The sequence below is a fragment of the Rhinatrema bivittatum genome, chromosome 8 (genome assembly GCF_901001135.1).
Source record: "Rhinatrema bivittatum chromosome 8, aRhiBiv1.1, whole genome shotgun sequence".
Lineage (NCBI taxonomy): Eukaryota > Metazoa > Chordata > Amphibia > Gymnophiona > Rhinatrematidae > Rhinatrema > Rhinatrema bivittatum.
The window spans coordinates 146,999,194-147,217,638 of record NC_042622.1 but is presented as its reverse complement, the minus strand read 5'-3'; the positions used below and the strand labels follow the sequence as shown (position 1 = coordinate 147,217,638).

Sequence of the window (218,445 nt, the reverse complement as noted above, 5' to 3'; positions counted from 1 at the left end):
AATGACACATGGGCAACACCAGCTGCTCTTGGCCATTTCTACTGGCATTCTTGGGATACTATTGCAAAATGGGCTCCATATCAAAAAGAACAGAAAAAAATCCAGTCCTGCTTTTCCGACCTTCCTGATCCATTGCAACTAAGGGCTTACAATTCTAGCATCACTTAAGAAATATGAGAATTACAAGTGGGGGTTGAGAGAGAGAGAGAGAAGAGAAAGGAAAGCCTATCATTGATGACATAATGCTTCCCAGCAACCCTGCTCCACATGTTTTGGGTGGGGAACTGCTCACTGATGTACTTTCATGTTTTGTCCCAGTGTCTTGAAGGAATCCCAGAAGAGCCCACAGGAAAAAACACCTTCAGCACTCACCACTGAGTCCCAGCAAACATCTCAGCTCTGTCCCTGCCCTGCATGGCATATTCAGGAGCAGCAGAAGTTGCAGGAAGAGCTGGATTACCTGAGGAAACAGTTTTGCAGGTGTGTATTGCAGTCTATATCTAATAACTCAAAACCTAGTAGGGAACAATTCATAAATACCATACAAAACATTTTAGGGTAGATTTTAAATCGCCTACGCACGCCGGGCCTATTTTAAAAAGGCCTGGCGACACATGTAAAGCCCTAGGATGCACGTATGTCCTGGGGCTTCGAAAAAGGGGCAAGGCGGGGTGGAGCTGGAGGCCCCCGGCATAGTGGCCATTTGCTGCTGTGCTGGGGGATCGCATGCCGGCAGGGTACCAGCATGCGCAACCTGCCGGCATTTTTTGGGGGGGGGCCTAGATTAGGGATAGGGGGTGGGTTGGTAAGGGGAAGGGAGGATAGGGTAGGGTAGGCGCGCAAGTTTATAAAATCTACTCCTTAATTCTATTCTTCAAAAAAAATTTCCAATTTATTAAACTTATAAATACATCCAAATGAAATTTAAATAATCACAAATAAATTCCAACTACTCAATATCATAGTAACAAAGTGTTTAAAGATCACATAAGAGGCTGTCTGTGAGAATTTCTGCTAGCTCGGAGCCAGAGAGAGCTAAATTAATAGCCTTGAAAGAGAAAGATTGCCTTGTGAGACGTCGGCCCTGACGACAGAGGGGAGGCGCCGGAAGAACTGTATAAAGAGCGCGCTCCTGTGGTATGTTGTAGCCGCCAGCGCGCCGTGCGCGACTTTGTCCGACTTAGTCCGAATTTGTCTGTATTTGATGTGGAGGAACTCTCCAAATTACCAGATTGAAACTCTCCCCGGATTAAGGAACAAGCGACATAGAAGTCAAGGAACCTGGTAAGAAGATCTTCCTTTTAAGTTTCAAATGCCTGCGAAGAGGAAGGGGAAAATGAGGGTATTTCCCTCAGCACCCACATTTTCTTCCTTAACTCAGCTTGAAATTAATACGTTTCTGACACAATTGGAGAGTCGGGGAGCTGAGAAATCTGCTAGAACCACACAAGTTGGAGAATTGGGTGGTTCCCAAGATGAAGCCTCCCTAAGCCCAGATAGCCGTCCACCTCCGGCCCAATGCAGTATGGAGAATGGCGTAGTCCAGTCGCCAACCATTGATCTGGAAGAGGCGACAGGGCAAGAGGGTCCGTCATCCCAGTCTATAGAAGATCTGCTGCACATTCCAACTCGGCCTGGAAAGGTAACACTTGAAGCAATTTGGGAAGCAGTAAATGGTTTGAGCACAGCCATGACTAGATTGGAACAAAAGATCGATGCTGTATCTTTAGAATTTCAAGGGAAATTACAATCTACTCAGATTCAAATTACTGAGACTTTACAGAAAGTAAATGAGAATGAAAAGAATATCCAGTCTTTACAGAAATTAAATGTAATTGTAATTAAAGATCAGATTGCTTGCTCACGACGTTTAGAGGTTTTAGAAAATCATGTAATACATCTAAATATTAGTGATTAATTTTCCGCAGGTCCTGGGAGAAATTCCTTATATTTCTCTAAAAAGATATTTTAGAGAAGTATTATTGTACTAGCAACCGTACCCGTTCTACGCCTGGGCGCGAGCCTTTTTATTGGCACATCTGCTCTTGTTTTGAGCCGAATTTCCCTAGAAATTCACTGTAAAAGTGTCCCTTCCACATACACACACCCTCATACACAGGCTTCCTCACTCTCTGGCATACACACACATCTCCTCATATAGGCTCCCTCTCTGAAACCCACAGTCAAGCATCCCGCGCATTCCCCCTCTTACCAACCAAGCTGTCTCTCGCACTCCCCCACACCCCCTCTCCTCTCTCACACACACATTCTCTCTCATCGGCATCCCCCCACCCACCCTCTCTTACCTCCATGTTCCCTCCCCACCCTCCTCTCACTAACCATGCTCTCTGTCACCCCCTCCTCTTTCACATACACATTCTCTCTCACCGGCATCCCCCCCCCCATGCTCTCTCTCTCACCCTCCCCACCCCCCTCTGACCAACCATGCTCTCTGTCACACCCCTTTTCTCACACACCTCCCCTCAAATAGGCTCCCTGTCTCTGAAACCCACACTCAAGCATCCCCCCACCCACCCTCTCTTACCTCCCATGCTCTCTCTCACACCCTCCCCACCCCTGCTCACCAACCATGCTCTCTGTCACCCCCCTCTCTCACACACACATTGTCTCTCACTGGCATCCCCTCCCCCATGCTCTGTCTCACACCTTCCTGCTCTTTCTCACCCTCCCCTCCCCGACAAACATTATCTCTCACCGGCAAGCCGCGGGACCCGCTGTTATAGTTAGTGAGGTTTGGGTGGACCCTTGGACACTGTGGCAGCTGACCACGCCCATGGGGGGAAGTCTCGTGAGGGGCCACAGGTCAGGCTCAGCTCTGGACACACAAACACAGATAGTTCTTTATTTAGACGGTTTGAGAAGCCACCAGAGGTGGCGGTAGTGAGTAGAAGATGTAGCCCGGCTGGGCTAGTATTCCCCAGAGCGCTGGAACAGCGGTTCCTCCAGTAGCAGTGCTGTAGTGGAGGGAACTGAGAAAGTGAGTTCAATAGAACATTCACAGAGTCCCAAATATGGAGAAGCCCCGAGATAGGGAGAGCTGGCCCTCGAGGAGCGAGTACCAGATCCCTGGAGGTAGAGAGACTCGTTGGCAAAGTACTCACACAGTGGTTCCACGTAGGAGATGGCACTGGCGCTGGAACGGGGGCAGGCCCTCGAGGAGCGAGTACCTGGTTCCAGGGAGACAACTCTGAGGAGTGGTACTTACTGATGGTGTCTGTAGTGAATTCTTCCAAGTAGAAGAAGAGATAAATGCAGGCAGCGGGTCAGGGAACATGGGCCCTTGAGGAACGAGTACTGGTTACCTGATAGTGACCTGAAAGAAGCAAAGAGACCCCCGAGGAGCGGGTACCTCGTTAGCAGAAAGTCTAATGGGAGTAGCTGGGTACGGAGGGCGAATCCCATCCGTAAGAACACCCTTGCTAACTCAACGGCTAGCAATAAACAGTAGGCTTAAATATCCGGGCAGCGTGACATCATCACAGGGGAACGCCCCTGAGGTACGCGTCAATGAGGAAATAAGAATGAGGGCCACATGGCGCATGCCCCCTAAGGTACCTGAAGAGCATGGCGGGAGGCAGTGCCCAAGCCGGTCCGGGGACACCAGAGAGGACGGCAGTTGGACGCCGCAGCAGCCAGATGTCTGTGAAGAGCAGGAGGAGTCGCCAAAAAGGAAAGGTAGGCGAAGTGAAGCCGTCGGGAGGCGATGGTTGCAACACCCACGCCATTCGCGGCGAAGATGAAGGCCTGGCGCGCCATTTGCAGCGAAGATGAAGGCCTGGTATGCTGTTCACGACACATGGGGGCCTTCCATTTTCGGTGTGATCATAAAATAGCAACATAGATCATAAAATAGCAGCGGAGACCCCGGCATGTCACGAATGGAACGCGTCCCGTGGCACATGCTCCGTTCACGGCCAAGATGAAGGCCCGGGTGCGCCAATCACGGCACACAGGGGCCTTCCCTTTTCGCTGCGAACGGTGCGTTGGGCCTTCCTCCTCGCCGCGAACGGAACGTGTGCCGCGGGACGAGCTCCGTTCGATGCATGCCAGGGACTCCTCTGCTATATTCTGCCTCTCCCTCGATTGATGCTGTCCTTCCTACCTGGGCCGTGTTTGAGCTGCCTGAGCCATCTATCGGCGGGCTGGGAAACATGCATCCCAATATAATATAGCACCATCTATCGGCAGGCTGCGGAACATCCGCGATCACTGACGGACACACTCCAAGCCTGATATATTATGGATTCAGAGGAAGAAATTCCTTCAATTAACACATGTTTTTTCTTGTTAAAAAAAATCTCCAGTTCCAGCTAACCTTACAAATTTCCTGGAAGACTCAAATTTTAGATGTCATGTACAGGAATACCCTGATTGTATCTTTTATAACAGCTCAAGATATAAATAGTGTAATGAAAAGATATTTCCAGAAGTTTCCAACAATGTTTTATGGACAAGCGGTTAAAATTTACCCGGATTTAGCTCCGGTCACTAGAATAAGACGAAGAGAATTTCTGGCCTTAAGGCAAAAGATAATATCATTAGGATTTACTTTCTTTTTACGTTATCCTTGTAGGTGCGAGATTAAGAAAGGGGAACATATTTATGTTTTCTATCAGATAGAGCAGCTACAGCAGTTTGTGGAGGCTCAACAACCTACTGCTTCCTCCCCATTGCTTATTGATGAACCTTCTGTTAGTGTATTACCTGTTAGTAAGGAGCTATAATTAAGGCAAGTATAGAAAATACCAGTTGGATTTATGTAAAGATTTCTATGAATATTTCTAAAATTTATCTCCTAAATATGATTGAAGTAACCTTAAAATAGCCTCATTTTTCTTCTTGTTAAAATGATTTTGTGAGTACTATTTTGTTTTCAGATATACAATATTAAGATTGTATTTCCAAAAATTGTTTTTTTTTCTTGTATGTTCTATGAATCATGATATGATGTGAAAATTCTCTTTTGTATATTTGGAAATTTAAAATTATAAATAATCCAAAAAAAAAGATCACATAAAAAGTGACTACACAGGGCCCATCAAAATATAACACAATCACACATCCACACATACCATCATACATACATAATAAAAAACTATACAGTAATAGTAGTGATTCCTTCTCATCAAAGACAAAAAAATGTATCTTCAGCATTTAAGCTGGTATTCACAAAGAGTCACTTCAATTGGAGCTCTTATATCTATAAATACATCAGATTGTTGTTATAGTAATGTTGGAAAACTTCATCTAATAGAGGGTGAGGACTTTTCAAAAAGTCATCCAGAAGGATGCGGATTAACTACCCACCAATTACGAATCATCTGCCCAACATGTTTTGCCTATCCGGCTTCTTCAAGGGTTTAAGTGAGACTCAACCAAAGCCCTCTGTGGTGTTTTCATTGAGACCTCTCCAATACGTTCACTAAGATTTGGTTGAGTCTCTCTTAGGCCCCGGAAGAAGCCGGATAGGTGAAACATGTTGGGCAGATGATTCGTAATTGGTGGGTAATTAATCCACATCCTTCTGGGTGACTTTTTGAAGATTAATCACCCTCTCTTTAGATGACGTTTTCCAACATTTCTACAACAATTTGATGTATTTATGGAAATAAGTGCTCCGATTTGTTGCGTTTTCGACCGCTGTACAGTTTCCCCTCCACCAGAGGACTCAAGTGAGCCCGGCTCCGAATTGCGCACTCCTACATGTCCCTTGTTTCTTTCCTCAGCCAGTCATACAGTTTCCGTGCCACCAGGGGACCTCCATGAGCTCACACCCCTGGCTGGTGAAGCCCCTCTTGTCTGCCTGAACCATGTTCAGATCCCCAGTCCTATTTAACCCTGTCTAACCTCTGCCTCAGTGCTTCGGCATCCAGTGCTATTCCACTCCTTGCTCTAGCCACTACTGCCTTGCAGCTTTTCCAGGCCTTTCTTTGTTCTGTCTCATGGCCTCTGGGCCTTCTGATTTCTAGTTTGCCTTGTTTTTGTCTTGAGGCCTCTGGTCCTGAATTCCTGGTCTGCTTTGTGGCGATCTGGCCTTCTTATCTTTGTTCCTGTCTTGTGGCCTCCTAGCCTTCTGCTCTGTTTGGCCTAGCCCTGAGGCCTCCCTAGGTCTCTTCCTGAATCTAGGCCTCTCTCTGTTCCCTGACATCTGGCCTAGCCCTGAGGCATCCCTAGGCCTCTGTCTGCCTTGCCTCTCGGGGCCCTCTTGCCTATATTTCATAGTCTCGGGGCCCTCGGGCTTATATTTCATAGTCTTGTCTTTGTCCTGTCTGAATCCTGTTTTCCAGTCTGTTCCTGAGTTCACCCTTACTCCCTCGCACCTCCAGGGTTCCAGTTCACGCTTACCTCCACACAGCTCCTGTTTTCCAATTCCCACTTACCTCCACTCAGCTCCAGCCCTGCCTGCACTCCGTTCTTGAGCTCCAGCCCTGCCTGCACATCATCACTTGCTCCAGCCTCACCAGACTGCCCAACTTAATTCTAGTCTGCTCTGCCATTCTGTGCCACCCTGGAGGTGGTATCCACCACCCTTCCCCAGCTCCAAGCCCCCAACAGGATTGAAGTGATTCTTTATGAATACCTGCTTAACTGCTGAAGATAAGTTTTTTCTTTGTTTTTTCTTTGATGAGAAGGAATTACTGTTGAAAACTATAAGTTAGAAAGGACACCATTGTGAGAAGACCTTTGAAAGCTGAACTTTAAAAAAAAGAAATAAAGTAAAATAAAATAACTGCATATTCTTATGAGCACAGTTTTCATGTACATAAAATTGAGGTTATTTGATCAAATTGAATGTTTTGGAAATATGAGGGTGGGATTACTGTATATTTTTTTTAATTTTGTATGTATGATGGTATGTGTAGATGTGTGATTGTGTTATGTTTTGATGGTCTCCGTTTAATGTTCACTTTTTATGTGATCTTTAAACACTTTGTTACTATGATTTTGAGTAGTTGGTATTTATTTGTGATTATTTAGATTTGATTTGAATGTATTTAAGTTTAATTCAATAGGAACTTTTTTTAAATTGAATAAACATATTTTGTATATGTTATTTATGAATTGTTCCATACAATTTTTTTAGTTATTAGGTATTTGCTTTATATGTATGGATACTTCTTGTTGTTTTCTGTGTAATGGAATCTGCCTTCTCAGGAAGATATTACCTAGTTCTGATGAGGAAGTGAGGAAGGGTGTCTGAGCACAGCATAATGTGCCCCAGGGGTATATGACTACACACTGACTCTCTCACTGATTCTGTGTGTGTGAGGCTTTGAGGGCAAGTCACTTTATCTCCCTGTGCTTCATTTCTAATCCCTATCTCTGTCCTTGCCTAGATTGCCCCTTAGCTTTTTCACAGAGGCCTGAGGCTGTAATATCTTCTCTCTTTTCTTAGGCTTCAGGAGAATTATTATAATACCCAGCTCACCAACCAGATCCTGGAGGACAAACTCAAAATCATTGTAAGTTGAAATCATCATTGGAATGTATGTTAGGTTTCTGTGGGTAAGAGGTTAACAGGGAAATATGTAGGAGAAGGCTGAAGATGATGAAGTTTTGCTATTGTGGCCTGTTCAGAGCAGTAGAAACTTCCTCCTGTGATAATGTAATGGGGTAAAAATGTGGCTTTAATTTACATTGGTGAAGTGTCTGTTAAGAGACTGAATGTTGCGCTAGAGAGGGCACAGGGAGGCTCCTGCAGAAAAAAAAAGTTTAGAATGCTGGGGCTGAAGCAGGACAATGAAAAGCAGCTGAAGAAAGAGCTGCTGATAAGGGAATTCTCTCTTTTGTGTGTGTGTGTGAGTGTGAGATAGAGCGAGTGTTCAAGTGCAGTGGAGCATGCTGAAGTGAGAAAAAGAGAGAAGCTGTACTGTGTGTGTGTGTGTGTGTATATTTTCTATTTTGTTTGGGAGGAGACACCCACAGTCAAAGAATTATGGGAGAGTTGGTGAGGACACTAGAAGTTACATTTTTAAAAAGTTGGAATATAAGCATATTTTCACTTTCATAAGAACATGCCATACTGAGTCAGACCAAGGGTCTATCAAGCCCAGTATCCTGTTTCCAACAGTGACCAAACCAGTCACACACACGAAAAGATCAAATAGATCCCATGCTACTAATGCCGGCAACAAGCAGTAGTCTAATCCCTGTTGATTAATAGCAGTTTATGGATATCTCCTTCAGGAACTTATCCAAACCTTTTTTAAACCCAGCTACACTAACTGCCTTAACCATATCCTCTGGCAATGAATTCCAGAGCTTAATTGTGCGATGAGTGAAAAAGAATTGTCTCCAGTTTGTTTTAAATGAGCTACTTGCTAACTTCATGGAATGCCCCCTGGTCCTTCTATTATCCGAAAGAGTAAATAATCATTTCACATTTACCTGTTCAAGTCCTTTCATGATTTTTGAGACCTCTATCATATCCCCCCTCAGCTGTCTCTTCTCCAAGCTGAACAGCCCTAACCTCTTTAGCCTTTCCTCATAGGGGAGCCATTCCATGCACTCTATCATTTTGGTCACCCTTCTCTGTGCTTTCTCCAATGTAACTATATCTTTCTTGAGATGTGGCAACCAGAATTGTACATAGTATTCAAGGTGTGGTCTCACCATGGAGCGATACAGAGGCATTATGAAGTATGTTTTATTTTACATTGCCTTCCTAATAATTCCTAACATTGTTTGCTTTTTTGAACACCACTGCACACTGAGCAGATGATTTCAATGTAATATCAACTGACGCCCAGATCTTTTTCGTAGGTAATAACTCCTAATATTTATTTATTTATTTATTTATTTATTTATTTGAGGTTCTTTATATACCGACATTCGTTTAGTAACATCATGTCAGTTAACATTCAACAAAATTTTAGCAGCAGCGCTGGAACAGATAGAAATTAGCGGTAGTGCTTTACAATTAATATTCAACTTAAGAAAGGTCATTAGGAGATTATAACAAAGAAAAGTTGGAGCAGGGAATGCAAACAGGGATGGGGAGGGAGAGGAAAAATGGAACCTAATATCGTGTAGCTACAGCTTGGATTATTTTTCCCTATATGCATCTCCTTGCACTAGTTCATATTATATTTCATCTGCCATTTGAACGCCCAATCTTCCAGTCTCGCAAGGTGCTCCTGTAATTTATCACAATTCACTAATAATTTTGTATCATCTGCAAATTTGATCACCACTCGTTGTACCGCTTTCCAGATTTTATAAATATATTAAAAAGCACTGGTCCAAATATAGATCCCTGGAGCACTCCACTGTTTAGCTTTTCCCAGTGTGAAAACAGACCATTTAATCCTGCTATCTGTTTACTGTCTTTTAACTAGTTTGCAATCCACAAAACACTTTCGCACATGTATATATGCATGTAAAAAAGGGACAGTCTAGGCATGTTCCTGGGCAGAACCAACAGTTACACGCATAAGTGGCTATTTTAAGACATTTACATTCATACATTTTCCAACTTACTCTCGTATTTTTACATCTGCGAATTACCTGTTGTAAGTGATATTAAATGTCTTTATTGTGTAGTCTGGGTGAACTGAGGGCAGTTCAGGCTGAAGAACCAGGAGAGTCTCGATAACCTGGTGGACTAATTGGTAAAACTGGTAGTTTCATTGACGTGCACATTATAAAATACACCAACTTGCAGGTGTAAATTGAGACTTATGCAGGTAAGTCCTATTCTACTTTCACACACAAAATATATGCATGTATATTTTTAAAATAGGTGAAGTATGCACATTCAATACATTCGTTATAGGCGGTTTCAAAGCATTGCATGTTTTTGCACCTGAGCCTAAAAGTACGTATGTTGCAGGGTAGAGATATATATTAATTTTTGCCCATGTTATAAAATACTATAGTAAATCTATGCATGGCCTTATACACACGCATATGCCACCATGTGCAGTTACCCTTTCTGTGAGTTAGCAGTGAAAGTGCTGATAGTGATCTCTGACAGAGATTTAAAAAAAGAGGACGTTGTTGGAATTTGGTTTGGGTTCAAGAGGAAAATGAATTGTGAATCCGAGTAATCTGAATTAAAAAAAAAAAAGCCTGGGAAAGGCAGTTTTTTAAAAAATGAATGTATTTATTAGTCGCCTAAATATCTAAGCCTTAAATAATCAATAAACAAAATTAACCATAATCCCGCATCCAGGAAAAGAGAAAAAAAAAGCTTGTAAGCTTACCGAGTTGGTCACTGAGAGAGGTTTGAAGAATATCCGAGGCAGGAGATTTAAAAGGATTCAAACAGCTCCTGTTCTGAGGAAACTGGCCATTGGCAGGAGTGCCATAAAAATAAAAATAAAAATGAAGTGGCAGCTCAGTATGAATTTATTAAGGTTAAAATGTGAAAATGGACAATGTGTTTGTGTGTTGTTAGAGTAAAAAGAACTTCTTTCTGTGCCACTATATGTGAGGGGCAAAGAGTGTATAAAGGGACGGTAACTTTTAAACCGAGACACAGGCACACAAGTGCATGCGTTCTTCAGCCCGTGCCTAGGGGCGCGGCTACTTTATAACATATGCTGCACGCACATGTGCACTGAATTTTTAAGTCCTGCTTCAACCGTGTAAGTGGGGGATTTTATTTTCATTCGTGTGCTTATTAATTTCCACACAATACTTTCAGAAGACAAAATAGTAACAAGCAATATTTCAACTTAACCTAATACAACTACTTGTCCTATCAAACCCCACCTTTCCCATCCCTCACCTTCCCACAGTCCTTTTTCCTGTAATTGAAGCTTGTGGCGGATATTACCGGCCATTTCTCCAAAAGGTCTGTCGTTTGTGCCTTCCTCCTTGGAAGAACTTAGCCCTTAGCACACACTCATCTAAATAAGACATCTGCGAGAATCTTAAAGCTGTTTAACACAGTCCTGTACGGGCTTACAGTGGGCCAGTAATCTTGCCAAATTCTCATGAACTTCTCCCTGTGTCCTTTTGTTCTATTTTTTGCAGTCAGTCATATGTTCAAAGTTGACGAAGATGTATTTTCCATTGTGTAACAGTCACTTCCTCAGAAGAAATCCAAACCTCCAAGACAGTTTGGACAGCCAGCAAAAAGGTCTTGAGATGGAAAATTTTCTTATATTCAGTTAGGTCCTCCCATGTGTTGTCAAATAACCCTAATAAGCATACTCGAGGATTTCTTGGAATAGTCTGGTTCAGCATCCGACCTAATTCCTTAAGAATCCCAGACCAAAATGAAGCTGTCTTCACACAATCTCATATACAATGAAAAAAAAGAACCCCTTTCAGCAAAACATTTTAAGCATTTATCATTCTCGCACAAACTGGCTGCAGATTGCCAGGTTCTGGACATATACATGCAATGCAACAATTTAAATCCTGTTTCCTTCATAATTACATTTTCTGAAACATTTAAATGATCTTGTACAATTGCTGCAACATCCAATTTGTCTAATTTTATGGAGGCGTGCTTTTCCCATTTCTCCACTATACTATCCAGCACTTTATCATTGCAAAGATTTTGACTCACCCTACTAAAAGAATAACATGAATTAATCTCCCCACCTTTCCATAAAATCTCTTCCTTCACATCCTCAAACTTAGAAAACATTCCATTATGCTGACACAAGGAATGTACATAATGCTTCACTTGCAGGAAGACACAAAAATCTTTGGATTCTATATTGTTACTTTCCTGTAAATCCCCAAAACTTTTGATTACATTGGTATTGCCTATGAAGAATTGATATACGCTGTTAAGACCTTTATTGTCCCACCGCAGGTGTGACGCACCCCGTCCGCGCCCGGCCCACGCACGGGCCTGCTCACCTCCATGGTTCCACGGCAGGTCCTGGGTCGGCCTCCCTAGCGGCAGCTGCAAGCGTTTCTAGGCCTCGGCGTCCTGCGGCGGCGGTCGCCGGGCCTTCCACTGCACACCAGGCCTCATGGCCACGCCCCTACACGCGAGCGGACCGCCCGGCCTCTTGTAGGGCCAAGGGTGGGTCTTAGCTCTGCGGTGCGCCCTGATTGATTCCCTGATATAAGGAAGTCCCTGCTTGTACTTCCTTGCCTTGGCAATCCGGTCAGCGTTTGTGCTAGATTGTTACTGTGTTTGAATCTTGCTCCAGTCTGTTCCAATCTCGTTCCAGGATCCTTCTGTTCCAGTTCCGTTCCCGCCTTGTTCCTGCTTCCTAGTACTCCAGCGTCCTTCTGTTCCTTTTCTTCTGTTCGTCTCCCCAGGTAGTACCTCTGGACCGTTTCACTGGTCCTGACCTCGGCTTGTTCCTTGACCTGCCTGCCTGCTGCCTGCCTTCTGACTCCAGTCTGTTCCTCGACCTGCTCGCCTGCTGCCTGCCTTCTGACTCCAGTCTGTTCCTTGACCTGCCTGCCTGCTGCCTGCCTTCTGACCTCGGCCTGCCTGTGACCTCGTCTGACCTCCGGAACCTGACCTCTGCTTTGCTGACTACTTCTCGGACTGACCCTGGACTCTGACCTTTGCTCATCTGACCACTTCTCTAGATTCTGGATCTGTTCCTAGCCTTGTCATCATCTACGCTCTTCTGGTCCTCCTCGTTCCATCTGAACTCCAGTCTCGAACCTGACCGTGCTCCCCTTCTGCCTGTGGGAACGCCGGACTTCCATCCTTCCAGGAGACCCTGCGAGGCCCACCTAAGTCCAAGCGGCCCAGGTCCCTACAGGCTCCTCCCAGGGGGACCTCGGGCTTCCAGTGGTGAAGCTCATCCTAGCCTCTGTCTCCTCCAGTGCTCCGCCCTCTGGGGGCAGTTACTTCCTGGTTCCTACCAGGGAGCCGTTCTCCACTGCTCCAGGACAAGGGTCCACCCCCGATTGCAACAGCTGGAACAGCTTACTCTCTCTAAACCTGGTGGAAATTGCAGATTATCTCTTAATATAAAAAAATTGGGTACAAACATCCACCTTATTCAATTTATGTTTACATAAATAACTCCATGCCTTTCTCCCCATCTGTATCAATAAACTTTGCTTATATTGTGAGGGAACCTCTGATTGTTTAATCTGAATAATATTCTCTAGCCAATATGGAGACAACCAGTCCTTTATGAAAGATCTGGAGAGAAATAGTGCCCATCAACCAATCTTATATGTATTAATACACAAGATAAATTATAATCCCTTCAGTGAGGGCAATTTATACCTCATTTTCTTTCAGTCATCAGGGTGGATAATGGCACCCTAGCCTTATGTTTAACTCACAGAAATTTCCTTAAAATTTGATGAATTATAATTATATATATATATATATAAATATATATATAATTATAACTGACTTTCTCAGCCACAGAGAAAGTTGTTGCATGACTTACAGCCATCTAGGTAACTATTATTTTTATCAAATGTGCTCTCCCAGTCAGATATAAGAGGAGAGAGGACCAATTATTTAATTTGTCTCATTTTTTTGAGTAGTGGCATAATATCATGTCAAATTTTCTCTTTCTTTGGGAAGTATAATCCCCAAATACTTCATCTCACATGTAACCCATTTCAAAGGAAATTGACTCTGCTACTGTTCCTGCAGGTCTCCACTAGCTTCCAATACAAAGTAGAGGTGATAACGGGCATCCCTGCCCATTAACTGTTATGGCAGATCTCAGGTTCTTGTATAACAAGGAAATAATACATCGAACTTCCTCCGCCTGAAAACCATATCACTCCAGGAACAAAAATAAATAAGCCACGACACCCTGTCAAATGCCTTCTTGGAGTCAAACCCAACCACCATAGATGGGCATTTCTGCTTCTTATTTTCTTCAATTGCTATTATCAGTTTGGTCATGTTTATACTTATCGAGTATCCCTTCACAAATCCTACCTGATCTGCAGAGATAATGGTAAGGAACACTAAACTTAACCTATCTGCTAAAATTTGTTGCGTAAAGTTTGGCATCATAATTCAACAGGGAGGTAGGCCTATAAGAGGCAGGGTTGAGTGGGTCTTTCCCTGGATTTACCAAGGCAGTAATGTAAGCTCTTGTAAACCCCTCTGGGAATTCATTTTTCTGTTAAACCTCCGAAAAAAAGGAAAGCAAAACTCCCAAGACCTGGTTCACCAGGAATTTATAAAAGTAAGCATTTAGGCCATCTGGACTAAGTGCTTTGTGACTTTTACCTGTCCCAATGGTGATAAAGTTCAGGCATTTGAATAGGCATATTAAGTATCTACAGCTACTTCTCTGTGATTTTTGAGCACTCTAAATCCTCCTCTTGAGCGGAACCTCCAACCCTGTCCTCCATATATAATCTTTCATAAAATTTTCAAAATATGGTGCATATATCTCTACTTTGAGTTACCAAATTGCCCTTATCTTTTAATTTTTCAATATGTCTTCCCTCTACTTAATCGCACCATATTCGCTAGAAGTTTCCCTGCCTTATTCCCAAATCGAAAGAACTTATGTGACTCACAGTGAAATGATTTCTGAGCTCTCTGATGTAAATGAGAATTTAATGTACTTAGAATCGACTTATATTCCTCCCTAGATTTGTCTGTAATGGTCAGTGCCAACTTCCTTCAACTGCTTTTCTAATTTGATAATTGTTCTTTGTAAAGCCTTAGATCTAGCAATTACAAATGATATAATCTCTCCCCTCATTACCACTTTGCTTGTCTCCCAGTATACTACCAAATTATCCTTATGAATCCCATTATTTAATTCAAATTCTGCCCACTTCTTTTATAGAAATATCTTAAATTCTTTGTCTTCTAGTAAATGACTTGGGAACCGCCATGTTCTAGCCCCTTTAGAGTCAGCAGACAGTTGAAAATCAATCCAGATCATTGCATGATCTGATACCTCAGTGGGGCCAATTTCTGCACTCACTATTTGTGAGGGAAAAAACAATCGGATATTAGGATATAATCAATCCTAGATATGGTCGAATGCGCTCTCAACACATGGGTGTAATTTTGTACTGTTGGATTTAGAGTTTGACATATGTTAAGAAGATTCAATTCTTCACATAAAAATTGTATCCTCTTATCTTTTCCCGCTCCTGCCTGCTTAGTTGGGGCTGATTTATCCATTAGGACATCAATGCACACAGCTGAAGTCTTCAAGCAAAATCAAATGACCTCTCAAAAGCAATAATAAATAATTTTCCAGCTCCATGAAAAAAGTGTGTCTATAGTCATTTGGACTGTAGACATTGCATATATTACCTCTTGACCATGAATTTTCCCAGCTAAGACCAAAAATCTTCCTGAAGGATCATTGACTTGCTGAGTCAACTGAAACACCAAGCTTTTGTGCATTAAAATTGCCAACCCTGCCTTCCTGCCCACCGCAGGTACAAAAGAAATTGTCCCACCCAACTTGTTTAAGGTTTTTACTTCCTCCTCCTGATAGATGAGTTTCTTGAATCCCAGCATAGATGCTTTAGGCTGGATTTTAAAAGCCCGGCACGTGTAAAAATAGCACAAGTGCTGGGCCCTAACAATAGGGCGGGCCGGAGGTTGTGGTCTGGGTGGGGCAGGACAGAGGCCGCTGTCCTGGGGAAGCATGCGCCAGCAGCCGGCCAGTGCGTGTAACGTACTTCTGCTCCTGAGGATCAGTAAGCAAGAAAATGGAAAGGTAGGTTAGGTTTAGGGGGTGGTGAGGAGAGGGGAAGGAAGGTTAGACAGGGGATTAAGGAAGTTCCCTCCCAGTCCGCTCCTTAATTGGAGCGGACTGGGAGGGAACTGGGAAAGGCCCCCATTGTGTCGCCATGTGAAATTTGCAAAAATTCACCCCCCCCCCTTGTGCACGCTGCCAGCACATGAGCGCTCGGATTATAAAATTCAGCGCACATACGTGCACGACCAATGGATTTTATAACGTGCATGCCGGCACGCGCATGTTATAAAATCGGCACATCCATATGCACATGCCGGGAACCACGCACACATTTTAAAATCTACCCCTTTAAGTCTCTGTGAGGTAGCCAATATTTTTTTCCTATTGATTGGAGACCCCCCAAGTCATCAACATTCCATGATATACCCCTGGATATCATCCATCATGCAACACCATAGAGGATTCTATCCATTGTAGCAATATCCGTTCTCTCACAGCTAGCAGTCCCCTAGCCTGAATCCCCAGCTGATGCCCATTTTTACTCTTAAATATTCCCTTACACCCTGACAATCTGTGCCTTTTCCACCACTGCTTCCCTCCCTTACTTCTGTCTAGTTTAGCACCCCACAACCCATCTAGTTTCTCCCCTCCCCCTCTGTCCAAATCTCCTCCCCCCCCCCCCCCCCCCCCCACAAATCATATTAATTTCAACCCCAAAACTAGGGAACGAGATCCGTGAACCTTGCGTTCGGGTGCCACCCCTTCTGCCCTCATCCTGCTATCCCAACTGTAATTTAGCTATCAATTTAACATATATATGCATTGAACATTTGTTACATTAATTCTACAGAATTCCCACTAACTACCTCAAGTATAAACTCTGCTCAAATTTAGGGTGCACTGCCATCACTTTGGTAGTAAAACATAACCTTTGCACTCATACTCCTAGAAAATGAATATCAGGAGCATATAAAAATCAAAACGTTGCAGAACTTCACGTAACCCCCTAAGACTCAAAGGAATGTAATGACATTTGTCTTCTTAAATTGAACTATAAATTGTAGGTTTCAGCTTAATTGGCAGACCACCTCTGCTCTCAGAAACCGATGACAGGCAATCCTCCTTGCCAAAAGAAGCAAAAAATGTTTTTCTTTTTCCTTCAGCAAAATTCAAATGTTCCAAAGCAAATGCCAGAGATAACCTCCTTTTTGGTCTAGTCATAGGAACAGAGCAGTCATTCTTAAGGCAGAAGACTCTCAGCCATTTGTGTCCACGAGTATCATTCTCAAGCCTCGATCCAATGTTAAGTCCATTGTGCCAGCAGCTTCTTTGCTTCATTTGGAGAGTCACACGTACTCACATTTCCATCTTTCCAGATTTTTAACTTTTCGGGGAAAAGCATGGCAAATCTGATGTTACGATTAATTAGTTCACTACAGACAATAGAGAGAGCTCACCGCTGTGCCGAGATGGCAGTCGAAAAGTCTTGAAATAACATCACTCTGGTCTTTATATTTGATATCTTTGCATTTCTTATATGCTGCTTATACAGCCGCTTTGTGTGAGAAATTTAGAAACCATTCAATAGCAATTCTCGGACGCGCTTCCATATCTTGTTGAGCCCAATCCTATGTGCCCTCTCAGGGATTAGCTTTCCTTCCAAACTGGGCATTTTTAATTAGCGCGGCAGCCAATGTTCAATCGTCTCCAGCAACTGACTCCCCGGAAAGCCAAGAAAGCGAAGGTTATTTCTGTGCAAGCGATTTTCTAAGTTCTCTGGCTTAGCCTGACTTGCTGCTAAGGAGTTTTCCAGTGAGGCCACTGTATCCTCCTCAACAACCAAAATCCGGCCTTCTGCAATGTTCATTCTCTGTCCCACATCCACCATTGACTCCTTCAGCTCAGAAACGTCAGTATTAATAGGATCGAATCTGTGTTCTAAGGCTGCCACAAGTGCCTGGGTAAGCCGCAGCACTGACTGCTCCTCCATGTTAGCCATGCTAAAGGAGTCTCGCTTGTCCGCCATTTTGGAGTCTGCCATTTTGCTTTTTCCCTTCTTAGTGGCTTAGTCGTCATGTCCACTTTCCAAATTGTGACGAGAGTTCCTCTGCACCATGTAAGTGGTTTAGGAACTTTGACTAGAGCTGGAGGGTATCTTTAAATTAAGAATTATGTGGATTTGAAGGGTTGGCACCCAGAGCTCTAATGAAGTATGTTTCACTAGGCTCACTGCATCACGTGATCTCCGAGGGGGGGATTTTAAAAGGGATGTGCGCCGACGCATTTTCCAGTTTTACCAGTTAATTCACAGTTTGCCCTGTTAACAGATAGGGCCTCCAAATCCCCCCCCCCCCCCCCCAGTTACCCTAGACCCTCAGATATGGCTTATTTTTGGTTTTGGGGTTTTTTTTTTAAACTTGCATGCCATCCATAGCTGAAGTAAAGTTACGCGGCAGCGGGCCTCTGTGCATGCCAGATCACGTAACTACTCGCACATTTCTGGTTCAAGTTCTGAAACGCCCAAGTACTGCTCATGTCCCACCCACACCCTTTCCCTTTTTGAGAAGTTCTGAGATGGCCATGCAGTGGCATTTACAGGGCTGGGGCATCCATTAGGCGAAGTTCGGCGGTCACCTTGGGCGCCGAGCTGTAGGGGGCGCCGAAGAGTAGCCACGTGGTGCCGCAAGTGGGGCCTATCCCGCTTGCGGCAAAGAGAAATAGTGCACACAGTCTCTATTTCTCTTTGCCGCAAGCGGGATAGGCCCCGTTTGCGGCACCACATGGCTGCTCTTCGGCGCCCCCTACGGCTCGGCGCTCTGAGAATCACACAGTCCGCGACGAAACAGGTAGGGGGGGGCGTGACCGGGGGGGGCAGCGCAAGGGTCGCCTAGGGCGCCCAATACCCTTGCATCGGCCCAGGGCATTTATGCACATATCCGGGCAGCTTTTAAAATCTGCTCGGCATGTGCGAGCCCAACATATTTTTTGGTACACATCGGGCTTTTAAAATTCACCTTTAAGAGTGAATGAGAGAAACCTGTTTTTCCTCAATAAAAAAAGACAATGAAACACATTATTTTTATTCTTATTTTTAGTCAGAGTTTCCAGTTTCACATGAGATTTGCAGAGAATGAGGTAAATGAATATCTAGGCTGCGGAAGATCTTTTCGGATGAGAGTAATTTGTTCCTGTTTTATTTACTTAAAGATTAGGGAGACAGGTGCTGTGTCATGCATCTGGGATCTGGAGATGAAGACGTACACGTAACTCAGTTTGAACCAAGATCTCCTCTTCTGGTTCTGCAGTTAACATGTAAAATTGTGAGCTCACCAGCTCAGTATATCATTCACATTAAAATACTATAATTCTAATCAGAATAGACTATTACTTTACATTACAGAGCTGTGATCGTTATTTTTTAAATTTAAGATTAGAAAAGTATCTAAAAGTTAAAAGTTGTATCTACTGTATATCTGAGTAGAACAGAGAGAATAAAATCTATTAACTCTGCCACGCTGTGATCTGTGTCTCAAGAACTAACGTCATTTATATGGATAATTTATTGTCGTTTCGCCTAACTTTTCATAAAATAGGCTGAAGACACAATTTCTTGTTTTTGTTTTTTTTTTATTTACATCTCTGCTCTTCCTCCCAATCTCTGGCAGAAACCCTGTCCAGGTGGGATTCTTCCATTAAAGTATCTAATTGATGAGGGAAATATTTAATGTAAACCTCTAAGCAGACTACATGGGCTCTCGCATCCTAGAAGCCCCAACACCTGCCTGTCACCATATGCGGGAGTTACCTGTCCCTTAGGCCATATGAATGCAGATAAATCTGACGAATATTCACATGGAAATCCTGAAAACCAAACGTGTGTCCTTCGTTGACCTGGATAGTAGAATAATTCAGATCTAACTATCCCTTATATGTCCCATAGTTAGGGAACATCATTTTCAATTTTTATTGTATTTTTCACAAGAATTTCTTAGCATTTATTACAGCAAGAATAACAATGGGAGAAACCAGTGGGAAAAATGAATTGTCATTTTCTGGTAAATAGTTTGTTCTTGTTGAAATAAACACTGATAAATTCCTTGAAAATATAAAACTAAAAATGAAGGTCCCTGCCCATAGTCCAGAGTTAACCTGAGTCTTCAGTGATTTAGACAATCTAAGACACTTCTGTGTGTTTCATGGGAGTCTTAATGTGTATGCATTCATTGGTTCTCGGGTCACTCAATAGCAGAATGGACAATTATTACCAAAAAGGTATTACATAGTGATATGGGCATAAACTTATTTCTCATGTACTCTACATTTCTGGGCCCATTCCGAGATTTCCAGTCCTACAGGTGACAGGCTATATGACCCTATGCTCATCCCTAGAGGCCACCAATCCTACAGGTGACATTCTCTGTATCCATGCGCCCATCCCCTAAGCTCTCCAGTCCTGAAGATGACAGGATCTGTATCACTGTGTCTATCCCGAGGTCCTAAAGGTGACATTCTCTGTATCCATGCGCCCATCCCCTAAGCTCTCCAGTCCTGAAGATGACAGGATCTGTATCACTGTGTCTATCCCGAGGTCCTAAAGGTGACATTCTCTGTATCCCTGATGGATCTGAGGCTCTATATTGTAGTAATTATATTTTCTTTATTGGTAGATGGAGTATATTCTGAGTGAGAAGCATGCCCTGAATCAGAGAATTACTGAGCTAATGGAAGGGCTGGTTAGCACCCAGAGCACCATCCCTGGTCTGGAAAAACTCAAAGTAAGTTTCCCAAGTGAATGAACCATCATTTATCAGTCTTTCTCTTCCTCACACAAATGTTTAATATACCTTATTACATATTCCCTCCATTTATTTATAATGCCATTGCAACAGGATAATTGATCCTTGCATGGTCAAGCAAGATTGTCATTGTGCTGTCATATATTCTGGGACTTATACAAATTAGAGCTTGCTGCTGACAACATATGACTGGTGGAGAATGAAACTTTGAAATAAGTGATGGAGAAGATAAGAACCTAAGAAATGCCATGCTGGGACAAAAGATCCATTAAGCCCAACACCCTGTCGCCAACAGTGGCCAATCTAGGTCACAAACACTCGGCAAAATGCAGTTTTATTTTTTTCTATTTATTTCCCCTGATTCCTGGCTTTTCATTGAGCAGCAGCAGCAGCAGCAACCATTTGGAAAGTAGCTTATGTGTGATGCTTTAAGATTTGTAGATTCTGGTTACAGCTTCTTTCCAATTGACTAGTTTTTTGATTCAAACTTTTGAAGGAATCAGGAGTTTTACGGACCCTGAAGTCTGGGAAACCCACCTGGGAAGACCAGTATGGAACTGCAAGGCAAAACTTGAGACAAGGCAATAGCTGGTCTTCCGCCTAGCCAGCCCCCTCCCCTGCAGGTTGAGCCCTTGGGTTCTGGGGGCCAGTAGTTCTCTGCAGCGGCAGTATAATCATAGTGGTGAGTCCACACAGGCAGGAACATAACTAGGTGCGACAAGGCCAGACAGCATGGCTGAATAAAAGGCAGGCTTGGAAAGTAGGACAAAGAAAGCTGGCAAAGCAGGCTTGGTTGGCGGGACAAGGCAGCCTGGATACTAAGCAGAACCTGGAACTTGACAAGACAAGGGTGAGATAGGTAAAGGACAGGACTCTGGTACAGGCAGGCCTGGAGACTGGAACAGACAGGACAAGACCAACAAGGCAGATAAGGGAAACAAAGAACACAGAAGCCCAGAAGCAGTAAGGCTTGGAACAGCAGAATAGGCCCGAGGGCCCCAAGGGAGGATACAAGAGTGAATAGGCCAAAAGACTCAAGATAGGGAACAAGTCAAGATAGGCCAGAGGGGCCACAAGGTAAGACAAGACAGAAGACCTGTAGGCCACAAGGCAAAGCAAAGCAAAAGGCCCATAGGCCACAAGGTAACATCAAGAGTCAGGTCATGAAGCCAGAAGTGACACCATGAGAAGACAAGGAGCTTGTGGCAAGGCAGGGTTACAGAGGGCTAGAACTTGGGCGTGGCAAGAGCAGTAAGGAGGACCTTGACAAGACTAGTAATGAGGCACATTGAGAGCCTCTGCTGGTGGGGAGGTGTCATGAAGGTAGGATAAGACTGTATAACAGGCAAAATCCTAACGAGGAGGAGCAGCTGGTTTTTCAATTGCCTTTCTTAGCTGATATTGCTGACCATTTTTCCAAATAAAAGGGCATCTCATGCTTTCTTTCTTGTTTGTTTATTTTTAGGATCCATCTTTCTTCTCTAAATCGACAGATGAACATCTCTTGCCTCAGGATACTTCTAATAACAAGGACACTTTGCATCCTCTGGTAGTGGCCCCACCTCATCTCTTTAGGGATTACAAATCAGAAAGACAGAACACAAATGCCAGCCAATTGGAATACTCCTAAGGTGCAAGCATGTCAGTGTGACTTGGAGCTGGGTGCAGCTGCTGATACTGTGCCGCTCTCACCATAAGTCAACAAAGGTTGGTTGACGTCTACAAGACTGCAATCCAGGGCTGGTACAAGGGTATTATGTGCCCTAGAAAAGCATTACAACCTTATCCCCCCCACCAGAATTATGCATTTATAATAGATTTTACATGAAAAATACCTTCTGAGATTTTAAAAAATCACTTATGAAAAATCTATATCTACATGCACTGTTTGGTGTCAAGAAGAAAACCTGCAAAAAAGACACTTGGAACCCATATTGAATTAAGCTTATTGTAAGACATGTTACGTGTGGGCTTGGCCCTCATAAAGCCACAAGTAAACCTAGTTAAAATATATTAATCCTCCCATACCAAAATAGTTCTAACTGCCAGCAGTCACAGTAATAACCCTGCCTAAGAAAAGACAACACTGCAAATATTATACCAGGCACAAAAACACCAATACACTTTCTATTAAAAACAAAACAAAACAAAAAAACCAACAGAATAAGCCAAGCTGCTATAGATCCCTATGTAACCCTCTTTTTTCAGGGAATAACTGTACCCCTGTATTTCAGGGCATACAAACATTTCTTAAATGGGGCTAGCCAGACAGTCTCTCTTCCCCTCTGCTTGTCCCAAGGAGTGGGCTATTTCTGTTGTGTGTAGGGGCAGTTCTATAATGAGGCAGGGTGAGGCGGGCCGCTTCAGGTGGCAAGATTTCAAGGCAGCAAAATTGCCCCTGAAACCTTCCTGCCATAGCCACCTTCACCCTTCATGCAGGCAAACCTGGCAGCATGGAGCAGTGACATGCTGACGGGGTTTCCACTCCCAGCCAGCAAACGATAGATCTCGGCATCCCGCAGCAGCGTGGCTTTATGACGTGCTGGCAGGGTTTCTCCCTGCCAGCACAAGATAGTACCCGGGGTCTTGCAGCGCGTCTTTGTGACATGCAAGAAAGGTCCCGTGGTGGTGCCGGAGCAGAGTGCAGCTTGGTGGAGAGAGAGCAGTAAAGTGCGGTGGCTGCAGCCCAGAGTCCCGGGGATCCAGGTGGGGTGTGTATATATATGAGAGAGTGGTGGGGTATGTGTGTATATATGAGGGGATGGTGGGGTGTGTGTGTGTGTGTGTATATGAGAGGGTGGTGGGGTGTGTGTGAGTTTGTATATATGAGAGGGTGGTGGTGTGTGTGTATATATATATATGAGAGGGTGGTACAAGGGATGATTTTAATGATAGGTTACAAATTTTTACTAATAGGTCTGAAATTTTCATTTTTGAGTTCCTTCAGCACCCTGGGGTGTATACCATCCGGTCCAAGTGATTTACTACTCGTCAGTTTGTCAATCAGGCATACCACATCTTCTAGGTTCACCGTGATTTGCTTCAGTCCATCTGATTCATTACCCATGAAAACTTTCTCCGGTATGGGTATCTCCCCAACATCCTCTTCAATAAACACCGAAGCAAAGAAATCGTTTAATCTTTCTGCGATGACCTTATCTTCTCTGTGTCCCTTTAACCCCTCGATCATCTAACGGTCCAACTGACTCCCTCACAGGCTTTCTGCTTCGGATATATTTTAAAAAGTTTTTAGTGAGTTTTTGCCTCTACGGCCAACTTCTTTTCAAATTCTCTCTTAGTCTGTCATATCAATGTCTTACATTTAACTTGCCAATGCTTATGCATTATCCTATTTTTTCTGTTGGATCCTTCTTCCAATTTTTGAATGAAGATCTTTTGGCTAAAATAGCTTCTTTCACCTCACCTTTTAACCATGCCGGTAATTGTTTTGCCTTCCTTCCACCTTTCTTAATGTGTTGAATACATCTGGACTGTGCTTCTAGGATGGTATTTTTAACAATGACCATGTATCTTGCACACTTTTTACCTTTGTAGCTGCTCCTTTCAGTTTGTGTGTGTGTATATGAGAGGGTGGTGTGTGTGTGTGTGTGTATGAGAGGGTGGTGTGTTTGCATGAGAGGGTTTTTGATGTGTATATGCGTATGTATATACGTGTGTGAGAGTCCTTTTATATATGTGGGGTAATAGACGAGCGTTGAAAACAAGCGGCCAAACGGGTGCTAAACGTGCTCTCGGCTGAGCAGACAAAAAACAAAGGTAGACTCTGTATGCAGTGCAGCAATGGAAAAGCAGACCATTCCTTGGAAAACATCAAACAAAATCAAGAAATCTAAAAAAAAAAAAAATCAATCATTACAGAAAACCATATTAGTAAAAAAAAAAATTTCAAAACAGCTGAAGGATAGAATAATATCCAATAATTAAAAACTCATATAGAAAATTTTAAAATATTTCAAAACAGTTGATACATCAAATAACACACAATTAAAACTGATAAGAGTTAAAAACAAAACAAAACACAAAACAACTCCTTCTCTCTATACCTGAGAACTTTTAATTTCCAGTCACCCTGAGTTTATCCTGAATTAGTGAGTTGATGGGCACACAAACTTTCTCCCCTATTTTTCACCTACACACACAAACACATACATACTCCCTCACACACATATGCTCTCTTTCTCCCACATGCTGTCTGACACACAATCTCTTTCATGCTCTTTCACCCACAGATGTGTTCTCTCCTACATGCTCTCTCATCCACCAATATGTTCTTTCCTACATACTCGCTCACCCCTCCACACTCTCCCATCTGCTTTGTCACATACATGCTCTCCCTCTCCCAAAGGCTCCCTCTCTATGCGCTCTCTCTCTCACACACAGGCTCTTTCCCTCCCACAAGCTCTCACATATGCTCTCTTCCTCACATATGCTCTCTGTTACACACATACATGCTCTCTCCCTCTCCCACATGCTCTCACCCACCCACGTGTTCTCTTTCCCACATGTTCTCACCCACTCACACACTTTTTGCCATATGCTCTGTTACATGTACATATTCTGTCCCTTTCCCACATACTCTCTCACACACATACATGCTCTCTCCTTCTCCCTTATATTTTCTCACACACACATTTTCTCCCTTCCACATGCTCTCTCACATACATGCTCTCTATCTCAATCTTCTCTTTCACACATACATTCTCTCACCCACACATACATGCTCTCTCACATTTATACATGCTCTATCCCTTTCTCACATGCTCCCTCACACATACATATGTTTTCTCCCTCTCCCACATTCTCTCTTCCACACACACACACACACACATGTTCTCTTCCTCTCTCACATACTTTCTCTCACACACACATGCTCATTCTCTCCATGACAGCTGCAGCCTCCTCCTTAGACCCATCAGATCCAGAAGCCTCTTCTCTCTACCCTCTCCTGTTTTGTGGCAGACACTGTTCCTCTTCCTTTGCCCTGAGTGCCTGCTGACAATGTTCCTCTTCAGCAGTGGGGGTCCTGCCAACACTGTTCCTGCATCTTCAGGTCCCACGTGGCTACAAATGCTGCTCTTCTCTTCTGCCATAGGGGCCTGCCTAGCTAACATTGCTCCTGCTCCTTCACCCTACACAGTCTTCCGACACTGCTCCTGCTCCTTCAGCAAGTGGCCCTGTGGGCCTGCAGATGCTATTCCTTTCTTCAACACACTGCCTGGCCCAACGGCTCTGCCACTTGAAGGCTGGGCTTTCTTCCAGCTTTGCAGGGCTGATACCAATGTTTCCTGCTCTTGCTAACCATGGTGATTGGGCCACCTTCTTCCTGCCCCCACAGGCCCAGGGGACAGCATTTCCTCTTCTGGCTCATGTGGGCAGGAAGCACAAAACCTGCAGTCCTGCGTCTTGCTCTCCACCTGAAGATAGCATCTGAATAGGGCTGATGGAGAACTAGGCAGCCACCCCCAAACCTGTGTTGCTGTAGGTGGCCACCTAGTTCACCTAGTGCTTCCACTGGCCTTGATGCAATCATCTGTCACCATGGGAGGAAGAGAACTGGATTAGATTTGTGAATAGATTGCATGGAAACCACAGTCCAGCCATAGTCTTTGGCTCTTGTACGTATTGCCTAATGTCAGCATTGACTGATCTGGAAGTGTTATGTAACTAGGCAAAAAATGAGCATAGCATAGATGGAATGCCATAGATTCACACTGTATCCCCTGTTTTCCATCCCCAAGGCCAGGGACTGTGGTAGGACAGGTGGACAAAGACAGCCTTTTTGAGCCAGTAGCCATCTGAAGGGAGCTGCTGAAGAGAAGAGACTTCAGGTGTCCAGTGTGGGCATGTGTAATGGAATTACTTGGTTAAGGATGTATTCAGAAGCCAGGCTGTTAGTGGACTCAAGGTTCTCATACTGACACACGTCACATGACTATAACAAATGTGAGAACAGAAATAAACACCAGGAGGTTAATATTCAAAGCCATTTAGACTGATAACTAAAGTTATCCTTCTAAATGACAAGGATTTCAATATTGAGTCACCTATCCAGCTAAAATCTAGACATAAAAAAAGAGACATTCCAGAGGCATTTCAGGGAGGAGTTAGGTTATCCAGCCAACTCAGTCAATTTTCAATATACTCAGTTGATTTGAATATACTCAGCTATAGATAGCCTGATAATTTGAGTCAAGTATATTCAGCGGATGTTTCTCTAACTGAATATTTGGGACAAGTCATCTGGCTAACTTTTGTTGGATAGCTTGTCCACTAAACAGTTTACTGAATATGGACCTCCAGATGTGCACGATCTGTAGTGAGAGAGAATTGCAAGAGAAAGCCAGTATGTTTTGGGAAATTGTGGGGCTGATATTCAGCCACGGAGTAGCTAGTTAACAGGCCAACACAGTAAAGTGTGGCCGCGGTTACCCTGCTTCTAACCCGCTTTCTACTCACAATTTGGCCACGTTAGTCCTACCTGCGATTCACTATGCCTTTTAACCCATCCTTACCGCCTCTTTAAATCAACGGGTAACCCTTTCTGCCCGCGGCATGTATATGAGATGTAAACAATCGGATTATCTATTCCCTCCCATACAGTATCGCTTTTTAAACCTGCAGTTTTGCCGTGAGTTTAACCTGCTAATTTACCGCCTACCCCTACCCCTGCGTTAGTGTGGAGTGTCAGGCAAGCCGAGACAAAATTTCACAGGCCACGGAGCAGCCCCAGCCAGCCCCGCTTCACTGCCTGACCCCCTCACTCCCCGGGACAAGACCGAAGTGAATCGGGCAAACTTTCCGCCAGTCCCCGCTCACCTGCCCTGGCCTTGTCCATCTCCCGCGCTGACAGCTTCGGAGCAGCCCCAGCCAGCCCCGCTTCACTGCCTGACCCCCTAACTCCCCGGGACAAGACCGAAGTGAATCGGGCAAACTTTCCACCAGCCCCCGCTCACCTGCCCTGGCCGCGTCCATGGGTGCCGATCTCCTACTCTGACAGCTCTAGAGCAGCCCCAGTCCTCTCTCCCCTCCTCCCGGGGACAGCCGGCGGCGAGAGTGGCTTCAGCAGCCCGGGGCGGATCGGGCGCTCCCCATGGCTCCCTATTCTCTAAAAGGTAATGAGTGCACGCCGTGACCTCGGACGTCATTTAATGTTCTGGTTGAATTTACTGTCTACTTATAATTTAAATCTGAATTGAAAACTTGGTTATTCAAGTGTGCTTTTGCAGAGCATGAAACATCTTTACAGAGTACGAATCTTTAGATATAAGCTGCAAAACACCAGAATATATTATGTGCTTAACCTCTATGAATTCTGTTTTTATTCTTATTTTATGTTTATAGTAATTAAGTTTATTGCCCCATTACTGCTAATCATATTTATGCAATTTGATATTTTGTTTTAGATTTATTTTTATTTGATTTTATCTTTTACTCTAACAGCTAATTTATTTCATTTTCCTCTTTTATGTAGTTTTTAGCTGTTACTATCTTAACAAAACAATGTATTTCTTGTGTTTTTAACTTGTAAACCGTTGTGAAGGCATGTCTGATGTAACGGTATAGAAATGCTAATAAACTAAACTAAACTACTAGTAAAAGGGATAATTACTGTTTTATTCAGGTGTGATGATTTTATGTGGTCTGAGGTGACACAAGTGAGAGGTTGTTTGGGAAGGGCACGGAATTGTGGTAGCAGGGTGATTGGGAGCCTATCTCACCCCCCACTCAGTCTACGAACCCAAAGATAAATCATATTAGTAAATATTTCTCATGTGGTACACCCCACTTCAAACATAGGAGTAAGTCATAGTCCAGACCAAGGAAGGGCACATTAGAAGAAAAATTACACAACAGGAAGCATCAAGCTCCTGACTGTTAGAAAGTCTAACTAAAAATCTATGAGGGTAGCAGGTGTATTGGGATGTTAAAGAGTTAGAACATCTGTATGTTCCCACATAGTGAAGCAAAATGTAAACCTCTCTCTTATTATTATCCCAGCTAAACAATACATTCCTTTACTAAGGGAGGAGTAGCCAAATGGTTAGAACAGTGGGCTACAAACCAACAAAACCAGGGTTCAAATCCCACTGCCACTGTTTGTTACCTTGGGCATGTCACTTTTACCCCCCATTGCCCCAGGTTAAACTTAATTATGAGCCCCTCTGGGGGTAAGGAAATACCCACAGTACCTTTGAAGTGCCAAAAAGCAGAATATAAATCACAAATTTACTGTACAAACAATATTACACAGTAATATACACATACATGGAGAGCATAATAACCAATTTCTATCATGACTGTGCACATCAATCACAAGAGACTCTATAACTCGTATAGGCATTCTGTTGCATGGATTCTTCTCTAAATAATACATTTTAAACCTTTACTTATGAATACACAATTGAATAACTCTCCTCATTCCCTCTGTGTCACTGAACCCCAAATGTACTAATAATAGATCCCAGCATGTCATACCCATAAACATCCAGGACTCTTGTCTGTTCCTGTAAGGAAAAAGGTTACTCCATACCCTTCTTCAATCATGTCCCATTACTCTGCTCAATAGTCACCACATACATATCAATGGTACAATTTAAATAAACCCAGGTTGCCATCCAATAAATCATGATGCACTTAAAACTTGCATTAGTACAAAGCACTCTTACTGCTAACTTAAGGGGGGATTCTGCCACAATCCGATTAAATAAGGATTATTTCACTATCCTTTGTTTAAGTACACATAACACATTTGTCCCAATTTTAACCTGAAAAGGAACTAAACACATTAGACAGATAATCCTCCACTCCACTCCAATTTAAATCTTCAGGAAGTTTCTCCACTTGAAACACAAATCTTATCACACCAGGAGCCAGACTATTTCACATTGTAGCCATTCAATGAAAACACTCTTCCCTGAAATATAAAAATGCCCCAACACTTCACTTCATTATAGCAGATGGTCTCCACTTATATCAAACACAAAGGATTTCATTTTCTTAGAAATCCTTTCATGCTTGTCATGGTAAATACTCCACTGCATCACACCTGTGACTGAGGGGTCCACACTGTACACGTCTTTACTCATTTTACACTTCAAATCTTGAATTTGCTGGGACTATCATTCCACAATCTATCTTATTTGCCGCCCCAAAACATCTTCAGCTTGCATTTTCTTTGGCTTCCACATATCCTAAAACTCCAATAAGGAAAAAGATTAGAAAGACAAAGAAAAAAGACATTTTAAATCAATTAATATTGACAATAGTCTAACTATTTCTTCAAAGCAGTCTAGTCGCAGCCAAGTCCATATATCTGCAATAATACACATGGTTATGGATATTTACACATTAATATGAGACATGAGAAAGTCAGAAATCTTTCTATGGACAGTTTATTATTTTTATAGCAAGGTATTTGTGTTTTTTGTATTTTTTTTTTGTTTGTTTCAAAACATTTCTCCCAGTATTGTGCTCGGGAGAGAAGGAGTTTCAAGATGGCCACCAGCATTGATTCCCACATGGAGGCTGGTTCTGCTTAAAAAGATTTTTCTTCATTATTTGATTTTCTTTCATCTGCATCGATGGAAGGGGAAAGCATGTATCTTCCCTGAGGTTTCCTCATCGACACTTACTGGCCCTATTGACAAGTTTGTCATGAGCAGGGGAGATACAGCTCAGTGTTCTAGTGGAACGATCCCTTAGGTGGTTTGGTGCATACAAATAATGTGATGGTAACATCACATTATTGCCGGACAGCTGTCCTCCCCCTGATCAGCCTCTGCCTGTTGCTGGGACAGATGCTGTTGCCTGTGCTGCAGTGGATTCATGGCTAGAAGGCACTGAAAGATCTTTGTCGTGCGTTTCAATATCTTTGCTATCGCCTGTGATGGAGGGAGTTGGAAGTGCAGGAGGAGGAGGAGGAGTAGCAAGGCAAGAAGGTGTTTCCTCTATTCCTCTCACTTTGGACATGGATTTGTCGGCACATTAGGCACTCTTTAAAGGTATAGAAGAATCCATTCTGTCTAAACCTGTTATCATAACTTTCGAATCTATCTGGGAAGCACTTGCTTGTCTTTCCTCCCAAATGGGTCAATATGTTGTCTCTCAACAATCTCGATCTGTATCCCCACAGACTTCACAAAAGGATTTTGCTAATCTTTCGGTGCAATTTCAGGAGTTCAAGCCTTAAGATCTTTTCTTTGCAAGAAAATATTGGGACTTTATCGAAGTGGCATACGGCTCTGCAATATAAAACGGAATCAATGGAAAGTGTGGTTAGGTCTAAAAATATCAGACTGATAAATTTTCCTAGACAAAAATGAGTACCGCCAACACAGATGTTGAAAAGATATTTTATTGAGGTTTGGAAAATTACTGAGAGTATTTTACCACCTATTGCTAAAGCTATTGACTACCTTTAGCCAAAAAGACTCCTCATCCTGATCCTGATCCTAATCTACAAACCTCATTAAATATCCTCAATATTACAGATTTTCTAGAGAGCTCCGCTACTGAAGGAAATACTGCTTCAACCTTAGTTGTCAGATTAGTGGTTGATTCAGACTGAGTCTTGGTGATGAGATATTTTTTCCACAATAAACTAAATTCTTTTTTGAACTATCGGGTTAATATTTATCCACACGTTACGAAAACAACTCAGCTTAGAAGAAAGAGGTTTCTGCTGTTGAGATCTGGGGTGTTGAAACTTGGGGCATTGTTTTGGTTAAATTTCCCCTGAGGGTTGGTAACATTTAAACAGGCGTGCATGTGCATGTGTTCATCGGCCCATCCCCAGGGATGCGGCTGTTTAATAATGTGCACACATATATGTGTTTCTTATAAAATAGAATGACCATGTGCACATGTGTGCACAAATTTAAGTGGACGCGCACCTATGCGCGCAAATGCTTCTGCTGATGCCTTTACCGGTTTTCTCAGTTCGTTCCCAGTTCACCCAGGTAAGGAATAGGGCTTCCAGGCCCCTCCTAGTTTAGTAGCCTCCCTTCTCCCCTGTTAGCCCCGACCCTTAAAACCCTGCTGATCTGTCTATTTGTTTTCATTTTATTACGTGCATGTCACCCATAGCAGAAGTAAAGTTACGTGGCCTGGGACCCTGACGCATGCTTGTGCGTGCAGTTTTTACGTGCAGATTTCATTGTGAAATCCAGGAACGCCCGTGCCCTGCCCCTTTTTTGGGACTTTTCATTTGTGCGCCTAGCTGCAAGTAGCCGCGTACAGGGGCGGCTGTTAAAATTCACTTGGCGCGCGCCAGCTTGACTTCTGCGCATAACTTCCAGTTTTGGCGCATGCCAGACTTTTAAAATTCAACTTTAAGTGTGTGGTAAAGTTGCAAGGGGATAAATATTTTTTTTTTTTATTCCCAATTGTCAAATTTTATAATCCAGAGACAGACCCTTATTCCCCCATTGGTTTCATTCTTTCCTAGTTTACCATCACCACTGGACAGCTAAATAATCATTTCATTTAGTTAGATGCTTACAGGCTGTTTTTTTTTTTTATTCTGTATAAATTTAATTCCTCTCTCTATGGAATCCTCCCTCCATTGTGGGCTAATAGTTTGAGTCTATATTTCCCCTTTTCAATGTTTTTCGATATTACTTGATCACTTTTTTTTCTGTACAAGAATTATTTCTTATTATTATTGTAAATGCAATAAAAAATAATAATAAGACATTTTCCCCAATAAGATTTTCTTCCATCAAACATTTCCCCAAAATCAATACCTCCCTGTTGAACATGTAAACAATTATGACTTTTCCCCCCAAACATCATTTCCAACAGAATGGCATAATAAATCAATAAATGTTTTAACAATAATTTTGCTACTCATCAATTGAGAAACCTTTTAAGCAGGTACATGGCAATAAAGTCCTATTAATAAGGTAAATATTGTTCAGTCTAGTAGTTGAAAACTTAATTAACTTTTATTTATTTATTTGTTTGTTTTTATATACTGAAGTTCGTGGAAAACATCACATTGGTTTACAATATAATATAAAACGCACAATTCAAAATATACAGTGAAATACATCATTTGTTAAAAGAAACATCAAAATAAAATAACATTTTCTAAAAGCATCTAAGAAAGTTATTACTAAAATAGATAAATAAAATAGAATTTATCCGAAATTAGTTATGTATAAGCTTGCTGGAATAGCCAGGTCTTTATTCCCTTCTTGAATGTTCATGAATTTGCTTCTAATCTTAGGTCCTGTGGCAAGGAGTTCCATAAATGGGGACCTGCAAGTGACAGAGCTCGCTCTCTTACAGTATAGGTGTGCTGATTTGGGAGATGGTACAGGTAAAGTGCCATTGCTTGCTGAGCGTATATTTCTCTGTGGAGTATGGAAATGGAGAGCAGCATTAAGCCATTCTACTTTGTCATTGTGAAGTGTCTTGTGGATTAATGATAAGAGTTTTGAAATGCATTCTATATGTTATTGGTAGCCAGTGTAGTTCCTTTAGAATAGGTGTTATGATCTGCTTTCCTAGTTTTAGTTAGTACTCTGGCAGCTGCATTCTGCAGCAGTTGAAGCGGTCTGGTGGAAGATACCGGAAGACCTAATAGTAAGGCATTACAGTAATCAATTTTTGAGAAAATGAGGGCTTGGAGTGCAATTCTGAAGTCATTCATATGAAGTAGGGGTCTTAATTTTTTTAGGACATGTAATTTAAAATAACTGTCTTTAATTAAATTACTTATACATTTCTTTAGGTTTAGTTCACTATCTAGTAGTACTCCTAGATCTTTAACTTCATTTGAAATGGAATATTTAGTCTGTACTGTTCTCACTTCTAAATTGGTTTGTTTGTTTAGTTTATGGCATAAAATGAGAAATTCTGATTAAGATGGGTTTAACGATAAGCTCATTTGAGCTAAGAGTCGGTTTATCTAGTTTTGTCTGTGCAGGACCTTTCTGATGTTTTTTCAGACTCACTAATCTTCAGTGGTCACCTTTATTCAGGACCTGTAATAAATCAGAAGAGAATGTGGACCCTTGGGCCAAGGCAGGATTGACTCTATCTGCAGGGAGGAGCCCTACAGGCTCCCATCATTGGCAGGAGGACTCAGGTGAAAACAGAGATCAGTCAGGACCTTCACCTATACTAGCCCACATTCACCTTGGGTTGAGACTTTGGGTGCCAGGGCTGATATGAGTTAGGTGGGGTCTCTGCTGTTGGCTGATGAGGAGGTCCGTAGTAGCTAGGGTAATAGGCAGACAGCAGTCAGGCATATCAGAGTTCCAGGCAATGGTCTGAGGTAGGCAGTGGTCAGGCATATCCAAGGTCCAGGCAATGGTCAGAGGCAGGCAGTGGTCAGGCGTATCCAGGATCCAGAGCTTTTCCCGCCGAAGACCCTTTAAATGAAAAGAGGTGAGGTGTGTGCATGCCTAAGGAGGAATGTGGCAGAATGAGCCTGGCAGTGTCCTGCTGTGTGAGGTGCTGACAACATTTGCGGCATATCAGCAGCGATAGACTGGACTGGCCAGGGATATGAGTGCAGTGGTTCGCAGGGCAGCTTGCAGACCGCCAAATATAACAGTACCCCCTCCTTGAGGCCCTGGGTTTTCTGGAGTAGTGTTGGTGAATGTCTTTCAAGAGGCTGCTGTCCAATATATTGGAGGCTCCAATGAATTTTTTTTCTGGACAACAGTTTTTCCAGGAGATTAAATACTCTATGTTATTCCTCTCCAGCAGGAGTCCAAAATCTCTCGGACTTCGTATATATAATTTCCATCAGCAATGACTTCCTAAGGTTCAAGCAAGACTCTGGAGGGCCACAAAAGCACCACTGGCTTAAGCAAGGAAAAGTGGAACATGTTATAGACCTTTAGCATGAGTGGTAGCCTTAGACGATACATGACAAGGCTCATTTGTCAAAGCATGGGGAATGGTTCAATAAAGTGTGGGGCCAGGTGCATAGAAGGAAGTCGTAGGCATAAGTGCCGGGTACTCAATCATAACTTTTCTCCCACTTTGAACTGAGGAGCTGGCTGCCTTCATGCATCTGCTGTAGTCTTGGCTTGGGTGGCAGCTTTTTCAATCAACTGATTGGTCCGTTCCCATAGTTCTTGCAATTTCTGGGCAGAGATTTGAACCACTGGAGAGGGCACTGTCATAGGCAGTGGTAGAGGAGACAAAGGTTGTTTTCCCAGAGACCAGTTGGAAGGGCGAAGAACCGGTAGCGATACTGATATGGTTATTATGGGAGAATTCGGCCCAGGGTAAGAGGGTAGCCCAATTATCCTGGCACTCATTGACATAAGAATGAAGGAAGGTTTTAAGGGTATGATTGGTATGTTCCACTTGTCCGTTGCCATGGTGGTAAGCCATAGTGTTGTCAAGCATTATACCAAACATTTTGCAAAGAGAGTGTTAATATCTTTTGGTGAACTTTTGGTGAACTGAACTCCTCTTTCTGATAGTATATACTTTGGTAGGCCATGTATGCAAAAGACATGGAGAGTAAAGAGATGCCTGGTAATGGGATGAAGTGTGCAATCTTTGAAAATTGATCAATCACAACCTAAATCATGGTGGTGCCGTTAGAGATAGGGAGGACCACGATAAAGTCCATGGACAGGTGGATCCTGGGTTCTCTGGGGGCTGGCAATGGCTGTAACAGGCGAAGCAGAGACCAGTCAGGACCTTCACTTATACCAGCCCATATACCCCTCGTTTTTGAGCCTTTGGGTGTCAGGGCCAGCAGGACTTAGGTGGGGTCTCTGTTGTTGGCAGATGAAGAGGTCCTTAGTAGCTAGGTCATAGGCAGGTAGCAGTTAGGCATATCTGAGTTCCAGGCAATGGTCAGAGGAAGGCAGTGGTCAGGCATATCCAAGGTCCAGGACAAAGTCAAACAAGGTATCCATCCAAGAGAAGAGAGACAGATAGGCAGGGCAGGCAGGCAAGGACAAGAACTAGTAGGCAACAAGGGGCAAGCCGGCAACAAAGGGGAAGCGGACAATCACTCAGTGCATGGTTCAGAGGAATGTATCTCTGAAGGATAATAATGAAACAAGAGAGTTAGGGCATCCGAACAGAGAAGTTCCAATAAAAGAAACATAGTCCATGTGCCTGAATGTAAAGAATCATCTGAGCTAAAGAATTCCAAATTATCCCTATCAACTGAAAAGCAGGTTGTTAATACAAACAAAAAATGCACTTTGAAATGTCTGTATGCCAAAGCCAGACGTCTAAGACATAAGACGGGAGAGTTAGAGTGTGTAGCAGTAAATGATGAGATAGACATAATTGGCCTCTTAGAAACCTGGTGGAAGGAGGATAACCAATGGGACAGTGCTATATCAGAGTACAAATTATATCGCAATGATAGGGAGGATCAACTTGGTGGGGGTGTGGCACTTTATGTCCAGGAGGGTATACAGTCTAACAGGATAAAGATCATACAAGAGACTAAATGCTCAGTAGAATCTATATGGGTAGAAATCCCATGTGTGTTGGGTAAGAGTATAGTGATAGGAGTATACTACCGTCTACCTGGCCAACATGGTCAGACAGATGATAAAATGCTAAGAGAAATCAGGGAAGCTAACCAATTTAGCAATGCAGTAATAATGGGAGATTTCAATTACCCTAATATTGACTGGGTAAATGTAACATCAGGACATGCTAGAGACATAAAGTTCCTGGATGGAATAAACGACTGCTTCATGGAGCAATTGACTTAGGAACCAATGAGAGAGGGAGCTATTTTTGATTTAATTCTTAGTGGAATGCAGGATTTGGTGAGAGAGGTAATGTGGTGGGGCCACTTGGCAATATTGATCATAATATGATCAAATTTGAACTAATGATTGGAAGGGTGACAATATGTAAATCTACAGCTCTAACACTAAATTTTAAAAAATGATAAAATGAGGAAACTAGAAAATAAATGAAAAGTGCAGCTGTAAAGGTTAAAAGTATACAACAGGCATGGACATTGTTTAAAAATACAATCTTAGAAGTACAGTCCAGATGTATTCTATGCATTAAGAAAGGTGGAAGGAAGGCAAAACAATTACCGGCAAGGTTAAAAGGTGAGGTGAAAGAGGCTATGTTAGCCAAAAAAACATCGTTCAAAAATTGGAAGAAGGATCCATCTGAAGAAAATAGGAAAAAGCATAAGCAGTCAAGTTAAGTGTAAAACATTGATAAGGCAGACTTAGAGAGAATTTGAAATGAAGTTGACTGTAGAAGCAAAAACTCATAATAAAAACTTTAAAAAATATATCTGAAGAAAGAAACCTGTGAGGGAGTCGGTTGGACCGTTAGATGACCAAGGGGTTAAAAGGGCTTTTAGGGAGGATAAGGCCATTGCAGAAGCAACATGCTCTACTAGGAAGTAGTTGGACCTGTTGCTGAGGCAGTGAGGGAAGGAGAGAGTGAGCCCTTTATAGGCCTTGGCATGTGATGTCAGTAGGTGCTGCGGAGCTTTCTCTGCTGCAGGCTCTTTAAATAAAGAGAGGTCAGGCGTGCGTGTGCCTAAGGAGGAGCGAGGCAGGATGTGGCCGGTGGCATCCTGCCACATGAGGAGCACAGCATCCTGCCACGTAGAGAATCAGAGGCATTTGGCCACCTCTAGAGCCAGCAACAAAGGCCCGGCCAGGGAGGTGAGTGCGGCAGTTCACAGGGCAGCCCGCAGACTGCCAAATGTAAAGAGAACAGCACAAAACAGGACAGCAGTACAATAATCCTGATGTTAGACTAGAATTAAATTTTAGTCTGAATACTGTAATTAGGAACAGTCTTTAATAACAGCACAAATGAAGGTGGAGAAGCAACGCGGTACACCCAGTGGAGAAACCACAATATATCAAAATTGCAGCACCAAAATATGTACGGATCCTTGAACTTCAAAAGATGTATCGATCAATATAATAGGTGCCAAGCGACATCAGTCTTTAATACCTGTATTTCTTCTGTATATATCTACATATAAACAACACCTGTAGTTCCACGCTTGTACTATTTTGAGAATAGAAGAGTGACTTATTACATGTACCAATATGTAAATCAAGAAAGTGTGTTTGTGAAATTCTGCCTCTGTCTTCAGTTAGGGGACAGGGTAGTCAGCTGGTTCCATTTTTTTCCCCCTGGGACAAGTGGGTTAGACCTCATTTAATGCTGGAAAAATAATATCCTCATGCTTGCAATAGGGTTAAACCAGGTCTGGACCAGAGTGGGATTAAAATGGATTCAGTCCATCACTGTAGATGGAATTGGCCATAGCTGAAGAAATATCTCATATGACCATGCCCACATAGGCATCTGGTAGGTCTATATTAGCCATATTTATTTATTTATTTATTTGTTGGTTTTTATATACCGACATTCGTCGGAACATCATGCCGGTTTACAATGTAACTGTTTAAACAGAAGAGCGAAAATACAAAAAACAGGAGGGGGGGAAGGGAGCAGCGGAGAAAAGAGGAGAGAGGACAGTAGTAGGAAGGATAGGGAGAGTAGAGAAACTGATAGGAACAATATATTATAAATACATGATAAAATCCAGAGGGGTAGGAAATGACAAGGGGAGGTAGGGGGAGGGAGGGGCAATGGGAGGAGGAAAATCGACAGGAGGTGGCCACCATACTACATCACCAAAGGAACCAGTTGGTTATTAGTGCCTGTGATGTCATTTATTCATTTATGAACATTTTATATTCTGCCTTTTCTTAGGATAATCTCAAGGTGGATTTCAATCAGATTAGAATTGCAATTACACTTGAGTCATAGTTTGCAATCATCATGGATCTGAGTAACAATATGAATTAGAACTTGGTTATCTAAGAAAAAGCAGAGAATGTGCTAAATCTTTGGTCTGCTTGATAGAAAGGGAATAAAAGTAGGGAAAGAGATGGGCACAGATTCAAAAACAAAAGGCCAATAACAAGAAAGAGAAGAGTCTTAAAGAAGAAAGCCCTTGGGACTACAGGTGGTCTGATGACTGAGAGCTCTGGTAATCATTCTAATGGAGAGGAAGTCTCTGTCCCGGTGTCTACAAGAAGACCTGGCTGAATAGCCAGACTTTGGCTTGCTTCCTGAAGATAAGTTAGCTTGCTTCAGGGTGAAGAAGTATTGGAAAATTATTCCAAAGTTTTGGGCCTAGTGGATGAATGTAAAAAGTCTTGTACAAGTCAATCTAGCAGATGTCAAAGGGGAGTGGCGGGAGGATAGGAGTTCTCATGTGACAGTGCAGCAGAATTGGAGCTAGGTGAGATAGTTGTGGGCCATTTGGTTTACGAATTTGAAAATTAGGCAGAGTTTGAATTATATCTTATATTCTCCTGGGAATCAGTGTAGTTGCCTTAGGCTTGGTCATATGTGATCTGTTGCTTTAGCCCACACCAAGATTCTGGTAGTTGTACTGTTAAGAGTTGGAGGCAATTTGAGAATATATTGTGAGATGTCGGTAAATAGTTGCAGTAGTCAATACGACTGGTAATTAATGCATGTATAGTGGTAGAAAGGTTGAATTTCTCGAAGTAGTAGTGAAATTGGTGAAAATAGTGCACGTACATGAAGGAGGACTTAACCACCCTCGAGATGTGGGTTTCCATTGCAAAGTTATAGGCCATACTGAGTTTTTGGGTTGTAAGGGGTTCCTGATAAGGAGGATAGTGGTAAGGGTTGACCATGGCATTTTAGCCAAAGAAATTCAGATTTGGAAGAGTTTAGTTTGTTTGTGTTGATTAAATCATTGGGCTACTGCTCTAAGATAGTTATTGAGATTGGTGATGGATAAGGCTTGTTTTGATCCCATTTTGATACAGAGTTGAATGCCATCTGCGAAAAGGTGACAATTGGAATTGTAGGACTGGATGAGGTCACAAATTGTATGTATGTAGTATATGTTGAAAACGATGGGGAAAAGCACTGAGGCTTGGGGTACTCTACAGATGAGAAGTCTGGGTGAAGATGATTAATTGGTCCAGGAGACGGATTATATCCTGTTGTCAAAAAGGATTCAAACCATTTGATGGCTGTGCCTTCAATCCCAATGTCACTTGTATCGAATTAGGAGCTGGTGGTCTACAGTGTCGAAGGTGGTGGAAAAACCTAGTAGAACTAGAATGGTGTTGTCCCTGCAACTATCTCCCTTTCAATATGACTGCCTCCTGGAGTTACCAATTGATGCCAAGTTATCCAGGACAGCTTGAGTTGAACTCTCTCCTCTTCCTTCTCTCTCTCTCTCTCTCTCTCTACTACCCTTCCTTGCTTCCCACACTTCCAGCCCTTTCATTTTAGTTTGGACCAGGCTTCCTTGCACACAGTGACTCACAGCACTGGCACTAGGCAGAAGCAAAGAAATTATTAAGGGTCCTAAGCAGCTCAAGGGCCCTTGGAATCAATTATTTTCCTTGCAGATCTTCACTTCTGCCTCCTTCAGTCCTTCCCCCTCTGGCTTAGGGCCCCCAATGGGCTAGCACTGCCTTTGATGACCCAGATTTAGTTGCTTCCCTTTCCCTCTGCTCACCCCCAAGCATCACCTCCATCAAATGGACCTGATAAGCCCATTGATCCCCTCTCATTCCTTATATTCTTCTTCACCAACGATGGCACCATAACACACCCTCTTTTATTGTAACTTACTTTGCGTACAATCAGTGAAAACGTGTTTACAAAACAAATACATTAATATGATTCTTCTCGCAAGTAACACTCCACACCTCTCCAGATCCAAGGGCAAATGTGTTTAATAAGGAAACTTGTCTTACATGGTGCAAAGGTCAAGCCAATCTCCTCTAATGGATTCACTGCAGATTCTGCATACCCCTGGTTAATAAGTAGCTTACTGTCATTTCTAGATAATTTTATCAGCTCTTATTTGATTTAAGGGTTTATTGCCAGTACCAAGGACTATTTCTATGGGCATCTTTATAAGACAGCTACGCTCCAGCCTCACTGGCATTTCTCCTGTGTAGTGGGGATAGCAGAATGCGTTGGTTCGTGATTCTGGGTGCTGGATTGGCTGGGGCACTCATACTGACCATTGGGCTGCTGGTGGGCCACTTTGCCATCCCCAAGCCCAACCCATCCAAGCATGACCTGTCAAAGGATGTGGACGAATCCTTCATCAATCAGTTTATGGCAGAGATCGATAACAAGGAGATTGAGAACAGCCTCAGGTAGATCTTCCCATTCAAGGCAAACCATTTTTTAGTGTTCTGGGGCAACTGCAGGATGGGGTCAGTCCTGTCTGGGAATGCGATAAGTGGTTTGGATTGTGTTTGATCTCCTTCTTGGAAAGGGTCTAGTTTATTCTGAATTAAAAACTGTTAACCCAACTTTCCGTGCTGTAATCTGGATCTTTGGTTGGGACAGGGGAGGTACTCAAGTTATGTCTCATTACTTTGAGTGTGCTGCTATGGCAGCAGAGCTAGTTAGATCATGAGAAATCTTCTTCGTCCTACAATTGAGCCCATCATAAACTCTGGATTTTGATAAGGGTCACCAGATAACATTAGATCAGGGGAAGACTAAGAAGTTCGGCATTCCTTGGTTCCTCTCTGTCTTCTTCTTCCCTATTGCATAGATAGGACATGTAGCTCTCACTTTTGTTAGATAACTTATAACTATAGACATGGTGGCAACTGGTGCATCTTTGGAATACTGGGCATGCCCTTTGTAAAAGCTTACCACATTTAAAAGGCCAGCCTTCCTCTGCCTCCCTTCCTCCCTGGCTATCAGATCAGTGGCAGTGATAGGACAGCAGCATGGAGCTCAGTAAGCTGCACTCCCATTCTCTGCAGCTGTTCCTCCTCCCTTCCTATGTTTCCTGATTACAAAGGAAGTGTACATCACAGGGGCAGAGCAGCCTCGGGACAGGGAGCGCACACTATGCATCCACCCTGCTGATTTGCCACTACTCTGGCTACACTGTGTTATGTGTCTCAATGTAAGCTGCCCCCGAGGCAACAGTTTTATTTCCTTGTAAACCGGTGTGATATGTATATTATACAGGAACATCGGTATATAAAAATAAATAAATAAATAAAAAACAGAGAGGAACCTGAAGGAGAGGAGGGGAAACAGAGAGAGGGGAGTAGAGAGTAATCTGAGGAGGAGGGAGATGGAAAGGAACCAGAGGAGATAGGGTAGGGGAGAAATGAAGAACCTAAGAAAAGCAAGAGGAGAAATTGAGAGGACTCCAAGGGCAGGGGGAGATCAAGAGGACACTGGCAGGGGAGGATGATAGGGAGAGGATCCTGTAGGTGTGTGAGGAGGAGATAAAGAGGAAGTTTGGGGGCAGTATCATCGCCAGACAATGTTGCAGCAGGAAGGGCTCCTCTTCTGATGATGCACATTGCCCACTACTGAGAGAGAATGCACAAGCTGAGGGCATATCTCTGCCACTGGATTAACACAGCTTATTTATTTATTTATTTATTTATTTATTTATTTATTTATAACTTTTCTGTATAAAATACAAATCACACCGGTTTACAATGAAACTGCAAATTCGCTCGGTGGCGATACAAGGAACATGGGATATAAGTAACTGTGTCGAGGGGAACTGTAACGAACTTCCCAAAAACATCAGAACAGAGAACAATCCTTAACTATCTCATGAGGAAAGATACATTTGAGTGCAATATGAAAAAGCCCAACCTTAATTGTAAACATACATGACAATGCCCATCTTTAAATCACAAACTGAAGTAAAAATTGGAAGGCAGGAAATAGTGAAGGTGGACAAGTCAGTAGCGAATGTGCGTAAGTTAAGTTTCAGGAAAATCTTGTCTGAAAAGCCATGTTTTGAGGTTTTTTTTGAATGCCGATGGGCAGGGTTCTGCTTCTGGCAGTGGAATGATTTCCTCCCTTCTCCTACTCCAGATACCTGTCTCTTCCACTCCCTGCAACGGCCCTGATGGGGGAAGAGATGATGGAAAGCAACTTAAGGGGGGAAATGAACAGATACAAAAGGGAGGGGGAGATAAGAGAAGAACTTGGGTTAGATATATAGAAAAATGAGAGGCGGTAGAAATGGAAGAATCTGTTGTGGGAAGATGGAGAGGAATGTGGAAGCATCCAAGGGGACAGAAGAGAGATGAGGAGAAAAAGCAGATGAGAGCAGAGCCATAGCATTGCTATGGTCAATATGGCCTTGGCCATAGGCACCACTATCTGAAGGGTGCCATAGCGCTGCCGATGCAGAATGGAAGATGTTGCCTGCTGCAGCCATCAAAAGCAGCATTGTCCTACCGCAATTGGCAGCATGGTCTGCAGGACCTAGAAAGAAGAATGAGCTCATATTGGCAGGGCCTAGGAAGAGGAGGAGTTGCGCTTTGCTGCCATCAGAAGCAGCAGTCTTCCCAGTGGGGCCTAGGAAGAGGAGAAAATGCGCAGACTCCCCTGCAGGAAAGAACAGACAGACAGAGCAAGGTTGGCCCACAGAAGTAGTCCTGTCAGTTGTGAGAGGCTGAAGAAGACTATTGCTGCTGCTTCTGGGAGGGGGGGGGAATGAATGACTGAAGGCAGGGATGGGAGGTGAACAAGGAGGCATGAGAGAGAACATCTCATAAGTAAGTGTATGTGTGTGGGAGTGAGAAAGAGAACATGCCTGTGTGAGAGTAATAGAGTGCAGATTTATGAGAGCATGTGTGTATTAGGCAAAATAAAGTGTCTGTGTGTGTGTAAGAACATGCATGTTTTGTATGTGTGTGAGATTGAGAGCGCATGTGTTTATGTATTGTAGGTGTGTGTGTGTGAGCACGTGTGTGTTAGAGAGTGCATGTGAGAGCATGTGTGAGTGTGACAGAGTGTGGTGTATTTCTGAAAGAAAGGAGAAGTGTGTGTTTGTGAAAAAAAGAGGGAGAGAGAGCATGTGTGTTTGTGAGAGAAAGAGAGTACCTGTGTGGGAGGGAGATAGAGAATGCATGTGTGTATTCATGTGGTGAGAGAGAGAAGAAAGTCTATGCAAAACAACCCTCCTTCCTCTCTGCCTGCTAATCCATGACAATCTCAAAGTATCTGGAAATCAAAATTTCCCAGGTATGCAGAGTGAGGTATTTTTAAAAATCTTTATTAGTTTTATTTATTAGGCATTATTTGATGTCTGTTTTGAAATATTTTATTGGTGTTTGGAACATTTTTGAGTTTTTAATTTTTGGATATTATTCTGTCCCTTAGCTGTTTTTAATAATTCTTCTTATTGTTATGGCTTTACTATTGGTGAAATTTATATTTCTTGATTTATGAGGAATGGTGATGTTTCTGTTTTTCCATTGTTGTACTGCATACAGAATTTGGCTTGTTGTAGTTTCCAGTTCAGTTTTTGTCTGCACATTTCTATTTATATTTTACGGTCTCTTTATTCTGTGTTTGAGAGTCTGTGTTGTGCATGTGTGACTGAGGAGAGAGAACCTGTTAGAATGTAGTTTGTGTAAGGATCTATAGCAGCTGTTTTCCTAATATAGGGTATATTGCTTTTTTAGGGCCTGGTGTAATACTTGCAATGTTGCATTTTCATAGGTAGGGTTGTTGCTTTTTGAGTGCTGGCAGTTAGTGCTGTTTTGATATAGAACATTTATTTCTGTTCTGGGACCACTGCTTTTTAATATATTTATAAACAACCTGGAAATGAGGAATAATGCGTGAGGTGATTAAATTTGCCAATGACACCAAATTATTCAAAGTTGTTAAATCACAAGAGGATTGTGAGAGATTGCAAGAGGCCCTTGCAAAACTGGGAGACTGGGCATGCAAATGGAAAATGAAATTTAATGTGGACAAGTGCAAAATAATGTACTTAGGGAAGAGTAACCCACATTATACCCACAATGCAAGGCTCCATATTAGTAGTCACCATTCAGGAAAAGGATCTAGATCTCATCATTGATGATGTTTTGAAATCTTCTGCTCAGTGTGCAGCAGCAGCCAAAAAAGCAAATAGAATGCTAGGGATTATTAGGAAAGGAATGGATAATAAAACAGAGAATATCATAATGCCTCTGTATTGCTCCATGGTGGGACCTCACCTTGAATATTGTGTGCAGTTCTGGTCACCACATTTCAAAAAAGATATAGCAGAATTAGAAAAAGTACAGAGAAGGACAACCAAAATGATAAAGGGGATGGAATGATTCCCCTATGAGAAAAGGCAAAAGAGGTTAGGACTCTTCAGCTTGGAGAAGAGGAGCTGAGGGGAGATATGATAGAGGTCTATAAAATAATGAGTGGATTGTAACGAGTAAACATTTACCAGTTGATAACTCTTTCAAAGAGTACAAAAATTAAGGGACACACAATGAAGTTACTAGGTGACACATTTAAAACTAATAAGAGAAAATATTTTTTTACTCAATGCATAATTAAGCTCTGGAATTTGTTACCAGAGGATGTGGTGAAAGCTATTAGTGTAGCTGCATTTAAAAAAAGATTTGGACAAGTTCCTGGAAGAAAAGTCCATAAACCATTATTAAGGAGGACTTGGAGAAATCCACTGCTTATTCCTGGGATAAGCAGCTTGGAATCTGTCTACTCTTTGGGATCCTGCCAGGTGCTTTTGACCGGGATTGGCCATTGTTGGAAACAGGATGCTGGGCTTGATGAACCTTTGGTCTAACCCAGTATGGCAAGTCTCATGTTCTTATTGTATTGTAACTCTGTTTTCTTGTGACTTTCTGAGGGCCAAGCCCATGCCCAAGACGTGTTAAAGTAGAACTAATATCATATGGGTTCCAAGTGTCATTTGCTTTTTTGCAGGGTTTTCTGGTTGTCACGAGAGCAGTGCATATAAATATAATATTCATGTTAGTGATATTTTTGCCTCAAAAGCCTGTACTTTGTTTCATGTAAAATTTATTATAAATGAATAATTTTTAACTGTGTGTGTGGAGAGCTTTACGGGGTGAGGGTGGGGGGCATGCAGGGCCGTAAAGTTCCCCCAGGGCACTTAATTCCCTTGCACCAGCCTTGGACATTGCTGTACAAATATTTACTGGAGTGTTCCAACTCGTGATGTGTCATGGGTGAGGGCACAGGTTTTCACTTGGCCATAGGCGCCAAATTGCCTGGCTACGGCTCTGGATGAGAGAAATAGGAAGAAGGTGTAAGATAATATACCACAACCATCTTCATCTCTATCTGCCCATATGTGTAATGTAGAAATAAGATTGTCCTATATAAAGCAGGACATGGATCAACCTAACTATTGCTCCTTAGTTGCAATGGGGTAAGATCATAAACAGGATTGGTTAGACTGGACCCAGTTGGTAACATAGTAGGTTTCTACACACAAGAAGAAGAAGAAGAAGAAGTAGAACGCTATGCTGTGATTGGCTGATCAGAGGAAGGGGGGGGGGGGTCCTTTGACTGAAATGCAAGTAGGCACATCTCTGCATATTCAGGATATCCATCTTCTGTTTTAGGGAGCTGACAAAGAAACCCCATATGGCCACCACCTCAGGCGACAAGGAGCTGGTGCAACTCATCTTGAATCGCTGGAAGGATGCCAAGATGGGCTTGGATAATGCCATGGTGGAAAATTATGATGTATTCCTCTCCTTCCCTGACCCTGCCAACTCCAACAATGTCACTGTTGGTATGTCCTAGAACTACGGTCAACCGGTTCCAATTCACCAGGGGGCAAGCTTAGCCTGTCCTGGTTTTGCCTCTTCCCAAATTGCATGTTGGGACTTGTAGTTCTTGCTTTTCTTAGACATTGGATCTACAAACCCATAGATGCACAGAGGAGAATGCCAGGAGTGGCTAAGCCTATCAGTGTTGATCTGAATCAGGAGGTTGCCTTAGCTTTGGCTATGTCCCTTTTAATACTCAATGGTCTAACCACTGATGGTGCCTACTGTATTTCCCTCCCACCAGTGGCTTCTGGGTACTCCTACAACAGATCAAGCTTCTTTCATAGATGGGTTTGCCTCTGTAACCATCTCTGGAGTGCATGACTCAGGCAGCAGATTTCTGGCTCCTGAGCTTTCTCCTGCTTCTTCTGTTTCCCCAGTGGCTGTAAATGGCACTGAATGCTTCACCTCCCACCTCACAGAGAAGAATTACACAAAGGATCAAGAGGATGTTGATGTGGTGAAACCGTACGCTGCCTATGCTCCACCCGGCACCCCCAAGGTATGACAGAATGACAGTGTCTGAGCCAGGGGAGAGACATTTATTTATTTATCCACTTATAGCTTGCATGTATGTGATAGGTGGTATGAGTGTGAGCCCTTGTTGCTATGGTGTTGTGCTGACGCAGCCTCGTAGTTTCACCTATAAGGCCTACATGGACAGCTGGTGAATGCATCCTGAAGCAGGACAGACTGGAGCTTCACCTATACCAGCCATCTCCCCCTCACAGGTTGAGCCCTTGGGTTCTGGTGGCCGGCAGGGCTTAGGTGGGTCCCTAGGGTGGTTAGGTAAACAAGAGTGCAAGGGCAGGTAGCAGACTTGAGGAGTCAAAGTCAGGCCAAGATTGAGGCAGGCTGTGGACAAACATGGTCAGGTGCAAGCAAAAGGTCAGGTCCAGGCAGCATACAATCATGGTCAGGTTCAGGTGACAGGCAACTGTGGTCAGATTCAGACAAGAGGTCAAGATCTGGAAGTCAGGTCAAGAATGGATGGAGACACACAGAAGACACTCGATGAACAGGGCAAGGAAGCCTAGACAAGGCAAGACTAGATGAGTAAGACTGGAAGAAGCAAGGCAGGAACCAGGTACACAGACAGGAATCAGGAACAGAGATGCAGGAGCAACACGCACTGCTGATACAGGAGACCCATTTTTGAGGTGAGAGAATAATCCTGTGAGGCCTTGCTGAAATAGGCTGGTCGGGCTGATGTCATCGTAGGGCACTACTCAGCATTTCTTGCCACGAGGCCTATATAAAATGTGCATATGCACATGTGCACATCAAAGGGAAGGTGGCGGACTGGGAACGTCAGTGACAATTGGAGCGTGCGACGGTGGCGTCCTGCTGTGATGTTTCTGGGCCTGTGGCAGTGTCAGGGTGAGTGTAGCCAGTCATGGCAGCCTGCTGTAGCTGGTAAGTTAACAATGTATAAATTGCCCAACCTCAAGAAAGCTTCAGGCAATGTACAATTAAATAACACAAAAATTCAAAAACAAATCACCAGTATAGAACACTACAAGTACAAAATATGCAATCCTTAAAAAAAAAAAAAAGAAAAACACAGTACATACATAAGAATAACAGACCTAAACAACTGGCATCTTAGTCTCAGATTAAACAGGATGAGCAAACCTAAAACTTCACTGACGGCTAAGGAAATTCTTGACTAAATAGCCAGGTTTTACAGAATTTTCTACATGGAGCCATGCTACACAACAGTCTTAATTTCAAAAAGAGCCACATTCCAAAGTGTGGGTCCACAGGAAAAAAAACAACCACCTTTTTTCTTGTCTCAACATGTTTCATCTTGGCTGGCACCTCTAATAGCAATCGTTTTGCAGAGTATAAAGACCTCTAGGGATGGCAATATGCCAACTATTTGGGCAAGTAGGCAGGGGCCAAATCAAGTGAAGCTTTATAAGCTAAAAATGAAGTTATGAATGGAATTTTAAAACTCTGTGGCAGCCACTATAGGGACTTTCAATCAGAAGTGATATGGTTGTAGGTCTTTAGAGCCAGCAAAAGTGAAACTGCCATTTTCTGAATTAACTGGAGGTAGTTTAGATTCAGAGGCAATCCTACATAGAGAAAACTACAATAATCTAAGTGGATTAAAACTAAAGCATGGATCAAAGTGGCTAAATCATCTCAACTAAAGATAGATGAAATTGTGAATAAAGCATAGATGAAAAATTGTATTTTGCCAAAATTACTGTGACTATGAAAAGAAAGAAGGGATTCTAAAACCCCTCTGGGTTTTGACCTTGTTACTTAAGGTTGCCGCTCTGTTATTGATGGTCATCAGAGGGGGCGAATGAGACAAAGTTTGGCATTGAATCCAAAGTACTTCAGTTTTAAGATGGTTTTATGCTACAGTAAGTTTATTAACAATCAACTATGACTGTACTTTTATATGGTAGCCTAAAAGGTAAACTTAATATAGGTGAATTTACACATGACTCTCAAACCCCCAAAAGCAATCGCAAACAGAATTAATGAGAGTCTATATTTATTGAACCAAAATACCACAGTTCAAATAACAACATCAATATTGTATAAGCACCACACTCTACATACACCACACCACATTCATACAACATTCATATGGATGTTTTTAAGGTATGAATGTTGTATGACTGTGGTGTGGTGTATGTAGAGTGTGGTGCTTATACAATATTGATGTTGTTATTTGAACTGTGGTATTTTGGTTCAATAAATATAGATTCTCATTAATTCTGTTTGCATGTACTTTGTATATATACCATGATTAAATGTTTCAACTTGGCTTACATAATTTTCCCTTAACATATGCTGAATTTGGATATCATCTGCATGTAATATGTACTGTAGACCCATTTTCTTAATCATCTTACCTAATGGTAACAGATACATATTTCAAAGAAGGGGAGAAAACAGGAAGCCCTGAGGAGCATCATGGAGAGAAATATTTGGAGGTCTCCATAGTCAGACACAGTTCGCAGGAGGTCTCAAGGCAATCTGTCACCTGAAGTGAGGGATAATATGGCGCTCTCTCTCGCTCCGCCCCTGCTCCTCCTCCTCCCTTTAGCCGCCGCTGGCGCGCCGACCTGGCCTCAAGTGGCGTCGACATCCCTCCTCCACACGGCCGGGCTGGCCTCCGGTGGTGGCGGCCTGCAGCAGTGACCCTCCTCTTTTCTGTCGCCGCTGGCCTGGGTCACGGCCGCAGCAGGGGCAGACAGGGTGAGGCGGACGCCATAGTGGCGTTCTGAGAGGGGCATCTTTTGCCATCTCAAAATTCTGCCAGCTGAAGTGGCCGCTTCACCCTGCCTCATTATGGAACCGCCCCTGACAGCTTGCAAAGTTATCTGGATAAACGTATCTGGCTAACTTTGGAGGTATATTCAGGAGTGCAGCTGCACCCCTGAATATAGCTAACTATCTTAAACTTAACCAGTTAACTATAGTCAGCTAACTTTAGGACAGGTCTTTGACCCAATCAGATTTAGCCAGCTAAGTTATCCAGCTAACTCAGCTCCTCCCAATTATGTCTCTAGATGCATTAAGCTGCAATATTTTATCGCAGGAGGGGTCCCACTATCACAGGGGGCTGTCTCTGTGATAGTGGGACCCCTCCCCCAAGAAAGCATCACAGCCTTATGGCATGTGCTTTTGAATCATGACCAAACACCATGGCACAAAAAGAACACGGCAAGTGGCCCTTTAACGCGATGGCAGCCCCAACCTCATGAGACTGCCATCGCCTTAAAAGGCCAATGGTCAGAAAATTAAAGTCGCTAACTTAGTGCTATCAGTTGATGTGGCCCCAATACCCTCAAAACGTTTAAAAATAGTAAAAGAAGCCCATGTGGTGACAACCCCTGCCCCCCCCCCCCCCCCCCCAATTCATGTGAAAAAAATTTGACTTTGGGTCCCGGCCTCCACACTACTCCAAATGAAGTGTCAAGCTCCCATCCCACCCCACCTTCCCAAGTGGCACCAATCCTATCCTGGTTCCACCTGCCCATATGCACCCCTCCCCTCTGGAAGCCAGAAAAAAATTGGAGTGCAGGTCTCCAACTCTAGGACCCCCCCCCCTCCCACCCCCTGAACCTTCAAATGGATCCTGCATTGGGGCCAGGTACACCCTCACACCTGGCCCAGTTGGTGCCTTTTTCCATGTAACTGGGGTAAGGTCCGAGGATCGAACTTTTGCCAAGTGGCAAGGCGCCGCTGGCCTCAGCTGATGCATTCCTCCTTAGGTGCGCGCACACCAGACCTCATCCCATTTAAAGGACCAGTGGCAGGAAAAGCCCCACAGTGCCAAATGATATCACTCACTCCTGCCCTCATAGCAACAGGTCCAGAAGTAGAGTGTATTGCTTCCAGTGTTTGTCTTCAGTTTTCAGTCCCTGCGTCATGTCTTCGGACCCTGCATCTTGTTTACAGTTCCAGGCTTGTCTTTTGCCTTCATTTCCTTCCCTGTTACCCACTTGGATAAATACGTTTTTTGACCTCTGCCTGATCTCTGATATGCCTGACTGCTGCCTGCCTCTGACCATCACCTGGACCTTGGACTTATCTGACCTCCTCCCATCTATGATCCAAGCTCTCCAAGATCTCCACTTCTACCATCAGCAGAGACCACACCTAAGACCAGCTGGCCCCTGTACCCAAAGGCTCAACATGAGAGGAATGAGGGTTGGAATAGGCAAAGATCCTATACGAGCAGGGCTCCTCCCTGCAGGTTGCATCAATCCTGCTTTGGCCCAAGGGTCCACAGACACTCAATAAGAGGTTCAATCTCATTGGTTACTAGCCCTGATGTCGAGGGGGAGCCATCAATAGTGTCTGCTATGATGCATAATCACTTCCATAGTATAGGAACCTGATTTTGCTAAGAGAACATGAGGTCCAGAAAACAAATAGATCCTTCAGAGTCAATCATAACCAGAGCAGGGATTTTGTTATTTCCCTAGTAAAGTTGTACTGAGAGAGACGGGTCCCCAGGGCTATTCTGATGCTCAGAGAGATAGTTACCTCCTTACCTATTCCCTCTATTGGAGCTGGGAGTGTGTATTTCCCTGCTGAAAAACAATCCTGATTTTGGAGTCTACTTTAGCAAATATTTTGGAAGTGTCCTGAAAGCCCGCAAGAGAGGCACAGACGCTCTTGACAGCATCACTCCTTTTCTTCCTCAGAGAGGTGGCGTTTCATGCTGTGAAATAGCATGGGCTCCTCTGAAGTTAGTGATCTGTTGTTAGGGCCTAATTGCCCTCTCATGGTGTGTAACTTCCTTTCTTTCTCTTGGCTTCACTCTCCCAAGGGTCGCTCTATTCTCACATATAAGGTGAGCAAGGCCTCTAAGTTGGCTGAAGGTTTTAGCCAGACCAATTCATCCTTATTAAAAGCTGCTAGACCCTCACCGGAAGTAAGTATGCAGTTCTGGTTCATTCCAGTTCAGATCAATCACTAACTGGTTAAACTCTCTGGCATATTCAGTCATACTCTGCCAGCCCTGGCAGAGACTCAAGATCATACTTTCCATCAACTGAACACAATCTGGGTCATCAAAAGCGTGAAAGAGGTTAGTCACAAATGGATCTTTTTATTTCAGGATTGGATCATTTTGTTCCAGAAATGGCATTATCCATGCTAGGGTCTCTTTGGAGAGCAGGATAATCATAAAACCCATTTTGGGTGGTTCTGACAGTACAAGTGTGGGTGTAGAAGAAACCACAGTTTGCAATGGTGCAGTAACCCTGCACCTCACTCCTATTTCTGCCAAAAGTTTCAGGAGGTGGTGGGTTCAGTTGGGGTTTGCTCACCTTGTTTGGCCGTAGGACCCTGAAGGGAGTGTACATTCAGCTGTATCTATTTATTTATAAACATTTATATTCTGCCTAGGTCAATTCTGTTGTTCTAAGTGGATTACAGTGCAACATTAAAATTAAATTACACATATAACATTGTTCAAAATAATTCACATATTTAACAGTAAAATAATTTAAAAAACAGAGACAAATAACATTAAAACAATGGAAAGGTTTCAGCTTCAGGAAACTTAGCTATGATTTTAATTGCTTGCGAAAAAACTTACAGTCTGCCACAAATTGGAGATTTTTAGGTAAAACTTTCCACATCTGCATCCAGTAATTGAGAAAACTCTGTAGTGGTGGCTATTAAGTCATAGAATGAATTACATAAAGGCAGAAATCAGAGTACAAATTCTTAGGTTCAATTACCGTAGATACCAAAGATTATATGCAAAAAAAAAAAAAGCAATAGCAAAAGATATTTGCAGTGACACTACCCTCACAGGTTCCCAGGTGCAAGGACAGTATCACGAACATGGGAACATAGTGCTGGAGATTCAGTCTCTGGTCTTCAGGATGGTTGATGGCACTCTCCTTACCAAAACTGAATCTTCATTCTGATCCTCTTAGCTTCATTTGGGCTCCCTGCCCAACTATTTTGTGTGAAGGTGCAGCTGTTCTGTTTTGTTATGTGGGAGAGTTCTGCTTCTCACCTAATCTTAGTTATACAGGAAATGACCTTGTAGCTGGACTGTGAGTTCTGAATTCTGCTTGTGTCAACTACCTCCCACCTTTCATGTACATTTGTCTTCACATCCTCTAATTAACTGCCTGCAAGATTTCCACACAAGCTCGCTCAGGAGTCTCCTTTAGATGCACTTGTCTTATACAAGGAATGTTGAACAATAATTTTTCTCCAGAACACAAATATCAAGAAGGAGTGTATACAGCTGGAAGATACTGAGGAGCCCTATGATGGACAATTTTATAAACCAAAGTTAAAATTTAAAATTTTATATCTGTTTTATGGGCAGCCAATGCAAATATTTCAGCATAGGGGTCACTTGAGCCCATAATCCCCCTACCCATAACCAATCAATTTTGGGTAGAAGTAATCCACTCCCATAAAAAATGTAATTGGCAAGCAACATAAAATTTAATATCAGGTAAGTTCAGATCCCCATATGATTTGGGACATATCAATTTAGTATAGCTAATCCTAGCCTTCTTACCTTGCCATACGAAGTGGACAATTATGGATTTTAGCTTTGCTATATCTTTATTTGGGATCCAACATGGCACCATTTGCATTTTGTACAGTAGCTTAGGGAATATTACCATTTTATATAAAGCACATCTGCCAAGCAAGATAAGTGATAGATCCACCCAAGCTTATAGTTGAGATTGAATTTCTGTAAATGGAGATCTTATACTTGCAGCACAAAGCAAAAAATTTATCCCTAGTAACCTGGATACCTAAATATTTCAACTTATTTTGTGCTGAGCTAAGAGGAAATTCTCCCCTCCAGTTTAATCTAGAAGAATCATCTAATGCCAAAGCCTTGGTAAAATTAATCCTTAACCCCACAAAGCTACCAAAACATAATAAAGAGATCTATAATACAAGGTAAAGGGACAGAAGGATTGCCAATTTAAAAAAAAAAAAAGCATGTCATCTGCAAATAAAAATATATGATATTCGGAAGAACCTAACATAAACCCCCTATCTATCTCTGAGGATTTAAGCTTAAGTGCCAAAGGTTCGACAGTTAATAAGTATAATAATGGTGAGAGCGGGCAACCTTGACGAGTGCCACAATATTCCACCAATCCTGGCTCTTATTGGCCTATATCTTTGATTAATGTTAATATTAAATTGTTGGCTTCCATTCTGGCAAATCGCTTGAGTATGGTCTTTCCCTCCTTAATTTCAGAGGATCAAACTGACTTTGTCAAAAAGCGTCATGGCGTATGGAATTATTAGAGATTTTGAATAATCCTTGCCCCTTAAATTGTGCAGGATTGATTAGCCTTGATGCTAAAAAGTCATTTGCAAAGTTCAGTGGCCATACGTGTTCTGGGTGCTGGAAAAGTTTGGGATTTCTGTTTTTTTGGGGGGTGGATACATCTATTATATGCCTTTCCTCAGGCTTGGTTAAGAATCAACAGGGCAATCTATTTTCTTTATCCCTTCCTGGTTTCAAAAAAGCAATAATTAATGAGTTATTGGCCCCCTGCAAAAAAAAACTCTGGGTAAAACAATGATTATACATATCAAGCAGAGGTGCTGAAATTTTGGTAGAAAGCAATTTGTAAAATACAGAGCCAAAGTCATCCAGGCCAGGCGCCTTAGCTAATTTCAAAGATTTAATCCCAAATTCAATTTTACTTATTGTGATAGGAGCATTCATCAATTTTAAATGTGTATCAGAAATTGTCGGCAATGACGGTAACTTTCATTCTGACGCACAGGCGTATATGCACACACGTTATAAAATCAGCAGGACATGCATACTTGTGCACACAATTTTATATGGGTGCACAAAAATGATGCGTCTACCGCATAAGTGGGGGGAGTTTGTAAGATATGTGTGCTGACAGAAATACCCATTTCTCCAGTCCATTCCCAGTTTACCCAGTTTACCCAGTTAAATAAGTCTTCCATATCCCTCCCAGCTAACTAGCATTTCTCTTACCCTACCTGCCCCAACACGTGAAACCCTGCTAAGTAGCCTAGTTTGTTTAATTTTTCTACTTACACCTCCTCCATAGCAGAAATAAAGGTACACGGTAAGGTCTCCAGCCCGTGCTTATGCACATAAGTACTTATGCGCACATTTTTACTTACGGATTCAAACCGCCCATACTAACCCATTTTTTTATCTTTTGCATTTGTGCGCATACCATTTGTTACGCCTGTCAGTCGCAGCCGTCTGCGACCTCTCATGCTCACCTCTTTTTACCCCGCTCAATCTAGTCTGGGAAGAACGGCGGTCTCTGCCAGTCCCCGCCGACCTCGCCGGCATTCCCGGGACAGCGTGGGTGCTGCCGGCCACCATCTTGGACCCTGAGTTACCTAGACGCGTGCGCAAGGGCCTCATTTGTGCACATCATGGCGGGAACCTCGGTGGCATCCCCGCCCAATGATGTCAACCCGCTAGTGTATTTAGCAGAGCCTGCCCTTTCCTTCCTCAAGTTAGTAAGGAGACCGGTCTTGCTGATCTCTCCACTCTCAAGGACTTCCTGTTCCTGATTCGGTCTTGGCATCTGGATGCTCTGAGTACCTGCTCCTCGGCGGCTCCCTTGTGTTCCCGGCTATCTGCTCCTCGGAGGGCCTTCCTGCCTGACTGCTACTAGATCTGTTCCTCAGATCTCTACTCGCTCCAGGAATCATCTACTGTGATATCCTCTACAGACTTCTACTACAAAGACTGCCTTTGTGATTCCATGCAGCATACCCTGACCCTTGGGCCACTACCGCATTTCTTCAGTGGAAGTCATTCAGCTTTCCTCCTCTAGAATACCTCAACAACATCTACAAGAGCCACTTCCGGGTTCAGGTACTGCTGTCAGTTCTTCAACATCTACTGAACGGACATCCTTGGCATACTCCGCTCCGCGGGCCACTACCGGATCCTTATTACTGAAAATATCTACACTCACCAGAGGGGATCCACGGCATATCCCGTTCTGCGGGTCACTACCGGATCTTCTCAGCTGTGACTCTCTCTGGGTAATTCTCATAGCCCAGTACCGTACTACCTTATCTGCTTTCTGTGGACATTACTTTTCTCTCCAATATAATAAAGTCTCCACTTCTAGTTGTGTCCCATGCCACTGAGACTGTGCCTGCTGATGGTGAGGCTCACAGGGCTCCTCCCTGTGGGCGGTAACAGCTCTCATCTCAGCCCAAGGTTCACATCCTTCCTTAAATATAACACCATGAGATATATGCGTACGCTGCTGCTTTTTTAAATCCATGTGGCGCGTGCTGGCTGCAGACATGAGTATACCTCCCAGCTTCGGCATGCGTAGGTCTTTTAAAATCCATCAGAATATGACGTTCTCAAAAAATCTGGAATGAACAGATAAAGTTCAGAATAATATTCCATTAGGATATCAGTCAATTGTAGAAACCAAGTTCCACTTTCTATTTCATAAAATACAAATATATTACCTAGGTTTGACACCGTGAACAAGCCTAGCAAGTAACCTGCCTGACTTATTCCCATACTGAAACAATTTACTATGAAACCAATAGAAGTTTTGAGTTGATTTATAGTTGATTTATAGTGTTCCTGACATCTAACATTTATTTATTTATTTATTTAAAGTTTCTTTTATACCGATGACCGTTCGCACATCGCATCGGTTTACAGTGAACACAAACCATTGGGCAGAGCCCTTACATAAAACAGATAATGTAGTGAACTAGGTAACATATAAATAATGTTTGGGAGGAGCCCTTACATAAAACAAACATCCATGATTAGATGCCATGGGTATATGTTAAGTAATTGAACTATAACAATAACTATATACAAACTTAGTGCGCAGTACAAAATCGATGGGCAAAAAGGCGTTCATACCAGGATATCAATAACATACCAGGATGTAGGACTTTTCCAGTCATAGTTCTGTATGATTTTAAAGTGATATTTCACTGCAAGTTACCAACAGTAGTCCAGGGGGCTGTGACATGCAAATCCCCTACCTGAGTCTCTGACTCGCCTATTCACTGGTCATTTAAGCACCTTCACAGTAAGAAGGGGTCTGGCAACCTTTTTCAATCTCATTCTGTGTTTCCTGGGCTGGTGGCTCATGTTTCATAGCTGCACTATCCTCTTTTGTTTTCTCTGCTGCAGTTGATTTAAATGGTAGCATGCTCTTTACCCCTCTCTCCCTTGGGAGGGGGAGTTTCATAATGCTTTGAGAGAAGACAGTTCCTTCATTAGTCAAAATTATCTTGCCTGCATAACTGCTTTCCCAGCCTCCCACAAGACATCAGGAGCAACCTCAGGAGCATACCAAGTGGCTAAATAATCTTGCCACTTGGCATGCAGCAATTCCTTAAAGTTAGAATCAATGTATAAAGAGGGGCTAAATCTCCATTTAAAGGCCTTAGCTGACTGGGGACCCATACTGAGCTGAAATGAAATAGGAGCATGATCTGAAATCGATGTGACCCCAATATCCACACACCTAACCGTCAGCAACAAATAATCTATACGTGAATAGTAATCATGTGGCTCAGAATAAAAGGAAAAATCTGTCTCCCTGGGGTGAAGTACTCGCCAAATATCCAACAACTGAAGTTCTTTCATGAGAAAAGAAATACCAGTAGACTGTGAAGTTTGTCTATTAGGCCGAGGTGGCTTCACGTCTATACTAGAATCTGCCAGTACATTGGAATCACCACCCAAAATAATCAAATGTTCAGGAAATTGGATTAGGGACGCAACTAACTGTGTAAAAAAAACAATGATTTTACACATTTGGAGCAGAGGCACTACAGAGGACAATTTTCTGCTGAAATAGACTCCTACTAAGTAAAATATAGCATTCCTCTCAGTCAGCAAATTAGTTGAAAGGGAAGATCTTTGTTAAGAAGAATCACAACACTCCTTTGTCTCCTAGAGTAGGTAGAGAGAAACACCTGATCCACCCACTAAGATTGCAGCTCCTTCAATTGGCGTTAGATGAGTCTCTTAAAAAAAACCCCCAATATACGCTTTAGACTTATGAAAACAATTCAATAACCTCTTTCACTTAATCGATGAATGAATGCCATCCACATTTAAAGAGAAAACATTTAATTTACCCATCCCAAACAAGCAGGGGCAGTTCAAAAACAATGTATATCAATAACCAGATTTTTCCAGACATCCCCCAGCATAGATGTCTGGACCAATATTTGTACCAATGCGAAAAGTATCCACCTACAGTATTACTAATATCACTAGCAATAAAGACCAAAAATCATCAATGCAAACCAAAATTCACTCCACATTCATATCACACATAAGGACAAAAGACAAAGACAAATATATAACCCCAAAGTTCAATTTCTCCAAGGAACCGTATCGTTTTCATCCAATCTTCTTCCCAAGATGAATCCCAGAGGGCCCAATATTCAGCTCTCATACCTGGATCTCCAAGTAAAAAAAGAAGTTAAAGCAAAATAAACAAGGGCTAAACAAGCAAACAAACTGCCAATAATATCAACCATCATTATGATCAGAATGCACTGTCAGGGAAGGTGAAAAGGCAGTCGGGAAAAAAAAATAATGAAAAACTAGAAAAAAAGGAAAAGGCTCTTATCGATGCAACAGATATCCTAAAACTAACTACATGTGTACAAGAAAAATATATACATTGCCAGAGTTAGCAGGCCCATGAGGCCTCTTAATAGAAAAATCATCCAAAAAAATGTAACAAAAGCAGCCACAGGTATCGGCCAACTTGAAAGCCGTGATCCAAATATAGGAGAGCCAGAAAAGAGAAAAGTTCCCATAAGGGCACCGCAAAAATAAGCTGTCCAATAGATAAAATATTTAAATTGGCATCTAATAAAGCATCATCTTCCACTTTTCAAACAGCAAAAGGCCTCACAAAGAGTCCAGATATTTTTGGGCCTGTTCCTTATTATAGACATTAAGTCTTTCTATTTGCAAATACACGGAGCCTTGCAGAATATTGTAAAGAAAATTTAACTCCTTTAGTGCCATGCAGATTGGCGCCATTTTTCACCACGCCTCTGAAACTTTTATGGAGAAGTCACCAACTAAAAGCAAAGAGTGGCCATCCCGTTCCAACTTGCCATTGCACTTTTGAAATGCCTGCATTAATTTGAATTTATCTGCACAATTTAGGATGCGTGCATTTATCAGCCTAGGTCTGGTATCATTGTCCTTCCTAACACCAAGCCAGTGTGCTCTTTCCACAAGAATGGGTTCTGTTTCTAGCGAGAGGCCCAGCACCTCCGGAAGCCATATTTGAAAGAAATTCAGCAGCTCGGGTTCTGAGACAGATTCAGCAAGGCCAATAACATGGATGTATTCCTTCGTGCCCTGTTCTCCTGGTCTTCAATTCTGTCCAACAAGGCTGCGTTTTCTATTTTTCAGCTCTGTCATATGTCTGGTAATCTGATCAGACACATTTCTCTTGCACCATAATCCTGTTGTCAAGATCAGACAATTTCATGGCCTGCGTGCCAATCTTTTTGGACATTTCCTCCATCGCAGATTGTAGAGTGCTAAGCTGATCCGTCAAGGCTGCAGTGTTATTTTTCGATATGTTGCGGACCAGATCCTCTTTAAGTTCCATCAAAGATTGCTTGTTCAGTCACCATCTTGGCATCGAAAAGGGGGCTTCTCCTTTTCTTTCTATTTAGGGACTTGCACTGAGCGCATCGACATTCCAAACTAGCACAACATGTCCTGTGTGAAATCACACCTGTAGATGCCAATGTAAAACTCAAAACTTGTCAAAAAAAAAGTAAGAGATATGAATAATCAGGGGTCCCTCACGGAGCTCACTTCACCAGCGACTTCTCAGATGGCCAGCATAACCAGAAGTCTACTATGGCATTTCTTATGTTCTTATCACCATCATTCCCAAACAAAGAAGAAACTTGATGGACCTGGCCTCATATCCATAATATATCGGGCTTGGTAGTGTGTCCGTGAGTGCTTGCGCATGTTCCCCAGCCCACCGATAGATGGCGCAGGCAGTTCCCTGGCCGCCTTGGAGGCTCATGCCAGAGGTACGAAGGACAGCGGCCATCACGGGACAGACAGAATATAGCAGAGGAGACCCCGGCATGCTGCAAATGGAGTGCGTCCCGCGGCACATGCTCCGTTCGTGGCAAGGATGAAGGCCCGGCGCACCGTTCACGGCGAAAAGGGAAGGCCCCCGTGTGCCGTGATCGGCACGCCTGTGCCTTCATCTTCGCCACGAATGGAGCGTGCGCCGCAGGACGCGCTCCGTTCGCAGCATGCCGGGGTCTCCGCTGCTATTTTATGCTCAAGGTGAAAATGGAAGGCCCCCGTGTGTCGTGAACGGTGCGCCAGGCCTTTATCTTCGCTGTGAATGGCACGCCAGGCCTTCATCTTCACCGCGAACAGCACGGGTCCTGTGGCATGCCGGTGAGAGAGAATGTGTGGCAGGGAGGGGAGGGTGAGAGAGAGCAGGTAGAGCAGGTAGAGAAGTGTACCTTCAAGCAAAAAGAGCTTCCCTTTTTGGCGTACATTGTTTCACATCAAGGCCTTTGGATGAATCCCAAGAAGTTAAAAGCCTTAAACTGGCCCAGGCCAGTAGGCCTTAAAACGATTCAACGTATTCTGGGTTTCACAAATCACAATAAGCAATTTCTACTAGGGTATTCCACCCTGGTGGCCCCACTCACAGCCCTCACTAGAAAGGGTGTCGACACCAAGAATTGGACCTTTGAACAGCTAAAGGAGTTCACCTTTGATATCTGTTTACATCATCCAGATCCGTCTCAACCCTTCATTCTGAAGATAGATGCCTCTACCCTTGGGGTATGCACTGTCCTCCTACAGCATAACAGTAAGGGTACACTCATGACTTGCTCCTATTTCTCTAAGAAATTCTCTCCTACAGAGAAGAATTGCATCATTGGTGATTGTGAGCTGCTAGCAGTCAAACTAGCCTTTGAAGAGTAGTGATATCTGTTGGAAGGGGCCCAACAGCAAATAACCATTTATACAGATCACAAGAACCTAGAACGTTTGTCCCAGGCTCAAAGGCTGAACCCCAGGCAAGCTCACTGGTCTTTATTCTTCAATCAATTTGACTTTGAGTTGCAGTACTGGCTAGCTGACAAGAACCATCAGGTGTACGCTCTCTCTCAGTCATTTGATATGGAGGGGCCCTGGAATCCCCACAGCACATTATTGACCCAGTCAAAATTATAGTTGCCACCACATTCACAGTTCCTCCTGGCAAAACGGTGGTACCAGGACACTTGCATCAGAAGATTCTCGAGTGGGCACACGACTCCCGGCTATCTGGCATTCCTACATTACTCGGACATTGGAACTAATCATGTGACACTATTGGTGGCCACAGATGAAGGCTCATGTTCAGCATTATGAGGGTTGTGCCCTACATGCGCTATGCAAAAAATGTCAGAGCACAACCATGGGGGTTTTTACAGCCACTGCCGGCCCCCACGGAACCCTGGACCCATGAAGCCATGGATTTTGTCTGTGACCTCCACCTCTCTTGTGGCAATACCATTATATGGGTGGTTGTGGACAGATTTTCTAATATGGCGCATTTCACTCCCCTTCCTGTACTCCCATCTGCACCAGAATTAACTAAACTCTTTGTACAACACATCTTCCACCTGCATAGGCTACTGATTTATATCCTCTCAGATCAAGGAGTTCAGTTCACTGTTTGATACTGGGAAGGCTTGTGCCAAAAATTTTGAATCATGTTGGATTTCACATCCACGTATCATCCTCAGTATATTGGACACACCGAATGGGTGAATCAAAGCTTTAAGGTCTTCCTGTGGGCTTAAGTGAATCTACAACAAGATAACTGGGCCTCTTTCCTTCCATGGGCCAAGTTTGACCATAACAACCATGTAAGTACCTCCACAAGATCTTCACTCTTTTATGAGGTCTTTGTGCATCATCCTCAAGTACCCAGACTGCTTCTTATCTCAGGCAGTTGTCCAGCAGCCTTCTAAGAAGTAAGCTGACAGGAAGTGCTTTCTGGCACCTCAGTTGCATCTAGGAAGCCTAGTCTGGCTTAGTACCAGGAATTTGAGACTCAAGATGCCTTCCATGAAGTTTGCTCCATGGTTCATCAGACCTTTTCCTGTTGACTGCCAACTGGGGTCTGTAGCTTACAAACTCAGACTACCACCATCCTTAATGGTTCACGATGTCTTTCACATCTCTCTGCTGAAACCTGACATTCTCTCCTGGCCGGGCAGACTGCCCCTTCCGACCACTGAAGTTGAGGCAGAGGAAGACACTCCATTCAAGGTCCAGGAAATCTTAGATTCTCAAAGACTTCATAACCAGTTGCAGTAACTTATTGTTTGTAAAAACTACGGCCCTGAAGAAAGATCCTGGGAGCCAGCCTCTAACCCTTTCAACTGGTAGTGGAATTCCACAGTTGTTTTCCCAATAAACCCAAGCTCAGGAAGTTGGGGAGAGGGCTTTGGAGAGGGGGTACTGTTACATTTGCTGGCTCGCAGAATGTCCCCGCAAGCTGGCGCACTCATCCCCAAATGCCACAGACACCAGGCCTGACTTGCATGGCATAGACGCTGCCATCTTTGCACCAAGTCCTGCTCTCCTTAGGCATGTGTCATGCTGGGTTCCCAGGGTTAAAGGGACCATGGCTGGAAAGGGCCGAAGTGCCCACTGATGATTTCAGAACATCAACCAATTCCCTGTGTCATCACAAGGTAGAATAGTGCTGGTAAAGATGATCCTTACTCTGAAGCTATGAGGGGTGTGTAGTAACTTGTGAGAAGTATAACACTGCCATGTTTTGTCTCTATATATTTATCATTATGAGGTAATCCCTCTTTGACTCTCGATGATATGTATCCTAGATTTAAGAAATGGAAGATAGGGGAATGAATAACGTTTCTCTCTCTTGTTTATAAAAATTCTTACATAACTGTAAAAAATTTACCCTTTTTAAGGTATTGGCTGATTTATGGCAAAGGGATTTACAAGTCACTCTGAATGAGGATAACTTATAGACATGTAATACATTTATATACGGAAGTACAGAGAATGTAAAAGCGCGTAAAATGCAGTTGAGAATTCTGCATAGAGTGGTTTATAGTAACACCTTAACGGATATATAAGGCAGGCATAGCAGAAGGAAGTCACTGCTTAAAGTGTTGAACACCTAATGCTACACTGTTTATGGGAATACCTCTACATGCTTCAGTTCTGGGATTTGTTGATATAGGAATTAGCTATTATGACGGATCGGGGGATACCTATGTCCTAATTTTTTGTATTCTAGATCATGTATCGAGTGCAACTTTTATGGGCAGATTTCCTAAAACGTTGCTTGTTAAATTCTGTTTGATTGATAAAAGATGTATTTTGACTAAATGGTTAGAAAATGTTTCTTCTGATATGTAGTCGTGTAAAGCTAAAATGCTGGACTTGTATATGGAATGCCATATGGAACGTCTAAAGATGCCTAAGTCTAAGTTGGTCTTCCATGAAACATGAATCCATTATATTAAAAGTTTACCTGAAGATTTCTAACTGAAAGTACAGTGTAGAAAAGTAATGATGTATTGTTCACTTCAGAACGTATATTTAGGGCTTCTGATTTTAGATTTTAACTAATAAATTGCAATAAAATATAAATATATAGGCGGTTATTACATACACATAGGAAAAATACCACTTCCCCTAGTACTCTCTCATCCCTTCTTTGCCTACCCTGGATCCTCTGATTCGTTTCTGTGCCTTTTCCACACTGATGACTCAGCTGCGCAAATGTATACATTTTATTTAGCTGGAAAAGGTACCCAACAATAGTTCTTGTACCACAAAACCACTATAAACATTGGATTTATGGTACCCCCCAAAATTAGCTGAAACCTCCCCCCACCTAAATGTACAATTTATATACAGCTAAAATCAGAAGTACAATGTATATTATATGCTAATGGTAATATGATGTTGCTTCTGCTCTGTGGTGAATATATGTTTCTGTGTGTGAATAAGGGGAAAAAGGGAGAAAAAAGGATTTTGCTCTCATGTGTTGTTCAAAACAGTTAATTGTAATTATTTAATAAAGTCATTTAAAAAAAAATTTTTAAATACAAAATTATGTGCATTAAATGCCAATTTCACTCCCGGGAACACCTCTCCTCAATGCAGCAAAAAAGTACTCGTGAAACTAGATTACACAAGTAATTTTACACACACTAAGCCTGGGTCAGTTTGTTTTATATATTTAGATGACTGAAAATTACCCCTAAATTTTTCTCCTTATTCTCCCCAACGCTTATTTTTCTTCTCTGCCTTGACTAGATTGTAAGCCCCACAGATAAGAGTCTGTCTCTTATGCAGCATATATCTTGTAGCACTATGGAAATATTTAATAGTATAATAGACTGGCTTACTGACTTGTCACATGACCTTTGCCAACTAATTGGAGTGTAACAGAGCATCACTCTTCTTGATGGGCACCTTTATTCCTATAGTGCTATGGTTCATGTTTTTGCATGTCAGATTTGAGATTTTGGTGCTTATAGGCAGAACTGGATAGCAAGGGCAGAGGAAGTCCCCCTGCCCCCGGAGATCAGAGAACAGGGAGTAGAGGCCAATAATGTTACTGAATGCTGGGGCATAGCTCTAAAGCAAAGCTGGAATAAGCTTCTCTTCAGCCCGGGAATTTGGTGCCTTTGAAATTTGCTGCCCGAGGCAGTTGCCTTTGTGGCCTATTCCTTAATCTAGGCCTGAATTTTTGTTTTTAATATCCAACATTTTGTTACACAGGGGAAGCTGGTCTATGCAAATCAAGGAAAGCTGAAAGACTACGAGGAGCTGGCAAAGCACATCAACCTGACGGGCACCATCGCTATCACACGCTATGGAGGGGAGGGGAGAGCTGGGAAGGTGAGGAAAGGCAGGGATAGCTGTGGAACCTTTCATACAAATTGTCCCAAAGTGCTTTACAAAGAAAGAGAGCCTTGCTAGTTTTGTTGGCTGTTTGGAGATAAGAGATGGGTGATGGATTAAGTATGTGATTCTTAGCAACCAAAGAGGAAGATGACAAGGCCTAAAATAACCTATTAGCAGAGATGGTGGAGGCTGGTACTATAATGAACTTATATAAAAGTTATGGGGGAGCTGGTGTTGGTTTAAATATTGGAATTTTTATACTTATCTACCCATAGTGGTAGAAAACAAGAGAAGAAGACAATTGGGCAAAGTGGATGGACCAATTGGTCCTTCTCAGTCACCATTTACTCTAATCACTATGTTTTGTTGCTATGAGAAAGAAACAGAGAAAGAGACTGAAAGAGGCTTTTATATGAACCCTATCCCAACGATCTTTATAAGCAACAGTGCTGCATTAGGTTTTAAATACACACAGACCAAGGAAAGGGTAAAGGAATGAATGGCAAGCGCTGAAAGGGAAGGGAGTTTAGCACGGAGAAGTTAACTGGGAAGACTATAGGATCTTGTCATCTACTAGAAGGCTTCCCAAACTTTTATTCAATGTGATCCCATTTTAGTACCTAAAAATTTACATGACCCCTGAGGACAACCAAAACAAATTAGTAGGGTTGTGGTCCCCCAATAATCATTTCACTCCTGCACTCCTTCTTTATCCCCTAGTCAACCTCCACCCTCTCCAGTCGATCCTTTCTCTCAACCTCCACCCCCTTTCTTCAACCTCCACCCTATCCAAAGGACCTCCTCTCTTAACTCCCTCCCCTCCAATAGGCCACCCTCTCCCAACCTCTGCCTCTCCAGCTGATACTCTCTTACATCCTTCAGCTCTTTTCACCTCCTCAGTCCATTCCCTAAGCCCTTTTCACATCCCCTCCCATCAGATCCTCTGTCATCCCCAAGCCTTTCTTATAACACCCAATTGAGCTTCTGTCATCCCTTCTTTCCTCACTCTCTTCCCCATCTCATCTCTCTCACCTCCCAGCCTCATCTCCTCCCCTCCAAACTTTCTTTCTCACATTCCCCAGCTGATTTCTTCTCACTTCCAGCTCCTCTCTTACATCCCCCAGTTGATCTTCTGTCATTCGCCTTCTCTCATCCCATCCACTGCCAATCCCTCTTCACCTGACCAACCCTTAAACTCCTCCTGTGGCTGATCCTTCCATTCAAACACCTCCTCCCCAAAACAACACCCTGTCCAGGGTCATCAGCAACATTTTCCCTCTGGCCCCGACCGAAGGTGGATGGCAATGGTGAGAAGAAAGGGGCAGACTGACAGGGGCAACATTTTTCTCTTGATAGGTTCAGTGGTGAGTGAGAATAGAGCAGCAGCAATCTCCATCAGCCCTGCTCTCCCCTCATGCTTTGTCCCTAACCCAATGGTGATCTTCAAGCAGAAGAAATATTAATCACGAAAGTCTGCATAGGGACTGTAAGCTAGTAGAAACTCACAGGCCCTGCATCAGCCCCAGTCCCTCCTCACACAGGGCTTCCTGTTACCACAGACCTATGGAAGAGCAGTGCCACAGCAGGACTTGTGAGTGCATACTGGCTCGCTCAAAGGCCCCATGCTAAATTCCTCTACAAATGCTGCTGGTACACGAAGAGCGCTGCTGTCTGAGGCACTTGTGTTCCCAGCTGAAGGTTTTGTGACGGGGTTTCGACTCACAGTTTGGGAAGTCCTGATCTATTATATATTGTATTAAGTGTCTTTCTGAAGGTCACAATGAGAGGGCAATATTCAAAACCCTTCCCCTGGACAAAAACACATTCTACCCGCAGAATTGGGGACTTTGAATATTGCCCAACCTGTCGGTGGGTAAAAATGTGTGCGCTGCTCAACAACATGCATATTTTTAACCCTCTGAATGAACAGAGCAGAGAGAGGAGCTATGAATTTATGTTTGATTTTCCACAAAGAAAGCGCATCATTTTTTGACTAAAAATTTCCAGCAAATTAAGACACAGTCTCTGCGGGATATTTCTTCTGGGTACAAAAATCAAAACAAAAGACTGGATGGGTTCTTTCTCTGATTCCTGGGGCAAACCTCATGGATAAAAATAACTGAGGAGTTTGCACTAATGCGGGCAGTTTTGATTTTGTACCCATTGTAGGCTGTGATGTTTCTGTTTCAGGAACTGTCTGTAAAATCTCTCCCTTTCTTTTGAAAGGCCATCAATGGTGCCAAGTTTGGCGTGATTGGAGTCATCGTTTACACCGACCCCAAGGATATCAATGATGGGAAAGCATTGGAGAATGAGACCTACCCTAACTCTTGGTATTTACCCCCATCTGGTGTGGAACGAGGCTCTTACAATGGATACTTTGGGGACCTACTGACACCATACTACCCTGCAAAAGGTGAAGCCATAGAAACAAAAGCCACACCCTGCAAATTTATTTTCAAGGTCCCCCCATGACCTGCAATAACACCTGCCCTTTAATCTGCTCTTGAAATTTCTCATCCTTGGAAGCCACCAAAGGTGTTCGGTTACTTCACGCACATACATACACTAATATCTGATTGGTCCTTACTTTCCTATCCAGTCTGACCACACTGCTAAGGTTACATTTCAGCTGTCAGCTACAGAGTGTAACTGCCTGCAAGATATCTCTCCTTATCCAGGACAGTCTATTTTGTTTTCTTCCTTGATATTCTACTAACTTGGGTAGATGAGCATACATGATCCCCTCGTAGTTCACTTCCTCATGCCACCTTCTTCATTTCTAACAAAGCACTGTAATAATCTAAATAGCCAACAATGCTAGGATGGTTGTTGCCCAAACATCCAGCCTTCTAGGTTCCCTGCGTGGCCTGCCAGACAGACCCAGCTACATGACCACCTGTGATACCGCTAAGGATTCTAGTTAGTACAGTACTTGCATTCAGAGTCTGTATTCTGCCTCCCTTTCAGATTTCACGTACCGTATCAATGAATCAGAAATTGAAGGCATCCCACCTATTCCAACCCAGCCAATCGGATTTGAGGATGCCAGGACACTGATCTGGTGGGTGGTATTATTTCTATAGTTGTGTACGTGTGTGTGAGATTGTAGAGAAGGGATTTTCTCCATTTATTCTGTTCTTCCCACCATCTGAGTTACAATCTCCAGCCCCACGTGGTACCACTTTCTGGGTGTGACCCAAGCCCATCGATTTGACCTGGATAAGAAGAGAGATTTGTCCATTCTGTGCATTTCTGTTGGGCCTGGATTTCAGCACCGAGATAGCATTGAATGCCTTAAAGACAGACATTAGTTTAAATCTTGAGAGAGGAAATGCAATTCTTATACTACTTTTAGTCATGAGCTCCACATTTGATATGGTAGATCAACTTCTTTTAAACCATCTGTTTGATATAGGAGTTCATGATCAAGCACTAAACTGGTTTAAGTTTTGTTTTTTTTTAGAAGATAGAACATACCAAGTGTTTTGGAGCAATACTCTATCTCACCACAGTAAGCTCAACTGTGGAATTCCCCAAAGGTCAGTTTTATCTTCTGTTTTATTCAGTTTAAATCTTGTCCCACTTGTCACTCTGATTCAAAGTTTAGGTTTTAATTCATATTTTTATGCTGATGATATACATGTAGCCAGTCTCCCATGTGTCCATAAAAACATCATCCAGTGGTGCTACGGGTTTCCAAGGTTCATGTGCAGTGGTGGGAAAGAAAATCTTTCTGGTCCCCTGGCGTAGCCACTACCCTTTCAGTCTGATGGCTCCCACTCCAGCTGGATGATTCCCACCACATGCAAGAGTGTCTAATATAGAAGCAAGGAAGCAAAAATTATTAGAATGGGTACAAAGAAATAAGCCAATGTCCATCCATTTACATGGGACAATAGAAACATAGAAATGATGGTCCATCCAGTCTGCCCAGCAAGCTTATGGTAGTATCTACTGTGCATGTAGGTTAGCCTAAGCTTATCAATTTCCCACACCATAAAAGTCAGGCCCTCGTTGGTTGCTGTTTGAATCCAATTCCCCGTTATGCCTTGCCGTTGAAGCAGAGAGCAATGTTTGAGTTGCATCAAAGTATCAGTCTTATTGGTTAAGGGTAATAACTGCCACATCAGCAAGTTACCCCCATACTTATTTCCCCACACCGTAATAGACAGGGCCCTTGTTGGTTGCTGTACGAATCCAATTCCCCCTTTCCCCCTGCCGTTGAAGCAGAGAGCAATGATGGTGTTGCATCAACAGTATCCTTGGTGGTGTTCAAATTATATTGTTTACTTTAACTTAAATAAAAATATCCAGGCCAAAATCCCAAAAATCGAAAATAGCATAAAAAATATCAGCATAATGAAAACAATGGTTTCCTTGTCCCTTTTAGATCTTCTCACCAGTCTCCTTTCTCTTGCACCACCATCCATATCAAAAATATCCTCCCCAGTGAGGGTAGGATAACTGAAATGTAATTCTAGCATGCACTGGTTTGAATTGGAAAAAAATTATCCCCATTTCCAAAATATTAGAAAATCCAACAAGTTTAAAAATCTGTTAACAGTCTCTTGATGTCTCTAGTCCAACAACTTCTCTAGTCCAACAACTTCTTCTCACCTTTGATTCTTCTTGTGCTCAGGCAAAAAGATCTCTCTGAATTCAGTCGTTTAGGATCCTGGGTGGATGACCTTCCATCCAGGCTGAACCAATTTGTATCCAAAAATCTGATCTCTACTTCCAAATATCCATAAGCCCCAACTGTAGATCCAAACCTCCAGGGATGAGGTTAAAAGATCCTACAGCTAAGCCAAACTCCTTCTCAAATCTCAGTTACTTGAGACCCAGAGATGATCTCTAGCTTCTGCAATCCACAGGTAAATGCAAGTATACAATATGTACAGTCTAAAATAAACTCTAAGGTCCTGATTTTAAAAGGCATTTACATGCGTAAAACTTGGTTTTACTTGAGTACATACAGTTTACTTGACTAAGTGGGCTTTTGAAAATTGCTACAATATATGCCATTGAATTGTCCATAGGATTTACTCGCGTAAGTGCACTTTACTCTAGTAAATGGCTTTTGAAAATTGCTACAATAGTATGTTATATTTACAAGCATAACTCATTTGAAAATTCACCTATAAGCTGCTAAATCATTTTTCGTTGTGCTTTACTGATTGCAAAGTCATTCACAATATCATTAATTGGAAGACTGCGCAGTTTGTCATTTTCTGTACATCCAAGGATCATTTAGCATGGTATCGTTGATAGGCATCCTGGAGAGATCTACCTCAGGGATATGAAAGGGCATCATCATGCCCTAAGGCCTAGTCCCATCTCGTTCATCCTGGTACTTACTTGCATTTGACTGCTGATCCCAATCAGGACTGTCAATAGATCTGCCTGGGGAGATCCCAGAGGTAGATGTTTGTTCCATTAATGTCCCTACCGCCAAGTCTACATAGTCTTGCATGATTTCCAACTAAGGTAACTTGGATTGAACATCCTTTTTAATGGTGTATATGCAACTGCTGGCCATAGAGGTCTCATCTGAGACATGCACACTTTTTGCCTCCTAGGCCTCCCCCTGTCAGCTCATGGAGGTACAAGTTCACCCACAGGCCCCAACACCTCTTCATACAACTGTGGCATTTCTTTCCTACAACCTTGGTTGCCTTCTGGGGTACATCCCACCCCTACCAATGGTAAGGCCGATTTTGAGGCACTCTTGGGTTCCCCTTGTGACTCGCCACTATCATGAAGACTGGCAAGACAGAGAACCTCGGTAGTTGACTCACTTCTCCAACCCGAAGGTTCAAGCGGACTCTTGGATTTGGCCCTGACTCCCTTCGGTTCACTCACTTTGAGCCCCTCCGGGGCGATGGTTACTGTCGGTTAGGGTCTGCAGTGCTAAGGTGCTTGTGCCACTCTGCTAGGTGCCCTGGCTGCTCTAGCTCCCTTGCTTTGTTGCTGGCAGGGTTCAGAACCCCCGGATCTGGTCACCTGACCTCCCGGATTCTCCACTTCTGGTGCTGCACCAGTGATCCTGGCAAATGGGCTGCAAATCCGGAAAGGGTCTCAAAAGCAGACTGTGGCAACAGCTCAGTGCACTGTTCTCAGCAAAAGAGATGATCCAAGCAGAGAGCACACTGCAATACTACTAGTCTAGGCAATTGAATATGGTGACATCAGGAGCTCCATCATCTATGCCCAGCAGCAACTGGTTATTCAGACCATAGTAGGCATTCATCGCCATGGGTTCAGTGTCTTGGTTCAAGCCCAAGTTAACAGCACTATGTAACTCTAGCATACTCTGCCCCAGGTTCTCAACACAAGTCCAAGATGATGCCAGCTCTTGGGGACTCCTTGTGTGCTCTTTTGTAGCATGTTGTGGAATTGGTTGGACCATTGCCTTCACATGCATAAGAGTCCTCTGCCCAGCTCCAGTGGTCTGCAGGGGCAAGCACGCTGTATTCACATGCGTCTTCACAGACAGGCCTTTCGCAGGGATGGCAGCTATCTTGAAAAATCGCAGGAAGCTTTCAGAAGCAGAAAAATAGTGAAAGAAACAGGAAAATCTGGCAATCCTTTAAACTGATCTTCGAAACTGGGTATGGATTCACTTCCCTTTGGGTCTCTGTTCAGGTACCAATTATGTAAACCCCTTTTCCTCTGGGTCACCTTCGGAGGCTGCAGAAGAGGGAGAGGCAGGCTGATCTCATTTTTAATGTAAAATTAGAATGGGGGTCTGGCCTACAATACTGGGCAATTCGCTACTTTTTAAAAAGGTTTGGGGGGGCAGATTTAGGATACACGGACCTACTCTGAAGCAGGTCTAAAGTTATCCAGCTTTCCTAGCTGAATATACTCGATATTCATCTAGGTTAGCTGGATATCTCAGTCCCTCCCCAGAACGCCCCTGAAATGCCCTTTTTTTTTTACGGCTAAATTATTCCACGTTGGCCATTTAGATGGATAACTTGTGAGTTATCCGTCTAAATGTCTTTAGAATATTGAACTCTAAATCCTAAATTTACAATTTATAAACACCTAAAATCAGAAGTCCTAATTATATATCACTTGGTATAGCCATGTATGAGAAGCAGACTCTATAGGGGGTCTGATATGAGGCTGGAGCTATGTATGGGCCTCTTCCTAGTGGCTTATATACACTGCACAGACTTTTCTTTTTAAATACATCACAGAACAGGTTGGACATAATATTTCCATTTCAAGCCTGAAATAAACCTGTGACAGAATGTAATTGCTTGGAGCCCCAGTTCACTCCAAAAGTGGACAATCAAGTGATGAAGGTTGAGCCATGCCCTTGACTAGAAGGCCAAACCAGTAGATAAGCACCTTCATTTAGTTTGCCATATTATGGAGTGACTCAGGCCATAAGGATCTTACCTGTGTGCTGTGGCTGTTGCTACATTGTTTACCATATTATAGTATTGAAAATAGAATTGTTTATTTATTTTAAAAATGTGTAACCTGCATGCATCTGCTAGCATTCACAGTGAGGTACATTGTCAAAATGTAAGCAGAGTGAATCTGTCTCCTGTTTTTTGCATTGTGTTCTTTAGTGAGTTGGCTGGTCCTATTGCACCCAGTGATTGGCAGGGTTCACTTGGCTGCAACTACCATCTTGGACCAGGCTTCCGGAATGAAGGCATATTCCCCAATGACAGGTAAGTAAATATGTCATTTGGCTGTTCTGATTGCAGCCAGCTTCTGACTTCATAGTTAAATCTTTTACCCATCATCTCACTGCAGGTCTTGTCAATTTTCTTCACTCTGGATTAGGCATTACCCTCATTTGATTTAATTTTTATATCTTCCAACAGTCTGTTTGGTTGAGAGATGAGCAATGCTAATGCTCCACTACTTATTGTGTGATTGTCAGCAAGTCACTTAAAGGGGTACACCCAGGGCTGGTAAAATAGGAGTGTGGTGCAGTATCAGAGATCATGGGATAGACAGATCGATGGACTGAGAGTTGGATCAGCATATGAATGGATGAAAGATAAGTGCATAAGTAGTTGGACAATTGGGTTGGATTATTAGATGGACAGATAAGTGCATGGATGGATGATGGTTTGATAGGTGAATAATTTAATTGATACATAAACTATGAGATCATCTTCTCCTAGTGTCCTGTCACTACAGGGTTTCCAGAATTTGGCATATAATACACCTTGATGAGGTCATCTGTGATACAAAGTTTCAAACCAATAGCTTTTCTAGGATCTGCATATCACCACAGTGATGGGTGCCTTGCTCACTGCTGTAGCCATACTTGTCTTTCATATAAACCGCTTGGATTTGCTGAGACTTGTAGTATATCAAGCACAATAAACCATACTGTTATAGAGAGGCAGCATGCTATACAAAGCACCAATACAACTCTCTCTCTCAAGTGAATTTGCTGATAGCAAGACTAGATGTAGAAACATTGAAATGATGGCAGAAAAGGACCAAATGGTCCATCCAGTCTGTCCAGCAAGCATATGGTAGTATCTGCACAGGTTACCTCCATGCTTATTTGTTTCCTAAGACCATAAAAGTCAGGGCCCCCGTTGATTGCTGTCTGCCTCCACCATTAGGGCCTGCAGGTCTGGGATTTTGTTACCCAGACTTCGAGCATTTTTAGTCATAGCTTTCTAGCTGCTCTTCCTAGTCAACTTTTCTGAATTTTTTAACTGATTGATTTTTTTACTTTCTCTTCCCTCGTACTGTTTTGCTTGGGGGGGGGTGACATGCCAAGTTCCCTGGCCACCTCCTGCCACCTCCGTTCCTTAGTTTAAATGCCTGATAATGTACGATATGAATTTTTCACTTAGCATCCTCTGTCCTGCCATTGACAAATGTAGGCCATTATTACCATATAACCTTTTATTGCTCCCTACATGGCCTCAGCCACCAATGTATCCAAATCCACATTCTTTTACACCAAGTTTTGAGCCAGGTATTGAAGCTGTCTATATGGCACGGCCTTTCTTTTCTCTTTCCATGAACAGGTAATACTTCTGAAAAGCCAATAGTCTCTGCCATGTGTCTAATCTTTTTCCCTAGATTTTGGAAATCATTCTGTACTTTATGGGTATTGTTTCTAGCAAGGTCATTGGATTATAACATTGATAACAGATTTCTTACTTTCTTCTATAATTGCATTGACCACCTGGTTTGCATTTCTGTTAGCTGAGGAAGGTATTTAACTATTGTGTCCCCATCATAATGAGTACCCAAGTTGATTCCTTTGATGATTGAATCTCCCAGCAGAAGTAGCTTTATAGGATTTCCATACTTGTTTCATCCACCTCTAAGTAGATAATACAATTGCCAACATTTCTATAATTGGTTTTCTATTATAAACAAATAATATGAATGAACAAACAGTAATGTGCTCTTGGCTTCCATGCTAATTATTCTTGTCTTGTATGTAGATGAGGTTATCTATCACTCGCAATTAGATGGAGTATAAATTGGCCTTGTTTCTTTTCAAAAATGTTCTAATCTTAGATGTAATGTCAACTGACTGCATCTGTGCAAAAATGTTCTATAACTTTGTAGTTCAGCATCTTTTATCTAACTTATAGAGTCTTTTTGTCTAGGAAAACAAGTACAAAGCTGAGACTATAATGTTGTTAGTACTTTTAAAACTGCTTATGATCAAAAATAAAAAATTTAGGAAAACAAGAATGACTTCATGTGTGACATGTTAAAAAGTGTTTCACTGCTTCTTCACCACTTTCATGTCTGTGAAAGGGACTTTTAAGTACCACAACAATCCCCTCTCTTCATCATTTTCATGACAACAATTCATAAAAGGCTCCAATCATTGGTCTCCCCTCCATGGCTTGGGTTGGTCCCAGGGCTTTTCTATTATAGGAGGTATAGATAGACTGGGCCATACCCATTATAGGACAGAGGAGGCAGCATATATTTTAAGGCTTTAGTTTACTGAAGGACTTGATGTATGAATTCATTTCCTGGGGGAAGTGAAAGGACAAAAATCAGGTGTTTGCTGAATCATTAAACTTAGAAGTGGACTTATGACAGATTAAATGCTCACACATTGTAGTCAGGTATATATATAAAGGTTGAAAAGTTAAGATAAAAATAGTTTCATAAGTAGCTTTTCTAACAGAAATATTCCAGTCTATGTGTACGCTTGCTAAAAAAAAAGTTTCACAGAGTAAACATCCTTTTGTGTTTTTCTAAACATGAATAAAATATAAAAAGATGATAGTAAAGTATAGCTAATCCGATCGTTTACATCTCATATACATGCCGCGGGCGGAAAGGGTTTCCCGTTGATTTAAAGAAGCGGTAAGGATGGGTTAAAAGGGATAGTGAATCGCGGGTTGGACTAATGCGGCCAAATTGTGAGTAGAAAGTGGGTTAGAAGCAGGGTAACCGCGGCCACACTTTACTGTATCGGCCTGTGAATGACTAAGGGATTGAAAGCTAAGAGCATATTCTTGCAAAATAGAAATAGGAAGATTTAAAATGATCTTTGTATTGTATTCATTTATCTTTCAACAATGAAATCAGTTTCACCCTCCTTTTGTTCAGTGAATTGTAAATATAGAGAACCACATTAAATAAACAAGAAATATGGCAAGTTAGCATAAAAGCTTTATTTAAACAGTTTGAGCAATGTCATATCTTATATATAGCTTGTTACTGTTGAAGTATATATTAACAGTTTATTGCTTATAAGTTCAAGAGGACATCTTTATCTGTGGCCTTGTTTCTTGTACACTTTGGTTGATAATATAGTCAGAGGGTTACAGCAAGAAATAATTTACTGAGTTTTATGTTTATATGCGGTCTGTTTGTAATATATCATTTTCTTCTTCGGGGGAAGCAGGAGGGCAATCAAATTCCATAGGACAAATGACCACTAGGGATGTGAATCGTTTTTTGACGATTTAAAATATTGTCCGATATATTTTAAATCGTCAAAAATTGTTAGGGCCACGATACAATACCAATTCCCCCGATTTATCGTCAAAAAATCATAAATCGGGGGAAGGGGGAGGGCAGGAAAACCGGCACACTAAAACACCCTAAAACCCACCCCCGACCCTTTAAATTAAATCCCCCACCCCCCCGAACCCCCCCCAAATGCCTTAAATTACCTGGGGGTCCAGCGGCGGTCCGGAACGGCCTCCTGCAATTGAATCGTGTTGTCTTCAGCCGGCGCCATTCTGCGCCGCCATTTTGCAAAATGGCGGCGCAAAATGGCGGCGGCCATAGACCAACACGATTCGACTGCAGGAGGTCGTTCCAGACCCCCGCTGGACTTTTGGCAAGTCTTGTGGGGGTCAGGAGGCCCCCCCAAGCTGGCCAAAAGTCCCTGGGGGTCCAGCGGGGGTCCGGGAGCGATTTCCTGCCGCGAATCGTACGGAAAATGGCGCCGGCAGGAGATCGACTGCAGGAGGTCGTTCAGCTGGGGTTCCGGACCCCCGCTGAATGACCTCCTGCACTTATCTTCTCTTTGCTGCGCAGCGGGCTGCGAGCTGCCACGCGGCCCTATGGTTTGGCTCCTCCTCTTCTTTGCCGTGCAGCAGGTTGGAAACTGTCACACAGCCCTGCAACTTTCTGATCTTTGCCTCATGGTGGTTCGCAACCTGCCGCGCGGCCCTGCAACTTTTTCATCTTTGCCGGGCGGCAGGTTGCGAACCACCACACAGCCTTATGGCTCTTCCTTTTCTTTCAACCAATGCAGAGTGAGAACTCGATGTTTTGGATTCAACTGTATCGGAAAATAAAACTTCACTTAAATAACCAATACTCGTTAACTGTACCCAATATTGTAGACGCTTCAGCTTGTGAATGACATTTACCACTTTTGGAATTTGACCTTCATAATAGGCATCATCGTTATTGCTTTCGCGTGTTTAAACTCTGCCTTATATTTAATCATGTGGTCAATTCAGTTCATTTTGAGAATTTTTAACCATATTTTTCAAAACATTTTCTTATGCATTTAAAATTGTGACACTGGACCGTGTTTCGGACTGCAAACAATTTTCTCAGTCCTTTCTCAAGGGTTGAAATTTCTGCGTCAAAAAGAATTAAATCTCATAATTTGCAGCTCTTCATTTTCTTAGGGTGAACTGCCGTGCGGCCCTGCAACTCCCTCCTCTTCATTGCAGGGTCTTGTGGATCCTCCTTCTTGCAGCGGCACCAGCAGCTCCTTCAACTTGGTTGTGGCCCTCAGGCCGCCGCTCCCTCCAGGCCACCACCCTGTGCAACTGCACTGCTTGCGCAGTGGGTTGTGCTGGCCCTGCATACTAACTAAAGGAATAAATATTTCAAACAACTGATGAATAGAACATCAATATAAAGTTTGAAAACTGTAGACATATCAAACAGCATCCAATAATGAAACCAATAAGGATTTTAAAAATCTCCCATTCTTCATGCCTGGGATGTTTGGATTGGAGGAGGGGAGCTGTACAAACCTGATCCTCATACACCCACACACAAGCTCTCAATCCCTCACATCCACTGGCTCTGATCCACCCCCACTCACTGGTGCTCACCCACCCCCACACACCCACTTGCACCTGCTGTCACCCACACAGGCAGTCACTCACCCACCCAAACACAGACACACACAGGCAGTCATCCACCCACACTCACACATGGGCAGTCACACATACATATATGCACACACATCCGCTCTCACCCACCCAGGCAGTCATTCACTCACCCAAAGATAGATACACATAGACCAGAGCTTTCCAAACTTTTCATGTTGGTGACACACTTTTTAGACAAACATAATTTCATGACACAGTAATTCAGTCTACTAGCAAACCAGAGGTTAAAGGTTAAACGAACAAAACATATTACGACAATTTATGTATGTTTCCTTAAATATATACATAAATTTTTGTGGATTACATAATGTTACACTGGGTGTGTAATACACCCACACTGACCCCCAGGCAGCTCCCATTCATTCACACACTGCTCCCTTCCCACCCCCCAGGCATGCACACATTCATTCTCACACACACACAGAGACCCCCAGGCAGGCAGGCACCAATTTATTCTCACACACACATACACCACACACAGACAGGCATCTATTCTCACACAGACAGACCCCAGGAAGACACCCATTCGTTCTCATAGACAGGTACAGCCTCAGGCAGACACCCATACATTCACACATATACATCCCCAGGCAGAATCCCATTCATACACTTGCACACACTGAAGGCAGACCCCCCTCTCTTTCTTTTGCCAGCAACCTCAGAGCCTCTCTCATTCTTCTGCTACTGCTGTCATGTGGATATTTGGGGAGGTGCTGATTGCTGCTACTGGCACTGAAGCCGTTCTGCTGCGTCCTCTATGCAGGTCCCGCGGTATTAAATATTTGCGGGCTTCCACTTCCTCCATGCCGATCTCGTACATTGCAAGATTGGCATAGAGAAAGTGCTACTCTTGCACATTCCCAAAGATAACATATACCAATCACTAAAAAATATATTTTTTTACCTTTGCTGTCTGATCTTAGTTTTCTAATCGGTTGGTCACAGGCTTTTTTTTTTCCACCTTCCCTTTCTTGTTTTTTTGCCAATTCCTTTTAGAGGGTCTTTTTTTTCTATTTCTTTTCTCTCCATCTGTCTTCTTCCCTCAAACACACAATCAGGTTCTCATTCTCACAGTGGCCCTGCTACCGGGTTTCCTCCTCTTCTCGGGCCACCGTGACATGGGATATGCGGCGGCCCATTAACGCTGCTCTTCTTCTGTACATGGCAGATGCTCCTCCTCCTTCCTGCCCACACGGCTCCAGCAACATTTTTCTTACGGGGCTGCACAGGCAGGAAGAAGGAGGAGTGAACGTGACCCTTTTCTTCGGGCCGTGGTGAGGTAAGCTCCACCACGTCCCCGCCGATCTTCCTGCTGTAGTTTCCTGCTTCCGCTGGCCCTGCTGCTATGTGGACCAGGTGACACACAGTTTGGAAAGCTCTGACATAGACTCTCACCCACCCTCCTCCACACACACAGCCTTTTAATCTGGAAGAGAGGCGCGGCCGCGCACCCAGGAGGAAGAAGCAGGACTGTGCAGGACCGTGGACAGCGGCCCTGCACCGACGTCAGCACGCAGAAGCAGGGCTGGGCCTAGGAAGCAGGTCCCGACGACGGCAGCAGCTCCAGCCGCCAAGCCAGCTCGGGGCTTGCGGCCTCCAGCCCCGGAGGTGAACAGGACGTCGGCGGCGGCTCCGTGCCGCGATGAAGGCAAAGAAGTCCGCGGCTCCAGCCACAGCAAGGCAGAACAGGATGGGCGGCCTCCAGGCCACGAAAGGTAACAAAGTCCGCGGCTCCGGTTGCTCGGGAAAACCCGACTTCGGCAGCGTCCAGCCACGTCGGGAGCAGCAAGCAGCAAAAGGCAAGGTGCCTGCTTGCGGGGGGACCCGCGGACAGGGTGCATAACAACAGGTTTATTAACTCCTTCAAAAAAGTGAAGCAGATTTGTGAGGCAAGACTTGCCCTGGGTAAAGCCATGCTGACTTTGTTCCATTAAACCATGTCTTTCTATATGTTCTGTGATTTTGATATTTAGAACACTTTCCACTATTTTTCCTGGCACTGAAGTCAGGCTAACCGGTCTATAGTTTCACAGATTGCCCCTGGAGCCCTTTTTAAGTATTGGGGTTACATTAGCCACCCTCCATTCTTCAGCTATAATGGATGATAATCTCTGCAGTTGGTATTTTATAATCTGCTGTAAATAATTTTCTACTCAGTTATGGTTACTCCTTTCTACCTTCTTTGCTGCTCTCTCCTCTTCCTCGCTGTCTATCCCACCTTCCCCCCGCTCCCTTTTTCTCTTGCCTGCTCACTCCCCCTCTCCCTGTTTTTTGTAATTCTAGCCTGTCTCAAGTTCATTGTGAACCGGTGTGATGTGCCTCACGAACTCCGGTATATTAAAAGTTGTTAAATAAATAAATAAATAAATGATTTTAATGATAGGTTACACATTTTTACTAATAGATCTGAAATTTCATTTTTTAGTTCCTTCAGAACCCTGGGGTGTATACCATCCGGTCCAAGTGATTTACTACTCTTCAGTTTGTCAGTCAGGCCTACCACATCTTCTAGGTTCACCGTGATTTGGTTCAGTCCATCTGAATCATTACCCATGAAAACCTTCTCCAGTACGGGTACCTCCCCAACATCCTCTTCAGTAAACACCGAAGCAAAGAAATCATTTAATCTTTCCGCGATGGCCTTATCTTCTCTAAGTGCCCCTTTAACCCCCCAGTCATCTGATGGTCCAACTGACTCCCTCGCAGGCTTTCTGCTTTGGATATATTTTTAAAAGTTTTTACTGTGAGTTTTTGCCTCAACGGCCAACTTCTTTTCAAATTCTCTCTTAGCCTGTCTTATCAATGTCATACATTTAACTTGCCAACACTTATGCTTTATCCTATTTTCTTCTGTTGGATCCTTCTTCCAATTTTTGAATGACGATCTTTAGGCTAAAATAGCCTCTTTTACCTCACCTTTTTACCATGCCGGTAATCGTTTTGCCTTCCTTCCACCTTTCTTAATGTGTGGAAAACATCTGGACTGTGCTTCTAGGATGGTATTTTTTAACAATGTCCATGCCTCATGTATACCTTTTACCTTTGTAGCTGCTCCTTTCAGTTTTTTTCCAACTATTTTTCTCATTTTATCAAAATTTCCCTTTTGAAAGTTTAGCACTAGAGCCATGGATTTGCTTACTGTCCCCCTTCCAATCATTAATTTAAATTTAATCATATTATGATCACTATTGCCAAGCGGCCCCACCACCGTTACCTCTCTCACCAAATCCTGTGCTCCACTGAGTGAGAATTAGATCTAAAATTGCTCCCTCTCTCATTGGTTCCTGACTCAATTGCTCCATAAAACTGTCATTTATTCCATCCAGGAACTTTATCTCTCTAGCATGTCCTGATGATACATTTACCAGTCAATATTGGGGTAAATGGTATCCATTTAACAAAGATAAGTACTGCTGGGTTCTACTATTAATATTGTACAGTTTTTTAAGAAACTTTCTGATGTCATGTTTTTAGGCACATATTTCAACTTGATAAAGAATTTGATAAAGAATTTTCACATGCCCCTGAAGAAGCACTGCTGTTGCGAAACATTGGCCATGTTGGGCGCTACTTAGTGATTCTAAGAGATTGTTTTTGAACATACTTTCTGGACTGGGGATTACAATCATAAAAAATATTTTGAATTTTTTTTTTTTGAAAAATTTATTTTAAATAGTGCAATAAAGTTTTTTGAAGATGAATGATTGAGAAGACCGGTTGGTTTCTGTTCAAATATCCAACGTCAGGCTTGCTGACACCTTCATTTAGGCTTTATTAATATTCTGATTTACAGTTCCCATTTGGTTCTAATTAGGTAATTGAAATCTCCCATTTATAAATTTGGTTAGCTTCCCTAATTTCTCTTGGCATTTCACTGTCTGTCTCACCATCTTGGCCAGATAGACGGTAGTATACTCCTATCACTATACTCTTCCCCATCACACAAGGGATTTCTACCCATAAATATTCGATTGTGCATTTAGTCTCATGCAGGATGTTTATCCTGTTGGACTCTATGCCATCCCGGACATAAAGCGCCACACCGCCTCCCGGATGCTGCTCTCTGTCATTGCAATATAATTTGATTCCCAGTATAGTACTGTCCCATTGGTTAACCTCCTTACACCATGTCTCTGAGATGCCAATTAAGGGGCGGATTTTAAGAGCCCTGCTTGCGTAAATCCGCCCGGATTTACGCGAGCAGGGCCTTGCGCGCCGGTGCGCCTATGTTCCATAGGCCTACCGGCGCATGCAGAGCCCCGGGACTCGCGTAAGTCCCGGGGTTTTTCGAGGGGGGCGTGTCGGGGGCATGTCGGATCGGCGCTGCGTTTTGGGGGCGAGACGCGGCGTTTCGGGGCGGGCCCGGGGGCGTGGTTTCGGGCCGGGGCGGTCCGGGGGCGTGGCCGCACCCTCCTGAACCGCCCCCAGGTCCCGTCTCGGCATGCTAGAGGCCCGCTGGCGCGCGGGGATTTACTTCTCCCTCCAGGAGGCGTAAATCCCCCGACAAAGGTAGGGGGGGGGTCTAGATAGGGCCGGGGGGGTGGGTTAGATAGAGGAAGGGAGGGGAAGGGAGGGGAAGGGGAGGGGAGGGCGAAAGCGAGTTCCCTCCGAGGTCACTCCGATTTCGGAGCGGCCTTGGAGGGAACGGCAGCAGGCTGCGCGGCTTGGCGCGCGCCGGCTACACAAAATCGGCAGCCTTGCGCGCGCCGATCCAGGATTTTAGCAGATACGCGCGGCTACGCGCGTATCTACTAAAATCCAGCGTACTTTTGTTTGCGCCTGATGCGCCAACAAAAGTACGCAAAGGCGCGCTTTTTGAAAATCTACCCTTCTGTCTATGTCATCATTCACTGCTATACATTCTAATTCTCCCATCTTACTTCTTAGACTTCTGGCATTACCATTCAAACATTTCAAAGTTTGTTTTTTGTTTGTATTTTCATTCTGCTTTTTAATTGATAGGGATAAATTAGAATTTTTTAGCTCAGGTGGGTTTTTAGTTACAGGCACTTGAACTACTTTTTTTTATTGTTGGAACCTTACTGTTGGGATGCCCTAATTCTAATGTGTCATTACTATCCTTTGAAGATACCTCCCTCCGAACCATGCACTGCTGAGCGACTGCCGGCTTTCCCCTTTGTTCTAGTTTAAAAGTTGCTCTATCTCCTTTTTAAAGGTTAGCGCCAGCAGTCTGGTTCCACCCTGGTTAAGGTGGAGCCCATCCCTTCAGAAGAGACTCCCCCTTCCCCAAAAGGTTCCCCAGTTCCTAACAAAACTGAATCCCTCTTCTTTGCACCATCGTCTCATTCACGCATTGAGACACTGAAGCTCTGCCTGCCTCTGGGGACCTGTGCAAAGAACAGGGAGCATTTCAGAGAATGCTACCCTGGAGGTTCTAGATTCTACCTAAGAGCCTAAATCTGGCTTCCAGAATGTCCCTCCCACATTTTCCTATGTTGTTGGTGCCCACATATACCACAACAGCCAGCTCCTCCCCAGCACTGTCTAAAATCCTATCTAGGTGACGCGTGAGGTCCGCCACCTTCGCACCAGGTAGTTTTGTTACCAGGTGATTCTCACGCCCACCAGCCACCCAGCTGACTACATTCCTAATAATCGAATCACCAACTATGATGACTGACCTAACCCTTCCCTCCTGGGCCATAGCCCTTGGAGACACATCCTCTATGCGAAAGGACAATGCACCGCCTGGAGAGCAGTTCCTTGCTACAGGATCATTTCCTGCTGCACCAGGTTGATGCCTTCTGATCATGAGACCTTCTTCTTCCAAGGCAGCACCAGGGCTGCCAGTCTGAAGTTGGGACTTGGCTACTATGTCCCTGAAGGTCTCATCTACATACCTCTCTGTCTGCCTCAGCTTCTCCAGGTCTGCCACTCTAGCCTCCAGAGATCGGACTCATTCTCTGAGAACCAGGAGCTCTTTGCATCGGATGCACACATACAACCTCTCACCAGCGGGTAAAAAATCATACATGTGACACTTGATGCAAAAGACAGGGAGGCCCCCCTCTTGCTGCTGGACTGCTGCCTTCATCTCAAATTTGTTCAGTTCCTAGTTAAGTTTTAGGTTGCTATGGGAGTAGGAATGTGACTAATTAGCATCCTTTAAATGTATTAGTGAATTCACTATATGTCTGGTAGTGGCCTACAGGGTAATCATCAAACTCTCAATAAGATGTGGGGAATTCGTGAAGTGAAGTTAAAAGGCTGATTTGATTTTTTTTTGTGTGTGAAAGTGGCACTTGCCTATAGATTAAAGGATGAGCTAGGGGTGGATGGGTGAGAGGTGGGAGGATTGGGAAATACAAACACACTAACTTCTGTTTTTTAGCTGCCTTACTGACTATTAAAAGCACAAACACACTGTTGCGACCTACGCTGCCCGACGTCTCCACTCCGCCCACCTTACCTCTTTGGCAACTCCCTCTTTGGTTAATGGAAGTTTGGCTGCCATGGTGTCATCTTGCTGACCTCCTCCGGCGTTCCTGGACCGGCTAGACGCTGCCTTCCGCCATGTTCTCCTGAGGCCTAAGGGCGCGCATGTGGCCCCGACTCAAGTACCAGCTGTGGCGTGAACCTCAGGGGCATCCCCCTGAGATGACGTCATCATCACCAGATATTTAAGGTCTCTTGTTTTGCTAGCTAATCGAGTTAGCAAAGGGTTTCCTACCTAGCTTCCTCCAGGTATCGCTGTGGATGGAATTCGCTCTCTGCTTACCTTGCTACTCTGCCTCCTCGGACTTTACCAGGGGTACCCGCTCCTCAGGGGCCTCGCTCTCTCTCTTGCTTTTCAGGTCGCAGTCTGGAACCGGTACTCGCTCCTCGAGGGCCCACGTTCCCGGACCTGCTACCGAATATAACTTCTGCCAGAAAGTCACCGCTGCTTACAACACCAGTGAGTTACCATCGCTCTCTCAGAGCTTTCCCTGGAACCAGGTTCTCGCTCCTCAAGGGCCTACTTCATTCCAGCTCCGGGGCTGTTCCAAGAGACTATGGTGTGAGTGTTACCATCAAGGTTCTGTTCCTGAACTCTGCATACTCTGCCTACTCACTATCTCAGTTTCTCTACAGCTCAGCCATCCTGGGATCGCTGTTCCAATGCCTGAGGGACTACAGCCCAGCCGGGCTCTTCCAGCTCACTACTGCCACCTCTGGTGGTTCTTTAAAACAGTTTAATAAAAGAACTAGTGTGTGTCTGTCTCCCAACTCTGAGCCTGACCGGTGGTCCCTCTCGGGATCTTCCCCCGGGGGCATGGTCATCTGCCACCAGCCCAAGGATCCTCCCACATTTATCACAAATAATAACCACACTAAATAATATTCCCAAATAGTTTACTTCTCCCCAATACTTAAAATAAAAACAACAAAAAACAATTTCCCCAAGCAAAACTTACTGATTCCTTTCAGCCACCAGCAAGGTGATCCTCTCCTCTCAATGCTCCCACTGGATTGGAAACTGCATCTTTTTTTTCCAGAGGGGTGCAATTTGTAATCACTGAGGGCAGTGTAAGAGACAGGCAGCTGAGGCAGCAGCAGGGTAATGGGAGGCAGATAGAAACCTTTTGCTGGGGCATTTTTTGCCACCTCAAAATTCTTCCAATCCAGGCCCCTATAACTAGAAAATCCCAATACCAAGAATTAAGTAGGGCAAGGTCTCGAAGGACAGTGAATACTTTTTGTACTTCCCCAGATTTATCAATAAAGGTACAACAAGTGTTGATGCATTGGCGAAGTCTTCCTTTCTCAGCTAACATATCAAGGGCCTGTTGGCTTTGCAAGATTATTCCAAATAAAGATTTTATTTCTGTTTGCAGATTTTCTATTCCATGAATAGCTTCGTTAACTAGTGATTATACAATAGCTGAAACATTGTGGATGATAAGTTCTAATTCCGCAGCTCCTAACAGAGGAAATAAAGCTCTGACAAAACTATGACAGCCAGTTGATCTTACAACTAAGGGGTTGGTTTGAACATGAACATGTGGGATGAGAAGGATAAGTTAGGTTAAAATGAGACCAATTACATGCAGGAAAATGGAAAAATTGAGGTGTTTTGAAACCTCAATCCATGTCCCAGAAAGCAAACTCCTTTGGTAATTAATAAATTTGCTGCAGGATTATTTTTTTATAATTTAAAGTTTTTACTGATTTTTCCAGTAACAATCAAAACATTCACACAGAGCATGCTGCTGGATTTTTATTAATAGTTTCTAAATATCCCCTCATTGTAAAAGTTAGGGGTCGGATTTCTTTTTTACCAGAGGTATCACAACTTTGAGTAGGAGAGGTTGTTGTGTTCCGCGCCCACGGACGGCCGCGGGTGCGCCCCCCCCCCCCCCCCTCCACTTGAGCCATGGCGGCTGCGGCCTCGGCATCGGAGCAGACAGCCCTGTTACTGTGCCTGGTGCCGCCGTGCATTGACGCGGGCCTCCGGGCTGGCCGCCGGGTCAGGAGCCGTCCCTGCTCCTCCCTTGCGGCAGCTACCGGCTTTCCTCCGCGGCCCGAGATCCAAGATGGCCGCCACCATCTTAAGCGCGAGGCCGCGCCCCCTCACTAGAATTAAAGGGACCTAAGTCCTTTAATTACCTTCAGCTGCTTCCAATGATCCAGAGCAGAGGAAGTATAAAAGGAGGCTTGCTCTGCTCATTCCTTGACTTGGCAACTTCCTTGGCTAGTCAGGTCTGCTTGCTTCGGTGAGTTCTTGTGCTTTGGATCCTTGTTCCTGTTTCGTCTGGTGTTCCTGGTTCCTGACTTCGGATCGGCTAGCGGTGATTCTCTGGTGTGTGACTTCAGACTGGCAAGTGGTGATCCCTCAGAGTGTGACCTCGGACTGGTGAGCGACGACCCTCTGGCACTTGACCTCGGACTCTTCTTGACCGTTGTCTCCAAGGGCCCGCCTAAGTCCCAGCGGCCTGGGTTCCTATGGGCTCCTCCCGGGGTGACCGCGGGCTTCCAGGGGTGAAGCTCCAGTCAGCCCTTGCACCGAACTCTCGACCTCTCAAAAGTCCACCTAAGTCCCAGCGGTCCGGGTCCCTACGGGCTCCTCCTGGGGGGACCGCGGGCTTCCAGTGGCAAAGACACACTTCTTCTCTTCTAACGTCTCGACTCCTCGTCTGCCTCCCCAGTCGCCTCTGTCTTCAGTGCCAAGGGTCAGCTGGTCACATCTTCTGCTCCTGCCTCGCCACCCGATGGGAGAACCTTTGGATCTTCCTCCTAAGGTATTCCATCCTCCCGTCGGCCCAAGGGTTCACAAGCCTGAGCATAACAGAGGTAATATTTGATAAAAGGAAAAAATGTGTTTGATTAATAAAATGTAGGTGTAGTACCATTACGAAAATAATCTGAGCAATTCCAGACCTTTGGCATGGTCCTGGTACCATTCCAATATACCTTAATAGTTTCATTACATTTAAGTTCTGTAGAAGATACTTTTGCGTGTGACTTAACCCATTGAACACATAAGTTTGCAGAAGAGTCAGGAAGCTGTAGTGGGAAATATTGACACTGGATAGCATTAGAAATAGAGAAGGTGGTCTTATTCATTGAATCAAGAAGTGGACAACATGACCTACAGCTTTTTGTCCAGATTGGATGCAAATCCAACAGTTAGTTAAGTTGAAGGAATTGGCCCAATTCATAGTTAAAGCAGTATAAGTCTTTGTAAGGTAAGGGCAGTCCAATGGTATGCTACCGAACAGAAAATAAATATATAGAAATGCCATGGTGTGAACTTGAAAGGCAATAAGCAAAGGAGAATGGATTATTAGGCCCACACTCCTTGCTTTAAGAATTTGTCTGCTTCTGTTCCTGGTCTGTAGTTTTGTCTGCGGTCATCTGCTTCTGGTCCTGGTCTGTTATCATCTGCTTCTATTCCTGGCATTGGCTTGCAAGCTTTGATGTGGGAGACATGGATCCAGGCTTTTTTCTCTTTGACCTTTACAGCTGGGGATTGCAGGTTCAAGAGCCACCTTGGTTGCCAATTGTTGTGGTTCACTGAAATAAGAATACTTAAAACCAACAGCCTTAGAGAATACAAACGTCTTTTATTAAAATGCTACAAAATAATATAAGGTATACCTTGGAGAAAAAAGCAATGTGCTCTGCAAAGCACTGATATAACACTCTCTCTCAAATGAGTTTACTGATAGCAAGACTATTTGTATAATTTCTACACTTATTTCATCCACTCTCTAAGCTAGGTCGCAGAACTGTCAAAATTTCTATGATTGGTTTTCTATTATAAACAAATAATGGGCCAGATTTTATAATCTACACCCAATTTTATAACATGTGCGTACATGTTATAAAATCCGGGGTCGGCGCGTGCAAGGGGTGCACACTTGTGCACCTTGTGTGCGCCGAGCCCTATGGGAGTCCCGATGGCTTTCAAATTGGAGCGGCCTCGGAGGGTACTTTCCTTCCACCCCCCACCCCTACCTAACCCGCCCCCCAGCCCTATCTAAACTCCCCCGTTACCTTTGTTAGATAAGTTGCGCCTGCCTCTGGGCAGGCGTAGGTTGTGTGCGCCGGCCAAGTGCCGGCGTGCGATCCCCCGGCCTAGAGGGCCTTTGGAGCCCTCTGGCCATGCCCCCAGACCACCCCCGGAATGGTGCCCCGCCCCTTCCCGCCCCTTTTTCAAAGCCCCGGGACATACGCACGTCCCGGGGCTTGCGTGCGTCGCCGAGCCTATGCAAAATTGGCTCAGCGCGCACAGGAGCGGGTTTTCGAGGTTACACGCATAACCCTTTGAAAATCCGCCCCAATATTTCTATCCTCTCTTCTCTTTTTCCTTCTCCAAGTTTGGCCTCCATTGTTAAATGTAACTGTACCTTCTCTCACCTCAGTTCTGGTTCTTTGTTTTTAAGTTCTATGTATTTATTGCACCCCCGTTCTATGTAAACCAGCAAGATATGTTTTCATGATTGCCGGTATATAAAAACTCTAAATAAATAAATAAATAAATAAATATTAATGGACATACAGTAATTTTTTCTCAGCTTCCATGCTAATTATTCTCATCTCGTATATAAATGAGGTTATCTATGGCTCACAATTAGATGGAATGTAAACTGACCTTGTTTCTCTTCAAAAATGTTATAATCTTAGATGGAATGTCAACTGACCTCATATCTGTTCAAAAATGTTCTATAACCTTGTAGTTCTGCTTCTTTTATCTAACTTATAAAGTCTCTTTGTTTAGGAAAACAAGTACAAGGCTGAGACTATAATTTTGTTAATACTTACAAAACTGCTTATAATCAAAAACTTAGGAGAACAAGAATAACATCTTCATGTGTGACATGTCAAAAAGTGTTTAACTGTTTCTCCACTGCTTTCATGTCTGTGATGGGGGCTTGTAAGCAGCTCAATAAAACTGAGTCAACTACTTGTTTAAAGACAATTTTAGCTGCCCTTTTTCTCTACTCTGGCTTTACTTATGTTGCTGTTGAGATTATTAGCTCTATCACCTGCAGCATTTTGGCGCTATGAAGATTTTTTGTTTTGTTGTCTTTTTGAATCAGTAGTTGTTTTACTAGTTGTGTATATTTTACTGTTCTCTGCCCCGAACCACTTTGGGGGGGCAGGTAATAAATACTTTAAAATAAACAAATAGATAACATTTATTACAAAGAGCATTCAAGCTGCAGCCTCCAATCAGAATTTTTGAATCTTTGAGTCATGCTGACCCCTTGTCTCCAGTAAATATGGATTATGAGATGGATAGATTGGAGCATGGATGATGTGTATAAGTGCAAGGATGTAAGGTTCGGTTGCATAAATAGATGGATGAGTAATGGATTGATGAGTTTGTAGATGATTAGATCAGTTAATTAATGTGTTATAGGATGGATAAGATGCTTTGTTGACTTTTTGTATGGGAAGACGCACTGTATTCTTCTCTTTCAGTGATGTTCAAGTGAATGTATTTAACCAAAGAGTTATCAAACCTTCTGCTAATGTCATGGGCATGATACGAGGTAGCGTCGAGCCTGGTAAGTTCCACTTAACTGCATGAATGGTCTTTCTTCACTTGAAGAAATCTGGACTCTGAGCAGGCCACAATGACCTTTTCCTAGTTGTACTTAATAAGAAATGAGTTTCCTTTCAACTACAGTGGTCATCACTGGCTTTCAGAAGGAACTGAGTGTTCTCATTCATCACTAGATCAGTGACTATTGGGGGCCAATAAATTGGGAAAACAAAATTCTGCTAGTCATCAGGGACAACCTTGCCCATATATTTTTTTAATCTTTTATCCTCTTGTATGTGGGCCCTTGAAGTTCTGCTTCTCTTAAAGATATGTGTACTACAAGTTAAAGAAAGCTGGAACTTGCCCATTCAGAATTCAAACTTGAGTCAGAGTAAGCCAAGAAGTGAAAAAGCTAATTATAATATATCATGGACTGGGATTAATTGAATTGCCTCTTTTCCAGACAGGTATGTTATGTACGGCAACCACAGGGACAGCTGGGTCCATGGCGCTATAGACCCCAGCAGTGGGACTGCCGTGATGCTGGAGATCACAAGAATCCTGGGCAAAAAGCTGAAGGAAGGTAAGTAGTATTTGTTATGGGGTAAAGTGGGTACTATGGCACTGAGAAATCACAGGATGCAAGTTAAAACCCTGTGGAATAAGGTACATGCTCTTTGCTGTATTAAGAGTTAAAAAGTTAGCCACATAACTTGTGGGTGTGTAGTGGGCAGATCAGGGTGGAATGAGTTAGTCATACAAGTTGTGCGGCTAACTACAGATATTCGGTCTTAGCCACATAAATTATGCTGCTAAATTTAGAAGAGCCATAGAGCAGGTCTAAGCCAGTTACAACTTATATGACTAAGCACGGATATATATGCATTTATTAAACAGCTTAGCCGTGCCCCTGAATATAGAGAGTATACGTAAACGGCCAGCTTTGAGTATTGATCCACTTATTATCAGACTTACCAATGATCCATATTTTTTCATATTATAACAAAAGCAAACCAGAAAATATTACAAAAAAGAAATACACTACAATAATGCATCGTTTGCTATTAGAATGAATACATCACATCAACTCTTCTATATGCAATGACACAACAGGATTTTGTAATTGAAGCACTATCTGTTCTGGGTTCAGACTGTGCACACTGGCATTCTGCCCAGGGACTTTGACCTGGAGGCTAATCTCACTGAGGTCTACACTGAGTGCTACCTGAGGGGGCTTATCACCTGCATACACAGGATTACCTCGGGGGTCTACCCATATAAACACACACAATTACTAGGATTATACCTGGGGGTTTGACCCAGGAGCTTATCCCCTGCACAAATAGCCACACACAATTACTTTCCTAAGTACCTGGAACCGTGATATACTGAATCAAAGTTTGTGTGGACAAGTGCAAGGTATTGCATATAGGGAAAAATAACCCTTGCTGTAGTTACACGATGTTAGGTTCCATATTAGGAGCTACCACCCAGGAAAAAGATCTAGGCATCATAGTGGATAATACTTTGAAATCGTCGGCTCAGTGTGCTGCAGCAGTCAAAAAAGCAAACAGAATGTTAGGAATTATTAGGAGGGGAATAGTTAATAAAACGGAAAATGTCATAATGCCTCTGTATCGCTCCATGGTGAGACCATACCTTGAATACTATGTACAATTCTGGTCGCCGCATTTCAAAAAAGATATAGTTGCGATGGAGAAGGTACAGAGAAGGGCAACCAAAATGATAAAGGGAATGGAACAACTCCCCTTTGAGGAGAGACTGAAGAGGTTAGGGCTGTTCAGCTTGGAGAAGAGATGGCCGAGAGGGGAGATATGATAGAGGTCTTTAAGATCATGAGAGGTCTTGAACGAGTAGATGTGAATCGGTTATTTACACTTTCAAATAATAGAAGGACCAGGGGGCATTGCATGAAGTTAGCAAGTAGCACATTTAAGACTAATCGGAGAAAATTCTTTTTCACTTAATGCACAATTAAGCTCTGGAATTTATTGCCAGAGGATGTGGTTAGTGCAGTTAATGTAGCTGCTATTAATTGCATCAGTAGCATGGGATCTTCTTAGTGTTTGAGTAATTGCCAGGTTCTTGTGGCCTGGTTTGGCCTGTGTTGGAAACAGGATGCTGGGCTTGATGGACCCTTGGTCTGACCCAGCATGGCAATTTCTTATGTTCTTATCTATGCTGATGACGTGAAATTTATTTTTCTCTCTTGATGAAATCTTGAAGCTGCAGTAGAAAGGATTAATGAGAATTTGGGATTGCTTTTTAGGTGGTTTTTGAAAAATTATTTGATGTTAAATAAAGGGAAAATCAAATGGTTATATATAGGCATAGATGTTATCCCACAATGGTTACCCAAGTTAAAAATAGAAGGGATGGAATTGAGTGCTGGTTTCAAAGTAAAGTACTTGGGGGGTGGCTTGTGATGATCATTGGGGGTTTGATTCTCATATCTCTATGGTTGTACAGCAAGTTTTTTCCAAACTGAGGTTATTGAGGTTACAGGGGTATTTATCTCAAGAACTTTTCGGTTAGTGGTTCAGGCTTTTGTTTTACCCCAGATAGACTACTGTCATTGGCAGTTAGTGGGTTTGCCAGTCAAGAATATCCATTGGTTTCAGGTAATGCAAAATAAGCCCATGAGGTTAATCTATGGTTACCCTCAAAGGGTCAGTGCTGCTCCCTTGTTAAGGCAGCTACATTGGCTGCCAGTTCAGAAAAGAGTGCAGTTTAAGACTGTGAGTTTAATGTACAAGGGGCAAAGTATTTACAGCAGTTGAGATTTATAACCCTAGGAGAAATCTTTGCTCAGCATCAGAGATCTTATACAGTGTTCCTACAGTAGAGGAAGTTTCAAAGAACACAATTAGGAAGGGGCTTTTTACTGTCTCAGGCCCTGAATTGTGGAATTCAGCTCCAAGGGAGCCCAAATATTTACTCTTTAGGTAAAAAGTGAAAGCTTGGCTCTTTCTACGTTGGGCTGAGTATAGTAATGGTGGTCTCTCTGGCTTGTTGCAGGTAATTTTTATTGAGTTTTATTTTAAGTTAATTTTGTAATGTTTGGAGTTGTATGTTTTATTGTTGATTTTCTTATGTTATTGAACACTGTAGGAACCAGGGATCTCTCTTGAGTGAGCAGTTTAAAAAGAATGAATAAATAAATAAACTCTGTGGACCAGTAGACGAGTTCTAGCTCCCCTCTCCAATAAATTCACATTGGCCCCACCGGGCTGAGCTACTGCAATCCCCCCACCCCCCCCCCCCCCCCCCCCCCGAACCAAGGTGCTATGTTATTTTTTTGGGGGATGGGAAGCTGCTGAGCCCTTCTTCCCCCTCCTTTTCCATTTTGGTCTGCTTAAAAAAAAAAGCTTTCCTCCTATTTCCTTCCCACTCTCTCCGCACCTGCAATCAAAATGTTATCCACCCCCACTCTTCCCCCCTCCCCCCACCGGACCCCCAGAAACCCAGCCGGAGCGAGATAACATCCTATCTGCTCCCAGCTCCCAGCATTTACAGCGCTGATCTGATAAGACAAGTCCTATCAGATCATTACTGGAAGTGCCGAAAGCAGGCAGGATGTTACCTCCTTCCCGGCTGAGTTTCTGGGGATCTGAGGCGGGTGGGGGAGGGGGGAGCTAGAGGTGGGAAGTAGACAGGATTTTGATTGCAGATGGGGAGAGGGCTGGAAGGGGGCGATAGGAAAGATTTTTTTTTTAAGCATGCCAAAATGGGAAAGGAGGAGGTGGGAGCGTTCAGTGCCCCCCTCCTCAAAAACAAACAAAAAAAAAAGCACAGCACCTTGGTTCGCTGACCGCCTTGACCCTTGCCTGGACTCTGGATATGCTTGATTGCCACCTGCCTACGACCTTTGCCCGGCCTTGGACCACGTCCCCAGTCATTTATTTATTTATTTATTTGTCGAGTTTTATATACCGTCGTTCGGTTTCGCCGTCACAACGGTTTACAAAGTTTCAATGTTTAACAGAGTTTCCAAAGGTTCCTGTGGTTGTTAACATAGATAACATAGATATTGCAGAGACCCTCGCCTAGATCCTGCCGGCCCCGGCACCCAAAGGCTCCCCCCTAGGGGGAACATGGGCTGGTAAAGGTGGAACTCCTCGGTCTCTGCTTCGCCTGCGTCTGCCCTGCTGACGGTGAGAACGCGCAAGGCTCCTCCCTGCAGGCAGAGCCAATCTCACCTCATCAGCCCAAGGGACCACAGACACAACAGTTCTGCAAAACGTTTCTTCCAGCTTTCACAGAATCCTTTAAGAAGCTGCTCAGCAGGTTCACAAAACCCAGTGTTACTGCTGAGTCTTCAGTGTTTGACGTAGGTATAGAGAATCCTTCAAACCGCTTAGAAAACCAGAGTCGGTCTATTCATTGGTTTCACAACAAGCGGCACATTGACACAAGAGATGTAAATAAGTTTTACACTAATGTGATGAGTTTCTACATGGCAGCAGCTTGTTATTTTCAGAGGATGCCAACTCATGATCCCATTTTGAAAGAAGCAACTCAGATTTTTTGATGTCCCTAAAAGAATGGAAATAAGCTTTAAGTGCTCAGATTTGTTTGCTACTTTGTACTTTAAATTCTTTCATGGATACAAAAAAAAAACTTACTATTGAAAAACTTACCTATTCGGTTACTCTCCAGATCCTTCCAAAGAGAGAAATTAATCTTACTAAAATGCTCTGGAAGGTTCCATAATGTTGTAAGAAAGGAAAGGGTTAACTGAAACTTACAGAAAACAGTATACCAGACATCGACCCCCAGAGAAATTATAGAGTAAGAGAGACATAGTTTGCTATTCTGCAGAACCTGTCCACCTGAAGCCAACGAACAACTCTCTTCAACAATATGACCCAATAGTAAAACTGAAAATCTGGCAAAAGCCAGCCTGTCCCCATATATTTAATAATTTTTTAGGTACTCTAGGTCTCATTCCTTGCCATAGAAAATCATCATTGCTCCATTAACGTCCCTAAAAAAACATGCCTGGATTAGTGAGTGGTGGCATTTCAAACATAAAAGTTTAGGACAGATGAATACGAGACTCCAAAGAGGAAGTTAGGCTCCCTGCGGGTCTTGTACCTATCTGGGGAAGTAAAAATTATTCTCTTTACCTCTTCATGTCTCACTTCTAATCCCCAGCTCTATCATTGACTGTGGGTAACTGTTGGGTGAGCCACTTTACCTCCTTATGCCTCAGTTTACGCAACTGTAATTGTGTAATAATTATAACAACGTTCCTTCTCCCTGTCCATGTCTGGAAATTCCTACTCCGTCCAGGTGTCCAGGGATATGCTACCATGCCATGCACCCAGAGACGGCTGTGCACATGTTCCTGCAATATTCACCTGTAAAAAAACCAGGATCCTGCTCAGGGAGAAATCTCCCTGTTGCTATTCCAGAGTCAGCCAATAAGTAGAGGGATCAAGACTGATGTCTTAATGGGTCTTGCTATGAAACTCCTCACCCCCCAATGTGATTTCTTTCATGCAACACCATGTGCAATGATAATGCCATTCATGGGGGGGGAGGTCATTTACTTTTTCCCATAGACACAGAATGTGAGAAAATCCTTAGTAAATCAGGCCCTTAGATTATAAGCCCTCTGGGGACAAGGAAGTTCGTACTGCCATCTGAATGTAACTTGCTTTGAGCTACTAGTGGAAAGGCATGAGCTAAATCTGAAAGAAAGAAATACAAACTGAGAAATTATAAAAGAAATAGCACCCCTACTATTGCTGATAACCCTAATCCATGGGCTGCTGATTCTCCCCCCAGGGAGCTGGAGACCTCGGCGATCAATCATATTCGGCAGCTGGGGGGCAGAGGAGTTCGGACTGATTGGTTCCACGGAGTTCACCGAGGTGAGTTCTGGAGGTCTGACATATCTGTACATGCAAGACGGAGGCAGATGCTGCTCCTGCTGCTGTTCTGCTTTTACCCAACAGTATACACCACGCTGAATGAGACAAATGTGGGTTGAGGTCAAGAAGGGTTATTACAGTTGGTCTCTGCTTTTGCCTAGCTCCAACTGGATTTGTACATAGAAACACAGAACCTGAAAGCAGATAATGACTTCAGGCTCCATTCACCTCCTTTTTTTTTTTCTTTCTGCCAAACACTTTGACGTTACTCTGATCCCGTCCACTGCCTTCAAAGAAAACATCTGGTTGATGCAAGCCCAGCAAATAAGGTCCCTTCTTGACTTCTGGGTTTTCGTTTTAGTGGGTCTGCACTGCAGGTTCCCAGGTTAGTTGCATCCTGCAGAGGATCCCCATCACCGAGCAGTACACTCAGATCAGAGGGCATACAGCACATGCAAGCAGGGAGTTACTGCAGCACATGAAGTGCCCCCAGCCGCTGCAGGTTCAGGCCCTAGCTAATGCCAACCTACGCAACTCACCGGCACTGGATGGCAAAGCTCAGAATGCCCCCCAGCAGTAACACCTTCATCACAAAGCCATGCAGAGACAGCCTGCTGAAGAAGCCTGTTTCTCCCCTGCAGGAATACTACAGTAAACTACGAGACAGAGCGGTTGCCTATATCAATGTGGACATTGCCGTCTTTGGTGAGTAGTGGGGGTTTGTTCCCTTCTCTCTCTTCTTTCCATTCTCTCTTTCTCTGGCCTCCTTTTCCCCCGGTCTGTCTCTCTCCTATGCTGTTTAAGAAGACATAAGTACAGAAGAAAAGAGGGGGAAAGTCAGGAAGGGAAGGATGGAGGAAAAGCATCGAGACAATGAGAAAGAGAGAGTAAAAAGGAAGTAGAAAGTAAGTGAATGAATGTGTGGGAGAAGGCTGGAGAGACAGAGGGTGACTACAGTCTTCCCTTTGCTGGAGTCCAAAAACATCGAGCCACATTCCTCTGTGCTTTCACTAAGAGCTTTCTCTGTACCAGCTGCCAGCTCTAACAGACACATTCTCTGTCTGCTTTCAGCCAATGCTACTCTGAGAGCCCAGGGGACACCATCAACACAGAACATCGTTTTTACTGCAGCCAAGCAGGTAAATACCTACCTGATTCAGCAGAGACCAGTAAATATGTGCAGGTTAATGCCCACCTTGTACAGAAGATGCCTGTTCTTAAATGCATGCATCCTACAGCACCAACAGTTCAATGCATACATCATAGAGCAGATAGAATATATATGTTCACATCGATTCTAATAAAATCTTGGCAACAGAACAGAAGGGTAATACAAGAGGAGCCTACAGAAGCAAAGACCAGCTGATGCTGGACAAAAACATTATGACCAGCTGTATAAATAGCCAAAACCTCAGAGCAGTGTGGAGAGCCTTTGATAGTATCTCACACTCTTGGATAATAAATTGCCTTGAAATATACAAAATGAACCTTGTACTGATAGAGTACATTTACTTATTTCACAATTCTTATATTCTGCAAATAACGACATAATATGCTAAGCAGATACCAATAGGTACATAAATCATCAGTAAAACTAAAATTAAACTGACAAACCACAAGACATACAAAACTTCTAGATTAACAATTAAAAGCCTGTGAAAATAAAAAAAGTTTCAATATCTTCCTAAAATGGACATAGTCTGTACGGACACATACCTCTTCAGGCAACTCACTCTACTTTTGTGGGCCAATAACAGAAAAAGCTTGTGATCGCATAGACTGCAATCGGCTATTCTTCAAAAGAAGATACTTATTTATATATTTATTTAAAAACATGTCTTACCCACCCTTCCTACTTTCAGGGCGGAATACAACAATACATCCATAGTAATTCACATTAGACAAACAATAATAAAACAACATTGGTCATGAATGAATCTAAAACAGAGTGACCTGATGTCTTAAAGATAGAGGCAGTAATGGCTGTGTTATCCTTCAAAAGCTTTCTTGAATAGATGGGACTTCAAAGCCTTTTTAAAGAACTTGTACTCTTTCCCTTGTTTCATCTAGGTTTGCAGTTTTTGGCGAGGGGATATCTAACAAGTTTTGATTGGAGGACCGTACAGATTTGGCGGGATTGTAAATTTTCATAATTGCAATAGCCCAAGGGAATGCAAATTATTGATGAGTGAGTGGATAATGGTGATCAGTTTATATTGGACTCTGTAGGATATTGGAAGCCAATGAAGGGATTGTAAAACGTGGGTAATGTGGTCACGGATTGGAGTGTCAGAAGGCGTGCTGCAGAATTTTGGATGATTTGAAGTGGCCGGGTAACATAGATTGGAAGACCTATGAAGAGAGAATTACAGTATTCGATATTGGAAAATAGCAGGGCTTGCAGAGCTATTCAGAAATCATTAAGGTTAAGAAATGGTTTGAGATGCCATAGCAATCTAAGTTTATGGGGCCTTATCACTAGCAGGCCCCATACTTTGGAACACAGTGCCTCTAAAGATCAGATTGCAAAGAGATCTCAAAACATTTAAGAAAAGTTTAAAAACATGGCTTTTCAAACAAGCATTTTATAAAGAGACGGGAGAATAGAAAATATTTAGGAACAGGCAGAAGAACGCCGGCGCACAGTACTTAGGATTGTACAGTAGAGTGGTCCACAGTACTTAGGATTGTACAGTAGAGTGGTCCATCACTATAAACATAATTGTAACACTATGAATAGTGAATTTTACCCGTGAACAGTACCTTACTGGTACAATTGGTCATGACCTACTCCACTAACAATTGATTGTCTTTAATGATATATTGTAACCGAACCTTTAGCGGCACCTGTTAGAATGTACTATTGCACGCCCTCACCTACATTAATTTATGTGCCTACATGTAAACCGTTGCGATGGTATATGACTAAGCGACGGTATAGAAAAGATTTTAAATAAATAAATAAAGATGAAGTTTGTATCAGGGCTTTGATATGATTATTCATTGCGAGTGATGGGTAGATAGAGATACCGAGATTACTAGGGATGCACACTGATTTATTTTTGTGACATTTTCGTTTCGGGTCGTTATCTGTTTGATTTCATTTTTAAAATGGTTCAGGAGTTGATTATTTCAGGTTTCCCTAATTTCGGAGTTAGTGCACGCTAACTGGATGTTGTTTACATTTGTTACCAGGCACTGGCCATCCCCCCACAAACACCACCTTGCAAACTTGGCAACATAAACCAGTAACATCCAGTTAGTGCGCACTAAGTCCTGTTTGTGCGCACTAACTCCGAAATTAAGAAATCTATTTAGTGTACACTAATATCCAGTTTGTGTGCACTAAGTCCCGTAAGAGCACACTAAGTGCCTAATATATGAAAACTATATTTAGTGTGCACTAACAGGGACTTAGTGTGCACAAACTACATGTGCACACTAAGTCCCGTTAGTGCACACTAACATGAAAACTAATTTTTCTGAAATGTCATCATTTTTTTCATTTTGTGGAGCTCCTGAAACAAGATGAAATAGACAATGGCAACTAAATTGTCTATTTCATTGAAGACGAATGCACATCCCTAGAGATTACGGATAGTATTTGAGATTGGAGTACATTGGTTTCTGAAAATTACATTTTTGGCATATTTAGATCTGAAAATATAGACAATATCATGATTTCTGTTTTACTCAGTTTCAGTACAAGCTTGTTTTGATTCAAATTTGAATAGTGGAGAGACATTGTATAAGAAATTCCTCAGTTAGATTCCAAGTTTTTATGGGAAAGAAAAACTGAATATCATCAGCATAGATTTTGTAGTGTACTCCAAGGTCAGCAAGTATATGACATAGTGGAGTCATATAGATGTTAAATAATGCTGCAGATAATGCAGAATCCTGGAGTACACCAGAACTCATCAATTGCCAACTATTTGTAGAGTTGCCAACTTTGATTTGTTGGTATCTATGGGAAAGATACGATGTGAACCAAGATAATACATGACCAGACAGCCTAATGATTCCAGTTTTGATAAAAATATTTTGTGATCAATTGTGTCACATGCTGAGGATACATCAAGGATTACAAGAATGTATTTTATTCTGCAGTCAAAGCCTCTTCTAATGATATCAAAGGTAGATAAAAGAAGAGGTTCAATGCTATGGTATTTTCGGAAACTTAACTGATACTGGTCTAAAACATTGTTAGATTCAATAAAAGAATTGAGTTGTAATAACATAGCAGCTTCAAGAATTTTGGTAAGATAGGGCAGTGAAGAGATTGGACAATAGCTAATAGCGATGGATCAGAAGAGGTTTTTTTCAATATAGGACGAACAAATGCTCTTTTTAATGGTTCTGGAATTGAGCCTTGTTCAAAGGAAGCATTGATAAACTTAGTGATGAAACCTGGAGTTTTTGTTTTAATTGACTTTAGTAAAGTCGTTGAGCATGGGTTCAAGGGGCGAGATGAGTTCATATTACTAATTATGCGTATTACCTCAGGTTCAGTTATCTCGATGAATTCAACCCAGATAGTGTTATCTGGAGCGAACTCATCACTGATGTGATTAGCTGGAGCTTGAAATGAATTTCTGACATTGTCTATTTTGTCAATGAAATATGTTGCAAAGGTCTCAGCTATATTCTTACCTCGGACAGGGGGTGGCATAATTAGGGAACTTGTAATCGGTTTGATGATCTGATTAATGTAATGATATAGTCTACAGTTGTTGAATGATTTGATGAGAATATATTTAGGCCTTTTAACTTTTGTAATGTTATCTTAGCATATTTTTAAAGAGTTGATAGCTTGCCTTATTATGTACATTTGGGTAGCGGCACCACGGCCTGGATTGCACATTGCAATAAGATTTTCAGACTTTGCGATAAGTGCCATACCTGTTGTATTTCCTGCATTCAACCACTGGGGGACCATTGTTAATGGTCCCAGGGAGCTCTCTCTCTCTCTCTCTCTCAGCCTAGCTTGATATTACCCAGGTAGAGAGTCCATCAAACTAGGTTGAGAGAACATTGCACAAATCTCATCTTTGGGTGAGTTTCCTCACTCCGAAGGTCATCAAATCTTCACAAGGGAGCACTGTTCTGTTCGTACATCTAATTTTGAATGTCAAAGTGGCCCCTATCCCCTACACTAATTTCTCAGCCTAGCTTGATATTACTAGATATCACCTTGAGTTACTAGGTGGGGCCTCCTATAGAGATATAAATACCTACCTAGGATGAGGGTATTATGGCTAGTCTGTCTGTCTGTCTCTGCAATAAACTGCCTATTACCATAAAACACACCCCTTTTCCTATCGCATGTAATATTTAGTGCATTTTGATAAATCCGGGCCAATGTTAGGAATTATTAGGAAGGGAATGGTGAATAAAATGTAGAATGTCATAATGCCTCTGTATTGCTCCGTGATGAGACCGCACCTTGAGTACTGTGTTCATTTCTGGTCACTGCATCTAAAAAATGATATTGTTGCACTGGAGAAAGTACAAAGAAGGGTGACCAAAATGATAAACAGGATGGAACAGCTCCTCTATGAGGAAAGGCTAAAGAGGTTGGGGCTATTCAGCTGGGAGAAAAGATGGCTGAAAGGGGATATGATGAAGGTCTAAAAAATCATGAGAGGGCTAGAATGGGTAAAACTGTAGAAGTTATTTACACTTTTGGATAATAGAAGGACTAGGGGGCACTCCATGAGGTTAGCAAGTAGCACATTTAAAACAAATTGAAGAAAATTCTTTTTCACTCAATGCACAATTAAGCTCTGGAATTCACTGCCAGAGGGTGTAGTTAAGGCAGTTAGCTTATCTGGGTTTAAAAAGGTTTGGACAAGTTCCTGGAGAAGTCCATAAACTTCTATTAATCAAGTTGACTTAGAGAATAGCCACTGCTTTTACTGGCATTAGTAGCATGGGATCTATTTAATGTTTGGGTACTTGCCAGGTACTTGTATCCTGGATTGGCCACTTTTGAAAACAGGATGCTGGGCTTGATGGACCCTTGGTCTGCCCCAGTATGGCAACTTCTTATGTTTTTATCCTGGCTTATGAATCAGGTTCATTCCTGTGAAGGAAAACAAACCCATTTGGAGAAACTGCCCCAACAGAAACAGATAAATACCTGTTTCCTAGAATATGGGCAGGTCAATGTGTACCTCATTCAACAGAGACAACATGCACCAGTAAATATGCACCATGTTTAGCATGGGCAGACAAACACAATCGTATACACACATGCACACCTCTTTGTACAGCATGAGCAGATAAACAAACACATACCCCCTTTTATAGCACAGGCAGGTAAATATATACACAAACACACTCCTTGTACAACATCGGCAGATAAACATGTGTACACAAACTCCCACACTCAGTTTACAGCACGTACAGATGAACAAATGCACACATCCCTTGTACAACACAGGCTGATGAATACATACACACACACACACACACTCCTTGTACAACACAGGCTGATGAATACAAACACACACACACATACACACACTCCTTGTACAACACAGGCTGATGAATACACACACTCTTTGAACAGCACGGGCATCTAATCTCACACACATGCACATCTTGAACAGAAAAACAGGTAGGTAGTAGTTACAGCCAATTCTCTTTTCTGTTTCAGGTAAAAATCCCTACAAACGCATCCATTACAGTTTATGAAAACTGGAAAAATCACTTCAACAGGACTAGCTCACTTCATGGACTAGTACCAAGGTCAGTCCTTTCTCCCTCCCTCCCCAGACATCCTGCTATCATATAATGGTATCAGATGCCAAGCCCTAGCTGCAGATAATGACAGGATTGGTCAGATCTGAGTTCTATCCCAAATTCACATCTTGAAAACTTCTGCATTGTGCCGTCTTCTTATATTTATCCTCTAAGAGTCCCGTTTCTAGTAGGCAATGGCTTGAGATGAGCTCGTCTCATAAACAACTGAGAGAGTGTGTGTGTCTGCATATCTATGTCTAAGTGTGGGCGTGTATACTTGTGTATATGTATCTATCTAAATATAGTCTGTATTGGTGCGTTATGTGTGTGTGTGTGTGTGTGTGTGTGTGTGTGTACGCATCTCTGTCAGCAGCAACAGTGATCATAATGCAACCAAATCTGATATAATCACTGAAGGGAAAATATTAAATAAAACTACTGCAGTAGCATTCAACTTCAAAAAGGGAAACTGATAAAATGAGTCAGGAAGAAACTTAAAGGAGTAGATGCAAGGATTAAAAATCTGCACAAAGTGTGGAGATTGTTTAAAAATGGCAATTACAATAATTCCCCCACTTTAAATATATCAAGAGAAACACTCAGCTCAGAATTATTCCTCTGAGACAGAAAGCTCTGTCTTTCAAAACATGAACCATGTTGGGTAATGGTAGAAGATATCGGCACACAAAGCTTTGGCCAATCCACAGACAGCATATTTACATAGCCTCTTCATTGTTTTTTGGACTCAAATCTAGAATTATGTTGAGATAAGTACAGATTTTTTTTGCAAATATAAAAGTATGAGTGAAAAAATGCCTTCTTGAATGTAGGCACAGGAGCATACCCAATATTATATTGGGTATTGGCGATGAAAGAGTTACTGTTGAAGCTATCAGCAAATGGCGTGAGCCTTAAATATGAAGGTCGTAATTTTTCTATTACCTCACTATTGTAATTCTCAATAGAGTGTTTCTCTTGATTTATTTAAAGTGGTGGAATTATTTTAATTGCTATAATTTAGAACGTTTTACCCTCGGACCTAGGATTGCTTAAAAATATCATCTTGGAAGCCCAGATAAAATACAGGGTGTTTCAAAAAGATGAACCCATCATGAAATATATTGCATTGAAATTGGGTCCATCATTTTGAAACACCCTGTATATTTCACGCATTAAAAAAGGTCAAAGAAAGACCAAACAACTGCCAGCATGGTTAAATGGTGTTGCAAAAGAAGCTATTAAAACCAAAAAGGCATCTTTTAAAAAATGGAAAGCAAGTCCAAATGAAGAGAATAGGAAAGAGCACTGGCACTGGCAAGGTAAAAATAAAATATTAATAAGGCAAGCCAAAAAAGAATTTGAAAAGAATCTTGCTACAGAGGCAAAAAAACTAATAATAAAACCTTTTTCAAGTACAGTTCCTATGGCACCTGCTCTGGCACCTCTAGTAAGGCCTACTATTTCCATGCTTCAGTTGACTCCACCTCTGATATAGTTGCGATGAAGAAGGTACAGAGAAGGGCAACCAAAATGATAAAGGGGATGGAATAGCTCCCCTATGAGGAAAGGCTGAAGAGGTTAGGGCTGTTCAGCTTGGAGAAGAGACGGCTGACGGGGGATATGATAGAGGTCTTTAAGATCATGAGAGGTCTTGAACGAGTAGATGTGACTCGGTTATGTATACTTTTGAATAATACAAGGACTAGGGGGCATTCCATGAAGTTAGCAAGCAACACATTTAAGACTAATCGGAGAAAATTCTTTTTCACTCAATGCACAATAAAGTTCTGGAATTTGTTGCCAGAGGAGGTGGTTAGTGCGGTTAGTGTAGCTGGGTTCAAAAAAGGTTTGGATAAGTTCTTGGAGGAGAAGTCCATTAATGGCTATTAATCAATTATACTTAGGGAATAGCCACTGCTATTAATTGCATCAGTGGCATGGGATCTTCTTGGTGTTTGGGTAATTGCCAGGTTCTTGTGGCCTGGTTTTGTCCTCTGTTGGAAACAGGATGCTGGGCTTGATGGACCCTTGGTCTGACCCAGCATGGCAATTTCTTATGTTCTTATGAGGTACGATGGGGATTGCACCAAATGTAGAGGCTTCCTGAATCACTGTTGGATGCAATTTGAATTGCAAGCATCTCTCTTTCCATTTAATCGTGTCAAAATTATCTATATCTTGTCCTTGTTAGGCAGTTCTGCTCTAACCTGGGCCTCGCCCGTCTGGGAGAAAGATGACCCACTCCCAGGGGATCTGAGCAACTTTCTGTGAGAATTTCACATGATTTTTGATAAGCCTGGTCACACATTGTCCATGGCCACAGAACTTCTTCACATCAGATAAGGGTCCCGGCTCTGTCGGAGAATGTGTGTTCATTTTCATATGTTGACATCTGAACTGCAATGGGGCAATGATATCTTAACAGCCATCTTCAGGCAAGGGCTGTTGGAGCATATCAAAGATGAGCTGGCTGGCTGGGATTTGCCCATATGCCTGGACCTCAGATTTCAAGAACGGGCTTGAGAGAGGAGCCTAGCTCGGCATCCCATTCACCTTGCCCCTAGTTTCCAGCACCTTGAGGTCTCCAGGTCACCTCCTGAGTTAGGACCAGTGCAAGAGGAATCTCTGCAAATAGATCGCCTCAAGTTGTCCATTAAAAAAAAGCAGAGGCATCAACGCCTATATTGTGCCATACTTGGGCACTTTGCAAATCACTGCCTGGCCAAACTGGGAAACTCCACAACCTGGTTCTGGTAGGAGAGGCCATCCTAGGTCAACCATCCATCTCTCCACAAATTCTAGTACCAGTACATCTCTCATTCGGGGACATCTGTGTGATGTACAAGCCTTCCTTGATACCAGCGCTGGAAGCTTCATTCACAAGTCCTTGGTACATCACTATGGGATCCCGACTGTTCCCTTGAACACTGTGCTCACAGTCTTGTCGGTTCATGGAGAACCTTTACCTGGATGTGTCACTAGGACCAATGTTTTGCTCACCATGTGGACATGCCTTCTGCATGATAGACTTAGTTTTTGGGTACTTGCCAGGTTCTTATGGCCTGGATTGGCCACTGTTGGAGACAGGCTGATGGGCTTGATGAACCCTTAGTCTGACCCAGTATGGCAATTTCTTATGTTCCTATGTGTTACGCAACGTGGACAATGCAGTGATCTTAGGCCTACCTTGGTTCATGCTGCACCATGCTCCAGAGATCACCAGATGGAGCTCTTGCTGCCATGAGCAAAGTCTTACCAAGATCCCACCTGTTGTGCAGCTCGCCTGAACAGTCACCCCGGAGCTACCAGGTCTGTTACCACAGTATGCAGAATTTACGGATATGTTTAGCAAACAGTCGGCGGAGGTCCTGCTACCACATCGCTCCTACGACTGTCCTATTGACTTGATTCCAGGGAAGGTACCAGCCAAAGGTAGAGCCTCACCGCTCTCTGCTCATGAAACAGAAGCCATGTACAAATATATCAAAGAAAATCTGGACCAAGGATTCATTTATCCTTCCTCATCACCTGATGGGGCTGGTATCTTTTTCGTAGGTAAAAAGGTGGTTCGCTACATCCTTGCATTGACTACTGGGGACCCAATGCAATTACCAAAAAGAACCAATATCCCCTTCCACTGATCACAGAGCTCTTTGAACACCTCAGAGAGGCGCAGATGTTTACCAAGCTTGACCTGTAGGGAGCATACAACCTGATTAGGATCTGTGAGGGAGATGAATGGAAGAATGCTTTTAATACCAGAGGTGGACACTATGGTGATGACCTTCAGGTTATGCAGCTACCCCATGGTCTTTCAGTTTATGATCAATGAAATTTTCCAGGTTCTTCTCTACTGCCATGTGGTGATATATCTGGACAATACCTTAGTCTTTTCAAAATCATTGCAAGAACATGTGAAGTAAATCTTCCAGAGTCTCCGGAAGCATCACCTTTATGCAAAATTAGAAAAATGTACTTTCAACTTCTGGTGATGTAACCTGGCTAAGAAGTTGCATGTGAGAGGAGCTCCATACGGGCCTATGTTTCTGCTCTCTGGAAAGTAGCGTTGGCATCCAGTTCCATGCACAATCATTATTAAAAGAGGAATCCTATCTTTTTCAGTGGAAACCTGTTTTTTTTTAGGGCGGCATGACCACAAAGACACAGAGAATGAGTAGAGAGAAAATCAAACTGTCTGAATCACAAATGGCATCAGAGATTGAGAAGGCTATGCAGGAAATGAAAGCAGAACTGATTCAGGAGATATGGAGGAATGGTTCAGCCTGATTCGAGGTCAAATTGAATAAATTGCAATCCTCAAACAATGAACTTAAGGAGGACATGGAGACGCAGAGAAACAGGGTGGATGGCCTGTAAAAATCAGGTGGTCTCACAAGAAATGGTAACTGATCGGCTGGAATCTGAATTGAGTGCTATTAACTTGGTATTAAAAAATCTAAATCATCTATTATATCAGATAGAAGTCCACCATATTTTATAGCTTAAGAGTCAACTATTCTGACAAGCAAATAAAGTGGGAAGATTGAAGGCACATATGGTAAAAAATATCAAGCCCAAGAATTTTATCACTGCCCTAAGGGACAAGAAAGATGATTTACAGGTATCTGCTGGATCCATTAGCAAAATAATACTTGATTATTGTCATGATTTGTACTCTAGTAAACCACCTAATGAAGACATCTGTGCAAGCTTTTTTGAGAATTTGAGTTTACCTCAAATCTCTGATACACAGGTACAAATGCTGGAGAAACCTATAACTCAGTCAGAAATTACGATGGTAATTAATGAGTTATCCCTTACTAAGGCACCAGGACTAGATGAATTTGAGGCAAAATTTTATAAGATTCTCAAAGATGATGTTGTGATCCCATTACAAAACATGTATGATTGTGGTTTGCAAAGAGGTGGTTTCAAATCTGATATGAATCAGGCCCTTATAACAGTATTTCCTAAACCAGGTAAAGATTTAACTCAGGATCCTACCATCCTATGTCTTTAATAAATGTGGATTTAAAGATTTTGTCCTCCATCTTGGCCACCCACTGTTATTGTTTTGAGGTGTTGAAGTGGATTCTTGGGAACTGCGGTGATGGCCATTCCCACGGGGAGGAGCCCCATGAGGAACCGCAGTACTAGGCTAGACTCTATATACGCAGACACAGAGAATTTGTATTTATTATACAGCTTGATGGTACTTCCTGGGGTGGACAGCAGTGAAGGTAACCCAGTAGAAGTCCCAGGGGTCCTCAGCAGAGGAGACCAGTCTCACACTTGAGTAAATGAAAGGTAGCGCAGGGTAGCAGAGGCAGGTCCCAGATGTAGACTCCGAGCACTGAAGCTGAAGGTGAGACAGACTGAGAGAGTTAGTACTCACTGAGTAGGAATCTGTATTGATGAAGATCCTGGCAGGCAGAAGCAGATCAGATGCAGGCACCAGAGTAGGTAGAGCAGGCCCTCAAGGAGCAAGTACCCGGTTTCCCAGATAGGTACCTGAAAGAGAGCAGAAGGGCCCCCGAGGAGCGGGTACCCAGGTTAGCGATGAATTACCCCGAAGGGCAGAGAGAGAGCTTCCAGCAGCAGCTGGGAAGTGGCAGAGCAGCTTAGACCGGAGGCAGTCCAATCCAATCCTTGCTAACTCAGCTTGTTAGCAAACGAAGTACAGGCTAAATACCAGGATGTGATTACGTCATTTGGAGGAGACGCCCCCGAGGTTCCCGCCATGACGTGGATATAGACATGGGTGGCGTGTGCGTGTGCACCCTAGGAGGCCCTCAGGAAATCATGGCAAACACAATCGCCATTGCCGATCTGGGGACGCCGGAGAGAGCGGCATGAAGCCGCAGCAGCAACCATCTTCCCAAGGCTTGAAGAGAGAGAAGGAAGAAAGGTGAGATACAGAGGTCGAAGCCGTCTGAGACTGACGGTCACAACAGTACCCCTCTTCAAAGGGACCCCTCCAGACTCCCTACCTGGTCTAGGTTTTTGAAGATGCGATCGATGAAATTGATGAAGCATCTCTTTGTCCATGATATTAGCCAATGGTTCCCAAGAGTTTTCTTCTGGTCCTTATCCCTCCCATGACAGGAGGTATTCCCAAACTCTGCCTCTCTTTCTTACATCAAGGATGGCATCAACCTTATACTCGATGTCTTCTTCTGCATCAACAGGAGTAGGTTCAGGTGTCTTGGTGGAGAAGTCGCTCAGAACAAGCAGTTTCAGCAGCGAAACATGGAACGCATTATGGATCTTTCTAGCTGGAGGAAGTTTCAGACTATAGGTGAGTGAGCCCAACCATTGGAGAATGGGGAAGGGTCTGACAAAGCATGGAGCAAATCAAGCAGATGGAAGCTTAAGTCTCAGATGTTTGGTAGAAAGCCAAACTTTATCACCAGGCTGGAAATCAGGAGCCTTACTTTGGTGAGCGTTATAGCCTTTCTTTGCTCTTTGTCCTGCTTTTTGGAGCATCTCTTTAGTCTTTCTCCAGAGCTGTTGTATATCTTTGGCAGTAGATTGAGCTACCAGGGACGACACAGAAAGTGGAAGTGGTAAAGGTGGTAAAGGTTGTCGTCCGTAGACCACGTCAAAAGGTGTAGATCCAGTAGATGATGCTGGATGGGAATTGATGACAAATTCAGCCCAGGGCAACAGTTCAGCCCAGTCATTCTGTCGTGAACCGACATAGGCGCGGAGGAACTGTTTGAGAGTTCTATTCATTCTCTCAGTTTGGCCATTCGACTGAGGATGATACACAGAGGTGAAGTCAAGTGTGATGTTGAATTTCTTACACAAGGCTTTCCAGAACTTGGCTGTAAATTGAGCTCCTCTGTCAGAAACAATATGTTTAGGCATGGTGTAAACAGTATATGCAAGTTGATTTGGTCTGGACCCACTCTAAATCCGTCACGCTTCAACAACAACATGGTCTTCCAGACTCCTTTGTAAATTGGATACATGTTTTGTACTCTGACCCTGAAGCTAGTATGACAATTAATGGTGAAATTTCCAGTCCATTCAGATTAGGAGGAGGTGGCACATGTCAGGGTTGTCCCCTTTCTCCACTTTTATATGACCTTAGTTCAGAACCCTTAGTTATTAAAACAAGGCAGTCTGTGGATATTAAAGGTTTTTGCTTGGGATCTAGAGAATATAAGGTATGATTGTTTGCAGATGACATGATTCTGTTTCTCACAAATCCCTCCTGTTCACTTGCAAAGACATTACATTTGATAAAGCAGTTTGGTCTTTTTGCAGGTTTGAAAATTAACCTAAAAAATCTGAAGCTAAGCCTATAAAACTTTATATATACATATATATATATATATACTTTATTTATATATTTATATATAAATATATATTTATTTATATATTTATATATTTATATATATATATACATATATATATATATAAACTTTATATATACATATATATATATATATACATATATATATATATGTATATATATATATATATATATACATATATATAGGTTATAGTATGTAAATCAATACCCCCCTCCAATGTATTTCTTCCTTGGTTTTTGTTAAGGGCTATGCCCTAAAGTTAACTGTATTTATCTGTTCCTTGTAAGGGCTTCGCCCATAAAGTTCATGTTTTACTGTGAACCGATGCGATGTGCAAACGGACATCGGTATATAAGAGACATTAAATAAATAAATAAATAAATAAAAGATGAACTGAAATTACATTGGCATAGTGCCTTTCCCCTCTCATGGTCGTTGGGAGCTTTTAAGTATCTGGGGGTATGAATACCTCATGATTTGTCCCAGTTATACATAGGGGTTGATTGATTTTAAAAAGTGCGCGCATGCATCCATGTGCATGCAGTTCCCAGTGTGCGCACATGGATGCGCTGATTTTATAACATACATGTGCTGGCACGCATATGTTATAAACTCCAATGGCTGCATGTGCAGGCAGTCCATGACTCGTGCACGCAAGGGGGGATTTTAAAACCCTATGAGTGACAACGCAATCGGGCCTCTTCCAGTTCTCTCCCAGTCCTTGCCAATTAAGGAACGGACTGGGAGGGATCTTTCCTATCCCTAACCCTTCCTATCTCTTCCCCTCTCCTCCCTGACCCCTAACCTAACCTAACCCTACCTATTCCTAATTTTTTTATTTTGTTACTTACTGCTCCTCCGGAGCAGAAGTAATCTGCGTGCTGGCCGGCTGCTGGCGCGCCCTTCTCCGGGACAGCAGCTAATGGCGCTGTCCTGGCCCCCCCCCCCGCCCCCCCCTGCCCATACTACCCCCCCCCCCCCCCCGAGCCATCCCTTTTCCCTCAGCCGGCACTTCTGCACGTACCAGGGTTACACGCGTGTCCGGGCTGTTATAAAATGCAAGCGGCACATGCAAGGCCTGGCCACGCACGTAAACCCCAGTTTTTACGTGTGTAGCCCTTTGAAAATGTACTTGTAAATGAATATAACTAAAACCATAGAAAGTATAAAAGACCAATTGTTAGCATGGAAGGAATTGCCATTATCATTAATGGGAAGTTGCGCATTATTTAGAATGGCCCTTCTACCAAAATTGCTTTATAAATTACAGATGCTTTCCATTTGGATGAAGCAAGCAAATGTGAAGCAGCTACGAAAGATGGTTACACATTTTATGTGGATTAAGTTATGACACTCTCATGAGATCCAAAAAATATGGAGGTTTACAGCTTCCTCATTTTCAGCTTTATAACATGGCTTGTCAATTACATTTCTGTTGGGAATGATACTCCCACCATTACAAATTTGAAGTTCCCCACCTTATTTCAGAGATTACCAGCCCGTACTCAGCAATTAATGTACTTCATATGCAAGACTTAGCTCTTCCAAATAATTTGCGCTCCTGTATTTTAATCAGACCGGTTTTACTGGCATGGCGTTTTGTTTGTAAGGAGTGGAATATTAGTCCGTGTGCCACAGAACTGTTGGAATTGGTTGGTAATCCTGCATTTCTACCTGGCCTAGAAAACCCAATATATGATCAATGGAAAAGGCAAGGTCTGGTCACAAGAGAACATTTTTATTGCAAGGAAAATAGATCTATTCTGTCTTTTGAACATTTGAAAAGGACATACGAATTGAATAAGAAACATTTTTACATGCCCTTGCAGAACAGACACTATATATACACTATATATATATATATATAATCACAAAGTGTACTGTAAACAGTGTTTAAGAAACTAACACACAGCAATAACACATGTTCCTTCTGGTAGAAACTAAGGTTTAATAAAGAAAAAGTGAGGATAGTAGAGCTTTTGGTGCAATTCTGGACAACACTTTTAGGAATACAGATAACAGAACAAATCATATTGGCTTCTTTAGATGCTGCATTCTCTACCACAACTGATGCCAAACTTCAAGAAATCCAATTTAAGTAATATAGAAAATGTATATAGATGGGGTGAAGGCATACAAAATGGAAATGAGTGGTACAGATGATTGTATTAAATGTTACGTACATAAAGGGTATTATGTACAAAACTATTTCTATTCTGGTCACTGGTGCTAGATTTTGTTGAAGCGGTAGGTACATTACAAACCCCTTTCTGTGGAAAATTCTTATTACTGTGATCTTTATATTGGATTCCATCTGCATCCAAGAGTTTAGCCAAATTTACACGCATCGTGATCTTACTAGCTAGATCATGTATTTTATTTTATTGGATTAAAACAGAATGTCCTAGTGCTCAGATGTGGTACCAAAAATGCATGTTGATGGCCCTATTAGACATTCCCGCGCAATACAGAAAGTAAAATGTGCAGCCAAGCTGTTTGGGAAAGAGACCCCTGCCCCACCCCCTCCCCGCCCATATTTACTGATCTATAGAGACAATCAGGCCGATACAGTACAGCGCACTTTTAACCTGCATTTGGATGCGCGTTTTGGACGCGCTACCTTTACCCCTTATTTAGTAAGGGGTAATAGCGCGTCGAAAACGCGCATCCAACGCCCCCGAGACTAATAGCGCCCACAACATGCAAATGCATGTTGATGGCCCTATTAGTCATTCCTGCACAATACAGAAAGTAAAATGTGCAGCCGCACATTTTACTTTCAGAAATTAGCGCCTACCCAAAGGTAGGCGCTAATTTCTGCTGGCACCGGGAAAGTGCACAGAAAAGCAGTAGAAACTGCTTTTCTGTGCACCCTCCGACTTATTAAGTCGGAGGTCCCAAAAGTTAAAAAAAGTTAAAAAAAAATTTTTTTGAAAATCGGCCCGTGGCTTGAAAACCGGACCCTAATTTTGCCGGCGTCCGGTTTCCGAACCCGTGGCTGTCAGCGGGCTCGAGAACCGACGCCAGCAAAATTGAGCGTCGGCTGTCAAACCCGCTGAGAGTCACCGCTCCTGTCCAAAAAGAGGCGCTAGGGATGCGCTAGTGTCCCTAGCGCCTCTTTTTACCGCCGGCCCTAATTTAAATATTTTAGTTTACTGAATCGCTCGCACAGGACACTGGCCTGTGCGCGCGCCGGGAGAGTGGGAGCTCGGCCTGAATGTTGGGAAGAGACAGAGGTGATTGCAAGAGTGGGATGTGGTTATTTGGTACGGTAGTATGGTGTGAATGCAGGTTTTTGTGTGAGTGTGTATAAATTACAAAATCGTGTAATGCACTTAGGATTTCATTTGGGTTTCCTTTTGGGCAGCGGAGATGTGGTCCAATTTAACCTACATGGAAGATCTTATTATTTATATGTTCACTGCATTTTGGTGTTTGAGATATATAATAGAGATGTGAATCGGAACCAGAATCGGTTCGGATTTCGGTTCCGATTCACATCTCTACTATATAACCCTTTGTTGAGGGCTAAATGTTTTTATAACCTGAAGACATCACTATTCTCATGTTGAATACTGATATTTAATGTATCCTAAGTGCGTAAATAAAAGGTTAAAAAAAACAAACAAAAATGTACTTTTGAACAGGAGGAACTCCCATTCCATGGCTACATCATTTCTCGGCAAGGCCTACGCATGGACCTGGAGAAACTGAAAGCAATTCTGGAATGGCTACAATCCATGGGCCTCAAAGCCCTGCAGCACTTCCTCAGATTTGTGAACTGTTATAGGCAATCCATTCATGGCTACTTTGGCTGCTGTTCTCACCGTGCTTACGAAAAAAGGGTTCAGATAGTATCATTCAGGCATTTCAGCATCTCAAGGAGGAATTCACCCATGACTCATGTCTGCTTCATCCAGACCCTTCCAAGCTAATCATATCGGAGGCAGATGCTTCTACTCTTGGGGTAGAGGCTGTCCTCTTACAGCATAACAACCATGGAACTCTTGTGACCTGCTCCTATTTCTCTAAGAAGTTTACTTCTGCAGAGAGAATTGACACCATCGGAGACTGTGAGTAAAGCTAGCCTTGGAAGAATGGCGACATCTGTTGGAAGAGGCCAGACACCCTGTGACTATCTACATGGACAGAAAATTCTGGAACACTTGGCACAAACTCAGTAATTGAATCCATGGCAAGCCCACTGGATGCTATTTTTCAATCAGTTTAACTTCAAACTACGATATCGCCCTACAGAGAAAACCCAACAGGCTGATGCCCTTTCAAGTTCCTTTGATACTGAAGTCTCTCTAGAACCCATGCAACTCATCCTCTGCCCTGCAAGACAGTAATTCCCCAACGTCTATGAAAGAAAGTTCTTCAATGGGTCCATTTGGCAGGCCATCCATGCATCACTAGAACCATGGAGTTAATTTTTTGGCACTACTGGTGGCCTCAGATAGAGACTGATGTGAAGCAAAAGGTAGAGTCCTGTCCCACATGTGCCATAAACAAGAGCTCTCGTGTTCAACCTTGGGAGAAGTTACAGCTGCTGCCAGCCCCCAAGGAACCCAGGATCCACTTAGCCACTGACTTTGTTGTTACGTTTGGCGGTCCGCGGGCTGCCCCTGCAAGCTGCCACACTCATCGCCCTGGCCAGGCCATCACTGCCAACTTCCAACATAGCTTAGCGTTGCTAGGACTCCGTGCTCTGACTCAGCAGAACAGTCAGCTCCTCATGCGCCAGGATGCTGTCAAACCTATTCTGCCATGCTCCTCCTTAGATACGCATGCGCCCAACCTCCCCCCGTTTAAATGGCTCGTGGAGGGAAAAGCTGCCATTAGCAGAGACTCCACCTAAGTCCTGCTGGCCCCAGCACCCAAAGACTCAATCTGAGGGGAATGTGGGCTGGTATAGGTGAAGGCCCTGATTGGTCTCTGCTTTGCCTTGTCCACCTGCCAATGATGGGATCCTGCAGGGTTCCTCCCTGCAGGTAGAGTCAATCCTGCCTCTGCCCCCTCTGCCCAAGGGTCCACAGACGCAACATTTCTCACTACTTTCCCCTCTTTAGTGGCAACACCACTATATGGATAGTGGTGGATTGTTTTTCAAAGATGGCCTATTTCACACCTCTCCCTGGCCTTCCTTCAGCACCTAAATTGGCCAATCTCTTCGTCCAACATATCTTCCTCTCCACATCCTTTCGGACTGGGGAGTACAGTTTACGGCTCGCTTCTGGAAAAGCTTGTGCAAGAGATTCGGAATTACCTTGGATTTCAGTTCGGCCTACAACCCCCAGAGTAATGGGCAAACCAATCTTTAAAGGCATTCCTAAGGGCCTTTGTAAACCAACAGCAGGACAACTGGGCACCTTTACTCCTGTTTGCGTAGTTCTGCCACAATCATCACATAAGTAGCTTGACCGGGTCATCACCTTTCTATGTGGTCTTTGGCTATCATCTTCGCATGCCAAAGCCTGTTTCAGCCTCTGTCACCTGCCCTGCAGCCAACCTAATGGGACATGATCTCCAAGATCTTTGGCAAAAAACACACCACCTCCTGGAGCAAGCAGCAGAGGGTTTCAAGAGGCAGGAAGACAAGAAACGTCACCCAGCACCTCAACTCCAGCCTGGAAACTAGTTTAGCTCAGTTCAAAAAACGTATGCCTTAAGATGCCCTCGTTGAAGGTTTCCCCAAGATTTGTGGTCCCATTTCCTATTGTGTGACAGGTGGGGTCAGTAGCCTATAAAGTATAATTACCTCCAACTCTCCGGATTCCATGTAAAAACCAGCAATCTTATCTTGGCCAGCCAGACCGCCTTTCAGACTCACAGAAATAGCAGCCAAAGAAGATAGCCAAAATAAAGTCGAGGAGATCTTGGATTCCAGGAAGGTCAGGAACCAAATCCAGTACTTAATTTCATGGAAGAACTTTGGACCTGAAGAGAACTCCTGGGAGCCAGCCTTGAGCCTCTAGGCTCCACACCTACTGCAATAATTCCACAGAAGATTCTCAGGAAACCCAAGCCCAGAAGATTGGGGAAGGGGCTTTTGAGAGGGATACTGTTACAATAGGTGGCTCACTGAACAGCCCCGCGAGCCGCCTCACTCACTCCCAATGCTGCATGAGGCCTCCCATGGCTGAGGCGCTACTTTCAACTACTAAAGCTGCTCTGTGCAGCTTAAATGCTGGCACTGTGCCTGAAAGCCACCATGTTCCTGCTCCTTCAAGGGCTCCCTCTAGGAGCAAGTGGCTACAGTTAAAGGGCCCATTGTGGGAATAGCCCCGTGGCATCCTCTGATGTGATAACACACCTGAGCCTACTTAACTCTCCCAATACAGTGGTTCCTTGCCTCAGCAACGGGTCTCCTACATTGTACAATGTGTGTTGCTCCTGCGTTCCAGATTGTCCTATGTTCCTGATTGCTCCCTTTGGTTCCTGCCTCATCCAGCTTGTCTTGCCCAGCCTGTTTCTTCCAGCCTTGTCCTGCCCAGAAGTTTCGTCCAGTGTTTCTTTTCTGTCTTTGTCCATCCTTGGCCTGATCCCCTGTTAGTGACCTTTTGCTTTGGACCTGATTATGATTGCTTGTCCCCTGTCCTGTCCTCTTACCTTGCTCCTGTCTTTGCTTGCTCATCGCCTGCCCTGGTCTTGGTCTGTTCTGGAACCTCCAGCTTGCTGCCTGTCCTGACTTTGGAGTGCCCTTGGATTCTTGCTCTCTCTACCACCTTAAGGACCCGCATAAGTACTGCAGGCCACCAGAACTTAAGGGTTCAACCTGCGGGGAAAGTGGCTGGTATAGATGAAGCTTCAATCTGTCCCATTTCAGGGCATGTTCACCATTTGTCGGCGTAGGCTTCATAGGTTCACCTACAAGGCTGCATCAAATACACTACAGCATAAAGCAAGGCTTCCAAAACCTGTCCTGGGGACCCCATATCCAGTTGGGTTTTCAGGCTATCCACAATGAATATGCAAGAGATAAAGTTGCTACCATGGAGTCTCAGTATATGACAATTTAGGTAATGCATATTCATTGTGGATAGCCTGAAAACCTGACTGGCTGTGTGGTCTCCAGGATTGGTTTGGGAAGCCCTAGCATAAATGGGTCATTTCCCCGCTACACATCACAGTATTATTATGGAATGTCACTAGGAAGGGCTGATTTTCACTATTTTTGTGGACACTTGAATACCGCAGAGCAGAAAAGTGGATTTAATAAGCAAGATGAGTGGACATGAGCTGGAAGTCACAGAGTAGCCCCAAAGCTCTGGATGTGTTCTTTTTTGTTGCTTCTCCCTCTCCCTTCTCCATTATCTAATGTTATCAGGCGATAGCCATTGTCCCAGTGATGTCAGCTGACTGTTTCTGATTGATCAGAGAAGGCAACCAAATCTTGCTCTTCCTTCTCTCCCTTACAGCCTAGGGTCCTTGGGTGCTGGCAGCGACTATGCTCCTTTCATCCACTACTTGGGGATCACCTCCATGGACCTTGCCTACACATATGACCGGGTGAGACATGCCTCTAGTGGTCTCCTCCCTGTAAGATCTCTGCTAGACAATTTCAAAGGCAACTGTTTGGCAGACAGCCTTTAATGGGCTTTCATTTGAAACTACTCAGGTATTTTTACCAATTGTATGTCCTTTTCTATCTCACTTACCCCAATCATTGCAGTAACAGTCCTTGGCTGGGTGCCATGCACCAAGGCTCCAATCATGGTTAAATCCATGCTACTGAGTGGCAGTGCTGCAGGATGACTAGTATTCCCTCTGAACCCTGCATTCTCAGCCTCCCCAGATCCAGATAACCCAGGGAATAGAAGCCCTGACCTAGGAACTGAACTCAGGTCCCTCCATAGGGCAGTCTTAATTGGACTGTTTGAACTCTGTCCTCTAACATCATGTTGAGACATTGGTTCAGTGGAGGTTAAAGTCTCTCCTTGTTGTAGAAACTCATGTCAGGGTTTGAACTTGCAAACCTTTCAACATAAGGATTCTACCACCTGGTAATGGAGAGAATGTTCTCTAACTTAGATATTAGCAAGTCTATGTCTTCAGTACCAGAGGCTGGGTTCTCATTCCCCTACCCCATGTGACTTCGCCCCAGTCACTGTGGTGACAATAATCAAAACTTCTTAGGGGAGTAAATGTGTGTTTATCCTTGTAAAAATGCATTTTGATTATTGCCCCTTCCTTATTGTGTAAAACAAATATCACACTGAACATTTTAGAATCTGTACATGTATTTTTCAACTTGTACTTTGCACCTGCTTCTATACAGGTGCAAACTACTTGGGTATTTTTTACCCATGCTGTGTTCACTGGCCCTCAAATGAGCTTGCAGTCCTGCAGCCAGATTCAAAATGGTCCTCCTCTTCATTATCTGTATTTTAAATACATTTGAAAATGTCTTAATATATTGTTTGCCTCCTCCAGAGCAAAACCTCGGCCCGGATCTATCCTGCATATCACACGGCCTTTGACACCTTTGATTATGCCGCGAAGTTCATTGATCCAGGTAATCAAGAATGCCACATGGGAAGCTCATTGTTCTAGCCAGAACTATAAGTCCCAGCGAGAACTGGGGAATGGGACAACACCAAAAATAGCTTAGCCTGCCCCTAGTCTAAGACAAAAAGGGTTTTGCCAAAGGACCCATACCAAGCCTGAAAATCTTTATGTAAATTCTCTGCAGGCTGTAATACTTTCCATGGGACTAACAAGAATTATCCCAATGTTAGAGGAACATGAGCTTTTGAGACTGGAAATATGCAAACTGCTCCAAAGAAATATGATGGGGTTTTGCATGCAGATCTTTTGGGAAATCAGCTTCAGTTTTTCCCCTTCTCTCTTACCCCCCCCCCCCCTCTCCAATTTGACCCTGCCTGAAATCTACCTGGCTCAAGGAGAAATTTGAACTTCCACACATCCCTATTCCAGACTGAATAGGTGCATCATCTTTTGATAACTCTTGTGTAACATAAAAAACATAAAACATGTTGGCAGATAAGGATCATATGGCCCTTCCAGTCTACCCATCCATATCTCCTGCTCAGCGTTATAGTCCCTTTCTCTTCCTCAAAGATCCTCTTTGCTGGTCCCCAATAAAAGCCATCACAGCCCCTGAAGATTCTTGTTTTCTTCAGGACCTACATAGCTACTGGAACTCAGAGCATTAGATGAGTCTCAAGCCAATCTAATCCTCTTAATTAAAACAATTCCCTGGTTTCTCCTGCAGGGTTCACCAGCCACAAGACTGTTGCCTGCGTGGCTGGAAATATTTTATTGCGACTGGCGGACAGCCTGATAATCCCACTGAATGTAACAGACTATGGGGAGACACTGGAACACTTCTACAACTCAGCAGAGACAGAGTTTGGATCTAATCTGGCACAACAAAACATCTCCTTAGGTAAGAGAGGTTAGGAAAATTTCATAGGAGTTTACCCTGTCATCACAGCTGTTCCCTACAGGTTGAGCCCAAAGGTGCAGGCCACCGCCAGGCCTTGACAAGTGAAGAATTATCTAAGTAACTTGAGTGTGCCAAGGCTTTGGGAGAGCTTAGCATGGCTGGGAATTCAGCATGGATCAGAAGTCTGGGCCAGTCAAGCAGCATTTCCACAGGAGGCTGTTGGACAGCAAAGGTGTATCAATTGAGGTTCTCTTATATCCAGCTCTCAATCTAGGGATACGCCCTGTGCTGGTCCAATTGGCAGTTTCCAGGGATGTGTCAGCTTCCACCAAGATGACGAGATGGTTGCTATTGTGATATTCCAAAAATCAGCCAGTCCTCTGACTAACCCTGAAAGTTCATGCTCTGAATTCTGAATCCCTCCTCCTGCTGACCCGTCCTGGGACCTGAGGGCTGGTCTTCTCTGGATGTTCTTTATGGAAGCAGCCAGGATTGGGGAAGTGGGGTCCTTTTGGTATATTTTCTTTTTGGGGCCTTTATTTCTTTGGGTGAAGTAAGGTACTTTGTATAAAATATTTTTTTTTTAAATTAACTTTCGGATATGATATGTCTGTTATCTAACTAGATGTGTATCTAAACAGATGTGTATCAGGTGGTTGCTTATGCGAACATTTTAAAGATAGACGCAGGCTATGAATTCTGACCTTCGGTCCAAGATAATGTGGGAGGGTAACCCATGCATTCAAACTATTTCCTTGATCATAACTGAGTTCCATGATATCCCAGAAGATATCATAACTGAGTTACATGGTCTCCCGGAAAGAAGGAAGACCAGTGATGGCCACTAGGTGGAGTCCACAACTAGTGGCAGTCACAACTACTAAGCTTGTGGATTTGCCTTGGGACACTGATAAAATCAGTGATAAAGTCCAGAGAAATCCATTACCAAGGTATCAGCAAGCAATATAACAAATCATGGGGGCTTTGGCAAAGCATAGGCACTTGTTACAAGTGCAGAACTCACATGATGATACATACTCCATGACCTCCCAGCTACATCTGGCCTATCAAAAGTCTTGACTGACCAGCTCCTTGGTCTTATGGATGGGTGACCCATCAACAGAAAATCATGGCATATCTGAAGGGCCTCTATGCGGGCAGATCCTTCAGCTGTATACAATTTCTGCCCCTTGTAGAGACATCATTCTTACTGGTTCCACTTTCTTTCATTTTCTGCCTCTTGTTACCTGCTAACAATGAATCTGTGCAAATTCATCCTTGGTTAATTCTGTTCCAGTTAGCTTTATGATATCTAGATCAGTGGTTCTCAACCTTTTTTCTGTCAGGATACATCTGACAAATGATGGTCACAGGCGTGACACATTGAACACAGGACCATCACGGGGTTAAATGTAAACATACACTCTGCATCCACAGGAATCCCTCAACCCCCAACAATGGGTGCAGAGCAGAACTAGGACATTCTCCATACAACTCACCAAACAAAAAAAAATCTGATTCTGGTGTCATCTCAGTAATAGCAACACAAACTCCCTCCACTAGCAGGCGCAATAGCCCTACTTATGAAAAGGCAGCAGTTCACCACCAATGCATGTCCTAGTGAGAAAACACAATAAATAAGATGGATAATAAATGCCTACATGCTAGTAAAATACCTCACTTCAGTCACATACTCAGAACTGACCTTCAGCAAATACAGAAAGACCACAAATTACAAATATGGAGACAGAAACTGGAATAGAAACCTAAAAAAGCCACTCTGCATGCAGTGCAAACCCGGAGAAATAGAAACAGAAATATAGCACCTAACACACTCCCAGGATCAGCAATAATGCACACAAACTAATCCGCACAAAGTTATACCTGCATTATGGAACGCACTCAAAAAGTAACAACCCAACCCAGGCCCTCCTTCAGTTATTACTTAGGGCCTTGTATTTTCCTTGCCTGGTTTGGCACTCCCTGCAGGTCTTAATTGTACACTGTTGTTTTACCTTTTCCTACTATTTCTTTTTCTTTCTAGTGATGTTGATTTTGGCCTCTCTTACACCATTCTCGTTCTTTCTAACTTTAACACCTCTCCATCTGGCTCATCTTGTACTCACATTTGGAGTCCCTAAATTCTGCCTTTCATATGGCGCCCTCTTTAGCTACTTGGGCAGTTTCATCCTCCACTTGAGACAACTCTAAAGCAATCTTCCGTAATCCACCCATAAGCTGGTTCCCCCTTTCTTCACACTCTAACTCCTGTTAAGAACATAGGAACATAAGAACATGCCATACTGGGTCAGACCAAGGGTCCATCAAGCCCAGTATCCTGTTTCCAACAGTGGCCAATCCAGGCCATAATAACCTATTAGTAAAAATTTGTAACCTATCATTAAAATCATCCATTGTACCTGAAGACTGGAGGATAGCTAATGTAACCCCAATATTTAAAAAGGGCTCCAGGGGCGATCCAGGAAACTACAGACCGGTTAGCCTGACTTCAGTGCCAGGAAAAATAGTGGAAAGTGTTCTAAACATCAAAATCACAGAACATATAGAAATCATGGTTTAATGGAACAAAGTCAGAATGGCTTTACCCAGGGCAAGTCTTGCCTCACAAATCTGCTTCACTTTTTTGAAGGAGTTAATAAACATGTGGATAAAGGTGAACCGATAGATATAGTATACTTGGATTTTCAGAAGGCGTTTGACAAAGTTCCTCATGAGAGGCTTCTAGGAAAAGTAAAAAGTCATGGGATAGGTGGCGATGTCCTTTCATGGATTGCAAACTGGCTAAAAGACAGGAAACAGAGAGTAGGATTAAATGGACAATTTTCTCAGTGGAAGGGAGTGGACAGTGGAGTGCCTCAGGGATCTGTATTGGGACCCTTACTTTTCAATATATTTATAAATGATCTGGAAAGAAATACAACGAGTAAGATAATCAAATTTGCAGATGACACAAAATTGTTCAGAGTAGTTAAATCACAAGCAGATTGTGATAAATTGCAGGAAGACCTTGTGAGACTGGAAAATTGGGCATCCAAATGGCAGATGAAATTTAATATGGATAAGTGCAAGGTGATGCATATAGGGAAAAATAACCCAAGCTATAATTACACAATGTTGGGTTCCATATTAGGTGCTACAACCCAAGAAAGAGATCTAGGCGTCATAGTGGATAACACATTGAAATCGTCGGTTCAGTGTGCTGCGGCAGTCAAAAAAGCAAACAGAATGTTGGGAATTAGAAAGGGAATGGTGAATAAAACGGAAAATGTCATAATGCCTCTGTATCGCTCAATGGTGAGACCGTACCTTGAATACTGTGTACAATTCTGGTCGCCTCATCTCAAAAAAGATATAATTGCGATGGAGAAGGTACAGAGAAGGGCTACCAAAATGATAAGGGGAATGGAACAGCTCCCCTATGAGGAAAGACTAAAGAGGTTAGGACTTTTCAGCTTGGAGAAGAGATGGCTGAGGGGGGATATGATAGAGATGTTTAAAATCATGAGACGTCTAGAATGGGTAGATGTGAATCAGTTATTTACTCTTTCGGATAGTAGAAAGACTAGGGGGCACTCCATGAAGTTAGCATGGGGCACATTTAAAACTAATCGGAGAAAGTTCTTTTTCACTCAACGCACAATTAAACTCTGGAATTTGTTGCCAGAGGATGTGGTTAGTGCAGTTAGTATAGCTGTGTTTAAAAAAGGATTGGATAAGTTCTTGGAGGAGAAGTCCATTACCTGCTATTAAGTTCACTTAGAGAATAGCCACTATCATTAGCAATGGTTACATGGAACAGACTTAGTTTTTGGGTACTTGCCAGGTTCTTATGGCCTGGATTGGCCACTGTTGGAAACAGGATGCTGGGCTTGATGGACCCTTGGCCTGTCCCAGTATGACATTTTCTTATGTTCTTATGTACCCAAAAACTAAGTCTATTCCATGTTACTGTTTCTAGTAATGGTGGTGGTTATTATCTAAGTCAGCTTAATTAATAGCAGGTAATGGACTTCTCGTCCAAGAACTTGTCCAATCCTTTTTTAAACACAGCTATACTAACTGCACTAACCACATCCTCTGGCAACAAATTCCAGAGTTTAATTGTGCGTTGAGAATTGTGCACAGAAAAGTAGTTTTTACCAGAGAAATTAACGCCTACCTTTGGAGTAAAGCTAGCGCGGCTTGTTCTCTCCTGGTCTAGGGTGTGCTCTACTTAAGAAAAATGTGAAATCTATGTTAGAGATTTTTTGGCTCAATTTTGCCAGATTCCAGGACATATGATGTACCTCTCAAGGGGTGAGCTTTTGGGAACTGCTGAAACACATGCTGAAGGAAGTCAGATACCATATGGGCTGGTTCTGAAAAAATCCCTCAGGTTGATATTTTCCTGCAATCTGCTCCTGGGACTAGACCTTGGGCCAGTCTACAGCACCACACCTAGACCAAGATCTCATCTACAGGGTCAAACTGTGGGCTGGGTCCCTATAACAGACCTAGGCCTCAACGACAATACCAGGCAGTGAGCCGAGTCCCAGCTCTGAGCCTAGGCCTAGGCAATGGAATCAGGCCTTGAGCCGAGCCCTGCCCTCACTTATGGGAGAAGACCTGTAGGCCAAGCCCTGGCTTCAGGACCAGGCCATGGCCTAGTCCCACCAGGCACCTGTTGTTTTTTTTTTAATGAACAAATATGACAATACCTACACATGTTTTGTTATTTTGTAGGAGGCTATTTTTGGTTTGTTCCATTTGTAATGTTATGCATTTGTTTTACACAAATGCACATCCCTAGTTTTTGTCTCCAATGACAATGGCAATTTTATTTTTATATACCAATTCTAGGATATCATCAAATTATACCAACCAAAGTTAAAACATTAATATAAAATAAATTCAAGAAACATGTCTATAAAATAAGGAAATTTAAAATAAACTATAAGTAAACTAAATCAAATTAAAAAGTTAACATAAAACTTAGTATGTGAATTTTCTTCATCAAAATACACTACAATTAGGTAAAAACCCAGGTAAACATCCAAAATTTCAAAAGCTTCCTAAATTTCAAATAGATCTATTCTTTCCATAAATCTAAAAGAAGATATTATGTGGTCTTTTATTCTGCTATTACTGGCATTAATAGCATTGGATCTGTTAAATGTTTGGGTACATGTCAGATACTTGTAATCTGGCTTGGCCACTGTTGGAAACAGGATGCTGGGCTTGTTGGACCCTCGATCTGACCCAGTATGACAATTTCTTATGTTCCTATGAAGATTGGTCTGTCTGTTTTCTGTGTTTGTGACCAAGGTGAGGTATCTTACTAACATGTACAGATTTGTATCAGGCTTATTTGTTGGATTTTCTCAACAGGAGATGAATTGGTGGTGCACTGCTGCCTTTTCATAGGTGGGGCTATTGCTGTTTGAGTCCTAGGAGTTAGTGCTCCTATGAAATGGCAAGTTTGCTAGACATATGCAAAGTTTTTTTTTCCCCCAGGTTTTGTATTATTTTACAATGCACTTGGTAGTAGAGGGAGTTTCTGTTGCTGATACTAAGATGACACCAGAAACATAATATTTTTTTTGTATGGTGAGTTATTTGGGGATATGTACTTCTGTTCTGCACCCATTGTTGTGGATGGAAGATTCCTATGAATGTAGAATATATGTTTACATTTAGCCCCATGACAGTCCTGTTCAATGTATCACTCAAGTGAGCATTATCTGTCAGGTTTGTCCCGACAGAAAAAAGGTTGAGAACCACTGCTCTATACATAGATGCATTTTATAGATGGGCTACAATCAAATTTGATCCCAATGACTTGTTAAGGTCACAGAGTAAGAGTTGAGGTCAGTGGTAGGTTTGGAACTTGAGTCTGCAGTTGTCACAGCTCTGTGCTCTTACCACAAGGTATACCACCAGCCCCATTGTAGATGAGGAAGAGTTATGGCAGCATTTCACCCAGTCAATTATAAACTTCTTCAGGTAACTGTAAAAATCCAGCCCCTTCCCCACCCAGCAGTTTCCTAAGGAAAGTTCATGTGAACAGAGACATTATATCAGGGCTTCCCAACCCTGTCCTGGGGATTCCCACATCTAGTTGTGTTTTCAGGATATCCCCAATGAATATGCATGATATTAATTTGCATACATTGGAGATTCGGTATATGCAAATTTATTTTATGCATATTCATTGGGGATATCCTGAAAACGTGTCTAGCTATAATGTCCCCAGGACAGGTTTGAGAAACTTTGCAAATATACCATATCTGAATCCTGCTTATAACCCTGCACATCATGTTTCTCAGTGCCTCTGAAGACTGCAATTGCTCGATTTAACTCTGCTGCCAGGTCTTTGAATCAGCAGATAGAGGAGCTGAGAAAAGAGGACAACCCAAGGTGAGCGACTTTTGAGATGGATCAAGTTTCAACTGTGCCATCCATGGATTGTGAAGTTATGTCTTGGTGGAGGGTTCCAGAGAACACACGAGCATACGCTGCACTTAGCAACAATTATATAGAACACTACAAGTGCAGAAATGATTTCATAGTCCGTTCAATTTCCCACTGTGTTTTTATTTGTTATTTACATCCAAGTGGCAATTCCACTGCTTTAATAATTTCAATTTGAATGGGTCCCCCGACACGGACCCCCCTCCTAACACAGCCTCAGTGAAACACGGGTCCGTGTCGGGGGACCCATTCAAATTGAAATTATTAAAGCAGTGGAGTTGCCGCTTGGATGAAAATAACAAATAAAAACACAGTGGGAAATTGTACGGACTGTGAAATCATTTCTGCACTTGTAGTGTTCTATATAATTGGTGGAGGGTTCACCAGACTGGGGTATTCTGATTGTTGGTTCATTCTTTTTGCTAACCCTGTCTCTCTCTTTCCCTGAACTCATCCAATCTCCATGCCTTCTGCCAATCACCATACCTCTTCACAGCCCCCTACAGGTTCGGATGCTGAATGACCAGCTGATGCTGCTGGAAAGAGCCTTCTTGGACCCACGGGCATTTCCAGACAAGTATTACTACAGGTAATTGTTGAGATATGCAACAATTATAAGTTAAAGTCTGTTATATTAAAGAGGGTGCAATCTATTGTGAGGCCATTAGGTGGCATTGTTATGTTTTAGGGCAAAGCTTCCCAGATCTGTCCTGGGGTCCCCACAGCCAGTCGAGTGTTCAGAATATCCACACTGAATATGCATGGGATAAATGTGCAAATACTGAATCTCCATGATGTGCAAATTTCTCTCATGCATATTCATCGTGGATATCCTGAAATCCTACCTGGCTGTGGGGTCCCCAGGACAGGTTTGGGAAGCCGTGTTTTAGGGGTTGAAGTGTTGTGTGTTCGTTTCTTTTTGTTCAGTTTCCTGATCTTTCTGATTCTTCACTGAGGAGTTGCTACTCACAATCTGTCTCAAGCTGTAAAAAGATGAAAAGCCCTATATACTAAATAAAGTCCCGTTTCAGATTCATGCTGCATCTTTTCTTGAGTATAGAAACCTAGGTATTCAGTGTTGCTCTGACAAAGTAAACTACCAGCATTGTTGTCAGAGTATTACAAATGTACCATGCTCCTCCTGGAAGCCTTGGGGTTTTTTAGGGAATGCCAGGTCAGTGGAGGAGGGGGGGGAGGGTTGCGAGTGGGTAGAGAGTTGGGGTAGGGGTTAGGACAGGGCCCAGAGACCATGTTACAATTTCAATATTGGGGGGAGGGACTCTCCTACGGCTGCTATGGCCCACAATTTATTTTAATTCTTTTTGGGGCTTGGGGGGTGGTGGGCATTGGACACCTGATGTTATTTTTAGTTATTTCAGAGAGTGGAGGGTGGGGGGAACAGACCTGCTGGCCTACTACATTTTTTTTTGTACTTCATCTATATATTGAATATTGCAGGTTAAGTTTAAAGTTATCTGGGTACATGTAGTAATAGATTTTGGCTTGCTCCTTGTTGCACTGTCGTCTTCCTGTGCAGATCTCTTCCTATCCATAGCACCACCTCAGGTTCTATTCTGGAACACCTCTTGACGTCATAATGCTTTCTTCCTTCTTTCTTCCTCTTCCTCCATTCCCACATCTCCTCGTCCGAGTCCATCTTGCCTGATTTGCTAAGATGATGTCTCAGTAATGTAACTATCTGCTACCAAATGGCGAGTATCATATGATGTAAACTCACAACCATAGCAACTATGTTTATAGAACATGCATGAACAAACAACCCTGAGCTTGAAACGTTCTCAGGGAATAAGATTAATATGTTACAGACACCAGAGACATTTCAGTGGATTCCAACAAGATACATTGTTTACACTTTGCTGAAGATTTGTGGCCTATCAGCATAATTTAGCCTGGATTTCATCTCTGTGTTATAATTTCAGTTATTTTTAACTTATAATTGCAATTAGCCCTTTCAGGCCTGTAAGGATTCCAACATTCCCAAACTTGTCTTACCTTCTGATCTTATCATCTTCAGAGACCTTACTAGAGTCGTCTTTATTACATGGGATAAATGTTCTGGACAGTTACCTTGTAGATGGTCTACATCTGGTGGGGTACTACCACCCTAAATTGTGTATCCATTGATGATGAATCCTCAGTAGGTCTCCCTACATCTTCTTTTGATGACTTCTAATGTGTTGGCACATGTGGTCTGATGACTATTTGAAATATGCAGAGAGAATAACATTAAACCTAACTGGTTATATACAAATATAGCCAGTTAGGTTTAAAGTTATCCGGATAACTTTAACCAGGTATATTCAGTGGGATACTTGTCGTGCTGAATATCCATCACAAGTTATCCAGCTTTTGCTACTTGTTTGCTTGCCAGCTTTCTATGGAGCTGCACATGGCTCATTTGGTCTGCCCATCGACACCTGCTGCCTTTAAGCCCTGTATCTAGGGATTATTTCTACTAGGCTCATGATCCTAGTACTGTCTTCAGGATTGGGTAGTTAATGACTATTTGATTTTACAAAATAAATTGAACAATTTATAGTGGGACAATTAGGCATTTTAATTAGAAGAGAATAATGCCCTGTACCATTGTTATTGATTTTAGCATATATGATCTTATAGATAAATCGTATAGGTTGTTATGTAATATTTTATGTATCTGTATATGGAATTGTTATTACGATCTGTATGATTAGATTTGTTGTAAGCCTCTTTGATTTACTGTGGAAAGGCAGTATAGTAAGACAAACTAAACTACAATGCCTTCCTCTCCCCCAGAGATCCTCTGTGCTTATCTCATGTTTTCTTGAATTCTTTCCACCACCTCCACTTCCCCACCTCTCTCTGTAAAGAAATATTTCTTTAGATTACTCCTTAGAATACCCCCTTTCACCTTCATCCCATGACCCCTCATTCTAGAGTCAGAGTCTCCTTTACCTTGAAAGAAACTCACTTCCTGTGCATATTTTCCCTAGAGGTATTTAAAAGTCTCCATCATATGTCCCCTATCCTGCCTTTCCTCCAGAGTATACGGTACATGTTTAGATCTCAAGTCTGTCCCCATATGATTTAAAACAAAGACTGTTCACTATTTTAGTAGTTGCTCTCTGGACCAACTCCATCTGGTTTTTATCCTTTTGAAAGTGCAGTCTCTATAATTGTACACAGTACTCCAAATGATGTCTCTCTAGAGACTTGTAGAGTGGCAATATTGCCTCCTTTTTCCTGCTGGAACAAGCTCATTCTAAAACAGTAATCACATTCCCTGGTCCTTTTCTCTCTCTCCCTACCCTTCACATCCCAGTGAAACCTCCCAGCCTCTCCCTGCCACACACATGCTCTCTCTTATTCTACCACACTCACTTTCTTGTTACACATTTTTCACTTTTTCCCTCTTATGCTCTCTTTTCCTCTCTTTCTCCTATTATTTATCTCTCCATCTTATACTTTGTCCCTTTTTCTGACTCTCTCCTTCATTCCCCCCTCAGCCATGTCATCTGGGCATCAAAGAACTCCAACATTGTCACTTTCCCTGGCCTGGCTGACGCTTATGCTAAGGCTAGCAGTGATGGCTCGCAGAGCTGGGACAACGTACACAAGCACCTGACCATTGTCATCCAGGCCATTGCCAATGCTGCAGCCACACTGGAGGTTGTCATCTAGAATACAGTCCCGTGAGGGGAATCCCCCAGGATCCTTTGCCTGTCTCTAGCACCTTCTTCTAGCTGTTTGTGATATCAGATGGCATCCAGATCAATAATATGGTGAGCAAGGAGAAGATTTCTGCTCAACAGGAGATATGTGTGCACAGAAGAAAAAAAAAGTAATTTTAATTAGAAAATAAACAGAACCTTAACTGGAAACATCTGAGCAGATGTAGGTTGTAAAGTTATGTGACTTTATATGGACCAGCTCAGAAAATTGGGTGAAACTATTTTATTAGGCATTTTCCTTTTTTTGTTGCTGAAATATTTCATGTTACTGGCATTGGGGGGGGGGGGGGGGGGGAAAGGTCAAAGACCTTTATTTCATTTAATACAAAATAAATAAAATATAAAACAAATCAAGTCCAAACCAAGTTGCTGGGTCATCGGCTATTGTTTTTCCTGCTTCTTACTTCATCAAAGTAGGGGACATTCTTTGAGAGGAGGGAATGAAAGCGTCGTATAGAAAAATCTACACATGGACATGAGTCCTCTGGGGACAGGAAAATACATTCAGTACCTGAATGTAATCCCCTGTGAAGTGTCTGAAAGGCTACTAACCAGCGATGGGGCCATAAAAGAATGTGTCTCTTTGGGGCTGGGTCACTCCGGCTAGCTTGTTATGCTGTCTCTTTTTTCCCAAGGCTGGAGGCTTCTATTGGTTGGGTGGGGGGAAACGAATACCCTTTTAGGGCCCAGAGTGAGAGGGGTGACTTCTTGGTACTTACCTTCCCTGGGAGAGAAGTACTGTGTGTGCTGTATGTGCCAAATAATACACTGGAGCCACTGATTTAGTGTCCAAAAATAAAATCTTTACTTATGGGTAATCAGGTGAAATATGGCACAATGAACTCAGTCCTCAACACCACAGAATTTCTCAGATTACAATCCTTTCCCTCTGTCTGTGCATGGGTCGCGATCCACTCTCCAGGGCTTGGGTAAGTGGAGGTCCCAGGTGGGCAGGGTATCCTTTAGTTGGGCAGGAAAACCCCTTCCAAAACTGGTAGAAATGGTAACTCTGTCTCTGCACAGAGAGCGACAGTCCTCTCTCCTCCCAGGAGTGAAGACTCCAGACGGGCGTCCTCAGTGCTCTCAAACTGGCTCTTACTCACAGTTAGTTGATAGTTCGGCTCTTTCTTTGTCAGATCCCTGATGGGAGGGATCCCCCTCAGGTCCAAGCAGCCCCAGATGTTCCTAGGTAGGGAAGGAAGATGGGCAGCCAAAACGTCCTCCCTGATCTTCTCAACAAAAATGTCCTTTGCCCAAAACTTGACCTAGTAACACCAGAAGATCTGCGTCGGGTCAGCGCCATTCCTCTGCTTCCTGGGAAGGTCACGGTGGGGCAGGTCTTCCCTATCCAGGGCCCCCCCAAGAAGAGGTTTCCCCAAGATCTCTTCCTGAGCACCAGGGGCCAGTGCTAGCATTTTTGCTGCCCTGTGTGAAAAGATTGCTGTGCTGCCCCCTCCCCTGCTTCTGTTTTGTTTTTTTAAACACAAAATTTTTGTGTTTTCTCCAATTACCAACACGCAATAAAAACTGTCAGTCTTCATGCTCTGTCCCAGGCCCACTTTCGCCACCGACAAAAAAAGGCCTGCTCCCTCCAGCAACCCAAACTGTCAAAACTAACACACTCTCCTGAACCTATTTTACCCCATCCATAAGTCCAAAATTTATAAATTGTGCAAGAATGATCCCCAGGTGCTCCTGCCCTACCTACTGGTACATAAGATTGCTGCCTGCTTAAACCTGGTAGCCAGCACCAGTTTGTTGTACAGAAAATCATGTACTGCTATGGTGCCACCCAGAAAACTCTGCAAAAAAACAAAACAAAACCCGACACTTGGAACCCATATAGTATTAGGCCTGTTGTAAGGTGTGTTAGGTATGGGTTTGGACCTTGGACAGCCTTGAGTAAACTGAATGACAGCAATCTAGTAAACTTCCCATACCACAACAGTACTAACTGCAAGCACTCAACAGGAACAACCCAATCTATGAAAAGGCAAATATTACACCAGGCCCTAAAACAAACCAGGCTGCTAAAGATCCCTACATAGAAATGAAATGCTAGCAGAATACCTCACCTCACTTACACCTGCAGAACACAGACAGATCTTCACCAAATACAGAATAAAGAGACCATAAAGTATAAATAGAAATATGCAGACAGAAACTGAACTGGAAAATGCAACAAGCCAGACTTTGTATGCAAAGAAGTCCTCATAAATCTAACAATAAAATCAAGAAATATAAATCAATCGTAATAAAACATTCTAATAAAAGGAATATTGATACAGATGACAAATAGAATAACATCCAAAAATTAAGATCACACATAAAAAGTTTTAAAAATTTCCAAACAGCAAAAAAATATTTCAAAACAGCAGACACATCAAACACCCAACAATAAAAACAAGAAGGGAAAAATCCCCCACTTCCTATACCTGAAAACTTTTGATTTCCAGTCACCCTTGTTGTAGATTAGTGTGTGTGGCATAACGTTTTTCACTCCCCCAAGGTAGGCTCCCATTCACACACACCCCCAGGCAGGCTCTCATTCACACATACCACCCCGTCCCCTCTCCCCAGGCAGGATCCCATTCACACACATTCACACAAGCAACCTCTATGCAGGCAGGGTCCACGGGTCTCTCTTACTCCTTTGTTGTTGCTGCTGCTGCTGCCACCCAGTGCCTCGTTCCTTGGGGAGAATAGGATTCTTTGTAGAGCTGTAGGAGTCCTTTCTGCAGCTCCTTCTCATGTGCTGAACAACCCTGCAGTACTCGACACTCGCAGTGTTAACACTTCCTGAATGCTCATCTCACGATACACGATATGAGCATACAAGAAGTGCTAGCACTGCAAGTGTTGAGTACCACGGGGTCAGTTGACACACGAGGAGGAGATGCAGAAGGAGCTCCCTCTTCTTCTGGCGGAGTGCGGGATTCTGCCTTCTTCTGCCGCCGGTGGGATATGGTCCACTGGTGGCCGCATGGGCCTCTTGCTCCTCCTTTTAGTGGGCCTCTTCCACTGCCCTCCTGGGTGTGCCACCACGAGCAATTGTACAGTTTGCACACTTGGTAGCACCAGGCTTGCCAAGCAAATACTTGGGTTTCATAGCCTTCTTACAAATACACACCTTCAAATCCCATAAACAATCCAGGATAAACCACCTTGAACCTAAGGAGGGGAGTCCCCGATCTGGCCTAAGGACCCACAGGCAAGACGGAACCAAAGGCTTCAAGTAGGCCAAAAATCCAATAAAGGGAAAACTCTAGGCTTCCTCCAAATCTCAAAATTCAACTATGCTGCCCCCAGAATTCTAAGGAGAGAGCTGCTTGTAAATCCTCTCAAAGGGGGTGGCCATTCCAGCTCCCTCAATGAGAAGGGTTGCATATGAAAGGTACTTCCCCTCTTATCTAAGCTAAAATTGTTAAACTAGGGCCACTAATGGAAATGAGACTGAAGGGTCCATTACTGGGTATGTGCACAAGCACACACGTACATATCTGGGTCTATCTGCTGTCATTTATGATGTTACTATAATTCCCTTGGGCAGAACAGAGAACGGAGAGCTTCAGTACCTGTCATGGGACCAAAGAGGGAAAAACCTCTCTCCCTCACTTTTCCTCCAAAAGCTGCCACACATAAAAGAACACTTTTTCTCTGTATTGTAATTATAAACAATACAAATGGTTTCCCCAGAGGGAGGGGAAAAAAGCAAGTGTCTTAAGACTTGGTTGAAAGGGATACAATCAATAACAAAACCTGAAATGCAATGATAGTTCAAAGCAAAAACTACCTTGACTCAAATTCAAAAAGATTTATTTTTAAAGAGCCTAAATTGAAGAAAACTTTCTGTATATACTTGTGTATAAGTCGAAAAATTTGTGCCAGAATAAAAAGCACAAAAAAGCTGCCTCGACTTATATTTATTGTATTTATTTATTAGCTTTTATATCTCGACATTCGTGGGTACATCATGCCGGTTTACAATATAACTGAAGGAGGAAATTACAAAAAACCAGGGTGGGGGGAGAGGGAGCAGATAGGAAGAGAGAAGGGGCGAGAGAAGAGAGGGAAAAACAGGAAGAGGAGAAAAGGAACAGTACCTGATGGAAAACAACAGAAGAACTATATTCTTGCGTATTATGCACAGCCCCCACCACCACCACCAATATACTATAAAAGAGCAAGTTTTCCAGGCGACTAAAAAGCAGTTCACATGGCTATGGGACTCTCATACTATCTCCATATTCACAAATCTTTCTCCAGTCACAATCTGTAAATGCATGGAATTCAAGGAAGTAACTTTGGTTCTGTGAAAGGAAGGCATAAAATATCGATGGCTGTTTCCCTTTGGCATGGTGTTGACCATACAAGGTGTTATTTCTAAAGTGAAGGTGGTGGATGAGGCGGTGGCCATTTTGAAGAATGCCGGCATCGCTGTTAAAATGGTACCCATGTAGACAAGAAATGCTTAGGTAAACAATGTAATAACCCCAATAGTCACAACCATAATAATCCATTCACTAGCAGAAGGACTAGTCTCTAATAGGGCTAAACAAGCTGTGATTAAACCAATTCTAAAATACAAAACTGGCAGAATCGATGACTGGGACAATTACAGACCAATATCAAACCTGTCTTTCATCTCAAAAGTCCTAGAAAAGGCAGCCTTATCACAATTAGAAAACCACCTTGAAGATAATAAAATGCTATACCCAAACCAATTCAGATTCAGAAAAAAACACTCAATAGAAACCCTGCTCATCTCTTTAACTGACTCTGTACTGCAAGGCTTTGATAACAATGAATTATATATTCTGGTTCTAATAGATTTAAAGCAGCATTCGACACAGTGGACCACAACCTGCTTTGCCACCAGCTGAAAGAAATTGGAATAGGCGGAAATGTCTACAAATGGTTCTTTTCCTTCCTAAAAGATGGGACATTCCAAGTCAAACTAGGTAACCAACTCTCAGACACCTTTCCGATGGAAATAGGCATCCCACCAGGGTTCGGCACTCTCAGCCACTCTGTCAACATCTATCTCCTGCTCATATGCACTCTACTAGCAAATCTGGGAATCAAATTCTTTTTATATGCAGACGATATACAATTCTTCATCCCTTTCGACAAAACATTTGAAAAACCTGCGGCAACTCTATCAACATAGATGAGGACCATACATCAAAAAATATCCAAACTGAAACTATCTTTAAATACCAAAAAACAAAACAATGAAATCATATGGCTAAGGAAAGTCAACTTGACACTCAAACCACCTACCCTAAACCTAGGAATTAACCAATATTACAACTTCAGATGAGATACAAGACCTTGGAATTCAGATAAACAAGAACTTCACTATGAAAAGGCATATAAGCAAACTAATCAAATTAGGTTACGCCAAGTTTTGAATTCTAAATCATCTAAAAACACTATTAACTATCAAGACTTCCGCACTGTCTTACACTTATATTTTCAAACTTAGACTATTGCAACTCCCTTTTACTAGGCCTCTCTGCAAGTCTACTAAAACCACTACAACTACTTCAAAACGCTTCAGCAAGACTTCTTCTAGGGAGAAGAAAATTCTACAGGAAGCCCTGCATTGGCTTCCAGTAGAATTCAGAATTCATTAAAAAGTGTTATTCCTTATTTTTAACATCATCAACAATATTGATCAATGCATATCAGGAGTAACTCTACAGCTCTATTCACCACAAAGAGACCTAAGATCACAAAGCAAAGGTCTCCATATAGTACCCTCCATGCGGAACATTCACCTAACACAAATAAGAGACCGAATTTTCGCAATAGCAGGCTCCAAGCTTTGGAACTCTCTCCCAGAACCATTACGGCAGATAACAGAAAGAAAGAACTTCAAGCGTGAACTAAAAATTTGGCACTTTAGAAAGGCATACAAACTAATGTAACGTAAGCTGTAATAAACCCGACAACTGTACTGACTGTTACCAAGATAGTGCTGCTCGAACTTACGTTATATTATGAATGACTGAAAAGTATTACTAGTATGATTAGCATCTGTTGTCACTGAGATGTAGACCTAGAATGAATTATTTGTAACTAAATTAAATAAGAACCTCTACAGTATCCTTGAAAATGTTTAACTATGAACTAAAATGTGTATATGCTGTGATGTTGAATCAAAAAGGTAAACACTAACACAAAGCACATGATCGATGACCATATATATGAATGCCAGTTCTGTAAACCATTGTGATCTTCTTTTGGAACAACGGTATATAAAATGCCTAAATAAATAAATGATGCCCTGCGCTGGCAGAGGGTTAGCAAAGGTGGACGGAAGCTGAGGAGGCAATTGGGAGATTCACTCTCCTCTAAATATAATGGGAAATAAACAGCCTGTCTTCTTAGATGATGGATATCACCACATACACATCAGTTGTCATACCCTTTCTGTTACAAGTTTTATTGACATTATGATTACTATTTCCTTTACATGGGATCTGGGAATAGGATGTGGTTAATTTGGTTATTATTCTTTTTATACTTGAGAATGTTTGGCTCGGGGGGGGGGGGGAGCTCAGCTGCTCAGGTTATGTATCCTGAATGTTCACACCTCCATCTGCTTATGCAGATCTGCTATGGAGTAATAGCAGAAGGTTACAGGGGGATTTGGTAGTAGTGGTGGTGGGGGTTGAGGTGTTTATTTGGGAAGGGGGGACTATGTGATCAAGGGTCATTATTATGGGGGGATATGGAGAAATGGGGTAAAAGTCAGGGCAGGGAAGGTATTGTAGTTATTAGATTATTAGATTGGGAATATAGGGGGTCTGCTTTTGGTATTGGGTTAAGTTGTTAATATGGCAAGGTAATGGCTAAGACAAAAATTGTATCTGTCAATGTAAAGGGTATCAACACACCTAGAAAAAGTCAATTGCTTAAATCTGAAATAAAGGACTTTCAGGCTTTTATTGTTCTATTGCAAGAAACTCACCTAAAACAGAGGTATGAATATCTTTTAAACTGGCCTAATTGTTCTCACGTTCTTTGCTGCAGGCACCAAAACTGAAAAGTATTCAGGAGTAGGGATATTGTTTGTTACATGCCAAATAAAGATGAGTTATGGGGACCCTATTGGGAGGTTCCTTTTAATGCAATTTATTGTTGAAGGAATAGTATATATGTGAATAGTATATATATTGATTGAGCTTTATGCACCTAATAGTGAGCAGGGCTCTTTCTTTGATATATTAGAAGAGCAAATGTCCATGAAGGTTGAGGGTCATTTAATAATAGTTGGAGATTTTAATTTGACAACTAATCTGCTATTGGATAATTCTGGTAGAGATGGTACGGGTGCTAGTAAACACAAAGCCAAACTTAAATCACTAATAAAAAAAATAAGGGGGATCTCATAGATGTTTGGAGACATTGTTCTGCTTCAGTTCGGAATTATACATCTCCACATAATTCATACTAGCGTACTGACTTCCTTTGGTTGAAAAGGAGTTAGTTCATCAAGTTGTTCAAGCTGAGATAGGGATCGCTTCATGGTCTGACCATGCCCCATTATGGCTGGATTTGAACTTTGAAAAATTAGACATTGGAATCAGATATTGGAAACTTAACGATACTTTATTGACTGATGAGCTGTTTTGTTCATAATTAGCAGGGGACATAAAAAATTATATTCAGACCAACAATATAGATAACATTATATCTGCTCTCTTTTGGGATTGCTTGAAGACTATCCTTAGGGGCAAATTAATATCCCGAGCATCTTATAAAAAAAAAAAAAAAAGAAAAATATGAGATGAAAACAAAACTGTAAAATGAACTGGCTGCCCTAGAAAATCTCCATAAGAAATCCTTATTGCACTCCGTAATGGTTGAATTGCAGAATGCGTCATGTGCTTTATTCTTTGGAACTGGATAACATAGCGCTACAACTTTAATATGGTCAAGCAAGAACACTTTGAATGGAGTAATAAGGCCAGTAGACTTTTAGCTCGAAAATTATATTACACCAAAATCAAATTACTAAAGTAAAGAATGTAGCAGGTTCTATTTTAACATCTTCTCCAGATATAAAGGACCAATTTTCACAGTTTTATGGTGACTTGTATAGCAAAGACATGTCTATAAATGACTCTGAGATTATTTCAATCTATTGATCTCCCTAGTATTTCTGAGGAAGAGAAAAGTTACTCTGATCAAAAAATCACTATTAGGATCATTCATCAAAATGTGTTATGGCATTAACGCACGCAATAATGACATAATGCATGCGTTAACACCATAATGCATGTGATATTTATGTTACTGCATGGCATGAATGCACATTTTTTGAAGGAGCGGGATTCATGCTCACCGATCTATAGTTTCCTGGATTACCTCTGGAGTCTTTTTTATATATCAAGGTTACATTGGCCACCTTCCAGTCTTCAGGTACAATGCATGATTTTAAAGATAGGTTACAAATTACTTGTAATAGGTCTGAAATTTCATTATTGAGTTCTTTCAGAATCCTGGGATGTATACCATTCGGTCCAGGTGATTTTCTACTTTTCAGTTTGTCAATTTGGCCTACTACATCTTTCACGTTCACCATAATTTGGGTCAGTTCATCTAAATTGTCATCTTTGAAAAACATCTACAGAATGTGTATTTCCCCAACATTTTCATCAATAAACACTGAAGCAAATAATTAATTTAGTCTTTCTGTGATGGCCTTATCTTCCCTAAATGTCCTTTTAACCCTTTAATCATCTAACAGTCCAATCAACTCCCTCATAGGCTTCCTGCTTCAAATATATTTTAAAAAGTTCTTATTATGAGTTTTTGCCTCTATGGCAATTTCTTTTCAAATTCTCTTTTAGCCTGTCTTATCAATGTTTTATATTTAACTTGCCAATGGCTTATGCTTTTTCCTATTTTCTTTAGATGGATCCTTCTTCAAATTTTTAAAGGAAGATCTTTTGGCTAAATAACCTCTTTCATTTCACCTTTTAACCATACCGGAAATCATTTAACTTTTCTTCCAGCTTTCTTAATGCATGGAATACATCTGGACTGCACTTCTAAGATGGTATTTTTTAACAATGTCCACACCTGTTGTACACTTAACTTTGTAGCTGCACCTTTCAGTTTTTTCTATTTTTCTTATTCTATCAAAGTTTCCCATTTGAAAGTTTAGTACTAGAGCCGTGGATTTACTTATTGTCCCCCTTCCAGTTATCAATTTAAATCTGATCATGTTATGATCACTTGCCAAGTGGCCCCACCACCATAACCTCGCTCACTAAATCCTGCACTCCACTAAGAATTAGATCTAAATAACTCCCTCTACCATCGGTATCTGAACCAATTGCTCCATAAAGCTGTCATTTATTCCATCCATTAACTTTATCTCTCTAGCATGTCCTGATGTTACATTTACCCAGTCAATACTGGGATAATTAAAATCTCTCATTATTACTGCACTACCAATTTGTTGAGCTTCCCTAATTTCTCTTAGCATTTCATTGTACATGGTTCTCTGAGATGCCAATTAAGTCTACTTCATCATTCACAGCTATACACTCTTAACTCTCCCATCTTACTACTTAAACTTCTGGCATTGGCATACAGACATTTCAAAGTTATTTTTGTTTATATTAACATCCTGCTTTTCAGTTGACAGGAATAATTTGGAATCTTTTAGCTCAGGTGATTCTTTACTTATAGGCACATGGACTACTTTTGCTTGTATTGGAACCTCTCTGTTGGGATGTCCTAACTCTCCTGCTTCATTAGTATCCTTCCAAGATACCTCCCTCCAAACTATTTGCTACTAAGCGACGGTTGGCTTTCCCCTTTTATTCTGTTTAAAAGCTGCTCTATCTCCTTTTTAAAGGTTAGCACCAGCAGCCTGGTTCCACCACCTGGTTACGGTGGAGCTCATCCCTTTGAAAAAGAGCCCCCCTTCCCCAAAAGGTTCCCCAGTTTCTTACAAAATGTAATCCTTTTTCCTTGCACCATCGTCTTATCCATGCATTGAGATTCCGGTGCTCTGTCTGCCTCTGGGGACCTGCAGGTGGAACAGGAAGCATTTCAGGGAATGCTACCCTGGAGGTTCTGAATTTCAGCTTTCTACCCAAGAGCCTAAATTTGGCTTCCAAAAACTCCCTCTCACATTTTCCTATGTCATTGGTGCCAGCTCTTCTACAGCACTGCCTAAAATCTTATCTTGGTGACATGTGAGGTCTACCACCTTTGCACCAGGTAGGCATGTTACCAGGCAATCCTCATGCCCACCAGCCACCCAGCTCTCTACATTCTTAATAATTGAATCACCAGCTATTATAGCCGACCTAACCCTTCCCTCCTGGGCAGTAGCCATGGGAGACACATTCTGGGTGAGAGAGGACAATGCATCACCTGGAGAGCAGGTCCTTGCTACAGGATCACTTCCTGCTGTACCAGATTGATGATCTCTGACCAGAAGATTGTCCTCTTCCAAGGCAGCACCAAGGTTGCCAGAATGGAGTTGGGACTTGGCTACTATGTCCATGAAGGTCTCATCTATAAACCTCTCTGTCTGCCTCAGCTCCTCCAGGTCTGCCACTCTAGCCTTCAGAGATTGGACTTGTTCCCTGAGAGCCAGTGGCTCTTTGCACCGGGTGCACACATACAACCTCTCATGGGAGGGTAAAAAATCATACATGTGACATTTGATCCAAAAAACTGGAAGGTGCCCCTCCTGCTGCTGGATTGCTGTCTTCATCTTAATTTTGTTCTTAGTTAGGTTTAGGTTGCTCAGGGAATAGGAATGTCTAAATAAGAGTAAATTCAATGTATTGGTATATTCACCATTAATCTGGTAGCCACCTGCAATGGGATAATTAAACTCTTAATAAGGGCTGAGGCAATCCTGTGTTTTAGATAAAGGGCTGATTGATTTTTGCATATAAATGTTGCCTATAACAAGATAGCTTTATGCTTAAGAACAAATCTGCTTTATATTTGCAAAAAATTGCTGTTTTATGGAATATGGATTTGAGGATAGTATTGAAGGAGTCTGACATTCAGGTTGCTTTTCTTTCTTTGTATAAAATTCTTGCAGCTGTTCATTTGAGAGAGGTGTAATTTAAGCTTATTCATAGAAATTATCTTAATAGTGATCGTGGAGTTAGGCTCAAATTATGGTACTCAGATTTGTGACTCAAATGCAACTATCAGTGTGGGACTTTATGTCATATATTCACAAAGGGCCGGATTTTAAAAGGTACGCGCAGAAAATGGAAGAAAGCTACGCTGGATTTTAAAAGGTATGCGCGGAAAATGAGAGAAAAATTATGACCTTATCAAGAGATGCTCCGGGACCCTTTGTGAGAAAAATGGAATTTAATTATATACAATAAACAGCAAAATAAAACAAGCTACTTTAAAGATAGAATATGAATTTGCAGCTAGCTCTCTGTTCTTAAGTTGTCATCTTCAACTATGGTCCTAGGTCCTGATCCTTTAATCATGGATTTTTCCAATCTGCCCACAATCCTAGGGAACATTGTAAATTGCTCAGATGCTGACAGTGCCAGATGACCAGACTGGCAGGAGTCAAAGTTAAGTGCAGGCACTTCCTCTCCAGGGACCCTGCACAGGAATTCATGTACAAGGGCAACTGAAGACAGGGAGGGAAGGAAGTCTGGCAGGCTGGAATCAGGGAGGACTCCTGCAGGAGCGATACAGAACTGCAGGGCAAGACTGGAAGTAGTCTTCTGCCTAGCAAACCCCCTTCCCTTGCGGGCTGAGGCTTTGGGTTCTGGGGGCCAGTAGGACTTTCCTCCTGCTGAATATTGTGGTGCTTCAGATAGTGGCTGGAAGCCGGAGACAAGGTGCTGGCAGGGAGCTGGATACAGGTACACTGGCGACGAAGCTGGAATTGAGGGCAAGGCCTTGGAAAGCATACAACGGACTGGACAAAGACAGGACTGAACAAGAACTGGATCAAAGAAGGATAGGACTGGACAGGGAACAAGAAAGCTCAACGGGGCATTAGACTGGACCAGGTAACTCTAGTAGGCCTGAAGGTCGCAAGGCAGGGTAGGTAGATCCAGCAGGCTACTAGGCAATGCAAGAGAGCCTAGAAAGCTGCACACCAAGGCAAGGAACCAAGCTAGGCTACAGAGCAAGGCAGAAGGCTAGATAGACCACAGAGCAAAGCAGGAAGCCAATATAGGCTATAGAACAAGGCAGGAGGCCCAGACAGGCCACAAGGCAGAAGGTGTGGGTAGGTCACAAGGCAAGGTACAGCAAGACAAGGCTGGTCAGATCAAAGCAAAGAGGAGACACCATAAACCTGCAGTGAAGGTCTGGGCAGGCTCGATTAAGCAGGGCTGGGGCTGAGGCATCAGGTGATCAGGGAGGAGGTAACTTGCATTGCTGGGAGCAGGGCTCACTGAGGACCCCTGATGGAGGGGAGGTTGCATAGCAGACAAAACCACAGCATGGAGAGGCTGCACAGTAAGAGAAACCATGACAGTATCAGGGCTATGAATTAGGTTTCAATCCCATCTATTGATTTATGTGACCTTAGGGTGAGGGTCAAGTCACTTTATCTCCATAGGCCTCAGCTCTAATCCCCAGTTCTGTTACTGTGTGTGTGAGACCATGGGGTGAGTCACTTTGACCCTCTTGTGGCTTGGAGCCCCTGAAGACAATCAGATATGTCCCCAAACTCCAATGCTCCTAATAAAAAGCAACATTAGAATCAGCCTGGAGCAGACGGTTTCCAGTTCAATCCCTGAGTCAGGTTTCCCCTCTCCAGGTTGGCTGGGAATGCTGGGAAGGCACTATAAAATAGAGGAAAACTATCCAGATAGCAGTGAATGAAGGCTCATAGTGCCGATCCCAGCACTGGTTCGAACTGAGCTGGAAGCTCAAAGGCAGAAGAAAAGTGATGGGTCAAAAAAAAAAAAAAAGAGGCAACAGTAAAATTCAAGTCAAATCTTTCTTTAATCCTCTGCTGCCTACACAGCGACAGTGGTTTGCAGAAATAAAACTGTTTCCTCTGGTCACCATGGTTACCACAGCCGAACAGCTTTTCACTGACTGATGCCATGAGAGGCAGGGGTGGGGGCCCTGCCCTTAATCTCCCCAGTTTCATGACACCCCAGCAGCCTTCATTTTTACATTGCCCTTCCCTTTCCATTCTGTGTAGATGACTTCCTGCCAGTACCACTGCCAAAGTATTCTGGGGTTCGTAATCCTTTATTTTATGTATTAAAACTCCAACAAAGACTAGAGCATTCCAGGATCCTATACACTGCCCCCCCCCATAACAAAACATACAAATCGCGAAAAAACAAATGTGAAGCAAACAAAATGACTTAGGACCTCTAGCAGATAATCGCCATAAACCTCTGGCATGGATGGTGAATAAAGCCAGCCCTCAATAAGTCTCTGGATCATTGATCTTGTCATGAACATTTACCATTAATGATATCCGGCAGCGTGAGTCCCTCCATCTTCCTGTCCACCAGTTCATGGGATGGCCCGTGGACCGGCGGCCCTGGCAAGTCTCTGAATGCTGCTTTGCGAAAGGTCACAGCACCCTGGGTTGTTGTGAGGCCATGATCCTGGCACAGCTTGGTGGTTTGCTCTTCATTGTCCATGGCCAGAAGTCTGGTAAGGAGTTCCAGTGGGAAGCGGCAATCCCTGCAACTGTAGCCATGACTAAGGACCCGCAGGGCATTGCTCCGAAAGGTAGCCACGTGGCGGTGCACCGCAACACTCTGCAGAAAGGAGAGCCCCCGCAGGAGCCGGAAGAAGCGGACATAGTTCCCCTCCAGGTAGGCCCAGTTCACCGCCATTGCAGCTTGGACCTCTGAGGAGCCTCTGATGCATGGAGGCAGCAGCAGTGAATGGCAGATGGCTTCAGGAGAACCTGAAGAAAGATGGGGAGGGGCATGAGAACACTTTGTACAACAGCCTGTGGCCTTGAGGCTGCACTATGACCTCTGGTCCACTTACTAACTTTAAATACTCTTATGACATTGCTATCTCTCACATTATGACCTTGTGCTGAGAGCACAGAGCCATGGCCACCATATCTCTGACAGCACAGAATCATGACACTTGCAGCTACTATTCCAGTCCCTTAACCTCTCCTACAGTCAACCAAAGTTGAGAACCTTTAAATCAGTGTTTCAACTATAGGAAGTACCCTGCATTGAAAACCTGCTGTGGAGGAATTATTTAAAAGCCAACTCTGAAGATCCTGTCAATGGGGGATATTTTAACTCTCCTGCTGTACAGCAGTCTCTGCCTGTCTCAGATTGTACCATAAATTCAATTAGCTTAGATTTTTGCAGGCAAGAAACTCAGCACACTTCCCATTTAAGCTCCCGTCAAAACCTGGAATGTCTCAAAAACAACAAAACATTCCATAGCAGGAGTCCTAAATAGGAAAACTGGTTCTTACTTCTAATTTTCGTTCCTGTCAGTCCAGACTTCTGGGTTTATGCATCCCTGCCAGCAGATGGAGACAGAGAAAGTTTCACTGACAATGCTTCATAACCCCTGGTGCCTCCTACAGTTCCTCAGTATTTACCTGTTACCCAAGCACAAAACACTTGCAAAACTTGTAAGAACATCCAAAACAATTTGACAAATTTAGAAAAAACTTTTCCAACAACTCTGTATTCCATACCATGAAAAAACTGTAATCTGTATCAATCTATTGCAGCTGAGCGGACGACTCTCCACCTCCATAGATCGGGCAGGTTCTGGACTGATCTGTGATACTACAGGAACGAAAATTAGCAGATAAGAACCAACTTTCCTTTCCTTGTACATACCCGGATCAGTCCAGACTCCTGAGATGTACCAAAGCTCCCTACTTAGGGTGGGACCTGGAGAGTCCCGCTCCCAAAACACTCTCGCCAAATGACTGAGTCTCAAGATCCCCTACATCTAGAAGACAGAACCTTGCAAACGTATGCGACTGGCAAGTCGCCAGTCTGCAAATTTCCTCTGCTGAAACCAACTGAGCCTCCGCACACAAGGCTGCCTGAAACCATGTAGAGTGAGCCCTCAAACCTTCAGGTACCTGATGCCCCTTGAGAATGTATGATGACCCAATAGCCTCCTTGAGCCACCTCACAATGGTAGCCTTAGAAGCCTGGGCACCTTTCTTTGAACCACTCCATAAAATGAGAAAATGATCAGACTTCCTAAAATCATTTGTTACCTTGAGATATATCAACAAAGCTTTGCAGACATCCAAAAGCTTAAGCTCCTGTGCATGAGGCGCGGAAGAATACAAATCCAGAAAGGCCAGAAGCTCCACCAACTGATTTACATGAAATGCTATTACCACCTTCAGAAGAAAGGAGGATACCGTCCGCAAAGACACTCCTGAATCTGAAATCTGTAGGAATGGATCATGGCAAGACAAAGACTGCAACTCAGAGATTCTCGTTGCTAAACAAATGGTCACTAGTAAAACAACTTTTAGGGTCAAATCCTTAAGCATTGCACTGCAAAGAGGTTCAAAAGGTGCCTCACACAAACTTCAGAGAATGAAATTAAGATTTCAGGATGAACAAACTCTCCTCACCAGAGGTCACAAATTCTTAACCCCCCGAAGAAACCTAACAACATCAGGATGAGAAGACAGAGAGCAACCTTCCAGTTTACCTTGCAGACAAGCAAGGGCCGCTACCTGAACCCTCAGAGAACTGAAAGCCAAACCCTTGATCAAACCTTCTTGAAGAAAAGATAAAATTTGAGATACCGAAGACAGTAAGGCCTGCACTCCATTAGATATACACCAGGCTTCAAAAAGTTTCCATACGCAGACATTTGACAACGAATTAGAAGTCCATCTAGCCTGCAGAAGAGTAGCAAAGACCACCTCTGGGTACCCTCTGCGTCTCAAATGCCTCTCAAAAGCCAAGCTGCTAGACAAAAGCAATTGGACTGGTCTGAAAATATGAGGCCCTGACGAAGAACGCGCAGAAGATGACTGAAGCGTAACAGCCTGTCCACTGCCATGTTGACCAGTTCTGCGAACCCCGGCCGATGTGGCCACTCCAGGGCTACCAACACCACTTCGCTTGGGTGTCTCTCTATGTGACGCAACACCTTGCCTACCAGAGGCCAAGGAGGAAATATGTAAAGCAGAACCTTCCGAGGCCAGGGCAGAACCACAGCGTCGACTCCCTTGGCCCCATACTCTTTTCTTCAGCTGTAAAATTGAGCCACCTTCGCATTCAGACAAGTCGCCATTAGATCCACATGGAGACAGCCCCACCTCTCTCGGATGAGCTGCATTGCTGTCTCGGACAAATCTCACTCCCCTGGATCTAGCAAACTGCAACTTAGAAAATCCGCTTTGACGTTTTCGACCCCTGCTATATGTGACGCCACTATCTGGACCAAGTGCTGTTCTGCCCAAAGAATCAACTCCTGAGCCTCCTGGGCCACCGATTGACTCTTGGTTCCTCCCTGCCAATGTATTTATGCTATGGTCATCACACTGCCTGACAAGACCCTTACTGACCAGCCTCGAACTAACAGCAGAAAAGCAAGAAATGCTAACCTCCCTTCCCTGGTCTCTAAGTGACTGATAGACCAAGAGGCTTCCTCCACTGACCAGGTGCCCTGGGCCGACTGTCGCGGATATACTGGTCCCCATCCAGAGAGATTGGCATTGGTAGTAAGAATTACCCAATCCAGGACTTTCAGATCGACACCACAAACTAGCTTGAACATTAGCAGTCACCAAGACAGACTGTCCCGCGCATAACCCTCAAGAGGCACGGGCAGATGAAACTCCTCTGATAAAGGATTCCACTGTGCCAGCAGTGCCATCTGCAGCGGTCTCATATGCCCAAAGGCCCATGGTACCAACTCCAACGTTGATGCTATCGAGCCCAGAATCTGCAAAAAATCCCAGGTTCTGGGCACTTGCAAAGTCTACAAGCGCTGGACTTGACCCTGTAACTTGCACATTCTCTCCTCCATCAGAAACACCTTGCCTTTCAGTGTGACGAACTGAGCACCCAAATAGTTGAGAGTCTGAGATGGAATCAGGTGGCTCTTTGCCAAATTCATCACTCAGCCTAGAGATTCCAGAATATTTATCACCTTCTGCACCCCAGTGTGACAATCATCTTCCAATTATTCCCTGATTAACCAGTCATCCAGGTAAGGGTGTACCAGTAATGCCGCCGCAACCACCACCTTTACTTTGGTGAATGTGCGCAGCACTGTGGGCAGCCCAAAAGGTAAAACCTGAAACTGGAAATGCTGACCCAGCACCATAAACTTCAGAAAACGCTGGTGATCTAGGTGAATGGGGATATGGAGGTATGCCTCCGTCAGGTCCAAAGAAGCCAGAAACTCTCCCTTGCACACTGCTGCAATTCCGACCGCAGGGTCTCCCATCCGGAAACTCAGGACCTTTAATGCCACATTCCCCCACTTCAAGTCAGAATCGGACGGAAAGTGCCTTCTCTCTTTGGAACTACGAAGTAAATGGAATACCGACCTTTGCCCCTTTCACCCTGAGGAATGGGAATCATTGCCCCTAACCTCCACAACCTGTCCAATGTTTCCCGAACTGCCTGACATTTTTCCAACAACCTGTAGGGGAAAATTAGAAACAGGTCGTGAACAGGCCAAACAAATTCTAACGTGTAATTGTCTCTTATTTTGCTTGGCCCACTCCCCATAAAATCATGCAGAGTGGACCGACCTCACCTCATTGTAGGATTTAACTCCTGTAGCTCCACCTCCTGTGGAAACTCTGAATGGCCTTCGACCACCTCGCAAGGACTGCCCCCAGGACTGACTTTGAGGAATGAACTGCTTCTGCAAAGCTGGGGCTCCTCTCGCAGGATGAGACCTCCAAACATCCCAGAAATGCGTCCGAGACTGAAAGAACCGTCTGCCCTTAGGCTTATCCTCCAGCAACTTATGCACCTTATTCTCACCCAGATCCTTCATCAATTGCTCCAGGTCCTCATCAAGCAAAAGGCATCCCTTAAAAGGCAGAGACCTACAACCAGGACTTAGATGATACATCCACTGACCAGTTGCACAACCATAACAACCTCCCGGCTAATACCGTGGAACCCATAACGCGAGATGAAGTCCTCACCAAGTCATAAAAGGCATCTTCAATGTAGGTCACCGCTGCCTCTGTGTTCAGCCTTGTCTGCCTCAACACTCGACTGCTCATCTTGAAACTGCTGCACCCAACGAAGACAATCTCTTTGCATGAAACTTGAGCAAATGGTCGCCCGCAACTCAAGGCCAACACCTCAAAAATCCTCTTGAGGACAATCTCCAGTTTTCAATCCTGCACATCCTTTAACGCCATGGAACCCATGACAGGGATCGTCATCTTTTTCATGACCGCAGACACTGCATCATCCACCTTTGAGAGGCAAATAGCTCCATCTGTTCAGGCAAAGGATAAAGCTTTGCCATCGCTCTCCCCACTCTCAAGCTGGCGTCAGGAGCTCCCCATTCCCAATCCACCAGTTTCTTCACTGACTTATGGCAGGGGGAAGCCTTCGTACGTCCTCTAAGCTCATCCAGAACTGGGTCTGCTCCTTCTATGTCCGAGCCTTCCTGGGGAACCTTCAGCCCAAGTTCCTCTAGAACCTGAGGAATCAAAGGCCCTAACTCCTCCCTCCAGAACAATCAGACCACCTTGGGATCATCTCCCTCAGAACGCAGGGCTTCTTCTGGATCATCCTCGGAACCGAGCCGGCCGCATCCGGATCCTCCTGGTCCTGCACTAACAAAACCCCTGAATCTCTGCAAGCGCCCTCCAAAGTGACCGACTCATCCGAATCTTTGCCACCTGGAGAAGGACCCAGCAAGCGTTGAACCCCAGAAAGCCTCTACTTATGGGCCTGCCCTGGCCTAGGGCCCAAGCTCAGACCCACAGATGAAGGGGGTTGAAGTCTCAGCCCTGACTGCTGAGCCAACTACACCTCATGAAGGAGCAAAACAATATCATCTGAAAAAGGCCTGGGAGTAGCAGGAACTTGTTATGAGGAGCCAGACACAGGTAAATCTGAGGCAAAGTCCTCATCTACCCTGCCTTGATCCACCCTGGAGTTTGCGCAAATCGGGGAAAGCCTCAGGGAAAATACCCCCCTCCCCCCGTCTGTGCGGGCAGCAACACGTAGTAATCCAAAATGGCTGCCGTTCCCACACTGACAGAGGAAGTCTCGACCTACTCGGAACCCTGGTGTGCGAGTAGAGAAGCCGTAGGAGAGTCTGTACGCCGTTGCAACCGTTTCGCCTGCACCGGTCCCTCCAATGACCCTTCTCTGTGTGGGACGGCACAGAGGCCCAGGTGTGCTGGCATCTCAAACAGAGCTGCGCCCCATAAATCTACAGCAGGAAAACCCCGCACTGACTCTGAAAAAGAAATGGAGAGGCTAAGAAAGCCCTTCACTCCTTATTACTGCTTCTACTGAACAGAGAGCAGTCGCTTACCTCAGCTCCTTGTTCCTTCGCTGTTAAAATTCTTTTTTTTTAATTAACTTTACTAAACACCAAAAAAAATGGCTAAGCATGAAAAACAGAGCTGTCCAGCACTGCAGGAGGATCAGCTTGATGTAAAAAGAAGAGGCACACTGAGAAAACGAGCTGCCCTGAGCTTAAAGCCAACTACACCTCATGAACCTGAACTCTCACCCCCTAATAACATATCCTCTCCCCCCACTTCATCACCGACTGTTAGAGACCTTGGTATGCAACTAGACCAGCGCCTCGATTTCAAAGCTCATATTAAATCCCTTTTAAAGGAGGGCTTTTACAAACTCCACATCCTGAAAAAGCTTAAACCACTGCTCCACACACAAGATTTCCGACTAGTCCTGCAGACCACTCTCCTCTCCAAAGTGGATTACTGCAATTCCCTCCTCCTTGGCCTCCCAGAGTCCACCATCAAACCCATACAAATCCTACAGAACGCCATGGCGAGAATCTTAACTAACACCCGAAAAAAGAGACCACATCACCCCCATACTTAAGGACCTCCACTGGCTACCCATCTCCTTCCGTATACAGTATAAAACCCTTACCATCCTTCACAATCTGCTCTACAAAACCAACCCCTGGCTCAAGGACTCGCCTCACTTCCGTATTACCAACCGTCCATCCAGATCCTCCCTCGCAGGTACCCTACATACTCCCTCCCTTAAAATTGCCCATCTCACCTCCACGAGAGAAAGGGCCTTTACCATAGCGGGCCCTACACTCTGGAACTCCCTTCCCACCTTTCTCCGCCTTGAACCCTGCCTGGCCACCTTCAAAAAAGGCATCAAAACTTGGCTTTTCAGAAAGGCCTATCCTGAAACCAACCAAACCTAGATGCACCCACCCAGTCCCCCTCTCCTAGTCTCCTCCCCCCCCCTGCCCGCCCTCCCCCTTATCCTTAGGCAATATCTCATTGCCATCCCACTACCGCCCTCTCACTTTATTCTACTGCAATTTTACAAAACTGTTCAGTTAAACTGAGGTAAACATTCGTATTTTAGTTGCAACTATTATAAATAGATTCATCTGTAAATATGTTCCTTCTATTTCGACGGTTTGTTTTTTATCTACTTCACGCTACCTATCTTTCCCTCTCTTCTCCTGTCTCCCTTTACCCCTCCCCTCTTTCTGGCCTGCTCCCCATCCCCTGCTCCCTGTTTATTGTAATTTCCTCCTTTATTTGAGTTACTTGTAAACCGGCGTGATGTGCCATACGAATGTCGGTATATTAAAAGTTGTTAAATAAATAAATAAATAAATAAATAAAGCCACCTGAGCAGTCTCGTCTCACCCCCTAATAACATATCCTCTCCCCCCACTTCATCACCGACTGTTAGAGACCTTGGTATGCAACTAGACCAGCGCCTCGATTTCAAAGCTCATATTAAATCCCTTTTAAAGGAGGGCTTTTACAAACTCCACATCCTGAAAAAGCTTAAACCACTGCTCCACACACAAGATTTCCGACTAGTCCTGCAGACCACTCTCCTCTCCAAAGTGGATTACTGCAATTCCCTCCTCCTTGGCCTCCCAGAGTCCACCATCAAACCCATACAAATCCTACAGAACGCCATGGCGAGAATCTTAACTAACACCCGAAAAAGAGACCACATCACCCCCATACTTAAGGACCTCCACTGGCTACCCATCTCCTTCCGTATACAGTATAAAACCCTTACCATCCTTCACAATCTGCTCTACAAAACCAACCCCTGGCTCAAGGACTCGCCTCACTTCCGTATTACCAACCGTCCATCCAGATCCTCCCTCGCAGGTACCCTACATACTCCCTCCCTTAAAATTGCCCATCTCACCTCCACGAGAGAAAGGGCCTTTACCATAGCGGGCCCTACACTCTGGAACTCCCTTCCCACCTTTCTCCGCCTTGAACCCTGCCTGGCCACCTTCAAAAAAGGCATCAAAACTTGGCTTTTCAGAAAGGCCTATCCTGAAACCAACCAAACCTAGATGCACCCACCCAGTCCCCCTCTCCTAGTCTCCTCCCCCCCCCTGCCCGCCCTCCCCCTTATCCTTAGGCAATATCTCATTGCCATCCCACTACCGCCCTCTCACTTTATTCTACTGCAATTTTACAAAACTGTTCAGTTAAACTGAGGTAAACATTCGTATTTTAGTTGCAACTATTATAAATAGATTCATCTGTAAATATGTTCCTTCTATTTCGACGGTTGTTTTTTATTCTACTTCACGCTACCTATCTTTCCCTCTCTTCTCCTGTCTCCCTTTACCCCTCCCCTCTTTCTGGCCTGCTCCCATCCCCTGCTCCCTGTTTATTGTAATTTCCTCCTTTATTTGAGTTACTTGTAAACCGGCGTGATGTGCCATACGAATGTCGGTATATTAAAAGTTGTTAAATAAATAAATAAATAAATAAATAAAGCCACCTGAGCAGTCTCGTGAAGGGGAGGAATCTGGACCAGCAGATTTACACCCCACAGATCATGCACCAAGCATACAAAAGGATCACAGACTGCCAGCTCGTCCACCTCAACCAGACAGGGAAGGATCCACCAGGACCCAAAAATCCCCTGGGAGGAAGGCTCATAAAACTAGAAAATTCTCCAGACTGTAGAACTGCAAGTTAGGTATCACCCACCATCTGCTGGAGACGGAGAAAAACTGAGGAACTGCAAGTGGCACCAGGGGTTATAAAGCAGTGTCAGTGAAATTTTCTCTGTCTCCATCTGCTGGAAGGGATGCATAAACCGAGGAGTCTGGACTGATCCGGGTACGTACATGGAACAGTGTTTTTCAGGGCAGCACTGGGGTATCCCCCAGCCAGTTTGGTTTGCAGGATATCCCCAGTGAATATGCATGAGCAAGATTTGCATGCAGTGGAGGCAGTGCATGCAAATCTATCTCATGTACAGTCATTGTGAATATTCTGAAAACCAGACTGCGTGGGGCGTATTCCAGGACTGCTTGAGCAACACTTGCCTTAAATTATCCCCTCCCGGCCTGCTATCAGGACCACAACCACAGCAACCCGCAGCTTCCCCCCCCCCCCCCCCCCCACCTTCTTGCCAGCATGCTTAACCTTCATTCACCAAGGTCATAGAGCAGGAAGAGTGCCTGGAATTCCGCCTCCCTGCCAGGGATCCCAGCTTTGTAACATTGCAGCAGCCAGCTGAAGCACTCCCGCATATGGCCAGCATGGAGGGTGGAGTCAAAATGGTGCAGTTTCGAAGCCTCCTGGCTCACGCAGTAGCCAGCACAGAGAAGAAAGGCAAGGGTGGGCTCCAGCAAGGTGACACAGTCCTCCCCATGCACCCGCTGCACAATCATATCCTGCCTCACAGAACGGAGGCGATCAGAGACAAAGGTGTAGAGCTCCCTCCAGGATGCATCTGTCCGCGGGACCACCTCCTCCATCAGGTACCGGACGGTCTTCAGGAGCACTGCGGGGGGTCGGAGATCAGTGGGTTGTGGGACATTCTTCCCTGCTGCTGGACGGGAGTATTCCTTCACTGTCTTATGAGGGTCAGCCTGGGGCTGGCGGTGCCCCTCTGTTCCTGCCAGCATCTCAAAGCGATGAAGACGGTGCTGGAGCTCCCGTTCCATCCGTTCCTGCTCTGGGCACATGGTGAGACAGGTCCCCACTGGAAAGGGGTTGGATGCATTCATGTCATGGATGGAATCCATCTGCTATGAAGTCATGTGGCAGGTGGAGGAAACTCAGGAGAATGGGTGGACATATATATATAGGGCACCCTGCATTAAGGAAAAAGGAAAGAGGAAACATTGAAAACCTCTCTCTGTGCCTTGGAGCAAATCACTATCTCCCTGTGTCTCGGATTCCCCAGTATTAAAGTAACACAGGACCAGTCTTAAGGTCAACAGTTATCTCTCTCCCACCTTCCCCACACACCCTCCCACCAGCAGGAGGAGAGCAGCATTTCTTACCTGCATCTACCTCCTCCTCTGTTGGCTTCGCTATCAAGTTTGAACCGTGTAGGTCCTTAAGAGATTAGTAGGCCCTGTGCAGTTCAGAGAAGGTGACAGATATACTCCAGCAACTCTCCCTTCCTTTTGCCAGGAGGAGGTGAATGCACTGGCTTGGTGGGGGAAGGAAAAGGGAAAGCAGACAGGGTTAAGGGGGAACTTCAGGGAGAAAGCCGACAACTGCTGAGGAGACCTGCAGAGTCCCAATCTCTGCCCGGAGAATCGGAGCTGAGCTGGAAACAGCAGAGTGGTGGGTGCAAGTGTGCTAGAGGGGCGAGGCTGACTGGTCAATGAAACCCAGAGCAGCCAAGTTTATGCATGCAGAGGTGCTCCTACTCCCAGTGACATCTGCTCCATGCAGGTCTAATGTTGGAAGGCTTCTAATACTCCATTGGAGCAGGGGAGTGGTTCCTACTACATAGATGGAAAAAGAAATTGCAAGGAGGATTTCAAAGTTAGTGCAGGCCCAGATTTAGGTATAGACAATGTTACAATTGCCTAGAACAGAGACAAGGGCTCCTCCTCCATTGTTGCAACTGACCGGTGGGGAGGGGGGGGGGGGGTGTAGAACCTCTCCCACTGGCTATCATTACCTCCTCTGTTCCTCGATGAAATTTTATGTGGGCAAGTGCTAAGTGATGCATATAGGGAAAAATAACCCTTGCTGTAGTTATACAATGTTAGGTTCCATTTTAGAAGTTACCACCCAGGAAAGAGATCTGGGCATCATAGTGGATATGACATTGAAGTTGTCAGCCCAATGTGCTGTGGCAGTCAAAAAAGCAAACAGAATGTTAGGAATTATTAGGAAGGGAATGACAAATAAAACAGAGGATGTCATAAAATGCCTCTATAGCACTCAATGGTACCATCGCACCTTGAATACTGTGCAATTCTGGTTGCCAAATCTCAAAAAGATATAATTGCGATGGAGAAGGTACAGAGAAGGGCAACCAAAATGATAAAGGAGATGGAACAGCTCCCCTATGAAGAAAGGGTAAAGAGGCTAGGGCTTTTCAGCTTGGAGAAGAGATGGCTGAGGGAGGATATGACAGAGATCTACAAAATCATGAAAGGACTTGAATGGGTAAATGTGAAACAGTTATTTACTCTTTCGGATAATACAAGGACTAGGGGGCACTCCATGAAGTTAGCAAGTAGCACATTTAAAACAAATTGGAGAAAATTATTTTTCACTCAATGCACAATTAAGCTCTGGAATTCATTGGCAGAGAATATGGTTAAGGCAGTTCGTGTAGCTGGGTTTAAAAAAGAGTTGGGATAAATTCCTGGAGGAGAAGTCCATAAACTGCTATTAATCAATAGGAAATAGTCACTGCTTGTTGCCAGCATTAGTAGCATGGGATTTATTTAAATTCTGGGTACTTGCCAGGTACTTTTGACTTGGATTGGCCACTGTTGGAGACAGGATACTGGGCTTGATGGGCTCTTGGTCTAACCCAGTATGGCATATCTTATGTTCTTATGTCTTTCCTTCCTGCTGCTCTTCAGCCAGCATGGATGGAAATGTATGTGTAGATTCTGCTGCTGCTGCTGCTGTGCTTTGCCCGTTTATTACCTGCTCTAGCCCCATGCCTTTAGTTCCTATTTTCCTTTCCTTGTCCCCTCTCAAATTACACTGGCCCTGGTTCCCCTTCCCAATAGCTAAGACACTGAGAAAGTGTTCTCACAGTCTGCAGCACTGTGCCTTTATTCTTTCTGCTCTTCCTGCTGCTGGCAATGATGGGGTCAACCTCCTCCCCCACAGCTGTAGTCTTCCTGCTGCTGGCTATGCCATGTTTCCAATTCCTCTGGTATGGAAAGGAGGAGGCCTTCCTATTTCCATTGCTGTAGGACCTGGATGCTCATGCCTGGGCTCAGTCTTCGCAGCATAGCTATGCGCCCCTGTTTCTCCTCTCTGGCTCACTGTGGGGTCTGGCTGAGTTAGGATGTGGTGCTCTTTGCTGCTGGGCCAAGCTGGAGCTGGAGCAGGGGCAGGGCTCTTTTTGCCATCACTGTCCCCCTGCCTTCTCCAGCTATGCAAGGAGTGGAGAGGCTTTCAGTCATGGATGGAGCATGCACAGGGGGCCTGATTTTAAAAAGCATTTACTCACGTAAGTGGGTTTTTGAAAATTGCTACCATATATGCCATTGAATTGTCCATTGGATTTATTCACATAAGTGCACTTTACTCGAGTGAATGGCTTTTGAAAATTGCTATGATAGCATGTTACATTTACACACGTAACTCCTTTGAAAATTACCCCGAGTGTTTTTGTTTTCCCAGTGGCAGTGGACCAATCAGGGACCACGCTAGGGGTCCATGGAGCCATCACTGGTCTCCTAGGCCTTACCTTAAAAAACACTGGCTTAGGATTCCAAAGTCTTAAGGTGCCAAACACTTAGGCAACAGAGAAGCCTGATCCCACTAGGGCTGTGTGCCATCATGGCAATCTAGCATTCCTACCCCAACTCTCTGGACTTCACAATCTTAAATCCACTCCTGTGGTGGAACTGAAGGGGTAGAGGGATAGAAAAGGCTGTTGGTGGTACCAGAGGTCCACTAAAAACAAAATGAACCACTCCAATCGCACATGGCATCCCTGTGCCATTGTACAGGTCACATGCTCCAGCCCTAATCTAAAAAAACCACAACCAATCATCTTCCTTTTCCCTTCTGACAGCAGGCACCTAACATGATACCCATCTCTGAGGTGGCTGCATGCATGGCTCTCAGAGTATAACATAATAAATGACGCAATAAAGACCAAACTGATCAATCCAGTCTGCCCAGTAAGGTGTTCAGTGTTGTTACCGCTGCCCCACGCAGGACACCACATGCTCCATTTACCACCATACCTTCTCTTTAAGGTTGCAACCACAGCTCCATGCAGGTTACCCTCATGCCCTCTGTTTAAAATTATAACTGCTGCTCCCAGCAGAAGTGTTACTCCAAAAGTTACATTACCTCATTTCTTTATTTCTCTCTAACTACTAGGGATCCTTTGTGTTTATTCCATTCCCTTTTGAATTATATTACCATGCTTGTCTTCACCACCTCCTTGGGAGAACATTCCAGGCACCCATCACCCTTTCCAAGAAAAAAAAAATAAATCCTGACGTTGTTTTTAAGTTTAGCCCGCCCCCACTTGGAGTTTCAAGTCATGACCCCTTAGTTCTACAGTTTTCTTTCTACTGGAAAGGGTTTTATTCTTGCGCATTATTAATACCCTTCAGGAACTTAAATGCCTAAAAAAGAACAGCAGAAACCCTGATTTTTGCTCATGAAATCAGACGGTGCTTTAAATTGCAAAATCTCGAAGAACAAGGAGGGGGGGAGAGGGGACGGAAGAAAGGAGAAAGAAACAAACTAATGTACTGGAGCTTTTCCCCTCCGACCACCTTCCCTCGGACAAGGAACCATAGCACCCAAGCACAGCCTGGCTATATAACCTGTACCTCCTCCACAACAGCCTCCCGTTCAGCACCACTTCCGGCTTCTGCTTTCCCACAATCCTCTGCTTTGTAGTTTTCTTTCTTTTCTTTTTGTTTGGATCCTTCTGCAAGTGGATTCAATGCAGCATCACCCTTGCGCTGAAGCCAAAACTCAGTTTCGATTATATTAAGGCAGTGGATTTTCTGAGCTAGTGTGAGAAAGATGTTGTTAGAGGGCTGAAAGTGCTTTATAGTGGGCAGATAAAAAAAGAGAGCGCTAAAAGGAAAATCCCAACAACTCAATCCATGTCCTCCTTTTATTAGATAGTGGGTCAGCGTCCTGATTTTTTGTGAATTTGCCCTGTCAGGTAAAGGGGACTGGGTTCTCAATTAAACCTCACCTAATCACCCACTTTTGAGACTTTAAATCTCCCCCCCCCCCCCGAAAAAAAAATAACACTTAACACTTATTTGCAAGCGCCACAGAGTAGAAACTGGCATATATTTCCGTGCAGTGCTGCCTGTTTTATACCACTATACAAAATAACTGGCAGTAGTAGTACATTTCAGCCCCTGTTTTCGCTGCATTTTGCTGGAGCCTCTTCTGGTGTTTCCAGCCCTTGCGCTTTATGCATTTGCTGGAGTCTCCTTGAGTATTTTAGTGTTTCCAGCCGCTGTGCTCTCCGCACTTTCCTGGAGTCTCTCTCGTGTGTAACTCTCTGGTGTGTCAGTAAGAGTCACTCTTCTTTTGATCAGGACGGTGGTAGCCCTGGCGGACATATATCCCAAAAGAAGGCTATGGGAAAGGGGGGTTTAGCAAACCCTAAAATATTTCCTGGATTCAATAAAGCCCCCGGTTGCAATTCTTAGCGGCTTCGGCTGGTTTCTCTTCCTTAGTGTTTAAGATGGAGTATACCTGAAATGCTCAAAGCATAGTCAAACTATCGGAAGACGTAAGAACTGAGGGTAGGGCCCGATTTACATCTCACATGCCCCCATATTCAAACCCTTCTCTTTTCCCAACTATCCTGTCTTCCATTCCCTTCTCACCATCAGCATAATCCTCTGCCGCCAGCAAGATAGCAGCGCTTCTAAACTGCATCTGCTTCCTCCATCTGGCAGCTTCCCTGAGACCACAAGTTCCTGCCTGGTGCAGGGTGACGCCAGTAGAGGAGGAGGTAGACAAGAAAGAAACGCTGCTCTCTTCTCTTGCCAGCGGGAGAGAGAGTGGAGGTAAAGGGACAAGAGGGTATGTGACTATCATTCTGACAGGTCAAAGTGTGGGGCCCCCTCCAAATTTACCACGGATTCTCATTTAATATTACTGATTTTATTTTTTTTTTAGAATTTAAAAAATGTTTGTGGTGTACTTTTTAAAATTTTAGCCAATAGCACCATGTACGGCACAGCCATGTGCCTAATGGGCAATCCACCCTAGCAGAGGGTACAGGTGCAATAAATATCTAAAGGGTGACAGTAGCCAGTTTAGGGTCGATTAGCCCTGCTGAATTGTCCCCACTTCCAGTCCCAGCCAAGGACTAGAATAAGGGGGGATATAAAATATGCACAAAACAATCCCTGGCTAGTTGTGAATGAAGGCTCATGGCTCTGGATCCCAGTCCTGGTTCTGATTGAACTGGGAGCTGAAAGTAGGAGGAAACCGTCAAAAAAGCAAAACAAAACTGCACAGGCAACCCCAAATAGATAAAAAAAACCAAACACATGATGTACCCCTTCTGTTTTGGAGCAATAAGAACATAAGATTTGCATTCCAGGTCAGACCAAAGGTCCATCAAGCCCAATTCTTGTTTCCAGGTCACAAGTACCTGGCAGGATCCCAAAAGGTTGATAGATTCCATGCTGCTTATCTCAGGAATAAGCAATGGATTTCCCCCAAGTCCACCTTAATAATGGACTTTTCTTCCAGTAACTTGTCTAAATCTTTTTTAAACCCAGCTACATTAACCATTTTTACCACATCTTCCAGCAATGAATTCCAGAGTTTAATTATGCTTTGAGTAAAAAAAAAAAAATTTTTCACCAATTTGGCTTAAATGTATCACCTACTAACCCTGAATGTCTTTGTCGTTTTTGAAAAAGTAAACAACCAATTTGTGTTTATCCATTCCACTCATTACTTTATAGACTTCTATCATATCTCCTCTCAGCTATCTCTTCTCAAAACTGAAGAGCTCTAACCTCTTTAGCCTTTCCTCATAGGGGAATTGTTTCATCCCCTTTATCATTTTGGTCACCCTTTTCTATACCTTTTCTAATTCTGCTATATGTTTTTTTAGATACAGTGACCAGAACTGCACACAATACTCAAGATGTGGTTGCATTATGGAACAATATAGAGGCATTATGATATTCTCTGTTTTATTCTTCATTTCTTTCCTTTCCGAATAATGCCTATTATTCGATTTGTTTTCTTGGCTGCTGTCGCACACTGAGCAGAGGATTTCAACATATTATCTATGATGGTGCCTAGATCCTTTTCTTGGGTGGTGACTCCCAATGTGGAACCTTGCATTGTTTTAGCTAGAATTTGGGTTACTCTTCCCTACATGCATCACTTTGCACACATCCACATTAAATATCATCTGCCATTTGGATGCCCAGTCTCCCAGTCATGCAATTTCTCACAATCCTCTTGTGATTTAAGAACTTTGAATAATTTTGTTTCATCAGCAAATTTGATCACCTCACTTATTGCTCCCATCTCTAGATCATTTATGAATATGTTAAAAAGCAGCAGCTCTAGTACAGATCCCTGGGGCACGCCTCTATTTATCTTTCTCCATTAAGAACATTGATCATTTAGTCCTATTCTGATTTCTTTTAACCAGTTCTTGATCCACAATCGAACATTACTTCCTATCCCATGACTTTTTAATTTTTTCAAGTCTTTCATGAGGTACTTTGTCAAATGCTTTCTGAAAATCCAGATACACTGTTATCAACTGGCTCACCTCTAGCAACGTTTATTCACACTAATTGGTGAGGCAAGATTTTTGTCTAAATCCATTTTGACTTCGTCCCACTAAACTATGTCTATCTACAGGGTCAAATTATGTGAAATTGTTGAAAAAATTACATGTATGTAATATGAAATGTATGTATTTAAGGGGTAAGGGATAGGTGCAATATTACATTATGTGGTATGAATGTGGTATGAGTGAATGATGTTTTAAGGGTTTTATGTGAATGTTAAATTAAGTGAATAATAAAATGAAAATTTGGTGTTTAAAATAGAGTCAGGTATCTATGTATATTTATTCATATCTATAGAGTCAGTAATTTTGTTCTTTAGAATAGGTTTAACCATTTTTTCCAGCACTCACATCAGACACTGGTTTGTAGTTTCCCAGCTTGCTCTGTAATCCTTTTTAGAAACTGGCATTACTAACAGTAGGTATGCAATTTTATTTTTCAGTTCTTTCAGCACTCTAGGATATATACCATCTGGTCCAGACAATTTGCTACTCTTTAGTTTGTCAATTTCCCCTAGTAATTCTTCTAGGTTTACTGAGATTTGTTGCAGTTCCTCTGAATCATCACCTTTAAATATCACTTCCGGCATGGAAATCGGCCGAGTAGGTGAAGAAAGAAGTAGTTGGAGCTCACAAAGTTTTATGACATAACCTTGATGCAACTCAATTAGCAAAACATGGCTATGCCAGCTTGATGTTGGATAAAATAAATACTATTGAGGCTGTTTTATTTGGATATTGTCCATAAAGTTACTACAACATATAAGAGATATCAAGCACCTTCATATCCAAGTGGAACATTTTAATGAAAAACATTTTATAAATGGCTGAATAAAAAATTGTTTTGAGAATCTAATATATGATGAAAGAAACATAGTTTTTTTCCTCCTGTGATGGCAGCCTGTGTGCAGGCTTGAAGCTATAAAACACTATGGAAGTTGGAGGTTTCCACAGTGGCTGTCTGAGATTTTCTCTTTCCAAGTAAGTAATGCATAAGTTAAAAAAGAAAAGAAAAACAAAAGAAAACTTCAAAAAATAAAAAATATAAACATATATTATTTAAAAACTAATTTGTGCTTAAGAGTACCTCACTTTTAAAGAAAAAATCATTTTTCGGATATGAAAATTTTAGTGCAAAGAAACTAATAAAAAAATTAGAGGGACTGTAAATTTATAAATATTCACCAGTGTGCTGTATATTCTGGATGTGATGGATATCGGCCTTACATCTTCCTCGGTAAAGGCCAAAGCACTGGGGAAGCTTGCACTGCTGCTGCTCATGATGCACCTCATATGTGTGTGTGTGTATGTGTGAATCTTTCACTGCTGCTGTCTGTGCTGTATCTCTTCTGTGGTAGGGCAGTATGTGTGTGTGGGAATCTTTCACTGCTGCTACCTGTACTTGTTTTGTGATGGGACTGTATATGTGAGGAAAGCTTGCACTGCTGCTGCCTGTGCTGTACCTCTTTTCTGGTGGGGTAGTGGGCATGTGACTGCTCATGAGATATCTGCTCAGTGGATGGGAACATCCAATGATAAACACTGCATTCTAAAATGCATTGAAAAAACACATTCATGAAATCATCTGCCTGAACCCATAGCTGAAGAACTTAAAACATTTAGCAATAGCTTAATGAAATCACAGGGCCAAGTTTTAAAAATCCTGCACGTGCAAAAACCGGGGGATACGCGTGTGGCTGGGCCATGCGCACGCCGCGCGCATTTTACAAACAGCCCGGCCACGCGCACGTATCCCCTGATACGCGCCAAAGTGCTGGGCTATATTAAAGGGGTGGGGGCCAACCGGGACAGCAGCCATTAGGCCCTGTCCCGGGGAAGTGCACGCCGGCAGGTGTAACTTACATCTGCTCATCAGAGCAGGTAAGTTATAAAACAAAATAGGGTAGGTAGGTAGGGGTTAGGGGTCGGGGAGAAGAAGGGAAAAGGTAGGAAGGTTAGATAGGGTTCAGGGAACTGGGGGAGGCCCTATTGCATCACTGCGCGTTTCTTTACAAAATCCCCCCCCCCCCGTTGTGCGTGCAAGTGTGAACCCATATGCTATAAAATCGGCGCCTCCATGTGCGTGCGCCAGGAACTGCGCGCGGGTCTTAAAATTGACCCTACAGTGAATCTCCAACCAAAACAGGTCCTCAGTGCACAGACAGCGCAAGTTATATTAAAAACACAGTATTAGGACCAAAATTACTAACAACATAGCGTGGGGGGAGGGGGAGATGAATATGCAGAAGTCAATAGTCACACAAAAAAACCTCTTAAAGAGTCTCTTTAGTGATAAAAGGCACAGGAAATCAAAAAGAGCCCTTGGGCTAATTCATCTCTGTGTGTGCTGCTACTCTGGAAAGGCCGACTCACATCTGCATTGGTTCATTGGGGTAAAAAAAATAATAATTTTATGGCACATTCCAGGGACCCGCAAAGAGAAAATGAACAGGAAAGCCTAGGCGGTGGGGAATTTTTCCTGTTGTCCAATAGCATAAATTCAACCCGGAACATATCCTGTACTTTGCATGACGTCTTCTCAAAAGGAAAAAAAAAAAAATTTTAACCAGTAAACTGAAGACGCTGAAAGTCGCACATCATGACGCACTGAAATTCTGGAAGATAGTCTTTCTGGCTGCAGCAGCTTTGGATCCTTCCTCTCCTGGATCTTGGGAGTGCTGTCAGGGCTGGGTAGCCTTTGGGTGCAGGCAGACAAGCGTTTCCGCGCGCTGTATGTACTCAGCGGTCCTCTTCTTCACTGCTTCCCGCCGAGCCGCACTGGGGTCCCCTATGGAGGGCCAAGCAGAAAAGAGGATGTATTTAAGGTTGGCTCTTTGATTTCTGGTGGATACAATGACTTAAGCAGCTCAGTCAGCTGAGGATGCGTGCAATGCCTCTCTTATGGTGATGTGGGCTGGATTAGATTGGAGAGCTCTCTTATACTGATAAAAGGTACTGGCATCACTGTTCCCACTAAGCTGTGCACATGTGCATGCACACCCAGTAAATCATAGCACGCCCAAGAAATCCCAATATTATTTGCACTATACTGGCTCGTTGTGCACAAATTTGAACTTGGTTTATAAAAAGATGCACAAGGTTTTCTGCACATTATCTTTCAAAACTTTGAGGGAACACCCGTCATAGCACCCTATAAAAATAACAGTATCAATGCTTGGGCCTCCCTTCTGAGGAGGTTTACTCCATTGGACTCTGGAATTATACCTGAAGCGACAGGAGTAACAGGAGGCGAGACTCCCGTCTCTCTGCTAGTCCATGGCTGAACATGGGGGATTAAGTTTTGTTCTATGTGACCTCCTGGTTTTGTAAGCTCCCTACCTTGCATGCCCTTCAGTAAAATGTCCACGCCATCTTTATAACTCTGCACAGCTCCCCTGAAGTCCTCGGTTGCCTCTTTCTCCAATGCTTGCTTGATCTGTTCAGTGGCCAGCACCAAGTAGTCCCCGAGGTTTGGGGATCCCTCTGCCGACTCAGAAGGGGCATCTCCAGGATGGAAAGGCAGGCTCCAGAGAGGGTCCTGGATGACAGGGAGTTTGTCCTCGCTGGAGGGCTCCATGACCAGGGACCCCAGCTCTTCTTCATGAGATAGGCTGGAAGGGTCCCTGTCTGCAAACAAAAGGAGTAATGAGATGACAAGACCTGGATTCCATTCCCAGCCTGGGGTCCTGATTCTCAGGCTTGAGAGTGCTGCAGAGGTTAGGAGACCCAAGTTCCATTCCCTCCTGCTTATTGGGCTGAGAAGGCTCCAGGGATTAGCTGGATTTCTACGATTTTTTTTATCAGTCAAACCCAAGTCTTCCTAAAGTTGCTATAAAGGCAGGATAACGTTTCACATAAATGGAACAGAATAGTAGTGGCTAGAGCAGCGGGCTGTGAACCAGGGAAGCCAGGGTTCAAATTCTGCTAACACACCTTGTGACTTCACTAAGTCACTTTACCCTCCCTTGCCTCAGGTACAAACTAACACCTAGATTCAGCAAATTGCTATAGGGGGCACATTCAGCTCAGGGTGGTGTTACATACACAGTCAGAGGAACTAACTGCAAATTTGAAATCCCTGAAGAATTTCTATCATTTGAATTGATGAAAGGTACAAGAGGAGTTGATATGTACAATTCAGTCTTTCTCTCTCTCATATAATGGTTGCGGCTGCGCACATAAAAACAAAAGCTGTTGTTATTTCTGAAGTTAAATTCTGCATTACTGTGTATTAATCTACTGCATTCTGCAGTAGAAGACCCCAATTTGCATTAGCCCCTCCCACTTGCATAACAAATTTAAAATGTGCATGCTAACTTGTATTGCGTATCGCTTACATTAGATGCATTTAACGTGCATTCGGGCCCTAACACATTCAGGCCGATACAGTACAGTGCGCTCCGACAGAGCGCACTGTTAGCTGCTATTGGACGCGCGTTTTCCCTTACCCCTTATTCAGTAAGGGGAGGAAAACGCGCGTCCAACCCGCGGCACCTAATAGTGCCCTCAACATGCAGATGCAGGTTGATGGCCCTATTAGGTATGCACGTGGGATACAGAAAGTAAAATGTGCAGCCAAGCCGCACATTTTACTTTCAGAAATTAGCGCCGACCCAAAGGTAGGGCACCGGGAAAGTGCACAGAAAAGCAGTAAAAACTGCTTTTCTGTGCACCCTCCGACTTAATATCATGGCGATATTAAGTCGGAGGTCCTGAAGAGTAAAAAAAAGTAAAAAAAAAAAAAAATACATTTGAATTCGGCCAGCGTCTGTCGGGCCGAAAACCGGACGCTCAATTTTGCCAGCGTCCGGTTTCCGAGCCCGTGGCTGTCAGCGGGCTCGATAACAGACGCCGGCAAAATTGAGCATCGGCTGTCAAACCCGCTGACAGCCGCCGCTCCTGTCAAAAAGGAGGCGCTAGGGACGCGCTAGTGTCCCTAGCGCCTCCTTTTGCTCGGATCTACCGCCGGGCCTAATTTAAATACTGCATCGCACGCACCGGCGAGTGGCCGGTGCGCGTGCCGGGAGAGTGGGCATTCGCCCGCTCTCCCGCAGACTTTACTGTATCGGCCCGATTATGATGAATGACCCGGTAAGTTTACTAAGCATTTTTCCCTTAGTTACAAAATGGGACAACATGTTTAGTAAATAGGCCCCTAAGACTGCAAGCCCCCTGGGAACAGGGAAATAACCTACTGTATCTGGATGTAAATCGCTTTGAGCTACCAATGAAAAGACATGAGCTAAAATCTAAGAGGTCCATATTCAAAGGCATTGAGCTGGATAACCTTTGAATATTTAAGTCATCATCTGGCTCAAATTTAGCCAGATTAAATAAAAAAGCGTTCTGGGGCTAACTTAGCCAATTTTCAATGACATTCAGCTAAAGGGGTCCTTTACTAAGCTATGATATTTTATCACAGGAGGGGACAAATACCTGTTGTATTTTTCCCTTTCACGAAAAACTATTGTGGTGGCTCCCCATGATATTTTTTTCTCACAGAAAAACTTAGCAAGGAAATGTATCGGGGGGGGGGGGGGGGGGGGGGGGGGGGGAGAGGAACAATTTGCAATGGCAGCCCTCTTCACACAGGGCTGCCATCATCTTAAAGGGCCACCAGTGCCCCTAAACAACCCCCACACCGGGGATCTTGGTAGACCCCCATCTACCGCCCCCCCCACCACCTGTAGAGGCAGCCCAAATGTAAAAAAAAAAAAAAAGGTAGAAAAAATTGTTTGGAAAGCTGCACAGAAACACCTACCCAAACCCCAGCCTTTTCAAATACTACAATTCCCCCCACCCCTGCAGGATCCAATCACCGTGGTGGGAGCCATTTTAGCCCCCGCCCCCCTCCCATGCAGCCCCTCCTTCCTTAGAAGAAATCCCTGGTAGTCTAATGGGGCATGGAGCGCCTCCTAGGCTCTGGGCCAGTTGCCACCATTTTCCCCCAATAAAAGGTCATAAGAACATAAGATTTGCCATACTGGGTCAGACCAAAGGTCCTTCAATCCCAGTATCCTGTTTTCAACAGTGGCCAATCCAGGTCAAACTACCTGGCAGGATCCTAAAGGGTGGATAGAGTCCATGCTGCTTATCCCAGGGATAAGCAATAGATTTCTGTATTTCTACCTTAATAATGGTTTATGGACTTTCCCCCCAGAAACTTGTCCCAAACCTTTTTTAAATGCAGCCACACTAACAGCTTTCACCACATCCTCTAGCAACAAATCCCAGAGCTTAATTATGCGCCGAGTAAAAAAATATTTTCTCTTATTGGTTTTACATGTACAACTTAGTAACTTCATTGTGTGTCCCTTAGTTTTTGTACTTTTTGAAAGAGTAAACAACCGATTCATGTTTACTCGTTCCATTCCACTCATTATTTTATAAACCTCAGCCATCTCTTCTCCAAGATGAAGAGTCCTAAACTCTTTAGCTTTTCCTCATAGGGAAATCGGGTGCCTTATTCCTTATAATAAAAGGTTTCTGACAGATCTGTTTGTTGTAGTCAACCTTACTATATCCACCACAGTGGCCATACTGTAAAAAAAAAGAAAAAAAATCACAGAATCCCCTCCCACCCAAAGTAACACAAATGGGTCCTGCCAGGCCAAGTTCCTCTACTCCCAAACCCCTCCACGTAGTCAATAAAAATAAAAATCCAGGAGTCCGCTCACCAGTCGATAGAGGCCCCCCCATCCTGTCAGGAAAATTTGACAGTAATGCCCCCTCTCCTTTCTTTCTCCCAACTCAACCCTTATCCTCCCGACCACCCAGTACATTTGCAAAGGTCTTTCTGGCCCATGCGATTCTGGAAGCTTCTAGCGTCACTCTGACAGCATAAACTACCAGCATTTCTGTAAGAAGAATCTCTGACGAGTAAGCCAACCCTGAATTTATTTTCATTGATTACTTCAAGGGGTTTGGGGAGGGGGACGCGGCCCAGCAGGGCCCATTTGTGTGACTTTGGGTGCTTTCTTTTTCTTTTTACAGTATTGCCACTTAACCAGCTAAATTCTTTTGAATATAGGCTAACGTTATATGGCCACATGAAGCCAGATAAACTTGAATATCACCAGTTAGGTTTAAAGTTAAAAGTTATCCAGCTAAAGTTAGCCAGATAATTTTAATCCTCAATATTCAGCAGAACATTTCATCCGCTGAATATCCCAAATAATTCTTCCAGCTAACCTTAGCCGGATAATTACCCATTTTAAGGGGTTTTGGATATTGACCTCTAAATAAAATAAAAATGGCAGTAAGGTCTTTGGGACAGGGACCTCATCATCTGGTATTTTCAGCCCTGCAATCACCTTCAAATAGCCATCTGATTTCTACTAAATAGCCCATCTGCTGACACTTCTGGGCATCACTACTACATGAAAATAAACCCTATATTATTAATTCTGGAAGGGCCATGAAGTCTCTTTCACACCTTGGTTAAAGCAGGGATCAAACAGAGCCAGTTCGTGGTGCAAGAGTGGGCAGCACGGAGCCTCTTCCTCTTCTCCTGGGCAGTCGAACAGCAGATCCAGTTCCTCTTCTGCCTCCTGCTCCAAGGCCAGTGGGACATCCGCTAACGAAAGGGAGAAAGCAGAAAGAGAGAGAGAGACACCATAGGTCAAAAGTTGGGAACGTAGGGCTGGACTGGTGTTATCTGGGCCTCCCCCTCCCTTTCCCATCTTTTCACCGGCTCTCATCAGGGATCCTCTCCTTACTAGAAGTCTCTCAATATTTCTTCCCATCTGGCTCTCGTCGGGGATTATCTCCCTACAAGACCTCTTCTCCTTACTCCCCATTCAGGTCTCATCAGGGAACAACAGCTTTACCTGGATACAAACCTAAGTTTTCCGCCTTGTTTTCTCCTTCTTCGGAGAGCACTGCAGTCATCTCTCCCACACCACTGTCTTCCAACACCTCGAGGTTCTGACACAGCTCAGCACCCTCTGGAAGTAGAGGTGGAGGTAGTAACAATTGCGAACTTCTGGCCTCCACCACATCTGCCTTCCTTCTCACCTCCCCACCCTGTCAAGTGGAAAAACAAGGACAGACAGAGGTGACCTCAGTGGCCAGTCCATGTGAAATCCCCTCCAGCCAACTGGAAGCACCGAGAGGTGACGGCTATGACCAGTGTGTAAGTGAAAAACAGGCCCCTGGTGTACTAAAGGATTCTTCTCATTGTGCATGTGTGTGAAGAATGCTTAGGACATTGGCCCCAAAGTGAAAAAGTTAATGGCATCTGTACCCTGAAGAAGTTTTTGAGCTCGGGGCTATTGTTCAGGGCTGGGATACCCACAGTGAAATTCAGCATAGTCTCTGCCCCTCGCCGCCGCTCTTCGATTACTGCAGCCTCAAAGCGTCCTGTGGAAGGAACATTTAGAAGGTAACGTGTGCTCTCCAGGAGTTGGTGGGATTGGAACCTGAATCGCTCAGCCTTGATATCCATCCCAAAATACATTGCTGCACTGCAAAAGAAGACTCACCCACAACTTATAGTTTTTCATTCACTTATAAAGCAAGCACCCCATACACTCTCCTTCCCTCACCAAACATGCTTCTGCTGTGTTGTAGAAGGTTCCCTAGGGGTCAGAGGGTTGGGCCAGTCTCCTCAGCAATTCATTCCTTGCCCACTTGGTGGTGGGGCCAAGCACCGCCAGCTATGCTGATGATTCAATGATGTAGACACCTGTCCCCTGAGAACCAGATTGAGACCTGAATCACAGTATTGCCAGAGGAATTCCCTACATAACTTCCTGCCACAAAAGATCCCTGCAAAGAGATACTGCAGCAAGGATGTATGTAGGAAAACTAGGAGAGATAGGGTTTCACCAATTTTAGCCTCGCTGCACTGGCCTCCCATAGTAGATAGGGCAAAATTTAAAATGATTATGCTAGCTTTTTGTTGTTTACGTTTAAATGGCTTTCAGTATTTGTCATCTAAACAGTCATGGCACAATTCTAGGCGGCCACTCTGTACCTCACAGACTGTGCAGTTAGAGCTGCTGTATGGATTTAAATTTAGAATTAGTCATGGCTCAAAATGGGCTTTTACCGCTATCGCCGCCCCCGCAGGTATGGAAAAATTTGCCTGTGACGATAAGAAATGAGGGCAATTATTTAAAATTTCGGAAATTGGTCACAGCTTATCTGTTCTCTTTTCAGAATAGTTCAGGGTGAGTGGGAAGATATGGATATGGAGCAGAGCTGTGATAATCTGGGGAGATAGTGACTTGGTCTCTGGGAAGAGTTGTGGGAGGATAAGTGCAGAAGGATCTTTCCTTTTCTTCAGTTTTTTTCTTTTAAGTTATTTGTATTTGTAGATATGTATATTGTTTATATGGATTTGTATTATAAATTATACTTTTAAATTATATATGTGATTTTTTTTTTGTAAACTGCTTTTATGGTATTGACAAGTTTTATAAATAAATAAAAACGAGGATGGCTATAGGCTTTGGAATCACTGCTGAGTGGAACCGGACCCTAATCCTTACCAAAGAGCTGGGCTTTGGGGAAAGCCGGGAATGCTTCCATCCTGCGGAACAAGTTACGATGGGTGTAGGAGAGGTCTGTATGGAGCTTCTTAAAGTCGCTGTACCGCTTCCAAATCACTATCTGCAAGGACAAGGACACAGCATGGATCGTGGGGTGAGAAGGTCCCGTCTATCAAGAACTTACAGTACGAGGGCCTATGGGGATAGCTCATGGAGAGGGCTGGAAGACAGCACTGTATGGAGTCCAAGCAGTGAGCACTGAGCAATAAAGTGACTTGCTCCAGTTATGCACAGCGAGTCAGTGACAGAAAGGTATACTTATATATATATATATATGCCTCACATATAGAGAGGGGAGGGGGTATGCTCAGCCTTCAGGGAGCCATTTCACTAGCCACATGTTTTCTGTCAGCATTTGTTAGCTAACTGTGTACATTGATTTCCAAGTGTAGCGACCCAAAAAAAAAAAAAAAAAAGGAAGATCGGTGTATAAAAAGAAACTTTATTCTGACATTTTCCGAGTTTCGCTCCATATGAAGAGCTGTCTCAGGGGCTACCTGTGTAGAAGAACTTAATTTCATTGGATTTGAAAGTGATCATGTGGGTCAAAATTCAGCAGTGGTATACAGTCATAGTGTTTTCCGGTTTGTTTTTTTGGGTCCATTGATTTCCCAGGACTTTTTGTGAAAATGTTAATATGATAATGTTAAAGAAATATTAAAGAGTCATTACCTCTTTGACATCCTCTGGATTCTTCTTTGAAATGAACTAGTGAGAAATTAAACAAAATGAAATAGACTAGATTATGGCTCATTTCAATCCTGGGTACCGGGTTTGATTTTCAGGAAATTCACAATAAATATTAAGTATATTTGCATTCATTTGACTCATGTACACGTTGTCATCTTGAAAATTGTATCTTCTTTCTCCCTTGTTGCTTCTAAAGGGTCTCAGGGATTATCTCTTTCTCCCGCTCTCCCAAAGGGTACACAGAGATCTCCCCCATTCTTCCTTAAAGGATCTCCTGTTTATCTATTTTCCTACCTTTTACAGGATCTCAGATTTTTCTCCCCACCCATTTAAGCAAATCCAATAATACTTCATAAACACAGAGAATACTTAATGGCTGGAGGATTGAAATGAAGAAAAGGAGTAACCTATTGCTAACTTTAGATGTAATATTTCTTTATGGGGGTAACCTGCACAGAATGGTAGTTACCACCCTTAACAGAGGCACAGGGTGGGAGGGGGGGTGTAATCTGTACAGAGCAGTAGTTACAACCCAAGCAACTTGCTGGGCAGACAGGATGGACCTTTTGGGTCTTTATCTGCTGTCATTTACTGTATTACTATGTTCCCCCTCAAGGTCTTCAGCATTATTTCACTGATGGTCATTAAGAGTCTCCAGGTTTATTTCCCTAAATTCTTCTTTAAGACTAGATCAGAGTTGGTTTGACTCAATGACACAGTAGCAAGTGTTGCACTCTGGGATGAATTCCCAAGCCTGGTTTCTACCCCCTGGGCTGACTGGAGCTGTAGAGGCAGCATTCACAGCCCCTGGGGATGGAGGGGAGACAAAGCTGACTCCTAGTCACTACTCAACAGTCACATTTAATTTCCGGACTTAGGATGCCTGTAAAGGGAGCTGAGGTTTATAGTCCTGGCAAAGGACTATCACTGCAAAGGCTGGGCTAGGTGGGGGATTACAACATAAGAGTTGTTAACCGGCTCCAGATTCACCTGACAAATTTAATCCTGTACTGGGTTTACCACATTGCATGCAGGGACTTGTAGTTCAGATTTCCCTTTTGTCATTCCTGAAAAAGTAAAACTACAAGTTCCTACATACAATGGGGTAAGCCCAGGATGGATCAAACCTTTGGGGTGAATCTGGAACCAGTTGGCAATCAAAATATAGGAGAAAAATCCTCAGTAGTTGCAAATGAAGGCTAATGATATAGCTGGCTCCAAATGAGATGAAGGCCAAAGGTACCTGAATGTAATCTGCTTTGAAGTGCTGAAAAAAAACCGGAATATAAATCAAATAAATAAATAAGGAGGAGGAGGAGGAGGAAACTGGCCAGCCATAAAAAAAAGTCGAGTGTTATCTTCCCCATTCAATGGTCTCCTGGATTATAGCCAACTCTACACCCAAAAAATGGGAACCCAAGATTTTCTTCCACAATTCATCTTTAAGGGATTACTACAGTATGCACACCATAGTCTCAGACCTTTCCATTATATGTAGGGTTTCTGATTTTAGATGTTTATAAATCATAAATGTAGGTATTTATTTTCCATTTAATTAGAGAGTCTTTGTAGGTACCAAAAATCTGTGTTTTTGCAGCACTGATACTTGTTGGGTACCTTTTCCAGCTGAATTAAATACATATATTTGTGCAGCTGAGGAGTCATTAGTATGAAAAAAACCCCACAAAAAGAAAGTGGAGGATCCAAGCTAGGCAAAGGAGAGGTGAGAGAGTATTAGGGGAAATTATTTATCTAATAAACCTAAAATCAGAAGCCCTAACTATATCTCAGTTCTCCTTAACAGACCTCCCCTCATCCCTCTCCCAGGATTACTCTCCTCTTTAAGGGAATCCAGTATTATCTTCATTCTTGTTTAAAATACTTATGATCACATCGTCCTCCTCCTCTATCTCCCTAGTTCCTCCTTAAGAGATCCCAGGATGATTTCCATCACGCTTCCTTAAGGGACCCCCAGGCTCGCGTCCCTTCTTCCTCGATGACGTAACGGCCCACCCTTAAAAGTGCGCCTCGCACCTGGGCGGTGACCTGGTACTCCGTAAATCCTTTCTCGTGGGTGCGGGTCTCAGTTACGGCGTAGTGCCGCTCGTATTCCTCCTTGCAGCCGCCAGCGCCAGCAGCCCGGCAGGACATGGCAAGGAGCAAGCGCAGGGAGAGACCCTGGTGGTGGTGGTGGTGGTGGCGGCGGCGGCGGAGCCACGCCTCCTTCCGATGGACGTCACCTGCTAACGCCGAGCCCCAGCTTTTCAGAGCTCCGTGTGCGCATGCTCCCCACCCAGGGTTCCTGGTGGCGGTGGAAGCGTTGAGGACGGGAGGAGATGGGTTTGTTAACCATCCTCAAGAAGATGAAGCAGAAGGAGCGCGAAGTGCGGCTGCTCATGCTGTATCCTGCTTCTCGCGGGAGGGGACGAGGAAAGACCCTCCCTCCCCCAACCGTCTTTCGGGAGGGGGTAGTAACACTTTCCTCGCGCCTCCCTGGGTAGTGTTGTGTCACGGAGGGGAAGTGGACAGTAACGCCGACTGGGACGGGCCTATGCCCTGGGCTGGGGAGAGGTGCGTGTGTTAGAGATGAGAGCGGTTATCGTTAATGCCCTGTCAGAGATGTAACGTGAATGAAAGGTTCAGCAGGACTTCCCACGTTTTTAGCCATGGTGATGCCCATTTTAGCACTCGAAAATTCACATGACTCCAGACAACCAAAACAAATCAGTAGGGGTGCAGTCCCCCCTTTCCCCAACAATCACTTCACTCTTATCCTCACCGCACTCCAGCTGATCCTCTGCTCTTGCTCAACCTCCACCCTCTCTAGTCAATCTTCTTTCAACCTTCACCCTATCCAAAAGACCATTTTAACATCCTCCCCTCCAGCTGATTCCCAAGTACATCTCCCACATCCTCTTACCTACCCAGTTTATCCCCTTTCTCTGATCCCTTCCTGCCTTTTTTGTATCCCCCCTCTCAGTTGCTTTTCTCTCACCCAAGCCCTTTATATAGCAGTCAACATCCTCGATCTTTCCCTCTCTCTCATTCCATTTCTATCTCACTCCTGTCCTCCATCGTCCCTCTCACTCCAAGCCTCATCTCTGCCTTTCCTGCTCTTCCACCCCCTCAGCTGATCCCTTCTTACAGTCAGCTCTTCTTACATCCACAGTTGCTTATCATTCCCCCCGCTCTCACCCTCTATACCAATCCCGCTCCAGCTGTTCCAACTCTGAAACCCCTTCTGCATCTGATCTCTCTCATCAAACAATACCTCCTTCAAATAGCTGCCCCCCACTGCCTCAGCTAAGATCAGTGATTTCCTTTGAGCCCCAGGTAAAAGGTGGATGACAACTGGTGGGAAGAGATGGAAGGCTGATGACAGGAGCAATATTTTTCTCTTGGGTAAGTTCAGTGATGGGTGAGGTGAGAGGAACAGTGACACTATCCACTGGCCTGTGCACAGTCAGCCTCCCCTCATGACTGGTCCCAAACCCGAGCGTGATCTGCAAGCATCAGCAGTATTAGTGCTGAAAGTTAGCGCAGGACTTGGTACAAGCTCAAAGACCCTGTATTGGCCCTGAATTATTCTCATGCAGGGCTTCCTATTACCACACAAGCTCATTCAAAGGCAGGGCTTGTGAACAAGTTGTGGCTCACAGGCCCCACACTAACTTACACTATTAATGCTGCTGCTGCCAGTTCTGACACATGGGTCATACTGTCTTCAATTGGAGTCACCATTTGGAGCTCTGAACCACAGTTGGGAAACCTTGCAGTACAGAATCCTGTCAGCAGTGTATTTTTCATCAGCCAGTAAGGCCTTCCACCCTGCCCCAGACAGAGCAGTTTAGACTTCTTCCCTTGGATAAAGTAGTTGAGGCTATTGCTAGATTTGCTGAAGGCCTGAGGCAGGAAGCCTGGGAAAATGAAGAAAGTAGCTGCTGGAAAAGCTTTGTTTGTTTCATTTTTTGTTCCCCTTAACGAGTTTATTCCAGGGGACTGGACAATGCTGGGAAAACCACCATTTTGAAGAAGTTCAACGGGGAGGATGTAGACACAATCTCGCCCACGTTGGGTTTTAATATCAAGACCTTGGAACATAGAGGGTGAGTGAGGCCCCTGGCACCCTCTGCCCTTTTTATACCAGGGTTATAAAACTGCTTATTCTCCCTTCCCCCACACACCTGAAAGCTGAGGTCAGTGGTCATTTGGCCACCTAGAAATAAAAATGGATGACCAGATCTCATGCTTGCAGCTGTCTTGAATATGAATCAAAACTGTTTTAATTTTCTTCACATTCTGTCTAGATTTAAACTGAACATCTGGGATGTGGGTGGACAGAAATCACTACGCTCCTACTGGAGGAATTATTTTGAGAGTACAGATGGACTCATCTGGGTGGTGGATAGTGCAGACAGACTACGGCTACAGGATTGTAGCCAGGAATTGGCCAGCCTACTGGTGGAGGAGGTGAGTAACTGATCCCTGGATCCGCTGCTGTCTACATGGGCCTGTGCTCATCTCAAGGTGAAAACATTTTCCTTTGGGTACCTAGCTGACTTAATTTGAGTAGCTTTTGCTGTTTTCCAAAGAATTAAATAATCTTTAGAATTCATTAACCACAGACCTGATGGGTGAAAAAAGCCCTCAGTTATGTAAAACATTAAACACTTGTTATAGAAATAGGAGAAAAGAACATCATCTGGAAAATTGTATACTAATGCCCATCATGAAATAGTTCTGGATCTAGAGACAGCCATGGAAGAGATTGTGGTAGTGGCTGTCACGGAGACATGGTTGACAGAAAACCACTATTTGGATATAGTTATTCCAGGCTATTTAGGAAGGACATAGTAGGAAGAAAAGGAGGAGGAGTGACACTATATATATAAGAAAAAATATTAAACCAACAGAACATCAGGGCTTATGAAATACAGAGGTGGCTCTGTGGGTTAATCTGGAAAGTGGAAGTGGGACACCAATCTATACTGGTGTGATACTTGAACTTTCTTTGCAGGCAGAAGAAATAAATGGATATAGATTTAATGGAGGTTATTTATTTGATTTATATTCTGCCTTTCAGCCACTTCAGAGCAAATTACATTCAAGTACTGTAGATATTTCCCTGTTTCCAAGGGCTCATAATCTAAGGGCCTCATTTACTAAGCATTTTTCCCATGGACACAGAATGGAAGAAAAGCCTTAATAAATCGGGTTCTAAATTTGTTCCTTAGTGACTTGCCCAAGTGACTTGCCCAAGGGCATAAGGAGCAGTAGTAGGATTTTAACCTTGACGTCCCTGGTTTGTATCCCACTGCTCTAACCACTAAACTGCTCCTCCATTCCAATATTCAGCTATGAAAGAGGAGGTGTTATTCCTAGGTGATTCCTAGGTTACAGTCTGCCAAATGTTGATTAGGACATGATGACTGCAGTATCATCCCAGAAGTGGAGATATCATGGAGTCTCCGCATCAACTGGTAATGGAACCCACAAAGGAGGGAGTGATACTGGACTTGGTGCTTGTCAGTGGGGACAATGTTTCAGATGATATAGTGGATGATTATCTGGGACCCAGTGATTACCGGATGGTGTGAGTCATCATTAGAACTTAAGTGGTGATGTTTCTCTGCATTCAGACAGGTTAATCCATGACCAGTGGGTTATGCACTTCTACCAGCAGATGGAGACTGAGCAAAGCTGACATCGCGGTATATATACCCCTGCTCTGGCATCAGCCCACCAGCAGATGGTGGATGTGCATCTCCCTACTAGGGATTACTTGAGTTTATTTAAAAAAAAAAAAAAAAGAGACAGAAGGATTAATCATGCACCATGTCTCCTGAGGTGATACCTTATGGTCTCTCCCTCAGCTGAATTCTCCTGAGGTGATATCTGGTGATCCCTCCGTCAGTCGAGTGCCTTGGTCTGGTAGCTGGTTTTCGGCGTGGACTTAGCTGCCAGGAGAGAATCAGCTGAGAAGCTAGTGGATGCAGGAAGCCAAACGCAGCAGTGAAGGCATTAACCCTCTCTCCCTGCTGCTGGAGACAGACTCTGTACTCGGCTGGGATAGACTGAGCTCAGGTAAAGAGTTTAAAGAAAAAAAATAGTAAGCTGAGAGAGATTTAGGGATTCTTCTCTCCTCTTCTATTTCTGGTCTCCAAGCCTCGGCGCTCTGATCTGATGTGCATTCCCATCTCCGTGGGGGATTTGTGGAGTCGTGACATTTTTGGCGGGTTGAGCGGCCCTTTGGCCTAGGCCCCGCTCTCAAGCTTCACTGGGACGCAGCGTGCGGCTGTGATGACATTCGCAAATCGCCCCTGAAAGCAGTTGTGATTAAACCAGTCCTAAACTGGCAGACTCGATGATTTGGTACAGTTACCGAACATTTCCTGTACGTACCCGGATCAGTCCAGAGAGTGGGGTTGAGCCTCCTATCCAGCAGATGGAGACAGAGAAAAATTGAAAGGGTATACTATATCAGGACATTGCTCACCCTGTGCCCCCCCCCCCAGTATTTCTCTGTCTCCAGCAGATGCAGATGGTTGAACCTGCGGTTCCCTCCTTTTAGCTATATTTGTTTTGTTTTCTCTTAGTGCGAGGTTGGTTTTTTTTCCTCTTGCCTCTACTTTCACAGGATCAAGCAAGTATTAGCTGTAAAAAAAAAAAAAAAAGTAAAGAGTGTTTTAACTCCACAGGAGACAGTTTTGTCTCCTAGCTCTTATAGGGTCCTAGGGGGGATTTTTCCCCTTGAGTATTCAGCCTAGGACCTCCTATGCCCGGTGACCCTTTGTTCTCCCTGCCTAAGGTTGATACTGGTGGTCCAGTCTCTCCCCCTTTTTTGTTCCTAGCTGACCCTAGAGATGTGGCATGCCTCCGATCCCTATGCAGAGATGATTAATGCCTCTGCTCTTCTACAGTAAAATAAATTACTTAAATAGGAGAAAGCCAGGCAATTCCCGCGATTGGTTTGTCCTGCAGGCAGGGGAAGGTACGGAGCGGGGCTGTTTCGCCGGCTCCCGATCTCAGTTCAGGCAGGCACAGCTGATTTCCTTTCCTCTGCGGCTGTTAATTTCTGCTGCTGATGCCGCGTTCAGCTGTTTGCATAGCCTGCGGGGAGCCTGCTTCGCGGCTCTCCCGCGAAGGGCTGTGCTCTGTTTATTTACTTGGAGGGGAGGGACCCTCCACGGTGACGGGAAAATCTACGGCCCAAGGTTGGTCCATTAAGTGTGCAGCCAGGCCGGCTCCCTCAGGAAAAACTGCGGGAATGGTGGCCATTTTGTGCCTGGATCTCGCTGCCGATTCGGAGCCTCAGGGGGGAGGGGAGCCGGATTTGACTCATTCACCGCCTGATTTAAGTCCCGTGGACTCCCTGGGGGCAGCCCCGACCCCTCCCACGGGATTCTTTCTCCCCTGTTGCCTGGAAAAGCACCAACACCGTTTCTCCACAGAGTTTGTGCTGTTGCTGCATAGGCCCTAACTGGCAAGCTTAGAGGAACAGGGGGATCCTTCCCCGGGCCCCCCCCCCCCCCCCGGCTAAGATCCCTCAGATAGCCATTGGACAGGCCCCTGGGGCCCCAGATTCTCAGGTACCACTAGGGTCAGGACTGTGCCGGACCCACCTGATCCTTCTCAGCCCTCTCCTCTGTCCGATCTGGATCAGGATCCAGATTTGTCGCTCTCAAATCCGCCCGTTGAAGGTGATGACCCACGGGTTTTAAGATTATTCAAACGGGAAGAGCTTGATCCACTGATCCCTATTGTTCTGGATGAACTTGGGATCGAGGTACCTCTGGAGGAATCCATCAATGCTTCCACTTCACGCACCGTGAAGCCAAAATTGCTACGGATCAGTGGGTCCTCGAGGTGATCGAAGGAGGTTACGAGTTAGAATTTGCTCGGGATCTCCTGGACCGCTACTTGATATCTCCCTGCGGAAGTCGGAAGCATCCAGCAGTGTGCCAGACTCTCCACAGGCTTCAAGAGCTCGGGGCCATAGTCCCGGTTCCCCCAGAGGAACAGGGATCCGGCCAGTATTCCATCTACTTCGTCGTCCCCAAGAAGGACGGCTCCTTTCGCCAATCCTGGATCTCAAGAGAGTCAACAAGGCACTCAAGGTGTCCCATTTTCGGATGGAGACCCTGTGGGCGGTCATAGCAGCGGTTTGCACAGGCAAATTCCTTGCCCCCCAGACCTCACGGAGGCCTATCTTCACATCCCGATCCGCAAAGAACACTAGAAGTATCTTCGCTTCAACATCCTGGGCCAGCAATTTCAGTTTCAGGAATTCCCGTTTGGGCTCGCCACCACTCTTCGCACATTCACCAAGGTAATGGTGGTGGCCTTCGGCGGGAGGGAGTCCTAGTCCATCCCTACCTGGACGACTGGCTCATCCGGACAAAGTTGGAGAAGCTCTGTGCGACAGCGGTCAGCAGGGTTCTGTCGGTCCTCACTTCCCTCGGATGGATAGTCAGTTTCTCCAAGAGCAACCTCAAGCCCTCACAGGTCCTGGAATTTCTAGAAGCGCACTTCGACACTCATGTGTCCAAGGTTTTCCTGTCCGAGGTCTGGGCACTCAAGCTCATGATTCAAGTACATCATCTCTTATCTCTCTCTTTGCCCACGGCGTGGGACTACCTCCAAGTTCTAGGCTCTATGGCTTCAACTATAGATTTGGTTCCATGGGCGTTTGGGCATACGCGTCCTTTACAGAAAGCTTTGCTGGCCCATTGGAAGCCGGTCTCGGAGGAGTTTTGGACACCCCTACTGCTCTCCGAATCTACCGTCACCAGCATGCAGTGGTGGCTCTCACTCACTCACCCACCTATTGAAGGGCATGCCTCTGGAGACTCCTCAGTGGATTATTGTAACAACGGATGCCAGCCTCTCAGGCTAGGGAGCGGTGTGTCAAAATCAGTCGACTCTGGGCCAATGGTCCTTGATCCAATCCAAGTGGCACATTAACCGGCTGGAGGCCGAGCCGTCCGGCTGGCACTCAAGGCTTTCCTACCCTTGGTCCGTCGCAAAGCTGTGAGAGTTCTTTCCGACAATACCACCATGGTAGCTTACATCAATCGCCAGGGGGGCACCAGGAGTCGCCTGGTAGCCCTGGCAGCCAGCAAACTGCTCTCCTGGGCAGAGTGACATTTGGAGCAACTGGCAGCCTCCCACATCGCGGGGAAGGAGAATGTTCAAGCCGACTTCCTCAGTTGTCAACTCCTAGATCCCGGAGAGTGGCAGTTGTCCGAAGAGGCAATGGATCTAGTCGTACGCAAGTGGGGAGCTCCCCACTTGGACCTGATGGCGACCTTGTGGAATTCGAAGGCCCCCAGGTTCTTCAGTTGCAGAAGGGAGCACTGCTCGGAAGGCGTAGATGCCGTAGTCCTACCCTGGCCCAGTGACATCCTCCTCTACGTATTCCCGCCAAGGCCTCTGGTGGGAAAAGTTCTCAGAAGGATAGAACTTCACAAGGGTCCAGTCGTTCTCGAGGAGCCAGAGTGGCCACGGAGACCGTGGTTTACGGTCCTCTTCGTCTCGGTCACCTCCCCAACCTTCTTCGACAAAGGTCCCATATTTTTCGATCAGGCAGATCACTTTTGTCTAACGGCCTGGCTTTTGAGCGGCGACGACGACTGAGAAAGAAGGACTATAAGGAGGAAGTGATATCCACGCTGTTGCAGGCCCGTAAAACGTCTACCTCTCTGGCTTACGTTCGGGTTTGGAGAGTGTTTGACAATATGTGTGTCGAGTCGGCGTTTTTGCGCGCAAGGCCTCGGTGTCTCTGGTTCTCTCCTCCAGAAGGGCCTCACTCCTTTCGAGTACAGGTTTCGGCTCTTGGTTCCCTCTTGGGACGAATAGATTGGTATGTGGTGGCGACCCACCCGGATGTCGTCCGTTTTTTTAAGGGGGCTAACATTTGAATCTGCCTGTCTGGGCTACATGTCTGTCCTGGAGCCTTAACCTGGTACTTCGTGTTCTTTGCGAGACTCCTTTCGAACCCCTTCGGCGGGCCACACTCAAAGACTTGACTCTCAAAATAATATTTCTAGTCTCTATTTGCTCGGACAGGAGAGTATCTGAGCTGCAGGTTTTGTGTAGGGAGCCTTTTCTCCATTTTTTGGATTCGGGGGTTTCCCTAAAGACTGTTCCATCCTTTTTTCCTAAGGTAGTGTCCTCCTTTCATGTCATTCAGTCAGTGGAACTTCCTGCCTTTTCTCTGGAAGATATTGCAAGCACGTCTGGCAGGGGACCTGAGGCGTTTGGATGTTAAAAGAGTTCTGCTGCAATACTTAAGGTTGCCTATGAGTTCTGTGTCTCCGATCATCTCTTTGTTTTATGGAGCAGGCCAAATAAGGGCAAACAGGCCTTTAACGCTACAATTGCTCGCTGGCTAAAGGAGGCGATTGCGTCCGCTTATCTTTGCCTGGGCCAGCCGGTTCCGGAGGGTTTAAAAGCCCATTCTTTGCATTCACAGGCTACCTCGTGGGCGGAGAGCCAGCTAGTCTCTCCATAGGAAATTTGCAGAGCAGCAACTTGGAAATCTCTGCATACCTTTGCTCGGCATTATCGTCTTGATGTACAGGCGCCAGTTTTTGGTTCCTTCGGCAGACAGGTGCTTTGAGCGGGACTGTCTCGGTCCCACCCTAGTTAGGGAAACTTTGGTACATCTCACTGTGTGGACTGATTCAGGTACGTACAGGGAAAGGAAAATTGGTTCTTACTTGCTAATTTTCGTTCCTGTAGTACCACGGATCAGTCCAGACTCCCGCCCTGTCTACATTTACTTTTCAGCTTGCTTGAAGCTTTTTCTTCACAGATACATGGGGAATGCCTTCTTCAGTGCAGAACTATGATATGGCAGTACTATATGAGGCACTGGATGTATCTACTAGATAGATATCTTATATAAGAGCTGTTCTTGGACTGTTTCAAGTTTACGTTATATTATTCATGTTTGGTTACTTGCTTGATCTTATTCGGATTCTTTTTCAACTCTGTTTCTCTGCTTTGATAACGTTTATACTGAGGGGTGCAGGGTGAACACTGTCCTGATATAGGATACCCTTTGTTTTTCTCTGTCTCCATCTGCTGGACAGGAGGCTCAACCCCACTGTCTGGACTGATCCATGGTACTACAGGAACGAAAATAAGCAAGTAAGAACCAATTTTCCAATTTCAACCTGCCTTTCATCCCTAAAGTTCTAGAAAAAGCAGAATTATCACAGTTAGAGAACCACCTAGAAGACAACAATATACTATACGCAAACTAATTTGGATTCAGAAAACATTGCTCAACAGAAACCCTACTCATTTCCTTAGCTGACTTGATATAACAAGGGTTTAACAACAATGAATCATATCTTGGTTCTAATCTATCTAACAGCTGCATTTGACACAGTTGACCATACCCTGCTATGCCACTAGCTAAAAGAAATTGTAATTGATGGAAATGTTAACAAATGGTTCTCTTCCTTCCTAAAAGATAGAACATTCCAAGTCAAGCTGGATAATCACATTTCTGACGCCTTCCCAATCAATACAGGTGTCCCCCAAGGTTCAGCACTCTCGGCCACTCTATTCAACATATATTTGCTACCTATTTGTGCACTACTAGCAAATCTAGGTATCAACGTCTTCCTATATGCAGATGACATACCATTCTACATTCCGTTCATCGTCTCTGTCAACATACATGAAGGAAATACAATAAAAACTTTCTTAACTGAAACTGACTCTAAACCCCCCAAAAAACTGAAATTGTGTGGTTAAGGAGAGATAATATGATTAAACCACCAGCCTTAGACTTAGGAATTATTAATATTACACCTTCAGAACAAGTACAAGACCTAGGAATTCAGGTCGATGAGAATTTCACTTTGAAAAAGCATATAAGCAAATTAATCAAAACAGGATATGCCGAACTGAGAATATTACATCGGCTAAAACCACTGCTAAGAACACATGACTTCCGCACTGTTCTACAAACACTAATATTCTCAAACTTGGACTACTGCAATTTCCTATTACTAGGCCTACCTATTTCCTATTACTAGGTCTACTAAAACCACTACAGGTACTTCAAAATGCCTCTGCTAGACCTATTACTAGGGACAAGGAAATTCAACACATCACCCCCTCACTGATAATATTGCACTGGCTTCCGGTACAATCAAGAATTCAATACAGAGTACTAACTCCATCAACAGTATTAACCCATGTTTATTAGGAGTAACACTTCAACATTACATACCACAAAGAGCCCTAAGATCACAAAAACAAAGGTCTTCTAACGGTGCCTTCCTCTCGGAACAAACACTTAACACAAAGAGACCTAATGTTTTCCATAGGGGGCCCCAAATTGTGGAAAACTCTTCCAGAGTCTTTACGTCAGATAACAGAGAGAGTTTCAAGCAATAACTGAAAAGTGGCTCTTTAGAAATGCAAACAATTTAACGTAAAATACCAATATGCTCATATTTCCATCGTCAGTACCAGAGACAAAAGCAGTGGAGCGAGCAAGTAACAATTGATGTAATGTGTAATGTTAACAGAAGCAGAGTTGAGATTTGTCGACCAAAAAAAATAAAAATATATAAATATGAACTAGATTATATAGATGCTATTGCGATGTCCTAGAACATGTATGAATATGAACTAGAATGTTTTTGTTATGATAATCTAGACTGTGAATGTTGCCACATAATATGTGATTATTGATCAAAAATATGAATGCTGATAATGTAAACTGTTGTGATTTTCTTTTGGAATGACAGTATATAAAACGCTTAAATAAGTGTGCATGTGTGTGTATGCGTCTTGTCTGGGCTTGCCGGGGACAGGCGTGCAGTTAGTTGCACAATTTTATTGTTGAGCGTGGTGTCGGTAGCAAAGAAGCCTAAAACCTTGCGATTTGTATGGTTTGCCATAGTTTGGTATTGCATCCGGGGGTTCCCTCTAATCTTTGTTAGTGCTGCTTGGAGGCTCAGGGCACGTTGTCTCCTACTGATTTTGCTGAGCCCGGCCCTTCCCAACAGGTTGCAGGAAGGGAACCGGAGGGAGACCTGTCAAAAGTTTTGCCTGGTTTTGAGTCTCCCCAAACTGGTTAGTCAGCAGGGGAGGGCAACTGACTGGGTGCCAGACCGATGACTTCTGGTTTTGGTATGGACTTTTCTGCCTTCTCTAGGAGTTTTTTCAGGGGCTGCAGTCCTTTTTACAGGCACATTCAGCAGAGCTGTACAAACCTGAAAGTTCAGGATTACAGGTTACATCTGAAGGCGTCTCGAGCTGTTGTGGGTCAGACTGATGGGGACCCAGATGGCATGGATGAGGAAGGCGATCCTTACTCCCTGGAGGATAGGGAAATTCCTCCAGGGTTGGAACCTTTATAGAATGTTGTGCTTCTTTCATAAAGATGAATTGCCGGTGCTAATCTTTCAAGACACTGAAGATGCTGGGTGTACCAGGTACTGATCTCATGTCTGAGCCAAAGAAAAATCCTATTTTGGATACTTTCCTTAAAGCATCATGTTTCTTCCCCATTATGAATGGTATTCAATATATGATTGATCTTGAATGGGGCACTCCGGAAGCTAATTTTAAAGGGGAATGAGCTTTGAAAGGTCTGTACCCCCTGGATTCGGTGGTGAGAGAGCAGTTGTGTTTTCCAAAAGTAGGATGCGCTGGTGTGTTCCCTCACCAAGTGGACGACCATTCCAGTAGAAGGAAGAGCGGCATTGAAGGATGCTCAGGATAGGAGAATTAAGGCTATCCTTAAGCAGGCCTTTGAATCAGTGACAATGAATTTGCAAATAGCTGCTTCCTGGTGGCTCGCGCTTGCTTGCTTCTATCTCAGGAGGTCGATGAGACTGATTTGAGTTCCAGGGCAGTGATGGAACCGGCAGCCACCTTTTTGATGGATGCAGGCTGCGACCTGGTCTGTACTTTTGCCAGAGGGGTGGCTTCGGTGATAGTGGCCAGTCGTTGGCTGTGGCTGCAGAATTGGTCGGCTGATGCAATTTCAAAGTTTTTAATCTTACAAAATTGCCTTTTAAAGGATCACTCTTATTTGGGAGTGAGTTGGAAAAAATGGCCGATAAGTAGGGTGAGTCCAGATTTCTTGGTTGCCAGAAGATAAGAAGCAGGCGCCTTGCTCGTTCGGTGCGAGAGGCCATACTAGGGATTTCAGATGTTTTCAACTCTACAGAGGAGTGACTTTGCAGAGTGCTTAGACCTTTGGGTAGCTCTTGGTCCTTTTGGCCCAGACTGGGCGCAGGTTCGTGTAGGGGTGCCTCCTTACACCCACCCCTCCCCCCATGAAGGTGTACCATCCCACCTCTAGGAGCAGGAGATAGGGGTCCTCTATCTGTTTTATTGAAGGTGGGTCAGGATAACGTCAGACCACTGGGTTGTGGAGGTAATAAGGGATGGCTATGCTCTAGAATTTCTTGGGATGTCTTCTTGAAGTCTCCCTGCAGCTCCCCGCAAAAGAGGCAGGCAGTGGAGACTATGTTGAGGCTCCTGACCTTGCGAGCTGTGAATCTAGTACCTAAATTACAAGAAAATACGGGCCGTTTAATTCTATTTATTTTGTTGTGCCCAAGAAGGAGAGCTCTTTTTGACCCATCCTGGACTTGAAGGGAGTCAGTCATTTGCAAATGATTTGTTTCCGCATGGAAACAGTACGCTTGGTGATAATGGCAGTACAGTTGGGAGTTTCTTAAATCTGGATTTGTCAGAGGCATATCTACACATTCCCATTTGTCTGGAGCATCAACGGTTTCTGTGGTTTGCCATTTTGGAACGATATTATTAGTTTTGAGCGCTCCCTTTCGATTTAACCACTGCGCTGAGAACCTTTTCCAAGGTCATGGTGGTGGAACCAGCAGCGTTGAGAAATTGTGGTATTCTGGTCCATCCATACCTAGACTGACTAATTCAGGCCAAAAGCTTGGAAGAGAGTCTTCAAGCCTCGTGCAAGGTGGTCTCCTTGCTGCAAGAGCTAGGTTGGTCAAGAACAATTTACAGCCGTCCCAGATGCTGGGGTATCTTGGTGTTTGTTTCGACATGAAGCAAGGCAGGGTTTTTCTGCCAGAGATCCGCTTTCAGAAATTGATGGCTCAGGTGTGACTATTAATAGAAGCAGTTTGCCCGACGGTATGAGCTTACCTGCAGGTGCTTGGTTTTTTGGCGTCCACCCTAGAAGTGGTTCCATGGCAAGGGCGCATATGCTTCCTCTTCAGCACAGACTGCTTGCTCGGTGGAGTCCACAGTCTCAGGACTGCTCGAAACGGCTTCAGTTACCGTGGAAATCGGCATCCACCTGAGAAGGTGGTTGCTGGCAGACCATCTAAGGAAGGGAGATTCCTTGTAAGCTCCGGACTGGCTGGTGCTCACGACAGACGGAAGCCCAGGCTTAGGGGGCTCACTGTCAGGAGTTGATGGCACAGGGGCGATAGAGTCAGAGGAGTCACTCTGGAGCATCAATTGTCTGGAAGCACATGCCATTCGGTTGGCATGCTTGCGGTTTGCTGACTGCTTACAGGGTCAAGCGGCCCGAGAGATGTAAGACAATGCAACAGTGGCTTGTATCAGTCACCAGGGAGGCACTAAGAGTCAACATGTCACAGGAAATAGACCAGCTCATGGTATGGGTGGAGGTACGTTTCCAGGAGATCTCTGCCTCCCACATTGCGGGGAAAAGCCAACATGAGAGTCAATTTTCTCAGCAGATAGACTGGATGCAGGAGAATGGGAATTGTCGGACGAAGTATTCCAGCTCATAATGGGCTGCTGGAGCCTATTGTATCTAGACTTGCTAGTGATGTCTCGCAATGCAAAGGTTACTCATTTCTTCAGTCTTAGGCGAGATCCAAAGTCTCTGGGCATTGATGCTCTAGTGCAGGGGTGGCTGAAGGGCAAGCCTTTCTCCCCCCTCGCCCCTCCCCCCCCCCTACCCCCGTGGCCCTTGTTGGGCAGGATGGTTCAGAGGGTAAAGAGACACATGGAGATGGTGCTTCTGGTGGCTCCTGATTGGGAGATCTCCGGAGACTCTTGTCTCTCCTCTCCAGTTTCCACTTCAAAGAGATCTGTTGCAACAAGGGCCCATTCTTCATGAGGATCCAATTCAATTTTGTCTTGTGGTATGGCCCTTGAAAGGGCTCTGTTGCTGAAGTAAGAATATTCCACTGCTGTGATTACCATCTTGCTTCGAGCTTGGAAGTTCTCAACCTCCTTAGCCTATGTTTGGGTTTGGCATATGTTTGAGGCTTGGTTAGAGGAACGAGAGGGGTTCATCCTCATTCGGTTAAGATCCCACTGATTTTGGACTTTTTTCAGGATGGGTTGATTAAGGGCTTGGCCCTTAATTCCTTGAAGGTACAGGTGGCGGCTATTGCCTGTTGCCGGGGTCAGGTGAATGGTGGACCCTTGTCGGCCTATCTGGATGTGTCACGGTTCTTGAAGGGGATGAAGCATATTCGTACTCCCTTGCAGTTGCCGGCACCCTTGTGGAGCCTTAATCTGGATTTTCTGGCAGGTCCCACCTTTCAGCCACTGCGTCCCCTCTCCTTGAGGTTGCTTACCTTGAAGATGTTTTTTCTGGTGGCTATTTGTTCTATGCAAAGTTTCCAAACCTCAAGCTCTTCCTTGCCTGGAATTGTTCCTGCGAGTGATTCTGTGGGTTGTCCAGTTGCAAACTGTTCCGTCTTTTACCAAAAGTGGTTTTGGACTTTTACTTGAATCAATTATTTCCCTGCCGACACTGGGGAAAGAGATGTGGAGGAATATTGTCTGTTGCGGACCTTGGATGTCAAGTGACATCTCTTGAGGTATTTGGAGGTTTTTAGACCTTAGGAAGACCGACCAGCTGTTTGTGCTCCACGGTGGGAGTAAACAGGGGGAACTGGCATCATGGGCTACAATAGCCCGCTGGATTAAGGAAGTTATCACTGCTCTGCGTATGTGGATGCTGAGCAGCCGTTACCTAAGCAGACTAGGGCTCAGGCAGCGTCATGGTGGAGCTTCGATTGTTGTCTCCCATCAAAATTTGCCGAGCGGTGACGTGGTCCTCCTTACACACATATTCCCTAGGTATTACCATCTGGATGTGCAGGCCTGGGAGGATGCATCCTTTGCTTGTGCGGTGTTGGTTGGACCGCGGGCAGCCTCCCACCCTTTTCGGGAGTAGCTTGGGTACATCCCACTGATCATGGAGTAACCTGTCTGAATGCTGAGAAATTACTACATATCTGATCATTTATTTTTCTCTAATTAAGACAGACAAGTTAATCTACCTTCCCACCCTTGGCTGCCTGTTTGTGGCTCCATTGTCGTCCTGAGTGGCTGCGTTCTGGGGATAACTGGTAAGTGTCAGTTTCAGTCCCTATGTTAGTGATGTTACACTCTTTGGCAGAGCTCAGTGTTTCCTGTTGCTGATTGCTTGTGTGGTTGTCTGTTAATGATTATAATCAAGTATTGTTGGTTTTTGCAGAGAATACTGGTGGGCTGATGTTGGAGCAGCGGTATCTATACTGTGATGTCAGCTTTGCTCTGTTGCCATCTTCTGGTAGAGATAGGTTAATCCACAACCAGTGGGTTATACATCTTCATTAGAGAAAAGGAAATTATAAGTTACGTAATAATTTTTCAATTCGTTCTAAGGTTAGGATTCTAAATTGTAGGAATACTAAGTTTTTGTTAAAATTTGGGACTACCTCAAGGAGTCAGCTGGATGGGAAAAACTAGGGGAAGTAGAAGAGCAGTGGCCAAAACTAAAAGCAGATATTATAAAGGCAACTAACCTTTTTATTAGAAAAGTAAACAAAAATAAGAGGAAAAAGTCGCTACAGTTTTGCTGAAGAAATAAGTGTAAAAAAGTTAGCTTTCATAAACTAAAGATCGCAGAAGGAGAGAGACAAGCGACAATATCTGGAAAAGCTAAGAGAAGTTGGGAAAGTATTTAGGAGAGCAAAGATGAAAATGGATGAAAAAATAGTGGGAAGGCTTTAGATATATTAGTGACAGGAGGTGCAAAAGTGGCATGAGACTTTCCTGAGAAAGGAAAGGAATATGTAGAGGCGGATGAGGAAAAAGTAGAATTGCTTAACAGATTTTTCTGAGGAAGGTACCACAAAAAAAAGTGGAAATAAGGTAAACCTCAAACAATTTTCAGAAAAACGTGTTCGTGATGAGCTAACTAAACTTAGATAAAGCAATAGGGTTGGAAGGGATATATCTGAGGGTTTTTAGTGAAAATAAAGAAGTTCTGGTAGCTCCATTGTCTGTCCTTTTCAATGCTGCTTTAGGGTCAGGAGTAGTTCCAGAGGACTAGAAATGGGCGAATGTGGTTCCTAGTCATAAAAGTTGGAGAAGGCTGGGAACTAGAAGCCATTTAGTCTAACATCTGTGGTGAGCAAATTAGTGGAATCACTGCTAAAACAGTTTCTGTAATCCAATGGATTATAAAATCTGAGGAAGCATAGTTTACAAGAGGTAGGTCTTGTCAAACGAATCTTTGGGTGACCAGAGAGTTGGATTGAGGGAGAGCATTAGATATATCTGCATTGATCTTTTCATTTAGATTTGTGGGTAATGAAGGATGAAATAAATGAAAAAAAAAAGTGTACTTGGATTATTTTACATGCAAAAGAAAAATAAAAAAATAATATACATGACTTGCATAAGTGAATTATTCGATGATGGTATATGATTATATTTGAGTGGATTACATAGCCTGTTTAGTGGTGTATACCACAACATATGTATTCTTTCAGTTTTTAATGTTATAATGTAAAGCAATATGCTGAATTAATGTTTGAATGTAAACCGAGGTGATGTTACTTACGTGCCCCGGTATATAAAAAACCCGTAAATAAATAATAATAAATATGATACCAGAGATAGCCATAGGTTATCTCGTCAAGTTGTTTGTTGGTTATTAGCAGGCAGGGCAACTCATGAGGCTTGTTTTTTTCTACTTTTGATCCTGATGATACTAAAATCTGCAATAGGATAGACACCTAGGAAAGTGTGGAAAACAGGCAGGTTCTAGCAAAACTTGAGGTATTGTCTAGAGTTTGATAACTCAGATTTAATGCTAAAAAATGTAAGTCATACATGTAGGCTGCAAAAACTCAAGGTAGTGGTACAGGCTAAAGGGTGAAATTCTAAGCACAAAACAAGAACGAAAAGCTGGGGGTGATCGTATCTGATCTGAAGATGGCCAAACAGGTTGATAAGGTGACAGCAAAAGCCAGAAAAATGCTAGGGTGCATAGGGAAAGGAATGATCATAAGAAATAAGGTGTTTTTCTGTGCATCTTCCTTTTTATTAATGTTAGCTGTTATCTCTTTTAATAATTTAATGTATTTTCTCTGTCAATACAATTGTACACTGCTGTGAAGGCCTTGCCAATGTGATGGTATAGAAAACCAATAAACTATGAACCATAAAACTATATTGCCCCTGTATAAGTTGCTCACAGAGGTGTAGTGAGGGTCTCCAGCGCCTGGAGGCCAATTTTTATTTATTTATTAAAATCTTATATTCCGCAGTTTCTTTGCACAAAGATGAGTCTGCAAACATTATACAAGGCCCTAAGACACCACCTATTAGGAAAATGGAACAAACCAAGCTTCTATAAATCCCTAAGTAGAAATGACGTATTAGCAGAATACTTAACCTCAGTCACATGCAGAAACAGACAGACCCTCACCAAATACAGAATAAAGTGACCATAAAGTAGTAATACAAACGTGCAGACAAAAACTGAACTGAAAATCATAACAGGCCAGACTATGTACATAGTGCAACAATAGAAAAACAGAAACATTACTATTCCTAATAAAACATCAAACAATAAAATCAGGAAATATAAATCATCAATAGAAGTAAAACCATAGTAATAAAAAGAATATTTCAAAACAGCTGACAAGAGTAGCATCCAATAATATAAAACTCATATAAGAACAATAAAATATTTCAAAACAGCAGAGACACACACCATCCAATACTTAAAAAAAAAAAAAGATAAAATCCCTGAGATTGTTGTGGATTAGCAGGGGAGAGGAGAGGGGTTGTTGCTCAGTCTTTCTCCCCTCTCTCATATATACACACATGCTGAATCACAGAATATGCTTTCACAAACACACAGACAGATATGCTCTCGCACACAGACAGACATGCTCTTACAGTCACACACACAGATATGCTCAGCTCCTCCTTCCTCCCCATCAGGACACATTCACTTCCATCTTGAGGCCGCTAGGGCTGATGCCGCACTGTTTACGGGGGGGGGGGGGAGCGGCGCACTGTTGCTCTTCTTGTGCTCCAACATTGTGCGGGCCCAGGGCTGATGCTTCCTCTTTCTGCCATGGTGCTGAGGACACTCTGTTCTTTCCTCTAGCCGTGATTGATTGACTTCTCCTTCCCACACGTGCAGACCCACCACTTCCTTTTCCATGCTGCGTGGGCAGGAAGGAGAAACCTTGCTGTCACCGCCCCCAGACCGGTGGCACGCTAGGCCAGTGTTCTCAACCGTTTTCCCATCGTGACACACCTGACGGACAACGCTCACGTGTGTGACACACCGCTCATTACAATCCATGGCAGATATATTAAAAAAAAAAAAAAAGGCCCAATATTACTTTCATTGTTAAGAATGACACAAGGGAAAGATAAGTGCTCTCTCTAAGTAGAAATTACATAAATAGTAAACCTCCCATACCAAAACAGCACTAACGTCCAGCACTCAAAACAGTAACCACCTTACCTAAGAAAAGGCAATACTGAAAATATTACACTAGGTCTTAAAACACCAATACTCCTATTAGGAAAACAGAACAAGCCAGGCTGCTAGCCCTTCACAGAAACTGCATGCCAGCAGAATACCTCAGCCCAGTCAAATGTGCAGAACCTCACCTAACAGAATAAAGAGATCATAAAGCATAAATAGAAACATGCAGACAAAAACTGAACTGGAAACCGCAACAAGCCAGAAACTCTGTATGCAGTGCAACAAAGGAAAAAGAGAAACATCCACCAGTTCTCATAAAACAAATCAAGAAATATAAAATCAACTGCAGTAAAACCTACTAATATAAAGAACAGAATATTTCAAAACAGCTGATGAATGGCATATCCAATAATTAAAAACTCATATAAAAAATTGTCCAGACACCAATAAAACAGCAGACACACAGACCCAATAATTCAAAATAAGGAAAAAAAATGCTGTGCTCTCCATACCTGGGAACATTGGATTTCCAGGTATCCTGAGAAGTGAATTAACAGGAGGGGAGGGGAGAGTTTGCTTTAAACTTTCTCCTTTCTCTCGTACAGGTTCTCAGTAACACACATACACATGGCTCGCGCTCTCTCTCTCACTTCATAGGCTCTCAATCACACACACATACATGTTTCCTAGCACCCAGACAGATGGAATCAGGCCCAGTGGGTCATGCACCTCTACCAACAGCTAGAGACGGAGCAAACTGACATCATAGTATATATATGTTAGCATTTTGAGGTGTTGAAGTAGATTCTTGGGTACTGCGGAGATGGCCACTCCCATGGGGAGGAGCCCCGTGAGGAACCGCAGTACTAGGCTAGACTCTATACACGCAAAGAGAATTTGTATTTATTATACAGCTTGATAGTACTGCCCGGGGTGGACAATAGGCAACCCAGTAGAAGCAGTCCAGGGGTCCTCGGCAGAGGAGACCAGTCCCACTCTTGAGTAGATGAAAGGCAGCGCAGGGTAGCAAAGGCAGGACCCGGATGTAGACTCGAAGCGCTGAAGCTGATGATGGAACAGACTGAGAGAATTAGTACTCACTGAGTAGTTAGCTGTATTGATGGAGATCCTGGCAGGCAGAAACGAAGCAGTTGCAGGCACCAGTGTAGGGAGCGCAGGCCCTCGAGGAGCGAGTACCCGGTTTTCCCAGATAGATACCTGAAAGAGAGAAGATGGGCCCCCGAAGAGCGGGTACCCAGGTTAGAGATGAATTACCCCGAAGGGCAGAGAGAGAGCTTCCGGCGGCTGCTGGGAAACGGCAGAGCAGCTTAGACCGGAGCAAATCCAATCCTCAGTTTGTTAGCAAATGAAGGGCAGGTAAGGCCTACTACATTACATGTCCCTGGTATTTTATGCTTATTTTATGCTTTTAATGTGTTTGTACATGATTTTATTTTTTGATTTGTTTGTTAATGTAATTTTAGTGTAATATTACTTGTGTATGTACTAATATGTAAACCGCCTAGACGGATAGTTCCCTACCCATTGTGCGGTATATAAGAACTGTAAATAAATAAATAAATACCAGGATGTGCTGACGTCACTCGGAGGGGACGCCCCCAAGGTTCCCGCCATGACGTGAATAAAGACTGCAAGGTTACAGATTTCCAGCCTGGTGACAAAGTCTGGCTATCCACAAAGCACTTAAGACTTAAGCTACCTTCAACTCGCTTTGCTCCACGCTTCGTTGGACCTTTTCCCATTCTCAGACGATTAGGCAATCTCACTTATATTCTGAAGCTACCACCAGCATTGAAGATTCATAATGCGTTCCACCTCTCCCTATTGAAGCCATTGATCCTTAGTGAGTTCTCCACCAAGACACCTGAACCTACACCAATAGATGGAGAAGAAGACATCGAATACAAGGTAGACTCAATCCTTGACGTAAGAAAGAGAGGCAGAGTATGGGAATACCTCCTGTCATGGGTGGGTTATGGACCTGAAGAAAACTCTTGGGAACCTATGGCTAATATCGTGGATAAAGAGTTGCTTCAACAATTCCACAGAATGCATCTTCAGAAACCAAGACCAGGTAGGAAGCCTGGAGGGTGCCCTTTGAAGGGGGGTACTGTTGCGTCCGAGGGTCCTAGAAGGCTTCGCCTCACCTTGTTCACGGCTCCTCCCGCTTACCTTGGGAAAATGGCTACCACCACGTCTGAAAGCCGCCCTCTCCGGCGTCCCCGGAACGGCTATGGTGCTGCCTCCCGCCATACTCCTCCCAAGGACCTACTAGGGTGTGCGTGCGCTACCCTCATCTTTATTCCAGCTATGGCGCGAACCTCGGGGGCGTCCCCCTCAAGTGATGTCACGCCATCCGGGTATTTAGCCTGCCCTTACGTGGTAGCTAATCGAGTTAGCAAGGACTGGATTCAGACTTGGATTCGTCCGATCTAAGCTACTCTGCCGCTTCCTTGCTGTCGCTGGAAGCTCTCTCTGCCCTTCAGGGTATTGACTAACCTGGGTACGCGCTCCTTGGGGGCCCTCTGCTTTATTTCAGGTGCTTTACAGGGATCAGGTACTCACTCCTTGAGGGCCTACTCTCCCTGCCTCGGTGCCAGTACCATCTACTTCAGCCTGGTGGAATCGCATACCTACAGCTACCATCTTGTGAGTAATCTAACTCTGTCTCATCTCTGTAATCAACTCTGTCTGCCTTGCTGGGAAACCTACACCGGAATTCCCCTATACCAACAGGATGAGAAGGGTCCCCTCTGCCGAGGGTCCAGAGACTGCTACATCCAGACTAACTCACTACTGCCACCTCTGGTGGTATACATCAATCTGTACAATAAAAGATCTAATTCTGTGTTTGTGCATCCTGAGTCTAGCCCAGTACTGTGGCTCCCCACGGGGCCCCTCCCCGTGGGCGTGATCATCTGCCACAGTACCCAAGAATCCACCAAACACTGGTTAACCATAACACTTACATCAAGGATGGCATCAACCTTATATTTCCTAGCGTGTAGCAGATGGACTCAAAACAAATGGGTATAGTGTGCTCGTGCTAGCAGTTGGAGACGGATCTGACGTCAGCACGGGTACATATACCCCCACAGGAAGTGAAGCAACTCAGTAATTTCCGTCTCCAAAGCAGTTTGGAGCTACCCACGCTCGCTGAGCGTGTTTTCCAAATTCTATCGACTAAATTCTTACAAGAACTCTACTGCAACAAGCCCCGCACTCCTGTGGTGATACCAGGCGGTCACTCACCCAGTTGAGTTTCCCGAGCTGACTTCCGTGCTCCCTCGGAGGTAGGAGCCTCGGTCCGGTGGTTGGTTCGCGGCAGGGACCCAGCCCCTGAGTGAGAAGGGCTCGGGCGCGGCTTGGCCCCCGAGCGGTTTGGGCGTGGCCTAGAGGCAGCCTCGGTCCTGGCGTGGACTTGGCCCCCGAGCGGTTCGGGCGCAGCCCAGAGGCAGTGGGTGCACTTCCTTAAGCGCGGCGGTGAAGGTATTCCCCTCTCCCCCCGCAGCCAGAGACCGCCCGGGTCGCAGCCAGGAAGCGCCGAAGACAAGGTAAGGCGTACATCTTTATTTGGTCTCCGAGGAAGTGTGGACTTCCTACAAGATGGTCTTCAGAAGGGTCTCTCCCTCAGCTCCATCAAGGTACAGGTAGCAGCGCTGTCTTGCTACGGTCCCAGATGTGACGGCAAATCCATTGCCCAGCACCCAGACGTTTCACGCTTTCTGAAAGGAGTTAAACACATTCGCCCGCCACTGAAGTGGCCAGTGCCCCTGTGGAACCTTAACCTGGTATTGGAATTTCTAGCGGGATCAGCCTTCAGGCCCCTTCGAGGCCTGTCTCTCCGTTTGTTAACCTTGAAGATGGTGTTCTTGCTGGCTGTGTGTTCAGCACGCCGCATCTCGGAGCTACAGGCACTGTCCTGTCGTGATCCATTTCTTAGAATCACTCCAGAGGCTATCCATCTTCGTACAGTTCCTTCCTTTCTACCCAAAGTGGTCTCCCACTTTCACCTCAACCAAACCATATCCTTGCCTACCACGGAAGGTTTGAAGAAATCTGAAGAAGGTCGAATACTACGTCATCTCGACATCGGCAGACTACTGTCCAGATATCTGGACATGTCAGAAGCAGTACGAAAGACGGACCACCTGTTCGTCCTGCACAGCGGGAAGAAGCAAGGGGAAGCGGCCTCACAGCCGACCATCGCCCGCTGGATTAAAGAAGTTATCAAGGCAGCCTACGCAGTCAAACCACCACCTCTACAGGTCAAGGCTCATTCTACCAGAGCACAATCAGCCTCTTGGGCAGAAGCTAAGCTGCTGTCGCCTGCAGAGATATGCAAAGCGGCGACGTGGTCCTCTCTCCATACCTTCTCCAGATTCTACCGTCTGGACGTTCAGGCCAGGGAGGACACAGCATTTGCGAGGGCAATCCTAAACGGTCCTCTGGCAGCCTCCCGCCCAGTCCGGGAGTAGCTTTTGTACATCCCATTTGTTTTGAGTCCATCTGCTACACGCTAGGAAATGTTAAGATAACTTACCTGGTAATCTCCTTTTCCTTAGTGTATGCAGATGGACTCAGCATCCCGCCCGGCTGCCGGTATACATGGGGATTCGCTGACTCACGGTAAGCCATGTTTTGCTTATAATAGGGCTTCCACCCTGCCGGGTGTCGACGCCTTCCGGTTGAGAACACTGGCGGTCTCCAGCTACCATCAATTGGTCAGGGTAATCCTGTTGATTAATCGATCGGTCAGTACACATAGGGCTATAACAGCTTTTGCAAGGAAGATTACTGAGTTGCTTCACTTCCTGTGGGGGTATATGTACCCGTGCTGACGTCAGATCCGTCTCCAACTGCTAGCACGAGCACACTATACCCATTTGTTTTGAGTCCATCTGCATACACTAAGGAAAAGGAGATTACCAGGTAAGTAATCTTAACACTCGATGTCGTCTTCTGCATCAACAGGAGTAGGTTCAGGTGTCTTGGTGGAGAACTTGCTCAGGACAAGCAGTTTCAGCAGCGAAACATGGAACGCATTATGGATCTTCATAGCTGGAGGAAGTTTCAAACTATAGGTGAGAGAGCCCAACCGTCGAAGAATGGGAAAGGGTCTGACAAAGCGTGAAGCAAATCGAGCAGATGGAAGCTTAAGTCTCAGACATTTGGTAGACAGCCAAACTTATCACCAGGCTGAAATTCAGGAGCCTTACTTCGCTGAGCGTCATAGCCTTTCTTTGGTCTTTGTCCGGCCTTTTGGAGCATCACTTTAGTCTCTCTCCAGAGCTGCTGTATATCTTTGGCAGTAGATTGAGCTGCCGGGGACAACACAGTAAGTGGAAGTGGTAAAGGTTGTCGTCCGTAGACCACTTCAAATGGTGTAGATCTAGTAGATGACGCTGGATGGGAATTGATGGCAAATTCAGCCCAGTCATTCTGTCATGAACCAACATAGGTGTGGAGGAACTGCTTGAGCGTTCTATTCATTCTGTTTGGCCATTCGACTGAGGATGATACGCAGAGGTGAAGTCAAGTGTGATGTCGAATTTCTTATACAAGGCTTTCCAGAACTTTGCTGTAAATTGAGCTCCTCTGTCAGAAACAATGTGTTTAGGCATGCTGTGTAGGCAAAAGATGTGACTAATGAATAATTTAGCAAGTTCCATGGCTGTTGGCAAGCCAGGGTGAGCCACGAAGTGAGCCATCTTCGAAAATCAATCCACTGTCACCCAAATGGTATTGTTACCTCCGGAAAGTGGTAGGTCTACCACAAAGTCTGTTGCAATGTGGGTCCAGGGCTCATCCGGTGCTGGCAAGGGTTGAAGCAGGCCCCAAGGATGTCCGGGCGGAGGTTTCTGTCTGGCACAGTTGGAACAAGAGGCTACGTACGCAAGAGTGTCTTCTTTCATGGTGGGCCACCAATAGTACTTCTGTAGCTTAGCCAGTGTTCTCAGTTGACCAGGGTGTCCGGCCAATCTTGAATCGTGAGCCCATGTTAGCAATTTCTTCCTTTAATTGCGGGGTATAGTGGTCTTGCCTGGGGGTACCGGATGTGTAGCTGCGAGAATCACTCTCTTCGGGTCAATAATATGCTGGGTTTCATCAGGTACGTCCTCTGAGTGAAAAGAGCAAGATAATGTATCTGCTCTGACATTCTTGTCACCAGGGCGATATTTCAGCAGAAAATCAAATCTGGGACCACCTTGCCTGTCTATGGTTAAGGCGTTGGGTGTGACGGAGGTACTCCAGATTTTTGTGATCAGTGTAAACAGTGATCTGATGTTGTGCACCTTGAAGTCAGGGGCGCCATTCTTCAAATGCGATTTTTATTGCCAACAGTTCTTTATCCCCAATGCCATAATTCTTCTCCGCTGGCGAGAAGCGTCGGGAAAAGAATGAACAGGGGGTGCAAGATCTTTGAATCACTGGTCTGGCTTAGCACGGCCCCTAAACCTACATCAGAGGCATCAACTTCCACAATGAAAGGTCGTGTAGGATCTGGATGGCGGAGGCATGGTTTGCTTGAAAAGGCGTTTTTAATCTTCTGGAATGCTGTCACAGCTTCTCTAGACCAAGTGGCAACGTTGACTCCCATCTTAGTCGTGGATGTTAATGGAACAGTCAGTGAAGAGTAATTCTTAATAAAGGTCCTGTAGTAATTGGTAAATCCCCAAAACCATCTTAGAGCTTTTAGGCCAGTGGGTTGTGGCCATTTTTGGATACTTTCAAGCTTCTGAGGGTCCATTTGGAAACCTTGGTTTGAGACAATGAACCCTAGGAAGGGTACTGATTCCTTATTAAATTTGCATTTAGTTAATTTGGTGTACAAGCGATTCTCGCGAAGTCTCTGCAGAACTCTTTTGAAATCTTCTTGATGGGATTGCAGGTCCTGAGAAAATATCAAGATGTCGTCTAAGTAGACAACGACACACTGGTAGAGTAAATCACGCAGAATATCGTTCATCATGTTTTGGAAGACAGCCGGGGCATTGCACAAGCCGAAGGGCATCACCAGGTATTCAAAGTGCCCATCCTGGGTATTAAAAGCGGTCTTCCATTCATCACCAGAGCGGATGCGAACTAAATTATAGGCTCCTTTAAGGTCAATCTTGGAAAATATCTTGGCTCCCTGTAACCTGTCTAATAGCTCCGAGATAGTGATCTCATTCAGACCTTATAGTCAGTGCATGGACGTAATGTTCCGTCCTTCTTTCCCATGAAGAAAAATCCTGCTCCGGCAGGAAACCTAGAAGCTCTTATGAAACCTTTCTGGAGATTCTCCTGGATGTACTCTGACATTGCTTTATTCTCCATCACAGAGAGGGGGTAGACTCTTCCTTTGGGTGGCTCCGTATTTGGCTTCAAGTTAATTGCGCAGTCGTATGATCTGTGTGGAGGCGATACATCAGCGGCTTCTTTTGAGAATACATCTTAGTAAGATGCGTATTGAGGCGGCAACCCAGGCAACAACGGGGTAATTGGCATACGTGGTATAGGAGAGATTTCCATCAAGCATTTGCTATGACAATCTGGACCCCAACGTGAAAGCTCCAAAGTGGCCCAGTTGAATTGTGGCATGTGTTTCTGCAGCCACGGTAGCCCAAGTACCAAAGGGTGCATGGCCTTCTCTAGCACAAAGAAGGAAATAGTCTCAGTATGAAGAGCACCAGTACATAAGCTCACTGGTTCTGTAAGCAGGGTTACTTCACCCGGTAAGGGCTCTCCATGAATAGAGGACAAAAGTAATGGAGGCGTCATAGTAGTGATAGGGATCCGCAAATGTTCCATTATATGTTTCAAAATGAAATTTCCCCTGCCCCAGAGTCCACTAAGGCAAGGGTTTGGTATTCCAAAGGTCCGCAGATTAAAGATACTAGAAGAGAGAGTGGAGGAGAGGGTGTAGTTAGACCTAAGAAGAGTCCTCCCACAGGTCTTAGGTCTGCCAGTTTCCCTGACATATAGGGCATGTTTGTATAGCATGACCAGCTTGTCCACAATACATACATAGTCCCAACCTCTTTCGAAATCATCTCTCTTTAGAAGTCAAATGACTGCGGCCCAATTGCATTGGTTCTTCTTCGCCAGCAACAGGCTCTGGGTGTGTAGGCCTGGGTACAGACTTGACATGAGTCTCTCCCTGAAGTGGTCTTCTGGGACTCATGACCTCTTGAACATTGTCGCAAATTCGGCGATCAATCTTTGCTGCCAAGTTCATCAGTTCCACTAAGGTCTCAGGCATCTCACAAGTGACCAGCTCATCTTTCAAGAGGGAGTTCAGGCCTTCAAAGAATAGGGTCTTTAGGCACCTCGGTTCCCAATGTAATTCAGAAGCCAACATCTTGAATTCAATGGCGAAGTCTGATAAAGGTTTATTACCTTGTTTTAGATGAACCAAAGTTGATCCTGCTGTCGAATACCGGGCAGGGTCATCAAAGACTGACTTAAACAGTTCAAGAAACCCGGCAAGAGCATTCAGGATAGGGTCTCTGCGCTCCCACAGTGGGGAGGCCCAAGCCAGCGCTCTTCCATCCAGATACGAAAGAATATAGGTGGTCTTGGCATAAGCTGTGGGGAAATGGTTAGGTTGCAGAGAGAAGTGCATGCAACATTGATAAATCCTCTACATTTCCACACTTCACCTGTGAAGCGTGTCGGAGCAGATAGAGGCACTGTAGACTTGACTCACTTCAGGCGGTGTAGCTTCTTTTTTTTTTTTTTATTTATGTTTTTATTTTATTAAGTTTCACAAAATCTACAGAACATAAGTTCAGGAATATCAGATACAGGATTAGGAAATCTTCCTTTACATCTTCATCATTTAACTTGTAATACTAACTTCCTGGTCTGAATAAATTATAAGAAATAGGGAGCCCAATACATAAATGAGCAGTATTTAGAAGAAAACAAAACATATTATCAACCGATATTCCCTTCCAATAAATGATAGGCGGTGTAGCTTCTTTACCTGCAGTAGGATGGTGCTTTTGGTGTGCAGATCTGTGAAGGTTCCTGGTAGATTTCCCCCTCTGGTTTCTGGCGCGCAGGAATCTGTTGCAGCAGGGACCTGTTCTTCGTGAAGATCCGACTCTGTTTTGTTTTATGGTATAGCCCTTGAGAGGGCTCGCTTGTTGAAGCATAGATATTCTAATGTGATTGCCACCTTACTACAAGCACAAAAGTTCTCCACTTCCTTAGCCTATGTGCGGGTTTGGGTGTGTTTGAGGCTTGGTGTGGAGATCGAGGAGGTCTTCCTCATTCAATTAAGATCCTGCTCATTTTGAAATTTTGACAGAATGGGTTGAATAAAGGGCTGGCCCTTAATTCCTTGAAGATACAGGTAGCGGCTCTTGCCTGTTTCAGGGGTCAGGTGAATGGTGAATCCTTACCGGCTCATCCAGATGTGGCCCATTTCTTGAGAGCAGTGAAACATCTTCATCCTCCCTTGCGGTTACTGGTACCCTTGTGGAGTCTTAATCTGGTTTTGGATTTCTTGGTGGGCCCTATGTTTCAACTGATGTGTAGCCTTTCTTTGGGGTTACTGACCTTGAAAATAGTGTTTCTGGTGGCGATATGTTCTGGATGTTGAATTTCCAAGCTGTAGGCCTTGTCTTGCCAGGCGCCGCACCTTTAGGTGACTCCAGGGGCAATACAACTGCGTACTGTTCCTTCTTTTTTGCCAAAAGTGGTCTCAGATTTTCACTTGAATCAGTCAATTTCCCTGCCGTCCCTGGATAGGGAAAGAGATGTAGAGGAATATCACTTGCTGTGTCCCTTGGATGTCAAGAGACATGTTGTGAGGTATCCGGAGGTTTGTAAAGCTTTCCGAAAGACGGATCATCTGTTTGTCCTTTATGGTGGAGGTAAACAGGGTGAGCTGGCTTTGCGGGCTACAATAGCTCGCTGGATTAAGGAGGTAGTCACGGCTGCGTATGTGGCTGCTGAAAAGCCATTGCCTACTCAGGTTAGTGCTCATTCCACTAGGGCTCAGGCAGTGTCATGGTGGGAAGTTAGATTGTTTTCTCCTGTTGACATTTGCCAAGCTGCAACGTGGTTCTACTTACACACTTTTTCCCAGGTATTATTGTCTGGGTGCAGGCCCAGGAGGACACAGACTTTGCACCTGTGATTTTGGTTGGACTCTGGGCAGCCTCCCACCATATTTGGGAGTAGCTTGGGTACATCCTACTGGTCCTGATTTCATCTCTCTGGGTGCTAGGAAATGAGAAATTACTACTTACTTGATAAATTCCTTTTCTTTAATCCAGACAGATGGATTCAGCTTCCCTCCCTTGGCTGCTGAATGATTGTGTTATGGTCCTCCTTTGTGGCTACAGGTTCCAAGGGTTACTGGTAAGTGTTAATCCAGAACCTATATTAGTGTTCATACATTCTTTGCCTGGGTTCAGTGTTTTCTGATGGTTGAATATTGAAATGGTTATCTATTTTTAATCAAGTTTTTGATAGTCTATCCACAGTTGCTTTTGAAGAGAATACTGGCAGGCTGATGTCATTGCAGGAGTATATATACTGTGCCATCAGTTTGCTCCGTCTCCATCTGCTGGTAGAGGTGCATAACTCACTGTTCCTGAATCTGTCTGGGCGCTAGGAAAAAGAAATTATGAGGTAAGTAGTAATTTCTCACTTTTTCTCATTTATATAGGCTGTCAATCACTCGTTTACATACATGCTCTCTTTCTCACACTTACATACATCCTGTCTTTCACTTACACATACAGGCTCTCAATCACAGACATACATGCTCTTTCTCACCCACCAGGCTCTCAGCCACACACACACATGCTGTTTTGCTTTCAATCACACACTTACATACATGTTCACTTATTCACTCTCTTCCCCCCCCCCCCACCCCCCCATTGAAGAACTGGCTGCAGCAGAAGCCTTCTCCTCTTCCAACCCTTGCAGCCTCGAGAAAGGAGTCCCATTGGCTGTGGGGGCTCACATTGCTCCTCTTTTGGGTCTGGGCTGTGATGCTCTTCTCTTTCGGACCGATGCTGCATGCACTTGGTCTCTTCTTCCCACACGCACGGCCACTGCACAGGACTTCCTCTTCTGGGCTACAGGGGTGGGAAGAAGAGATCATGCTGCTAGTACCACTGAGTGAGTGCATCTTCCAGCCCTCCTGCTGTGTTCTGCCCGGGCTATCAGCATTTCATGCCCAGGCAGGGGGAGTAGCTGGGCCTGCAGGGGACCAGGAAGTCTGGCGACACATTGGTTGAGATTGAGAATCGCTGCTCTAGGCAGCTGTGAGCTTCTGCCTCTTCTGCCGCCGGGCGGAATGAGCTCCCCCGGCGGCCACAGACCTTTTTTTTCCGCTGAGTGCAATGTGTTCCCCCAACGGATGTGGGCCTCCTCTTCTTCTGCCGCCGGGCGGAATGAGCTCCCCCGGCGGCCAGAGACTTTTTTTTTCCGCTGAGTGCAATGTGTTCCCCCAACGGATGTGGGCCTCCTCTTCTTCTGCCGCCAGGTGGAATGGGCTCCCCCAGCGGCCACTAGCCCTTTTCCTTGCCTGGGCAGGATGAGATTCCCTGCTTCTGGGCGCCCCCTACAGCCTGGCACCTGGGGGCCTTGGTTCCCCTGCCCCCCTCCTCACTACACCACTGGTTGCTCATTCAGAACATTGTGTACAATTCTGGAGACTGCATCTTCAAAATGATATAAACAGGATGGGGTCAGTCCAGAGGGTGGCTACTAAAATGGCCACTGGTCTTTGTTATAAAGCATATGGGGATAGACTTAAAAATAAAAATATGTATATCCTAGAGGAAAGATGAGAGAGGGGAGATATGACAGAGACATTTATATTCTTCTGATATATCTTCAGTGGAAAGGAGACTGTAACAGTGAGTCATGGGATAAGGGTGAAAGGGAGTAGAATGAGGATTAATCTAAGGAAGTATTTCTTTATAGAAAGGGTGGTGGATTCTTGGAACAGCTTCCCAGTGGAGGTAAATGAATTCAAGCAAGCATGGGATCTCTGAGGGGAGTGGTAGGGATTGGAGAGCTGAACAATTGTATATATAGGCAGACTAGACAGACCATATGGTTTTTTTCAGCTATCATGTTTCTATGTTTGTGTGTTCAGGCACAGTACATTGCAATGCCCAGTGGGAGGATGGTTCCCTTCATGCCTTGGACTCCTCTGACCAGGAGGAGATGGTTGTGAAGTAATGCCTCTGGAGGAAGGACAATCTGTGCTGCTCTTATGACACTTAAGTGGCCAATCAAAGCAGCATTGGAAATGACTGTTGTGTGTAAACTGCATTTTGGTCTCCCAGCCACAGGAGGGCACTGCAGCATGGGGTATGTAGGTGCGAGGGAATGTAGGAGAAACAGGGATAACAGATGTTGGCATGTGATGGTTTTCTGATGGGAATGCCTCTTGTCATTTCTCTATAGCGACTAGCTGGAGCTACTTTGCTGGTCTTCGCCAACAAGCAGGACCTGCCTGGAGCACTCCCGACAGATGCCATTCGTGAGGTAAGAGCAGCCCTGTAGGGGAAAGGGGGGGGGGGGGGGTGTCAATATCTTAGTGTTACACAGGCACAGAAGAAACTAATTTCCAGATTTTTTATATGATGCTGCATCAAACTTGTGCCATCACTCACATGGGTCACCTTCTCTGCACCACACTGGATTATCTGATATTTGCCCTAGGTGTGGATTAGGCATCTGGTGTAATTAAAGACAACTTTCTTAGTATATGGACAGGTGGATCCAGAACCAGTGGGTTATGCACCTTTACTAGCAGATGGAGATATATACCCCTGCATGACATCAGCCCGCCAGTGTTCTCCATCTCCAGCAGATGGTGGACGTGCATCTCCCTACTGTGGCTTGCTTAAAAAAACATTTTTTTTTCAAAGGAGACTAGAAGAAGGAGACTTATTTGCCCCATTCTCCTGTAGTGATACCTTATGGTCCCTTCCTCAGTTGAAAATTCCTGAGGTGATATCTTTCAATCCCTCCCTCAGATGAGTGCCTGGATCCGGTAGCTGGGTTTTCAGCTGACATGGACTTAGCTGTAAAAAAAACCCCAAAAAAAAACAAAACTGAAAGGCAAGAGGGTGCAGGAAGCAGAGCATGGTGGTTTGAAGGTCCTTGTCCTCTCCCCCCACAGCTGGAGACCAACCTTGTACTCATCCGGGATGGACTGAGCTCAGGTAAAGAGTAATTTAAAAAAATAAAAAGTTTTGTAGGGATTCCTCTCCCCTCCGTGCTCAGTGCGCCAATCCGACATTCGTTCCCGCCTCCGGAGGAGCTTAAGGGATGTTGGCAGCCTGGCGGGTTGAGAAGACTTTTGGCTAGGTCCCGCTGTCAGGTTTGTCTTGTTCAATGCATGGTAGTTTGTGGTGATGTTTTTGCATGTTTTCCTGCGCATAAGTCTACCTCTTTTTAGTTATGTCGGTTCATGCTTGTGTGCCCGGCATCAGTTGTAGTCCAGGTTGTGCGCCTAGTTGGGCACATAGGAGCGCCTACTAGAGCGCTCATTTGGGCGCACTCATACATGCATGCACTTATTTTCGCGCACTATCTGAGGCATCATATTGGGAGCTCAGTTTGTGTGCTTCTCAAGGCACAGTGTTGAGCGCCTTATTTTTGGACGACTAAATTTTGGGTGCCTAGTTTTTGCAGCATGAAAACAGCTGGGTGCTCTTATCAGGTGCCTGTTGGGGTGTATTGACAAATTGATGGCACCCAAAGCAAAGAAGCAACTTTCCATTTATGTGGCTTGTCATATTCAGGCATCCCAGTCTGGCATTCAATCTAACGTCTTGTCACCGCTGTTTGGAGGCTCAGGGAGAATTGCTTCCATCTGATTTTACTAAGCCTGGTTCTTCCTAGCCTGGTGCGGGAATGGAAGAAGAGCTGCCAGAGGTGCCCCCTGATTTTGGGGCTCCCTAACTGTTCCATCAGCAGGGGAAGGTAGTTCAGTGGGCACAGGTCCTGGTTTTGGCATGAATCCCTAAGCCTTTTCTTGGGTAGAATTTTTTTTCATGGACTGCAGTCTCTTCTTCAGTCGCAGTCCTCTGCTTCTGCTAATCTTCAGGTTCACAGGCTGTGGATTCTTGCACGCCTGGTGCTGCAGATAAAGCGTTTGAGTACGTCTAGATCTGCTGCGGGTCTCCCAAATATGGACCTAGATGGCATGGATGATGAAGCCGATCCTTACTCCCTGAAGGAAGGGGACATTCCCCCCAGATTTGGAGCCATATAGAACTTCTCTCCGTTTCTTTCAGAGAGATGAGTTGCCAGATTTGATTTCTCAGACCCTCGGAAGCTGGGCCTGACTCCTTGGGGACGCAGAAAGAGGATGCTATTTTGGTCACCCTGTGCGAGTTGATTGATCTGTAATAGAGTGCCCCAGAGGTACCTTTTTAAAGGAGGACATGTCTTGGTGGGTTTATACCCCTTGGATCTGTAGGCCAGAGACCATAAGATATGCCATACTAGGTCAGACCAAGGGTTCATCAGCCCAGTATCCTGTTTCCAACAGTAGCCAATCCAAGTCACAAGTACCTGGCAAGTACCCAAACATTAGATAGATCACAAGCTACTATTGCTTATTAATTACTGTCATAGCAGTTTAAGGATTTATCCTCAAGGAACTTATCCAAACCCTTTTTTAAACCCAGTTACACTAACTACTGTAACCACATCCTCTGGCAATGAATTCCAAAGCTTAACTATGCACTGAGTGAAAGAATTTTCTTCGATTTGTTTTAAATGAGCTACTTGCTAACTTCATGGAGTGCCCCCTGGTCCTTCTGTTATCTGAGAGAATAAATAACCGATTTACATTAACTTGTTCAAGTCTCTTCATGATTTTGTAGACTTTGATCATATCCCCTCTGTCTTCCTTCTCCTAACTGAACAGCCCTAACTTCTTTAGTATTTCCTCATAGGGTAGCCGTTCCATGCCCCTTATCATTTTCGTCACCCTTCTCTGCACTTTCTCCAATGCAACTATATCCTTTTTGAGATGCGGTGACCAGAACTGCACACAGTATTCAAGGTGCGGTCTCACCATGGAGTGATACAAAGGCATTATTACATCCTCCGTTTTATTTTCCATTCCCTTCTTAATAATTCCTAACTTTCTGTTTGCTTGTTTGATCGCCACAGCACACTGGGCCGACTATTTCAATGTATTATCTTCTATGACGCCTAGATCTCTTTCCTGGGTGGTAACTTCTAAGATAGAACCTAACATTGTGTAACTACAGCAAGGGTTATTTTTCCCTATATTCATCACTTTGCACTTGACCACATTAAATTTCATCTGCCATTTGGAAGTCCAATCTTCCAGTCTCGCAAGATCCTCCTGCAATTCATCACAATCCACTTGAGATTTAACTTCTCTGCATAATTTTTGTGAGAGCAGTTGCGTTTCCCTAGGGTGGATTTCTTGGTGTGTTCTGTCACGAAACATACTATCATCCTAGCCATCGGAGGTGTGGCACTGAAGGATGCTCAGAATAGGAGGATTGAGGCTATTCTAAAGCAAGGCTTTGAGGCAATGTCAATGAATTTGAAAATTGCTTCCTGTTGCACTTTGGTAGCTCGGGCTACCTTGCGTCCTTGTCAAGAATCTGGTGGCGCTGGGTCCAATCTTGGACCTATGGTAGAACCAGGGTCCCGCCACCTTAGCTGATATGGGCTGTGACTTGGTACACACGACTGCCAGAGGAGCTGCTTCAGTTATTGTGGCCTGGCGGCAGCTGTGGCTGCACAATTGGTCTGCAGATACTATTTCAAAGTCCAATCTTACCAAGCTGCCTTTCAAAGGCTCGCTTTTGTTTGGCAGTGTATTGGAAAAAATGGCAAGTAAATGGGGGAGAGACCCAGGTCCCTCAATTGCCAGAGGACAAGAAATCTGTTGCCCCGTCCTTTTGGGCGACTGGCCGCTCTAGACTACTGGCTTTTTTCGGCCTTATAGGGAGGTTCTTCCCAGAGATCCCATTCCTTCCACAGGTCTGTCCTTTTGCCCCTCAGGACCTCGAAAGGATGCGGGCTCCAGAGGTGGAGACCCTCTGTCTTCCCAGTGAAGGTTTGTGGGCCTTTTGTTGGTGCAGGAGATAGGTAGTCGCCTATCCCATTTTTATCACAGGTGGGTCCAGATTACTTTGGATCAATGGGTTCTTGAAGTGATTCGGGATGGGTATGCTCTAGAATTTTTTCACATTCCTCCGGATGCCTTCATGGTCTCTCCATGCAACTCCTCTCAGAAGAGGGTAGAAGTGGAAGCGACACTATAACGGCTGTTGAATCTGAAAGCAGTGATTCCTGTTCCTGAATTACAATGAAATATGGGACTTTATTCCATTTATTTTGTCGTGCCCAAGAAGGAAGGGTGGTTTAGGCCCATACTTGATCTCAAGGGCATCAACCGATATCTACAAGTCACAAATTTCAGGATGGAAATGGTGCACTCTGTCATTATGTTTTGTTCAAGCAGGGGAGTACCTAACTTCTCTGGATCTGATGGAGTATCTGTATATTCCCATCTGGCAGGAACATCAGCGATTCCTCCGATTTGCTATCCTGGATCGTCATTGCCAGTTTCAGGCCTTGCCTTTCGGACTAGCCACGGTGCCCGTGACCTTTTTCAAGGCCATGGTGGTGATAGTGGCTTCCCTTCGCAAGAATCAATAGGCTGAAAGTATCAATAGGCTGAAATGTAAATATTGTGCTGTTCAATTTCTCCCCTTCCATCCCAAGTTTATTTTCCTTGTTTTTTGTAACTTTCCCTCTCCCTTTTTCTGATTCACTGTATTTAAAGTTCAAGGTTCTTATTGAAAATATTGTTTTTTACGTTACGTTATGCTTTACACTCCTTGTTATTTGTAAACCGGGTTGATGTGATGCCTATCATGAAACTCGGTATAACAAAAACAATAAATAAATAAATAAATAAGAAGAGCATTCTAGTTCACCCCTATCTGGACTGGTTGTTTCAAGCCAAGACAGTGGAAGATAGCTTCGCGCTACTTGCAGGGTGGTTTCCTTGCTACAGGAACCAGACTGGATAGTGAATCTGGCCAAGAGCAATTTGCAACCATCTCAGACCCTGGAATATCTCTGGGCTCAATTCGATACAAGGCAGGGCAGAGTATTTCTGCCGGAGTCTCAGATCCACACATTGATGCTGCAAGTTTGATTCCTGTAGAACTTTGTTCACCCGAACGTGTGGTCTTATCCACAGGTCCTAGGATTGATGGCTGCCGCTTTAGAAGTGGTTCTCTGGGTGAGGGCACATATGCACTCTCTTCAGCATGAGTTGTTCTCCCAATGGTGTCCGCAGTTGCAGAAGTATGCAGTGAGGCTGCTCCTTCCATTAAAGGTGAGATCCCAGTTTGACTGGTGATTACATGCGGATCATCTCAGGAAGGGAATTTCCCTGACACCGCCGGATTGGTTGGCACTCACGACAGATGCAAGCTTCTGGGGCTGGGGGCTCACTGTCTGGAGTTGGTGGTGCAAGGGCACTGGAATGCAGCAGAGTGGCAGTGGAACATCCAACAAATTGGAGGGATGAGTGGTTCAGTTGGCGTGCCTGTGGTTTGTTGAGCGGCTGGAGGCTTGGGCAGTCCGGGTTAATGACCGAAAATGCAACGATAGTGGCTAACATCAATCAGGGTGGAACCAAGAGTCAATAGGTGTTGGAGGAGATAGTTGTGCTCATGTGGTGGGCGGAGCAGCATCTCCTAAGCACATCCGCCTCTCACATTGCCTGAAAGGACAATATCAGAAGTAATTTCCTGAGCAGTAGAAACTTGGACCCAGGAGAATGGGAGCTGGTAGACAAGGCCTTTGAGCTCCTGGTGAACCGCTGGGGCCTACCGGATCTAGACATGTTGGCAACCTTCAACAATGCAAAGGGTCCACGCTTCTTCACTTGCAGGCGGGACCCAAAAGTGATGGGCATCAACGCTCTTATTCAGGAGTGGCCATGCAGCACACTTCTGAATGCGTTTTCACCCTGGCCTCTGATGGGCAGGCTGGTCCAGAAGATTGCGAGTCAAACCAATACCATCCCTTTAGTGACTTCGGGTTGGGCTCAAAGGCCGTAGTACGCTGATCTCAAGAGACTTCTGGTGGGCAGTCGCCTCAGGCTGCCATCTCAGATGGCTCTATAACGTCAGGGGCCCATTCTGCATGAGGAACTGGGTCGATTCTGTCTTACGGTTTGGCCATTGAAAGGGCTCGGTTGTTGAAGCTGGGGTTTTTCGCCTGCAGTAATTTCTACTCTTCGGGCCTGGAAACTTTCTACTTTTCTAGCATTTGGAAGGTCTTTGTGGCCTGACGTTCTGAACGAGGTACTCAACCGCTCAAGGTGGTTATTTTTGATTCTGGAATTTTTACAGGATGGCTTTCTTAAGGGTTTGGTCCTTAACACCTTGAAGGTTCGGGTTGCAGCCCTGGTTTGATATAGGGGGAAAATCAATGGGGGGCCTTTGTCTTCCCATCCAGATGTGTGCCGTTTCTTACAGAGAGTTAAGCATGTTTGCCCCCCTTTGCAGCTTCTGGTGCCTCTGTGGGACCTTAACTTGGTCCTTGAGTTTTTAGCAGGTCCGACTTTTCAACCACTGCATACTCTTTCCTTGCGACTACTTACCTTGAAGACAGTTTTTCCGGTAGCAATCTGTTCGTCATGTCAGGTCTCTGAGCTTCAAGTTCTTTCTTGCCATGAGCCGTTTCTCTGTATGACTCTAGGTGTGGTTCAACATCTGACACTGCCCTCCTTTTTGCCCAAAGTGGTTTCAGAGTTTCATTTGAATCAGTCTATTTCTCTGCCTGCCTTGGACAGGGACAGAGATGAAGTTGAATACTGTCTTTTGCGTTCCTTGGATGTCAAGTGTCATTTACTGTGGTACTTGGAAATCACTAAGGCTGTTCGGAAGTCTAATCGTCTGTTTGTGCACCATGGTGGAGGTAAGCAGGAAGCACCGGTGGTGCAGACAACAGTTGTCTGCTGGGTTAAGGAAGTCATTATGGCAGCCTGTGTGGCTGCTGAGGTTGCCTTATGGAAATATATTAGACCGCATTCTTTTTTTTTTTGTTGTTTTTGCTTTGATGTTTTTATTGGTGAATATCAGATTAACACTACCAATAAACAATATAAAATACAATCGTGTCACCCGTGTTTTCATTAATTGCCCTAAGACACCCCCCACCCCCTCATATACTTATCCATCCATATACTTTTCTAACAGACTAGTTGATAGTGAGTATCCCTAAAATGCTGTCACGATGCACAGTCCTTTAGTGATATTCTGCACAGTAACCCACAGTTCTTCTTGATTAGAAAGCACTGTCATGACTAGAATATCCGACGAGATGAGAATAGTTCACGGTGTAATTACCACATGCCCTTAAGTGGCCCAAGATTCACACCAGCGTAGGTAGGGATCATTAGACCACATTCTACTCCCCCTACACAGACCTTTGATGCCGCGCCTGGCTCAGATGGTATCGTGGGCAGAACTTGGTTTGTTGCCTCCTGAAATTTGCCAAGTGGCGACATGGTCATCTTTGCACATCTTCTCCAAGCATTACCGCTTGGATGTTAGGGCTAGGGAGGATACCGTGTTTGCACGGGTGGTATTGACTGGACCACTGGCAGCCTCCTACCCTTTTCGAGATTAGCTTTGGTGCATCCCACTTGTGGGGAATGATCTGCCCAAACACTGAGGAGGGAGAAATTACTACTTTCCTGATAATTTCCTTTCTTCTAGTAAGGGCAAGCCAATCCCCAACTCGCCCTCGGCTGCCGAAGTTTTAATTTGTGGTTAGCCTTTCTTCGGGCGAGCTATGGAGACTGATTCCTGCTCTTCATTGAAAACTGGTAAGTGGCTTCTCTAGCCCTTAGTTTGCTAGATATATTCCTTTTTTCGGCTGAGTTCAGTGTTTTTGTTGGTTGAGAAACATGAATGGTTGGCTGTTGATAAAGTTCAAGTATAATCAGTTTCATTCATAGTTTGGCTTTTCCAGAGAATACTGGCGGGCTGATGTCAGGGCAGGACTATATAGCTAATACATCAGCTTTTGCTCAGTCTCCATCTGCTGGCAGAGGTGCATAACTCACTCGTGGAGACTGACCTGCCCTTACTGGAGGAAAGGAAATTATTAGATAAGTAGTAATTTCTCCTTTTTTTGTTTTTTAGTTGAGCCCTTGACACACGGCAAGAATTTACACCAGCTCCAAGGCTGGCATAAAATTTGGCATGTTAAAAAGTGCATGTCGGGTGCATGGCGTTTTTTGTTTTAATTTTTTTTTTTTTTTTTGCATGGGGGGGTGTTAATAGCTAATAACCGCATTTACATGTGATGAGTGCTATTAGCCACGCATTTGTTTAGACACACGTTTTGGATGCGCTTATTCCCTTTTTTGCATCGGCTGTTAGTCTAATGTGTCCAAACCATGTGTCCAAACCATGTGTCCAACTGCGGGTTAGGCTGAGTGCACTTTAGTGTATCGGACCCTTAAATTGTAAACCCTCTGGAGACGAGGAAATATTACAGTACCTGAATGTAACTTGCATTGATCTACCAAAGAAAAGGCATGAGCAATATAAAAATAAAAGGTGTTCCTCTTTAGTTAGACCAGTCCAGGTTCATGGATTAAGCCAATCAACCAGCAGATGGAGATAGAGATTAATAGGTTTGCTGACATTACTCCTTATACTCTCCTGTGCTGATCTCAGCTTGCCAGTATTCTCTGTCTCCAGCAGATGATAGGCGAGCATCCTGTGCCCTGATCTGAGGCCTAGTTAGGCTTTATCAAGAGGATTGATAATCTAGAAGGGTGGCTCCTGAGGTGAAAGTCCAATTCTCCTTCCCCTCTCTTGAGCCGAGCCCTAGACCAGGGGCCATCCAGGTGCTGGAATCGGGTTGAACGGATATTGATCTGTATTCTATCCCCCTTTCTCCCTCCTTTGCTCATCTGAATTTTTTGTATTCTACTTCTATGGATTTCTTTCTTTAAGAAAAAAAAAAGAGGAGCAAGGAGAAGTTTTTGGGGTTTGTTTGGTTTTTTTTTTTTTGAGGGGGGGGGGGAGGGCTTTGCTGTTTCCTGCCTATGAACCTGCTCTCCAGGCAATAAGGTTTAAAAAAAAAAAAGATAAAAGGGAGTGTGTATGAAGAGAATTTCCGGTCCTCAGAAGGTTTACTGGTGGCAATCGGGCTGAGTGTTTGAGGTGCTTCACTCCTATCAGCCATGCATAGTCAGATTAAAGGCACAGGGAATGAACATGGCTACTTCTCGAAGTGTGGGAAAGGGACCATGCTTTGCATTGGAGGCATCTCTAGCAGCAATTTTTAAACTAGCAGTGCTACATTCCTCTGCTTCAGCTGATTCTTCCCTCGGCCTTAGCTTCTGTTTCAGCTGAGTTTCTAAGGGATTTGCACCAGGCCCTTTGTTTAGGGGAGAGCTCAGCACCTTGGCCCTCTCTGGTAGTCCCTTCTCATGGGCCTTCTCCTGGAGAGGCAGGGTGTAAAAAGGAGGGAGGATGATGGAGATGAGAAACCTTCCAAGTTTGAAGGAGTCGATTGATCTGGAGTGGGCTTTGCCAGAGGCGAACTTAAACAGCAGTTCCCTGTACGTATGCGGATTGGTCCAAACAGCTGGGTTTTGCCTCCCTTCCAGCAGGTGGAGACAGAGAAAAACTTGTGACGCACCCCTCTTAAGCTGGTGTGCTGCCTGTATCTCCTCAGTATTTCTCTGTCTCCAGCAGATGGAGGTGGTGCAAAACCTGCAGTCTGCACTTTTGTGGGTGTAGACAGTTCTCCCTTAAAAAAAAAAAAAAGTGTAATGGTAGAGATCTGTTAGGCTAAGTGCCAGGAAAGTGGAAAAAAAACAAACACAGGGAGAAGGTATTTTATACCAGACTGAGCAGAGAAGCCTCCCAGGGGGTCGGCAGGTCTCAGTTAGACTATTCCCCCTGGTTGTAGGCGGCTAGGAGCGGGGTTGGTGATCCCATAAGGCTCCTTTTGAAGGTAAGGCAAAGGGGGGGGGGGATTACCGGTAGTCCGGTCTCTCCTCCCTCTTCAGTCCTGGGCGGATCGAAGTAAAAAAAAAAAGAGGAACCTTTTCTTTTGGTTTTTCAGGCTGATGCATGTTTTTTGGCTGTCAGGGACTGCTCCGGGGATAGCAGTGTCAGGCGCTTTCCTGCGGGAGTGCAGGGGGTGCAGGGTGCACATTTCTTTCGGCTGCTCAGCCACAACTCCGGTGCCATTTTCTGCTTCTTCTCGCCCTTCCACCTCCTATCCGGACCTTTGATGCCACGCCTGGCTAGATGTACCGCTTGCGGAGAGTCCAACGCATGGCTCTCCCGCTCCGGCCTATGCATTCGGTGCCTCGCAGTTGCTGCTTTGCTCTCGCAAGAGCCAGGCTATTTCTGGCAGCCGGGCCAATCCGTTCCCACTGAGCGTGGGAACGGCAGCCATCTTGAATACTTTTGCCAAGGCACAGGTGAGAGCCTTTGGGGGGAGGGGATCTCCCACCCGATCTCTCTCCCGCCCACGGCAGCCCAGAGGACCGGCAGGAGTGGCCCAGAGAGGGTTTGGATGGTGATGACGATGGTGATAACGATCACCTGCCGTCGGGGGCAGGAGGACCTGATGCTTTTTCTCTGGACATTGTACTTTTAATGCACAAAGCTTTTTTTGGCCACCCAGGCTCATCCAACGGGGGCTTCGGTACAGGGGCGACCGGAGGGGCCCCCAAGCAAGGTCCCGAGGAATCGAGGCCCAGAGCTCTTTGCGTGTTACAAAGCTGCGCAAATCATCCATTCCGGGGGTGGGCACCTGGTTCCCGACACTGTGGGGGAGAGTCCAGCTTGACGCCTTGATGACTCCTGCTCCCCTCTCCGGTGGTGATCTGAAGGACGACTCCAACAAGGTGTCTCCCTTGGAGGGGGATGATCAGAGAGTGGTTTGCCTTTTTCACAAAGAGGAATTGGACCCTCTTATCCCTTGGGTCCTGGCGGAACTCGGGGTGGACCTGCCTCAGGAAGGGCTGCCTCAGGGTTCGGTAGATCTGGTCCTTGCGGGGCTGAGGGGTCTCTCTAGGACTTTACCTCTTCATCCCATGCTCCAGCAGTTAATGACACTGAAGTGGGACGTCCCCAAGGCAGGCCTCAGAGTGGGGTGAGCGATGGAGTAATTATATCCATTGCCTGAAGAGGTCTTAGAACTCCTGCAGTTTCCCAAGGTAGACGCTTCGGTATCGGCAGTCACTAAGAGGACTACGATACCAGTGGCTGGAGCAGCGGCACTGAAGGACCTTCAGGGTAGGAAGCTGGAGGTGCTGCTGAGAGGATATTTGAGATCTCCGCCCTGGGAATTCGGGCGGCTATATGCAGTAGCTTTATGCTCCATGCGAGCTTGCGCTGGGTCCAACAGTTGTTAACTGCTCAAGAACTCCCGCATCCGGAGGCGGTTAAGGCAGAGCGTCTGGAGGCTGCGGTGGCATATGGAGCAGACGCATTATATGACCTCCTCCGGACTTCTTCCAGGACGATGGCATCCGCAGTCTCGGCCAGGAGACTCCTTTGGTTACGTAATTGGGCTGCCGATGCTTCTTCTAAGGCCCAGTTAACTCTTTGCCCTTCAAGGGAAAATTCCTATTTGGAGAGGATTTGGAGCAACTGATCAAGCTGCTGGGTGAAAACAGAGGACAGGCCCAGACCGTCTCGGGGGGTTCACTGCTTCTTGGGTCCGGTTTCAGGGCTAAAGGAGGTTCCATCAGATTAGGGCGCCATTGGCCCCCAGCGTCAGCCCCAGGGCAGGGCGCACCTATGGTCTCCTTCCTTTTGCGGCTGCCGGCCCACAGAGAGGGGGTTGGGTCCACACAGCAGGGATCCAGGTCCACGTAATGAGATATGGTCAGCCCATTCCTCGATTCCCCAGGTGGGAGGATGGCTTTCCATGTTTTACGAGGAATGGGTCAAGATAATCTCCAACCAGTGGGTTCTCAAGGTGATAAGACATGGCTACGCGTTGGAGTTTGCTCGGCCCATCCGAGACCTCTTTCTAGTCTCCCCTTGTGGATCCCGAACAAAGAGGCACGCGGTACAACAGACACTCGACCAGCTGTTAGCCTTGGGGGCCATTGTACCTGTCCCTCCGGCGGAGTGTGCAAGGAGACGTTATTCCATTTCAGACATAATCTCAGACCATCTCAAACCATCTCAGACATTATAATCTGATCAATGCACGCCATTGCCATTCCAAACATTGTACTGGATCTGTCATAGTTCCGAGTTACCTATCTTCTACGGCTTCTTCATCTTCCAAGTTCCATCACCCTTGTTTTATTGTAACTTTTTGCCTTTTCTTCTATGTTATGGTTAATGTTAAAACCTGATGTTCCTTGTAAACCATATGATATGATCTGTATCATGAATGTCAGTATAAAAAAGTACAAAATAAATAAATAAATTTTTTATTTCATCATCCTCAAAAAGGGGCTTTTCGGCCGATCCTCGACTTAAAGAACAAAGCGCTCAAGATCCCACGGTTCCGCATGGAAACCTTATGCTCTGTCATAGCAGTGGTCCGCAAGGGCGAGTTTTTGGCTTCCCTGGTTTTGACAGAGGCGTATCTGCATATAGCCATTCGCAGGGATCATCCGAGGTTCTGCAGCGAAAGTTTCAATTCTTGCAGGAAGGCTTAGCTAAGGGCTTGCCTCTGAACTTATTGAAGATCCAGTTAGCTGCTGTTGCTTGTTTTGAGGGTTGTGATTTGGGTAGACTTTGTCTTCCCATCTGAATTTTTTTTCACGTCCTTAGAGCTGTGAAGCATATCAAACCCCTGGTTAGAGATTAGGTTTCTTCTTGGAGTTTGAACATAGTGGTGTCCTAGCTGTCAGAATGTCCCCTTTGTGCCTTTGAAAGAAATTTCAGTTTAGCTTCTCGCACTTTTAAGACTGTTTCCTTGGTGGCGATATGTTGGGTGAGACAAATTTCTGAATTAAAGACACTGTCGTGCAGGGAATCCTTTTTGACGTTCTCAAACAAAATGGTAAAGATTAGGACCTTTCCTTCCTTTCTGCCAAAATAGTTTTGCCCTTCCATATTAGGCAGTATTTCTTCCTTCCTTTAGTAAAGAGGTGTGCAGAGCTGAATATATTCAATTGTATCATTTGGATATCAAGAGAATCTTATTGCGATACTTGAAAGCCATAAATTATTTCAGAAAATCAGATCCGTTTCTTCTGTTTGGTGCAAGAAAAGGTGAAGCAGCTTCTAAGGTTTGGCCTGCTGGATTAAAGAAGTCATAGGGGGCTGCTTACATAGATAAGGAACTTGCTTCCAAAGGCTTTGAGAGCACATTCTGCAAGAGCGCAGGCATTGTGGATGGAACTACAGTTGGTTTTGACACTGAAAATTTGTAAAGTAACAACTTAGTCTGTTTTACATTCCTTTTCAAAGCATTATTGGTTAGATGTTTGGGTCAGAAGTCTTGAGAATGGGTTTGGCAGTGTCCTGCCTGCATGAGAAGTAGCTTTGGTACATCCCATGTGTCTGGAATAGTCTGGCTGGATAAAGAGGAGAGAGAAATGTATTCATACCTGATAATTTCCTTTCCTTGACTCCAGCCAAGACACTCCTTATTCTGCCAAACATGAGCATTTGATTTCATGTATTTCAGAAAAAGTAAATTTGGTAAGTTCAGAATTTCTTTATGTTCCTTATGAGATTTATGTTCTGTGGTTCTTATTGTGACTTTTTTCTATGATCTCGTGGAAGCCCCTTGGTTTGGGGAAAGGGATAGTTTTTTTCTTATCTTGTTTTGGGATACTGGCAGGCTAAGGTCAGGATGGGACTTTGTAAGGAGTCGCATCATCAAGCTTGTAAGTCTGTCTCCATCTGCTGGTTGGTAGCATGACCCATGCATCTGGACTGGTCTGGCTGGACTCAAGGAAAGGAAATTATCAGGTAACAAAACATGTCTCCTTTCTACTTATACTCTTTTTCTCTGCCCTCTTGTAGGCACTGGCATTAGACAGCATAAAGACCCACCATTGGTGTATCCAGGGCTGTAGTGCCATCACTGGGGAGAATCTGCTGGTGGGCATTGACTGGCTTCTAGATGACATCTCTAGCCGGATATTTACCGCCGACTGATCTGGGCACCAACAGTTAGATGGAAGGACAGATCGCTTTCCTTGTTCATGAGCAGCAAGGACTATTGGCTAAAGCCAATTGGCAGTCGCTGCCTCTGTCCTCTTTTAAAACCTGTAAATTAAAATCTGTTTTAAGGACAGAGGTGGAGGATGGAATATGGGAAACAGCATTCGCTAACATAGTCTGCAAATTATCATGCCACAATTGATAACTGACCAGCAGAGCTTGGCATGGTGGTGCCACCCTATCACCCATTTTTCCCCAAAGTATTTGGACTACAAGTGTCAAAGCTCATGCTTAATATGTTGCCAGCTATTTACATAGTGTCCTGCTGGAGCATCCCATCCTTGCTTGGGCCATGGCACTTCTGGAATAAAGTGGACACCAAAGCGAATATTCCTGCTCCTACTCAGCTACTGCCGGTATTTTTTTTTTTTTTTTTTGAGGGGGTGGTGGGTTTGGAATAGACATTCACATATGCAACTCAAGCAAAGGCTGTGACTGGGGACTGCTTAAAGCACTATGAAGTTATCATTTGTAGAAAAATTTAAAATAAAATTGAAATAAAATCTTTGCTTTCTACTTTGAATGAACACAGAGTTGCTTACCTGTAACAGATGTTCTCTGTGGACAGCAGTACAAATGCCATATAAAATGGGTGATGTCATCTAATGCCAAAGCAGTCAATTTTTTTCTCAGCTCTGAGCTTTTCAGACTGCTCTGGTCATGTGTGGCAGTTCCCACGCGACCCTTCCTCAGTCTGTCTTATCTGATCACATCTTCTCGGGGGAAGAGGGTGGGATTGTGTGGCTTTGTTCTGCTGTTACAGGTAATCAGCTTCACTTTCTTTGTGGATGAATAGCACAAATAGCCACACAACATGGGACTCCCAAGTTGAGGACTACAGGGGAATAATGTTTTTAATGGAACCACTGAAATCCAACAGAAGTTGTGATTCTATTTCAAGAAGATTTTTGAGTACACCTTGACCAAAGGTATATTCCTTGTGGCCTTCCTGTTCTATTATCCTATTTCTTTTTTTATTTTATTTGGGAATTTCAATATTATAGGCAAAGAGAAATCAGTGGAAAATGATTTGATATAACACACAAGAGAAAAATCAGTGAAAAAGTCATTTTACCACTGATTTCTCTTTTGTTATGGCATTGAAATTCCCAGGCAAAATAACTGAAAATGAAGGTCTCTGCCCGGTGAATGTTTGTATTATTGACCATGTAGCTGCTTTGTAAATGTCCTGGATAGAGGCTGAGTTAAGGTGTGCTGTTGAGGTTGCAACAGCTCTGCCTTGATGGGCCTTTGCTTGCTCTGATAGTGTGCACTTAAGGCCTGATTTTTAAAAGCATTTGCACACTTAAAACTGGGTTTTACACTTTACCTGTGTAAGTGGATGTCTGAAAATTCCTACAGTATCTGCCATTGAATTGTCAACGGACTTTACATGCATAAGAGCACTTAATGTGGATAACTGGCTTTTAAAAATTGCTACAATAGTATGTTACATTTCCATGTGTAACTCCTTTGAAAAGTCACCTGTTAGTGTATTTCTCATTGTTGTTTGATCTGTTATCCATCTTGACAAAGAGGTGGAAGGAATTTCCATATGATTTAGTTCTGTCAATATAGAATATGAAAGCTCTTCTGCAGTCCAAAGTATGCAACACAGTCTGAGCAAGTGTTGCATAAGGTTTTGGATAAAATATTGGTAATGTTACAGCTTGGTTGAGATGATACCAATTTAACCCCACCCCGGTGTGCGTGTCCTGCATGGGTGGGGCTATAAGCTCATTTGTAAGTTCTTTGGGGCAGCTACCCTGACTAGCTCTTTTCTATGCCCCTTTCCCCAGGGTGTGGGTTCTTTGGCTTGGGTGGAAAGGGTTTCTTTCAGGTTCTAGTACATGGGTGGTTAACATCTTTTTTTGCATTCCCTGGCAGAGAGCCATTTCTCTCTTGTGTGCTCAAAGATGCTGGATGCACTGCATTAGTGTCCAAAATTAAAGTCTCTACTGTAAACACTGATTGAATAATGGCACAGTAAATGTTTCCAGCACCAGTCTTCCTGACTGTTTTTACAAATCCTTTGTCCTCTATCTGTGCAGGAGTCTTTTTAAGTAGGTGTGGGCTCAATCCACCCTCCTGGATTTGGAAAATGGTGGTCCCAGTGAGCAGGGTAACCCTTAGAAGGTTGTGAAAACGTCTTCCAATATGGTCAAGAATTCTGTCCCTGCATAGAGAGCAAATCCTCTCTCTCTCCCTAGAGGCAATGAAGACCCTGGATAGGTGTTCTCTAAATTGTTAATATGTTCTTACTCACAGTTAGTAGTTCTTTTCCTTTTTACTTGATGGGAATCCCCAGTGGGAGGGATCCTAGCTGGAACTGCAGTGTACAAATCTGTGGATAGGCAGGAAAAGGGGCAAAAAAACCACTTCCTCTCAGATCTTTAAAACTAACTTCTTCTGATCCCCAAACGGAAATAACACTAGAATTATCCCTTTGCAATGGGTCACTACCACCTCGCGGGCAGCTCTTCTGATCCCAGGGTGTCCTAAACACAGGGTTCCCTATTCCCTGAATCTAGGAAAGGCCCATGTGTCCAGCAAGGGTCCTACCACTTAAAATCCCAAATATTCCAAGAACAACCACTCTGCATCTTGGGAGATGGAGTATAGGAGTGGAGTACTCGA

At 44.1% G+C, this 218,445-nt stretch overlaps 4 protein-coding genes across 8 annotated transcripts; 2 read left to right on the top strand and 2 right to left on the bottom strand.

Moving 5' to 3' along the window:
• Positions 1-40,381: 40,381 nt before the first annotated feature.
• On the top strand, positions 40,382-128,905 carry NAALADL1 (N-acetylated alpha-linked acidic dipeptidase like 1). Its single transcript, XM_029613250.1, has 19 exons — positions 40,382-40,572; positions 45,817-45,989; positions 46,407-46,528; positions 64,346-64,465; positions 66,698-66,887; positions 67,442-67,535; positions 72,061-72,165; positions 89,020-89,105; positions 89,547-89,666; positions 94,898-94,983; positions 95,625-95,688; positions 96,055-96,122; positions 101,645-101,736; positions 116,474-116,564; positions 117,489-117,570; positions 118,291-118,464; positions 124,791-124,881; positions 125,432-125,524; positions 128,442-128,905. Exons 1-19 carry the CDS (start codon positions 40,382-40,384, stop codon positions 128,614-128,616), a joined length of 2,217 nt encoding a protein of 738 aa, XP_029469110.1. The 3' UTR covers positions 128,617-128,905.
• A 12,706-nt stretch (positions 128,906-141,611) lies between these two features.
• Positions 141,612-156,755, bottom strand: SAC3D1 (SAC3 domain containing 1). 2 transcript variants are annotated; one of them, XM_029613438.1, is made up of 4 exons: positions 156,648-156,755; positions 155,622-155,806; positions 151,268-151,931; positions 141,612-142,578 (listed from the first exon to the last, which is right to left on the bottom strand). In XM_029613438.1, exons 3-4 carry the CDS (start codon positions 151,860-151,862, stop codon positions 142,112-142,114), a joined length of 1,062 nt encoding a protein of 353 aa, XP_029469298.1. In that variant the 5' UTR covers positions 151,863-151,931; positions 155,622-155,806; positions 156,648-156,755; the 3' UTR covers positions 141,612-142,111. The 2 variants fall into 2 exon arrangements, with proteins under 2 accessions (XP_029469298.1, XP_029469299.1); XM_029613439.1 differs by lacking the exons at positions 155,622-155,806; positions 156,648-156,755 and adding an exon at positions 152,124-152,570.
• Positions 156,756-159,377: 2,622 nt separating this feature from the next.
• On the bottom strand, positions 159,378-171,013 carry SNX15 (sorting nexin 15). 3 transcript variants are annotated; one of them, XM_029611278.1, is made up of 8 exons: positions 170,869-171,013; positions 168,817-168,852; positions 168,085-168,205; positions 166,836-166,951; positions 166,420-166,615; positions 166,026-166,166; positions 161,930-162,217; positions 159,378-161,378 (listed from the first exon to the last, which is right to left on the bottom strand). In XM_029611278.1, exons 1-8 carry the CDS (start codon positions 170,983-170,985, stop codon positions 161,272-161,274), a joined length of 1,122 nt encoding a protein of 373 aa, XP_029467138.1. In that variant the 5' UTR covers positions 170,986-171,013; the 3' UTR covers positions 159,378-161,271. The 3 variants fall into 3 exon arrangements, with proteins under 3 accessions (XP_029467138.1, XP_029467139.1, XP_029467140.1); XM_029611279.1 differs by having other exon boundaries at positions 166,432-166,615; XM_029611280.1 differs by having other exon boundaries at positions 166,887-166,951.
• Positions 171,014-171,084: 71 nt separating this feature from the next.
• On the top strand, positions 171,085-217,821 carry ARL2 (ADP ribosylation factor like GTPase 2). Of its 2 annotated transcripts, XM_029611282.1 has the most exons (6): positions 171,104-171,235; positions 172,830-172,940; positions 173,142-173,304; positions 202,010-202,090; positions 202,731-202,773; positions 215,608-217,821. In XM_029611282.1, the coding sequence occupies exons 1-6, from the start codon at positions 171,171-171,173 to the stop codon at positions 215,658-215,660; spliced, it is 516 nt and encodes a 171-aa protein (XP_029467142.1). In that variant the 5' UTR covers positions 171,104-171,170; the 3' UTR covers positions 215,661-217,821. The 2 variants fall into 2 exon arrangements, with proteins under 2 accessions (XP_029467141.1, XP_029467142.1); XM_029611281.1 differs by lacking the exon at positions 202,731-202,773 and having other exon boundaries at positions 171,085-171,235; positions 215,608-217,817.
• The last annotated feature ends 624 nt before the right edge of the window (positions 217,822-218,445 follow it).

Excerpts from the sequence above, each read along its gene's own strand:
- NAALADL1 (XM_029613250.1), top strand. The coding sequence starts at position 40,382 with ATGCGTTGGTTCGTGATTCTGGGTGCTGGATTGGCTGGGGCACTCATA. Across the intron at positions 40,573-45,816 it reads GAGATTGAGAACAGCCTCAG|GGAGCTGACAAAGAAACCCC; the intron begins GTAGATCTTCCC and ends CTTCTGTTTTAG. Across the intron at positions 94,984-95,624 it reads GTTCCACGGAGTTCACCGAG|GAATACTACAGTAAACTACG; the intron begins GTGAGTTCTGGA and ends TCTCCCCTGCAG.
- SAC3D1 (XM_029613438.1), bottom strand. The coding sequence starts at position 151,862 with ATGGATTCCATCCATGACATGAATGCATCCAACCCCTTTCCAGTGGGG. Across the intron at positions 142,579-151,267 it reads CTTCCTGCTCTATGACCTTG|GTTCTCCTGAAGCCATCTGC; the intron begins GTGAATGAAGGT and ends ATCTTTCTTCAG.
- SNX15 (XM_029611278.1), bottom strand. The coding sequence starts at position 170,985 with ATGTCCTGCCGGGCTGCTGGCGCTGGCGGCTGCAAGGAGGAATACGAG. Across the intron at positions 162,218-166,025 it reads TGATCCCTGCTTTAACCAAG|ACAGGGACCCTTCCAGCCTA; the intron begins GTGTGAAAGAGA and ends TTTTGTTTGCAG. Across the intron at positions 161,379-161,929 it reads TTTACTGAAGGGCATGCAAG|GGGACCCCAGTGCGGCTCGG; the intron begins GTAGGGAGCTTA and ends GGCCCTCCATAG.
- ARL2 (XM_029611281.1), top strand. The coding sequence starts at position 171,171 with ATGGGTTTGTTAACCATCCTCAAGAAGATGAAGCAGAAGGAGCGCGAA. Across the intron at positions 172,941-173,141 it reads AAGACCTTGGAACATAGAGG|ATTTAAACTGAACATCTGGG; the intron begins GTGAGTGAGGCC and ends CATTCTGTCTAG. Across the intron at positions 202,091-215,607 it reads CGACAGATGCCATTCGTGAG|GCACTGGCATTAGACAGCAT; the intron begins GTAAGAGCAGCC and ends GCCCTCTTGTAG.